This window comes from Hyperolius riggenbachi, chromosome 4 (assembly GCF_040937935.1).
Source record: "Hyperolius riggenbachi isolate aHypRig1 chromosome 4, aHypRig1.pri, whole genome shotgun sequence".
NCBI classification, from domain to species: Eukaryota; Metazoa; Chordata; class Amphibia; order Anura; family Hyperoliidae; genus Hyperolius; species Hyperolius riggenbachi.
This window is the reverse complement of record NC_090649.1, coordinates 234,590,492-234,878,849: the sequence shown is the minus strand read 5'-3', so window position 1 is coordinate 234,878,849 and position 288,358 is coordinate 234,590,492. Positions and strand designations below refer to the sequence as shown.

Here is a 288,358-nt window from a genome sequence, read left to right as displayed (position 1 = left end):
TATTAGTCAGATAGCTAACAAATCTCTTTTTTTCAGTAGCCTCTTCATCAAGTTCAACATCTAACACTAAAAAATGTTTACATTTGTCTGCTAATTTGTTTATCTTCTGGTATATGAAACATTATATTGATGAAGTCTGCATAGACTTACTGTGGCAAATGTCAGTAGGAAATAACTGTATATACTTCATATGCCTCTGAAGAAGTGGTACCTCACTGCAGGGACAGGGCCGAGGCAGAGGCAAGAGAGGCTCCAGCCTCAGGGCGCAGTGTAGGAGGGAGCGCACAACTCACTCAGCTACCATTCCCCTGTTGTGTTTAAAGCAGAGTGAAATAAGAAAAGGGGATAATTGGCAGTGACTGCAAGCCAGATAACTAGAGATTAAGGGGGGGTGGGGAGGGGGGCCCTGGGGCACCTCTTAGTCTAATAGCAATCAGTGTGTGATGGCTTGGGTGGGAGGGATGGAGGGGCACACATTGGTGTCTCAGCCTTGGTGCTGGGGGCCCTTGTCCCGACTCACTGCAAAACGTGTCAGGCTTGTTGTTACTGGAGACTCAGCATGTGAAATCTAAATGGTACTCTACAATTTGCGTGAATTAAAGATTTTATTTTATCCAATTCATTTTGAGACAAAAAGCAGAAAATGTTGGCGATTGGCACTCCTGCCTGGCAGGACGGGGTTCAAATCCCTGCAATGTTTGTATGCTTTCTCTTTCTCCAGTATCTTCCATATCCACCAATGCCCTTGCTAGCAAGAATGGGAAAATAAGAGTAAGTTCTTTCTGTGTTTGGTGAAACCGGAGTGCAGAGCTATCATGCTGGAAGCTTGTTTATGTAGGATAAATTCATAGGACTCATCTATACAAAACCAGCAATGCCTGCAGTATGTATAGCCTGGATATGACTGGTAATATATTAAGGGTTGGTGCATACACTAGTGTTATGCTGTAATTCATGGTTTTATACAAATATTACTGATACAAGGTTAATACCTCATTCATGTTGCTTTGATCTAAGACACAGAATATAGAATACTGAAATTACGGTGCAACAGTGAAAATAACAGAAACGCTACAGTTTTATATTTGTTCATGTAAAATTATATTTCCATCAAATCGGATGGTCGATCGGGCTGCAAAATCGCTAGATGTATGGCCACCTTATGCTATTGGAATGAGTCTGATAGATAATAAGAGGAGATAGCTTGAATAGCAGCACCAAGGGTAGTATCTCTGTCTTTAGAGACAATAGACCAGCCAACTTTTTCCTGAAAGAAACTATTTATTATTACAGATAACACAGAAGGAGGTGATCTCCTGAAAGTTTATTTTCCCTTAAGCTGTGAAACACAGGAGCTAAAGAATGCTTCTCTTTAGCATTTCTTAATATGAATTTGTAGGCATTGCAGGCAACAGGCCATAGGCACTAGAAATTAGCTACTAATAAGGATCACCTTCAACACATCAGCTGTTTAGAGGCTCATTTCCTTTTACTTTTCATTGTTTCACCGGGGGAGGATTTGTAGTATGGCTGTTCATATTCTAGTTTCTCCAGTTCTGTCACACATGTCACAATTATATCTTTCCAATGTTGCCCTGGAAGCTGTATAAAATGGCCCCTTCCCCATTGCTGTAAACATTGTTTCCATTATAATGAATTCAGTATGTTCGCCAGGGATGTGGGACTCTCCATGCCACTTTGGTGCCAGTCGCTGCTCTAGTTGCCCTCCACAGTGCCAAATGCACCACTGCAATGTTTTTGTTCATTGACTTCAATAAATCCTGGTGACTGGCCACCAGTCCCTGGCACCCACCCCTTGCCACCCCTCACGGCGGCATACATCATGGATTCGGCTGCTCACCCATGAGACATGATTTGGATGGATTGCTATTTGATTTGCCAAATGTATGGAAAGGAATAAAGGAGCTCTTATTTGCAACACATCAGGGCAGAGCATGTCTTCTATCTTGAGATACTCAATAAATCCTGGATTCAGGGCCTGCCAAAACCTGAACAATTTTTGAGAATTTTGAGAAACACAATGGCCTCAATTCACTAAGGTCATGCTAGAGATAATAAGGCAAGAGAAAACTTACCTCCACACGTGAGAGAGTTATCTTACCTCTCCTGTAGTTAATTTACCTCCTCTTTAGTTAATTTACCTCCTCTGTAGTTAATTTACCTCCTCTGTAGTTATTTTCACATGCAGCTAATTAACAGCTTGTCTTTAACTCTGGAGTTATTTTAAAAATTGGAGAGTTAATTTAAAGACAGAAGAGTTAACTTTAGGCTTGCCTGAGGTAAAATGTTTCCTGAATACTACATGCCTTATCACCATGGTAACAACTCTAGAAGAGTTATTAAAGACAGGAGATAAGTTTAGTGAATTGAGGCCAATGTGAACTAAAAACAGAAGTTTCACATTGAATACATGTTCCATTGATACTGGTTTGAAATGATAAGATCTGCCAGATTAAACATGTTCTTTAAATTGTGCATGCTGTATAATAACTTATTTAACCTAAAGTAATGTATGAGTTTGTGGGTGCTAGAATATGTGGATAAGCCATATTAAGCAAAGCAATATTTGAAGATCTTGGGCCTGATGCTGCCAGTGCGTGCAAATTTTACCTGTACCAACACCAGAGGAGCAGCATGTGCTATACTATTAGGAAGCCCTTTTGCATAGATAACATAAGAGTTTCACTTACCTGAGGCTTCTGCCAGCCCCCTGCAGCTGGCCTGTGCCCACGAAGTTACCAAATGATCCTCCATTCAATTCATTTGTGTTTACTTATTATTGTAAAGTTTGTATGTGTATGTTTTTCCATTTGTGTTTGCAATTGTACTGTACAGTTCTGCTATTGTTTGTGTTTTGTATTATCTAAAATATTTTGGTTTTTATTTTATTTTTCTTGCAACAATTGTGGGCTCCTTAGCAATTATGGCATATTGAACTAATATTGAATTAATAATGCAATCATAGCATTACAGGGGGTTGCCCAGCTTTACTGACAGCAGGGACTTCCCAGACTCCAGTTCTCCTGCCATAACAGAGAGAGAAATCTGGCAGTTCCTGGGAGGAGTGAGTCTTTTGTGCTTAACCTCCTTGGCGGTAACCCCGTGTGTGACACGGGGTAAGCCGCCGGAGGGTGCCGCTCAGGCCCTGCTGGGCCGATTTACTTAATTTTTTTTTTTGCTGGACGCAGCTAGCACTTTGCTAGCTGCGCCAGCACCCCGATCGCCGCCGCCGCGCGCCCGATCGCCGCTATCCGGTGCGGCGCGCGGCCCCCCCCCCCCCAGACCCCGAGCGCTGCCTGGCCAATCAGTGCCAGGCAGCGCCGAGGGGTGGATCGGGTCTCCCAATGACGTCCCGACGTCGCTGACGTCGGTGACGTCATCCCGCCCCGTCGCCATGGCGACGGGGGAAGCCCTCCAGGAAATCCCGTTCTTTGAACGGGATTTCCTGATCGGTGATCGCCGAAGGCGATCGAAGCGGGCGGGGGGATGCCGCTGAGCAGCGGCTATCATGTAGCGAGCCCTCGGCTCGCTACATGATAAAAAAAAAAAATTTTTTAAAAAAACTGTTGCGCTTCCCCCTGGCGGTATTTTTCATACCGCCAAGGGGGTTAAGGGCCCGTTTCCACTAGAGCGAATCTGCATGCATTTCCTGCATGCAGATTCGCATTGACAATACAAATGGATAGGACTGTTTCCAGCTTTCAGGATTTCTGAGCGTTTTTCTGTGCGGAAAAAATCTGCACGGCAGAGCCATCAGAATTCGCATACCGCATACCGCTATGCGATTTGCATACAATGTATTTAATAGGAAATTCGCATGCGGCTTTTGTATGCGAATTTTCATGCGAATTCGCAGACGATTTCGCATAGAAACAATGGAAAGGCACACAGGCACAGCCATGGTTAAATTTGCATACATAGTTATCCATGCGAAATCGGATGCGAATTCGCATGAAAAATCGCATACAACTGCAAGCGAAATTTGCATCCGCATGCAATTTTTTTCCGCGGCGATTCCCACCGCGCAAGTGGAAACGGGCCCTAACTGTTCTGCGCACAGCAGGGGATTCAGTCTGGACAGTACCCACAATTTTGGGAAGTTCTTTCCAATAATTGCATCATGTAATAAATGAGGTACCACTCCAACCACGAGTCTCAGTAGCCAGTGTAGTACCAAATGTAACTGTTGCTATAGGATACACTGGAATATCTCCACGAATGCATACTACAGCCACTTTTCCAGTCTGGAAGTTTTCAGGGCCAATCACACCAGCATTAACCAAGGTAAGCAAGCTCCTTGAGTCCAGCAAAGCAGAGATGTGCTTTCTATTAACAGATACAGTACACATGTTTTCCAATTACTGGCATGGTTGTGCATGATACAGAAGCAAATAATGACTGTGCCCTATCTCTGAAATAGAAGTCACACTACATCAGTTCATACAGCGCTACAGAAGATGTTGGCACTATATAAATAAAAAAATAATAATCAGTTAAAGGACAGTTTGCATCCACATACCGAAGTTCATGGCCAGTAGATACTGTGGCTTTGGGTGGAAAGTCAGTGAGCTTGCAGGGGAGGCAGTCAAGTCCTCATCCACAAAGTACCTCTCCACTTGTTCCCCCAGATTATCCTCAGGTGTTGTATCCCCTTGGCTTACCCATTTTTGCAGAGCAACAGGTAGGGACCTAAGATAGCAATCCATGACCACTCCTTTAATGATCTTTAATGTTGTAGCCATTTCCTGAATCCAATGGATAAGATCAAATATTGTAACCGCGAAGGTCTCCCAACTTGGTAGGACCAGCTACTGACCTGCTGTACAGTGAGAGTAACACCCAGCCGGACTAAAATCTTCTTCAGTTTCAATTTTGTTTTAAACCGCAGCATTTGCAGGTTCCAAGTTGTAATAGGCTTTCTGTGATTCCCCTGTTAGCAAGGGGGCCACCAGTCAGCCCACTGAGCCTCACGCCAGTTTTCCCTTTCAGTCATCCTCTCAAAGGTTACCTATTGGAAAAGTTTCTGGATCAAACGTTGATAAAGAATGTTTTTGTCTCGCACTCACTAAAGGATTCAACTGAAGTCCGTGTAGGGAGCGCTAAAGCCGTAAAAGGGGATGATGCACCTCGGTAAACATATGAACAAGCTAGCACATCCATGAATATTTTTTATTGTTTCTTGCAATACAAGCCAACATTTCAGAGCCAAGCAGGGCCCCTTTGTGAAGGCACATGTTGCTCTAGGCAACAATCTGTCTGCCGCTTCAGGGTTACTAAATAAGTCCTGTGGGGAGACAAGCTTGTGCTGTGCATCCAGCCAGCAGTTGCAGAGCTAATAGTCTCTATAGCTACTTCAATTTTGGTAATTTGGGCATTGGGTTTAATTCAAGGGATTAGGGGAAGGTGGGTGCTGGGCACTAGGAGGAGGAGTAGTAGACATCAAAAAGGGAGGTTTATGTTAGGCATGGGTGGGAGTGGAGTGGGAGTGTTAGGCACTAGTACAGGGTTAGTTTTAGACATCAGAAAGGAAGGTATATGTTAGTATGTTAGGCGGGGAGGGGGGGGGGGGGTGCTGATTGTAACTAGAGGGGAGCAGCACCTACAGGGGGGACTAGAGCTGTGAGGGGCCCCAACTTTTAACCTTCCCTCCCTCCGATACAGGGAGATACAGATACTTCCATAGGCTAGTTTAAAGAGAACCTGTACTGAGTAAAAATATTTAAAATAAACACATGAGGTAACTTTAAATGAACATTACAGAGTTACCTTGCCATCAGTTCCTCTCAGAAGCTCACCATTTATTTCTGACAATAATCCCATCCAGTTCTGACAATATTTTGTCAGATCTGAAATATATCAGTTGCTGTCAGTAAAATATCAGTTGCTGTCAGTTATAGCTGAGAGGAAAACGGATGTACCAGGTAATGTCCATGTTTCCCTATGGCTCAAGTGGGCGATGTTACAGTTTAACTGTATGCTGACCAGAAAGCTGTTATGGGTAATGGCTATTTTCAAAATGGAGGACGGAAAATTCCCTTGATCATAGTGAACAAATAGGACACAGGAGAGGAGAAAGACACTGAGGAGTAGACTACATGAAAGGTAAGTATGACTTGTGTATGCTTATTTTGACTTTTATTTTCAGTACCGGTTTTCTTTAAGGGGAGATTACTGGTGCCCAGAATGCCCCCTCAGACCAGAGCAGTTCAGTGTCTGGTAAAGAGCACAAGTTGAGCCACCAGAATGTCTACAGGCTTTCACTTTTCTTCTCTACCTTTCTCACATTCTCGTCTATTTCTTTCTCCCACTATCCTGCCCGTCTCACCATCTCTCTTTCACCATCTTTTGCTCTAAAAAAACCTAAAAACCTTCCACATAGTCTCATTCTAACTACTATTATGTATTTATATAGCACAGACATCTTCTGCAGCCCATTACAGAGTATATAGTTCTGTCACTGACTTTCCCCAGAGTAGCTCACAATCTAATCCTACCACAGTCATAGTCTAATGCTGGGCATACATGGGTCGATCCGGCGGCCGATTAGCCACTGGATTGACCCCCGCAGCGTCCCCGCTCGTGCGCGCGCGTGGATCGATCCCCGCTCGTCCCTGCCGGCGCTCTTTATCAGCCGCTCGATTCTCCGCTATTGTCCGCCGGCGGGGATCGAGCAGGAAATCTATCCGGCAGGTCATCGGACCTGTTGGATATTATCAATCGAGCCATGAGGCTCGATTGATAAGGCTGCACAACTCCCATGTATGCCCACCATAATATCCTACCATATTGTTATTATTGTGTGTATATATATATATATATATATATATATATATAATTATTTTTATTATTATTTATTATTATTTAGTATTTATATAGCGCCGACATATTACGCAGCGCTGTACAGTGTATATATATATCTTGTCACTAACTGTCCCTCAAAGGAGCTCACAATCTAATCCCTACCATTGCCATATGTCTATATTATGAAGTGTAAGTACTGTAGTCTAGGGCCAATTTTAGAGGGAGCCAATTAACTTATCTGTATGTTTTTGGAATGTGGGAGGAAACCGGAGTGTCCGGAGGAAACCCACGCAGACACGGAGAGAACATACAAACTCTTTTGCAGATAGTGCCCTGGCTGGGATTCGAACCAGGGACCCAGCGCTGCAAGGCGAGAGAGCTAACCACTACGCCACCGTGCTGACTTCTAATGCAGCACGTTACAGAGTACATATTCATGTCGCTGACTGTCCCTCACAGGAACTAATAATTTAATCATTACCACAGTCATAGTCTATGTCCTACCATATTATTACATTGTGCGTGGCTAAGAGGGACCTTCCAGGAATCCCCCCCCCCCCCCCCCTTGAAAATTCTAGGTTTGCCCCTGACTTCATTTTTTTTTTTTGCGGCTGCACTTGTGCCGTGAAGGGTACCCAGGGGAAGCAAGGGAAGGGGTGTGAACATTGGGAGGCCCTAAAAATTGTAGGTACGCCACAGGGGGCCAGGGAAGGCTGTAATAAAATATTGACTATATTACATTGTTTTAGCTGTCGGCTTCATCAATAGAGGTTCAACTTGTACTCCAGAAGCTGGATTCTATCTCCGTCCAGCCAGTGACCTGGATCCCTACCCACCATTCCTTCTCTCTCTTGCGAAGGTAGGCAGCTAGCTGCAACACTAGATGAATTGAGATAAGGGAAATAAGGTTCATCTTCTGAGGAGATCTCAAACTTCCTAACCAGTGGTCAGGTGACAGGTCAGATGAGGATTTGTACTTATTCATTGTGGGCAAACAGTAAGTGCTTTAACTCGAAAGCTTAGGTGGTTAGGCTTTAAACAGCTACCAAGGACCATTTATATAGATGATTTTGTATGTATTTTTTTTAGGGAAAATTGAGTTACTGTTAGTATTAGTAACCATGATTAAAAGCATTAAATAAGCAAAACATATCTAATTCTCTCAATAACTATAGATCGAATTGTGAGTTGCATTTTCAATAAAAAGAATTGCCTAAATGGTATACATGTTCAAATTTTATAAATATAAAAGTTTACATTTATTCAAAATACATATAATGGTTGATTGCTTCAAAACAGGTTCTTTGCTGCCACCTAGAGGATAAATTAAATAACTTCAAATCCATTGAATTCCTTACAGTATATAGGTTTCTTTTAGAATCAGAATCAGAATCTTTTATTTCGCCAAGCACGACTGGGCCGTGCCCGGAATTGGGTTTGGCAAGTACAGGGCTAGTGTGAGAACGAGCAGGACATACGATACATATATGTAGCAGACAGACAATATAAAGGGTACAGTTACAGCATTTGGACACATTTGAACACGTATATACGAAGTGAGCACCCGTGCGATCAGGCTGGGTGCTACCAGACACCACTTGTCGCGGTAGGATGAGGAGGGATCTAAGAGTTCTAAGAGTTCAGATAGTTCATGGCTGAGGGGAAGAAACTGTTCCTGTGCCTTGTGGTCCTGGTGTAGATGGATCGGAATCTCCGGCCTAGGGGGAGCCTACTAAAGAAGCGGAAACCTGGGTGGGATGGGTCATTAGCGATTTTTTGAGCTCTGGAGCGCAGTCTAGAGTTGAAAATCTGGTCAAGAGAGGGGAGTGGTTTCCCGATGATTCTCTCCGCTGATCTAATGACCCTCTGCAGTTTTAAAAGAAACAGCAGCAAAAATAATGAGTGCTGTAACCCACAGAAACATATTGCAAGCAAAGCAAAAATGAAAGGTAACTGCTAATTAGCTACTATAGGTTACCCTTGGGAGACATAGGCCCACATGCAATTCACTTTTTCTCCTGAGTTTACTTCTAGGAGATCATTTTGATTCTTCTGTTTCAAATAACTTTTCAGCCATCTGCAATTGAAAAAGTACTAAAACATAGGCGAAAAGGGACTGACAAAATTATTCTGAGTATTTTCTTGCTTGCTGGGGTTAAAAGGCATTGTATTGATAAGATGTGAAAAAATCACCTAGGAGAAAGCTTAGGAGAAAAAGTGAAATGCATATGGCCCATGGTGTCATGTATGCACAAACATTTTGAGACTTTTATTATTATTTATTGTATTTATAAAGCACCAACATATTACAATAAATATATATGTTACAGGCAATGGGCTTGATTCACAAAGCGGTGCTAACTGTTTAGCATGGGTGTGCTAAACAGTTAGCACGTGAAGTGCCGTTTGCGGACTTTTGCGCGCGCAAAGTGCCGCGATTCGCGCGATCACGGCACTTTGCGCGCGCAAAAGTCTGCGAACGGCACTTCACGTGCTAACTGTTTAGCTTAGCACCGCTTTGTGAATTAAGCCCAATGGGCCTGATTCACAAAGCGGTGCTAACAGTTAGCACCGTGGTGAAAAGCCCTTTATCACGCCTAAACTCTGTTTAGGCATGATAAGTTTAGGTGTGATAAGTTTAGGCATGATAAGTTTAGGTGTGATAAGTTTTTAGGCGTGATAAGTTTAAGCACCAACTGGGTTAGCACCGCAGTGCGCAGCTGATCAAAAGTTTTGCGCTAGCAAAGTCTGGTGCACTTTGCATTGAGTTTAATGGCGCTGCTTTGCGTGCGGGACTTTGCGCGCGTAATAAACTTATCTAAACTTAGCATGCCTAAACTTATCACACCTAAACTTATCATGCCTAAACTTAGCATGCCTAAACTTATCATGCCTAAACTGAGTTTAGGCATGATAAAAATGGTTATCACGCCTAAAGTCTTTAACTGGGTTATCACCGCTTTGTGAATCGAGCCCAATGTGTGAAAAGCAGTATATATGTTACGGCCAGAACCCGAAGTGTGGCCACTTCTAGTTCTGGCCGGCCACTTCGGGTTCTGGCCGGCCAATGCGCGAAGTGGCCGCAGCGCTGCGGCCAATGTGAGAAATGTTTTGTTGACGCCGTCTCGCCGCGGCCAAATTGATGATGCTTAATTGTAATGAAATGTAGCCGGCGGCAATGTCATAGATGAAGCCGCCGGCTTTCGCGCACTGCCTCTCCCCGATCCACCCTCCCTCCTCTCCCCGCCTCCCATTACAATACATAGCAGCCGGGCGGGGACATGCAGCCGGAGAGTCGTTCGTCGCGGCAGGGGAATCCTGCCGTTCCTGCAGAGCGGGGTGCTGGCAGAAGCGATGTCTGCAGCCTCCCCCGCTCTGCTGCCCCTGCTGCGACGAACGACTCTCCGGCTGCATGTCCCCGCCCGGCTGCTACGTATTGTAATGGGAGGCGGCGGCGAGAGGAGGGAGGGGGGGATCGGGGAGAGGCAGTGCGCGAAAGCCGGCGGCTTCATCTATTCTATGACATTGCCGCCGGCTACATTTCATTAAAATTAAGCAAGTTTGTCATCAATTTGGCCGGGCGAGACGGCTGTAAACATTCCATTTCTCACATTGGCCGCAGCGCTGCGGCCACTTCGCATATTGGCCGGCCAGAACCCGAAGTGGCCGGCCAGAACTAGAAGTGGCCACACTTCGGGTTCTGGCCGTAACATATACAATGCCTGGAGTTTTTTGGCAAGATATGAAATAGCTGTGTTGCTACATACATTTCCTAGGCATTCTATACAATGTCTAGGCATTCTAAAGAATGACAAGTACTCATTTGGCAAAGTGTGAAATGGGATATTGGAGAGGTATTTTTCCCCCAACAAAATGCCTGAGATTGAAAGAACATTTAAAAAAACAAAACATGTTTATGAGAATGAATTTTGAATTGCACTTAATTTTCTTTTTTTACACAAAGGCATTTCATACTTTGGCACTTAGTCTTGCACATACACCTCAGAAACCCTTGGCCGCTTCCCATGGACTGAGTGGTAGCAACAGATCGAAGAGGTATTTCGTGGTCAGGAACATCTTCAACTCTCAGTACGCTCTTTGGACAAACTGTAAATTATGATCTTGCATATAGTTGCTTTAAAATTCCGTGTGCTGTTCCAACTTCCAAGTCTGTAAAAGCCGTCTCCTGTCACATTCATAACTGTCAACAGATTGCACGAGTCGCAGTGTCCCTTGTCGACGTCAGGGATGGGAACTCGCACACTGTCTCCCAAACATGCAGGAGTGATTTTTTCATTTTTTTTGGCCTGTACTTCCAGATTCGATGTCGATTGTCGTCTACCTTCGACATCATTCTCAATGTTGAAGCAAATGTTGCACAAACCATGAACCCCATAACCTTCCATTTCCTCACCTCTATCGTCTTTAGTAGCATGCCAACAGATAGCGTGAATGATCCGCCCACACTCTCTGCATGCATAGGCACCGCTGCTTTCCTTTAAACAGACACAACACGTGGCAGAAAAGGAAGACTCTTCAATATCCATATCTTCACCCAAATTTTGGCTTTGTTCATCATGAATTCTATAGAATGCCTAGGCAATCACTAACGAGACTACCATATTCTATACTCTGCCGGTTTACCTTCTGGCATTGTATAGAATGGCTAGGAAATTTATATAACGACACAGCTATTTCATACCTTGCCTAAACACTTCAGGCATTGTATACATGGCCTAGGCAGTCTATAGAATGCCTGCTTTCAAACTTTGCCTGTAACATACACAATGATACAAGAAGGACAGACGTAGCAAGGTTATACAACATAGAACAAAGTTATATGAGGCAAACTATATGAGATACATGATCATGTGATTATGGGCTGGTTAGGTAGGCTCAGTAATACAAGTACAGGCTGTCATAGGAAAGGAGCACACGATCATGTAGACTACACTAGGGAAGGGAGGACCCTGTCAGAGGTTTACAATCTTTTAGTTACACTTTCAGTTACAATCTGCTTTGCAGTAGACTAAAGCTCTAGACCAGTGGTTCCCAATCTTTTTGAAGTCATGACACATCATGCCTAATACTCAGATCTCTGTGACACATCACATATGTATAGGTAGTATAGCTGCCCCAGTATATGTAATATAGTTGCCCCAGTATGGGTAGTATAGGTGCCCTGGTATAGATAGTATAGTTCCCCAGTATAGGGAGTATAACTGCCCCAGTATAGGTAGTATAACTGGGCCAGTATAGGTTGTATAGCTGCCCCATTATAGGTAGTATAACTGCCCCAGTATAGGTAGTATAACTGCCCCAGTATAGGTAGTATAGCTGCCCCAGTATAGGTAGTATAGCTGCCCCAGTATAGGTAGTATAGTATAGTTGCCTCCAGTATAGTTTAGGCAGGTGGTGGCCATCCCGTTTCCCCCTCTGTTCCAGTGGCCCCTGCTCATGCATCCTTGTGAGCTGGCGGCCGCTTCCTCTATGCGGGTACCCGGACAGCCCCTTCTCCTCCGTCACAGGCTCTTCACTCCCTGCTTCTCTCCGCCTCCTTTCCGTCTGTAGTTAGATAGCTACAAGAAAATGGCCACCGATGTCCGCATTTGTGGATATCGGCGGACATTTTCTTGTAGCACTGCTCTAATTATAGACAGAGCAGAGGCTGTGAGAAGCGGAGAGAGACAGAGCGGGCGGCGAGCGACGACACATACCCGATGCTGCTGCGACACATGAATGTGTCACGGCATACGGGTTGGGAATGACAGCTCTAGACCTTTCTGCTGGGAATACACCATAAGTTTTTTTGGCTGATAGATGGCTCGATAGATAATTTCTGACAGGTCTGATCTGATTTTGATAGTTTTTCTGGTCAGTTTTCAAATGGAAGGGAATGGAAATCATTCAGAACGACTTTGAACGATCGGCCAGTAAATTAGCCGGAAAAAAAACGAATTATGTATTCCCAGCATTAGACTGTAAGGCTGATTCGCCAGGGCTCTCTTTCCCCTTCTGTCTCTCAATCAGTGTATTATGCGCACATAATTTCCACTCCTGTATAAAAATCTGAAGTTGATTTGCTCATCGCATCAGCAGTAATCATTTATTGTCTTGTATTGTTAATTGTTGTATTGTTTCCTTTTATTGTTATACCCAGTATTCTGTTGTACAGTGGCCATGGAAGATGTTGGCGCTATATAGGATGCAGTCTAGCTTATATTGTAAAGGCTCGTACACACGTGTGATGGAAGGCAACGACGAGTGCGTCGTCACCTCCCGCTGGGCGGGTTTTCAGCAGACAGATCGCTCAGAACCAGCCTTATCAGTCCACCGACAGACTGTACACACGCTGTACTGTCTGCTGAAAACCCGCCCAGCGGGAGGTGACGACAGACCCGTCGTTGCCTTCCGTCACACGTGTGTACGAGCCTTAGGATAAAAGATGGTCTATAAAAATAATCTGTAGCTTTCACATTTTAGCCGGTTTATTATTTTATTCCATTTCTTGGCCACGTAGCTTTGTTGAGGAGGATCTGCTCTATACAAAGAGGACGTGTTTGGTGGTAAAACATGTCTTGAGCAACATTCTATCCCAGTAAATATATACAGTATATATATATATATATATATATATATATATATATATATATATATATATATATATATATATATATATACTGTATATATTTAGATTCTAATGAATGTACCAATGAATATATTAAGCACATGACATTTCTGACTTACTGAATTAAGTGGTTAGTCCTGGGGTTTTGTGAGTCTGAGGAAAACTCAAAGCTGTCTTTCATACTTCTAAATCTGTAAAACACTGGAAAGACAGATATTTTGTTTACACTTAATTCAAGATTTAAACATTAGGTACATATGAGGCTAGGTTCAAGGTTCAGTGTTCAGTTGCAAAACATGTGTTATAATCACTGTGATCTGCAATGGAGAGTGGACATAGACTTTAATACAAAGCCTGCTTGCAGCGAGTTAGAATAACGCGATCAGTTACTGTGAACAGGCCCATAGAATTGTATGGGTAGTGAGTAGTTGAAAAGTGAGCAACAGTAGTTTCCCATGATGCATCTCACCTGAAAATGCAAATTATATATTTATGGCCCTTAAAGAGAACCCGAGGCGGGGTTCTTACAGCGCAATCCCCATACAGAGGCTGGGTCTGCCTATAGAGCCCAGCCTCTGTTGCTATTTAGCTTCCCCCAAAGCCCGCCCTGCGCGCTGCGAGACCCCATTAATCACAGCCGTGCTGTGCGGGCTATGTTTACCTCACTAATGTCAGTCTTCGCTCTCCCAGGCCTCCTGAATCGCTCCGGTCCCCGCCCGCGTCCCTTCCCTCCAATCAGCGGGGAAGGAAGTGACGTGGGCGGGGACCGGAGTGATTGAGGAGGCGGGGGAGAGCGGAGACTGACAGAGAGATAAACACAGCCCGCTGCGACACACTGCGTGTCGACAGCGCGGCTGTTTTATGGGGTCTCACAGCGCGCAGGGGGGGGGGCTTTAAAGGAAGCTAAATAGCAACAGAGGCTGGGCTCTATAGGCAGACCCAGCCTCTGTGTGCAGATTGAGTTGTAAGAACCCCGCCTCGGGTTCTCTTTAAAGGGATCTCAGCAGCACATATCACATAAAGTTCAAAATTTGTGACAGACACAATGCCTCACTAAGTGTATCCACATCTGAAGCAGTTTCCTGGATTCTTTGCCCTTCATTTTCCTGCACTACTTTTCCTGTCTTCATGTGACTGTGAGAGCTTCCATGTTCAAGGAGGAGTTAAAGGGAAGCTACCTTCTCCATGCCACTCAGCCAGCATCCCTTCTCTCCTCTTGCACTCTCCCCCCTCCCTCCCCCTCAGGTCCCTTTCTCCCTCCTCACTAGTCTCAGCTTCCGGTCTGAACAAGTAGTGCTATGACACACTGTAAGGGCCGATTTACACTTGTTTTAAAAACGTATCCCTGGGATACGTTTTTAAAGCTCTGAAGAAACACTGGAAGCGGATCCTATGTTAAAAATAGGACCTACTCCCACTCGTGCAGAAATACTGATCGCAACATGGATGCATGTTGCATGGAAAAAAAACATTGCAGAGAGTTTTGATTTTACACTTTTTCCCGGACTGGACGGGAAAACTTGTCCAATGCAAGCCTATGAGAACCGACACTGTCCGTTCTCACTAGACTAGTTGCCGCACCCGCATCCTTTGTTTCAGCCACATTCCGTCGCCGTTGTGACGTCATACTCACGCGTCCCGCTGTCCATCACCACTGTTTGGTCCATTCTGAAGAGCCTGGAGGCCGACAGAAGCATGGGGATTCTCCATTGGGCTGCAACAGACCAATGGGAATCCTCAGCAACAGAGAGAATTCTCATTGGTTCATGCTGAACCAATGAAAATTCTCCCTGTTGCTAGGCAGAATTGGTCTGTTGCAGCCTATGGAGAGCCATGCTTCTGCTGGCCTCCAAGCTGTGGAAGGGTCAGAGCGGCGGGACAAGCGGTGGAGGTGAGACAGGTGAGCGGCGATGCATATGGGCCGAAGTAGCGATGCTGCGGATGCGGAGCGGTCGGGTGAATTTGCGCAATGCAGATGCAGAATGGACGGAACGCATCCGCCTCGCAGATGCGCGTTCCGTTTCCGTTCTGCATCTGCACAAGTGTGGACCGAGCCTAATTTATTAAGCAGTCTTCTGCTCCCCCCCTGCTGCTGAAATTTTTCTACAAGCTTTTCACTGCAGGTCACATAAAAACCATGCCAAATGTGTAGTAAACACTGATTATAGCATTGTGAGCTATTTTTATCTGACTGTAGGAGCAGGGAACAGATTACACTGCATGCCTCCTGTGAGACTTCAGTTCTGTCATGTAGTTACAAAACAAAATTACATTTCCCAGTATGCTTTGCTGTGGCACATGAGGCACATAAGGTCAACCTGGACTGAATCATTCAATTAGTAAGAAAATGTATAATTGGATATTTTTAATGTCTGTTGAGATGCCCTGGTGTTTAAAAAATGCTGCTTAGTGTCCCTTAAAGAGAACCCGAGGTGTGTTTAAACAATATTATCTGCATACAGAAGCTGGATCTGCCTATACAGCCCAGCTTCTGTTGCTATCCCAAACCCCCCTAAGGTCCCCCTGCACTCTGCAATCCCTCATAAATCACAGCCATGCTGCTGACAAACAGCTTGTCAGAGCTGGCTGTGTTTATCTCTATAGTGTCAGTCTGCTGCTCTCCCCGCCTCCTGCAGAACTCCAGTCCCCGCCTGCATCCCTTCCCTCCCTGCTGATTGGAGGGTAGGGACGGGGGCAGGGACCGGAGCTATGCAGGAGGCGGGGGAGCAGCTGAGACTGACACTACAGATGTAAACACAGCCTCACAGCATGGCTGTGATTTATGAGGGATTGCAGAGTGCAGGGGGACCTTAGTGGGGTTTGGGATAGCAACAGAAGGTGGGCTGTATAGGCAGATCCAGCCTCTGTATGCAGATAACATTCTTTAAACACACCTCGGGTTCTCTTTAAAACCATGCACACATCCAGAGTGGCTTGTGTATAGTAAGCCTTTAGCTATTTTACAGAGCCACATGTTTCTGGCCCTCATCAGTGCATGGCATGGATTGATATGGCCCCATGGGATAGGGCTTGGACCAGTACTACAGAATACCCAGTTATCTCATGGGGACTCAGAACTTTTAATGAAAGAAAAGAAAATGAGCTGTAATGTAAATTAAATTGATTAAAGTGGAAATACAGACAGCGGAAAGTTTTGGTCATCAATTCTCACCAGTTCTCAGACTTGCAGCTACAGGCTAACCAAACGGAACCTAATGGAAGGCACCAACAAACACAGAGTGTGCAAAGGTTTATATTCAGTCATTTCATAATATACCCAAAGGAGAATTTAACAATATCAACTGGATTTTTAATAGTATAGTAGAATATAAAAAAATGAACATACTGTAACTCTTTGAAACCTTTATATTCCTTTGGTTGTTATTTTTTAAAAAAGATCCATTTTAAATCTGCATAATATCCTTCTATGTAGGTGATTGGATCATATGGTACCATATTAGGATGCAGTGACCACGTCTAGGATTTCCAGTAAAAGGTAATTTCACTGCCACATTTGATTCAAATTTAACATCAATGTATAAATATATTTTTCAAAAAAAATGTTATTCAAAAGCCAAACCTGATTTTTTTTCCAATAAGTAACATTAACATAACTCCTGCAACCTCCTTTTCTTGTTTGACTGACTAGGATTCCCTATGTTTCAGTGCTGACATTCTGCCTGGGAATGTGTTAGCTTTGGTGCCACACTAGTCCCATAAAATTGCTAACATTTGTACGGTAGGCATGACTGTGCCATCCAGTGACATCCTCCTGCATTCAAAAGAAATCAAAGCAGTCTTATGCTGGGTATACACCATGAGTTTTTTTTTTGGTAGATAGATGGCTCGATACTTAACTTCCGCAAGGTCCGATCTGATTTTGCTTGTTTTTCTGATCGATTTTCTCATAGAAGTGAATGGTAATCGATCAGAAAAACGATTGCATAATCGATTGGAAAACTAACTGAAAATCGATCAGAAAGTAAATCTGCCAACATTATAGTGTTTTATATTCATTTTTAGTGAGTTTAATGATTTAGAGGAAAAACATTTTTTGATGGTAAATTCCACCTGAAGACTGCACAATCTCTTATGTTCATTTAAGGTAGGCATGAACTATAACACATTTTCAATAGATTAGGCATTTAATTCTGGTGTCACATAACTCCCCTATCTGACCAGAAAACCATACAGCTCCAAGCCATGTGGTGCCACTTCATCTGCCACTATCCCAATGACCCCCTACTGACTCCAACCACACATTACTCCAACATTGCTGCCCACCTCCACCAAATGACTTCTGAAGCTATGTTCCCTGCCACCAAATGACTTCTGAAGCTATGTTCCCTGCCACCACATATATTTACACCTCACTGAAGCTGACTGATATCATTGCAGGCTGCAGGACAAATATCAGATGTACTCCTAGAGAAGTAATTAATGAGCAAATAAAGGAGATAGAGTTATCTGCTTCCCCCTGGATACAGCAGAAACATTTCTGCCTTGTTTACAGTGCATACACTTCTAGCTCATTCTAGCAGTAGAAGCAGGGAGGCACAGGGATGCTGCTAAACAGATGCATCTCTAGCCTCCAGGCTAATGATGGGTTATGTTGGTGGAGGAGGTCAGATGGAGTGGCAAATGAGGAGCATCATGCGGTGGGCAGGGTGAGGGAGAAGAACAATGCCCTTGGTCAGCGCACCACCGAACTCATCGATACTTCACTCGCGGCCGCTACTATGTTAATTCACATAGTTACCACTATGTAAATTAACATAGTAGCGGCCACAAGTGAAGTATCGCGGTAATGATACTTCACAGGACCGCCCGCAGTTAAAGTTACATGAATAAAGGAAGGCATGCTCCTTACATAGCAACAAGCGCTGCTATGTAAGGGAGGCAAAGCGGGCGCTCCTTAACATTAAGCTGAATCAGGCCCATAGTTCCTACCAATAATGTAGAATTTCACAACATGAAAAGTGAATGAAAAAAAACAAGATTGCATTAAGCTAGGGAGGTTGAAATGCAGGGGTTGCTCAACTCTTGCTGTGCAGAAGAACCTAGGAAGGAGATATGAACATATATTTCACTGTTACACTAATAATATTTGAACCTCCCTACAGGGCAGTTTCTAGTCTAAATTGCAGCCAGGGCGAGGGTGTAAAAATTGCGCCCCCTTATGTGGATTCACGAACCCTTACTCTTTAGGGACAGTCACACAACCACAGGTCACAAGTAGATCTGCCTACTTACTAGTGACCAGCCCCTCATCCAGGAGGAAGCAGAGACCAGGAAAACACAGGTGAAGAGAGCCCGGAAAGCCAACTCCACCATGGGTGCCGCGCAGTGACAGCCTGCAGTACCGCTACAGGACACCAGGTGTCATGGTCACTCACCAGTAGGGCCTGGGCGGCTGGCACGTTCGGGTGTCCGGGGGCATTTCGGGGCATGCCGTCGTGCTCTCAGACGGGGAGTACTGGCGGTGTGTGTCCGTGCGGCGTGTGTGGCGTGGTGGGCCTCTGCATCGGAAGGTGTAGGGGCCTGCATGCTGTGCGCGTACACGTGCGGGGTTTTGTCCTGTTGTACACCTCTCTTCCAGCCTGTTGCTGTGTGTGCGGGCGTGTGGCTTGTGCGCATGCGCGCACGCACGTTTTGGTGCACGTGCGCGTGCGTGCGTTGTCATGCGCATGCGGCATTACGCATCGCGCAGTGGCGTTTCGTGTTGCGCGTGTGCGCCGTAGTGCAGTGCGTGCGCGGCAGTACGCGTTGCGCGCGTGCGTCATTGCGCATGCGCAGTAAGGTCAAACAGCCTATAAAAGGCCTCAGAGTGCAGTGCCTGGTGCTGTGGTATTGCAGCAAGTTTCCTGTGTGACTCGTCCTGCTGAACCTGTTCCTGTTTATTGATTTCTGTTGCCGACCTCTGCTTGCCTGACTACCCGCCTTGTTGCCGACCCCTGCTTGCCTGACTACCCGCCTTGTTGCCGACCTCTTGCCTGTCTGACTACCTGCTCTGCTGCCAACCTTTGCCTGGACGACTACTCGCTTTGATACCCGACTCGGATTGGAAGAGGACCTGTCTGGTTACTAGACCCGGATCTGTGCCAAGAACTTTGTTATCTCAGGTTGCTGAGTTATTGCACCACCTTACTCAGCTCGCGGAAGCGTCTGTCAACTGTCAGCGCTTCTGCCCCTTGCTCCATAGAGACTCTGTTCCAAACCCAGAGGTTCTGTGTGGTGAGCCGCATAAGCAGCTGTTATCCGTGCACTAGACTCCAGCCTTCAGGTACGTGAGTTGGTTGTTACAAAATGCCACAGCTAGGGATACAGCTAGTGTTTTGAACACTCTATACAAACAAATGGCTACATTGACGGAGGCTTTCAAGGAGTTACAAGAAGGATATACCTGTTTAGAAGGAAGACTGCATGAAATAACTCATCAGCCATCTACATCAGCTCCTGCTCCTCCAGCAGCAGCCCAAGGTCCACCACCCTCTGATCCTCCAGCTGCATCCGCTCTTGCTCCGGAACCCCGTGTACCTATGCCCGAGAGATTTTCAGGGGAACGCATCAAATTTCGAGCCTTCCGCCATGCTTGTGAACTGTATTTCGCCCTTCAACCCCGTACTTTTGCTGTCGAAACTACCAAAGTAGGATTTATTATTTCATTGCTCACTGGAGAACCACAATCATGGGCCCATCACCTTATGGAGAAAGAGGATCCTGCATTGAGGTCTATGGCAACCTTCTTTGAAGCAATGGCGGTATTATATGATGATCCACAACGCCGAGCCACCACGGAAGCTATACTCCTGAACCTCCGACAAGGACGTAAATCAGTCGAGGAATACACTTCAGAATTCCGTCGGTGGGCTGCGGATGTCTCGTGGAATGAATCTGCATTACTCTGTTGTTTCCGAAAAGGGTTATCTGAGGGTCTTAAGGATGAGTTAGCTCGGATTGGAATCCCTGGAACTTTAGAAGAATTGATTAAACTGGCTATTCAATTGGATCGGCGTTTTCGAGAACGCCAACTGGAGAAGAGTAGTGGAAGTCAAGTCTTCTGGAGCCCTGCGGCCATGTCTTCACCTGTCTCTTCAGCCCAATCATTGGATACCCCTGAGCCTATGCAATTAGGCCTGATTCGCCCCCCGTTAACACCTGAAGAACGTCAACGCCGCCGTAGAGAGAATCTATGTCTATACTGTGGCACGGCTGGGCACTTCGTTAGAACATGTCCTGTGAAGCCTGCGGGTAAGACAAGTCCCAGTACCACCCATATCCCTGAAGCACCCCGCAGTTCTACTAATTACTGTTTTGTCTCAATTTCATTTCAGCTCCCAGGAAGAATCCTTAACACCACCGCTATCATAGACTCTGGAGCCTGCAGCTGTTTTCTGGACTCAGCCTTTGCATCTAGACATCAGTTCCCTCTGCAAAACCGTAAAGAACCATTACACATTCATCTGGCTGATGGATCCTCCATCAGTTCTGGACCTGTTATCTCTGAAACCCCACCTATATTGTCTATCATATCACCGTCCCATCAGGAGTTTATCCATTTTGATGTAGTGTCATCTCCCTTGTATCCTGTCATCCTTGGTTTCCCTTGGCTTAGGGCGCACAATCCTTCCATTGATTGGTCCATGGGCTTAGTTTCATTTCCATCAACTTATTGTGGAGAGCACTGTAACCTAGAAAACACAGCCTCTTCTGGGCCTCTACTGAACATGTCAATAGACTTGGAGCAGATTCCTGCCTGTTACCATTACTTTCAAGATGTCTTTGACAAGAAGAAGGCTGATCAATTACCTCCACATCGCCCATACGACTGTCCGATAGACCTGGTACCGGGAGCCCCAGTTCCTTTTGGCCGAATGTTCCCATTATCTGACCCTGAACAAGAGACTCTCAAAAAATATATCCATGAGAACCTGGAAAAAGGATTCATCCGCCCATCCAGATCCCCAGCCGGGGCGGGAATCTTTTTCGTTGAAAAGAAAGATGGCTCTTTGCGTCCGTGTGTAGATTACCGTGAGCTAAATAAAGTTACAGTTAAAAATCGCTACCCTCTACCTCTGGTACCTGAACTGTTCCAAAGATTAAAAGAAGCAAGAATTTTCACCAAACTTGATCTGAGAGGAGCATATAACTTAATAAGAATTTGTGCTGGTGACGAATGGAAGACCGCATTCCGCTCTCGCTATGGACATTTCGAGTATTTGGTGATGCCATTTGGACTATGCAACGCTCCTGCAACATTTCAGCACTTTGTTAACGATATTTTTAAAGATATGATCGACCACTTTATTATAGTGTATCTTGATGATATTCTAATTTTTTCTATATCTGAAGATGAACATATAGATCAAGTCAAGATGGTCCTGGGTAGATTGAGGCAACATAAGCTCTACGTGAAATGTGAATTCCACAAGGACATAATCCAATTCCTGGGGTTAATCATCTCGGCGGATGGATTCTCAATGGACCCCCACAAGATTCAGGCAATACTGGATTGGCCTGCTCCAGTAGACAGAAAGGGGGTTCAAAGATTTTTGGGTTTTGCGAATTTTTATAGAAGATGTATCAAGAACTTTTCTTCTATTGTATTACCCTTAACACAACTCACGAAACAACAAAAGAAGTTCTACTGGAGTCAAGAAGCTCAGGTTGCCTTTACAAAGTTGAAGAGAATGTTCACGTCAGCCCCAGTACTGAAGCATGCAGATCCAGCTTTACCGTTCATTCTGGAAGTGGATGCGTCTGATTCCGCAGTGGGTGCAATTCTTTCTCAGAGACAAGGCCCCAGGATGTTAATGCACCCAGTGGCATTCTTTTCTCGCAAATTATCTTCAGCAGAGAAAAACTATGATGTAGGAGAAAGAGAGCTACTGGCCATCAAAGATGCATTGGAGGAATGGAGATACTTGTTGGAAGGGGCAGCGAATCCTATTCTGATATTCACAGACCATCGGAATCTAGAATATTTAAAAACGGCAAAAAGGTCGAATCCACGACAGGCAAGATGGGCACTTTTTTTCTCCAGGTTCTCCTTCCACATCACGTATAGGCCGGGGTGCAAGAATGGGAAACCAGACGCGTTATCCCGTATGTTTCCTGAAGATTCCAACCAAGACATACCTGATACGATTTTATCAAGTCAGCATTTCCTGTTACTCCAGTCTAGTTTAATTAAAGAAATTCAGCAGGAAAATATACCCCCACCTAGTAACGTCCAATCAAAATTACTTTCCAGGGATGGGCTTTGGTTCCTCAAAGATAAAATGTTTATTCCAGAAAAATTCAGGCCAGCTATTCTTAGAATTTGTCACGATCATCAGCTGGCAGGGCACTTCGGTGGTCACAAAACAGCAGAATTGGTCCAGAGAACATATTGGTGGCCAGGGCTGAAGAAGGACTGCAAGAGATATGTAGCATCCTGTCTTACCTGTAACCGCTGTAAAGGGTCAAAGCTTAAACCTTGGGGTCTACTCAAACTTTTACCTGTTCCGCCTAGGCCTTGGTATTCCATCTCCATGGATTTTATTGTGGAGCTTCCGACTTCTGAAGAATTTAACTCAATCTTGGTGGTGGGGGACCGTCTCTCCAAGATGGCTCATTTTATCCCAATGAGAGGTACACCTACAGCTAAAACTACAGCAACAGTGTTCATCAAGGAGATCATACGTCTACACGGTATTCCTCATGATATCGTATCTGATAGAGGGGTACAGTTTACCTCAAGATTCTGGACTTATGTAAGTTACTGAAGATCGAATTGTTCTTTTCTTCTGCCTACCATCCACAGTCCAACGGCCAGACTGAACGCACGAACCAGACCTTGGAGCAGTACTTGAGGTGCTTTACTAACTTCTCCCAGGACGATTGGGTACAGTTTCTGCCCTTGGCCGAATTTGCATACAACAATACTATACACCAATCAATCAATCCCCATTTTTTTTTTCAAACTATGGGTTTCATCCAACCTTTTCACCAAGTATAGAAAACGAAACCGCAGTCCCTGCTGCAGATTCATTGGCGGAATCGATTGTCCAGAACAACGAACTTTTAAAGGAGAACATGGCCAAAGCTCAGGAACGATTTAAGGAGAAAGCTGATCTGCATAGAAGAGGGGAATTAATATTGAAGGAAGGGGATATGGTGTGGCTGTCTACGGCTAATCTAAGGCTTCCTGGTCCCTCTCGAAAGTTGAGCCCTAAGTTCATTGGACCTTTTCCAGTCTGTAAGAAGATAAGTACGGTGGCGTATAAGTTAACTTTACCTACAGTTTATAAAATTCACCCAGTCTTTCATGTTTCCTTATTAAAACCCGTAAGTCCGGATCCCTTTCCTGGCCAAGTACCTACTCCTCCACCACCCATCATACTGGAAGATGAAGTGGAGTATGAAGTAGAATCCATTTTGGACTCCAGGAAGAGAGGCAGGCAAGTACAGTACCTCATCAAGTGGAGGGGGTATGGTATTGAGGACAACACATGGGAACCAGCCATTAATGTCCATGCTGATCGTTTGATAAAGAACTTTCATAGGAGATATCCTGCTAAGCCTGCACCTGAAGGCATCCGGAGGCTGCTCCTTGAGGGGGGGCACTGTCATGGTCACTCACCAGTAGGGCCTGAGCGGCTGGCACGTTCGGGTGTCCGGGGGCATTTCGGGGCATGCCGTCGTGCTCTCAGACGGGGAGTACTGGCGGTGTGTGTCCGTGCGGGTCGTGTGCGGCGTGGTGGGCCTCTGCATCGGAAGGTGTAGGGGCCTGCATGCTGTGCGCGTACACGTGCGGGGTTTTGTCCTGTTGTACACCTCTCTTCCAGCCTGTTGCTGTGTGTGCGGGCGTGTGGCTTGTGCGCATGCGCGCGCGCACGTTTTGGTGCGCGTGCGTTGTCATGTGCATGCGGCATTACGCATCGCGCAGTGGCGTTTCGTGTTGCGCGCGTGCGCCGTAGTGCAGTGCGTGCGCGGCAGTACGCGTTGAACGCGTGCGTCATTGCGCATGCGCAGTAAGGTCAAACGGCCTATAAAAGGCCTCAGAGTGCAGTGCCTGGTGCTGTGGTATTGCAGCAAGTTTCCTGTGTGACCCGTCCTGCTGAACCTGTTCCTGTTGATTGATTTCTGTTGCCGACCTCTGCTTGCCTGACTACCCGCCTTGTTGCCGACCCCTGCTTGCCTGACTACCCGCCTTGTTGCCGACCTCTTGCCTGTCTGACTACCTGCTCTGCTGCCAACCTTTGCCTGGACGACTACTCGCTTTGATACCCGACTCGGATTGGAAGAGGACCTGTCTGGTTACTAGACCCGGATCTGTGCCAAGAACTTTGTTATCTCAGGTTGCTGAGTTATTGCACCACCTTACTCAGCTCGCGGAAGCGTCTGTCAACTGTCAGCGCTTCTGCCCCTTGCTCCATAGAGACTCTGTTCCAAACCCAGAGGTTCTGTGTGGTGAGCCGCATAAGCAGCTGTTATCCCCGCACTAGACTCCAGCCTTCAGGTACGTGAGTTGGTTGTTACACCAGGTGATTATGACTTTCCGTCAGACGCTGGCAGCACAATGGAGCCAAGGAAGGCGATTGCACTGGTAATCTTCTTTCCCTTTTCCATTTGCCTGCACCGTGCATCACCAGCTCCCTAGCGGTTATGTCCTTCTGCCTGTGCCCCCCTTCTTCTATATGCCAGTCTGTGCCCAGTGCGGTCATCCTGCCTGCACTGCCCAAGAAACGGCCCTGTCTCCCTAGCGGTATTGACGGTTATACACATCCATACAAAACATGCTGTGAACAGTATTGATGTGCATACACGTTAATACTCTCATGCACTGTATACTGGACCCTTTTTGACACAAGTTACAGGAAAAAAAAGGTTATGAAAATTAATTAAATATTTTTTTGCACAGAAATCCTGGGGAAATTGAAAGCCATGGAGGTTTTAATATGCATCTAATGATTTATTTATTCATAATTAAATCAAAGACTGGACTATATTTGATAGAATTTCCAACTTACATGGTGTAAAACTTTTACCTCACTTTATCATGATACTTTGCTATTATTGCCTAAACAGTCTTAAAATCCCCATCTTTATGACAGTGCCCATGTCATATAATATGTGACATGATGAGATACACATGTGTATGTACAGCGCAAAACATCATAATAACCAGGCTGTTTTACTTGTTTTATTTTGCTGCCTGAAAGAGTTAATTTTCAGGCATGCAAGTTGGTACAGATAGAAAAAGGTCAATAGTTCATGATTTTAACTCCGGGACACTTAATAGACTGCCATTGAGCAAAGGCAATAAAACATTCTATTTACTTTGAAATGTTTATATAGAAAATAATTTTATATAAATACTAATAAAAAAATACAAAACAAAACCATTTAATTTATTTTCACCATCAGTTTATTTTCACCTCGGGTTCACTTTAATACCTTGTGTGGAATACTTGAGAAGAGTCTCTGCAGAAGAAATGTAGATACAATAAAAACATTAAAACAGAGAAAAGTGGTACAACAGGAATGAAGAGTGTGTCATCATCATGTGATATATACAGATTACATGCTCCTTAGTAGATATAGCTATAACATAGTACACATTCACAAGTCTGGGTTAGCCTGGCAGGGTAGTCAAAACATAGACTATTCCATGTGAGTCCTAACTGAAGTATTTACAGTTGGATGTGCTATTAAACATGGAACATTTATTGCACCTAGTCCATTCAGGAGGCATGTGTACACACTGACACATGTTCTTCCAGACTCATAAAACCTTTTCTAATGAGGCCTTGCGGTAGAGCATCATTTATAAAAATGCTTATGAGTAAATCACAGCTGGCTTGGAAGCAAGTGAATGTTAATGAAAATGTTACAATTACAGAGACCAAGTTCCAGCTGCATTTGTGTTTTTCTTAGGTTTGAACTGTCCAGGGACAAATTATAACCTCTGCAAGGTTCTGCAACTGGTTGAGTTCTTGCTGGGGTGTATTTCACTGACTTCCTCTTCCTCCATAGGCAAAGTTGAGAGGAGAATTTGCCAAACTTGCACATTTTTATTCACCAGAAAAAAAATAAATCTTCAAGCAAACTGAAATGCAAGCTACCAATCAATCTGCAGATGGCGCTTTCATTTGCTAACCACCATCTCTTCTTCCATCAGAATTGAAATTTTTCATAATAGACTGATGCTTTGCTTAACTCTGCTTATGGGTCTCATAAAGGATATGTAGTAAGTGGAAATTGTATTGATAAGGACAGAAATAACAAAAGCAAAAGCTGTTTTATAGGGTAGGTTTGGGAAGGGTTAGAGTCTGTTTCTGATTTTATTGATGCTTACTGTCCCATTCAGAATCAGAATCGTTTCAGAATCAGAATCATATTATTGGCAAAGCACGACAGGGATCATGCCTGGAATTGGTTTTGGCCTACAGTATGTGTGGCTCAGAGCAGAGTAGAGTGAAGATGAGAATAAATAATAAAAAATATACAGTAAAACCAGCAAACAGCAGAATAAAAGTTACAGTAAAAACAAACAACAATAAGGTGAATAACAGCAGAATTCTGGTAGACCGTACATCAATCAATAAGCATAGCCGTTTTTTGGCTATGGCTTTCAGGGGGTGGGCTCAGGAGGGATGAGGGTGTGGAGAGAGTTCAAGAGGTTGACAGCAGAAAGAAAACAATATTTCAGCTCAATTGTTTTTTGGTGCTCCTTAAAAAAATTTACTTTCTCTCCCTCTTTATTGTGTCATGAAGGAGAATTAGAATATAATAATGACAGAATTAAAATGAAGTTTTGCCTTCATAAAACATGTGGAATTTGCAAGCTATCAATTCCAAATCTGGGAGAAGCAAACATCAGAATGAATCACTTCAGGGTGGCGAGCAGAAGCACAGAAATCAGTCCTGGTGGTTCTGCGACTCCATCACATAACTGGGTGACATTTTATACAGCATAAACAAGCTGAAAGAATATGTTGTAAATGTTGTCTACAATTTCCAATATTTAAAAATGTTTAAAACCTATAGAAACCTATAAAACCTATAGAATGTCATACATTCTATAGGTTTGATTTATACATATCTTCAGTATATCTTGATAATATGTTAACTGTATGTTTGTATAGCTTATGTCCTTCTCTTGATTTTGCTTGGCCTACCTGCAAGGTGGACAGATTATCCTGTTCTTGTTTCTTTTTTCCCTATGTAAACCCAATAAAAACCTTTGAAACAAAATCATTATGAACAGCAGTGTAGGAACAGAGTTTGTTGTGGTTGCAATTGTAACTGGGCCCATGCTCCTGGAGAGGCCTATGGAGGGCCCTGAAATGCAGAGCCAGCAGCGTAGTGTGCTAACTCTGCTGTCCATCATTGCAATATTTTTTCCTTCTCTTTGGCATTTCATCTCCATGGCTGCTGTCCTTGGCCTTTATCTCTTCACACGTGGCTCACAGCCATGTAACTTCTACTTATCAAGCAAGTAAGAAGAGCAGGAAAGCTGGCACTGCTGCAAGTGTTCAATTTATTGTAGCATACATAAAGTGCAGGCGTGCAACATCTTGCAAAATGGCATAAAAAGTCATCGACATACCCTTGTGAGAGGAGGTGTGGGTGGTGGTGGGTGCTGGGCAATGATGCCTGACGCCGTTTCGCGCTGGGATAGCGCTTCTACGGAGGCTGCAAAGTTATGGGCAAAGGCTCTGGTTAAATATCCTCCAGAGCCGTCATGTAACATTTACTTCCGGTGGCAGCGCCGCCCATATTTCCGCGGCACGTGTGCGTACGTATTGACGCCTAGGCGTCACACGTACACTGCACGCGTACGTAAATCCGCATGGCGCCAGTGATGTACGCATGTCAATTGGATGCATGCGTACTGCATTATTATGCTTATGGCGCATGCGTCAAAATGGTTGCATTGGCAAGGGGAAAACTCCCCCTAGCGGCCAAATTGAGGTAGGACCCGACTCAGTCATACCTGCACCAGGGTGAAAGAAAGAAGGAAATTGAAAAGGATAAAGGGGAAGAAAAAAAGAAGGGAAAGGAACCAGAAAGAAATGCAAGAAAAAATATGTTAGACGAAGTAAAGGTGGATGATCAGGAGATCCTGAAACAGTGAGACAAAGTGTAAAAAAAGACCCAAGGTGTAAGTATGTTTGAATCGTGCCCCACAAAACCGCAAATTACTGCTATAAAAGGCACAAGGAAGCCATTCTTCGTCGCAATCGCTGTAGTGCCAACCGCCTGCTTCTTTCTGTTTTGGTTTAACTTCCACTTATGGAGAAGCAAAAAGAAGGAGAAGTAAAAAGGCGCTACCAGTGGCGTAGCTAAGGAGCTGTGGGCCCCGATGCAAGTTTTACAATGCGGCCCCCCAAGCATTTTATAAATAACAATTGATACGGCGCACCAAAACCTGACAATGGCAACTACAGTGTCAGAAGGGCAAGAAGGGGATGGGGAACAGTTTGTTAATGATTACCACTATTCTAAGTATCTATAAAAGTGATTATTATGAGGACAGGACCAATAGAGAGCTAATACTATAGTTGAGGGAGGGCCCTTCAGGGCCCCTCTGGCCTAAGGGCCCCGATGGGGTCGCTACCTCTGCAACCCCTATTCCTACGCCCCTGGGCGCTACTCTGTCTCCCTATACTCCCAATCAATCAGCTGCTTGATTCTCAAGGTGTGGGTATCCCTTTAATCCCCACCAAACATAAAAATGGAGCTGTAAGGAGTGTAAACGGACGCCATACCGGGGGAGCGGCGATACGGAAAGAGAGAGGAGTCCTGCTTGCGAGGCTACCGGCCGGAGCCCGCATGTGAGAATTAGAAAAGCTGCAAGACGCGTAAGTGACTGGACGCACAAGTGATTGAAAGCGTCCTTTGCGGCAGGTGGATAGACACTCTGAGATAACGGAGGGGACTACTATAAATGCATAGGCGGATTGACCCTATACACTTATCTATACGGATTTTATTGCAGAACTTTTTATGGGGAATTTTTATTAGAGATTCAGGTGGCTCCATGGTATGCATGACAGTGTGTATGGCATGAATGAAGTTATATTGTTTCACTTATTAAATTTTTTTTAGAAAGTATATGCAGAAGGGGATATAGTGGAGAACTTTTGAAGTGACCTTGTATATGTAACCCTTTATGCTTATATGGTTTTATGCTTATATGGTTTTAATTCCAAAGGCTAGATATATTTTTTATGTATAGATAAATAAAATATCAATTACAAACTTGGATACGAGCGCTATTCTCTGTTTTTTGCTTAACTTCCACTTATACATGCTGATCTGCTCAAGGAGGCATTGCAGCAGCAGGACAGGCAAGTGGTGCTCCACTGTGCTCACTGTGCTACCATTTGGTGCTCCTACTAGAGCCCAGACGTAAGCTGCTGTCTGAGGGGGGATACCTCAGACTGCTATCTAAGATTGGCTACCTCATATTGCTATATAAAGGCCTGAGCCTACTTTGGGCATTTTTCATCAATGCATATCAGTCTTTAAGATTGATGTGTTGGTGAAAAATGCAAAGAAGTGTGCAAGTGTGCGTTAGCCCTAGAAAGGGTGCTTTAATTGTACTTCTAAGGGGCCAAACCTAATACTGCTATCTAAGGGGCTGGACCCAATACTGCTATCTGAGGTGCAACTACCTAATACTGCCATTTGAGGGGTGGCAACTTAATTCTATTTTCTGGGGTTCACGCTAGATACCTAATACTACTACCTGAGAGGCACTACCTAATACTAGCATATAATACTGCCATCAGATAACGTATAGCTCTAAAAAATTTGAAGCATCTAAGGATTGGGGGGGTTTGGGTGTACCGAACATACGGTTATATAATTTAGCTTGCTTATTGCACCATGTGAAAGATTGGATAGATACTACTAGTAGATTTTCAAATTATGACCCGGAAGCTGCAGTCGCTGAACCCTGGACACTAAAAGGCCTACTTCGCACGAAACAGAAACATTTACCTATACGTATTAACCAATTGAGGACCTAGAGCTTTACGGAAGCAGGAGATTTGGGCGCATGAGACAAGTGGACAAAAAGGGCGCCCCATTCACTCCCATTATAAATATCGTTTACCGGGCGCCGAACAGGGAAAAAAAGGCGCCGGAGATTATTAACGTTTTAACAAACGGCGCCCGGAGATTTTTAAGGATTTATAACTATGTTTGTGATGATTTAACTTCACAAAATGAGCCCGTGACGAATAACGTTTATAAAGATACTAAATCACTATTTCTAAAACATTTTGTAAAACATTATTATTCACCCAAAAAAAATAATTACATTTTTTTATTTACATTTTTTATTTATTAATGTCTGTAAAACATTATTATCCATAGGGGGTCTTAGGTTTAGGCACCAACTGGGGGGTCTTAGGTTTAGGCACCAACTGGGGGGTCTTAGGTTTAGGCACCAACAGGGGGGTCTTAGGTTTAGGCACCAACAGGGGGGTCTTAGGTTTAGGCACCAACTGGGGGGTCTTAGGTTTAGGCACCAACAGGGGGGTCTTAGGTTTAGGCACCAACAGGGGGGTCTTAGGTTTAGGCACCAACAGGGGGGTCTTAGGTTTAGGCACCAACTGGGGGGTCTTAGGTTTAAGCACCAACAGGGGGGTCTTAGGTTTAGGCACCAACAGGGGGGTCTTAGGTTTAGGCACCAACAGGGGGGTCTTAGGTTTAGGCACCAACTGGGGGGTCTTAGGTTTAGGCACCAACAGGGGGGTCTTAGGTTTAGGCACCAACTGGGGGGTCTTAGGTTTAGGCACCAACTGGGTGTCTTAGGTTTAGGCACCAACAGGGGGGTCTTAGGTTTAGGCACCAACCGGGGGTCTAGGGGTTAGGGATAGGTACAGGGAGGGTTTTAACAAACGTAAATATAAGTTTCAGTTTACAAATAGGGAAGATTAACGTTTTAAGAATTGCCGATCTCATACACATTATTTAGTGATTTATAAATTCTTAAAACACTATTTTTAAATGAAATTCTACACAATATTTCAATAAACGATAATACTGTTTATCGTTTACACCACGCGCCCTTTTTTCACGACGCCCTTTTTTGATGTACGCGGGCTTTACCCCCCTTAAGGACCGGCCACTTTTTTTCCATTCAGACCACTGCAGCTTTCACGGTTTATTGCTCGCTCATACAACCCACCACCTAAATGAATTTTGGCTCCTTTTCTTGTCACTAATAAAGCTTTCTTTTGGTGCTATTTGATGGCTCCTGCGATTTTTACTTTTTATTATATTCATCAAAAAAGACATGAATTTTGGCAAAAAAATGATTTTTTTTACTTTCTGTGCTGACATTTTTCAATTAAAGTAAAATTTCTGTATACATGCAGCGCGAAAAATGTGGACAAACATGTTTTTGATAAAAAAAACCATTCAGTGTATATTTATTGGTTTGGGTAAAAGTTATAGCGTTTCCAAACTATGGTGCAAAAAGTGAATTTTCCCATTTTCAAGCATCTATGACTTTTCTGACCACCTGACATGTTTCATGAGGGGCTAGAATTCCAGGATAGTATAAATACCCCCCAAATGACCCCATTTTGGAAAGAAGACATCCCAAAGTATTCACTGAGAGGCATAGTGAGTTCATAGAAGATATTAATTTTTGTCACAAGTAAGCGGAAAATGACACTTTGTGACAAAAAAAAAAAAAAGTTTCCATTTCTTCTAACTTGCGACAAAAAAAAAATGAAATCTGCCACGGACTCACCATGCCCCTCTCTGAATACCTTGAAGTGTCTACTTTCCAAAATGGGGTCATTTGTGGGGTGTGTTTACTGTCCTCGCATTTTGGGGGGTGCTAATTTGTAAGCACCCCTGTAAAGCCTAAAGGTGCTCATTGGACTTTGGGCCCCTTAGCGCAGTTAGGCTGCAAAAAAGTGCCACACATGTGGTATTGCCGTACTCAGGAGAAGTAGTATAATGTGTTTTGGGGTGTATTTTTACACATACCGATGCTGGGTGGGAGAAATATCTCTGTAAATGACAATTTTTTAATTTTTTTTACACACAATTGTCTATTTACAGAGATCTTTCTCCCACTCAGCATGGGTATGTGTAAAAATACACCCCAAAACACATTATACTACTTCTCCTGAGTACGGCGATACCACATGTGTGGCACTTTTTTGCACCCTAACTGCGCTAAGGGGCCCAAAGTCCAATGAGTACCTTTAGGATTTCACAGGTCATTTTGAGAAATTTCGTTTCAAGACTACTCCTCACGGTTTAGGGCCCCTAAAATGACAGGACAGTATAGGAACCCCACAAATGACCCCATTTTAGAAAGAAGACACCCCAAGGTATTCCGTTAGTAGTACGGTGAGTTCATAGAAGATTTTATTTTTTGTCACAAGTTAGCGGAAAATGACACTTTGTGAAAAAAACCAATAAAAATCAATTTCCGCTAACTTGTGACAAAAAATAAAAACTTCTATGAACTCACCGTACTACTAACAGAATACCTTGGGGTGTCTTCCTTCTAAAATGGAGTCAGTTGTGGGGTTCCTATACTGTCCTGGCATTTTAGGGGCCCTAAACCGTGAGGAGTAGTCTTGAAACAAAATTTCGCAAAATGACCTGTGAAATCCTAAAGGTACTCATTGGACTTTGGGCCCCTTAGCGCAGTTAGGGTGCAAAAAAGTGCCACACATGTGGTATCGCCGTACTCGGGAGAAGTAGTACAATGTGTTTTGGGGTGTATTTTTACACATACCCATGCTGGGTGGGAGAAATAACTCTGTAAATGGACAATTGTGTGTAAAAAAATCAAAAGATTGTCATTTACAGAGGTATTTCTCCCACCCAGCATGGGTATGTGTAAAAATACACCCCAAAACACATTATACTACTTCTCCCGAGTACGGCGATACCACATGATTGGCACTTTTTTGCAGCCTAACTGCGCTAAGGGGCCCAAAGTCCAATGAGTACCTTTAGGATTTCACAGGTCATTTTTGTTTCAAGACTACCGTATTTTTCGGACTATAAGACGCACCGGACTATAAGACGCACCTAGGTTTAGAGGTCAAAATTCAGGAAAAAAAAAAAAGATAAACCTGGTGCATCTATAGTGCAGGGGCGTTTTATAGACTTCCCACCCCCCCCCCAATTATTATGTCCCTTGTGTCCTTTGTTCCTACTCCGCCTGTCCCCATGTCACCTGTCTGTAACCTTGTGTCACCTGTCCATACCCACTGTGTCCTCTGTCCATCCTGTGTCCTCTGCTGTCCTCTTGTGTCACCTGTCCATCCTGTGTCCTCTGTCCATTCCCCAGTGTCACCTGTCCACACCCCCGAGTCACCTGTCCATCCTGTGTCCTCTGTCCATTCCCCAGTGTCACCTGTCCACACCCTCTGAGTCACCTGTCCATCCTGTGTCCTCTGTCTATCCCCCAGTGTCACCTGTCCACACTCTCGAGTCACCTGTCCATCTTGTGTCCTCTGTCTATCCCCCAGTGTCACCTGTCCACACCCCCTGAGTCACCTGTCCATCTTGTGTCCACTCTCTATCCCCCAGTGTCACCTGTCCATCCTGTATCCTCTGTTTGCCGACCCCATTATCAATGCTCCTGCCAGCAGCACTGCGAATAGCCAGCTTCGCAAGTTTACCGTAAGTTCAGCTGGAGGAAGCAGGCATCCTTTCATCCCCGCGCTGGTGGCAGATATCGTTTCACAGCTTCTCTTCCATCCGGTCCACCCACCTCCACGGCGTCAGGCACACTGCATGCTCAGCTGGAGGAAATGCTTTTATTCATCCCTGCGCTGATGGGGCAGACTTCGGTGCATACACTTTAATGCACGGGCTTTCTGACTACAGCCCCGTCATGGAAGCTGCTCTTCCAACCGGTCCGCCCGCCGGTGCTCTGCCGTTCACGGTTTCCTTTCCGAGCCAACTACCAATCCGGCAAGGCCAATCAGTGATTGGCCAAATGACGAAGCCTTGGTCCCGCCGGGGAGACCATCGCGTCCAATCAGGAAAGGAGAGGAGGAAGGGGGCGCCCTTGATTGGCGGGTCTGGGGCAGCGCTCCCCGCCTGATTGGTAGATAGGTCAGAAAGGAAACAGTGAACGGCAGCGCACGCTGTAGAGGGGGGCGGACCGGACCGGAAGGTAGAGTAGCTTCTAAAGACAGGGCTGTAGTCAGAAAGCCCGTGCATTAGAGTGTATGCACCGAAGTCTGTCCCAAAGCATTTTCTCCAGCTGAGCATGCAGTGTGCCAGACGCGGGGATGAAAGCTGGAAATGGATCCCCATCCGCTCGATGTAGCGTGCTGGCTGCAGGGAAAATGGAATGCGGAAGATGCAGGACTCAGACACGGACTGTGTGAGTGAGGACACACTGGTCACTTGCACTTCCTTGTGGAGGGGGGGGGGGGGGTCCGCATAGCTGCACATTCGGACTATAAGACGCACCCACTTTTCCCCCCCACTTTTGGGGGAGAAGAAGTGCGTCTTATAGTCCGAAAAATACGGTACTCCTCACGGTTTAGGGCCCCTAAAATGCCAGGGCAGTATAGGAACCCCACTAATGACCCCATTTTAGAAAGAAGATACCCCAAGGTATTCCGTTAGGAGTATGGTGAGTTCATAGAAGATTTTATTTTTTTGTCACAAGTTAGCTGAAATTGATTTTAATTGGTTTTTTTCACAAAGTGTCATTTTCCGCTAACTTGTGACAAAAAATAAAATCTTCTATGAACTCACCGTACTCCTAACGGAATACCTTTGGGTGTCTTCTTTCTAGAATGGGGTCATTTGTGGGGTTCCTATACTGCCCTGGCCTTTTAGGGGCCCTAAACCGTGAGGAGTAGTCTTGAAACCAACAATGTCGCAAAATGACCTGTGAAATCCTAAAGGTACTCATTGGACTTTGGGCCCCTTAGCGTACTTAGGGTGTAAAAAAGTGCCACATATGTGGTACCGCCATACTCAGGAGAAGTAGTATAATGTGTTTTGGGGTGTATTTTTACACATACCCATGCTGGGTGGGAGAAATATCTCTGTAAATGACAATTGTTTGATTTTTTTTACACACAATTGTCCATTTACAGAGAGATTTCTCCCACCCAGCATGGGTATGTGTAAAAATACACCCCAAAACACATTATACTACTTCTCCTGAGTACGGCGATACCACATGTGTGACACTTTTTTGCAGCCTAGGTGCGCTAAGGGGCCCAACGTCCTAATCACAGGTCATTTTGAGGCATTTGTTTTCTAGACTACTCCTCGCGGTTTAGGGCCCCTAAAATGCCAGGGCAGTATAGGAACCCCACAAGTGACCCCATTTTAGAAAGAAGACACCCCAAGGTATTCCGTTAGGTGTATGGCGAGTTCATAGAAGATTTTATTTTTTGTCACAAGTTAGTGAAAAATGACACTTTGTGAAAAAAAAAAATCAATTTCCGCTAACTTTTGACAAAAAATAAAATCTTCTATGAACTCGTCATACACCTAACAGAATACATTGAGGTGTCTTTTTTCTAAAATGGGGTCAGTTTGTGGGGTTCCTATACCGCCCTGGCATTTTACGGGCCCAAAACCGTGAGTAGTCTGGAAACCAAATGTCTCAAAATGACTGTTCAGGGGTATAAGCATCTGAAAATTTTGATGACAGGTGGTCTATGAGGGGGTGAATTTTGTGGAACCGGTCATAAGCAGGGTGGCCTTTTAGATGACAGGTTGTATTGGGCCTGATCTGATGGATAGGAGTGCTAGGGGGTGACAGGAGGTGATTGATGGGTGTCTCAGGGGGTGGTTAGAGGGGAAAATAGATGCAATCAATGCACTGGGGAGGTGATCGGAAGGGGGTCTGAGGGGGATCTGAGGGTTTGGCCGAGTGATCAGGAGCCCACACGGGGCAAATTAGGGCCTGATCTGATGGGTAGGTGTGCTAGGGGGTGACAGGAGGTGATTGATGGGTGTCTCAAGGTGTGATTAAAGGGGGGAATAGATGCAAGCAATGCACTGGCGAGGTGATCAGGGCTGGGGTCTGAGGGCGTTCTGAGGGTATGGGCGGGTGATTGAGTGCCCTAGGGGCAGATAGGGGTCTAATCTAATGGGTAGCAGTGACAGGGGGTGATTGATGGGTAATTAGTGGGTGTTTGGAGGAGAGAACAGATGTAAACACTGCACTTGGGAGGTGATCTGATGTCGGATCTGCGGGCGATCTATTGGTGTGGGTGGGTGATCAGATTGCCCGCAAGGGGCAGGTTAGGGGCTGATTGATGGGTGGCAGTGACAGAGGGTGATTGATGGGTGGCAGTGACAGGGGGTGATTGATGGGTGATCAGTGGTTTATTACAGGGAAGGACAGATGTAAATAATGCCCTGGCGAATTGATAAGGGGGGGTCTGAGGGCAATCTGAGCGTGTAGGCGGGTGATTGGGTGCCCGTAAAGGGGCAGATTAGGGTCTGATCTGATGGGTAGCAGTGACAGGTGGTGATAGGGGGTGATTGATGGGTAATTAGTGGGTGTTTAGAGGAGACAATAGATGTAAACACTGCGCTTGGGTGGTGATCTGATGTCGGATCTGCGGGCGATCTTTTGGTTTGGGTGGGGGATCATATTGCCCGCAAGGGGCAAGTTAGGGGCTGATTGATGGGTGGCAGTGACAGGGGGTAATTGATGGGTGGCAGTGACAGGGGGTGATTGATGGGTGATTGACAGGTGATTGACGGGTGATCAGTGGGTTATTACAGGGAAGCACAGATGTAAATATTGCACTGGCGAATTGATAAGGGGGGGGTCTGAGGGCAATTTGAGCGTGTAGGCGGGTGATTGGGTGCCCGCAAGGGGCAGATTAGGGTCTAATCTGATGGGTAACAGTGACAGGTGGTGATAGGGGGTGATTGATGGGTGGGTGATTGATGGGTGATTGATGGGTAATTAGTGGGTGTTTAGAGGAGAGAATAGATGTAAACACTGCACTTGGGAGGTGATCTGATGTCGGATCTGCGGGCGATCTATCGGTGTGGGTGGGTGATCAGATTGCCCGCAAGGGGCAGATTAGGGTCTGATCTGATGGTTAACAGTGACAGGTGGTGATAGGGGGTGATTGATGGGTGATTGATGGGTAATTAGTGGGTGTTTAGAGGAGAGAATAGATGTAAACACTGCGCTTGGGTGGTGATCTGATGTCGGATCTGCGGGCGATCTATCGGTGTGGGTGGGTGATCAGATTGCCCGCAAGGGGCAGGTTAGGGGCTGATTGATGGGTGGCAGTGACAGGGGGTGATTGATGGGTGATTGACAGGTGATTGACAGGTGATTAGGGGGGAGAGATGCATACAGTACACAGGCGGGGGGGGGGGGGTCTGGGGAGAATCTGAGGGGTGGGGGGGTGATCACGAGGGGGCTGGGGGCAGGGAGGGGTAAAAAAAAAATAGCGTTGACAGATAGTGACAGGGAGTGATTGATGGGTGATTAGGGGGGTGATTGGGTGCAAACAGGGGTCTGGGGGTGGGCAGGGGGGGTCTGAGGGGTGCTGTGGGCGATCTGGGGCAGGGGGGGGGCAAGAAATCAGTGTGCTTGGTGCAGACTAGGGTGGCTGCAGCCTGCCCTGGTGGTCCCTCGGACACTGGGACCACCAGGGCAGGAGGCAGCCTGTATAATACACTTTGTAAACATTACAAAGTGTATTATACACTTTGTATGCGGCGATCGTCGGGTTAACATCCCGCCGGCGCTTCCGTATGGCCGGCGGGATGTTGCGGCGGGTGAGCGGAGACAGGCGCCGGCGGACGCGATCGCTCCGCCCATGCCCCTACGAGGACCGCCGCCATTTGTCTATACGGCGGTCCTTGCGGGGTCCACTTCCCGGCCGCCATTTGTCAATACGGCGGTCGGGAAGTGGTTAAGCACAATTTAATTATGAGAGGCACAATTTTAACATGAATGGAGGTTAGGAAGCTGTTGGGCCTGCCTTATAGAATATCCAAATATATGACTTTGTGGGGTAATCCTAAATTTCCGCCTACTATACAACACAGGAAGAGAAGGGGATTGTAATGCTGGGCCATGTATGCAATCTTAGAGAAGAAAGGTTGATGACATTTACGGAAGTAAGATCCCTGCCACGCATTTTTTATATTATGCTCAGATTGTCTCCTTTTGCTCTTCAATCATGAAAGATATAGATACAATACTGGAGGTAACAAAGTTTGACTAATTAATAAAACTAGGGAACTTGAATATAATTTTATCAAATCATTATAAAGAAATGGGAGCATGGCAGGCAGAAAAGATTGCACATCAAGGGCTAAAGAAATGGGGAGATATTCTGAATGACCCTGAAATTCCGAAAAAAATATTACAGGGTATGGTAACGGTCAGAAATTGTGTTATTTATGAAGTATGGAGAGAATCTCATTTGTTATTTTTACATAGAGCCAAATATGCATTTGATATAAGGTATAGAAACCCCCCACCAACAGGATATAAACCACAATGTCCAAAGTGTCGACTAGCAAATGCAAATTTGTTCCATTGCATGTGGGAATGTCTGGCAATTTCTTCTTATTGGGACTCTGTATGCAGACTGATTAAAAAATGTGTGGGAAAACAAACACTAAGGATCCACTTCTCTTGCTCTTTAATTATTTTGATGGGAGTAATGGCAGTAATCCTAGGGATGTGCAGAAAAAGTGGGATCAGCGCATCACCAGGCCGCCTCTGAATGGCCTCAGCTCAGAGATGCGCTGAGACCCCCCAGAGACTACAAACGCACCTTGAACCCTCTTAAACTTGAAACTTCTTAATTTTACTGGTAGCGCGCCCAGGCTATGCATATGCATAGGTAGGATTTAGTTAGTGTTAGGTCCCCTCCCATGGAGGAAAGACTTCTTCGACAGTGGGAGGGACGAGTACCTAACAAATTGCATGCAAGGTGTTAGTGGAAACTAACATCCTCCAAGTGGTAGACAGGTTGTATGTGTGCTCATTGTGTATTTGTATCCCATGAGTGGGGTCTGCACTTTTTTGCAGGTAAGCATTCATCTGTTTTTAAGTAGCGCTGTTCATTTCTTTGCTAATCCTAGGGATGTGCCAGGCAGGATGGTCCACACGGTTCTTATAGCAGCCAGAAAAGTAATATTTAATAGGTGGATTTATCCAACAACTCCACAAATTGGTGAATTAAAAAAGGAATTGAGATTTCACATAAAAGCAAATATACTAAACGCTTTTTCACTAAATGGAGGAAGTTTATTATTTTTTATTACACCAAACAGGAGATTGATATAATTATGGAACCGTTTAAATATACGGAATGGTACTGTGTGGAGCAGCTGCATGGCACATTGGGGAAATTGGAATGCTCATTCTCTTAACGGAAAAATTTGATATAGGTATGTGCCTTTACTACAGGAAAGATGGTTGGCATTAGTAGGATAAATAATTTTAGACTGTTTTCAGATAAGGTATCTGAACTCCTTGCTGCCTATCCACAGAAGTTTGGGGATAATGTTGGGGATGTGTTGTTAGGGGTGGGGGGAACATTATGGGGGAAAATAGTTTGGCTGCTTATATTGAATATGACAGTGGTTGTTAAAAATACATGTTAGTAAATATGTAACAAAATATCAAGATGACATAAATCTGTGCTAAAATACTTGGGGTGTTATGTTGTAGAATGTGATGACCAAGATACTGTATGACTTTTGCCCTACAAATAAAGTATTGTTTAAAAAAAAAACTGCCATCAGATAAGCCCTATTTATTACTATTATCTGAGGAGCACTACCTAATACTGATATTTGAGGGGTGGCTGCCTAATACTGCAATGTGAGGGTTAGCTACTTAAAACATCCGTGAAAGTATTGTTCAGTTTGACGGTGCTCCCTATGTCAAAGTATTATTTCATTTTCTAGTTGTATAAGGTAGGAAGGCAGAAGACAAAGCTCTCTGCAGATCTTAATGAATTGCCAGTATACCATCAGCTTGCCCCAGACAAGTACTATCACCAGCATTACATAAATATAAATGTACTTTAGTTGAACTAACACACTTTTTTCTTGAGTTGGTGCATACATTCCTTCTGCCAGTGAATGGACAATAATAACATTTATAAATGAATTGATCATAAAGGGTAGAATTTTCGCTAAAATGTTTATCTTACTGTACATTTGTCTGATTCATCACAGTCATGTGCGTTCTCCTTACTTTTGTACTTGGCAACTCAACTTGAGTCTGAAAGCAAAATTTCATTAAAATGTAGCAATCATAGAAAACAAAGTCCCATTCTGATGTATTGCTCTGTTTATTTTGGAATTCAATAATCAGCTTTCCAGGCTTTAGACACTTCAGCTACTGTTTGCTTTTCTCTTCAGATAGAATTCGGGTTTTATGTTTACTGCCTGTAAATGAAAAGGGCTGTTTGTTGCAATGTGCAAGCTAATGAATAGGCCATAAGAGGAAGAAAAAAAAATCACAGTCTAGAGACATTCTACGCTTACGCATGATGGGGCTGTAAAACGGTGGGATCCTTGCTCTCATAAACCACACTCTTCAAACAAATGTGTAACCAGTGAAATGCTGCATAGTACCACCAGCAGCAAAGGACGGGGGTATCATTAATACATCACTGTCATTTACAGAAGCATGACCCAGTATCATCTAGGTCTGGTATAGAGATGTCCCGAATGGTTCCCGGCGAACTTCGGTGGTTCGCGTTCGCCTGCCAAAGGCGAACTTTCCCGGAAGTTCGTTTCGCCCCATAATGCTCTATTGAGCAAAACTTTGACCCTCTACATCAGAGTCAGCAGGCACATTGTTGCCAATCAGACTGCACTCACTGGTGGAGCCCCACCCCACCTTATACAAGGCAAGGTCCTTGAGCCATTTGACTCACTCATCTGCCTATCCTAATTAGTTAAGGGACAGCTCCTACACACACTCTGCTAGGGAGAGTTTAATTAGCCTCTTGTAGGTTTCTCCTCCCTCCACCCTCCTACCCTTCTACCTATTCCCTCCTCCCTCCTACCGGAGGGAGGAGGGTCTCATCTGCCAGGGAATTCCAGTATTTCAAAAGCCAGCTTACATACGTGGCTGGGGATTGAACCCAGGTCTCACTGTGTGGTGGGCAAGTACCTTAACCGCTGTACCACCAACACTACTAACTGAAGCTAGCCTAGCATGTACCATTTCTGCTCAATCCAAGAGAAAAATTAGACAAGACAAATAACATTTATATCACGCTTTTCTCCTGGCGGACTCAAAGCACCAGAGCTGCAGCCACTAGGGCACACTCTATAGGCAGTAGCAGTGTTTGGAAGACTTGCCTAAGGTCTCCTACTGAATAGGTGCTGGCTTACTGAGCAGACAGAGCTGAGATTCGAACCCTGGTCTCCTGTGTCAGAGGCAGAGCCCTTAACCATTACACCATCCAGCCACTGCTTAAGGATATGTAGCCAGGCATGGCCTTGCCTTTTGTGTTCAACAGTTGTCCAAAGAGAACCCCAGATAGCCAGGTAGATTCATATCTCGCTCTCTCTCTCTCTCTCTCTCTCTCTCTCTCTCTCTCTCTCTCTAGTAGGGATGGTCATCGCTTTCTGCGGAATTGTATTTTTGCGCATAAATGCATTGAGCATAAATGGTACATGCTAGGCTGGCTTCAGCATGTAGTGTTGGTGGTGCAGTGGCACTGTAATGTTAGTTACCTACCATACACTGAGACCTGGGTTCAATCCCCAGACACGGTATGTAAGCTGGCTTTTGAAATACTATAATTTCCTGGCAGATGAGACCCTCCTCCCTCCGGTAGGAGGGAGGAGGGAATAGGTAGAAGGGTAGGAGGGAGGAGGGTGGAGGGAGGAGGGTGGAGGGAGGAGGAAGGAGGGTGGAGGAAGGAGGGTGGAAGAAGGAGGGAGGAGGGAGGAGGGTGGAGGGTGGAGGGAGGAGGAAGGAGGGTGGAGGGAGGGGGGTGGAGGGTGGAGGGAGGAGGGTGGAGGGAGTAGGGTGGACGGAGTAGGGTGGAGGGAGGAGGGTGGAGGGAGTAGGGTGGAGGGAGGAGGGTGGAGCTCCAGGTATTAGAACCCTTGAAACATGTTTTCTATCATTTTTCCAGCCAGTAGAAATTTTTCTAAATTTTGAAGTTCGCCTCCCCATTGAAGACTATTGCGGTTCGCGAACTTTTTCGCGAACCGAACTTTCTGCGGAGGTTCGCGAACAGGTTTGCGAACCGAAAATCGGAGACATCACTAGTCTGGTATTATCATGGAAAACATATACCTTCCACAAGGTCTACTCAATATGTATACTTGTGCTGGAGCAGTAAAGAACAGTCCTGGACAGATGAAAGGAGGGTTAAATGTCTGAGACTACATGGTAACATTCCTATAATGGTTAATGATATCATTATAAATGCAGGTAAATAGTATAGGAATAGAGTAACAATCTTGGCCCTAATTCAAAATAACATTTCTCCTGAGTTATGTCAAAGGAGATGTTTTCTGAAGCAGTCCATTTGGGAGCACAAGCTGATTGTTAAATTAAATGGTGCTATAGACCACAATTTCATTTCCGGTAATGGTGGCACCAGAGAATAAACAGGGCAACGGGGTTCGGCTACTATATAACTAAACGCCAGCTACCAGCACATCGAGGTGGGGAGACGGTGTAATCAGCAGCACTGGGGTTCAGCCATTATATAGCCTAACACCAAATATCAGCACCGGAATAGTTATTATATAGCCAAACTAATGATATTGGCAAACACTTCATTATTGGGCTCTGGATTTTAATTATTTTAAAGCTGAAAAACCAGCTTGGCAGGGACGTTGGTATATCACTGTCATTGTCTTACTGTTACAGATGGTGGTAAGTGTAGTCTGTGGTCTGTGAATGAGGCATCACATTTTGTGAATTGTGAAAGCTTTTTGCTGGTGTAATCCCACTTGGAGGTGCACTGACCATGATGCCCTGCAACTCCTCATACATATTCTCTTATACTATCATTTCAAATATCAAATGCAGGTCACTGGACATTCTACGCATTTGTTTACATCTGCGATTTGCCAATGAGTCCACCTCATCTTCTCTTTTGTCCATTAAGGTGGATGTCATTTGCAATAGAAGGCCTTCCAGTGGGTCTGGTGCAGGAGCCCTATTCCGTTTGTCCTTTCTCTGTGGCATAGTTGTTGTGGGTGTCGATTGACTTGTTTGCAAATCCTGAGTTTGAGGGAACAGTTCCATCAAAGACTTGTCATGATCGGTGTGTGGGAAAAGAGCAATTACTTCCAAGGGTTACCATACAAAGGGTGGCAAGGTACAGCGCAGGCAAGTGGCAAAGTGAGGCAGGCTGCAGTGCGGCCTGTCTCACTGTGCCATGTAACTGTGCTGTACCAGTTGCCATGGCCAACATAACATTACACCTCTTTCATTACACTTTTAATAGTGATGTCTGTGGTGGCACCCTATCTCTTGCAGGCCTGTATTCTTTTTTCTCCTTTGCAAACACTGAATTTCAACTCCTCTGGCAGAAGGGTGCACAGTTTGTAGAAACAGCGACAATTCTCCGTACTGTGCATTTTTTTTATCACTTTGTTGTGGTACTCAGCATGTTTCACCTTCCAAAACGGAGGAAAGGGACAGTACATTTCAATGAAATGTTTCAGCTGTTCATCGGTAAGAGGGAATTTGTGGTGTTTTTCAGCCATCTATGTAAATAAAAGAATAGTTTACATCAGTTGTACTGATTAATATAATTAATTCTACCATGCAAATTTTCAGTTACTTTTTCACAAATATTATGACTACATGCACCTAAAAAAAGGTTAACTTCTCAAGCAGCATAGCAAAACATGCTAACCATATCCAGTTCAAAATAGATCTCTCTAGGGGATTAAGTGCATTCAAACTCACCTTCAACGTAATCGTAGTAGCGAATCCAATCGCGGTACTGTGAATGGAGCTTGGTAAGCAGGAACTACTGTTGAGCGTGCTTGGGAAACTGAACTGAATAGCATCATAAATCCAGTTTCATAACTCAATAACGGTTATCTCTACACTTCCAGTTCTGCCGTGCATGTGTTCAATGTACATTGTTTTTATAATCGCTTTCAAAGTAATCAGACATGCAAACCAAATTATGATCAGAAAAGTGATTGGAACCAGGAACCACTGCTTTGCGTGCGTAAACCAAAACGGATTTGCCATGGTAAGCATGTGTTGCCTATCGTTCTGGTGTCAAAGCTCATTTCCGGTATTCTCTATACTTCCGCTTCCAGTGTGTGCATCCAACGAGACCTAAAATTTGATACAGCTCGGGTGTGGTTACATGTCACACTATGTATTTTTTGGACAGCTTTGCTATGTCTTGCAATAAAGCAAAGTTCTAACCGCAGTGCTGCGCAGAGTGCAGGGCTAGTGCTGCAGAGCGTCTGGATGCAGGTCAGCCACAAGCACTGTGCCACTGGCCCAGCACTGATGGCAAGCCTGGGCAAGGCAAAGATCACAGATTGTTCACCCTGCCTTGCTGCATAGCTGCACAGAGTGCAGGGCCAAGTCGTACACTGACAACTTTACACTGTATCAAAGTGTCATATCTGCAGTGTTGTCCCATAAAAAATATAATAAAATATTTTGTAAAATGTGAGATGCGTTCTCACTTTTGTGAAATACTGTATGTTGGGGAAGTAAATAGTTCTCTCATCTGTAGGTGCGTCAGGAAGCTTGAGGTTACTTAAGAATGCACATACAGTTTTCCCAAGGCAATTTAATGCTTTCACATAACTTGTACATTTACATTGACTGTGGCCAAATAAAACAGCATGTCTGCCACACTTCCCTCATGGTCCAGTTTGGAACATACAGTACTTAGTACAAAAACCTTAGGGGAAGTTTGCAGTGCCTCCTTGCATGAAGCCCAGTCAGTTACAAGCTAGTGGAAGTGTGAGGCTGTAGCTGTTTTCACTAATATACAGTATATCGTATTGCCTTACCCGAGGGCACTGCTGCAAAGGATCGCAAAGAGATCAAAATCTGTTTTGTGACAAATGATAAATCAGGCCTTTTGTGTATGTGAAGTGACATACAGTTAAAATGTTTACTTTTGCACAGAGCACATACTAATGAGAATATCTGGTAGGTTTTCAATCATTACTATTTGTTTTTTTTTTGAAAATTGCTTAGTAAATGTGACAACCCATGTTAATAGGCTTGCTCACATTTAATGCCATTTCCACATGCGGGGGAACTCATTACAAGTGGAGAAGGTCTACAACTTTATTTTTTCTGTGTATGCCTTGCTAGAATTTCTCATTTTATGCTTACAGCGATTACAACCTGGAAGAAGTTCCAACACTTCCCCATTAAATCCAGACCTATCCCTTCTGTACTTATCTGGATAGGATATCTTCATCAGATATTAGCAGTGGCTGGATAGTATACTGGTTAAAGAGACACTGAAGCGAAAAAAAAATATGATATAGTGAATTGGTTGTGTACTATGAATAATTACTAGAAGATTAGCAGCAAAGAAAATATTATCATACTTTTATTTTTAGGTATGTAGTGTTTTTTCTAACATTGCATCATTCTATAATATGTGCAGATTACACAACACTCAGCATTCAAAATGAGTCTTTCAGAGCAGTCTGTGAAGTAATGACCTCTAATCTAGCAGAGAAAAAGTAAATAGTCCAGGAACCGTTGAGATAATAAAAGTCAGATAACAGCCCTCTCCACGACTAACTTAGTCGGAGAGCTTAATGGCTTGTTTGCATAGAGATAACAACTGGAGTTTCTCAACTCTTCCTGTACTGGAAACAATTACACTGATGTATCTGATCTTAATGTTTTATTTCTTAGCTGTGCTACACATACAAATCATAATATCATCATTTTTTTTTCCGCTTCAGTGTTTCTTTAAGGGCTCTGCCTCTGACACAGGTGACCAGGATTTGAATGTCAGCTCTTCCTGTTCAGTAAGCCAGCACCTATTCAGTAGGAGACCTTGTGCAAGACTCCCTAACACTGCTACTACCTATAGAGCGTGCCCTTGTGGCTGGAGCTTTGAATCCACCAGGAGAAAAGCTGAATATAAATTTTCTGTGTCTTGTCTTTTACTGATGGCGTGACTCGATACCACATACTTGTTCCATGACACCCACATAAACTGTATTAAAAATGAATATGTTTTTTTATTTCCCTTAAACCAACTTTCTCATATCAACGCCCTCCCCTCTTTCATGAACAACCCCCCTTCCATGTACAGCTTTTCTTTTTCACATGCAGCAGATTCCCCATGTGCAGCAGCCCCCTCTTCCATGTACGTCAGTCCACAAAAGGAAACTTTGAATATGCATGAATGTGAATGTGTATTATTTCTTGCCTAATTCAGTAACCCATTGAGACCAATAAGCAGCTGCCATTATAATAATGTTCTGCCTGGTTGGCTTTAGTTATTGTGTCATTCTCTAGAGTCTTTCCTAAATAAGCTTACATACGTTAAAGGATATCTGAAGTAAAATAAATATGGATGGTGCCATTCCTGATTTACATTTTAAAACTGTCATGATCCTCTGTCCTTAATATCCTCTCAGTTACTGACTCAGAATGAGGATGCCTATTAGTAGTTCCAGTGGTTGCATGCTATCCTTCGTAGACCAAAATATTTCTCATAAGCAAATGGAGGAGATGGGCTAGGTCAGGTGATCTGTTCACAGGAGAGACTACCTGCTGTCCCTTTCCAGCTGCACACTGCAGACACAGCTCACTTCCCAGCACAGAAGTTAGGTTCTGTTCTATACAGAGATAGAAAATGATCTGCGCTGCCCTGATACTTGGATGGGTTTCAGGTGCTGCTTCTTTAGCTGGGTGGTGCCAGCAATCCTAAGAGAACAGATGGAAGAGACAACGGAGCGCTCCTTGGTGTAATAACGTTTTAATATTGGTAGACACGCAACATAAATACACTTACAGTGTTTCAGTGGAGTAAGCGCTTATCAAGCCTGCTGGCGGTCCTCTCCGAGCTCCTGTGCCTGGCCGGGGCTACGGGAGCGATGTTGGCAGCGGGAGTAACACGCGGTGGGCGGAGCCTGGTGCGCTGGAGCCATATGATGTCACGACGCGTTTCGGCGTAACCACGCCTTCATCAGGCAAAAACCCAGCATGCCCTGCAACTTCCTTTGTGCGGCAACGAACCAAATAAGAGTCAGGTAAACTGGGGAATATCATTTATAGACAAGAAAAGTAATAGAGATTTTAACTTTTGAATTGCCTGGTTAGCATCCTTATTACTTGTTTACCAGATAAAAATAAAGAATTGATTTCTGATTTTATGCCCGACAGTTACACTTTAAGGTGGCCATACGATTCAGTTGTTGTTTTTTTGTGGGTTTTTTTGGGGGAAGGGGGTGGTTGGGGGGATTTCAATCTGGGAAATCCAGTTGATCTTTCCAATTACTCAACGCATTTGGGAAACTGCACCGATATACCGTATTATTATACGTTATTTTTATTTTTCAATCTGATGTTTCCAACAGACCCGATGAGATATTTATTAAAGAATTGAAAAAAAATTATTGTTTTTTCGCAATTTAATTCTTTCATTTTTTGATTTCTCTGTACAATCAGTCTTATTTTTTTTTTTTTTTATAAATTGGTAATATCTATTGATTTGCTTAAATCATGTAAGGCCACCTTTAGCAGTTACTGAAACCAAACTGGTATTGTGACAGACGGGTAACTGCAATTTCATGATGGTAGCCGTTATATTACTTTCACTTCATGTTTCTTCCAAGGGTAGCACTAGAAGCTGCTTGGTTTGTTTTCCATACCTCATCCTTGCGGAGAATGTACTCCTGTTTGAATTTGGAGTCTTTGTAAGACTGTACTGTTTGCCCTGCTTCCCTTACACATGTAAAATATGTTTTGTTTGGGTTACGGGAAGGAAAAGAAACTGGTCTTACATAGTGTCCTTATTTTCACAAACCATAGCTCAAAACAAAAGAAAGCCATAGAGAGATGTGATGACAGCAGTGTTATTTTTCCTGCTCTGTAACACTATACAGACAATGTGAACGTTTACCAGGGGAGTGTTGGTCATTATTAAAGTGGACCTGAACTCAGAACATCTTCTCTGCTCCACAAGATTCACAACAGCATAATAACCTTTAAACAAAAAACATTTATTTGTTACAGCTGATACAAATCCTACAATAAAAATGCACTGTTACTACTTCCTGATTCATGGAAGCAGACATATTGGTAACAGCCTGTGTTTTCATATGAGCTTATCTGCCACCTCTGCCGAGGCAGTCATGTGACACAGGGGAGAGATCAAATTACAACTTGTGATTAGTCACAGATGAGGGAGAATTTCACAGGCTAAACTCTCTAAATACATGCAGGGTGCATTTCTCTGTTTTCCTTCTGTCCTGTGCAAGAGTTCAGGTCCACTTTAAAGCAGAACTGCAGTATTTTTCATATTTATAGTTTAAAGCAAACCTGAAGTGGAAATTAACTTATGAGATAGTTAGCTGTATGTGTAGTACAGTTAAAAAATAAAACATTAGTAGCAAAGAGTCTCTTATTGTTTTCCAGTACAGGAAGAGTTAAACAACTTCAGTTGTTATCTATGCAAAAAAACTTCTCTAAGCTATTTGACCCACTGGGTCGAATACAGTATTGTTTTCTGAAGCACTTAAGCAGCCAAGAACCAGTGAGAGACAGTTTTAGATAAAGCTTTACTGTAGGAAAGTTCAAAGGGTAATTATTGCTGCTTTGTTTTATAGCTTAAAGGATACCTGAAGTGACATGTGACATGATGAGATAGACATGTGTATGTACAGTGCCTAGCACACAAATAACTATGCTGTCTTCCTTTTTTTCTTTTTCTGCCTGAAAGAGTTAAATATCAGGTATGTAAGTGGCTGACTCAGTCCTGACTCAGACAGGAAGTTCCTACAGTGTGACCCTCACTGATAAGAAATTCCCCTTTTTACCTCTTTCTTGCTCTCAGAAGCCATTTTCTGCTAGGAAAGGGTTTTATAGATTGAATTTCTTATCAGTGAGGGTCACACTGTAGTCACTTCCTGTCTGAGTCAGGACTGAGTCAGCCACTTACATACCTGATATTTAACTCTTTCAGGCAGAGAAAGAAAAAAAGGAACGCAGCAGTTATTTGTGTGCTAGGCACTGTACATACACATGTCTATCTCATCATGTCACATGTCACCTCGGGTAGCCTTTAAAAACAGAGTGTGGTTTAAAACTACAACTGTGACAGTATGATGCAATGCTATAAAATGTAATCAAAAAAGCTATGTAACTGAATATAAAAATACAAGATTTTTTTCTTTGCCACTAATGTTCTATTCATCATCCATACTACTTGCTTCAGGTTTGCTTTAAAAAAGAAAGCTTGCAAAGGCATACTGTGAAAGTGAAAGAGTGAAAGTATGTCCAATTAAAAGAGATCATTGTAAAGTAAATAATTCAATCAATGTAGTATAAAGGATATGCTCTGCCTGCCACATTCTGATTGGCCACCAATAGTTTGGATATGCTGTTTGAGATTGTGTAAAGTATTCATTCCTCCCCCCTCACCCCCTTCTTGTGTACTTAACCACAGCATCCTCTTTAAAGCCCTATTCACCTTCCTGCATTTCTCTTTGTTAGAAAGGTGAGTAGGTGACTATGCCATTACTTACACAATTCTGGTAATTGATGAAGCTATTGCAGATAAATTATTTTTGGAAGTCAATTGTGACCCAGAGATCCCTCTACAAAGCTGACAACAAGGTTTTTTGTTCCCAGCTACTAAGCAGCTCTCACTGTGGCTAGAACTGCACTTCAGGACACTCTCATCATTATGAAACTCTGCTGTAGCTGCAGTGCTGGTCACAAAGAGTTATGAGGAGCTCCTCCTAGCAGGAGGAGCATAGCTAACCTGGTTTCTGAGTAAATATTTTGCAGGCGTTGTTGTCTCTGGATGTAGGCTGTATCTAGCACAGCCTACATACTATGCCAGCCCGTTTATTTAATAGTGTGAATGATACAATTTGTCACTCCATAGAGATAGACTGATTTATGCACAGATGAGTTCTCTTTGTTTTAAAAGTCAGCTTGAAAGGTTCTAGAGCATGAAGTGTTTGCTTGTGTGCTGCCTGGCATAGGTACAGTAGCGACCACTTCTATAAAAGGAAACCATGACGGGTCGAACTGGCTGAGTACAAAACAACTGCAGTTTTTTATGCAAATGATAATAGCATGATGATAATGTATGTGGCTTCAAATTCACTGAGAAGCTTTTCCTACAGCCATATCTAAGTTAGGTGCTGCTTGGTTTGAACGCTTACCTTTCTCTTCCCATGCAGTAAATTACAAGTGCACTGCAGAATTTTTACCTGCCTGCATCCAAGTGAATAAAGTAGAAGTGTATATTGCAGCTTTCTTTTTTTTATTTTTCCTTTGCAGTGAACCCGAGGTGAGAGTGATAAGGATGCTGCCATATTTGTTTCCTTTTGAACAATACCAGTTGTCTGGCAGCCCTGCTGATCCATTTGTCTGCAGTAGTGTCTGAATAACATCAGAAACAAGCATGCAGCTAATCTTGTCAGTTCTGACTATATTGTCACCTGATCTGCTGCATGCTTGTTCAGGGTCTAGCTAAAAGTATTAGAGGCAGAGGATCCGCAGGATAGCCAGGCATCTGGTATTGCTCTAAAAAAATAAATAAATATGGCAGCCTCCATATAACTCTCACCTCAAGTTCACTTTAAGGGCTCGATTCACAAAGTGGTGCTAACCCAGTTAGAGACTTTAGGCGTGATAACCATTGCACCACGCTGTGTTGAAAAGCCAGTTTAGGCGTGATAAGTTTAGGTGTGATAAGTTTAGGCGGGATAAGTTTAGGCATGATAAGTTTAGATAAGTTTAGATCGCGCACAAAGTCCCGCAGGCAAAGCAGCGCCATTAAACTCTATGCGAAGTGCACCAGACTTTGCTAGCGTAAAACTTTTGATGAGCTGTGCACTGCGGTGCTAACCCAGTTGGTGCTTAAACTGATCACGCCTAAACTTATCACGCCTAAACTTATCATGCCTAAACTTATCACACCTAAACTTATCATGCCTAAACTGAGTTTAGGCGTGATAAAGGGCTTTTCACCAGCGTGCTAACTGTTAGCACCGCTTTGTGAATCAGACCCTAAATGTTGTTCTTTCTTTTGAGGGCATCTTACAGACAATAAGTAGAAGGAGATATCAATGTTATATGAACTACTTTTTGGTAGTTTGGCTAATGTATAAAAGTTAAAGTTCAGTACAGGGCATGGAAAAAGGCTGCAGTTTGAACTATAGAATGATTATAATTAAAGTGTATTAGTGTACATCAGGGATGAGCAGAAACTACACAAGTGCGAATTTACGCATCGTAGTTCGCATCTACGCATCGTAGTTTGTAGGTGAAGTTTCAAAACTACGCTTACGAATTTACGCATAGCGAAGATCCGCTATGCGTAGCTTACGCCCACTATGTGTAGGTAACATGTGTATTGCGTAGTGAACTACGAATGCGTTATTCACGTCTAATTTTCCGCGTGCGATTGTATGCTTACAAATTTACGCATTCAAAAGGGGAATGTACGCATAGAAGAGTTCCCTGTGTGAGCAATTAAATAGGAATTAATGCGTAATGATTTTTTGCATGCGGGCATAAGCATCCGCATACACTATGCTTCGCACTACGCGTAATTGCGTATTTTAACGCGTAGTCTACGAAATGCATACACAGCGAATATTTGATTTCAAAGGTGTAGTTTGGTGAAGGGTAACTAGGCGTATTTCCAGCATAGCGAAGTTGGCTGACTACAACCATCCCTGGTGTACATAGACACATATGCATAGCCTTTTACACTGCATGTTGTCGGGCCCCTCATACATGTAGCAAAGAACTAAGGAATAGCACTTGACATTTACATTAGTAGGTGTGCCAAGTAACCAGTCTGCACACCCAGTTAACATCAAATATAGAAATAAGCAATACTGGCACCATCTGATGAATTAACGCTCTGTTATGCAATGGTGAACTGATACAGCAGCATTCATCATTCAGAGCTGTAAGGAGCCACTTTCTCAAGCTCGCTCACCATATATTTCATTTCACATTATACCAGCTCAGGGCCGAATTTACCATAAGGCGCTGTAGGCACGTGCCTATAGGTGGGTGATAATGGAAAGGCGGCTCACTCCTCTCCCCGAAGCCCTCCCTCCTTCCCTCTGCGGAGTCCTGACGAGAGTATAAATGAGAGGTTACTTACTCACCCTGCTATCTCCCTTCAGTCAGGGGCAACAGTAGCTACTTAATACTGAGGGTCCTCTAGCTAACTACTACTTGGGGGCACCTCTAGCTACTTAATACTGAGGGTAGTTTTGGCTACCCAATATTAAGAGGCACCTGTAGCTACCTATAATGGGCAAAGGAAGTAAGGAAGAAGTGAAAGATGGGCCAGCCAGCTCACTTGTGGTTTGGTCCGGTAGGGGTTTGTAGGTTTGTGGAGGGCGAAGTCTAAGGTGCCAGGACATCTGTGCCTATAGGCTCCTGTGAGGTAAATCTGAGCCTGTACCAGCTATATATAAATTCAGCTCTTAGGTTTCCAAGATACCAATGAGAACACAGACCTCAGAAGATGACGTGATGGAGAATTATACTATGTTAATGACAATCAATAACAATTGCCAAAACTTCATCCAATAATGTACAGCAAACAGGAGGTTTCGTGCTGTCCTGCCTCCACTCCTCACCTGCAGAATGTCCAGCCAGGTAAAGTGGACTGACACTTCCACCCCAAGTACCTATGCACAGCCTGATCCATCAAACAATTGTGTATCGTATATTTAAAGTTGGATTAGATTACAAAAACTAAAATTTTAGCATCTACTGCTAGGTACATAGAAGATCATTTTAAGTCATTTTCATTGCCAATCCTTTAAACTTTACCCTCACTGATAAGAAATTCCCCTTTTTATCTCTGTCTTGCTCTCAGAAGCCATTTTCTGCTAGGAAAGGGTTTTATAGTTTAAATTTCTTATTAGTGAGGGTCACACTGTAGTCACTTCCTGTCTGAGTCAGGACTGAGTCAGCCACTTACATACCTGATATTTAACTCTTTCAGGCAGAGAAAGAAAAAAAGGAACACATCATAGTTATTTGTGTGCTAGGCACTGTACATACACATGTCTATCTCATCATGTCACATGTCACTTCGGGTATCCTTCAACCTCTTGAGGACCACAGGTTTACACCCCCCCGAGTGACCAGGCCATTTTTTACAATTTAGCACACTGCAGCTTTAACAGTTCGCTGCATGGCCATACAATTTAGCACACAAATTGCGGTAATCTTGCCTCCTTTTCTTGCCACCAATAGAGATTTCTCTGTTGCTGGCATCTGATTGCTGCTGCAATCTGTATTTTTATTTTTCTTAATTTCAGTGGGTTTTTTTTAATTGCTTTTCTTTTATTTTAAATTATCCCTCCCTCCCCCCAAGATCCAATGACTGTGATCGCAGCCTTTGAGAGGGATCGCTTTGTGAGTCACTCCAGGGGACAGCCAAGTGACAGGGCAGTCCCCAGTACAGCTGTGCGCTAGATCGCAGTACTGTACAAAAGAAAATAACAGTTTATTTTCTCCCCTGCAGCCTGCCAGCTCCGATCGTGGCTGGCAGGCTGTTTACGGCACGGAATGTCTTGCCGGCCATTCGTACTCTTACAGGCCATGGACACTGGTCTATATGACTCACAGTTTGACGTAACACACCGTCCAATAGCCAGGACTATCAGCCACACAGAATTGCTTTCCGGAAGCCCGCAGCAGGGAGGACGGTGTGTTACATCAAACCGTGAGTTTGTGCTTAGGAAAATTGACCTTGTCCTAAAGAAAATTTGATATTAGTCTAGAGTTCTTTTTTAACATTACGGATGCAAATAAACTGACAATATACAGTATTGTGTAATGTAAATTCTCCCCAAATAACAATATATATATTTTGTTCCATCAAAAATGTACATGCTTTGCAGAATATAATTAATATACTGAAACGGTGTTAATAAAACGTCTATTTTTTATGGCTATGAATCTTATATTGTTTGTAACAAACTAGAATTTTTGCTAATTCTGATCCAAGCTATTTGTGGAAGGCGAGATTACAGGTAAAAGCATGTTTATTGCAGTAATGTCAGTTTCTCAAGGGAATGTTCAAGTGCAGCTTTTCTAAAGGAGTGAACTTGAGTATACAAAGCACGTTTGTGCCATTATTGATATGTGTACGCATAGGTTTGGACACTTTCCACCTACTGACGATTGAAATGCACAGTCACTAACTGTATATTTTCTACTCTACTAGTGTTCTTGAAATATTAAATCTTGTTTGACCTCAAGCAATTGGCTCCTGAACAGAAATAAGAGTGAAAGACCACTGTAAGTCTGTTGTTAACATGGAGCTATAAACAGTAATATAGGCATAACATAATTGTTATCGAATATGGCCATTTTCAGGTAAAATAGGCAACAAGCCTTGTGTGTGCAGATATTATAAGAGAACAGTAAACATAGGCTGTGCTGGATGTTTTTTGGCCAACTGCCACTCTTTACCCTGGCCAGCTAGAAAAGGAGGGTTTTGCCTGCTCTTCCTGCTTTCAATTTCAGTTTATTAATTAAAGGACCACTATCGCTGAAAAAAGTAGGCAGTTAAAATCTGACAGAACCGACAGGTTTTGGGCCGGTCCATTTCCTCACGGGATATTCTCAGGGTTTTCTTTGTTTTCAACAGCATTTCCTGAACAGCAGCTGCAATGTCTTAGGGCCCGTTTCCACTAGGAGCGGTGCGATGCGGCTACATAGCCGCATCACACCGCAGGTGTCCTGAAACACATGCACAGCAATGGAAGAGTTTCCGCTGCATGTTGTGCGGAGCGATCCGAGAATCTACAGCATGCAGCATGCAGCATGCTGCAGATTCTCGCACGGCCGCAGCCGCGTCCCATCTCCTCCAATACTCTTCTGCATCGGGAGATGCGGAAGTGATGCGGCAAGCGGCGGAAGTGATGCGATGTGGCTAGGTAGCCGCATTCGCATCACTTAGTAGTGGAAACGGGTGTTACCGACAAAATAGTGTGCAAGTGAGCAAGGTGCCTGGCTGGTATCTTACTATTTTGGCAGTTAAACTGCTGTTCTGGAAATGCTGTTGAAAACAAAGAAAACCCTGTGAATCCCCCATGAGGAGATGGACTGGCCCAAAACCTGTCAGTTCTGTCAGATTTTAACTGCCTACTTTTTCACGATAGTGATCCTATAAATTGCAGACCTAGGGCTGGTTCACACGACCAGTACATTTTAAGTGCCAGTGATTTAAAAAGCTCTTGCTAGTGCAATGCTATAGGGAATTTTTTGAAAAAAATCACATCACTCAAGTGGGATCTCACACAGAGCATTACATTAGCAAGAGCTCTTAAAATCACAAGCACTTAGAAAAGTGCTTGCAGTGTGAACCAGCCCTAATACAATTGTTTAAATTGTTGTGAATGAGAATTTTTAAACATTATAAAGAATATTAAAATGAATACAATATTTTTTTGCCATCTCAAAACCATAACAGGTATAAATGCTGATGGTTTTAGTATGCACCTATTGCATTAATCTATTATCACAACATAATACATAGTGATAACATAAGATTGAAAGGGCCTAGGAAATACGTTTACATCTTCTGTTTAAAATAACTTTTCAGTACTGTACTGTGCAATTGAAAAAGTACCAAAAAGTATGCAAAAAAATACTATGTCAAAGTTTCTGGATAGTCTACTGGTTAAGGGCTCTAGCTCTGACACAGGAGACCAGGGTTTGCATCTTGGCACTTCCTGTTCTGTAAGCCAGCACCTATTCAATAAGGAGACCTTGGGCAAGACTCAATGGTACTACTGCCTACTGAGAGTGCCCTAGTTGAAACATTGAATTGGATAGGGCCCAAAGTGCTTAAACATTTTAGATGTATTGAAATTCTGGAGTCTTAAGTGCAAATCTAAGTTAGAATGCTACCTGAACTGACCTGAATTGAGTTTGTATGTATCACCTGTGTTTGTGTGGGTTTCCCCTGGTCACTCAAGAATCCTCCCACATCCCAAAAAAATTCTGATTAATTTATTGGTTCCCCCCAGAAATTGTATTTACACAAAGGTAGGGACTTAAGAATATGAGTTTGGTAAGGATTACATGGTTAACCCCCTCTATGGGGACAGTTAGTGACATTAATGTGCACTTTGTAAAACACTGCAGAAGCCAGTGCTATATAATTACACAAAAATAACAATCATCATCTCACCTTTCCAATATCATAGTTAAGATTTCATTAACCTCCTTGGTGGTAACTCCCAGCCAGGCTTGAGGTGAAAAAAGATGCAAGTAGCAGTATACTCGGCTCGGGGTGACCACTGGGAGGTATAGGGAAGCACAGAAGCGTTTGTAACTCACCTCCCATGGATCTGGACGCTTGAAGCCTGTCTTCTTCTGTTCCTCAGAGGCTCTCAATGCCTCAAGTGAGATTGCTGTTTGTCACATGATGACAGATAGCGATCTCACCATAGAGGTAGAGCTCTACCCAGAGGACAGGAGGAAGATTTGCAGCGTTGGATCCCAGGATGGTGAGTAATGTGCAGGGCTGCAGGAAACCTCTATGCAGAATGATTTTTTTTCCTGCTTGTAGGATCTAAAACAGCCATGGGCAAACTTGGCCCTCCAGCTGTTAAGGAGCTACAAATCCCACAATGCATTTGCCTTTATGAGTCATGACTGTGGCTGTCAGACTCCTGCAATGCATTGTGGGACTTGTAGTTCCTCAACAGTGGAGGGCCAAGTTTTCCCATGCCTGGTCTAAAAGCACATGAAAAAATTGTACTGCTTTTAGATCCTAAAATTAGTAAAGAGTCATACCGCCAGGGAGGTTCATCACTCCTCATTAATGTCACTGTACTTGGTTATTTTTGTCATGAGTATTCTGTGTGTGACAAAGGTCCATCTATAACTCAATGTTTTCGGTCTACACCTATCACATTTACTGTATTATCTATTATCAGGACTTTCTATGAGGACACCAAGATCTTGCTGACTTTGAAATGTATTTGTAAATCCTTTAAAGCATTGTACTGAGAGCAACCTTAAAGGACATGTCCGAGGAAAAATATAAAAACAGATCTACTTACCTGGGGCTTCCTCCAGCCCCTAGCAGCCTATCTGTCCCTCGCTGCAGCTAAGGTGTCCTTGGGTCCCCTCCGTTCCAGATGCCGACCTTGCCAGGTTGGGAATCTACTATGCCTGCGCAATCACGGACCTGCACCGCTCGCGTTCACGTGACTTGGAGCATTCTACACAGACGAAAAAAGTACTGCACCTGCACAGAACACTCCAGGCCACGTGAGCCTGACAGCGAGCGCAATATAAATGTTCTTTGTTTTGTCTCTGGAGGATCCAGAGGCTTCCCTTTACTGAAGTATCTATTTTTTTCCACCCTGGACCTCACAGGTTTGCTTTAAAGGATACCCGAGGTGACATGTGACATGATGAGATAGACATGTGTATGTACAGTGCCAAGCACACAAATAACTATGCTGTGTTCCTTATTCTTCTTTATCTGCCTGAAAGAGTTAAATATCAGGTATGTAAGTGGTTGACTCAGTCCTGACTCAGACAGGAAGTGACTACAGTGTGACCATTTTTACATTGGAGGATGGAGAATTCCATTGATCACAGTGGACAAATGGGATGCAGGAGAGGAGAAAGAGATTGAGGAGTAGACTACATGGGAGGTAAGTAAGACCTGTGTATGGTTATTTTTACATTTTATTTTCAGTTCAGGTTCTCTTTAAGCCGTTGAGCTGCTCTAAAAGTGTTTGCCATTTAGACAATTGCAGACAGCTAGCCAAAGTCCTAGTAGCCAATCTATATGAAGAAACAGTCCAATGAAATATATAACCCATATCAATCAATTAATCTAGATTTGTAGCTAATTGTAGTACAATTAGTACCTGCTTATATAGAACGGAATTACAGTACTGTACTTGTTTTGCACATTATTATGCTTTTGTTTGTTTGTGCAATTAGTTTATTGAATATTCATCTGTATACATATTTGCACATCCATTTACAGAAAATGGATAATTTGTTTTATTTAACAATGATTTTAAAACACTTATTGGTTTCTTCTGTAAGCTGTCAACAGGTCAGAAATGGCAAAGCTGCAGCCTGCCTCAGCTTCCATAATATAGTGAAATGGAATCTCCTGGCCTCTGCTCTCATGCTTTGCTGCTAGTTACTCTTCAGCCTGCACACCTTGCCAAGACCCCTCAGTGAGCCTCCTCCAAGGGTCCTCCATTCACACACACTTTCCATAAACATGCAAAAAGCTGGAGAGGTGGAGTCCCAGGCAGAGCAGGTCTCTCCTGATTGGTGGCTGAAATTACTAGGGAATTATACTCCCTATAAATAATTAGTGTGCCTGTGGAAAAGACTAGTGCCTAGGGATACCGGGGATCTAATGCCAACGGAAAAGGAATCATGAAGGGCATCTGGTAAGAGCAAGAAGTGAACTGCTGGGGATGGAGTTCAGCAAGTTGCAGATGAGTGTGAGCTTAGCACAGGACCTCTTGCCTGCAGCACCTGCACCAGGGCTACAGGGCAGAAGATGAAACTCCACAAATGACAGGATGCTAGCTTGTCTAGGATGCATGTAGTACACATCGCTGCAATAGGCTAAACTAACTTTGTTTCAACAGGAAACTTCCACTTGTCTTGTACTTGATCAGCTTGCTGGGACCTCTGATATCAGCCACCATCCAGCATTATACAAGTAAGTGCACTATGACACTTGTGACTGAGAGGCAGAGACAGAATAGAGATGAAATGGTTACTGCTGGGGGGAGAAGAATAAGGGGCAGCTGGGTTACTGTTCTGTATAATCTTAGCTTGCTTCATTTGCAGGGATGCCAGGTACATATCGCCTTCAGCTTCACCCAGCCATTCTCCGAGGTGGAGCTCTCTGCGTTTGGCATGAATTGCTCTTTGATCCTGAGGGCTGGACAGCAGCCAGATAACTGTAATTGCAGATACAGTACATGCTGCATTAGGACTGAGAGGTGTTTTTGCACAAGGAATGTTGTTTAAAGGAAAGAACTGTAGAGCCAGGGCCGATGCTCAGAAAGAGCCCTCTGTGTGTAGAGTGGGTGCTCTGTCCAGAGCCACAACTCAAGCCCCTTTACAGCGCAGACCAGACCTGAGGAACATTTCCAAACGGCTTCTGGGTCCTATTGAGCTGGTTTGTAAAGAAAAATATTTATTCTTCCCACTCATAGCAGCTGCTTTCAGAAAAGGCAGACCACTGAGTGTTTGTGTTAAAGTGGTCTCCTGTTTGATCTCCCCCCTCTAGTTCTTGTAAATGTCAATAAACCGCAGCCTGTAAGAAGCCTCACAGCCTCCCTCCCAGACATTCCTCTCTGTAAAGAGGGGAGCTGTGTAATTGGGGATGATGAGTCTTGCTCATATTGGTCTGTAGCCAACACCCCTGCTCTAATAGATGTGGTTGTGTGCAATGTAACTGATTACCAAGTCACTGCAGTGATTACTATGCCACTGTGAAAGCATACAGGGAGGCTTGTTCTGATTGCTGAGGCTTCCTACTGTAGACACGAGGAAACAATTACACTGTCATTATCATGCATTAAGGCAAAATACTGTGTAACACTACTGTGATACTAATATCTGACGTGCATTTATATGTAAAGACTCGTTATATTGATGTTATCCCTGTAAAACCTGCACTGTGATCGTTAAAAGTGTAGTCACATTGTTTGCTTTATGTGACACAGATAGTTAGTGCATACATGTGGCTATGCATTATATTTACTCCTGATATGAACCACTATCTTCTCTCTATCCAGGATTCCCTTTCAGTCTGAAATTCAACAATGTACAGCACAAATGCCCACCCCTCAATGGCGGACAGGACGACCTCCCAGGTAGGTGCACAATCCCTCAGCATCAGCAGCTAAGACCCTGGACTGCTCACATATCTCTGGGATAAGGATGCCAGCTGTCTGACGTTTTCATCCACATGATTTCACTAGTAAATCGGACCTAAACTCCGAACATCCCTCTGTTCTAAAAGATAAGCAAAGGCATAATAACCTTTCAATAAAAAACATTTCTTTGTTACAGCTGATACAAATCTTGCAAAAAATCTGCAGTGTGTCTACTTCCTGTTTTCATGGAAGCAAACATAGAGTTAACATCCTGTGTTTACAAATTAGCTGCTCTGCCGAGGTAGTCAGCTGATACATCTGAGAGATCAAATTACAACTTGTGATTAGTCACAGATATGAGAGAAGTAGACATGCTAAACTCTCTAAATTCATACAGGGTGCATTTCTCTCTGTTTTCCTTCTGGCCTGTGCAAGAGTTCAGGTCCACTTTAAGTTCAGTGAAAGCTGACTTATAATAGTACAATTTGCTATCCAGTAAGACCATATTAGATCTTGTATGTGCCCCAGAGTGGAGACAAACGTGCCTTCAGTGTTTGTTCACAGTTGTTTATCTCTTCCACATAAAACATATTTCCCATTTCCTTTTCTAGGCTTTGATCTGATTTCCAAGTTCCAAATAGACAAAGCTGCCTCGGTGGGAGCTATTCAATCAGTTGTGGGCACTTCTCCTTACCAAGTAGCCTATCAGCTGGGGCCAAATGTTGACTTCAGAATTTTGACAAGGTTTGTGGATTCATTTTTGATACTTACAGCTATTTTCTCGCAGCATGACTGGAAGGGGAGTAAAGCTTGTGCAGATATTCGCAAGATAAATGGCAGCCTGCTTCATTAGCACTACGATTTGTGTTCGTAGTTTAGATAACTGGCATAATCCTGTTAACTAGTCGTGCTGTTAATTGATTTATAGTAACTCTTCCCATAAATAGGAAACTTCCATCAATTCTTACATCCAGACTAACGTGCTGTAGATTCATGCCCAGGTGTGTAAGCGTGCACTTCTTTTCAATTTGTTGTAAACTAGCGCCCCCTAGTGACCAATTAGGTAATTGACAAGCTTCTGCCGGAGCTGTTCTCAGATAGCAGTGCTGAAATAGTCTGAAACCTTTCCGGTTTCTGGAGCTCATCTCGCTTATCGTGTTACTTATTTTCATACGTACTTGGTTAAATTACCATTAAGTGGAGCTCCAGTTAAAACGTATATCTCTTGTTTAGATAGATGTAAAGAAATGAGAACCTCCCTTTTGTTTTATTGCTGTCTCGATTCCCAACAGGGAGAGTCCTCCTTATTTCTTAGTGGTCACCTAAAATAGGAAATGAAGGACGTTTCTTCCATGGGGACACAAACAGCACAGAAAGACACATCGATTAGATTATATTGGTAGCTATTCAATTAGAAAAGCTTAAAGAGAAACTTTACTGAAAATAACTTAATGAATACAACTGATTATTTCTTTTTTTTTTTAAAGATAATTTTTAAATTATTTAGTTTGCCCACTGTAAAATATTTTCCCTGACTTACTTTCTTAAATTTATCACAAGTAGCGACATCCTTAGTGCTGGCAAGGAGCATCACTGCAAAATAATGTGTGTTTGTTTGTTGTGTGTTCCCACATGATCTCACACAACAGCTGTTCTCCCAGAGTGCACTGGGAGGAGAAGGCTTCATGACATCATAGCCTAGGCTAAGCATCATTGGGAGGGTGGGGCTTCGTACCAATATACAGCAATAAGCTGTAAGAAGTGTTTCTGATTCTGAAACAAGGATGATTAGTGTGGGTTCCTGAATAATGTATTACCTCTTCAAGATGTAACTCTGTTCTGGGTGAGGAAAACTTATAAAGAGAAAAGTTGATACTCTTCTCCTAGGAAGAGCCTTGCCGGTTTTTGGTTCTGTTGTTTACATTTCAGGCATTTCCTCTGTGTATGGCACTCTGAAGTTTTCATCAATTGTCTTCAGTGCTGTCTGGCCTGCCCCATGTGGTCACTTAAACAATGGTAAAAGTTGGAGGGTAGCAGCCCTGTTATAGGCAGACTGTTCTCTTTCCTTCCTATAATGCCAGTTACCTGGTTGATGTGCATCCATGCAGCTTCATTTTGGAGCTGGGTTCATGTATCAGCTATACTGACAGTACTGATCAATTATCTTCCCTATTTTTCTGCCTAACGCTAACCTTACCGCCAAGGTACCACTCCTTCCTGATGCCTAACCCTAACCTCCTAGTGTAAATCCCTTCCTCGTTTCTAACCTTTCTCTGGTGTAAACTCCTTACTTACCTCCAACCCTCCTTATACCCCCATGCCACACAAAGCTCTTCCCAATGCCTAAACATAACTTCCTAACACTAGCGGATTAAACACACCCCTCTTTTACCCCCAGCCCTGATCCTCATAAAATGCTATATCATTTGAGTTGATACTCACCTTTCATCTTCTTCACTCTTTTTGTCAAATCCATGGTTCTGAGTCCATTAGCCAAATGCAGATTTCCATGTGGAAGAGTATGATTGTGGTGCCAATACTCAGCTATTATATAGCCAGCAGTGTATAAAGTAGCACAAGGTGCAAGCACTGGACAATCAGAACCTGATCCAGCTGAGCCACTAATTTGCACTGTTTGCATGGCAGTGCAACACTAAAATGAATGTCTTACCAATGTACTCATGACTTTGGGAGGATGTGATGTCCATCTTGGAAAAAGAGAATGTTGGATCTTTACTGCTGTTACAGTAGCAGTATAAAGAGTGTGCCTGAAAAGTAAAAATATGGAGGGTTGGGCAGAGTTATAATGTGTTTTCCTTATAGGTAATTTCTTTTTCTCCCTCCATCTCTTTTTCTTTCATAAACCTGGAGTTTCCCTTTAATACCTCATGTCTGTAGTAATCACCTATATAGTTTCCAGCCTACAGCTATAATGATGCCCAGGCACTGACATCTATTGCCTTCTTGCTCTGTGTTTGCACATAAAACAGTCAAATGAACTTTCCATTGACTTTAACAAGATATTCATCTGATTGCTCTTCTAGCTGAGTAGAGTGTTGGGACATAAAATCAATGTTGTCAGGCTCTGACAAAAGGGAAGATCAGGACAAGAGGACTATTACTCCAGCACTATAGTCAGATTAAGTTCCAAAGGCATAGCGGAGAAGCAAACTTTAAACGTATATGAACACAACAGAGGCCACACATGGTGAAAGATTCTGTTTGTATTTTGTCATTAAACGTAATGCTGGTTTACAGCAAAATAGAAAAAAGGGGGTGGGGGTGATGGATTGACATTTGGTTTTGACTAAATGCAGTAAAATGAATTAGACTCATTTTAATGTAATGTATGTGCCACAGTGATCCTATAGAATAAAATGTAAAAGCGTTCCATCTAATAGAATTTGACATTCCAATGTAAAATATGTATTTAAATGAACTAAATGGCTTGTCCTGCCAATTTGAATCCCATAGGCACATATACAGCAGTGGACTACCAGAGGAATACTCCTTTATGTTTACTTTCCGGATGAAAGACAGCACAAAGAATAAATACTGGACGGTATGGCAAATTGTGGACTCAGAAGGGAAGCAGCAAGCTTCTATAAACTTCAATGGTCCTAAAAAGGCTCTGGAGTTCTCCTATAAAGGAACAGATGGAAAATTGAACACCGTCACCTTTAACCGCCTCCCCTTCCTGTTTGATACCAAGTTCCACAAAGTCCTCTTCAGTGTACAGAAATCTACACTCACTCTTTACATTGACTGCATCAAGGTGGAGTCATTCAAGTTGGTGCCCAGAGGGAAGATAACCGTTGATGGCTATACCATACTGGGAAAACTGAAGAATAACCATGAAGTATCTGTTCCTGTAAGTGTCAAAGTGTTTTTCTTCATCTGTTTCCAAAATTTTACTTTTTTTTTCTGCTATTGGCACACATAGAAGAAGGATAAAATAAACCCCTTAGAGAGTGATTAACCCTTTATTATAGCAGGCCTGTATCAACCAATAAGTGCCTGCATGCACTCTCACATATCTCACAGAGTGGTCCTGAAGCCTAGGTACTCTACTCTGACAAGAAACTCTGGCTAGGTCTCTACAGTAGTGATGCTTAGTTCTATTTCTTCTATTATACTTACTATTCCAAACCACTGACTGAGCTTCAATGGGTTACTGAGGCAGTTCATTATGGTGGTGGGGAAAACAGATTGTGGTGGGACTTATAGCTAGAAGAGATTGAGTTAAAGAGGCACTGTAGTGACACATAGTAAAATGCTGTAAATTATTCAGGATACCCATGGTTACTGCAATGTTCCTAGTTTCAGCATCATACACACTTCCTTTATCTATATTGCTGTATATTGAAAGTATCCCTGCTCTCCCAGTGATGCTTATCTTAGACTGATTAGCTATGTGATATTCCCTCCCCCACCCCTTCCCCCAAAGCATTCTGGGAGATCAGTCATATCCTGTACTGGCTTCTGAACTCTCAGTAAACACACATTCCGGAGAGATCACCTGATGGTACTAAAGATGCCACCACCTGTGATACATTTAACAATGAGTATTATTAAAAAAAATAATACAAAAATTATTCATTACATTATTTTTCCACTAGACTTCCAAGTTGTACTAAAATTCTGATCAGCATTTACTTATCAAAGAGCCCACAGTTTATGAGCTTCAGGGCCCTTTATCAGGTATGTGAGGTTAAATACAAGCATTTGCCATACTTGCCTCTATGTTACCTGTGCTAACAGGTCAATCAGTTTACAATGGTTACATGTTTCTTCTAAGTTTACCCAATCCCAGTGAACAATTACAACTTTTATTATGAAGAAGTAAACTGGACAGATACTGTACACAAATGCATTCTTCTGGCCATTTGATCATGTTGTGATTAAGCACAGGATCAAGAAGTCTCTTTCCCCTTCTGGTTTGTTAGGTCTCCTATTTTGTAATGACATTTCTGGTGTTGCAAGATGATCGCATAGTATAGTTGTATAGACGCTTATTGTTGGTTTCCAATTTAAGTGGCAATTCCCTATGTGCTTCTTTTCTCTGCACTTAGAAGCATAGAGAGCTCCCCCTCTCACAGCTTTCTCCCAAACAACAAAGGAGGCCTCATCAGATTGTCTGCTTCAATAATTTACCTTAATTGCTTGATTACATTTCTTAATTAAGCTCATCCTCTGTAGAATGTAGTGCATTCCTAGAACAGCATCACACGTGACTAGAGATGCTTTTTACTTGTGGGAAGTGAGGATTACTTACATGTTATTACGTAAAGGGGCTAAGAAAAGATGATTTCTGTTTAAAGGGAACTTGCCAGCAAGGATCTGCAGAGTCTTTAAACTAGCACTGGGGTTTCAATGCTTACCACAGTATGTTTCCACTACTTCTTTGTTATTGGTGCTGCTATCTTGGTTGTTTTTTAACACAGTGCATATTATCTTGTGGATTCTTTCTCTATCTTTGCAAAGGGATCACAGCTTGCTAGCTGAAGTCATTTAATAATCAGGGGAAGTTCTTATCAGCTGTTAGCAGATGGGAGATAATAGATCTGTACTTTGAAAAGAGATTGAAACTGATGTTTGCAGAAAGACTGCGTATCTACTGAACAACTAATCACTTCTACACAGGGTTCTAAGCAGTGGTAACCTGGACATATCTGTAATCAGTGTACTATTTTATTTGGAGTGTTTTGTTCAGGTAAAATATGTACTTTCAAGTCACATGGAGCATGTCTTTATCATTATTCCTAATCACTTTCCAGCCACCATAAAAGCACTTGTAATTCTATCTCCTAGCCCTCTCTAGAAATGAATTAACTACTGTCGGAAGTTGCCATTTTTATGCATAACTACAAATCAAAACTTTAATTGGATTTCTCTAGCCCCATGTATACCATGTGTACATTATGTTGACATGGAAATAGATGTTGGGTAGTTAACTACATAGTGACCTAGTTAACTACATATACTAAAATAAGCACCAATACCTTACATGCACAATCATGTGATCAGTGACATCACTTTTTTGCATAAGAGGTATGGAAACTCCATCCTCATCAGAGTATTCAGGAGATATTCTACTGTACCCACCACAGCTATTCGTCAGACCCACCCAGTGCCAGATTATTCACAAAGCAATCCTAGGCAGTTGCCTAGGGCCTGTCAGGAGTCTAGAGGCCTGGTTGATGTTAGCCCCCTCCAAATTTTACTAAAAACGGCAGTTGATCATCAGCAGTGGGCAAAAACTGCTATCTCGCATAGGGCCCCATTTTGTCTTAATCATTTTCTGAACCCACAAATCCTACACCCCACTTCCTGAGCTGGTCCACTAGATTGTACTCAGTACTTTGTCACAGTGCCACCTAGCTAAAGCCCCATCTACACCATACAATATTTGTCTGATTTGATTCATTGATTCAATTCGATTCAATCCGACAAGTCAGATCGGGATTCGGTTCGATTCAATTTGCTATTTTTTTGCAATGGCAAATTGAATCTAATCGATTCCCAATCTGACATGTCAGATTGAATCAAATCAATGAATCGAATCGGACAAAAAAATTGTATGTTGCAGATGGGGCTTTAGGGACTGATAAGGGTGCAGGAAAAAATTGAAACTAAGCCTAATAACTGTTTCAGGCACTTTTTGTTCCTAAACTTAGAATAGTGTGACTAAGGTACTGAAGCCGAGGGAACTTTTTACTGTTGTTCTGCTTCAAAGTAAACCTGTGTTCAAATACTGTGACGTAACAAGTCTATGAAAACATTATTCATATATCTTATAATTCTTCGTTGTTCGTCTTCACTGTTATTTTTTCTTTTTTCTGGAATTTATTTTATATATGTACTAGTGACCTTAGCCTGTTTAAAAATGGGCTAGGTCCAGGGGCGGACTGGCCTGGGGGGATGGGAGGCGTTTGCCCCCCGGGCCGCCGCCTGCTCACACATGGAGGGCCGGTGGGGCAGCATGCCTGCCACTGTCCACTGGTAGTATTTACAATACCAGCGGATCTGCAGCGTCCCTGCTGTTGCGATGGCTACAGAGTGCAGAGAAGTGTAGGGGGCGGATGCTTCCAGTCGGCCGGGATCACATGGGGCCAGGCAGCCAATGAGGAAGCAGAGCCGCTCATACCATGTGATCGGAGGGCTCCGTAAGCTGGAGTCAATTGGCTTGTGTGCTGTCTTGCTCTCTCTCTCCCTGGCGCGATATTTAACTCTGTGGCCTGACAGGGAGAGAATGTGAAGAGCAGCTGCAGAAGCCTGGCAGCACAGACGACAGAGTGCAGCTTGTGCTGCTGAAGTCAGGCTGGATTGCACAGGGAGACTGCTGTGAATACACAGCACGTCTGAATCCTGTGTGCAGGAGACAGGAGTTCGCTATAACTGCAAGGATGTGCAGTGAAGGCTGGTGATAAAGTTGTCATTCTTCTGCTTTTTTTTCTCCCCCTTTCATCTCCTGCTCTGTCTCTCCACCCCCCTCTGTTTTCATACCCCCCCCCCTCCTCCCCCTCCATCTTGTGTTCTCTTTCCCTCCCCCCTGTGTTTTCATATCCCCCCTTTACATCCAGGGGAGGACTGGGACCTTTTGGCCTGGGGGGAAACACAACCTAGAGGCCCTTTCACGTTAGTCCCAGCCCCAATCCATATCTTTCTCGAGCCCAAATGTATATAGTGCACTGCTCATACACTAATTGATTTTCCACAGCAGATTCGATCACTGTGATCAAATCTGCTGGAAACTGATGCTCCATCATTGCTGCTCAATCATATTTTAAATAAATTTTCCAGTGAAATCAAATATTTTGCTTGAAAAGGGGTGGTGGCCTTATGCCCCCCCATTGAACTGAGCGACAGCCAGAGTGCCCAGGTTCACTGCTGGGGCGTTGCTAGGATCCTGGAAGATCCTGGGCACCAAGGGAGAGGCAGCGCGCGGCGCGCGGAGCGCGCCAAAAATGGGCATGGTTGTGCAGCAAGAAAGTGGGAGTGGTCATGGGTGGGGTGAAATGTACATGAACCTAGCAATGATGTAACTTAAATATGATAAATACGCAGTATTTAAAATAGGTAGACTTTTCTCACCTGGCTTCTGTCTTATCCTCAGCTGGCCTGGGCGCTGTGCTCGGCTGGCAGTTATGCTGTGCTAGGTTTGTGGTGATGCTGTGCTTGCTGGGCTACCTGGCCTGGCTGTGATGCTGTGCTGGCCTGGCTGGCAGTTATGCTGCAGCCTGGCTGGTGGTTATGCTGCAATGATGCAGGCCAAGCTGGCAGTGATGCTGGGCTCAGGGCTGGCTTGCTGGCATGCTGTGAAGGATCCCTGTGTGCCTACCGGTAGTAGGGCCAGATTTGTACCACTATCACCAGCCACCCCATGACAACAGCAGGGTTAGGATAGAGTCATCAGAAGGGGGGGGGGGGGGGGGGTTAGGGAAACTGATAGATCTGGGTAAAGGCCCATACACACGTCGGATTTCCGCGGACGGGTCGTTTGACCGTCCTGTCGTTCCCCTGCTAAATCGGGCGTGTGTACAGACTATCGTTCGTTTGATTAAGAGGGGAATAAAACTGTGACATGTGGAAGATATTTGTGGTTGTTGTCTATAGCAGTTACTTCATGTTTTATATGCACATTAGCACAGTAATAATGACTACTGGAAGCAATACAAACATTTTGGGGAGCTAGTCATTCTCACATACAGTGAGGAAGTCAGATAGAGAGGGCAAACTTCCTGTGTCCACATAAACTAGGCAAGCCCTTATTATCACTCACTTATGCTTTAGGTGCGTACACACGCACTACTATAAGGAACGACGGGTCCGTCAGACCCTCCTGCTGGGCGGGCGTTCTGCCGATAGTAGAGCATGTTATCAGTCTGCCGACAGACTGTGCACACGCTCTATTGTCGCTGGAACGCCCGCCCAGCGGGAGGGTCTGACGGACCCGTCGTTCCTTATAGTAGTGCGTGTGTACGCACCTTTAAAGCAGACCTGAACTCAGAACTTTCACTCTGCTCTAAAAGATAAGCAACAGCATAATAACCTCTAAAGAAAAACATTTCTTTGTTACAGCTAATACAAATCCTGCAATATATCTGCAATGTGACTACTAACTGCTTTCATGGAAGCATACATAGGGTTAACATCCTGTGTTACAAGTGAGCTGCTCTGTCGAGGCAGACAGCTGACAGAACTGAGAGATCAAATTACATTTGTGATTAGTCACAGATTAGAAGGAATTAGACAGGCTAAACTCTCTAAATACATACAGGGTGCATTTCTCTATGTTTTCCTTCTGTCTTGTGCAAAAGGTCAGGTCCACTTTAATGCTTTAATCGCAGTCTACCCTCCAATGAGCAGAGGTGGGACAAGGTCCTCCAACACCCAAGGTTGAGACGCCCCTCCCTCACACCCTGGCCGACACACACTAATTGCTACTAGACTAAGAGGTGCCCCAGGGCCCCCAACACCTTAATCTCTAGTTATCTGGCTTGCAGTCACTGCCATGTATCCCCTTTTCTTATTTCTCTCTGCTTCAAACACAATAGAGGAATGATAGCTGAGTGATTTCTGAACCCCCTCCTACACTGCGCCCTGAGGCTGGAGCATCTCTCGCCTCTGCCTCAGTTCAGCCCTGCCAATGAGATGACCTTTTTCCCATTTACATTTTAGTCATTTGTGGGGAGTAGGAATGAGCATTTTAGGGTGAAGAGCCAAGTATTAGAGCCAATATTATCAGAACAGACTCAGCTGCCCAAAAAGACAGCTATTACAGCAATTACAGTATAAAAATGGACCAAGTTGCAGCCATGTTTTAGAACTTGCATCTAAAGAATGATGCAGATGAGTTTCTGTCAAACTGAGCATTCACTGTAGCCAGAGAAAAAAATATTCATACTGTGATCTTTTGCCTCTTTTCCCCAGAAAGGGTAAAACAATGAAAGAAAAATGCAAAACATGAATTCTCTTCCTCAGCATGTGTGAACCAGATGAAAGTGCTCAGTATACTTTACTCTGCCATGCGATGTGAAAGGTGACATAAAAAAGGAGAAAGGGTGCAGGCAGCATTTTGATGGTGGCTACTTCCTGACAGTACTAAATTCTGACCTTTGTAAATCCAACCCAACAAAAGAGTGCTTCAATTAAGCCAGTCTGCCTCAGTTGGGTGCAGTACTGAGTGTACACTGAAGATGAAAAAAAAAAACCTTCTCACCTATGTTAACACAGTCTAACATATGCAAACACCAAATTCTGTTTTAGTGCAGCAATACAGTTTCTAAGCATACCATTTTTTACAAGGCTGTATTTTCTCTGCCCTTGTTACAGTAAGTCTAAATAATTCTGAATACTCCTAGTAAGGGGTGCTGCTAGATTCTTAAAAGATCTTTGCACCCCTGGGCACCAGAAAGCAGAAAAGTGGGCATGGTCATGATGGGTTGTGAACAGAGCCAAATGTACATGAACCTAGTAGCAGTGGAATTTACATACAATAGAAAAACGTTGCATGAAGCCCCCTCTCCTTTAATAAAAAATGAGGCCCAGTCACCCTATAAACAGCCACATGAGACATAACAAAATAGACATTTTCCACTAAATCCACTACTTATATTATAATAAAGCAGGAAGAATATCTTGGATGAGAGCAATGGTCCCTGATTCCCCCCCCCCTGCTTCCCCCGTACTGCTTCATCATGCACTGCACTGTAGTCCCTCTTCCCCCTCCATAGCAGAAGCTTGGCCCCAAACTATTGACCAAGGGATCAAGTCCCGATCCCTGCAGGTGACAGTCCTTGTTTACTGCTGTGCATTGCATAAGTGTGTCCCAGTGGCATAGCTAGAGATCATGGATCCCCATAGCAAAGCATTCATGAGGCCCTCAGATGTAGGGACTCTTGAGCAATGCCCCCTACCCCATGGATATGAGGTGACTGGGCAATATACATTCTCATGCAATCTACACTGCACATACAGTCATGGCCAAAGTTGTTGGCACCCCAGAAATGTTTCCAAAAAATCAAGTATTTCTCACAGAAAAGTATTCACACTAACACATGTTTTGTTATACACATGTTTTATTACCTTTGTGTATATTGGAAAACAACAAAAAAAAAGGGAGGAAAAAGGCAATTTGGACATAATGCCACACAAAACTCCAAAAATGGCTGGACAAAATTATTGCCACCCTTTCAAAATTGTGTACAAATAAGATTGTTTCAAGCATGTGATGCTCCTTTAAAGGGAACCTAAACTGAGAAGGATATGGATTTTTCCTTTTAAAATAATACCAGTTGCCTGAATCGCCTGCTGATCCTGTGTCTCTAATACTTTTAGCCACAGCCCCTGAACAAGCATGCAGATCAGGTGCTCTGACTGAAGTCAGACTGGATTAGCTGCATGCTTGTTTCAGGGTGTGATTCAGCCACTATTGCAGCCACAGAGATCAGCTGGACTGCCAGGCAACTGGTATTGTTTAACAGGAAACATCCATACCACTCTCAGTTAAGGTTCCCTTTAAGCTCACCTGGGGCAAGTAACAGGTGTGGGCAATTTAAAAATCACACCTGAAAGCAGATAAAAAGGAGAGAAGTTCACTTTACACCACACTAAGTATGGACAACAGAAAGAGGAGACAAGAACTGTCTCAGAATTTGAGAACCAAATCGTGGAAAAATATCAACAATCTCAAGGTTACAAAGTCCATCTCCAGAGATCTAGATTTGCTTTTGTCCAAAGTGCACAACATTGTCAAGAAGTTTGCAACCCCTGGCACTGTAGCTAATTTCCCTGGGCATGGACAGAAGAGAAAAATTGATGAAAGGTTGCAACGCCAGATAGTCGGATGGTGGACAAGCAGCAGCAAACAAGTTCCAAAGAAATTTAAGCAGTCCTGCAGGCTCAGGAAGCATCAGTGTCAGCACAAACAATCCGTCGACATTTAAATAAAATGAAACACTATGGCAGGAGACCCAGGAGGACCCCACTGCTGACACAGAGATGTAAAAAAGCAAGACTACCATTTGCCTAAATGTAATTCAGTAAGCCAAAATCCTTCTGGGAAAACATCTTGTGGACAGATGATACCTAGATAGAGCTTTTTGGTAAAGCACATCATTCTACTGTTTACCCAAAAGGGAATGAGGCCTACAAAGAAAAGAACACAGTACCTACAGTGAAATATGATGGAGGTTCAATGATGTTTTGGGGTTGTTTTGCTGCCTCTGGCACTGGGTGACTTGAAAGTGTGCAATGCATCATGAAATCTGAGGATTACCAAAGGATTTCGGGTCGCACTTTAGAGCCCAGTGTCAGAAAGCTGAGTTTGAAATCTTGGGTCTTCCAACAGGACATTGACCCCAAACATACGTCAAAAAGCACATAGAAATGGATGGCAACAAAGAGCTTAAGAGTTCTGAAGTGGCCAGCAATGAGTCCAGATCTAAATCCCATTAAACGCCTGTGGAAAGATCTTTGCTGTTGGGAAAAGGCACCCTTCCAATAAGAGAGACCTGGATCAGTTTGCAAAAAAAGAGTGGTCCGAAATTCTGGGTTAGAGTCAGAGGTGCCTCTAGGCACCAGCTGATAAGCCAACTGCCTGGAGCGTCAGATTTATTTGGGGGCACTTCCAGGGGGGAAAAGTTTATTTTTTCTGTCCGTAGAGATTGAAAACGGAGGGTGCGGAGATAAAAAGTTCTAATAAAAGCATCTGCTGCTCAGCCTCTCATAATGAGTCTACACAACTTTTGCCTACAACACTTTGTATGACATTCCCTAATTAGTTGTTATCTCGGGATCTAGAGTGTGTCTGTTCACTCCTGTCCCGCCCCTCCTTATGACTGTGAAAACACATCAGCAGAGGAGGCTGGTGTCTTTCTGGGAAGCATGTTCAAGGCATTCCAGAACGGACTGGCCAGGGGCAAAGGGGGAGCTTTTCTTCCAGGCTGCTGGTACAGTGCCTCGTGCTTTGAGGTTTTTCTTGTATAAGGCAATGTGAAGCATTAGGCTGGCTGAGAAAGCTTGCCTTATGCAGAGTCCAAAGAAAAAAACTCTGTCTGCTCTCTCACCATTGTAAAGTCTGCATGTGGACAGCTTGATAAGGTATTACCCAGGGTGAAAAGTTTTCGACTCCAGGAGGGCTGCTGCAGCCTTGTGTGAGAGATTGACAGGAGTCACATTACAGGCAAGTAGCCTCTGTGTGGTATGTGACTGCAATACTATCTAAGCTCTCTGCTCCATCTCAGTATCTCTCCACTTCTTCTCTCTCCTTTATTAACCTTCGTTTCCCCCTTACCCTAGTGCTGACTGTCTTCTTGTCATACAGGAAAGCTAAATAAACATTTTTTTCTCCCCTCTCTCTGGATAGTGTAATGGTTAAGGGCTTTGCCTCTGGCACTGGCGATCTGGGTTTAAACCTCAGCAAACCTCAGCTATTCCTGCTCAGTAAGCCAGCACCTATCCAGTAGGAGACTTTGGGCAAGACTTCCTAACACTGCTACTGCCTATAGAGTGCGTCCTAGTTGCTGCAGCTCCTGAGTCCACCAGGAGAAAAATGCAATATAAATGTACCTTCTCATTCTCTACTTTGCCCCCCACCACCTCTTACCCTCACAATTGAATCACTCCGATCTTATTATTAGTAACCCTAGTCTATACCTGTCAATACATGCATTCATTTTTACTGACAGATTCTTTCACTAGGATTGAATTTGGTGATTACCAACCACCCAGATCGATTATACTTTCGATCAATTAATCCGTTGCAAAAATGTATCAAAATTACGATCAAACAGTACATTTTTCAATTGGACACAGTGGTATAGAGCCGGTAGATCAGCGGTTTGTAGTATTGCACTGAACCACTACTGTAATACAAATATTTTCTGGTGAAATGCTGCAGCATTGTGATTATTTTAATAGGGGGGGGGGTGGCACAGATTTCCTTGCCTGGAGTGACAAAATGGCCAGAGGCGCCCCTGGTTAGAGGTTTAAGAAGCTCATTGATGGTTACAGGAAGTGACTGATTTCAGTTATTTTTTCCAAAGGGTGTGCAACCAAATATTAAGTTAAGGGTGCCAATAATTTTGTCCAGCCCATTTTTGGAGATTTGTGTGACATTATTTCCAATTTGCTTTTTATCCTCTGTTTTTTTGTTTTGTTCCAATACACACAAAGGGAATACACGTGTATAGCAAAATGTGTGTTACTGCAATACTTGTGAGAAACACTTGATTTACTGCAAAAAAAATTCTGGGGTTCCAACAATTTCGGCCATGACTGTAGTCCATGAGCACTGAGACAGTGAATGCAAATATAAAAGAGAGCAGTGGGCGCCCTGGTGAAAAAAAAGCAGCCTAGGTCAGAAATCTCAGGGTCAGTCCTCAAACCCCAACAGTTCAGAGTCAATGTGAACACTAGGAGGACCTGGCACTCAATGGCTGAAAGCCAGCCGCTGTATTAAATCCCATTTTAATCTTTGATATGTTAATAAACAAGCATTTGTCAGTAAGTACAATCGTTGTAGAGTCTGTCCAACACTAGGCGCAGTCTGCACTATGGTGTGCTTCCATATACAGGAATTGAGCCGGCAGCATCCTGAATATCCTTTAAAGAGACTCTGTAACATTAAAAAGATCCCCTGGGGGGTACTCACCTCGGGTGGGGGAAGCCTCCGGATCCTAATGAGGCTTCCCACGCCGTCCTCTGTCCCACGGGGGTCTCTCCGCAGCCCTCCGAACAGCCGGCGACTGTGCCGACTGTTAGTTTAATATTTACCTTTGCTGGCTCCAGCGGGGGGCGCTGTGGAGGCTTTCCGTTCCGAACTACACGGAAATACCCGATCTCAGTCGGGTCCGCTCTACTGCGCAGGCGCCGGAAACTTGCGCCTGCGCAGTAGAGCAGACCCGACGGCGATCGGGTATTTCCGTGTAGTTCGGAGCCGACAGCCGTCAGAGCGCCTGCGCTGGAGCCAGGAAGGTAAATAATGACGTCACCGCTGCCCGGACTCCACGGAGGGCTGCAGCGAGACCCCTGACGGATGGAGGACGGCGTGGGAAGCCTCATTAGGATCCGGAGGCTTCCCCCACCCGAGGTGAGTACCCCCCAGGGGATCTTTTTATGTTACAGATCCTCTTTAAAGCGCAGAGCGCAGAGTGTGCGACACCACTGCTGGTGGAGAGACTCGGCGTCCTCAGTCAGATCCAGTACATACGCGCGAGCGGTGTTTGTGCACATAGCACGGAACTTATGCCCACGGAGGACTTCATGTAACAGCAGGAGGTATTTCCCTTATACCTATGCTGTTTGCAGGTACTGTTTCCACATATTTAATACAGCGGCTGGCTTTCAGGGACATTGCATCCTCCAGCCATTGAGCGCCAGGTCCTCCTAGTGTTTACTGAGACAGTGAATGGGTGGAGGAACACAAGAAAGTTAATAGTGAATACATTAAGTACCACTTGGGCTCCCTCTGCTTCAAGGCCCCATAGCAGCTGCTATGGATGCTACGGCTGTTGCTACACCTCTGGTGTGTCCATCAGACACTGCAGTCTATGCACTGTCTGATGTCCTTGCATATCATAAACTGATATACCTTGCTGGGATCTGCTCAGCAATGTGACAGTGTGGCCAGGACCTTAGGCAGAATATTCTCACCAAACACAATTAGGCACAAAATACATAATAAGACGATGTGCACCCATACAAGAAAGAACATAGCGAGGCAGCTTGTCCCCTCAAATTTAATGAGGAAGCATTTCACAGAAATATGAAGTTTCCCCTAAATATAATCAGGTACAGTACCTCAAAAGCATAATTGAACAAAGTCCTTCCAAACTCACAATTACGCCATAATCATAATTAGGAAGGAACGGGCAGTGCTGGGCCGAAATTACGCATGAGCGTAATTACGCATCGTAATTCAATGTAAATGTACGCGTAAGCGATACGCATAAATTACGGTCTTACGCGTAATTATTTACGCTTAACCAGTTCACATTCAGTCGTTTTTCGCTTCATGCATCCGAACAATGTTCACCTCCCATTCATTAGCCTATAACTTTATTACTACTTATCACAATGAACTGATCTATATCTTGTTTTTTCCGCCACCAATTAGGCTTTCTTTGGGGGGTACATTTTACTAAGAGCCACTTTACTGTAAATGCATTTTAAAAGGAAGAATAAGAAGAAAACGGAAACAAATCATTATTTCTCACTTTTCGGCAATTATAGTTTTAAAATAATACATGCCTCCATAATTAAAACCCACGTATTGTATATGCCCATTTGTCCCGTTTATTACACCATTTAAATTATGTCCCTATCACAATGTATGGCGCCAATATTTTATTTGGAAATAAAAGTGCATTTTTTCCGTTTTGCATTCATCACTATTTACAAGCTTATAATAAAAAAAAAAAAGAAATATTTCATCTTTACATAGATATTTAAAAAGTTTAGACCCTTAGGTAAATATTTGTGGTTTTTTTTTTTTTTTAATTGTAATGTTTTTTTTTTTTTTTAATTAAACATTTTATGTGGGTATTTTTGGGAGGGTGGGATTGAAATTGTATTTTTTTTGTAAATATATGTGTATTTTTATTTTTATTTAACATTTAGATGTAGTTTACTTTTTGGCCACAAGATGGCAGCCATGAGTTGTTTACAGTGACGTCACTCTAAGCGTACCACGTACGCTTAGAGCGACATAGGAGGCAGAAGAAGCGTAGCTTCCGAGAGAAGCTGTCGCTTTTTCTGCGGGGGAGAGGAATCAGTGATCGGGCACCGTTGCCCGATTCACTGATTCACTGGCTAACAAACCGCCGGCCGATCGCGCGCGTGCACGCGCGCGATCGGCCGCGTGGACGCGCAGGAGCGCACATGGCTTCCTGGACGTGAGTTTCACGTCCAGGAATGTGAAATAGTTAAGCAGTAGAGTGGTATCGTAATTACACTGTCTACCGTAATTGCTAGGTATGCGTAATTTTACGAACACTTACGCGTAATTTTACGCGTAATTACTAACGTAAAAACTCCCCTTTTCTAAGAGTAGCCAATCAGTCAACATCCTAAGCAACCAATAGTATCTTCTCCCGCCCTTCAGTATAAGCGTACGTTTTGACGCATACGAATGATATGTACGCAATAACTGTCACATTGACGGCTATTGCGTACATATCGTCCGTATGCGTAAAAAAATACGCATTAATGGGTATTACAGCACTACGCGTAACATCGTAGTGTAAGCGCCTACATTACAGTATCCTTACGCGTAACTGCGTAAGTTTACGCGTAATTACAGTGATGTACCGTAGATAATTTCCTACGCCGTAACCGTAATTGCGTAATGCGTAATAGCGTAAAATTACGCGTAATGATCCGTAAGCGTAGATTTTTCCATTACGACCAGCACTGGGAACGGGTCCACCTAAAATGCGCACATGTTATCTCAATGGCAGTCACCTGTGTGCGGGGACGAGCCAAGAAACATCTCTCCCCGTGCTAGGCAAAGTAGGGGAATATAACAAATATATTCCCTTACTGGCTACCTAGCTTGTGCCTTAAGACATCTAATTCGGGGTCCGGCTATTGCCGGCAGCCAAATGACTGAGATTTCAGGAGAAATTTCCCCCGCTCAGCGGATCGTTCAGAAACAGCCTTATCAGTCTGCCGACAGCGGGTACACACGTCCTCTGTCGGCAGAACGTCCGCCCAGCGGGAGGGTCTGGCGGACCCGTCGTTTGCGGAAGTATGTTGTGTGTACGCTCCTTTAAGTGTACCTGAGGCAGTTCTTCATGCCACAAATGGGACACAAAGGCATGTTCCTATCTGAAGGACACGCCTCTGTGTCCCGTCCGTGCTAGCCCCCTCCTCGCCTGAATCTACCGACAAGCAGCTTGTCAGTAGATTAATGGGCAAGGAGCGCCCTTAGTAGGAGAGCCCAGTTGTGAGTGAAGGTTAGTAGGGAACTCTGTCATTACTCAGTTTTTATATTTGGTACAGCCGTTTCTGAGAAATTACCTTTGGAAAGTTAGCCATGTAACCAGGATTGATTCACACAACCTTGCAGCTGCAAGTAGATGTCACGGCTGGGCACAGAGCCACCCCATCCCCCTCCTCCCCCTGCTGCTAATGGATTAGATTGTTCCCCGCACTGAAGCTACAGTCAGGGCTTGTTTACACTAGGGGCGTTTTCGGCCTTTTTTCAAACACAGATGATTTTTAAAATCGCCCACAAAACGCTTGTGCAATGAATCTTTATGCGTTCATATCAGTGCGGTTCATGCACGGTGCGTTCAGCAAAGCAGTGCCTGTACCACTTTTGGGCGATTTTCGTATAATGGAAAGTATAGGAAGAGAGCTAAACGCTCACAAAACTGCTTTATGCGGCAACTGCGTTTGCGTTTTTTAGAATAAATACATTGTATTTATTTTTTTCTGGGTCAAAGAGTTCACTTCCTGACTTGTGTCAGGGAGTGAATCTCAAAACCGCTCTGCCAAAGCGCTTACAAAAGCATTTTTTTTAAAAATGCAGCGCGCAGTAGTGTGCCAGAAGGGGAAAAAAAGTGCAGAAAAACAAAAACTGCTGGCGTTTGCGTTTTTAGATGTGAATGAGGCCTAAATTCTAATCTTTCAGCTGTAACTGCATAAATGGCCAAAAGGAGTTAATTTCTTACCAGCAGAGGGAGTAGGTGGGTTGTCTCAAAAGAAGACTGGATTGGAGCCTATGTACACAATAGGAAATGGAACTACAGGAGCCAGCCAGTCAGCCAGTTCATTTTAATATAATTTTCGTGATAATGTGCAATGCACAAAACATTATGCCCAGCAATTAATGTAATAGGTACAGTGAAGCATACGTTTAATTGACTGTATGCTTCACTGTATGCAATGCAGCTGTAACATGTGGTATGACTTTTCCATTCCATTGCTTTGAATTCCTGTTGGGGTCCTATAGAGTTTTAATAAATTGCATGCTAAAATCTATTAAAAATTGATGTGCAATGTGTGACAGTAATAGATCCCTCTTTGATCAGATGTCGATCAGAGAGGAATCTTTTTTTTGATTAGGTCACGTGGAAATCGGCCAGTGTAAGGGCTTGTTCACACTATCAGCGTTTGCTGATAAGCGCTAGCGATTTCGCAAAACGCCTTAAAAGCGGTTGTGTAATGATTTCCTATGACAGTGTTCACATATGTAATTTTATTGAAATCGCAAGTGCCCTACATGTACCATTTTCTGAGCGCTTTGGCTCAATGGAGAGTATAGGGAAATCTCAAAGCACTTGGAAAAGCGCTTTGTATAGCGATTTCCCGAGCGCTTTGTATTTTTCATTTCCGGGTTAAAGAGTTCACTTCCTGACTGACGCCAGGAAGTGAAAAAAATCATTGATGACCAAAAGCGCCTACAAAAAGCTCTTACAAAAGCGATTTTCAATGCGCAAAGTGCATTGAAAAGCGATGTAAAGTGCTTTTCAATGCAAAAAGCACTTTAAAAAAGCTCAATAAATCGCTCAGCGCTTGCGCTTTATAATGTGAACAAAGCCTAAGGCAGGCTTTACTCATGCAGCAAGATGGGACATTACTAGACTTCACTGAGGCCTCATTCACACCTAAAATCAAAAGCGCAAGCGTTTAGCGTTTTTGTGTGCTTTTTCCCCCCCTCCCGGCGCTCCACTGCACGCTGCATTTCTGTTACAAGTGCTTTTCTAAGCGCTTTTCCAGAGCGGTTTTATAATTCACTCCCTGACGGAAGTCAGGAAGTGAACTCTTTGACCCGGAAAAGAATAAATACTATGTATTTATTCTTAAAAACGCTCACACAATCGATGCACAAAGCGATTTTGTGAGTGTTTGCGTTTTTCCTATGCTTCCATTGAGGCAAAATCGCCTCAAAAATGGTACAGGCACCGCTTTGCTGAGAGGATCAGAAACCGCTCAGATGTGAACTCATAGGGAATCATTGCACAAGCGTTTTTGGGGCGATTTTGAAAATCGCCTGCACTTGAAAAAGGTAAAAAAAACCTTAGTGTGAACGAGCCCTAAGAGAGTACAGATTCCAAGCTTGCAGACTGACAGTTTTGAAATGTAATAGCAGTTTTTAAACTAATATAGAAAAGACACTTTTTTAATAACGTGAATTTGTAAAAATTACGTGAAGCTATTTTCATGTTTAGATTAATTTAACCTAAAGACCCTCTACTAAAACGCCTGCTAAGTACATGATTGCTAATGGCATTTGCAGGTTATCATTCCCACTGTCCATTGAGCAAGACCCATAATGCATCAGCTCATGGAAAGTGTGTAGACATATTTAAATTATTCCTCTTTGCCTTTGGGCCTGATTCACTCAATGGCAATCTTAAGTGTACTGCAATCTTATTATTTATAAATGTATAGAGATACGCTCCTCTGTCTTCAGCTGTAGTTTAACACTACAAACGCCTTAAGATGCAAATCTGCCTCTTAAAACAAATTATACAATTCCAGGGAACAATCTATAACCTCCTCTTCAATAAACAACCGATGCTTTGAAGCAAAGGGCAAAAGCGCTTTGTATAAAACACGTGTCCACACTCTCGATCTTTTTTAATGTCTCTGCCCTGCCTCACAAGCTCTGCCCAATGCATTTCAACTTCTGTCTCATCAGGGTGCAATAAGGAGTTCTTGGGTGAGACTCCCTAACACTGCTACTGCCTACTGAGTGCGCTCTAGTGGCTGCCTCGCAATCACTTTTGAGTCCACAAGGAGAAAAGCGCTATACAAATACTGGAATACTAGAATTTATCCCATATTTTATACACAATAAAAGGTTTTATACAATATGCAACCTTTTCCAAGATAGATAAAGAGAGCCTAGCAAATAATTTTGACAGTACTTTTTCACCTACTTTTTAGTACTTTCTCATTTGCGAAGTGCAAAAGTTATTTTACAGTAAACAGAATATGAAAAATGATCTCCTAGGAGAAAACTTAGGATAAAAAGTAAATTGGATCGAGGACAATAAAAAAGGGATTTGACAAAGTGTAGTGAGCTTAATAATGAATCTAAATGCACAGAATATTTTTGCACATTAGCTTTCACTAGACTGTTTACTGTCTAAACGACAACTGAAACCTGATGGTTGCCATATGCTGAAACACAAGACTCTCTTGCTGGGAAATAGTCCTCCATAAACACCATAGACCACCAGGTTAAACATATACAAAGGGAACAATCAGAATATTGTCAACGCCTTATTGTATTTCAATTAGATCAAGATGCTTCTATGCTGCTTTGGCTGTTCTACAATACATTGACACATACAATATGATGTATATAGAATTTATACAACAAAACATCTGACATGCTAGCCTAGTTAATTACTATCGCTAACATTATACTCAAATGTTGTCTATCTCTTTCATATGAACGTAAATACTCTTTGCTATGTAATAAGCATATGTCCTTCATGTGAGTGAGAAGCATTCAATGCTTTCTGGCTTTGACCATGGACTGTGAAATATAGAACGCTCTGGTCCCATTTATTACTAGTGATGGACTCTCTTTATATGTAAAAATTGTATTTATTTTTGAAAGGATACCTGGGGCGAGAAAACGTAATTCTCTCACTTTCTGGTTTGACGGAAGGTGCTGTATAGTAGCGAGCTGTCCTGTTCCTCTGCCTGGCCCGTCGTTCCTCGCTGTTCACTGGTAAAGCTGTTCATCCTGCTTGGTTGAACAGCTCTTTGGAACTATTGGTGTCCTTGAGCATGCACAGTAATGATGCATTCGTCCTTGCAACTACTCAGGGACATGGGTAGTTATGAAGACCTTTGCAGTGGAACAGCTTTACTGGCTGACAGTGGAGGAATGATGGACCACATGGAGCAATGGAAAGGCATGGCTGATGAAAATAAAAATAAAAAAATCTTTAAAGTGTACCCGAGATAAAAAGAAAAAAAACATATGTACCTAGGGCTTCCTCCCGCCCCTTTGGCCTGATCGTTCCTTTGGCGCCATCCTCCTTCTCCTGGATCTGCCATAAGGGTACTCGGTATCTTCAATGGAAACCTATGTAATGTGCGCTCACTTATCTAACATATAATTAGACCTAACCATTCATATAAATATAGTCCATAGGCCAAAGTCCAAACCAGATTACTTAAGTGTCCATGGATCGCTGCATCAGTCACCAAGCATATGATGTAATCAAATTCCTTTTTCAGAATGCTGCGCTCCCATGTATCTAAGATCTTCTTATAATGAACCGCTCAAAAAAAAAAAAAGGAAAGAAAACAACATAGTGTGATACTGCTTCAATTAGTTTCCCTTTTTCACACCACCAGTGCTTGTAGCCTTTATCCCATGCACATTCCCCACGACTCATAGGGTTATACAGATCCTCACCATGTGAAATGCCTGCCGAATTACAGACAGCAAACCAGCACCATATATACTCTCCCAGAGCATGCAGATATCCACCAGATCATATGTGGCCTCTCACCTCACTCCTAGCTGTCCAAATTATAAGACAGCACCAGCGCTCAGTGTCTCACACGGACCATCCCAGTGGCTCTCCCAACCGATATTACTTCACTCAGACAGATTCCTTATGTCAGCCTATCAAGTAAAGGACTTGACATAGCGTAAAACCATTAGCGTTTATTTAAGAATATAAAATAGTGCACTCACATGTAACCAGTAAAAACAAGCATGTAACACTCAGAGCTCTTCCTCGCCAGCCTCGTACGCCTGTAGCTCCGCCCTACGCGTTTCGTGCATGCGCACTAATCAGGGGCTGGTGGCGTCTGATTGGCCGGCGCTTTTATCCAAACTAACCTGCAGTATCTACCTATCACCGCATTTACCCTTATTCAAAATGGCCGTTAGGCCACTTCCGCCCTCTCCTTCCGCTACATCCTCCTAGCATCCTCCTATACTAAGCAACCATGTCAGAGGGGGCGGTGCCCCGGAGGACGCCCGTCACTGTACATCACCATGGTGACTGTAAACAGCCAACCATAGGTGTCCGAGCCTCCTGCGCCGCCCATCCACATCATTTCATGGTCATTCCTTAGATGTCATTCGGCAGGCTTTCTGACTAATTTCCGCAGCGGCCATACGCAGGGCTATAACCGCCCTATAACGCTACCATAACGCCAGCATATATAAGTGTTTACAACAATATAAAAATAGTTTATACATTGAACCATTAGGTTGCTTCTAAAGCATTAATGTCTTAAATAGCAGCAATAGAACAGCTAAAACCAGTACAATATTATAGCACCAATACGAAAATAAATTCATTAAATAAACATAAGTGTCATATGTCACCATTATTGATCGCTACAACCTCATATATAATATGGGACACCCCCTATTCCGTGAAACCCCCAATAAGCCAACATTAGGATTCTTGAATATCCACCCACCCAAAAAACTCCACCCATCCCCACCCCACTAAAACAATGTGGACTGTGGACCCCGGACGCACGTCCCACCCCCACACATATGGCAGGAGGCGCACTCACCCAACATCCACAGAGCACATACCCCCCAACCAGGAAGGAGGCCCATATTACCTCCCAAGGCAAGAAAAGGAAGAAGAAGAAAAGAAGAAGAAGAAAAAAGGAGGAAGGGACTTAAAAAACCCCATCCCCATAGGGACCAACTCAGTCATTAGATATAAAGCAATTAAGATCAAATTCAACATTGAGCCCTCTGGGTTGCATTGTTTTCATCTCGTATATCCATCGTGACTCCATTTTTGACAGTTCCCTCATTTTATTGCACCCCCTCCAACTACCCCTCAACTTGTCTATCCCACAAAACTTCATGCCCATCGGATCCCGATCATGTTTCTCAGCAAAATGCTTGGACATATTGTGTCCAACATTTCCTTTTTTAATGTTCCTAACGTGTTCACCAATCCGTTCTTTTAACTTTCTAGTTGTTCTTCCAATGTATTGTTGCCCACACGGACACCAGCACATGTAGACAACATGAGTAGTATTACACGTAATACTATCTTTAATGGCATATTGTTTCTTATTTACTTTACCCACAAATTTATCCCCCCTCTGTGCCTGTGCTTCTCTACACCCCACACAGTCCCGGCATGGAAAGAAACCTTTGTTCCCCACTAGATCCCCCCTAATCCTTGGAGGTCCATCGATAAAGCTTGGGACGAGGATTTGCTGTAAATTTTTTGCCCTCTTATATATAAATTGAGGTCGCATCGGTATAGTTTGTCCCAGGATACTATCTGCTCTCAAAACATTCCAGTGCTTTTTAAATACCCGCTCCACTTCATTAAACCTAGTATTATAATCAAGTACCACTGCATACTCGTACCCATTGTTGTTTCCTTTCCCACCATTATATCCCATCATCTGTGCCCTATCCATTTTGCCAGTGGCATCCCGTATTTGTGTAACTATTTGTCTCTCATAACCTTTCTCCACAAATCTCTCTATTAGCATATCCGATTGTTCTATAAAGTCTGCAGTCTCTGTGCAATTTCATCGTATCCTATACATTTGCCCTTTGGGTATATTGGTCAGCCATTTTTTGTGATGGCAACTTGAATACGGAATGTATCCATTCCTATCAGTTTTCTTAAAGTAAGTCCTCATCTGTAATCTATCCCCTCTTCTATAAAGGTCCAGGTCAAGGAAGCTGATTCTGTCCACATCAAACTCCGCCGTAAGCCTAGTACCCTTCTCATTGGCATTAAGCCATTGTATATATTCCTCCAGTTCAAAAGCCCCCCCCCCCCGCCAAATCAGGCACAGATCGTCTATATAATGAAACCAGTGTCTGATCGGTACACTTCTGTCATCTTCCAATACTTCCCTTTCCCATTCATCCATAAAGATATTAGCTAAGCTGGGGGCAAACTTCGCCCCCATTGCACAACCAGTAACCTGCAAATAGAACTCCCCTGCATACCAAAAGTAATTATGTCGTAGAACAAAATCAAGTAATTGCAAAATAAACAGAATCTGCTTCCTCTTAAGTGATCCCTCCCCCACCAGGGCATTCTCAACTGCTTTCAAGCCCATATTGTGTGGTATTATTGTATATGTTACGGCCAGAACCCGAAGTGTGGCCACTTCTAGTTCTGGCCAGCCACTTCGGGTTCTGGCCGGCCAATGTGCAAAGTGGCCGCAGCGCAGCGGCTAATGTTAGAAATGGAAAGTTTACATTTATTTTACAGCCGTCTCGCTGTGGCCAAATGTATTAAAAGTTGCTTAATTTAATTAAATATAGCCGGCGGCGATGTGATAGATGAAGCCGCCGGCTTTCGCACTGCCTCCTCCTCCTCTCCTCCTCCCCCCGCCTCTCTCCTCTCCCCTGCCTCCTATACGACATACGGAGCAGCCGGGCGGGGACACGCGTGTCCCCGAGAGTCGTTCGTCGCGGCAGGGGAATCCTGCCGTTCCTGCAGAGCGGGCGCTGGCAGAAGCAATGTCTGCAGCCTCCCCGCTCTGCTTCCCCTGCCGCGACGAACGACTCTCCCGGCGGCTCCGTATTGTATGGAAGGCGGGGACAAGGAGAGAGGGGGGGGGGGGAGAATCGGGGGGGGGGGAGGCAGTGCGAAAGCCGGCGGCTTCATCTATCACATCGCCGCCGGCTATATTTAATTAAATTTAAGCAACTTTTAATACATTTGGCCGCAGCGAGACGGCCGTAAAATAAGTGTAGCTTTGCATTTCTAACATTGGCCGCTGCGCTGCGGCCACTTCGCAAATTGGCCGGCCAGAACCCGAAGTGGCCGGCCAGAACTAGAAGTGGCCACACTTCGGGTTCTGGCCGTAACATATATAATGATGCCACGTCAGCGGTCACAAGGATATCATCCTCGGCAAGTATAATCTTCTCTACCTCCTGGATCATTTGTTTAGTGTCTTTAATCAGATACGGGAGTTTATGTACTATTGGCTGCAGAAACCTATCTATATATTCACCTATCCTTTGATTTAGGGATTCAATCCCACTAACAATGGGCCTACCTGGAGGCCTCTCTGGATCTTTGTGTATTTTTGGGTTCTGATAAATTACAGGTATACGCGGTACATCGATCATGAGATATTTAAATTCTGCATCATCAATTATCCCCTCCTCCAAACCATCCTTCAAAATATTCCTCAAAACTCCTTTATAATGTCTAGTGGGGCCCCCTCTCAATTTTTTATAGGTGGAACTATCTCCAACAATTCTATCCAACTCAGCAATATATTGGTCTTTCCTCATAACCACAACCCCCCCCCCCCCCCCTTTGTCAGCTGGCCTAATCAAAAGGTCTTTCCTCTCTGCCAGTCGTAGAGCCGTCACATATTCACCATCTTTTCTCTGGTCCTCCAATTTCTCCAGGTCAGCTGTAACTAATTTCTTAAAAGTTTCTACCGTATTCCCCACACTATTCATCCCTGGATTGAAAAGGGACCTATTCCTCAATCCTGTATGTACATATTCAGGCACAACTGTATTTCTGCTAGTGTTGGTCTCTCTAGATAGAAAGTATTTCCTAATGTTTAGCTTCCTAGTATATTTCTGGATATTAATATACATATCAAACTTATTAAGGCCCTGCTTTGGGGCATATTTCAAACCCTTATCCAGAATTGCCAACTCCTCAGGTTTAAGTTTAATCTGACTAATGTTGAAAATGCCCTTCCCCTTTACCTTCTTCTTTTCTCCTCTCCCGCCTCTGCACCCTCTTCTATTCCTCGCTTTCTGCCCCCCAACCCCCCTGGGTCCACCTCCCCCTCCCCCACCCGTCGTCTCCTCATGTCGTCCCATACTTTCCCAAAAAAATCATCCTCTACATCATTAAGTGGATCATAACGGTTCTGTGTGGGTGCATATTCTGATGTCCCATTGGATTTATACTGGGGTCTCCAGTCATTCTTTGGTCCATATGGGCCACTTCCTGGTCTCATCATAGCAGTCCGTGTTTGATTGTACTTGCCCCTATATCCCATCATATCACCTCCTCTCTTGTCCCCTCGATACCCAGCAGACCTTCCCCTTCTACCAAAATTCACCCTCTGTGGTCTCGGGCTGCCATCTTGCCAGCCATCTATTTGTCTTGGGGAGTTAAATTGTGCATGTTGGGGGCCCCCCCTATACATGGATATCGTCTCTCCCCGATGTCTGTACTCACCTTGCTGTTGCATCGTATAGGAATCATTGTTGGTCTCATCAAGCTTTATAGCTCTTTCCTTTCTCTTTGTCTGCTCTATCTGCCATTTGTAAGCCTGCTTATTCTTATAATCTTGCCAGTCTCGTTGGAACCGCCCGACCCTAGTCTCACCAACCTCTTTATCAACCTTCATTAAATTATTCACTAATACTTCAGTGCGTTGCCTAAAATCACTCATTTCTTTAAAAACCTCTAATTTTTGTTTTTGCTCTTCAATTTCTTTTTTAAGCCTATCTGCCCTTCCATTTTTACGTTTCAGTAATATCTTTAGGAGACCACAGAGGGTGAATTTTGGTAGAAGGGGAAGGTCTGCTGGGTATCGAGGGGACAAGAGAGGAGGTGATATGATGGGATATAGGGGCCAGTACAATCAAACACGGACTGCTATGATGAGACCAGGAAGTGGCCCATATGGACCAAAGAATGACTGGAGACCCCAGTATAAATCCAATGGGACATCAGAATATGCACCCACACAGAACCGTTATGATCCACTTAATGATGTAGAGGATGATTTTTTTGGGAAAGTATGGGACGACATGAGGAGACGACGGGTGGGGGAGGGGGAGGTGGACCCAGGGGGGTTGGGGGGCAGAAAGCGAGGAATAGAAGAGGGTGCAGAGGCGGGAGAGGAGAAAAGAAGAAGGTAAAGGGGAAGGGCATTTTCAACATTAGTCAGATTAAACTTAAACCTGAGGAGTTGGCAATTCTGGATAAGGGTTTGAAATATGCCCCAAAGCAGGGCCTTAATAAGTTTGATACGTATATTAATATCCAGAAATATACTAGGAAGCTAAACATTAAGAAACACTTTCTATCTAGAGAGACCAACACTAGCAGAAATACAGTTGTGCCTGAATATGTACATACAGGATTGAGGAATAGGTCCCTTTTCAATCCAGGGATGAATAGTGTGGGGAATACGGTAGAAACTTTTAAGAAATTAGTTACAGCTGACCTGGAGAAATTGGAGGACCAGAGAAAAGATGGTGAATATGTGACGGCTCTACGACTGGCAGAGAGGAAAGACCTTTTGATTAGGCCAGCTGACAAAGGGGGGGGGGGGTTGTGGTTATGAGGAAAGACCAATATATTGCTGAGTTGGATAGAATTGTTGGAGATAGTTCCACCTATAAAAAATTGAGAGGGGACCCCACTAGACAATATAAAGAAGTTTTGAGGAATATTTTGAAGGATGGTTTGGAGGAGGGGATAATTGATGATGCAGAATTTAAATATCTCATGATCGATGTACCTGTAATTTATCAGAACCCAAAAATACACAAAGATCCAGAGAGGCCTCCAGGTAGGCCCATTGTTAGTGGGATTGAATCCCTAAATCAAAGGATAGGTGAATATATAGATAGGTTTCTGCAGCCAATAGTACATAAACTCCCGTATCTGATTAAAGACACTAAACAAATGATCCAGGAGGTAGAGAAGATTATACTTGCCGAGGATGATATCCTTGTGACCGCTGACGTGGCATCATTATATACAATAATACCACACAATATGGGCTTGAAAGCAGTTGAGAATGCCCTGGTGGGGGAGGGATCACTTAAGAGGAAGCAGATTCTGTTTATTTTGCAATTACTTGATTTTGTTCTACGACATAATTACTTTTGGTATGCAGGGGAGTTCTATTTGCAGGTTACTGGTTGTGCAATGGGGGCGAAGTTTGCCCCCAGCTTAGCTAATATCTTTATGGATGAATGGGAAAGGGAAGTATTGGAAGATGACAGAAGTGTACCGATCAGACACTGGTTTCGTTATATAGACGATCTGTGCCTGATTTGGCGGGGGGGGGGGGGGGGGGGGCTTTTGAACTGGAGGAATATATACAATGGCTTAATGCCAATGAGAAGGGTATTAGGCTTACGGCGGAGTTTGATGTGGACAGAATCAGCTTCCTTGACCTGGACCTTTATAGAAGAGGGGATAGATTACAGATGAGGACTTACTTTAAGAAAACTGATAGGAATGGATACATTACGTATTCAAGTTGCCATCACAAAAAATGGCTGACCAATATACCCAAAGGGCAAATGTATAGGATACGATGAAATTGCACAGAGACTGCAGACTTTATAGAACAATCGGATATGCTAATAGAGAGATTTGTGGAGAAAGGTTATGAGAGACAAATAGTTACACAAATACGGGATGCCACTGGCAAAATGGATAGGGCACAGATGATGGGATATAATGGTGGGAAAGGAAACAACAATGGGTACGAGTATGCAGTGGTACTTGATTATAATACTAGGTTTAATGAAGTGGAGCGGGTATTTAAAAAGCACTGGAATGTTTTGAGAGCAGATAGTATCCTGGGACAAACTATACCGATGCGACCTCAATTTATATATAATGATGGCAAAAAATTTACAGCAAATCCTCGTCCCAAGCTTTATCGATGGACCTCCAAGGATTAGGGGGGATCTAGTGGGGAACAAAGGTTTCTTTCCATGCCGGGACTGTGTGGGGTGTAGAGAAGCACAGGCACAGAGGGGGGATAAATTTGTGGGTAAAGTAAATAAGAAACAATATGCCATTAAAGATAGTATTACGTGTAATACTACTCATGTTGTCTACATGTGCTGGTGTCCGTGTGGGCAACAATACATTGGAAGAACAACTAGAAAGTTAAAAGAACGGATTGGTGAACACGTTAGGAACATTAAAAAAGGAAATGTTGGACACAATATGTCCAAGCATTTTACTGAGAAACATGATCGGGATCCGATGGGCATGAAGTTTTGTGGGATAGACAAGTTGAGGGGTAGTTGGAGGGGGTGCAATAAAATGAGGGAACTGTCAAAAATGGAGTCACGATGGATATACGAGATGAAAACAATGCAACCCAGAGGGCTCAATGTTGAATTTGATCTTAATTGCTTTATATCTAATGACTGAGTTGGTCCCTATGGGGATGGGGTTTTTTAAGTCCCTTCCTCCTTTTTTCTTCTTCTTCTTTTCTTCTTCTTCCTTTTCTTGCCTTGGGAGGTAATATGGGCCTCCTTCCTGGTTGGGGGGTATGTGCTCTGTGGATGTTGGGTGAGTGCGCCTCCTGCCATATGTGTGGGGGTGGGACGTGCGTCCGGGGTCCACAGTCCACATTGTTTTAGTGGGGTGGGGATGGGTGGAGTTTTTTGGGTGGGTGGATATTCAAGAATCCTAATGTTGGCTTATTGGGGGTTTCACGGAATAGGGGGTGTCCCATATTATATATGAGGTTGTAGCGATCAATAATGGTGACATATGACACTTATGTTTATTTAATGAATTTATTTTCGTATTGGTGCTATAATATTGTACTGGTTTTAGCTGTTCTATTGCTGCTATTTAAGACATTAATGCTTTAGAAGCAACCTAATGGTTCAATGTATAAACTATTTTTATATTGTTGTAAACACTTATATATGCTGGCGTTATGGTAGCGTTATAGGGCGGTTATAGCCCTGCGTATGGCCGCTGCGGAAATTAGTCAGAAAGCCTGCCGAATGACATCTAAGGAATGACCATGAAATGATGTGGATGGGCGGCGCAGGAGGCTCGGACACCTATGGTTGGCTGTTTACAGTCACCATGGTGATGTACAGTGACGGGCGTCCTCCGGGGCACCGCCCCCTCTGACATGGTTGCTTAGTATAGGAGGATGCTAGGAGGATGTAGCGAAAGGAGAGGGCGGAAGTGGCCTAACGGCCATTTTGAATAAGGGTAAATGCGGTGATAGGTAGATACTGCAGGTTAGTTTGGATAAAAGCGCCGGCCAATCAGACGCCACCAGCCCCTGATGAGTGCACATGCACGAAACGCGTAGGGCGGAGCTACAGGCGTACGAGGCTGGCGAGGAAGAGCTCTGAGTGTTACATGCTTGTTTTTACTGGTTACATGTGAGTGCACTATTTTATATTCTTAAATAAACGCTAATGGTTTTACGCTATGTCAAGTCCTTTACTTGATAGGCTGACATAAGGAATCTGTCTGAGTGAAGTAATATCGGTTGGGAGAGCCACTGGGATGGTCCGTGTGAGACACTGAGCGCTGGTGCTGTCTTATAATTTGGACAGCTAGGAGTGAGGTGAGAGGCCACATATGATCTGGTGGATATCTGCATGCTCTGGGAGAGTATATATGGTGCTGGTTTGCTGTCTGTAATTCGGCAGGCATTTCACATGGTGAGGATCTGTATAACCCTATGAGTCGTGGGGAATGTGCATGGGATAAAGGCTACAAGCACTGGTGGTGTGAAAAAGGGAAACTAATTGAAGCAGTATCACACTATGTTGTTTTCTTTCCTTTTTTTTTTTGAGCGGTTCATTATAAGAAGATCTTAGATACATGGGAGCGCAGCATTCTGAAAAAGGTACTCGGTATCTTCGGCCAGTCGAGGTCAGTCGGCGCATGCACAGTGTTGCTGCATGCGCTTTCCCATCTTGCTCCCATGGCCAGGAGAGTTCTGTGCTTGCGCAGGTGCAGAAAGCTCCCGGTGATGGGAGTGCGGCAGGTTGGGCAGGCGCGGCCAGGCCGCGCTTGTGCACTGAGCCCTCACTGGCCGAAGGTAACTGAGAGCCCTTACGGAAGATCCAGAAGAAGGAGGACGACGCCTAGGGAGTGATCAGGATGAAGAGGTCTGGAAGAAGCCCCAGGTACATATGAATATATTTTTTCTTTACATCTCAGATTCCCTTTAAGCAGGCCATATACACACATTGATTTTTCCCATTCCATTCTTAGCAGATTCAAGTGATCTCTGTGAATTGATGCCATAAAGATGCCCAATCAATTTCTGATTGATTTGATCCAAAATTGACCATAAATATTGATCAGACTGGATGGAAAATTTTGTCCGGTGGGGGGTGGGACAAGAGAAGCAATTATTGATGAGTGAGCACAGTTTCATGAAACTATACCCATTCTGTCTAAGGAGGGGGCCATGACAGAGAGGGTTAATTTACCCGGAAGACGTCCTCTTGCTGTGGCACTTCCAGCTTTGCTCCATCCTCCTGATGCTTCTTCCATCACAGCAGAAGTTCCGGGTGTAAAGCAGGAAGTGTCAGGAGGATGCAGTGGAGCAGCACAGCAAGAGGATGTCTTCCAGGTAAATGAACCCTCTCTGCCATAGCCCCCTCCTCAGGCGGAATGGGTATGCTTTTCCCCTGTAGTTGGGCTCATTCATCATTAGCGGTGTTCAATCTGCAACCCATAACATTGCACTGCATTAAATCATTCTGCAGTGCGTGGACAGGATCAATTCTTTTTTAATTGATTTGTGGCTGCTATTAGCCGACAACCTGAAAAAGTAATTTTGATTTTGAAAAAAATGTCAGGCTAGATTCACAGTGGGACATTATTGTTCTGCGTTAATAAAGTCGCAAAACGGAGGTTACCGCACTGCAATGTTAACCCTATGCACCGTTCACAGTGCGACGTCAAAGAGGTGACGCTTAACGCAGACGTTTGCAGATACAGGGAAGCATACTTTTCATTGCCTGTATGCTCTACTGTATCTACTGTATACGACGGTAATGCAGTGTTAAGTTGCGTTGCAACTTTTTTGGTGCGTTGTGTTGTAATTTTGCATTGCGACCTTAAGGTTGCATCATTACTCAACATCCTACTGTGAATCTAGCCTCTAGCATTTGCAGAAAAAAATGTTGTTGCACAGGAAGTAATAATTTTTTCTTCTCTACAAACAATTCTGTATGCCGTGTACACAGCATTCAGCATAAGAAGCTTGCAAGGCTAACACTGCATTAGGTTAAAGGAAGAGACGCTAGTGCTTCTTATTTAACCTACCTTTACTGCTTCAATGATGCATTTTATGGCCCCCGATTCCTATGAGCAAATGTATCTTCATATTCTCCTGTTTTATTCTTGTTTCATGAAGGGATCCCATAAATATATTTGGAGATAAATGGAATAGCAGCTCAGATCAGGACATGTTGTCTGTCCTAAAGTGCTGTGTGTGGTTTAATGACTGTGTTCTGTCCACATTTGTTGTTTCATGTGGCAGCATTTATACAGTTTATAACACTAGCTTTTTTTTCTTTTTTGAGTTGAGCTTTTGAAATATACAGTATCTACATATTACTGCAATTACTTTAAAGTCCAATTTCAAACCCCGCTTTGGGCACATATGTTTTCAGAAACCTGTGTAGGCACTTTTTTTTCAGAGCTTAGTTTTACCTGTGTAGAATTATATGGAGGCTGCCATATTTATTTTCTTTTAACCACTTGAGGACCGCAGTGTTAAACCCCCCTAAAGACTGGCTTGTTTTTTCCCTAATTGGCCACTGCAGCTTTAAGGCCAAGCTGCAGGGATGCACAACACAGCACACGAGTGATCCCCTCCCCCCTTTTCCCCCCACCAACAGAGCTCTCTGTTGGTGGGGTCTGATCACTCCAAAGTTGTTTACTTTTTTTAATATAAATATTTATTTCATTTGTTTTTGAATAAAAACTGCCTTTTTAAATTTTATTTCCCCTGCTCCCTACCTCCCTCCCCCGGCAGCCAATCAGGGTGATCAGCTGTCATAGGCTTCAGCCTATGACAGTCGATCACTGCCGAGCCTATGGAGGGGACAACCGTGTCACACGGCTGTCCCCGTCACACGGCTGTCCCTAGTACAGCGCTGCTACCTATGGCAGCGCTGTACATGTAAATAGACGGTGATTACACCATCTAACAGTCTCCCGAGCGGCGATTGCCACTCGGAGACTGAAAGCGGGGCAGAGCTCCGCCCCCCAAGAAGGAGATGTGCGCGCACCCTGAGCGCGATCTCCTTCAGTAGCCGACTCCAGGACCTGACGCCAATTGGCGTTAGGCAGTCCTGGGGCTGCGTCCACGTCCATTGCTGTGGGGCGGTCTTTAAGTAGTTAAGCAATACCAGTTGCCTGGCTATGCTGCTAATCTCTGCCTCTAATTCCTCATAGCTAGGTGAACAAGTATGCAGCAGATCAGTTGTTTCTGACATTTCTGTCAAATCTGACAAGATTAGCTGCATACTTGTTTCAGATGTGTAATTCAGGCACTACTGCAGCCAAATAGGCCAGTTGGACTGCCAGGAAACTGGTATTGTTTGAAAGGAAATAAATATGGAAGCCTCCATATACTTGCACTTTAGGTTCCCTTTAACTTAGCTGTTTCAAGGTAATGTTTAAAGAGAAACTCCGACCAAGAATTGAACTTTATCCCAATCAGTAGCTGATACCCCCTTTTACATGAGAAATCTATTCCTTTTCACAAACAGACCATCAGGGGGCGCTGTATGGCTGATATTGTGGTGAAACCCCTCCCACAAGAAACAAGAAAAGTACATACTCTTGGCAGTTTCCTGTCTGTGAACCTTGCTGCATTGTGGGAAATAGCGGTTTACAGCTGTTTCCAACTGCCAAAAAGCATGCAGCAGCTACATCACCTGCCAACAGTAAAAATGTCACCATGTAATAAATGTCAGAATGTAAATCAGGGATTTAAAAGATTTACAATGGGCAAACACTGACTAAATCATTTATACATAATTATTGTAAAAATGAAGCACTTTTTTATTACATTATTTTCACTGGAGTTCCTCTTTAAGACAAGATTTTCATTAACAGAAGCCTGGCTTCACACAACAAAAGGTAATACTTAAAGAGAACCCTGGGTGGCATTTAATAAAGTTAGTAGGGCACAGAGGCTGGTTGTGCACACTATCACCAGCCTCTGTTGCCCTATTGTGTGCCCCCAGGACCCTCCTGCTGTCCCCTGTTACAAAAACCGCTGTGCTAGCGACACACAGCGTGTTGCCAGCGGGCTGTTTACCTGTGAGTGTCTGTCACCGCCGCTCCCCCCGGACCTGTTGTGAGTGTGTAGTGTAGTTATGGCTCACCTGTCTACTGCTGCTGCCGCACTCCTTTTTTGTCCTGTGTTTTCTCTTCATTACCCCCAAGGCCCCTGTATCCCCATGACCCTGCCGCATGAACTGACACCATGCAGCAGGGTCACAGGGTACAGGCGCTTATGGCGGTAATGGAGAAGACACACAGGAGGTTTTGTGCCTGCTGACAGGTGAGCCAAAACTACACTGCACACCTACCACAGGCCCGGGGGGTACATACTACATTGAGTAGACCTGTAGGGCCTGGCAGATGGATATGGCTGCACAGATTTCCAGTCCTGCTGAAATCTGTGTACAGATGTGTGGGGGCAAAAGATCCTTCTATCTACCATCTATCTCATGATCAAATCTGCTGCTTCATCTCCCAATGTATGGAGCAGCTTGAAGGGCATCCGAGGTGAAAATAAACTGATGAGAAAAATAATTGTATCCATCTTCCTCCTAAAAATGACCTTTTTAGATATCCCACAGTTTTTACTGTTTCCTTGTCTCTGCTTAATGACACCTTCATTGAAGTATGCTAGAGCTCAAATCTATGAATTATTGACCCTTTTTTTTATCTCTTTTCTGCTCTCAGCAGCCATTTACTGACAGGAAAGGTATGTTATGGCTGTAATTAATAATCAGTGAGGGTTATGCTATAGTCTGATCCAGTCCGACCCGATCCCGTCCTGGACAGAAACTATCACTTGTATACCTGATCTTTAACTCTTTCAGGCAGAGAAAGAAAAAAAAAAGGAACACAGCATGGTTATTTGTGTATTAGGCACTGTACATACACATGTCTATTTCATCATGTCACATGTCACCTCGGTTGTCCTTTAAGCAGGAGAAAAGTGTGCTACCCTGAACACTCCCTGCCGGGGACTTTTCTCTTGCATGCTATGTTTATTCTACTGCAGGCCTCTACGCATTCCATTGGTTCTTCATTTAATGACTGAAAACCAGGAATCAGAGGAATTTCAGCTGGAGTGTGTATGTGGGGGAAGAGAACAGGGAATTGTAATTTCAGTACAGCCATGGGTGATTTTAACAGCCGATTGACATGACTGATCGAATCTGATCAGAGAGAGATCTGTTGGCCGCCAAAAACCACAGGCCAATTCGAGACTGATTTCAGCATGAAATTTTTGGGGAATAGGCCTTGTGATACCACCTTGTTACCTCGCCGCCCTGGCCACATCCCCCAATGTTAGATGGACCTCCCAGTGCCTGTGCAATAATACTTCACCGGCCCGCTGTCCCCGACTGCCCGCTGTTGTGTCTGCACTCTTACTCCTCACTGGCGCCCCACATGGTTGTTGGTGTATCGCACTGGAGGCATGTGTGTGACGTCCTACACGGGCCCCATGTGCACCCATGTGGGGAGCCGGTGAGAGTGCAGACACATCGGCGGACACTTGGGGGACAGCGTGGCACAGGTAAAGTATTAATGCACGGGCACCAGGGGTCCAGCTAACATTTGGGGGACAAGGCCAGGGGTTTCAGCTGCGTTAGTCATTCGTGATTATCGCACGATGTTAGCGCTGTGCACCCGATCGAGCACGTCGGCCTGAGATTTTCCAGCATGTTGGATCAATACATGTGACCAATTTCGCCCAAATTGGTCGAATCGTCGATTGGACATGCTCTTGGCGGCACAGATTTTCATCGGATTCGCTAATAATTATGGAATTGGTAGGTTAATTAGTCAAAAGATGTATGGCCACCTTTAGCATAGGTTTCTTTTTATGGAAGGAAACAACTGGAATCTGGATAGCTATCGTGATTCCCCGAAAATAAGACTGTGTCTTATATTGATTTTTGCATCAAAAGATGTGCTAGGGGGTATTTTCAGGGAATGTCTTATATTTCTATTATGCAGGAGAACAGAGGCGCCAAAAGGATAAAAGGAAGCTAAATGAGCTTAAAAACCAAATTCTTGGTAAATAGAGGAGGTAGTGGTGGACTTACCTCCTCCAAGTAGACACACAACGACTGTAGTAAAGACAGTCAATTTATTTTATTTATGAACTCCAAATATGCAACGCGTTTCGCAGGTTTGATCCCGCTTCATCAGGCAATAACAACGGAGCAATAGCATATGTGGTCAGTAGAAGAGCCAGGCACCTCTGTGACCACAGAGGTGCCTGGCTCTTCTACTGACCACATATGCTATTGCTCCGTTGTTATTGCCTGATGAAGCGGGATCAAACCTGCGAAACGCGTTGCATATTTGGAGTTCATAAATAAAATAAATTGACTGTCTTTACTACAGTCGTTGTGTGTCTACTTGGAGGAGGTAAGTCCACCACTACCTCCTCTATTTACCAAGAATTTGGTTTTTAAGCTCATTTAGCTTCCTTTTATCCTTTTGGCGCCTCTGTTCTCCTGCATAATATTGAGTCCACCCTGGGTGGAGGGTTGAACCCCCTTTTTCTCATCTACAGAGAGCGACTTCTTATTCCTGAGTGGGGTCAGGAAAATCTCCCCACCTGCCTTTACAGTGGTTGCCTAATGGTAACCCTGGTTTGTGAGTATTAATATTTACTCTATCTAGTAACCATTTACCAGTACATATTACACTATTGGGGCTCTTGGTGTTCCTTGTTTTTATCTTATATTTCTATGAACACACAAGTTCATGCACTGTATGTCCTTCTGCCTTCCCCACTGTGCATCATTTTCCTCTGCTCCACCTCTTGTGTGCCCCTGTGCCCCCCTTGTACTCCCTCTGTACTTGTGTCCTCTATTCCCTGTCCTCCTGTGTCCCCCTATGTCCTCCTGGTGTCCCCCTCTGTTCCCTGTCCTGTGTCCCTCTATGTCCTTCTGGTGTCCGCCTCTGTCCCCTGTGCTCCGCTGTCCCCATGTCCTTCTGGTGTCCCCGTGTCTTCTGATATCCCCCTGCATCCTCTTCTTTCCCCCAGCTTGCCGCTTCAATGGGTAAGAAGTATGGCAACTTGTGTTTCTGGGCTCCAGTAATAACACAATTTGCCATACTTTTTCCCTTTACTGCTGCTAGGGCTTACTTTCAGGGTAGGGCTTATATGTTAAGCATGCTCAAAAGTCCTCCTAGGGCTTAATTTTGGGAGATGTCTTCATTTCAGGGAAAGAGGGTACACAAAAACTGCTTTAACATTACTATTACACCACAATAGCTTAGATAAGTTTGGGTTTATGAGCATATCTTGTGAACATCAATTGCATGCTAAGTGGTGCAATCTCCTCATCTCGCTATCTCAGAAAACAATTCAGTTCTACAGCCAAATGTATGTTCACCGCTATGAGAAATACACTTCAGCACATAACAGGAAAATGACATTTTATGTGTTACCTGTCTGTGACAAAAATACTCAAAAGCACTTTTCCTGAATAATGTTTACCCTTCTTTGTAAGTGAACTGACTTGTCTCTGTAGGCATCTTCATAAGATCTTCCTCTGTTCAATGTTCATAGCCTCTAATACGTCTTGGCACCGACTATGAAAAAATGTTATACTTTCTTTTAAGCTTCACATAATTGCTTACTGTAATGTGTTTCAGTTAACATTCATTTAACAGTTGTGTGAAGTATGTGAAGAGCGTAAACTCCGGGTCTACAAACATTCCACATTAAGAAGTTATGGTGGCTATAATCACAGTGACATTTTTCAAACAAGAGGCTTGTGTTCTCTACTGCTAATTTCCTATGCTGTGTAACAGACCAGCTAAGTTACCAAAAGCCCATTTATCTGAAGATGTAAACTTGTGAATGGCATAGAACAGAACAGAAGACTTTTCTTTATAATGATACAGGATTTAAGAAATACACATTTGGCAGCAACATAATCCATTAACTCCTTGCAGTGAACTGCTTTCGAGTTTATTTTTATGGTTTAAGCATAATAAATGTAATCATATTATGGTGATAAGGACTGTGCTTTAAAGACAGTTTTTAATAGCTTCAGGTGAATGTAATGACACAAAACATTCTATGCAAGATGCTATTGTTAATAATTAGATAATAAGCTTTCACAGCACAAAATCGTGAATGAGCTGCATCCTCATTACATTATACTTTGCAGAAAATGCCCACCCAGAGGCAAAACAAGAGAAAGCTGTGCACAAAAATGACCCAGTACTGCATTACTGAGAATCATAAGGATATCCCAGTATGGCAGGACCTCTGTGAGCAAAGCCACCGCAAGCAACACAGGAAGGTTATAGGTCATTTCAAAGCAGAACCCTGTAGAAAAAGAAAATACATGTTAATGAAAACACAGTGGGGTTGATGCAGTAGCATTTCTAATTTCTAAAGCATGCGATACCAATAGTATTGTTACTGACTCATGCTTTCTTACACACACACACACACACACACACACACACACACACACACACACACACACACACACACACACACACACACACACACACACACACACACACACACACACACACACACACACACACACACACACACACACACACACACACACACACACACACACTACACAACACAACACACACAACTCACACACAACACACACACCCACACACCCACACACACACACACACACACGCACACACACACACACACACACACACACACGAATTGTGGCTGCATGACTTCTCTATGACATGTGTGAGCAGCAGTGTAACTTCCATCCCCCCAACAATAAGTGCAGCCGGCATAATGTCCCCCCACCCTTCATAGCATGTGGCCCATGTAACTCCCTTCCATCAACAACAACTGTGGCTATTGTAAAGCTATGCACACACATGTAATTGTCAGGTGATCTTCAGACTACTAATGCATACTGTTGCCATGGACATTAGCGAAAAACTGTAGAGGGCCCATGGGATAGGAAAAGAGGATTGGCCCCTCTCTTGGTCAGGGCCAGTGCTTTCATACAGCCTGTAGGGACCCGGCAAGGTGTCTCCTCCCTCCCCAAATTTCTTTGGCAGAGTAGCATTTCAACTGTCCTGGTGGGCGCCCTCCTCAGTCAGTCCGACTCTGCAATTCCCTCCTCGCAGGGGAACCTCTCCTCCATGACCCGGCAGCATATTAATACGTGACAAGATGCTGCCGGGTCACAAAGGAGAGGCACTCCTGCAAGGATGTAGTCGGGAAGTGCAGGGAGCCATAGACTGACAGAGAAGCCCGCCCACTGGGACAAGTGGGAACCTTCTCTGCCACAGACATTGCATGGGCTCTGGGGAGCATAGTTAAGTTGGGGAGGGGGCAACATTTTGGGGGGTTCCTACAGGCAGTATGGAAGTGATGGCCATGACCAAGGGTGGGGCAATCCTCTTTCCCCATCCCATGGGCCCCCTACAGTTTTTGTCTGTTGTCCATAACATGCAGAGTAACACATCAATCAGGATATTTTACCTGCCACAGGCCTGGAACCCACTAGGAGCGCTTTTCTGAGTGCTTTGTGATTTGAAAAGCTCTTGCTTATGTAATGCTATGGGAGTGATCCCACTTGAGCGATGTGATTTTATAAATATCCCCCATAGCATTACATGAGCAAGAGATTTTTCAAATCACTAGTGCTTAGAAAAGGCTTCTAGTGAGTCTGAGCCCTCAGTGTCAGATACTGTAATGATCCGCTCAGCTGGATGCACTGGCAGACAGCTGTTTGACCATTCCTCTAGTCTGTGGGCTGCAGGTCTCTGCAAGAGAGACCTGTCTTTCCATTACAAGTTTCTGGTCTGTTCTGCTGCTGAGGAATTTGCATACACTCGTTATGCAAATCCCCTACCTGACTCCTTTGATGACTGGCAGTATAAAGAGCTATGTTTCCCAGAGTCCTTTGCTGGTCATAAGGGTTAGTCCTGTGAGACACTGGAGTGTCAGTCTTGTTCATTGTTTGAAGATTAGTTTAGAGTAATTCCTGGGACTGCACTAGGCAGATTCCCTAGTGCAGTTAGGATTGCATATCTGTTTTGTTTGTCTGTTGCGATTGTTCTGTCCCTGCGGTGGTCGACAGAAAGTCGTTCTGATCTTTGTTCTTGGAGTATAGCTGGAGCAGCGGTTGCTACCAGCTATCTCCTCTATCTGTCTTGCCTGGATCCCACTCGCCTTGCGCTAGTGCTGTGGATCCTTCTGATCTGTTTTCTTGTTCCTGAGTTTAGATCGCACTAGCCGCTAGTGTTAGCGGCTGTGGATCTTTCTGATCTGTGTTCCTGCTTGGATCACACTTGCTCTGGCGGAAGAGCGGTGGATACTTTCTGCCTAGTTCCTGTTTCTCGTTTGTCTGTCTTGTCTGATACGGGCGCTTGCTGTAGGCTCGGTGAGGTAACCGTTAAGCAAGCGTTCACGTTCTTTGTTTCGTTTTTGTCTGTCGGTGGTTAGTTAGGCGTGCTTGTCTCTGTTGTGCTTATCACGCGGGGACCGCGCATAAACGCGTGCACTGTTGCGAATGAGTGTGGTGTTCGCGTTTAGTTAGCGTTTGTTATTTTCCTTATCTCCTCATTGTATTATTTGCTGTGCCTTTGCTACTCTCGTGCTCTGCCTTGCTGTAGCCTTGTGTCACCTCTGGCAATCGCCTCTCTCGCGATTGCATTCCTACGTCATATCTGCTGTTGTGTGTGCACCGTCGCGGGTTGGCGACTAGGTTCGTGCACGCACGTACAATCTATCCCTGTGCTCATTCTCTTCCGCAATCGCTTCTCTTGCGATTGCGTTCTCACATGGTTTCTTCTGTTGTGTGTCCACCGTCGCAGGTTGGCGGCTAGATTGGTGGACATACATACATTCCTCATCTGTGCTTATTCGGTCTTGTGTTGCTGTTAGCAATCGCCATCTCTGGCGATTGCCTTCTCACTTTATCTTCATGGTTGTGTGTTCATCGTCGCAGGGTGGCGACTAGTTTGGTGGACACACATACCCTCTGTCGCTTTGATCTCTCTCTTTCAGGGCTATCTTGCCCTGCGTTTCTTCCCTTCGTACAATTCCTGTCTTTCGTCTGTGGCAGGGCAGAGGAGCTGTTCCTCTGCACTCCACAGCTCCACCTGTCGACAGGAATTTCCCTCTGCAGGTGCATTGCACCTTTTGCTGGGTTCCCTCAAATTATACGCTTGTGGAGGATTTCCGCAGTGTCAGCACACGTCTTGTGCGCTGATCACGGAGAGAATTCCAATACCGTTACAGATACGCTCTTCATTGCAGCCACACCATGGGCTGCAGAATACCTCTTTCAGGCAGCCGAAAGGAATTTTCATTCATTTGGTAAACAGGGTGAAATAAATGTCGTGTGACTCTGTAAGGGCTTGATTCCACTAGAAGCCTTTTCTAAGCGCTAGTGATTTGAAAAAGCTCCTGCTAATGCAATGCTATGGGGGATTTTTATAAAATCACATCGCTCAAGTGGGATCACACCCATAGCAATACATTAGCAAGAACTTTTCAAAGCTCAGAAAAGTGCTCCTAGTAGGTTCCAGGCCTTAACCACTTCAGCCTTCAGTTGTTTTTCACCTTATGCATCTGAGCAATTTTCACCTTGCATTAATTAGCCAATTACTTTATCACTACTTATCACAATGAATTGATCTGTATCTTGTTTTTTCAGCCACTAATTAGGCTTTCTTTGGGTGGTACATTTTGCTAAGAACTATTTTTTTCCAAATGCATTTTAACAGGAATATTAAGAAAAATATTGAAAAAAATCATTATTTCTCAGTTTTCGGCCATTATAGCTTTAAAATAATACATGCTACCATAATTAAAACCCACATATTTTATTTGCCCATTTGTCCCGGTTATTACACTATTTAAATGTCCCTATCACAATGTATGGCACCAATATTTTATTTGGAAATAAAGGTGCATTTTTACAGTTTTTCGTCCATCACTATTTACAAGCTTATAATTTTAAAAATAATAGCAATATTCCCTCTTCACATGCATATTAAAAAAGTACAGATGCTTAGGTAACTATTTATGTTTTAATTAAAAAATGTATTTGGGTATTTTTTGGTGTGTGTGTGTGTGTGTGTGTGTGTGTGTGTGTGTGTGTGTGTGTGTGTGTGTGAGACAGTTAATTTTAATGTAATAAATTGTATTCATTTGAAAAAAAATTTATGTAGATTTAGTTCTATTTGGCCTCAAGATAGCCACAGTCAAATTTTTTTTTTAGTCCTGTAAGCGAGCTCTCACACTTACAGGAAGTGAAGGGAGGACAGGATTTTTTTTTTCTTTTTGAAAGATTGCGGCTTCTGAAAGAAGCCCATCGGTCTTTCTATCGAGGACTTTGATCGATGAATGGAAACTGTATTCACATTCAATGTTCTCTGGGCTAACGAGCGGCGACGCGCGCTGGAGCCACAACAGAGCAGCAGCAAGTAATAGCAATGTTCAAAAGGCGAAAGTAGTTAAAGGATACCCGAGGTGACAGGTGACATGATGAGATAAACATGTGTATGTACCATGCCTAGCACACAAATAACCATGCTGTGTTTCTTTTTTTTCCATTCTCTGCCTGAAAGAGTTAAACATCAGGTATGCAAGTGAGGACTGGGTCAGACTACGGCGTGACCCTCAATGATAAGAAATTACAACTATAAAACACTTTCGGAGAAATGCAGTAGATGAGACCGCTCTACCTCTGTTACCTTAAGCAAGGTGCTGGAAGCCAAATGCGGCAGATCAGAATACAAGGTAGATGAAATCCGCACACCCGCAGGTAAAGTACAAGGGTTTTTATTGAATCCAACTCACAAAAGCAGTAAAATGGCTAATTTTAGCCATTTTACTGCTTTTGTGAGTTGGATTCAATAAAAACCCTTGGACTTTACCTGCGGGTGTGCGGGTTTCATCTACCTTATATAAAACACTTTCCTAGCAGAAAATGGCTTCTGAGAGCAGGAAAGAGATAGCAAGGGTCAATAGTTCATAGATTTTAACTCTGGCATACTTCAATGAATGTGTCATTGAGCAAAAACAATAAAACAGTAACAACTTAAAAAGTATATTTAAATATAAAATAAAACTGTAGAATATCTGAAAAAGTCATTTTTAGGAGAAGGAGGGTAGATACAATTGTTTATTTCATTAGTTTATTTTCACCTCGGGTGTCCTTTAATGTGTGATCATGTCTACCCAAAAGTATGCGCAGGTATAGAGCACAATTACTCAAAAATGATTGGATTACAACATACCGTAGGTGCACAAGTAAAAATGTATGATAAAACATATGTTAACACGTTACCAGTTTTGATGATACGATCCAAGCAGCCTGTGCCCAGTAATTACTACAATTATTTGCATGTGTTTACAGTTCCTTTAAATATGCTATGCCTATATCCTATACTATGTCACTTATCTTTGGTCTGTAATAATGCCCAACTAGGGAAACCAGTTGATTTCAGAGAGCTAGCATTATGAAGTATTTTTCAGCTAGTCTTGAAAAAAGGTTTAATTTTTGAATTTTCACTGTTTTTTTTTTTTGTTTTGTTTCTTTTTAAGTCATGTATTTCTCTTAGATAACATGGTACAAGCAATTCTTTCTGCTTTTGTCAGTCTCATGGCAATTCATCATGGCTTGCAGTGTCCACAAGATGGCAATATTAAGCAAAGCACGACTTTTTGTTGAGGGAATACAGCTGAACTATTGAAAATATCTTAGTGTATTAGTAGCTGCTTCTTGGTTTAACAAACTATGCACTTTAACAATATATAGATTTTTTTAATGCAAATAATTGTACACTTCGATATTACTATCATACACAACAAAAATGATGAAGCCAAGCACTTTATGATGTTTACATTTGCTACACATTGGAACTGTATAGGCTGTTTTTTTCTAGCAACGTTTAGCGATCATGATTTTGATCAGATGCCAGGTACTCAGTCAACTACTGGGAATGCATGGGGATATTTCCATTAGTGCATTGCGTTTGTGATGCAATTTTCCCAATCGCAATCTTGCCTGCTGCATTTTTCATGCGTTTGAGCTCCAATATAAAGTATAGGTGTGCAGGAAACGCGCAGCTATGCGATTTTTCTGTGATTTGGCAATTCAAAATATTTTCCCGCCCATGTATTTTTCTTCTCTCCACGGGGATCTCAAATGTAGCCCAATCGTGCGGTACACCCGTCAGATTACACCGAAATCGCAGCAGTGGAAATAGAAAGAAAAACGATTGCATCGCAGCACAATAATTTCGTAGTGGAAAAGAGCACTAATTTATATAATAAGATGTAATGGCTGAAACAGAATAATGAAAATACACTATAACTCCTGCAGCCTCATAAATGTATGTCATTTCATTTACCAATTTTAGATATTTTGGGTCAGAATTGAAATGCTTTATCCATTGACTCCACGCCATTTCTCCTAAACCTTAACTTCTCATGCACACCATCACAATGTTCCCACTCCCACTATTGGCTGTGCATCCCTCATCCATCCTACCACCTCATTATGGCGTTGATTCATTAAACAGCGCTATTTCATAATGCTATAGCGCTACATGAATTATGTGCATTATTGCGCATGTAAAACTTTACGCGCAGTAAAATCACACAGTGCGCCGTATAACTACACAAAGCACGGTAGGGATGCACAGCGTGCATTACAAATGCACAGCGCGCTACAACTAGGTAGTGCTCATTACTTTATGCGCATAGAAGTTTATGCGCGTAATGTTAACATTTGTTAGCTGTTTGACTATATAAGCTTTGCTTTTACCTGCTTCAGAATAGTTTGAGACTGGGCAAGTAAGTGTTATTTCTTTGTATGTGTCCTTTACATTTTTCATCTGTTTTTGGCATATGTGTATTTTTTCATTTTTTTTAAAGTAGTAATTCAATTGTGTTGGTCATGTGTACAATTCCAAACTACCATAACTTGTATTGATTGTATATCCCTGTATGCATTGTAATATGTGGATACTGTGTAGTGTGACTTGTGTTGTGAGCTGTGTAATGTTTGTGTTATGAATGCATACTGTGAATTTTGATGGTATAGTTTATCAAATGTTATTGCTGACATAAATGTTTAATGTAAGACACTGTAAAACTTCAGCACACTGCTAAGGACACTATGAAGTTGGGACACTGTGTGTGCTGGAGCTGACATAGAGGTGAAGGGGACAATTAGCCCAGGGCCCCTGACCTCTGCAGGGGTACCTGTACTGCTGGACCCCAAGTTGCCCCCCTCCTACTGCACCCCAGGTTCCCCCCATAGGGAACATGTATTTACATGGTGTTGTTGTTCTCAGTCACATCAATTAGTATTTATGACATTTAAAAAGTATAAATAGTCCTGGACAAATTTCTATTTTTGTTTACATTTTTCTTCAGTGATGGAACCGTTTGAGGTTTGGCTGGATGAGTGCATGATAGGTAATGAATGCTAACTTTGCTATGTTTTTAAAGCATGCACTATTAAACTACACACTATTTAAATTAATAACGCATACTTTTGTAAGTGCAAAGTATTACGCACATTAAAAACATCAACACTCTTTATTGTTTCACTACCAACAGCTATCTAATGAACATGCGCTATACTTGCTGATGGCGCAATTGCTTGTAGCGTTATGCCGAAAGCGCACACAGTGTTATGCCGTACGCGCTTTATGAAATAGTGCTGTTTAGTGACTCAACCCCTTTGTCATTAGGTGACATGAGGGTGTGTGGATATGTGGAGGTCAGGAGAGGAAACATGTGGGAGGTGAAAAATGAAGTGTGGATCCATGGGGGTCAGGATATGATGTGGGGTTGGTGTTAGATGGGTGGGAGGATAGGTCATACCCACAGACAGTGCTAGCACTACTGCGGCTGCCAGTGGTGTGTGTACAATCAAGCATGGAGCCCATGCAATAGCACCATATACTGTGACAGTTTTCACTGCTCCCTGTTGTTTAAGGTGGAAAAAGCACTGCACAGATGCTGCTGAGTGGGGTTGAGAGGGAAAGGGATGGTGGTGAGGGAAGGATGTGCAGATGTCACTAAGCTCAGGGAGCTTGCAGGTGGGAAATGTTGTAATTGGTCCCGTGGTTTACTTGTAAACATGGGGTAATGCAATCAAACGTGAGATGATTTGGGGGGAGCCCGGGAGGGTAGGCATGGAAGTTTCATGGTTGACTCTAGGACAGTTTGAAAATGTACCACTATGTGTACTGGTGTGTGCAGACATCTGGCTCTTTACATCAGCATTCCATGAAGATGGACATTCCTTTGTCTATTACTGTTGTAGTTACTAGAGATTCTATAGTCAGGACTCCTCTTTTTGCCTTCCCCAGTACCTCCACAGGACCGGTCATTGTAATGGAACTTCAGTTTTTGTCAGTGGGGCTGCAATTTTTTTTCAGTCCCCTCTCAGCATTCCTAAATAGTGAAGAAGTGTTCTCATATGCAGCAGAACCTATGCAGAAGCATGTGACTAGTTTGGTCAGGTGATTGTTTTGTAAGGTTCTGATTGCTGGTCACAATAATGTGCTGCTGAAGCAGGAAATGATTACAGCAAATCAGCACTACTGTACAAATCTGTCACCCTGATCAAACTGTTCACATTCTTTTCTAGGAGTTTTGCTTCACATGAGCAACACTAATGATGAAAGAGAATGGAATAGAGCTCTGCAAATTATGATGTATTACTGAGAAAAAAAAAACTGATTGGAAATAGCAAAATCTGGTCTGGTCACAAGCTTCCAATTACCCTGGGTCATTAAGGGGTTAAGGCAAACTTCTGATTAGTTGTTCTGTCTTTCAGAAAAGTATAGTGTTCCAGCTTTCAGGAAAGCCCCTAGCTGACACATCTGTAATTACATAATACTACATTATTAACCGGTGTGACACATTTACAAAGAGGGCAAGGATTTACTTTCTATTTAATGGAGACTTCACATGGGGTTAATTGATATATGTATGTGCAAATGAATTTTTCTAGGTGACACATTCAGCAAATATAAGAATGTTATGCACAATTATTATGAAGCAGCATGACATAACTCAAATATAATTGGCTCAAGTGTGTTAAAATGTTAAACAAATTATTACCCCTATCAGATACTGATCTGGCAAAATATTGGCCAGAATCTCATCATTATTCTGATTACTCAGTGCTAATATCACCTAAAATCATGATACTTACAAGACTACATACTAGGGCACCTGTATCAAGACCAGAACAAAAAAAAGTAAGCAAAAAGAGCAATCGACAATTAGAATCCTTGCTGCTGCTAATAATTTAAAGCAAATTCTCTTCAAGAACTGGTCAACTAGTTTTTGCCTTCCACTGGATTAACAGGGATAGGTGAGGGTGCAGACTACTGTAGTGTTGTACTTTTTTGTTGTTGTTGTTAATCTTGATGGACGTTTGTCTTTTTTTTAAACTCAAATAACTATGTAACTATGTTTTTTGTTTTTTTTTACTGAGTACATAGGAACAGAGTTTTAAATAATTTTTAGAAGATCAGCTTCCAAAACAGGCATAATTCCTGCAATGAAAACTTACCAAACAGCTTAATCTTAATGGTACGTACACAAGGGGAACTTTTGTGGCTGGTCACCAGCGCACAGGGGACGCACACGTGACAGGTCGGTGACAGCTCTGCCCCCGTGCGACAGCCGTCTACACGTCTCAGAGACGCGGCGGAAGCTGTCGCCGAAGGTTCCTCCCCCCTGCCGGAAGCTCCATACATTGTGTATGGATTTGCTGTTGCTAGTCCGCATACACACGGCGGACTAGCGACAGTTGCGTCGGGGTTGCCGGCGATTGACCAAATTCGTGGTGCACGTTGTAAACACGGGGGACAGGTCGACGCAACACGCGTGTGCCACGTGGTTGCGGCGACAGTTGTAACCCGTGTGTATGCAGCTTTAGACATAACAGCAAAAGGTGACCCTAAGGTGACCTGTGCTGGATCTCCTTTAGATGGGCAGCAGATAAACACCCGGATAACGGCACTGCACAGGTGGTCCCCAATGAGTCAAATCTGAGCATGGCCGCAGCCATGTTCAGATGTGACATGTCAAGGTCCTTCGCTGCTGGGTAACGCCTCTGCGTTTCAGTGCTTGACACACGTGGTATCACAACTGCTGAAATTTGACTGCATTTAGATTGCACCCGTCCGTCTAGCAGTCGTCCGTCTCGCAACGCAACGTTGGCAAAAAGTCACACCGCACGTTACATGCATGAGGCGACTATACAGTGAAGAATACAGTACAATGACAGTGTGCTTTACTGCCATTGTAAACGCACACATTACCTAGTTAATACACAGGATGCTGTGCGTTAAATTTTCAGGACTTTCTGCATCACAAGGCCTCATAGGAATATCATTGCATCGTGATACTGTCCATTGCGGTGCAACAGACTTGTGTAAAAGGGGCCTTAATCTCCCTCAGTGTGCTCAACATCAGATGGAGATCACTGCAAAAACCTACTGGATTACTGCATCCACTAATCTAAGATGAAAAGATTAGCTCACTCAATTAACCTGCATGCAAAAAGCTTGTGGGATGAGTAAAAAACATAACAGTACTTAAAATGGATTCTAAGCTCATCAAGTTGGGCCTGATTTAATAAGCTGAAGCAGTGCACATCAATATAATATTTTTTTTTCACATAATATTTTATTTGTTTTCAAAATAAGCCATATTCACGTTACTAGTCAACATTACCAATGCAACATCATGAAAGCATTACAACAGTGTGCAAGAACCTATCCCCCTTCCTGCCCTCTCCTAACCCACCCATCCTTCGGTTACCCATTTGCTCCTTCCATAATTTAACTCACTATGCCTTCCAAAAGTCAGTTCCACCAGTGTCCAACAGGTTAGTCACGCCGTCCACTTCTAGCTGACCAAGCGAGCCAGCCAGCTGTGCTTTCACATACCAAGAGGTATATTTAAACGGATTCACTAAAGCATGTAGCTCCTGAGTTGACAAGGTCTCCAAAAGAAAGGGCTTCCACCCAGAGAAAACTTTGTTGGTTCCTTTTTCTGTATGGATACTGGCATCCAGTTTCTCTAGCATATGCTGTATATTGATAAATAACAATTGCGCCCATTTTTGGCAGTAACTTTTTTAACTGCTCCTGTTATAAGAATGTGTTATTACCTCTTACCACAGCTTCCATAAATGAAGACCAAAATGTATACCAATTTGCATTAAAAAGTAGAAAATTCCCATCTGACTGTGAATTAAATAAAATTATTGGCTCAAGATCTACATTTGGTAAATCTGCTCCCATTAATGAGCAAAATATGGCAGCCTCCATATAACTCTTACCTCTGGTTAACTTTTACCTCTTTATTACTCCTTTTCTCTTATTAGATCTCACCTTAACTATTTAGAAAACAAATACCTAAAATTAACCAAACATTTTTCCTAATTCTACCTTTTTACCTAATTCCAGCTCTGGACCCAACTGATAAACCTAATTACCAGTATATCCTAGACCTAACTTCTCAGATTTAACCTATCTCAACTATACTTTAACACACACGCACACTCTACAGGAATTGATTTTTACATTGCATGCTCTCCTGAATTGCTGGTAGAGCAATTTTTGCGTGTTTATCTTAGCAGCGTAAATGATTATTCTTGTAGGATTATATTAATGTTCAGAATGTATCCTTGTCATGGCTTTGGCCCACCTGTGCTGCCATACACTGCATAGTTCCAGCTGCTGCGGTATTCAAGCACATCTGATTGATGCCAGGCTTAAGTCAAGCTAGGCACACAGAAGCTGACCTGTCATGAAGAATGATGCATGCTGAATGATTTGTCTGTGCTTGTTTCAGTCACCACACAACCAAGACTTTCAATAACCTTAACCCCTGACTGAGACTTAAAAAGTGTACATACAGCTATACTTTCCTTTCTTCAGTGAACAGAATGTCGTCAGTTAATAACAGAAATTCTAAAATGATCACTGAAGTACTTCTTTAAAAGCAAAATACATAAATATGTATAATGTGCAAATATCAGTCAAATAATTTGTAATCCTGTCTGGCCAGTTTGTTTGGATGACTCTAGACATGCTAATCAAATAGCACAGCCAGCAACCTGAGAGGGACATACCCACCCTTTATCATCCAAAAGGGTGATGGGCAGTGCAGGGAGAGCAGTGCCAGTTTAAGCCTCAATGGGCACCGGGACAAAATGAACCTGGCCTCACAGGGTCCCTGATCCAGTTGTTCCCCCCAACTTTATTGTGCTCTCTGGGGCCCCTGCAAAGTTTTGTCAGTATAGCAACTCATTTGCCCTGGTGTGCTGCTCCAGTCTGTGTGCTCTCATCTTCATTCTCGCAGGGGCAACTCTTCTCAGTGACCCGGTGCATGTTATTGCGTAATGAAAGGTTAGGAGGTGGGGAGCCAGTGGTGGCCTTTGGGGGGGCAAGTAGGGCAATCGCCCCAGGCCCTGCACTGAAGGGTGCCCCAATTCACCAATATTTTCATGCTCTCCGCGCCGGCCACTCACCTAAAAGCCCCCCTTATTGAATAAGGCTCATGCAGCTGGGAGCGCTCTGCACATGATGTCACAATTGACGTCATGTGCATGCACAGAGCACGCTCGGCCATGTGATCAGAATGTACACCACCGGGTCAGGGCCTGCGCAATACCGCTGACCCAGCCAACCAGGAAGAGCCTGGTCATTTATTCTGTGTGAAATTCTGTGCACATGGGAAAAAACCTATAATTGAATAGTTTGTTGGAGACATAATTTGGCTAGGAATAGGCTTTAAAAAAACAAAAACACAACACCAGAATTGAGTGGCCTGATTTCTGTTCATTCTGCCAAAGGCTGTTTTCTAGGAAAAAAGTAAACAATGAGTTCAATGTGTGTTTAGGGAGGATAGGGATTTTGGTATATGCCTGGGGTGGACCTACCATGAAGCCACCTGAATCACATTTCGATTCAGTCGGCAAAGCTAGGGGATGGCTTTTGGACAAAAAGTTTGGGCCCCCTGGTTAGTGCCTTCTCTCCACTCTGCTGCCCCCCTTCCTGGCACACACACTGCCCTCCTCATCCATGCATCCTCAAACCCCTGTCCTCGTTCGACCGGTGGCACCTGAAGAGACCAATCAGGCAGGGGTGCTGGCACCTGACTGGCCAATCACAGCCATTTGTTGCTGCTCCTTTGCTAATTGGTGTCTCTCAGGTGGGACCATGGCACTGTCATTGGGCCAATCACTGCACTTGATCAGTAGCAGTGACATTGGCTAGGTCACTGACTGCTACTGATCAAGTACAGCGATTGGCCCAATGACAGTGCTGTACGATGACGAGACAATCAACACCAGTTAGCAAAAGGAGCAATGGGCGGGCTTGGCTGGTTTGGTGCCAGCACCCCAGCCTGATTGTTCATGTGCTAAAGCTTCCTCTCTGACTGGCCATGGTGATGTCTTGCTGGTGAAGGGGTTTATATGGGGGGGGGGGTATATATTATATATATTATATGTGGTATACATGATAGGTGTGTGTGTATATATATATATATATATATATATATATATATATATATATATAAAGGCCAGAATCTGAAGTCTGGCCACTTCAAGTTCTGGCCGGGCAAAACTAGAAGTGGCCGTCTAACTGCGGCCAATGTCAGAAATGAATTAAGATTCCCGGCGGCAATGTGACAAGTGAGGCCGGCTCCTCAGCTCTTGCACCTGCCCCTGACCACATCCTATTCACGCGTGTCCCTCAGAGTCTTTTGTAGCGGCAGGGAAGCAGAGCGGGAAGGCTGCAGACATTGCTTCTGCCAGCACCCGCTCTGCAGGAACAAATGGCAGGATTCCCTTCCGCTATGAACGACTCTGGGGGACACGCGTGTCCGTGGCTGCCAGAGCGGAATAGAGCGGGCAGGGGAGGAGCCAGAGCCGAGGAGCCGGTTTCATTTGTCACATTGCCGTCTGAAATCCAGGAAATCTTAATTAATTTCTGACATTGGCCGCAGTTAGACGGCCACTTCAATTTTTGCCCGTCCAGAACCCGAAGTGGCCAGACTTCAGGTTGTGACCGTATAACACACACGCACACACGCATGCACGCACGCGCGCACACACACACACACACACCAGCAGTTTTTTTTCATGGGGGGGGGGGGGGGGGGGGACGCATTTTCCAACTTTTGATTCAGGCAGCAGAAAGTCTAGAACTGGTCCTGTGTATGCTATCTATGCTAGTGGACTTTCTGGGTTTATTGCAGGCCTCAGCAGATTTTATAAACTATCTTGATAGTAAATACATCCAGATACTGTTACAAATACATGTGAATGGTGTTTTGAATCTAAGTATAGATGATACTGGAATTTAATTTAAAAAGTGGGCTTAATTTAATTGAAATTTCCTGTAAGAGATGAGATATCCGGTTAATCTGAAAAATGATTGTTTTGCTGGGAGCAATGGCGAGTGCCCCGGCTGCAGCCATTACACATGTTGCTCTCATTTCCCCGTCCCCCAGGATTCAGCAATGAAAGTCTGGCTCATTGAGGCTTAACTTGATAAATAAATGTGAAAGTGTCTCTGACTGATCTCTGTTTCCGGAAAGTAATCTACATAACATTTGAAAGCATAACTTTTCTCTTTTCAAACTAGCATGAGAGGCTGAATTTGTAAATGTCAATTAGGTTAGCCCAAGTGAGAGCCAATGGAGCATGGACCCATCGCACGCTGAGCAATGGTGGAGCAGCTCATTAGGTTGCCTTTGCAGATTTCCTGTGTGGAAGCAGGAATAACCATCGCGCACACAGAGGGCAGCAAAGGCTCAGTTTAATGACCATGATTTTGCAGAATGGCTCTGTCTGGTCACATAAACGTATTTTTCTCTCGTATTCTGTTCTCTGCAGAAATAATGTGCATGCCATTTCCAGCTGCAGTGCGTTCTGTCTCCCAGTTTCCATAGCAATGATCATTTATGTATGAAAGGAATTCATTATCTCCCATAGCAGTTAGCGTACAGCAGGCAGTTGCGAGAGATTTTAGCTCCTCATCATAGGTCACATTATAGAGGCCAGGCTACATATCTCACAGTGGTGAAACATTTCACAGGATCATAGCAGTCAGTCATAGAAAGCCCCTTGTGTGCTTGTATTTCTTCAGCACATTCCATCCGCAAGCATAGCAAATACAATGCTGCTTGCTCTCAGAACTCCTGATATGGAAGCCAGCCTTTTTACAGACAGCACTTTTATAGATTTAAAATGCATTGCTGATGGGGCTGTAGCTTAAAACAGAAATAGTGCTAGCATGTTTGCAGCGTCACTGATTACTGACAAATACTTAGCCTAAATTCTCAAATTGTGGTACGCATACTCCAGGGGGGTCTTTTGCTGGATTAAGGCAAAGTTCACAGTCGGAGCAAAACAACAGAACAGAAAAGTTGCACTGCATGTTATGCATGTATTGCGTCGCACTCGCATACAAGGAAGTATACAAAGGATGCCTCACTATTAAAGTGAACCACCGGACTAAAAATCGACTCAGCAGCACTGAAAAGGCCTGGTGTTTCTTTAACAGTTTCACAGCATCAGAACTTTGTTTCTCTTATACAAGCCTCATGTTTAGCCGCACAGAGGAAAACTGCCCGGGCTTTTTTCCCCTGATGTTGTGCAAAGCATGATGGGATTTCTGATGTTGTTGTTCTCGTTCTGCTGTTTTGGTGCAATTTTTTTTTTTTTACATTTTGAATTTGACATTTGAAGCCTAGCATGTGCAGCTGGGAGGGGTAATCAGGACACAGGACAGTTGGAACTGTGTCTCCTGCTCCTTGTCACCTCCTTTCAACCAAAAAGATGGCTGCCCCCATGACAAAGATGGCAGCCCCCATGAATCACAAACATTTGCCTGTTCTTTTAAAACATGTTGGGTAAGATGTTAAGTAGAATAGATAGGTAATATAATCTAACTAATGTAACTTGATGACAGTATGTTTGTTTAGACTGAAGTTCCCCTTTAACGTGCGCTATGTGGTAGGCAGCACACTGCATGCATTTGATCACACTGGACGCACTGTAAACATCACATTTTGGAGTGATCCCAATAAATATATATGTATTGAGGGGTATTGGGTTGTTCCTACCCACAATAGTGAGTACTTGACAAATACTGTCTTTTATAAAGTGGGACATGCTGTAAAAATGTGTAATAATCCAGGCTGACTTTACCATGAAGCCATCTGAATAATATTCGGGTGGTATAATCTGGGGGCAGTAGATCAAAGGAGAGAAGTGACTCACCTCTCTAGGATCCAGCGTCAGATACACATGATCCACCTTCCACCAAGGTGCTCTGGTGTATTCACGTCACCATGTGCTCCTGGTGCTGGATCCTAGAAAGGTGAGACACTTCATCCCTTTGCTCCACTTGCCACTAGCATGATAGGGGCTCTAGATACCCATACCTGGGAGTCACATCTAGCTACTTATAGGAGGAGGAGAGAGGAGGTTGATGGTTCTTTTCTTTCTTTCTTTTTTTTTTCTGTACAATTTTTTTATATGTGTATGTTTTTCCAATTAAATGAGTACAATAAAGGTGAATTGATCATTTAGAATTCTGTGGTTCAGCACAATTTATAGGGTTGCTGGTTTCTTTCAGATTTGTGTGTTGTATAGTGTTCCTGGGCTTGCACACCTGTAGCTATTTCAGTATTGCTCCGTTCTCCCAGTAGTTTGTTTGGTTTTGATTGGTGGAACTGACAGTGGGACAAAGCAGACATACAGGCTTGCTACACTGCGTACGTAAAAAAAACGGGCGCCTGGATATTTGGGTGCCCAGGAAACTGATGGTATAATATCGGTAAATTTACTTTTATTCTACTATGAAAGTGTAAAAATTATCGTAATATATACGGTATCAAATACCAGTGTTTTACTAAGGGCCCTTTCACATGCAGATCCAAAACTACGTTACTGCGCGACTTCTGTGTTGACTTCTGTGTCGGCCCAGAAGTCATGTTAGTCTATGGCAACTCGTGGATTTAAAACAATTACCAACACAACGTCGCAGAGTATTTTTACAATACGCTTGCATGCACTTCTGCATACCCCGAAGCAGGAAGTGACCGCAAGTGCGTCGCTTCCTGCTTGGCTGGTGGCCTAACGCGGTGTTCCCTGATGGCCTGTTTCTGGCAGTGCCGTGCAGCAGAAGCAACACACCGCATCGCTAACATTGGTTTACAGTGTGAAACCATTCTAAAGTTAAACCTAAGTTTATTTTAACACTGAACCCACCCACTACCGATGACTAACCTTAACCACCTCCCTCCCCACAGCTAACCTTAACTGTCCCCACCCCCACAAACCCCCCATATGGCTAACCTTAACCGCCCTTGCTGCTGTAATCCCCACACCTAAACCTTAACCCTTTCACCCCCACGGCTAATCTTAACCATCCCCGCAGCTGCAACCCCCTTTCCCCACACCTAACCTAAACCCTTTCTTCCCCACGTCTAACTTTAACAATTCACTGGTTAAAAAAAAATTGCCCCCTCCCCGTGTAAAATATGTCAATTTTAATCAGGGCCATCCAAGCTTCTGCTGCTAGCAGCTGCCCAAATTTCCTGCTACCCGCTACACGCACCTTAGTATTCCACAGTTGTATAGGAACCATGTTGAGGAGGCAAGAATGATGGCAGCTTTATATACCACCAAAGTGGAAGAATTGGGAAGAACAGGATGCACATAATCAACATGTTTGCTCTGCCAATTGTCAGAAACCCTGCCAGTATGGTAAGGTGGTCAAAGGGGGCTGCAAATGTGAAGACCTGAAGGTCCTCATAATGTACAGGGGCTTTCACCCAAATTCTAAAACTTAAATGACAGCAACATCAGGAAGGAGGCACATGAGAAGCTGGAGGTCCCTGTGATGATATGGACTGTGATGCCTTGATGACTAACCTGTAAGAGCATCTCCAACAGATGCAAAGGACATCAGAGCTCTGTCCAGAAAAGTGCTGGGAAGCTGTGTTCAGATTTATAAGATTGGGAAAATTTCCTTCCAAGAATTTTGATGATTTCCTGTATCAATACTTACCACACTATCAATCAGAAATCAGAACGGTGGCTGTCTTGAGTTGATAAGAAACTTGTTATGACCTTTAGCTATTCCATTACTGATCCTGACCATACTATTTCATTTGTACCTCCTACTCCAAAGTATAATCACTCCTCCCATAACCCTCATTCCCATTTGTTACCCTGTAATTCCATGACTTTTACTTATCTGATTTGCCAAGCTGCATTTAATTCATTACATAATATGCCACGATTGCACCTTCACCTTCCATTTAACAGACCATAGTTTTACAAAGACCTTTATTATTATGAAGTCTTATAGCATTTTTGGTAGCTCTTCACTGAGTACAGAGTCATGTCACTAACTGTCCCTCTGAGGATCTCACAATTTAATCCATACCATAGTCATAGTCTTAAATCCGTACCGTAGTCCAAGGGGGAGCTAGTTAACTTATTAGTATGTTTTCTGAAGTAAACCAAAGCAACTATAGTGATAACATACAACCTTACATACAACCTTCATGCAGGTAGTGTCCTGGTCAATATTCAAACCTTGATCTGTAGGCTACTCCACCATGCCATTCTGCTAACATTTTCTAACATTTTATAGTGCATCGTTTTCAAAAATGGCAGCACCGATTTTTAGTATGTCTGCAGGTTGTTAACAAAAAGAGGGCAAACAACTGGCCCCATAATTGATCACTGCGGCACATCTTTGTTATCCCCAGCCCACTGTAAATGTGTCAAATTTATAACTTTCTGTCTCTTAGCATTAGCAAGTTCTCTACTGACATATACAGTATACATTTTACTGTAGTTTTTGAACATTTGCTTCTGTAACAGGCTGTAATGGAACGTTATTAAATACTTTAGCAAATCAAAGTAAATATCATCAGCAGCATTCCCACCATGCTGGTTTGAATGTAATTTACTCATAAAAGCTTATCATGTTAGTTAGACTTGACCTATCCTTCATGAACTCATGATGTTTTTTTGTCATTAGATAATTTTCTGCTATATATTTTCACATGATATTCCTTAGTCTACCATAAAGTATTTTACACAGTATATAGGTTATGCTTTCTGGTCTAACATTTCCTATGACATCCTTATTTCTCTTTACAATATTTGCATACCACTTCCTATAGAAATGAGAAGTAGAAGGGTCTAATAAAATAGGAAAATGGTTCATGGAGTAATTTGCTCAATACCTTAAAGAGAAATTCCACTTTTCAATAATAACAAATACAAAATTGCTATGAACATGAGTTGTTACTGCAATAGTCTTTTCATAATTTAAGCAGCCCATACACTCAGCCGATTTTCTGGCCGACCGATCGATCCCGATCGATCGATCGATCGATTGCAAATCGGTTGGCCAATCGACCGATCGACGGCCGATTTCGATCGATTTCGATGGATTTCCATCGAACTTGCAGGGTGGAAAATTTAGGTAGATCTGATGAGATTGCTTATCAGTTTGCATTGGCCTTAATGGAACTCTGATGGCAAAAAAATGCCATCAGATCGAATTTCAATAGATTTCAAACTGAAATCTATTGGAATTCTATCCTGGTAAAAAATGTTCTAAAAACGCATCAGATAGATCATCAGATGCATTTCTTATCTATCTGCTGCCAATCTGACGAGTGTATGGGCACCTTTAATGTTATAAAAAAAAACAACAGTAAAATAAAGTTGCTCGCCTCAGCAACAGTAACCTGTGTACTCTATTAGGAGTACAATTGCTAATTGTCCAGAAATTCCCACCTTGCTGCAAGGGTAATTTGCTGCACTAGGCAAGAGACTTTGACCCTGATGCACAAACTCCCTGTATAATTGCGGTGCACAGGCAATGCACAGAAATATTACCGGTTCTAATGCCAGCAAAGTACCGTGTGTTGTGCAAGTACCATCACCCACAGCACATGGTTGACGAGAACATTGTTATAGTAATGTAAGGCGTTACAATGCTCACGCTATATACTGTATTTTTGGACTATAAGAGTCACTTTTTCTCCCCCAAAAGTAGGGATAAAAATCACTGCGTCTTATAGTCCAAATGCAGGGAGTTCTTGACTTGTGAACACCTTCAAATATGAACCTCCAACCCGCCGCAATGTCGGGGACTGCCTGTACTGTGCCCATGCAGAGGAGGACACGGGGACACAAAGGGGCATAGAGCAGGACCCAAGGAGGACAGAGGCAGACAAATGGGGGACAGAGGAGGATACAGGGAGACACAAGAGGTACAAGGGAGCATGAGGTACAAAGGGGGCATAATCCACAAAATGCTACCTTAACCATGGATGCACCAGGTTTAGTATATATTTTTCCCCTGGTTTTTGTCCTCTAAACCAAGGTGCGTCTTATGGTCAGGAGCGTCTTATAGTCCAAAAAATACGGTATGTACTTGTGGTTCATGCTAATTGCGCACTTTACGGTGCTCTGCTTGCCTTAGTACTAGCAATGTTGGCAAACAGACTGCCACACACATTTTCCCGTGGTTCGCGCATCAGGCCCTTTGTTACTCTGCACCTGGGCTAATCCACTTACTGGCAGTAATCTTTGACACTCGTGTCTCCTTTTTTTTTTTTTTTAGCACTGTAGAATGCTTATGTTTCAATTGCACATGAAAACATGTAGGCAAGCTAAAATAATATGCCATTAAAGGGATACTTAAGTGACCTAAAAAAAAAGGTTTTCACTTACCTGGGGCTTCTACCTGCTCCCTACAGCCATCCTGTGCCCTCGCAGCCACTCACCGATGCTCCTGTGGGGCCATGGGTTAGTTCAGTTTTTCCCAACACAGTCGGCGGGCCACTGCACCTGTGCAACCCTGACCATGCGTAGCCTTGCATGCATTTCTGTCCGCAATAGTGTCCTGCACCTTGGTGAGTGGCAGCGTGGGCACAGGATGCCTGCAGGGGGCTGGTAGAAGCCCCAGGTAAGTGAAACCCTTTTTTCTCAGGTCACTTAAAGTGGATCCGAGATGAACTTTTACTCATTGCATAATTGTGTTCCTTACATATAGTTTATAGGGCATTCCTCAAGCCAAATATTTGTTTTGTTTTGTTTTAATACCCTAATTTCCTATAAACTAAATAAGCCACACCCACAGCTTCTCCAGAGTGCCTTGGCGCTTGCAAAGGATTGTGGGATTTCAGTCTGGGCAGGTGAAAAAGGTGTTACTAGCTATAGATTTCAGAGGCAGAGTTTTCACAATCTGTGAGCTGCAGTGCAGATACAGATCAGTTGCCTGTGTAGTGGAGGAGATAAGAGTGGAGTTTTCACAGAATATGCAGATTAGCATGCCTAGATACAGATAAGCTTGCCTGTGTGTGTAATTGTGTAATAGTGACAAGCAGAAAACATGTCTGCTCCCATTGTATCACAGGAAAAAATATTAATATACTGTTGAAGCTGTTTGAAGATAGATTTGCTGTGTAAACTATCTAAACTTTAGATAAGATATATAGACAAGTCACTTGTTATATTTAGTTTTTCATCTCGGATCCGCTTTAAGTATCCCTTTATGCTGGGAATACCCAGCTCGATTCTGAGCTATTAAGATGGCTCGATAGATCATCTCCGGCATGTCCGATATCTTACCCGATCGTTTCCCCACCCGATTCCGGATTGAAGTGAATGGAAAAAGATAAGAAAAACAAGCGGAAGATAAGAGAATTGACTGTGGAATCGAGCGGCGAAACGATCGAGTGGGAGAATTGAGCGGCAAAATCGAGCCTTGAGAAATGCTCTGTTCGTGTTAAGAGAGTTTAGCCTGTCTAATCTCCCTCATCTGCGACTAATCAGCACTGTAATTTGATCTCTTCAGCTGTGTCAGCTCAGGAACGTCCTCTGCCACGGCAAAGTTGCTAATTTGTAAACACAGGATGTTAAAACTATGGCCTCGATTCATAAAGCATTCCCGCATGCGGAAATGCTGAAAACAGCTCACTTTACCGACCACATAGCAAAATCTGTATTCATAAAGGCTTTTTCCGCATGAAAAGCCGACATTCGTGAGCAGAGTGATAAATCACCGCCTTGTGCGGTGATTATCTTAACAAAAGTAACAAATGTCAATTCATAAAGATTAGGGGAAGCGGTATGCAGATGGGGATTACCGCTACCTCTGATGTGGCGAGAAGCGCGCGGAATACATTGCAGTGAATGGGACAGACCTCCCAAGCAGCAGCAGAGAGAACACCGCACGGAGGGACTCGGGCAGCTTCTCCTGTTTCCGCATGCCTACCGACAGCCTAACGCCAGCCTACAGCGAATATCTCCGCACTCCTATCACAACTAGAAACATTTTTATGAATGACCACCCAGAAGGCTGAAATACCGACAGCGGTGTTTCCCCGCACGGATTTACCTTACCGATAGCACTTTTATGAATCGAGGCCTATGTCTGCTTTCATGGAAGCAGGAAGTAGACACTGCAGATTTATTGCAGGATTTTTATCAGCTGTAACAAAGAAATGTTTTTGCCTAGAGGTTATTATGCTGTTGGTTATCTTTTAGAACAGAGAGGAAGTTCTTCTGAGTACAGGTCTGCTTTAAAGAACACCTGAACTGACACGTGGCATGATGAGATGGATATAGGTACACATAGTACCAGTCCTACTAAAAAATTGTCTGAAATCCCTTTCTGTTTTCCTGCAAAGCAAGTGTTAAAAAAAATGGAGCTGTTATCTATACAAATGAGACAGTCCAACATGAAGGGGGAAGCAGCCACTAGGAAAGTGAAGAGGTGGTGATGCACTTTGATTGTTTAGTCTCTAAAACCACTGGTTAAAAAAACTCTCTGGTGACCTGGATACTGGGCTCAAAATTATTGAATACTTGTATAGCCCTATGACATAGTGGAAACACAAGTGGAGGGGATTATATACAGTATACCAAAGGAATGTGTAATACATACTTACAAAGAACTCGTGGGTCAAAGACCTGCGGAGTCAAAAAACCCAAGGGGTCAAAATGGAGAGAAGGCTCATACTAAGATGTTCTGATTAGGGAGGTTGTTTCCTTATATGGGGCAGTTGGAGTTGGCAATTATGTTCCCCTTTTAGTTTCACTGTTTGACACTTATGTGTTTGGTGCTCGCTAAGCTATTTGATGGAAACCCTAATAAAAGTTGAGTTTTAGAGAAATTCACCTTGTGTGTATTTAAAGTGTTTAGCCTGTCTAATTCCCTAAATCTGTGTGGTCTCATCATCTAATCACATGTTGTAATTTGATCTCTCCCCTGTGTCAGCTGACTGCCATGGCAGATAATCTCATTTTACAGCACAGGATGTTAACAATATATCTGCTTCCATGAAAGCAGGAAGTAGAAACACTGGATATATATTTTAGGATTTGTATCAGCTGTAACAAAGAAAGGTTTTTTTTTTTTTTTTTTTTAAGGTTATTATGCTGTTGTGTATCGTTTAGAGCAGAGAGGAAGTTTTGAGTTCAGGTCCACTTTAACAGTGGAATGTCTCTTTAAGCATTACAGTGGGATGCAAAAGTTTGGGCAACGTTGTTAATTGTCATGATTTTCCTGCATAAATCGTTGGTTGTTACGATAAAAGATGTCAGTTAAATATACACACACACAGTGATATTTAAGATGTGAAATTACGTTTATTGCATTTACAGAATGTGCGCAATAATAGTTTAAATAAAATTAGGCAGATGCATAAATTTGTCATTTTATTGATTCCAAAACCTTTAGAACTAATTATTGGAACTCAAATTGGCTTGGTAAGCTCAGGGACCACTGACATACATGCACAGGTGATTCCAATTGTAAGAAACAGTATTTAAGTGGGACACTTGTAAGTTTCCCCCCTCTTTTAAATTTCTCTGAATAGTAGCAACATGGGGGTCTCAAAACAACTCTCAAGACAAAGATTTAAGATTTTTCACCATCATAGTTTAGGGGAAGGATACAGAAAGCTGTCTCAGAGATTTCAGCAGTCTGTTTCCACAGTTAGGAACATATTGAGGAAATGGAAGACCACAGGCTCAGTTTAAGTTAAGGCTCGAAATGGCAGACCAAGAAAAATCTCGGATAAACAGAAGTGATGAATGGTGAGAACAGTCAGAGTCAACCCACAGACCAGCACCAAAGACCTACAACATCAGCTTGCTGGAGATGGAGTCACTGTGCATCGTTCAACCATTCTGCGAAGAAGATGCTTTTTCTCCACCCACAGCACAAACAGAGCCGATTGAGGTATGCTAAAGCACATTTGGACAAGGTGGCTTCATTTTGGAATAAGGTGCTGTGTACTGATGAAACTAAAATTTAATTATTTGTACATAACAAGGGTGTTAGGCATGGAGGAAAAACAACACAACATTTCAAGAAAAACACCTGCTACCTACAGTAAAATATGGTGGTGGTTCCATCATGCTGTGGGGCTGTGTGGCCAGGGCAGGGACTGGAAATCTTGTCAAAATTGAGGGACGCATGGATTCCACTCAGTATCAGCAGATTCTATAGACCAATGTCCAGGTATCAGTGGCAAAGCTGAAGCTGTGCCAGGGCTGGATCTTTCAACAAGACAACGACCCTAAACACTGCTCAAATCCATTAAGGCATTCATGCAGAGGAACAAGTACAATGTTCTGGAATGGCCATCTCAGTCCCCAGACCTGAATATAATTGAAAATCTGTCGTTTGAGTTAAAGAGAGCTGTCTAAGCTTGGAAGCCATCAAATCAGAATGAACTAGAGATGTTTTACAAAGAGGAATGGTCCAGACTCTCATTGGAACCCATAGGAAGCGTTTAGAGGCTGTAATTTCTGCAAAAGGAGGATCTACTAAATATTGATTTCATTTATTTTTAGTGGTGTCCAAATTTATGCACCTGCCTAATTTTGTTCAAACAATTATTGCACACTTTCTGTAAATCCAATAAACTTAATTTCACTTCTCAAATATCACTGTGTGTCTCCTATATGATATATTTAACTGACATTTTTTATCGTAACAACCAACGATTTATACAGGGAAATCATGACGATTAACAACGTTGCCCAAACTTTCGCATCCCACTGTATATGGCATTAGTGTATTAGTGTATGGACAATTTCTGAGAAGTCTCTAAATGTGTTTCTGTACATAAGCAGAGATGGTTGTTTGGATAAGAAATAACACAGGTGACTTTAGCAGATGATTACTCTGACCTGTTCCTTTCTAGGGGAGCAGAGGCAACAACTGGTGTCAGGCAGCAGTACACAGTACACTTATACAGTAGTTTGTAGATCACAATTCTGCAGGTTATTGGTTTGTACACTTGCCACATAGGTTGCAACACTTTACATCTGTGACTAGCGATATATTCCTTCCTTTTGTTTAAGACAAGGAATGTTAAGCGGGAATATTGTGGCCACCTACAGAGAGTGCGTACTATACCATATGACATAAGCTTCATGAAAACAGATTAAATGTGTGTTTAATATGTTACATAGTTACATAGTTACATGGTTATTTTGGTTGAAAAAAGACATACGTCCATCGAGTTCAACCAGTACAAAGTACAACTCCAGCCCGTCCCCCACATACCCCTGTTGATCCAGAGGAAGGCGAAAAAAACCCCACAAGGCATGGTCCAATTAGCCCCAAAAGGGAACAATTCCTTCCTGACTCCAGATGGCAATCAGATAAAATCCCTGGATCAACATCATTAGGCATAACCTAGTAATTGTAGCCATGGATGTCTGCTCTTATTTTGTCTTATATAATTATAGCCCCTCAGTTATCTGTCACTGGGCCTACAATATCAGGATGCTTAGTCTTTGAATTTATAGCATATAAATAAACAGCTTGGGAGGATTTAATTTAATGCCTTTAGCAATTTACTTTTGAACCCCAGCCTTTGCTATTTTTGTCTCCGTCTTGCAATTTTTATTGTAATCCCTATTTTAGCTCGTAAAATGATTTTGTTGTATTTTTATGGTAAATCTAAAACTATCCTATTGAGCCATGTAACAATAACAGTTTATTATCTTGGTAATATCGTCATTGTAAATATTGTTCACTTTGCTTTGTGTTTTTAAATGGAAGAGTCAATCAAGCAGGTAAGTGCACAGTTGAAATACATACTGTATTTGAACAGTTTTGCCTCCCAAATGAAATTGTACATTCATTCAGCCAGTTATACTACAATGAATGCCACTACATAGAATCCTAGCCCTGCCATGGGCCCTGGGAGTAGAGCTCCTATAAGTATATTTAGGCTAAGTGCCACCCGGACTGCAAAGGGTGGGTGGTCAGAAGGTCACCCTAGCCAGTTAGAACCTTTGTCATTCTCAGTGTGGCCAGTCAGAGGTTTGTTTACCTCTGAAGGCCCAAGCATTATGGTTTCATTTTCGGAATATAAAGTTACAGATTAGCACAAAAAGTGCCATAGGGTGGCATTTAGGGATTGGATTGCACTAAGGCCCATTCACACTATAAATCACAAAAAGGTAGCGCCTAGCGCTACCATTTTGCGTGGTTGATTTTACTGTGATTAAAATCACTGCTCACACTTCCCCGATTCAGAGCGTTCTTGATCAGGGCTTTATTAACCACTTCAGGACCACAGGCTTTTACCACCCCTAAAGACAAAGCCATTTTTTGTCAAATAGGTCACTGCAGCTTTAAGGCCAAGCTGAAGGGCCGCACAACACAGCACACAAGTAATTCCCCCCCCCCCCCCCCCTTCCTTTTCTCCCCATCAACAGAGCTCTCTGTTGGTGGGGTCTGATCGCTCCCCCAGTGTTTATTTCTTTGTAAAACATTTTTTATTTATTTTTGAATACATTTCCTTATTTTTTTTACTCCCCCGCCAATCACTGTGATCAGCTGTTATAGGCTTCAGCCTATGACAGCTGATCACCGCCGAGACTCAGGAGGGGACAGCCGTGTCACACGGCTGTCCCCAGTACAGCGCTGCTGTAGATCGCAGTGCTGTACATGGCATTTAGACGGTTAACAATCTCCGAGCGGCGATTGCTGCTGGAAGACTGAAGGCGATGCAAGCAGGAGATGACCCCGCATTAGGCGGTCCAGGGGCTGCCTCTGTGGCCACGTCCACTGGCTTGATGCGGTCGGCTATAAGTTAAGCACCATACCGCGATCGCTCCAGAATCGCGGTAAAATGCTGCAGGTAACACGTCTTGTGATTGACGCTAATCGCCTGCGATCAGTGCCAATCGCAGCAGTGAGATCACTGCCATATACTTTCTATTGCGCTAGCGCTTTGAAAAGTGCTAGCATTTTGTTGATTAGCGGGAATCATCCGCAAATCTCTCAAGTGCGAATGGGCCCTAAGTGCACTGGTCTGCAAAAGGGCAAACAAATCTGAAATGCGATTATACCTACGTAAGACACCATAGCGTCACCTACTTTCACAGATAAAATCTGAAATGCTGTATGCATTCTGATTACTATTACAGCTGTCAGCTGCACTAAAAGTGAACAGAACCTAGGAATTAGCACAGGGTGTTTCACTTTGGGTTGCAGGTTGGAAATGGGCCTCAGGACATGCCAAAGAGATCCTTTGGAGCTCTTTTGAGAAAATATTTCTCTCCTCATTTAACCTCATGAAATTTGCTGTCCTGCAATGAAAGCATAATATTGGAACAATGGAAGTAGACTGACAATGTACAGAATTGTTATGCTGGGAATACACTGAGATTTTTCAGCAGATTTACTGTTCGATCGATTTTCCGATCGATTTTCCAATCATTTTTTTAGATTGATTTCCATTCACTTCTATAAAAAAATCGATCAGAAAAACTTTGCCCTGTAAGCTTGTCCTAATAACTTATCTTACACAAACCCTCCTACTCCTGCTAAACCTAACTAACCCTCCTGCTCCTGCAACACCAAACACTATCCCTACTACTACTGATACTCCTAACACTGGCTCTTCTACTACTGCTACTCACTACCTCTGCACCTACGCTATCCTCACTGCCGCTAATTCTAAAACTAACCTACCCCTACACCTAACTATAACCTTCCTATCCCTACACCTAACAGCACCTTTACTGCTTAGGGCCTGAGCCCACCAACACAGTTGTGCGCAGTTGTGTCCGCTTTTCAGCAACACATCAATGTTACAGATGCTGAAAAGCGGACACAACTGCGCACAACTGCATTAGTGCGCTCAGGTCCTTACCGATGAAAGATTTCCTCCTGCTGATCGTATTACTGTTGCATCCATGCTTCCAAAACATCATACTGCTCCTAATGAATGTAATACAGAGTGCACCGATTCTAAGCACCCTGGCGCACTATAGCCCCAATTATCATTGCAGGCTATGGTAGTGCTGAGAATGCCATCTGCTGCCAGCTCCAGAAGTAAGCACTTTGCCAGACACAGCTTTGGACAGACAGACAGACAAGTCCATTCTACTGTATCTGTATTAGAGTTGGGCCGAACGGTTCGCCGGCGAACCTGGTTCGCGCGAACCTAGGTGGTTCGCGTGCGGGTACCGCACGCGAACTTTATTGCGGAAAAGTTCGCCCCATTGCGGTTCGCCCCATAATGCACTGAGGGTCAACTTTGACCCTCTACATCACAGTCAGCAGGCCCAGTGTAGCCAATTAGGCTACACTAGCCCCTGGAGCCCCACCCCCCCTTATATAGGCAGGCAGCGGCGGCCGTGGCCACTCGTGTGCCTGCATTAGTTAGAGTAGGGCGAGCTACTGCAGTCTCTCATAGGGAAAGATTAGTTAGCCTTAGCTTGTCCCTGGCTGCATACCTGTTCATTGATCCTGCCACTGCATACCTGTTCATTGATCCTGCCACTGCATACCTGTTCATTGATCCTGCCACTGCATACCTGTTCAGTGATCCTGCCACTGCATACCTGTTCATTGATCCTGCCACTGCATACCTGTTCAGTGATCCTGCCACTGCATACCTGTTCATTGATCCTGCCACTGCATACCTGTTCATTGATCCTGCCACTGCATACCTGTTCATTGATCCTGCCACTGCATACCTGTTCATTGATCCTGCCACTGCATACCTGTTCAGTGATCCTGCCACTGCATACCTGTTCATTGATCCTGCCACTGCATACCTGTTCATTGATCCTGCCACTGCATACCTGTTCATTGATCCTGCCACTGCATACCTGTTCAGTGATCCTGCCACTGCATACCTGTTCATTGATCCTGCCACTGCATACCTGTTCTGTGAACCCACCACTGCATACCTGTTCTGTTCAGTGGACCCGCCACTGTATACCTGTTTAGTGAACCCGCCACTGCATACCTGTTCTGTTCAGTGGACCCGCCACTGTATACCTGTTCAGTGGACCCGCCACTGCATACCTGTTCTGTTCAGTGAACCCGCCACTGCATACCTGTTCTGTTCAGTGGACCCGCCACTGTATACCTGTTTAGTGAACCCGCCACTGCATACCTGTTCTGTTCAGTGGACCCGCCACTGTATACCTGTTCAGTGGACCCGCCACTGCATACCTGTTCTGTTCAGTGAACCCGCCACTGCATACCTGTTCTGTTCAGTGGAGTTTGGTGTGTCAGTGTGAAGCAGTACCTTAATTACACTCCCTGATTGATGTATACACATGCAAGATGTTTTAAAGCACTTTAGGCCTGTCATTTAGCATTCAATGTGATTTCTGCCCTTAAAACGCTGCTTTGCGTCAAATCCAGATTTTTCCCGGTGACTTTTGGCGTGTATCCCACTCCGCCATGCCCCCCTCCAGGTGTTAGACCCCTTGAAACATCTTTTCCATCACTTTTGTGGCCAGCATAATTTTTTTTTTTTTCAAAGTTCGCATCCCCATTGAAGTCTATTGCGGTTCGCGAACTTTAACGCGAACCGAACCTTCCGCGAAAGTTCGCGAACCCGGTTCGCGAACCTAAAATCGGAGGTTCGGCCCAACTCTAATCTGTATACAACTCTATCTGATTCCAGCTATAATCTATCCTTGCGAGTATGTTACAACTGTGCACTTGGTTGTTTGACTGAGATCTCGGTTTCAGGTTTCAGGCTGGTTACTCTGTTTTGAGTAACAACATACAGGATTTGATATGTTTAGACGTTTGATGTGCCTCCTATCATCAAGACTTAGTTTCTATTAAAAATCTGAAATCACAGCTCATTGACACAGTTTATTCTCTGAAATAGTTTGACCTCCAGTGGATGTTAATTCACTGCGATCCTCTGAGGCCTGAGAGGGAATCCTGCACTGAACTGGAGGCCAGAAGAGCGGTAAGTGGATGCAGACTGACTGCGGGGGCTTCAGCCTTAGCAGATGGCTTCATACTGCAGCATCAAATTAGAGAAAGTCCAAACCCAGTGAAACATTTTTTGTTATTCAGGTCAGGGTTTGTGAATTCAGGTCATGAGCTTCATTTCAAACACCTTTATCAGAGCTAGGGCTTGATTCACTAATCCATGATAACTCATATCACGGCCGTTTTCACGCGCGTTTTCGCATGAATATTCGCGATCGTGCACAAACTTGAAAAGGGTTAGTGGTACGCAGCGTGACCAAGCGTCAGGAGACGCGAAACGGCCGTCGCCAAGCCACCCTAATGCCCACCACCCACCTCCAATGAGTTGACCCACCATCACCAGGAAACGTAAGATACATCTTGCACTTTGCTATATGCAGCTATTGTACTGTGGAGCACAAAGATATACCTCAATGTCTATATGTCACAGTGTTGGAAATAAACCATAGGACGGAAGGTGCACGCCTCTTTGTCCTTTTTGTTGAAAAAGGTGCGCAAAAACACCCGTGATATGAGTTAAGATGGTTTAGTGAATCAAGCCCCTAGTGTTGAGAAAGAACCATAACTAGGGTCTAACTGATGCATGGCAGGCTACCACCTTTAGCATCATAGGTTCTCATGCCTATAGTTGGGATCTGAGATTATTTAATATCAGTTCCTAGCATCCCAGTAAAAATGATTGTATATGTATCTACAGATTGCACATGCGTGTTCCTTTCCCCTTGCTAGACCCACAATTATTGCCACAGCAGACCATGCACTGGAAAAGAGGCCTGAGTGTCAGTGTCATATCCCTCATGACACATCCCTTAGTGGCATCCCTTGGTAGCAGACTCCCAGTGACTGACCTTATTAGCAGACCCCCAGTAACAGACACTCAGTGACAGATTTCCCAGTGACAGATTTCCCAGTAACATACCCATCAGTGAAGGACCATCAGTGGCAGATCTTTCAGTTTGTGATAGAAACCCCAGTGAAGACCCCCCAAAAGACAGAACCCCCAATGAGAAACCCCTCAATAATAGACCCCTTAAAGGGACACTTAAGTCAAACAAAAAAAATGAGTTTTACTCACCTAGGGCTTCCAATAGCCCCCTGCAGCTGTCCGGTGCCCTCGCCGTCTCTCTCCGATCCTCCTGGCCCTGCCGGCAGCCACTTCCTGTTTCGGTGACAGGAGCTGACAGGCTGGGGACGCGAGTGATTCTTCGCGTTCCCAGACACAGTAGCACCCTCTATGCTGCTATGCGGTATATGATATATGCTATAGCAGCATAGATGGCGCTATTGTGGCCAGGAATGCGAAGAATCACTCGCGTCCCCAGCCTGTCAGCTCCTGTCACCGAAACAGGAAGTGGCTGCCGGCGGGGCCAGGAGGATCGGAGGGAGACGGCGAGGGCACCGGACAGCTGCAGGGGGCTATTGGAAGCCCCAGGTGAGTAAAACTCATTTTTTTTGTTTGACTTAAGTGTCCCTTTACTGGCATACCCACAGTGATAGACTCCAATGACACGCCGGTACCAGAGCCCTAGTGACAGACCTCAATGACCAACATCCTGCCTTCAGCTACAGCCACAATGCAATGGGATTGGTCCAATCTTATTTGTTCAATTATGCAATTCAATTGATCCAAGCTGTTTGATCCACTTGTGCAATATGATTGGTCCAATCTGAATGTTCCAGTCAGGCATCTGTTTGGTCCAATTACACAATGTGATTAGTCAGTGTAATTGTCCAACTTGATTGGCCCAATCATGCAATATGATTGGTCCATTCATGCAATGTGATTGGTCCAATCTGATTGATCAACTCCTGCATTAAGATCGACCAAACTAATTGATCAACTCCTGCATTATGATTCAATTGTCTTGTCTGCTTGGCCCAATCATGCAATAAGACTGGTCCAATTTTGATTGGTCCAATCTAATTTGTATAATCATGCAGAGAGATAATCATGCAAAAAATGCAAAGAGATGGTATATGCACACCTGGTCAACGCAATGTAGGGTGTGCCACCAGCTATTCTAAAATACTTTCTGAGACTCCTATTAGGTGTGTGCCCAGTGCCCACAATATTCCCTCTCCTCACTATGCATTCAGAGAGCACTTGCTGAAACACATACCTCCATATGATCTGATCATGCCTCTACAGTCAATAATCAGTTTTATATAGAAAGATGGGAAGCTGGAAATTGAGAAGAGCGGGCACAACCTACTGGTGTCCACACAATCTTACATTTGTATCATTTTAACATATTTTCCACATACACAGTAAAACAGACAAAATATGGTAAATGCTAGTACTTCAATCTAATTCCAACTCCATATTTTGACTGTGTGCGTGTCCAAACTACTGTACTTTATTTTCTGTGTACTAGCATTTTTGTTCATGTTTAAATGTATTGTATTCATTTATGTATTTGTTTATTGTCAGTTTACAAAGAAGTTGAATTCAGATAGATGCTAAAATTAATTCTGCTATCAAGAGGAGGTTTAACTGAAAAATAATTAAGGGGCTAAAAATATAGCATGTTTGGATTCTCTCTTGTGGGTGGGTAACCCTGTTTTGTAGTTAGCAATACTTCCCTGGAGACACATGAATATTCAAGGAAGTATGATTAATTAAGCCTGGGTAGATTAAGTCTGCACACCTCTGATAAGGTTGAATGAAGATCAATAATTACATAAGAACGTTGTATCCTATTATAAGCTGTGCCATTTTTAGAATAACAGAGGTGCTACCCAGGTAATAAGTTACAGGCGTGGGAATATTTTGTCCAGTAATAAGGAAGTAAGGATAGATGCTGGGGGCTCTGCAAGGTCAGTAACCCCTTACTAGTAGCTTTATTTACAGAGGAAGCATAGTGTCCCAGGTACAACACCCAGATGAAGGGTTAAAGGTCCTCTACCATCCTACCTCCCCATCCCACAGCCTAGGCATCCTCCAATCATGCCTTTCCTCCTCCCAGGATATTAATAAACATAAGGTCTGACGCCTTCTCCAGGGCTTACCTTGCTACTAGTGTTAGCTGATTCAGTTGAGGGGTTTGCCTTGAGGGTCCTAAAACCGGACAGGGGGACAGGACACTGACACTGGACACTTTCTTGCCTAGCCATAGGTTGTACTATGGCTAATACTGTCAGGGATGGAGGGGCCCTCTTGCTGGTGCTAATCTTACAGCTCATCACCATCTCCACAGCTCAAGTAAGTGACAGCTAACTCCATTCATTCGTCTCTTGCAGGTCGGCCAGGCGCTGCTAGAGGTAAGAGGATCTGGACTGCAGATGTGGGATGCTAGTGCAGAAGTTTGCAGCTCACACAAGGCTGCTTCATTAGCGGAGACATCAGCTGGAATCTAAGGGCTGCTTGGGAAACTTTCTTAGCAAACTTATTAAACTTTTTATTGCTATAAATGCTTTTTTTTTCTTACGCTGTCTGTTAACACAAAAGCAATCATTTATTAGCTGCAATGTACCATACACTCACTACAGTCTGCAAGTGTAACACTATCACAGAGCATGCTATAGGCAGTGACATACTGATAAGAGATCTCTTTTGAAGAAATGGTAAATGTTATTCTTTGGTAAGCTGCTGCTGCTCTGGCTCTTTGTGGATAATTTAAATGCCATTCATAAATCAAACTCTGCTTATACTACTTAGCAGTGAAAGAGCTGGCTGGTGTTTTATATGAAATAGGCTACGTTGCTGGGCAGTTGTGGGGGCAGGTAATACAGGGTTAAGGAGGCAGCAGCACATGTGAAGGTTCAGGCCAGTTCAGTGGCTGGGGGGACGGCCAGTGTGTCGCCTCCCTGCCATGCTTCTTCCCACCACTCCTCACCTAGAGCACAGAGGAGGGGGCCTCCACCTCACAATGCCCTCTTTGTAAAGACCCTTTCCTGCGCACTCTGGAAAAAAGAAGGGGGGGGGGGGATAAAACAAGAGTACATTCATCCTGCCTGCAGGGGATGAGCCCAGCAATGCTGTGTGATAGCTACAGCTCTGTCTACATTTACACATTTATCATTTCACAAAGATGCTGGCATAGACACTTTACTGAAGTGTGTCACTGCCATAGAAGTGTGTCATTACCATACACGTGTGTCACTGCCATACTGTTTTACGAAATAAAATGCTATTTATTAGTTGTGTGTGTTATGTGTGTACAGTGTTCGTTTAAAGTGTGTGTGTGTATACAGTTTGAGTGAGTGTGTGTGTAAAGTGTTTGTATCTTTGTGTTTATACAGTGTGTGTGTGTGTGTGTCACAGCCATATAACCACAGGTCTTAGGATGCTTTGCAAGGCTTTATCAAGACATTGTGGGACTTGTAGTCCCCACCTCAGCTGCAGTAGAGCTGGAGGGTACAGGCTGTAGGTGAACTCAGTGGACTGTATGTGGAGATAGTGCAGATGAGAGATCTCTCTGTATCACTCCTTCACTAGTTCTTGTTGGACTACAAGACCCAGCATATCCAGATAACGCCCAGCAATGCATCCTGATACTTGTACCTTTACAGAACTGCGCAGATTACTTATCCTGAACCACATCACTGTTTCGATAAGTAGAGATGTATATTGACAAGGTTAGTACTTAATTAATGTATGATTATTGTTTTATTCAGAGAGGACCACCTGGACCCGCTGGGCCAATAGGTCCCCCCGGACCATCCGGAGTTCCTGGCATTGATGGCATAGATGTAAGTGTGACAGTAATATGGCAAGGTTATCAGTCTCCCTTTCTCTTGCTGCAGAAGATTGATTTACTTCGGGGGGATGGCTGCAGACACCTTATCATCTGTGCAGGAATTCCAATATACTCTGTCTTCTATATAATGTTATTACTGGGGTATTATTATCACCTACACGAGAGTTTGCCTGCTATGTGTTAATAGATGTGACTTGTGTGTGTTTGCAGGGCGACAGAGGCCCCGATGGCCCTACAGGTCCACCAGTAAGTGCAGCTACTTTCACTGTTTGCTGATTCTGATGTCCTCTGCCTGCTGTAAACTAACTGAGAATCTTTCCTTGTTGTGACACTTCAGGGTCCGGATGGGGATGCGGGCAAGCCTGGATCTCCCGGATTACCAGGCGAGCCAGGAGCTGATGTGAGTACTGCGGGATGACTGTGCCAGTGTAGTGTCCGCATGTTGCCGTGTGTGAGCGAGGATGCTGCAGCCATATAAGGAGGTGGGCGGGGCCTGCAGACATCTCCCCTGAGCTGAGCTGGGATACAGAAGTGCTTGTGAACGAGACCAGAGCAGCCGGAGATGTCTGAGGCTCAGGTGTGAGCAGACTGTATGAGCTCTGTTCACTGGAGATGTCTGAGGCTCAGGTGTGAGCAGACTGTATGAGCTCTGTTCACTGGAGATGTCTGAGGCTCAGGTGTGAGCAGACTGTGTGAGCTCTGTTCACTAGAGGGCCGAAGATAAAGGGGGAAATAATGAACGCTGTGTGCTAACTTGACACTTTTCTGTTATAATAAGCAATCTGTGCTCATCCATAGGGTTGTTTTCATGCCCAGTGAATTGGCGCGGTTCTAAATATACTGCGGTGTGCTTATGCATATGATAAGTGGTCCACCCATACTTAAAGGTTCCCATCAAATGTTGATCAAAAGAGGACCTGTTTTCTTTTCAATTTTGTCCCATCGAATGTTGATCACATCGCATAGTGTTGGTGGTGCCAATTGACACCAAACAAATGATTTATTGATCATTTTATTTCGTGTTTTGTATTGGTTATATTTTTATTGCATTTATGGGGCTCACTCTATCATTTTCTTCCCATCACAATTGTCAGATAGGAAGGTCGATCGTTGGCTAAAATTGCTAATGGGCACCTTAGAGCCAGTTCACAGGTATTAAACAATGGCTGTGGCGCTTGCCACTTAAATGAACGGACAGTGCCAGTGTTGTTGGTTACTATCGTTTGCATGAACACTGCGCTTGATCCCTATTTTTCCTGTCATCTTGTTCAGTCTCAGTTCCTAAGCGCCATGCTTCTGTCCCCCCCCCCCCCCCCCCCCGGAAAAAAGTGCAAAGTATGATAATTAGTTACATGGAACCCTTCTATATTTGTACAGCTGTGCGGTGAGGCAGGACAGGGCACAATGCAATATAAAATACTTGGTATATATACAAATGTAAAGAATATTGTAAACATACATAACTGCATGGAGTTTGCAAGTTCTCCCCTTGTTTCAGTGGATGTCCTTAGGTTTTTTTTCTCTGCGTAGAACAACATACTGATCATAGTACCTGCCCAAAATAGAATCTAGATTGTTGTGAGGTTTAGTTTAGGCTATGGTAAGATTCAATTGTGAGCTCCTCTGAGGACAGCCAGTGACATGACTATGTACACTGTAATGTGCTGCTGAAGATGTCAGTGCTATATAAATACATAATAATAATATGGTGGGACATTAGACTATGACTATGGTAGGATTAGTTTGTGAGCTCCTCTGAGGACAGTCAGTGATAGGACTATGTACTCTGTAAAGTCTGCAGAAGATGTCAGTGCTATATGAATACAATGGCTTGCAAAAGTATTCGGCCCCCTTGAAGTTTTCCACATTTTGTCACATTACTGCTACAAACATGAATCAATTCCATTGGAATTCCACGTGAAAGACCAATACAAAGTGGTGTACATGTGAGAAGTGGAACGAAAATCATACAGGATTCCAAACATTTTTTACAAATCAATAACTGCAAAGTGGGGTGTGCGTAATTATTCGGCCCCCTGAGTCAATACTTTGTAGAACCACCTTTTTCTGCAATTTCAGCTGCCAGTCTTTTAGGGTATGTCTCTACCAGCTTTGCACATCTATAGACTGAAATCCTTGCCCATTCTTCTTTGCAAAACAGCTCCAGCTCAGTCAGCTTAGATGGAAAGCGTTTGTGAACAGCAGTTTTCAGATCTTGCCACAGATTCTCAATTGGATTTAGATCTGGACTTTGACTGGGCCATTCTAACACATGGATATGTTTTGTTTTAAACCATTCCGTTGTTGCCCTGGCTTTATGTTTAGGATCATTGTCCTGCTGGAAGGTGAACCTCCGCCCCAGTCTCAAGTCTTTTGCAGACTCCAAGAGGTTTTCTTCCAAGATTGCCCTGTATTTGGCTCCATCCATCTTCCCATCAACTTTGACCAGCTTCCCTGTCCCTGCTGAAGAGAAGCAACCCCAGAGCATGATGCTGCCACCACCATATTTGACAGTGGGGATAGTGTGTTCTGAGTAATGTTCAGTGTTAGTTTTCTGCCACACATAGCGTTTTGCATTTTGGCCAAAAAGTTCCATTTTGGTCTCATCCGACCAGAGCACCTTCTTCCACATGTTTGCTGTGTCCCCCACATGGCATGTGACAAACCGCAAACTGGACTTCTTATGCTTTTCTGTTAACAATGTATTCTGCTAAGTTTGAAAAAAAAATGCATATTATGGTTATAGTACTTGACACTGTGGTTCATGTACAATGCCTTTAAGGCATTTTCATTTTTACATTACTTGACCTGCTGCCTTCTGCATATCTTTCTGTAAAGGCTGTTTAATTGTAGTAATATGTTTGCTTGTGAAGTCAGTTGATAGTTCCAGTATGGGACCAGGTTTCTTACACAGGGCTTTCTGCTGTACATTCTACAAAGACCTGGTATAACAGGAAAATGTAATGTGAAGGTCAAAAGCTGCTTTTTCACTAATGGGCATGGCACAGGAGCAACTTTGTAACAAAGGCCTCTTGTAGGCTACAGTACATGTCTGTGCTGTTACAAGTTACTGCTATTGTTATATTGTTATTTATTAGTAGCAGTATTAAATAACATTAGTAGCACCTACAGTTGGACTTATGTGGATGGTACACATAAATGTCACACAGTTAGAACCCTAGTGGTATATTGAGCCATGTTGTTTAGAAAATTTGCACAAAGGTTTGTTTTTTCATTTATAATGTTGCATTACAGTTTATAAACTTTTTTTTCTAATTAAAACAGGCAGTGATTTGATACATGCATACTGCAGTGAAAATGCCCAGTGTACCCGCTTGCTGTAGGCCTTAATTCCTATACTTATGAGGGACTCTGGCTTCCTATATAAGGAGGGGGGCTCTGGTTTCCTGTACTAGGGCAGAGTCTGGCTTCCTATACTAGGGGAGACTCTGGCTTCCTATACCGAGTGGGACTCTGGCTTCCTATTCTCATGGGGACTTTGGCTTCCTGCTCCAGGTGGGACTCTGGCTTCCTATACTAGGGGAGATTCTGGCTTCCTATACAAGGGGGTACCTTTAACCTCTTGAGGACCATGGGCTTTACCCCCCCTAAAGACCAGGCTATTTGTGTCAAAAAAGGCCACTGCAGCTTTAAGGCCAAGCTGCAGGGCCGCACAACACAGCACACCAGTGATTCCTCCCCCCTTTTCTCCCCACCAACAGAGCTCTCTGTTGGTGGGGTCTGATCGCCCCCCCTCCCCCCAGTGTTTGTCTGTTGGTTGTAAATATTGTGTCTTTTTTTAAATAAATGTGCAATTCTTTCCCTCTTTCTTTTCCCTCCCTCCCTCCCACCCCACAGCCAGCTAATAATGGTGATCGGCTGTCATAGGCTTCTGCCTATGAGAGCCGATCGCTCTCCAGTGTCACACGGCTGTCCCCAGTACAGCGCTGCTGCAGATCGCAGCGCTGTACAATGTAATTAGACGGCGATTCCGCCGTCTAACAGTCTCCCGAGCGCCACGCGCCGCTCGGAGACTGAAGGCGGGGCTCCGCTCCGCCCACTAACAGGAGATGCGCGCGCAGCGTGCGCGCGATCTCCTGCACTGCGAGCCCCAAGGACTTAGGCGTTAGCTGGTCCCGGGGCTGCCGCCGCGGCCACGCCCATCGGCGTGACGCGGTCGGCAAGCGGTTAATGAACTGTACAAGATTTTTTTGCAATCTTTCGAAACTTTAATTTTCTTCATTAGGCATGTTTCAGAACTGGATCAGAACCATACGTATGATTCTGATCCAGTTCTGAAACATGCCTGAAGAAAATTAAAATTTTGAAAGTTTGCAAAGAAATCTTGTACAGTTAGTCATTAAAGGTATCACCTAAACAACTTTTGTTGTTATGTCTTTGGATTCTCTCCATGACTAATAACGGACCACACTCAACTGGCTATACAAGGAGGGGGGGCGGACGACTATTCTCAGAGGAACTTTGGCTTACTATTCTAGGGGAGACTCTGGCTTCCAATACTAGGTTTCCTATTCTCAGGGGGACAGTGGCTTCCTATTCCAGGCAGGGACGGATCTAGGGGGGGGGGGGGGGGGGCAAGCGGGTATCTTGCCCCAGGCGCAGTTTGTTGAATTCTTAAAAAGGCGGCAAGATGAATGGCAGTTTTGGCGCCTAAAGGTCAGTTTAGGCGCCAAAACCTGACCTTTAGGCGCCAAAGCATGACCTTGCCCCAGGCGCACATTGGTCTTGATCCGTCCCTGATTCCAGGTGGGACTCTGACTTCCTTTTCTAGGGGAGACTCTGGCTTCCTGTGCTCATGTGGACTCTGGCTTCCTATTCTAGGGGAGACTCTGGCTTCCTATACTAGGTTTCCTATTCTCAGGGGGACGTTGGCTTCCTGTTCCAGGTGGGACTCTGGCTTCCTTTTCTAGGGGAGACTCTGGCTTCCTGTGCTAATGTGGACTTTAGCTTCCTATTCTAGAAGGGGGCATTTTGCTTCAGCCTTCAAATTCTAGGGGGGACTCTGGCTTCCTATTCTAGAAGAGGGGCTTCTGGCTTCCTATACTTGGGGAGACTCTGTCTTCCTATTTTCAGATGGACTCTGGCTTCCTATTCTAGAAGGGGGCTTTGGGCTTCCTATTCTAGGAGTACTCTGGCTTTCTATTCTGGAGGGACTCTGGCTAGCTATACATAGAGGGGAGTCTGGCTTTCTCCTTAGTAGCCAATGGCTGTCTGCCCGCTCTGTCGGTTTGACACACTCCCCCCATTAACCACATGGGTAATTTCTCTGTCAGCGAAAGCCTTACCCTATCATGGTTGTCAGTCTCCAGAACGGAGGTGTGGTTACAGACAGGGAGGGTGGAGTAAACAAACAGAGGTTGACAAGGACGATATGCAAATCTGTGAAATGGAACAGCAGGTTTATTCCTTTCTCATTTTGCAACAACTACATTACATGCATATACAAAAATGTACCTGAATTTTAGTTTTAAAGCATATCTCCAGGCAGGAGGATAAACAGCTGAAGGGTCAGAGGAGGGTATGTTCTGCACTTCCCTGGCAGGTGTGAGTGTTGGCAGGTCTGCTGATTATAGTGGCACACACTGTCAGTCCTTAGTACCTGTGCACAGGGCTAGCTGAAATGTCTATATCTCCAAGGATATATGAAATGTATAAGTCTTATTCACAGCAATTTGCTCCTCTACCTTGTAATGTCCCAAGCTGTTTTCTTTTCTGTGCATAATACCACAAAATGCAGCACCCATAGCAAACACTTGCAGTGCTTCTTGCATTGGTCTGAAATCTATAAGGCCTGGAACCCACTACAAATCGATATCACTAATCACAATCGCTAGCGTTTTTAATTAGCGTTTTCTAAGCAATTTTACGAGCGTTTTCGTGCGATTTTGGTAGTGATTTTAAAAAGTGTAAGCATTTTGTTAGCAATTGTGTAGCGATTAGCATTTTTAATTCTGATTGGTCCTTTCAATTAATTTAATTTTTTTACAGTGTGCAGTAATTTAAAAACACTTGCAAAATCGCTCTGTATAGTGATTCATGAGCGATTATGCCAGTGTTTATATAGTTTATATTGCAGAAACGCTAACGCTAATGCTCACAAATGCTGCATGTTCTGCATTTCCGATTTTGCTAATTGCAATCGCTCCAGTGGAATTTGGCCCATTCATTAACATTAGCTGAGCATTTAGGTAAATTGCTAGCGTTTTGAATAGCTCCCTAAAAGCTCAAAAAATCCCTTTGGTGGGTTCCAGCCATAAAGGAAATTCTGACAGTTGCTATGGTTTCCCTTGGTTTGTACTTAACCTCTTGAGGACCGCAGTGTTAAACCCCCCTAAAGACCAGGGCAATTTTTACGTAACTGACCACTGCAGCTTTAAGGCACAGCTGCAGGGTCGCACAACTCAGCACACAAGTGATTCTCCCCCCCTTTTCTCCCCACCAACAGGGCTTTCTGTTGGTGAGGTCTGATCGCCCCCCAGTTGTTTATTTTTTTATTATAAATATTTATAATCTTTTTTTTTTAATAAATAAATGTTTTTTTCTCCCTCCCCCAGCCACACTCCCTCCCTCCCCCAGCCCACTTATCACAGCGATCGGCTGTGATAGGCTTCAGCCTATCACTGCCGATCGCTCTTTTCTGCCTCAGGCTGTCCCCAGCACTGTACTCAGTAGAAAGATGGCCGTTTTTCCGCCTAACAGTCTCCCAAGCGGCGATCGCCGCTCGAAGACTGAAGGCGGGACAGAGCTCCGGCCCCCCAAGCAGGAGATGCACGCACAGCCTGCACGCAATCTCCTGCAGTAGGCGGGCCCAGGACCTGACGCCAATTGGCTTTAGGTAGTCCCGGGGCTGCCGCCGCATTCGCTACCATTGGCGTGACATGGTCGTTAGGTAGTTAAAGAGGAACTTGACTGAATACATCTTAAATGGACACTATGGCGAAAATTATGCTGTTCCATTATCTCCACCATCAGTTATTAAACCTCTTGAGGACCGCAGTGCTAAACCTCCCTAGTGACCAGGCCATTTTTAGTAAAATAGGCCACTGCAGCTTTAAAGCCAAGCTGCAGGGCTGCACAACACAGCAAACAAGTGATTCGACCCCCCCTTTTCTCCCCACCAACAGAGCTCTCTGTTGGTGGGGTCTGATCGCTCCCCCCATGTTTATTTTTTATTTTTTTAAATATTATTGTTAGTGTTTTTAAGAAAAAAAAACACTGTTTCTTTAAATAACTTCCCTCCCCACAGCCAGCCAATTACAGCAATCGGCTGTCATAGGCTTCTGCCTATGATAGCCGATCGCTCTCTTGTCCCCTAGGGGGACAGCCGTGTGACACGGCTGTCCCCAGTACAGCGCTGCTGCCGATCACAGCGCTGTACTTGTAAATAGATGGCGATCACGCCATCTAACAGTCTCCCGAGCGGCAATAGCGGAGACTGAAGGCGGGGCGGAGCTCCGCCCCCCAAGCAGGAGATGCGCGTGCAGCCTGCGCGCGATCTCCTGCAAAACGGAGCCCCAGGACTTTACGCCAATCGACGTTAGGCGGTCCTGGGGCTGCCACCGCGGCCACGCCCATCGGCGTGACGCGATCGGCAAGAGGTTAATATGGGCAGCATAAATTTCACCATAGAGCTTGTGTAAAAAAATAGTAGCTCCTAACACCAATTCTTTTCTTCTACACAACTGATCTACATCACTAAATCAGCGTTCCTGTGTTGATGCGACAGCTGACTGTTCCCTGGTAACTGCTAGCAGCCTTCTGTCTCTCTCTGCCACAGCTGATTTATAATGTAGCTTACACACTCCAGAGCCGTGTTTTTCTTCTCACATCCTCTATAATAATATGCAAGTGTCCCTGCGTCTTTCCCTGTGTCAGTGCTTTTTTGCACTGGTCATATGCAGGGACAAGATGCAGAGACACTGCCGAGAGCCGGAGGAGGATGGGGCCAGAAGGGGCGGGTGTGTGTGTGCACAGGTGGCGGGTGCACGCGTCACGTGTTGGCGGCGGGCGCGTGCGGCGAAGTAATGACAGATCTAACCCGTTTTTAAATGGGCTAAAGTCACTAATGTAGCTATAATGTAACTAAGTCAACAGGCTGCTAATTAGTTACTTACTTAGCTAGTTATATTATAGTTTCACTAGTGACCTTAGCCCGTTTAAAAACAGCTAGGTCTGTCATTACTTCGTCGCGCGCGCCACCCACTTGTGACACGTGCGCCTGCCCGCCGCCCGTGCGCACACATGCCCGCCCCTTCTGGCCCCATCCTCCTCCGGCTCTCAGCAGTGTCTCTACATCTTGTCCCTGCACATGCGCAGTGCAAAAATGCACTGACACAGGGACAGATGCAGGGACACTTTCACATGATTATAGAGGATGCTGTTTGTATAGCAAACAGTGTAAGAAATCAGACATTGCTGAAAATATTGTATCAACAATGCGATATTAATAAATACAACAATACCGATTTCTTGTAAGTTCTAGGTCAGGGGTCTGCAACCTTTAAGACATAAAGAGCCACTTGGACCCGTTTCCGAAAAGAGAAAAAAAACTGGGAGCCGCAAAACCATATGCACAAATCGTTAGCAGATATGACCCCCATATGCACAAATCGTTAGCAGATATGACCCCCATATGCACAAATCGTTAGCAGATATGACCCTCATATGCACAAATCGTTAGCAGATCTGACCCCCATATGCACAATCCTTCAGCAGATCTGACCCCCATATGCACAATCTTTCAGCAGATCTGACCCCCATATGCACAATCCTTCAGCAGATCTGAAAAAAACCCCATTTACTCACCTAGTCAGAAGACCTCCTGTCACGATCTCCTCCTGTCCCGACCTCCGGTCCCGACCTTGCATGTGATATTTGTGATACAGGTACAGAAATTGATGTATTACCATAAGCAACATGTACAGAGAAATTCAACAATGTAAAGCATTAACCATTGATTACAATCATCACAATGAATACATTGATTCCTAGTTGAATGCAGCTTCCCAAGATCTTATAAAGTACATACCATATTACAGATACTCATACAATCTTACCACAGCCAGCAGCCCCACCAGCAGATCCAAGAAGCCACCTCTCACCCCAGCAGATTAACCACTTGAGGACCCCCCTAGTGACCAGGCCATTTTTAGCAAAATTGGCCACTGCAGCTTTAAGGCCAAGCTGCAGGGCCGCACAACTCAGCACAGAAGTGATCCCCCCCCCTTTTCTCCCCACCAACAGAGCTCTCTGTTGGTGGGGTCTGATCGCTCCCCCATGTTTATTTTTTTTAAATAAATATTATTGTTTGTTTTTTTTCTTTAAAAACCCCTGTTTCTTTAAATTTCTTCCCTCCCTCGCTCCCTCCCTCCCCACAGCCAGCCAATTATGGCTTCTGCCTATGAGAGCCGGTCGCTCTCTTGTCCCCCATGGGGACAGCCGTGTCACACGGCTGTCCCCAGTGCAGCGCTGCTGCTCATCGCAGCGCTGCACCTAGTAAATAGACGGCGTGATCGCCGTCTAACAGGAGACTGAAGGCGGGGCGGAGCTCCGCCCTCCGAGCATGAGATGCGCGCGCACCATGCGCGGGATCTCATGCAAAACAGAGCCCCAGGACTTTACGCCAATTGGCGTTAGGCGGTCCTGGGGCTGCCGCCGCGGCCACGCCCACTGGCGTGACGCGGGCGGCAGAAGGTTAAAGAACAAAAGCCCCTAAAAGCCACATGCTCAAAGACAAAACAGTATACTCCTTGACTCCACCCCCTCACCACACATCATTTCCCTTTGAGGAGGCTCAATGTCATTGGCTGAAAGGATGCTTTTCAGCAGATTTGAACTTTATCTCCGCTTTCGGTCAGTTAGGAGGAAGTGAAGTCTTTTGTCTTAGAAAACATGTGGAATGGCTGCTCTTGACGCTATGAAACACACACAGCTCAATTCTTACAACAGCATGTAATCAGGGCCGGTTCAAGTAACAATTGGGCCCTAGGGCAAAATTAGCCTGGGGGCCCCCCAACAGACACCCCTCGACTTAAAAGCGTCATTAGAGGCCCTTTGTTGCAGCCACATTTCCCTCCTGGGTCCCTGAGCTGGCTACTGACCCTCCCCCAATCACCTCCCAACTTAACAGACTCTGCAGAGTCCCTGGGGAGCAACAGATAAGATGAAGGAGGGACACCTTGGGGGCCCCTACAGGCTTTGGGGCCCTGGGGCAATTGCCCATTTTTTCCTATGGTAGCTCCGGCCCTGCATGTAATTGTATATACACACACTTTCAATGATGATTGGCCAATCACTGACCAATTTTACCACCTCCATGTGATATGGGGGTCAACAGATTTTGAATGGTATGAGCAGATTGTGTAGGTAAGCTCTCATACTACATGGAAGTGGTAAAATTAGTCAGTAATTAGCCAATCATAAGTGTGTATCACGCTTTAGGGGACATACACACATGCAATTTTGATTAGCCAATCACTGACCAATTTTCCCACCTCCATGTAGTACGAGGGACAACAGATTTTTAGTTCTATGAGCAGATTGTGCAGGTAAGCTCTCATACTACATGGAAGTTGAACATTTGGCCAATGATTGGCCAATCAAAACTGGATGTTTTACCAGGCTTTTGGCTCCTTTAACATGGAAGGCTGCATGCTTGTCAGTTAGTTCTGTGTTTGGCAGTGTTTGTAACCCCACGTGTGCCAATGCTTTATACGCAGTGTGGTCTCCCAGCAGCAAGAAATGCATCAAGTCGCATCTGATCATGGCAGTGCTTAAATGTGACTCAATGCAACAGATGCCTCTACACCGCCCATGTCGAAGATTAGCAAGTGCCTAGCTGGTGCATAAAAGCAGCTGACAGGCATTGGATTCACTGACCTCAGCCTCCAATGTGATAGCGGCCTTACAAGAGAAACAAGGGCAATTAGCCCTTAAAAGAATGATGAATTCAGCAATGGCAGCTTCCTAATATCTCAGTAATGGCATTAAATATGAAATGATAGCTTCCAGTTCTAGCATTAAAGGGCAGGTGTGTGCTGCATTTCTAAAAGCAGAAATCAAAGAAAATGTCAATTTTTTTTTAGACATTTCTAAAATTGCCTTTTGATGTTTTGAAACAAACCTTCTTCAACAGAGAGTTCTCATTTTACACACAGTTAAGCTACTAGAAAGTAAAATAGCACTGTCAACCAGGTCAGCCATTTTGTTAGAAATAAATGATGTGTTTCTTAGTGCATGGAACATTTTACGTGGTATATATAATTGTCTGCAATGCACAAAGCTTTATGCATTGCACTTAAATCATTTTGCATTATGATGTTGGCCTGAAAATCTGAGCAAACTGTTTTTCATTGTAACTGTAGTCTTCTGCTTCTCCCCTTTTTTTCAATATGATTCTTATCCTACAGTTTTAGAATTACAGCTATCATGCTTGGCACACTAATTTGTCCCATAACGGTGGTGGTTTCTTCTGCTTTTCTACGTTTTCCTACCGTGTGGTGTCCCACAGAAGACCTCAATATTTTCATTGTTTTTTTGTGAGAGGGGAACTGCTATCTGGTGGATCTGGCCAAGGCCTTGGTTCTCCTACTCCTCTTGCTCCTCCTTGCCACTCCATCATTCACCATTATGCATCATCCATCATGCACATTCTCCTTGCCGCTCCATCATTCACCCTGCTCCTCCCCTCCAAAGCAGTAGAATACATTGCTGGCCTGCAGGCTAGCGATTAAATTGTACAAAGTGAGACCCAATCTGTTGACCAAAGGATCAAGTCCCAATCCTTGGTCAATATTATACATGTTAAATACATGCACCGCTTACATTGGGAGAGGGACACTTTAAGACAAGCCCCTGCCACGCCCCTAGCCATGCATACCACTAAAAATTTATAAGCAAGCAGATGTCATTTTAGAATTCAAACCACACTTGATCCTTTCTGTCATCAATAGTCTTCATATTAACATTTGAAATTAAGCAATATATTAATTTAAAGCATGGGAATAAAGTTTGGAGTCAACTAAACATATTTTTCAGTAGAGAAATGCATATATGAAGACAGGTCTGTACATCAGACCTGAAAGAAGGACACATAAAGAAGAAAGAGGGACAATGGGATTTGGTTCCCAAAGAGGGACGGACCCTCTGAAAAACCTCAATTGGGAGCTTTTTGGATGTTTTTTGGCAGAGAAAGCACTATATTAACCACTTCGGGACTAGCACCCTCTGCCCCCTTAAGGACCAGAGGGTGCTGGTCCAGTAAACCGCCGCTTCCCGACGAATCGCCGCTAAAATCCGCCGCTCCCGACGGTCACGCCGCTCTGTCCCCACCGCAGGCTGCTCTCTCTGCCGTCTGTACGCCGGTCAGGAGCCACTTTCATTGGCTCCTGACCCTGTCACTCCATGTAAGCCAATGGGAACGGCTTACATGAATGACAGGGCCAGGAGCCAATGAAAACGGCTCCTGCCCAGCTCACAGTGCTCTGCCGTCATAGAGGCGGCAGGGCAGCAAATTGCGGCGGAGATCGAGCGGCGACAGCGGCGGGGGCGCGCGGAGGCGTGCGGTCAATGGGACGTAGAGTTTACGTCAGATCAGAATCGCAGCGCCCCCTGCCCGCCGTAGATTTATACTGCAGCGGTCCGCAGGTAGTTAACATCAATGAAGCAAGCCTTTCTTATGTAAACAAAACTATGGACTATGCTGGAGATAATAAGGCAAGAGTAAACTTACCTCCACACAGTGGGCCATATGCAATTAACTTTTTCACCTGAGTTATCTCCTAGGAGATAATTTTCATCTTCTCTTTAAACTAACTTTTCAGCATTTTACAATTGAAAAAGTAGCCAAACATTGTTGAAAAAGTACTATCAAATGTATTTTGAGTATTTTCTTGCTTGGTGGTGGCTTAAAATGCATTTTATGACAAGTTGTGAAAATATCACCTAGGAGAAAACTCAGGAGACAAAGGGAATTGCATATGGCCCAGTGAGAGAGCTATCTTATCTCTCCGTTCCTTAAGTTACCTCCTCTGTAGTTAAGTTACTTCATCTGTAGTAATTTGACGCATGCAGTTAATTAACAGCCTGTCTTTAACTTTAAAATTCTGTAGTTATTTTAAAGATTGAAGAGTTAACTTAAAGACAGAAGAGTTAACTTTAGGTTTGCCTGAGGTAAAATGTTTCCTGAATACTACATGCCTCATCACCATGGTGATAACTATAGAAACGTTATTAAAGACAGGAGATAAGCTTAGTGAAACGAGGCCTTATGTTGTTGACGTGGTGAATCATTTACTGGTTTGCTTTTTTGTGTTCATTCAAACAAACGACAAATGCTTTGATAATTGTTTGTTATTTTGTGTGAAAATGAAGCTAATAGCATAGATTTAAACAGGATACATGAAGTCAGCAAACATGTGGCAATTGCTGCAATTACAAGCATTGTATACAGAAGGATAATAGCACAGAAAAATGTTGGAGTGTTCCACAGTTTCCACAAATACATCCTTGAGCTGTGTACAGCTTGGGTGCCACACCTGATAGCATCTCAATCCTTCACATTATCTAGGTAAAGAAATAAGGACATGTCAGCAACTTCCTGTCATGTAAGACTGTGCATTGCTGTGGCACTGCAAAGTATTACATTTAGGGTTTTAAGAACAATAAACTACTTCTGTTTAGCTATAAAGTATTGGTATTGCAAAAGTACCCCCGAACCAGTAGATGCCTTACAAATAAATCCATTTAGTGGAGTGATGCAGAAAACAATTAAAAATCACAGCACGTTACATGACTATGAACTGCAGGCATAGAGAAAGGCCCCAACCTTGTCATTTCCAATAACTCAATCTGTTTGAGCTTTCTGGCCCTCTGGAGTTTAAAACTTCCTGTTGCCAGTCGTGGTCTAGGCACATTACATCCATTCTTTGATGTGTCGATTAATTAAGGGGCAAACTAGGTCTTACAAATGCTTTATTACCATCAATCTGACTACAATTATTGGTTTTATAGAATAAAAAAAAGAGCAAGCACTGATTACTCAAGATCAAGGAACAGATGCTTAAAAAGAAATGTGTTGCAGATAATGCTTATTAAATTGTGAATGGTGCACTGCATCAGTAAACTCATTTTTTCTAAGGCCCATTTTTGACAGGCAGTAACTTTCCTTGGAGAGTATAATGGTTTAGAACTGTTTTGTAATAGTCTGTTCTTTAGTTCTTCTAATTCAACTGCAGCTGTAAGAGTTTATTAGGAATCTGTGATATTCATGCAGAAAAGAATAATATAGAACCAAATGCGAAGAAAAAGGCAACCCTGAAATACATACCACTTTTGAAAGCTAAAATCCCAGTTCCACACAAAAGGTAAACTTAAAGCTTTATTCCTAACAGGTTAGGGGCACATGAACAGATATGCAAAGACAGAAGTGGGGGTACAGACAGTGGCTTGACAGCCGTTTTGCGGGAACTTTCCCCTTCCTCAGAGGCCCTTGCACAAAGTCACTGTGATTCAATAACAATTATCTCTAGCAGCAGCAAAATCCTTACTGCTGATTAAAAAAAAAAATGATATGCGTAAACATTTTTGCATGCATTAAACAAACAAACAAACAATCTCTCCTGAGAAGTGAATTGTCTTTTTTATGGTCCAGTGTTCTTTTCTTTTGGTAACATTTTTACTTTTGGATGTGGAAGGCATATATTAAGCAGCTTTCACACTGTGCACAGTACGTTGTGATAGGATCAGAATGCAACAGTGATGAAAAGTCGCATTACACCTTAAGAGTGCAGTATGATGCATACAGTGAAGCATGCAGTACATTAAAGTATGCTTCATTGTCACTGTAAACACGCACGTTGTCCGGTAAATGAACAGCATTTTGCACGGTATTCTAACGAAACCACTGTACTACACTGCTGATGTAGATGTACATGTACCATACGAATATGATTACATCGTGTTGAGATGTGATTATACTGTCCATTGCGATGCTGAGGTGGCAAAAAACCCCAAAGGGATACTTGTCTAAGAAGAGAGAATCCCCTCTGTGCACAGGTGGGACAGTATTGCATGTGTGCGAGTACAGCCGTGCATGCAGAATAGCACAGAGCTGCTCGTGGACAAGTGGCTTTGGCTATGGAATGACCATACTTGCGCATGCACAATATGTCCATACTTTTACATGGTGGGGAGCATGGCCACAAGAACATATCTAACAAGCACTTGTTGGATATGCACATAGGGTCCATATGTGGCAATGGTAGGGGCAAGGAGGACATGCACTATCCAGACGTTTCACTCTACCTAGGAATGTATCTAACTTTTGGATTTACTTTAATGACAAAAATGAGGTATAACGGAGTAAACGCTTTTTCCCCCTGCTCTGATTTCCGCAAGAAATGCATGAACTGTAAATACCTGAGGGAGAGGGTAGGGAACTTATCATGGCTGTGCAGAGCTGGTGCCACGGGGGCTGCAGCTACAGTGCATGGTTTTGAAGTAAGCGATTTGTCAGTTGGGGAGAATAAATAAAAAAAGGCTTCACCCAGGGGCGTAACTAGACATCACTGGGCCCCGCTGCGAAACTTTGGATGGGGCCCCCCACCTCCCTCGCTTAGTCGCTTTCTGCACAGGGAAACTGAGGACCAATGTGTTTTCCCCATACAGATAAAAACACTTATGCTGGTTACACACTAGGGGCTTGATTCACAAAGCGGTGCTAACCTACTTAGCACGTCTAAAGTCTTTAGACGAGCTAACCAGGGTGCTAAGTAGGTTAGCACCAAATTTCTGAATCAGATAATTCGGTGCTAACCTACTTAGCACCCTGGTTAGCACGTCTAAAGTCTTTAGACGTGCTAAGTAGGTTAGCACCGCTTTGTGAATCAAGCCCTATGAGATTTTATGGTCGATTTACTGTCAGATTGATTATTTCCAACATGTCCGATTTGCTTTCCGAGCATTTTCCGATCGATTTCCGTTAACTTTAATAGGAAATCAATAGGAAAATGCTCGGAAATCGATCGGAAAGCAAATCGGACATGTTGGAAATAATCGATCTGACAGTAAATCGACCATAAAATCTCATAGTGTGTACCCAGCATTAGACTTAAAGGAAACATCAGGCAATCTATGCTACCCAGCCACTTGCAGCCTACAAGTCCCTCGTTGCAGCTCTGCTCCCAGTACATACATACATACAGCCGTATTATTTTACTACATGAGAGCACATGCTATATGGAGGAACAATAATGACATGCTGAACAGAAGATATAGTATTTACTGTAACTTTGGCAAAACATTCAGAATGGTGGACACATGCAGTCAACATAACAATGGTGCGAGAGCAGAATACGTTTTTTCTCTCCATGCCCTTAGTCTCTCAAACTTTTTCCCCCACGGGCCCCCTGAGGCTTCAGGGCCCCCCTGCGGAGGCATCCCTTGCAGGGTCTATTGTTACGCCCCTGGCTTCACCTGTAAGTAAAATGGTGCTGACCAAGTTCCATCAGAGTCAGTTTTGTGGTACATAGCTTGAAGCATTTATTAATATATACATATATAAATGCACAAGTTTTTCTGTTTGCATATTCTGCACACCAATGGCCTTGATTAACTAAACCATGATAACTCATATCACGGCCGCACTAGCATTTTCTCGTTTTGCGTGCAAAAAAGCTAGCGCAGCCGTGATATGAGTTATCACGGTTTAATGAATCAAGCCCCAAGATCAGTTCTGAGCGTTTTTTTAAATGCTTGCGGGGGGAAACCGCTTGGCTAATGTATTGCAATGGGATGGTGCATACCAGAGCGGTTCGTTTTTTCCCCAAACGCAAACTCAGGTCCTACAGCATTTTTGCTTATTTCTGAGGCGATTCTGCCTCAATGTTAAGTATAGGAAAGTGGAAAACTGCTCTGAAAAGCGCTAGATCAGAGCGGTTTTCCAAGCTTTTTTACGCATTACTGGTTCAATGCGTACATTTTTACGCATTGAAGCAGTAATGCGTAAAAATGTATGTGTTAATGTTCCTGCACTAGCGGGAATGCGTAAAAATGTACGCAATGCGTCCCGCCGACCTCCGAGGTCGGCAAGCTGCCAGCGGGGGACTGGAGCAGCAGTGAGTGGCTGCGAGGGCACAGGATGGCTGCATGGGGCTGGTAGAAGCCCCAGGTAAGTGAAACTCATTTTTCTATTTTGCTTGGACCTTCCCTTTAAAGAGAGTCTGAAGCGAGAATAGATCTCGCTTCAGACCTCATATATAGCAGGGGCATGTGTGCCCCTGCTAAAATGCCACTATCCCGCGGCTTAATGGGGGTCCCTGATCCTCCAAATCCCCTCCATAATGCGGGGGAGCGCTTCCTGGTTGGGGCAGGGCTAACCGCCGCAGTCCTGCCCCACGCGCATCTGTCAGCGCGTATCTCCGCCTCTCCCCCGCCCCTCTCAGTCTTCCTTCACTGAGAGGGGCGGGGGAGAGGCGGCGATGCGCGTCTGATAGACGCGCTGAGAGGCAGGGCTGCAGCCGTTAGCCCTGCCTCTAGGAAGCATATTCTACGACCAACCTTTGCGACCAACTTTTGCGGGGGGTGGGTTGGGGGGTCAGGGACCCTCGTTTAGCCGCGGGATAGCGGCGTTTTAGCAGGGGCACACGTGCCGCTGCTATATATGAGAGCTGAAGCGAGATTTAGTCTCGCTTCAGTGTCTCTTTAAGTGTGAACTAGCCCATTGATTAACACGAGTTTTCAGTTTAAATCAGTTTTTCTGCGCACAAAAACAGTCAAGTGTGTCCCCAGCCTTACTTGGGCCCCATACGCCTGTACCCCTGTGGTGCCCTGACAGAAGCCCTCATGAAGCCATAGTATTGATTTATTTATTTATTGTTAGCATTAGGTCTGTTGTATTCTCTATTTAAAATGCTACATTATCAGTTAATTTGACCCACTGATTTCACAGAAAGCAATTTTGTGCAAGCTAACAAACTTATGAAAGTGTCTTGGAATATCTTCAGTTTCTGTATTCATCTGTTTCATAAAGATATATACCATTAAACTGTACCTGAAGGGAAAAAAGTGCCCCTGGGTTGTATTTACCTCGAAATGGGAAAGCCTCTGGATCTTAATTAGGCTCCCCCATTCTGCTTAGCCAGCTCGTTTCAGCCCTGGCTCCCCCGCAGTAACACTGACAATGATATTTACTTTCGGCGGTGCGCGCAGGTGCACTAGCAACTTCCCACTTAGGCTCCGCCGAAAATAGCCAAGCCCAGTCTGGTCTGCTCTACTGCTCAGCTACAAACCATCTGCACCTGCTCAGTACAGCAAACCCAATTGGGCTTAGCTATTTCCATTGGAGCCCATTGCAAAGCCGCTTCTGCACCTGCCCTTACCTCTGACAAGCGGTGATCAGGGACTTTTGTGGGTAGCCAAAGCTGATGCCTGCTGGTGAGGAGGAAGCGGGAAACCTCTTTAGGATCCAGAAGTTTCCCCCTCCTTAGGTAGGTACCACTTTTTCCCTTCGGGTACACTTTAAAGGACAACCGAGGTGACATTTGACATGATGAGATAGACATGTGTATGTACAGTGCCAACCACACAAATAACTAGGCTGCGGTCCTTTTTTTCGCTCTCTGCCTGAAAAAGTTAAACATCAGTTATGCAAGTGACAGTTTCTGTCCGGGTCAGAGTGAGTCCTTACTCACTGATAAGTAATTACAGCCATAAAACACTTTCCTGACAGTAAATGGCTTCCTGGAGCAGGAAAGAGATAAAAAGAGTCAATAATTCATAGATTTGAGCTCTGGCATATTTCAATGAAGGAATCATTGAGCAGAGACAATGAAGCAGTAAAAACTTAAAACCTAGATTTAAATATAAAATAAAACTGTGGGATATCTTAAAAAGTCAATTTCATGAGAAGGAGGATAGATACAATTGTTTTTCTCATCATTTTATTTTCACCTCGAATGTCCTTTAAAGAGACTCTGTAACAAATTTTTCAGCCTTAGTTCTTCTATCCTATAAGTTCCTATGCCTGTTCTAATCTGCTCTGGCTTACTGCAGTCTTTCCTAACTGCACTGTCTCTGTAATAAATCAATGTATCTTTCCTCTGTCCTGTTTGTCGGGCTAAGGATTGATTGTGTGGAATGTGCAGGGCTGCTTGTGATTGGTAGAAGCGATACACACCCTCTGCAGGCCCCCTGCACACTGTGAATGACTCACACACTATGCTTAGCTGAGCCTATTAGAAGCTGGTTAGTTTGTTTGTAAACACTGCCTAAAACTGTTAATTATAAGCCAGGATTGCAGCAGAGAGTGGCAGAAACAGCACAGAGGGGCACAGGAGAAAATAATGAATAGAATGGTATGCTTTTTATTGTAAGAATATTAGAGTACAGATTCTCTTTAAGGTTTGGGTTTCAGACACTACAGATGCCAGAACACTCAGCAGGACTGTCAGGTAACCGGTTTTGTTTAAAAGGAAATAAATATGGCATCCTCCCTACGGTATCTCTCTCACTTCAGGTGTCCTTTAAAAGGAGAGAAATATGCATACAAGAACCAGTCAGTACACTTCTGCTGTTTACACTTCATCAGTAGATGTACAACCTATGTGCTCTATAGAAAATGCCATCAATATGAATAATGCAAGTTTTCATTGTGTGCAGGATTTATGTACAGGTCAGATATCTTATATTCACCCACCTAGAGCATTTTCCCAAATGAGATGTATAGCATTTTTTTTTAAATCAAACTACGCATTGCTGTGGTTTAAAAGGTAATGCAATGTTTTTGTTTTCCACTAGATGGCACTATAGTAATTTGTTTATATTTTGCCATCTTGCTCCTTACTGAGTTTTGCTACTATTTAGTACAGTGTGCATGGTCCACAGAGGCTGTTGTGGTTACTCATCCAGAATATACATATTTCAGTATTTAGGCACACAAGCTATTTATTGTTGTAGAGGAGTCATCATAGTGTTTTTTGTTTTACTTACATGAGTTTAAAAATAAGGATACATTTGCTGTAGCTGTATTTTAGGAGTTCTGCTACAATAGTAACATATTATTTGAAAATGTTACATTTTGCAAATGCCTCTGTTAACTGTTCCATTGCTGCATACAAAGAAGCACAATGCATTAGCTCATATGGAAGTCAGAATGTATCTGCCCTATGCCATTGATTGCTACACAGGTAACTGTATTTTGCACATCATGGCTACACTGAAGCCTGACTTGGCAACACAAAACGTTAGTGAAACGAGCTGGGCAGGAGTGATAGTCAGTCCATGGCTAGCAATGCACTGCATCAAACAGAGCAACATTGCGCTTCTATCAAAGTTTCAATAAATGTCACTCGCCATGTGACATAAGTGTTAGGCAAGCACCAGTCACTGATTCACAAACTGCAGCTGTTCAGCAAGTGGCATGTCTCTGGGTATTTAGTGTAGCAGTAGGAAAGTTAGTGTTAGGCATAGCAGTAGGAAGGTTAGTGTTAGGTGTAGTGGGAGGAACGTAAGCATTAGGTGTAGTGAATGGGAGGGATAGTGTTAGGGCCAGTGCACACCAAAAAGCCCTAGCATAAACGCAAACGCACATCCTTTTTTTAAGTTTTTTTTGTAGGCGATTCTAGGCATGTGCCTAGCGATTTTCTATTCATGCCTAGCAATTTATGGAGCATTTTGGTGTAGTGTTTTTTATTTTTTGTTACAGTAGAGCTGTAACTAAATAGCTTCTGTAACAAAAACTCTTGGAAAATCGCTCTGTTCTAGCGCTTTTCACAGCGATTTTCCACTTTCCTATACTTAACATTGAGGCAGAAATGCTTCAGAAATCAGCAGAAATGCTGCAGGACCGCGTTTGCTTGGGAGAAAATCACATCGCTCTGGTATGATCCATCCCATTAAAATACATTAGCCAAGCGCTTTTCAAAGTGCTGGCATTTTTAAAAGCCCTCAGAAGCGCACTTGGTGTGCACCAGCCCTTATAGGATAGCATAGAATTTGAGTTTGCCAAGAGCTATATGCTGTAGATAGTATAATATGGGTTATACAACATTACCACTATTAGTACAAACGGATTAGTCCACACCATTTGCATACATGACTATACGCAAAAGGTGCGTTGGTGTCACGTGGTACAGGCACCCCCAGCAGTCATGGAGGAAGACAGGGGACTCAGGAGGAGGTGTACCAGCAGACAGGTGAACCCGCAGCACTCACCATGTGCACGGGTGTACATATCTTACATGGGAGTAAACCAGCCAAATGTCTTTTTGTCGTCAAAAAATCAAACGCCGGTACCGCTGTGCACCCAACCGAGTCTTTTCAAACAAGATTTTTGTGCTCAATGAATCAGTGATTTCATTAGGGTAGGCCAGATATCTATCAAAATGACAATCAGATGGCCACATCACAGCACTGATTTTTGCTGGATTTGATCACTATGATCAAATCAGCTGGATATTGATGCTGTAAATCGAGTAATATTTAGGCCACATAAGGGAAGGCTGCAAATAACTTCCAAAGAGACTTCTTAAGAACATTCAGTTTAAAAGAAATGAGGATAACTACCATTTAGACAATGTTCCCCCCATGTGCGTTGTACAAAGCCCACGGTACAAAGCGGGTGTAACACAACGCACACTCCTTTTACACATGGTGCAGTGCATCACATCATGGTACTCTCCCCCAATGCTCCCCTGCCACAGACAGACTACAGCTTCCACAGTGCATTGCGATGGAAGTGCTTTGATCAACACAGATGATCTGCTGACAGTACGTTGCTGAGTGGTACAAGCAGTACCGCTTAGCACGCGATTGCATTGGAGTAAATGGCACAGCAACAATCTTTATGGATAGTTGCAGTAGCGATGCGACGTGCATTTATGCACTTCCTGTCTGGAATTGCGCACGTGACTGAGGAGACAGACGCAAGTGTCTGACATCACTTGCATACGCATTCGGGGGCATGCAGATTTCCTTGTCACAGGGACAAACCTGCATGCTCTTCTGCTGAAAGCAAATCACACCGCACCATGGGCTTGATTCTCTAAGCCGTAATAACTCATATCATGGCCGCGCTAGCGTTTTCACGCGCAATCGTGAATTTTTGCACGCAAACAATTCACGATTGTGTGCGGAAATTCACAATTGTGCGCAAAAACACGCGCAAAAGCACTAGTGCAGGCGTGATATGAGTTAACACATTTTAGTGAAACAAGCCGCATGTGTGGAAATAGCCTAAAACTCAAATGATATTTCCATAGCATAAACAATTGCTGTGTGACGTGCATGTTTTTACACATTATCCATTTACACAGTGTAGAAAGTGCATTAGGATAACATGATAAGTTACAAAGCAGAGATTTAAACATGCCTGTAGAATTGTGTGAGCAATGTGTTCTCATGCGATCACACAGTTCAACACAACTTGCATAGTGTGAATGCCTCTCTTTCCCTCTTGTCAACTCTTTATAAAATTGAGCCAGAGGATTTTAGTGATTCAGAACAGTGCAATACTATTACAGTGTTTCTCTGAATATAAGACACTTACATTGTTTTGGAGGGAAAATTATCTGCTAGGGATTATTATTAGATTGTTTTTTGGGAGAAGGGAGCTTACTCTGAGGGGAGCGGTAGACGCTATGTTAGTGTTGTCATAATCAATATGCGCGCATGCTGATGCGTCACCGGCACACATTGATATATAACTTCTTGAATAGGGTGCTGAAGCAGTTACAGGTGAATGGAGGGGGACGCAGCCACAAGGGAGGTGCTGTAAGAGACTACACACCTCCCCATACACAAAAAGCGTCCCATTTAACTAGTGCTTATTTTCGGGGAGGTCTTATTTTAGCGGAAACACGGTATATTGTAATGGTGCTGCAGTCACATCTGCGCATTAGTGGTGTGGTGCGCAAGATTCCGTCAGATTTACACACAATGTACTGTGTGTTTACTGGATGATGTGCATGTTTACAGTTGTGGTGAAGCATACTTTTATGTCATACTCATTATGTTGCATTTCCCGATTGAAAATTTTCCTCTCCGTTGCAATTTTGTTTTTTTAGCATGCTTAACATGGTGTAAAAATAGCCGAAATAATTCCGCTGCAAACATCATCCCCCATTCTAGCATGAATTGCATTGGGGCTTGTAGGTGATATGAATGCTTTCATTTAGTGTCTGTGCCTGTGTCTGTGCCTGTGTGTGTGCCTGTGTGTGTGCCTGTGTGTGTGTGCGTGTGTGTGTGCGTGTGTGTGTGCGTGTGTGTGTGCGTGTGTGTGTGTGTGTGTGTGTGTGTGTGTGTGTGTGTGTGTGTGTGTGTGTGTGTGTGTGTGTGTGTGTGTGTGTGTGTGTGTGTGTGTGTGTGTGTGTATGTGTGTGTGTCTGTGTGTGTTCGCCTTGTGTTCTCACTCCAGAGGTTCTGATTTCCTTCCGCTTAATACACGCTGTGCTGTTAATTACCTGAAGTTGAATGACCACCTTCTCTTCCTGCTGAGTAATGAAAAGTTAGAGGATGGCACAACTCTTCTTACATTTTAGCAAGGTTTCAGCTTCTGCACTTGCTAATGGTGTTGCTTTGTTCATGTGTCTCCACAGCAGGGATGTTATGGCACCCACCACTGTCAGTAGATGGATAATGGAGAAAACTGAGAAAGACGTGCTTAGATATCCTGTCTGTGAATGAGATTTAAGACACTACTAATTAATGAAACTGATGGCAGGGCAGTTCCTGGAGCTGTCTGAGCTTGAACTTGCCCTCCTCTGCACCCTACAGCTCACCTTAGAGGGAAATCATTTATCTTGCTTATGGTTCTAGTGCAAGGAGTGCTGAATTAAAAATACCCTTAACTGTTGCTTATGAATTTTAGAACTTTTTTAGTGCAGTATAATTGTTTGTATTAACTGTGTTTTTCTGTAACAGGGACTGACAGGCCCAGAAGGATCTCCCGGCCCTGTTGGCCCAAGAGGTCAAAAGGTCAGTAGAATTGAAAGCATTGGTTGTCATTCAGTGGTACCGCAGGGGGCATTTCTCAAGGGTTCTGGGAATAATTTTGCTTGTCAAAGTCATTTCATCATAATAGTTTAGAGCTTCAGCAAATAAAAAAAAATAAAGCGGAGGAAGTATTTTAATTAGTCAAATGCTTCACATACACTCATTAGACAGGCATCGGACAAGTACAATGGATCTATGATTTCTCATAGACTCATTCACATAGGTCGATAGTGGAAGTGCCCATTGCGTTACAGTGCAGCTCTGCACTGTTCTGCCATTCATTGGATAAATGTGCTGAATGGCTAGTTTAACAGAGGTATAGAGTAAAACTAATTAAAACACATTTAAAAAGGGAGGTAGTAGTGCACTTACTTCCTGAGAAGACTAAACGGTCGGTTTTATCAATAAAAAACAATGTATTTTTAGCTCCAACTTTGCAACACGTTGCATGAGTCCAAGACTGCTTCCTCAGGCCATAAAAGGAACACTGTGGTTTTGTAGTGACGTGTATGAGCGCCTTAGTCATACACATCACTGCACGTCACTGCTAAACCTCAGGGCTCCTGAGACCCGTGAAACACGTTGCAAAGTTGGAGCTACAAATAAATTGATTTTTATTGATAAAACCGGGTGTTTTCTGGGTCTTCTGGGGAGGTAAGTCCACCACTACCTCACTTTTTTAAACTTTTTTAATCAGTTTTACTTTATGCTGGGGCTTCTGTTAAACTAGCCATTCAGTGAATCTAATTCTCCCCTGGTGGAGGGGTGTTACACTATCTCCTTTCCTATTTACAGAGAGTGACTTTTACCTGAGTGGTGTTGGGTCAAACTCCCCACCTGTTACAGTGGTTGCCTGTGTGGTAAGCCACCTTTGTGAGTACCCTCCTGTAATTACTCACTTTATACCATTTGTTGTAGCTTACTACACTATTGCGGGCTCTCGATTTTCTTTTTGTATTTTGGAAACATTGGATAAATGTAATGCATCCACACCCAGGCAGCCCCAGAGGGAAGTGCCAGAGAAGCATTGGGTGTTGTCAGAGGACACCATATGTTACCCTCAGCAGGAATAATTGGTATCAGTAGGATTGTATAAAGGGGTAAGAGTGGTATACAGATTCCTGAAATACTTATTAAATAAGTAATCCAGTGTTACTTGCCAGGCCTTCTATTATGCGCAGGAGACTTGGGCGCAGAATACAGCCGGTATATGGCTGATCCTGCTGCTGCACAAGTCCCAGCCGTATTAAATACTATTCCCCCTCCAGGCCGCCATGGAAGGTGGGGAATGATATAATTAGGCTTCCAGCAATTATAGTGTTTTATAAGTAACTTCAGCTGCGTCTTCTGACAGCACTGAAGTTACTCACTGCTGCGCCCAAGTCTCCTGCACTGGAATGGAAGTGTTTGTCTATTTTCCCCTCCAATAATCTTGCACCATTCAAGATACATTTTCACAAGGAGGTGATACAATGTCAAGGGATCTGACTAGGTTAATGAGATGAAGTAAGTATACCTTTTAAACGATACCCGAACTGCAGTGGCGGCTCCAGGAAATTTTTTTAGGGGGTGCTATGCAGGTGCTGGACCAATTTCCGGGGGAGCTGACGGCAAAAATGGGTGTGGTTACAACCTGCGGCGCGCGAAGCGCGCCGCGGCGAAAAAATGGGCGTGGTCATGACCGGATGAGGGCGGGGCTAACTGTAATTTAAAGTGAACCCAGGGTGAGAGTGATATGGTGGCTGCCATATTTATTTCCTTTTAAACAATACTAGTTGCCTGGCAGCCCTGCTGATCTATTTGGCTGTAGTAGTGAACTGAATTACACCTGAAACAAGCCATGCAGCTAATCTTGTCAGTTCTGACAATATTGTCAGAAACCCCTGACCTGCTGCATGCTTGTTCAGGGTCTATGGTTGAAAGAATAAGAGGCAGAGGACCAGCACGGCAGCCAGGCAACTGGTATTGCTTAAAGGGAGATAAATATGGCAGCCTCAATATTATTCTCACCTCGGGTTCCCTTTAAGGGCCCGTTCAGATCACAAATGCGGATGGCCATGCGTGCAGAACGCAATGCGTACGAACGCATGGCCATCCGCGATTGTGTGCGTTGCGTGGCTGATCCCATCACTGAAAAGTGAATGGGACAGCCACGCGTTTTAGCAAAATCTGCGTGCAGCATGCGTTCCCGGACCGCACAGGTCCGGAACGCATTCAGTGTGAACATCATACATTGCACTCTATGCAATGTCTGATGTCGTGCGTATCGGCCACCTGCACGCGTTTCCAAAACGCGGCTGGAAACGCGTGCAGTGTGAACGGGCCCTTAAAGTGCAACGCAAAGACAGAGGGCCCAAGTTTTGGTGACCCTTTTCCCAGAAAATTCACATAATTGTGCAGGTTTTCTCAAGAAAATACACGTAATGTGAGCAGATTTTAACAAAAAACACGTCCAATGACCCCAATATGCACAATCGGTGGCAGATATGGCCCCAATATGCACAATCGGTGGCAGATATGGCCCCAATATGCACAATCGGTGGCAGATATGGCCCCAATATGCACAATCGGTGGCAGATATGGCCCCAATATGCACAATCGGTGGCAGATATGGCCCCAATATGCACAATCGGTGGCAGATATGGCCCCAATATGCACAATCGGTGGCAGATATGGCCCCAATATGCACAATCGGTGGCAGATATGGCCCCAATATGCACAATCGGTGGCAGATATGGCCCCAATATGCACAATCGGTGGCAGATATGGCCCCAATATGCACAATCGGTGGCAGATATGGCCCCAATATGCACAATCGTTATCAGATATGGCCCCAATATGCACAATCGTTATCAGATATGGCCCCAATATGCACAATCGTTATCAGATATGGCCCCAATATGCACAATCGTTATCAGATATGGCCCCAATATGCACAATCGTTATCAGATATGGCCCCAATATGCACAATAGGTAGCAGATATGACCCCAATATGCACAATCGGTAGCAGATATGACCCCAATATGCACAATCGGTAGCAGATATGACCCCAATATGCACAATCGGTAGCAGATATGACCCCAATATGCACAATCGGTAGCAGATATGACCCCAATATGCACAATCGGTAGCAGATATGACTCCAATATGCACAATCCGTAGCAGATATGACCCCAATATGCACAATCGGTAGCAGAAATTACCCCAATATGCACAATCGGTAGCAGAAATGACCCCAATATGCACAATCCGTAGCAGAAATGACCCCAATATGCACAATCCGTAGCAGAAATGACCCCAATATGCACAATCCGTAGCAGATATGACCCCAATATGCACAATCCGTAGCAGATATGACCCCAATATGCACAATCCGTAGCAGATATGACCCCAATATGCACAATCCGTAGCAGAAATGACCCCAATATGCACAATCCGTAGCAGAAATGACCCCAATATGCACAATCGGTGGCAGATATGGTCCCAATATGCACAATCCGTAGCAGATATGACCCCAATATGCACAATCCGTAGCAGATATGACCCCAATATGCACAATCCGTAGCAGATATGACCCCAATATGCACAATCCGTAGCAGATATGACCAGTGGCGGCTCCAGGAAATTTTTTTAGGGGGTGCTATGCAGGTGCTGGACCAATTTCCGGGGGAGCTGACGACCTGCGGCGCGCGAAGCGCGCCGCGCCAAAAATGGGTGTGGCCACAACCTGCGGCGCGCGAAGCGCGCCGCGGCGAAAAAATGGGCGTGGTCATGACCGGATGAGGGCGGGGCTAACTGTAATTTAAAGTGAACCCAGGGTGAGAGTGATATGGTGGCTGCCATATTTATTTCCTTTTAAACAATACTAGTTGCCTGGCAGCCCTGCTGATCTATTTGGCTGTAGTAGTGAACTGAATTACACCAGAAACAAGCCATGCAGCTAATCTTGTCAGTTCTGACAATATTGTCAGAAACCCCTGACCTGCTGCATGCTTGTTCAGGGTCTATGGTTGAAAGAATAAGAGGCAGAGGACCAGCACGGCAGCCAGGCAACTGGTATTGCTTAAAGGGAGATAAATATGGCAGCCTCAATATTATTCTCACCTCGGGTTCCCTTTAAAAGTGCAACGCAAAGACAGAGGGCCCAAGTTTTGGTGACCCTTTTCCCTGAAAATTCACATAATTGTGCAGGTTTTCTCAAGAAAATACACGTAATGTGAGCAGATTTTAACAAAAAACACGTCCAATGACCCCAATATGCACAATCGTTATCAGATATGGCCCCAATATGCACAATCGTTATCAGATATGGCCCCAATATGCACAATCGTTATCAGATATGGCCCCAATATGCACAATCGTTATCAGATATAGCCCCAATATGCACAATCGGTAGCAGATATGACCCCAATATGCACAATCGTTAGCAGATATGACCCCAATATGCACAATCGTTATCAGATATGGCCCCAATATGCACAATCGTTATCAGATATGGCCCCAATATGCACAATCGGTAGCAGATATGGTCCCAATATGCACAATCGGTAGCAGATATGGTCCCAATATGCACAATCGGTAGCAGATATGGTCCCAATATGCACAATCGGTGGCAGATATGGTCCCAATATGCACAATCGGTGGCAGATATGGTCCCAATATGCACAATCGGTGGCAGATATGGTCCCAATATGCACAATCGGTGGCAGATATGGTCCCAATATGCACAATCGGTGGCAGATATGGTCCCAATATGCACAATCGGTGGCAGATATGGTCCCAATATGCACAATCGGTGGCAGATATGGTCCCAATATGCACAATCGGTGGCAGATATGGTCCCAATATGCACAATCGGTGGCAGATATGGTCCCAATATGCACAATCGGTGGCAGATATGGTCCCAATATGCACAATCGGTGGCAGATATGGTCCCAATATGCACAATCGGTAGCAGATATGGCCCCAATATGCACAATCGGTAGCAGATATGACCCCAATATGCACAATCGGTAGCAGATATGACCCCAATATGCACAATCGGTAGCAGATATGACCCCAATATGCACAATCGGTAGCAGATATGACCCCAATATGCACAATCGGTAGCAGATATGACCCCAATATGCACAATCGGTAGCAGATATGACCCCAATATGCACAATCGGTAGCAGATATGACCCCAATATGCACAATCGGTAGCAGATATGACCCCAATATGCACAATCGGTAGCAGAAATGACCCCAATATGCACAATCGGTAGCAGAAATGACCCCAATATGCACAATCGGTAGCAGAAATGACCCCAATATGCACAATCGGTAGCAGAAATGACCCCAACATGCACAATCGGTAGCAGATATCGCCCCAATATGCACAATCCGTAGCAGATATGACCCCAATATGCACAATCCGTAGCAGATATGACCCCAATATGCACAATCCGTGGCAGATATGACCCCAATATGCACAATCCGTGGCAGATATGACCCCAATATGCACAATCCGTGGCAGATATGACCCCAATATGCACAATCCGTGGCAGATATGACCCCAATATGCACAATCCGTAGCAGATATGACCCCAATATGCACAATCCGCATCACCTGAAAAAGAAAAGAAAAACCCATTTACTCACCTACAGCCAGAAGACCTTCTTTCCCGACCTCCCGTCCCGAGTCCCGACCTCATTGTGGCGCGCAGCGCCCGCGCGCCCACGATCCTCTTCCTTCCCGACGTCACGACGAGACTTCCTGCCTGCATGCAGAGAGCAGGGCTACGGGAAAATGGCCGCCCGAAGTCTGCAGAACAGGGCTCCGGGCGGCCATCTTACCGTAGCCCTGCCTGCTGCTCCGTGCTGCCGGTGTGTGAACTGACTTGGCGTCTTTTAGACGCCTGAAGTCAGTTCACTCCAGGGGGTGCTTTGGGGGTGCTTGGACAATTCTAGGGGGTGCTCGAGCACCCCCAAGCACCCCCCTGGCGCCGCCACTGGATATGACCCCAATATGCACAATCAGCATCACCTGAAAAAGAAAAGAAAAACCCATTTACTCACCTACAGCCAGAAGACCTTCTTTCCCGACCTCCTGTCCCGAGTCCCGACCTCATTGTGGCGCGCAGCGCCCGCGCGCCCACGATCCTCTTCCTTCCCGACGTCACGACGAGACTTCCTGCCTGCATGCAGAGAGCAGGGCTACGGGAAAATGGCCGCCCGAAGTCTGCAGAACAAGGCTCCGGGCGGCCATCTTACCGTAGCCCTGCCTGCTGCTCCGTGCTGCCGCTGTGTGAACTGACTTGGCGTCTTTTAGACGCCTGAAGTCAGTTCACTCCAGGGGGTGCTTTGGGGGTGCTTGGACAATTCTAGGGGGTGCTCGAGCACCCCCAAGCACCCCCCTGGCGCCGCCCCTGCCGAACTGATATGTGACATGATGAGATAGACATGGGTATGTACAGTGCCTATCACACAAATAACTATGCTGTGTTACTTTTTTTCTGTCTCTGCCTGAAAGAGTTAAATATCAGGTATGCAAGTGGCTGACTCAGTCCTGACTCAGACAGGAAGTGACTACAGTGTGACCCTCATTGATAAGAAATTCCAACTATAAAACACTTTACTAGCAGAAATGGCTTCTGAGAGCAAAAAAAGAGGTAAAAAAGGGGAATTTCTTATCAGTGAGGGTCACACTGTAGTCACTTCCTGTCTGAGTCAGGACTGAGTCAGACACTTGTATACCTGATATTAACTCTTTCAGGCAGAGAAAGAAAAAAAAGGAACACAGCATAGTTATTTGTGTGCTAGGCACAGTACATACACATGTCTATCTCATCATGTCACATGTCAGTTTGGGTATCCTTTAAATGGACAAGGTAGAAGTCAGGGTAAATATGTCTAAAAATGGAAAATGTACATGAAAGCAGTTACTAGTTAGTTAAGTTGGTAGGTGGCCCAGACTGAGATTATAGAGGTCCCCTGTACATAAAACATCTTCTCCTTTTTTCATTAATGCTGCTTCTCTTATATGTAAACAAAACTCTGAGGATCTTTTTACACTATGACCACACAGAAATTCACACACAGAGACACAGAAACACACACAGACCCAGCCACACATGCACAGCCACAACCTGTCTCTCTCCTTCCAATGCTGTACTACATAGGCTAGCTGTACTCACCCTGGCAGCAGGAGGGGTGGAGCTACATCCTGCCTGTGTGGCTCCTCTCCTTCCTGCATGTGAGAATAACTACAGTGGTGATAACTTAAAGGGAAGGTCCAAGCAAAAAAAAAAAAAATGAGTTTCGCTTACCTGGGGCTTCTACCAGCCCCATGTAGCCATCCTGTGCCCTCGTAGTCACTCACTGCTGCTCCAGTCCACCGCTGGCAGCTTTCTGACCTCGGAGGTCAGGGCCACATTGCATACATTTTTACGCATTCCAGCTAGTGCAGGAACAAAAATTTACGCGTTGCACCACTAACGCGTAAAAATGTACGTGTTAATGTTCCTGCACTAGCGGGAATGTGTAAAAATGTACGCAATTCGGCCCTGACCTCCGAGGTCAGAAAGCTGCCAGCGGGGGACTGGAGCAGCAGTGAGTGACTACGAGGGCACAGGATGGCTGCATGGGGCTGGTAGAAGACCCAGGTAAGTGAAACTCATTTTTTTTTTTTGCTTGAACCTTCCCTTTAAGAACAGGAATGATAAGACAACACTCTCACTGTGAAATCTTGTCACTACACCTTAGTAAGGCAAGCTTCTTTAGTGAATTAACACTTAAAATACTGATTGGTGTGTGGTAATTTCACCTGCTTATTATCACTAGTATGATATATCAGTTGCTCTCAGTTATATGTAAAGTAAGTAAAAATGATTTTCAAAGTAAGTACATGTTTTACGTATAGTTCACACTATACACATTTTAACCCTCCTGGCGGTTTGCTAAAAATCCACCAGGGGGCAGCAAATCCTTTAAAAAAAAATATATATATATATTTTTCATGTAGCGAGACAAGGTCAGCGGCATCCCCCGGGATCTCCTGGAGGGCTTCCCCCGTCACCATGGCGACGGGCGGGATGACGTCACCGACATCATCAACGTCGTGATGTCAAAGGGGACTCCGATCCACCCCACAGCGCTGCCTGGCACTGATTGGCCAGGCAGCGCACGGGGTCTGGGGGGGGGGGGGGGGCGGCCGCGGCGCGACGAATAGTGGCGGATCGCATTGCACACACAGTGTAGCAAAAAAAAATTATGCAAATCGGCCCAGCGGGGCCTGAGCGGTGCCTTCCTGCGGCATAGCCCGAGCTCAGCTCGGGCTTACCCGCCAGGAAGGTTAAGTGAAGCCTTTTTCACAATGCACTGCTATGGAAAGTTAAAATGCAGTAGGTTTTCAGCTTATAGTGTAAAATAGGCTTGACTAGAAGCTCTACACACAACTGTTGCTGTTATTAATGTGTAATCTTTTTTACATGTAATTGACTGTAACAAAGTTTTCACATAACTAAAAAACCAGTCAGTTTTCCTATATGATTCTTATCTCACTGTGATTCTTTTTCTCATACTGCTTATTTAATACTATGAAACTATAATAAAAACGTAATTTCTTTTCTGAACTGTACTGTGCTAAATATACACGCCCGTGTACAAACACACACACTCAGACACGCATAGTAACACACATACACACACAGAAACAGAAGTACACACATACACATATGTACACACAGAGTCATACACACACACAGTCACACAAATACATACACATGCAGTCATACAAACCACACGCACACTCACACACACATACAGACACACACACCCATACAATCACACAAACACTCACACACACACACACACACACACACACACACACACACACACACACACACACACACACACACACACACACACACACACACACACACACACACACACACACACACACACTCACACACAAGTCTGTCTGGCAGCTATTTACACTCAGAGGTCCCATCTCTGAACAAAGCCAGACCAACTAATGGCTGCGTCTCTCTCTCTCTTTGCCATATTTTGTTGTTTCTGTTATGTGCATCCTAAAATAATACAATCTCTATTTCTAGGGAGAGCCAGGACTACCTGGTGCTCGTGGGCTCTCAGTAAGTATATGATTTCTGACAAGCATTGTGATATGTGTAGCTGTTACATGCACTGTAGCTATTGACAGGTAATTTTATGGTTTCTATGAGTCCTTCTACACCTTCTGCAAAGTGGGTCATTTTATCTTACCAGTATCTTTATATCTTTGTGTGTTACATTTACTAGAAAATGATGTGTGTTTTATTTGGCATAGTTTGATGTGGCCCAGATGCATTAGGAACAATGGAAGTAACATTTTATTTCTTATAAAATATGTATTTTTTATAGGAAAAGAAATGTTGCTCTATAATTGAAAGGAAGAGACAAAAGATGGGAGGACGAAAGAATGTAACTGGGAATTATAAGAGAAAGAAAGAGGAATGGAAGGAAATATGAAGCAGGTGGCCGAATTGGGAACGAAGAAAGGGGAGGCAGGGAATTAAGGAAGCAGGGAAAGGAATTAAAGTGGATCTGAGATTAACTTTTATTCATTGCATAATTGTGTTCCTTACATACAGTTTATAGGGCATTCCTCAAGCGAAATACTTTTTTTTGTCTTAATACTCTAATTCCCTATAAACTAAACAAGCTTCACACACAGCTTCTCCAAAATGCCAGGGCACTCAGACCCACGTAGCAAGGGCTTATGGAAGCTCAGTCTGGGAAGGAGGAGGAGGAGGTTACTAGCCAGAGATTTCAGAGGCAGAGGGGAGGGGGGAGTGAATTTTTCACAGGCTGAGGGGTGGAGATGCAGTTGCAGATTACCTGTGTAATGATGACAAACAGAACATGGCTTTTCTCATTGTATCACAGGAAGAAATCATCATATACTGTTGAAGCTGTTTACAGTTAGATTTGCTGTGTAAACTATCTAAACTTTAGATAAGCTATTTAGACAAGTTACTTGTTATAGTTAGTTTTTCATCTCGGATCCGCTTTAAGGAAGGAACAGATAAGTGCAGAAAGGTGTGAGCTATGAGCTGATGCTTATAAGGACGTAGAGATGAGCAAGTCATGCTAGGAAGATAAAATGTACAGACAGGTGTTAGAAGAGTTAGAAAGTAAGGAGCTCCAGACAAACAGATGGAAGGAATGCAGTTAAAAAGGTAAATAATGATTACTAGTGATTTTAGCCCATTACATAACAGACGCTGAACAGTGGTGCACCTGTGACTCATATGCACATGCGTGCACTTGCACTCCCACGTGATGGCTCACCTGCACATGCCTGCTCCCAATGGCTGTGGCACCACACATGTACACTCAGCTGACATGGATGAAGTGGATGGATGCAGATACCTAAGGGAATTATTATTATAGATTATGTGTGGAAGGAAGGCCGCTGAGCTTGAAAAAAGGGTTGATAGGAGGGGGTTATGTAGCAAGAAATGGAATGGAGGGGGGGGGGGGGAGGCAAGATGGCAAGATGAGTGATGTAGGATGTCGGGTTAATACGGAAGCTGGAAGGAGTAAGTAAAAAAAGAAAGATGAGGGAATTAGGGGAAAAAAGGAGGAGGAGGGAGGGAGATATGGCAATAGGAAGGAGTCACAGGAAAGAAGGAATCTAGAAAGAGGAGGGATAAAGCCAGAAGATAGGAGGTGTAGAGCGGAAGGATTAGGCAGTTAGAAGGAAAAAGGATGGGATTAGGAAGGAGATGCAGTGTAGGGAGTTCAGGAAAATGGGAGAAGAGATTTAGGAAGGATGGGGGAAGCGATTTAGGGATGAAGGGCTTTAAGGGATAAAATATTGAACGTTAGAATTTGTTTTCTGTGTATTTGAATTTGAAAACAAATTGAATTTGTTTTCTGTGTATAACATGGACAGCTTTGTTACTCAGAAAATGAAATACCCACACGTTCATGTACCAGAGCTATTTCCAAAGCTGGCTAATGTCTCTTCCTGCAGTAATGATGCCACAGTTTCAGCTCATCATGCTGTAATTTGCCAGATTCAGCATAACTACCTGCGTTTGATATCTCTATGTTGGAATGTAAGGCTGACTACATTATAATCAGTTGTGACTCTGATCTTGATTTTATTTCAGCCTTAACTATGTAGTTAAATGAAAGTGAAACATGGCTTGCTGCAAGTCAAGTTGTGTAGGTCTACTGGATAGGAATGAAAATTATTTTAACAAGTAGAATGGCTCTTGTTGGCTGCTTTACATATGAATGTTAAATCAGAAGGATGTGTTCCATTCAGTTTGGACACTGTCCTATGCCACAATGTGCTAAATCAAGCACAAATATATGAAGTCAGCCCAGTGACAGCGAGGCAGTTATAATGCCCTGCACATACTATGCTCCCATGAAGAGACCTGTGAACCCCTGGCTGTGTGTTGTTTACAAACACACACCCATTAACAGCAAATTGTACACCGAATATAACAATGTTGTGTTCACTTACTGCTGAATTTATACCCCCCCCCACACACACACACACACATACATACACACAACATGATTCGCATCCATATATGTGATTTGTCATCTGCACATCAGCCCTAATCTAACCATAAACAGGAAGGGAATGGATCAATCTAAAATGCAGATAAAATCACCGCACACAGGAGAGAGGAATCGATTACACAGAGTGAGAACCATGCTTCTAGGAAGATAACAGATCACAGATATGTGCATAAAAATAGCCATACACAAGACATAAAAGTTTATTCTGCAACGGGTAGTCCAACAGACACATACAACTTACCATCTGCAAACCAGCCCATAGACATTGCAGAACAACATGTGTAGAAATCCCTATTGGTACTGTGTCAGGCAAGTTTAAGTCGTAGTTTAAGCATCAGCACAATCACAATATGGAAAGTTAGTGGTACAGAAGATGACTGGCCAGAACAACAAAGTATTATATCTATGGCTACCTTCATTCTGACAAACATGGTTGTGGGGAGTTTGGAGAGCAGAGAGATGGCGGGGAAGAAGGTAGCAGCTACAGTACCACTATGGCCCCTATTCAATGAACTTTTTCTCCCGGGTTTTCTTCTTGGTGATATTTAAACAGCTTGCTAAGTATATACCTTCTAGCCACCAGCATGCAAGAACATATTCAAAATACCTTTTCACCTTCTTTTTGGTACTTTTTCAGTTACAAAGTGCTGAAAAGTTAGACGTTTAGGAGAAAAACTTGATTGAATAAGGGCCTATGTGTGACAGGCAGACTGCTATTAGTAGAGACGTTTTTGTATAAAATATGCAGATTTTCAGCGGAGCAAAATCAATAAGAAATGATAACTACATTATTGGTTGAGGAACATTTAAAGGGAACCTGGAGACTGGAGTGAGAGGGATATGGAGGCTGACATTTTTATTCAATTTTAAACAATACCAGTTGCCTGGCTATCCTACTGATCCGATTAATACTTTTAGCCATAGACCCTGAACAAGCATGCAGATCAGGTGTTTCTGACAAATCTCTGACAAGATTAGCTGCATGCTTGTATCTGGTGAGTGATTAAAACACTTCTGATGCCCGAATAATCAACAGGACTGCAACTGCTATTGAATAAACCATAAGTACAGTGTATTGAATTTGGTAAGGACCATGGGATGACAGTCCACAGCTTTGAGACACCAGAAGGTGCCATTTTATAGGTTTCATAAGGACTTCCAAATTCAGATATCCAACCAAGGGCAATTAGGAAGTTAAGCAGGGTATTTTGGATAACCTACAGAGCCATGGAATATGTTGGCGTTTTATAAATTAATGATAATAATAACAACAACCATACTGTGTATAGCACATTATCCTTTAGGAGCAGTATCTGTATTGTGATAGTCACAATAATGTGGCTGAGAATGATGATGGATGACGATCCCCTCTTAACACTTATTCAGTATTGTTTACATACTGATTAGAAATGGTCAATAAGATGCACATAATTGTGACTTGCATGAGAAGTTAAAGCGAGCCCAAACTTTTGCACAGCACACATTGAAAAGTCTTTATTTCAAGTATAGTTGCTGAAGAAATTCACTTCTCAATGTTCTGTGCTTGTTTAGTCAGATTACCAGAGGTTACATTAATGAGTGTGTTACATTAAAGACACAATATCAGCAGGGCCGAATGTTTGCTTTTTTACAACTTTAGTCAGATTAAGGTGTTAAGGTGTCTAATTAGTTCTTATACTGATAAGCTAGCTATGATTAGACTGAAGGAGACCTCTGCCAAGGCAGCTCTCCATATAGCAATAGGATTTCCATAAATTGTAATGAAGATTTTTTCCATAAAGGTTATCATGCTGTGGCTAATCTTTTAGAGCAGAGAGAAAACTCTGAGTTTAGTTCCACTTTAATGGAAATTCTATACAGCTTAGAATTGGAAAAGTGTATCCTGCCCAGAAGTGCCTGTGATTGTCCCAATTCCGGGCTGCATACAATTTGCATTAAATCTTCCAGACTCATTAACATCTAAATTACAATCTTAATGATAATCTCTAATGATATACCCACTAGAGGATGAGTCTGAAAACTGAAATAGTAAGTAAATAGTGCAATAAAAGTTATGCAGCATTAGGCAAACTTATCCACCAAAAGTAAGTACTGTATGTCCTCCCTTTACAATGGCATCATTTATTATTGCTCTGAAAAGTGATGGAGGTGAGCACAGCTCTGACTTTATAAACCACTGATGGGCAATACATGAAGACAATTAGCCATCATTACAATGTAACTCTGACTTTCCATAGTTTATCCTGAGTAATATACAGAGCTTTCTGTGGTACTCCATTATAGGTAGAGCAATATGACATCATTAGTTACTTCTGCACCGTACAAATGCCTTCATTGAACCGCAGGCTCCTCTTTCATGTTGCCAGCTAGCCAATCAATTACCATTTCCCCACATCAACAATGAATGTCTCTTTCAGCTTTGCACAGAATGATGCATCATTGGATTAAACCTCTAAACCTAAGTGATCATAAATGGGATAGCAGCATTTATATTCCGAGGGCATCAGTCTTCTAAAACAGATTTCAATTTCAGTCTATTTTGTGCTATTGTTTGTCACACAGGCAAATAGAAGGCATGACGGGATTTTGGGTCAGAGCTAACATATTTATTCTGTTTGAGTTATACATAAATGAAAGTGAAATGCATTAATGATCGTTTCTCTTTTTATTTCCAAGGGTGGAGGCGTTTCAGGACCAAGGGTGAGCAGACACTTTCCAGTATTCCTTGTAATTAAGTAATGACACAGATCTGTTATTTTGAAGCTCATTAAGAAGCTCAGTGTGTGCAGACAAATGTACCAGCTACCAATATTGTATTGATATGTGTTCATATTGAATAGAAAAGCAAAACATACTGGGAATTTTCCCTTTGCTTTAACCACTTGAGGACCTAGGGCTTTCTACCCCTTAAGGACCGGCCACTTTTTTTCCATTCAGACCACTGCAGCTTTCACGGTTTATTGCTCGCTCATACAACCTACCACGTAAATGAATTTTGGCTCCTTTTCTTGTCACTAATAAAGCTTTCTTTTGCTGCTATTTGATTGCTCCTGCGATTTTTACTTTTTATTATATTCATCAAAAAAGACATGAATTTTGGCAAAAAAATGATTTTTTTAACTTTCTGTGCTGACATTTTTCAAATAAAGTAAAATTTCTGTATACATGCAGCGCGAAAAATGTGGACAAACATGTTTTTGATTTAAAAAAACCCATTCAGTGTATATTTATTGGTTTGGGTAAAAGTTATAGCGTTTACAAACTATGGTGCAAAAAGTGAATTTTCCCATTTTCAAGCATCTCTGACTTTTCTGACCCCCTGTCATGTTTCATGAGGGGCTAGAATTCCAGGATAGTATAAATACCCCCCAAATGACCCCATTTTGGAAAGAAGACATCCCAAAGTATTCACTGAGAGGCATAGTGAGTTCATAGAAGATATTATTTTTTGTCACAAGTAAGCGGAAAATGACACTTTGTGAGAAAAAAAAAAAAAAAAAAAAGTTTCCATTTCTTCTAACTTGCGACATAAAAAAATGAAATCTGCCACGGACTCACCATGCCCCTCTCTGAATACCTTGAAGGGTCTACTTTCCAAAATGGGGTCATTTGTGGGGTGTGTTTACTGTCCTGACATTTTGGGGGGTGCTAAATTGTAAGCACCCCTGTAAAGCCTAAAGGTGCTCATTGGACTTTGGACCCCTTAGCGCAGTTAGGCTGCAAAAAAGTGCCACACATGTGGTATTGCCGTACTCAGGAGAAGTAGTATAATGTGTTTTGGGGTGTATTTTTACACATACCCATGCTGGGTGGGAGAAATATCTCTGTAAATGACAATTTGTTAATTTACAGAGATCTTTCTCCCACTCAGCATGGGTATGTGTAAAAATACACCACAAAACACATTATACTACTTCTCCTGAGTACGGCGATACCACATGTGTGGCACTTTTTTGCACCCTAACTGCGCTAAAGGGTCCAAAGTCCAATGAGTACCTTTAGGATTTCACAGGTCATTTTGAGAAATTTCGTTTCAAGACTACTCCTCACGGTTTAGGGCCCCTAAAATGCCAGGGCAGTATAGGAACCCCACAAATGACCCTATTTTAGAAAGAAGACACCCCAAGGTATTCCATTAGGAGTATGGTGAGTTCATAGAAGATTTTATTTTTTGTCAAAAGTTAGCGGAAAATGACACTTTGTGAAAAAACACAATTAAAATCAATTTCCGCTAACTTGTGACAAAAAATAAAATCTTCTATGAACTCGCCATACTACTAACGGAATACCTTGGGGTGTCTTCTTTCTAAAATGGGGTCATTTGTGGGGTTCCTATACTGCCCTGGCATTTTAGGGGCCCTAAACCGTGAGGAGTAGTCTTGAAACGAAATTTCTCAAAAATGACCTGTGAAATCCTAAAGGTACTCATTGGACTTTGGGCCCTTTAGCGCAGTTAGGGTGCAAAAAAGTGCCACACATGTGGTATCGCCATACTCGGGAGAAGTAGTACAATGTGTTTTGGGGTGTATTTTTACACATACCCATGCTGGGTGGGAGAAATACCTCTGTAAATGGACAATTGTGCGTAAAAAAAATCAAAAGATTGTCATTTACAGAGGTATTTCTCCCACCCAGCATGGGTATGTGTAAAAATACACCCCAAAACACATTATACTACTTCTCCCGAGTACGGCGATACCACATGTGTGGCACTTTTTTGCACCCTAACTGCACTAAGGGGCCCAAAGTCCAATGAGTACCTTTAGGATTTCACAGGTCATTTTTGTTTCAAGACTACTCCTCGCGGTTTAGGGCCCCTAAAATGCCAGGGCAGTATAGGAACCCCACTAATGACCCCATTTTAGAAGGAAGACACCCCAAGGTATTCCGTTAGGAGTATGGTGAGTTCATAGAAGTTTTTATTTTTTTGTCAAAAGTTAGCGGAAAGTGACACTTTGTGGAAAAAAACCAATAAAAATCAATTTCCGCTAACTTTTGACAAAAAATAAAATCTTCTATGAACTCGTCATACACCTAACAGAATACCTTGGGGTGTCTTTTTTTCTAAAATGGGGACACTTGTGGGGTTCCTATACCGCCCTGGCATTTTACGGGCCCAAAACCGTGAGTAGTCTGGAAACCAAATGTCTCAAAATGACTGTTCAGGGGTATAAGCATCTGCAAATTTTGATGACAGGTGGTCTATGAGGGGGCGAATTTTGTGGAACCGGTCATAAGCAGGGTGGCCTTTTAGATGACAGGTTGTATTGGGCCTGATCTGATGGATAGGAGTGCTAGGGGGGTGACAGGAGGTGATTGATGGGTGTCTCAGGGGGTGGTTAGAGGGGAAAATAGATGCAATCAATGCACTGGGGAGGTGATCGGAAGGGGGTCTGAGGGGGATCTGAGGGTTTGGCCGAGTGATCAGGAGCCCACACGGGGCAAATTAGGGCCTGATCTGATGGGTAGGTGTGCTAGGGGGTGACAGGAGGTGATTGATGGGTGTCTCAAGGTGTGATTAGAGGGGGGAATAGATGCAAGCAATGCACTGGCAAGGTGATCAGGGCTGGGGTCTGAGGGCATTCTGAGGGTGTGGGCGGGTGATTGAGTGCCCTAGGGGCAGATAGGGGTTAATTACTGGAAGGAGACCGGGTTAGCTGGGGGGGGGGGGGGAGGTGGAGGCTTCAGAGATGTGTGGTGGTATTAGGGGGAGTTCTGGGGGTCTCCTTATATAAGAGCTTTTCTGAGCTATCCTATCCAACTAGGGGGAACAGTCCTGCTTTTTGAAGTACTTATCAAAGAAACAGTTCAGATAAGGATTTACTGCAGGAAAGTTCAAAGCGTCATTGGCACTTCTCTTTTTCATAGTTTAAAATACAGTGGGCTTGATTCTCTAAAGAGTGCTAACTGTTAGCACGCCCGTGCTAAACAGTTAGCACACAAAGTGCCGTGCGCACGTCTTTTTTGTGCATGTGCGGTAACTACTGTTTGCACGCGATAATGCAGACTTTTGCGCGCAATCTTGCGCAGTCCGCGTTAACATGCTCAAACAGTAGTTACCGTGTGGGTGCAATGCTGCGCACGCAAAGATGTGCGCACAGCACTTCCCGTGCACGGGCATGCTAACAGTTCTCTTTAGAGAATCAAGCCCAGTGTGTGGCTTGTAATTGCAAATATGACAGAATGATGCAAAAAAATAAAAAAAAAAGCTATATAACTGAAAATAAAAATAGGAGACTCTTTTCTTAGCTACTAATGTTCTATTAATTATCCATACTACACATACAATTCATTATATCATGAGTTTTGTTACGCTTCAGGGTCACTTTATATTATTTATAATACTCATCTTAAGCTTTTATATGTCTGATGGTAACTTTGCACTGTCCAATTTCATCAGATCTGACTGTTAGAAAATTGGCTTTACTGTCATATTATTGTCAATAAGAATACTGATGCTTTGTTAGAGGAGACCTGTACTGAGAGAAATAAGTAGGCCACTACCACAACAAAGAGCACTGTTTTTTTTCCCCCTTTTTTTTCCCTCTCCATGTTTTGAAATCCGATCATCGCTTTTATAACACCAAATTTGTTAAAGGGCAAACAAATTTATTACAGTGGAGCTCGGATCACTGTACCATAATTAGTCTAAATTGGCATAATTAACATAAATTGGAGTAACTGATTGCCAGCTGTGATAGCTACTTCTCTCCAGAAAAACTAGCTGTATGCAGCCCTTTGACTTGCATTAAGGCCACTTCTTACATTGCTGATCTGTGGCATATGAGTGGTTTGAAATAAATATCATTGCTTTCCAGTGTTGTTTATGGTGCTCTTAAGTTTCAGTGGCCAAAGCTATCTGCGATCAGGTTCATTGCCTGCCACTTTATAAATATAGCAATAGGTGAAATGTGGCAATGCAGATTTTGATTTTGAATTTCAGCAGAAATAAATAAACAGTAATTAGGTTGAAAATGGGGATATTTTTAGATGCTTGCCCTTTTTGTAGGTATGGTGATCAGATCAGTGACATAATCACTGCACAAGTAATGGCACATTTCTGACCATCAGTCTGTCTATGAAAAAGTAATGCTTAATTGCTAATTAAAACAATTGCATTGAGTATCTGCCTTGTTCAGTATTGAGTTTAGCTGAGCATTATATAATACTGGAATTTTTAAGCAAGTATATTAAAAATGCTACATTATGCCTAGCCCCCCCCCCCCCCCACGGTAAGAAGTACAGTCAGTGTCTGCCCCCTTCCTCCCCCTCGTAAGAGATGTCGCCTAATTCTGTGTTCAGCACCGCCTCCTTAGGTAAGAAGTGAAGCTGTTGTCTGCCTTCCTTTCCTGTGTAAGAAGTGTGACCAGATTCCCCCCTTTTCTAAAAAGTGCCCCAGGACTAAGGGGCCCTGCTTTTCTCCCCCCATCTAAATGTCATAGCAGCAGCAACAGGCCACAATTACCTAGTCCACCACCTGGTTCTCTTTTTGCCTCACTGCAGCCTATCACCATGTAGAAGCGTCCCTTTGTAGGCTCCTAATGCATGTCATGTGACATTTCAAGCATACACAGAGATGCTGCTGTAAGGTAATAGGTTTCAGTGAAGAGGAAGAAAGGACCCAGCTCTGGACTAGGTAACTGTGCTCTGCTTCAGCAGCTTTGCCAGACAGATGTTGCTAGTGCCAACCTCTAGACTTTGCTGCCCGAAACAAATGATTCAGGTGGCTTCATGGTAGGCCCAGCCCTGAATATTACAAAGCATTGATCCCTGGCATCTGCTCCACAATAATGCCACTTTTTCTTTTTAATTTTTCAAGATTGCTGGAGGACATACCACCCTTAGTTATTATGTCAATTAGATTAGCAGAAACCATGGACATCAGCTAGTAACTCTTCCCTTATTATATTACCAAAAATAGCATGTGTCTCTATATAGATCAGTACTGCCAACTGAGGGATTATTTGTTCCCGGGAGATATACTTGATTCTTAAGCGTTGATGTTCAATGATAAACTGAATATTGTTTTACCATTTTGTTTACAGGGAGCACCTGGTGCCCCAGGATTACCGGGAGAGTTAGGTCGGGGTGGTGCAATGGTAAGAGTTTTGTGAGTCTTAAAAGATTCACTTTACTTTATGTCATGAAAATACTTCATATGTTACTTCCACAAAGCTGAGCCAAGACACTATGCACATGGAGTTTTTATGTTCTCACACTGTTTGTGTAGGTTTACTTTGGTTGCAACAGTTTTTATCCACATTCCAAAAACATACAAATAATGAATAGGTTCCCCACAGAATTGGCCTGAGGCCTGGAATCCACTAGAAAGCGCAAAACGCTATTGCATTCACTAGCGATTTGTGATAGAGTTTTGCAAGTGATTTTGGAGTGATTTCCCTGCTCCTATACAGTTCATTAGAATGCTCCCAAAATGCTGCATGTTCTGCGATTGTGATTTCCTTAATCGCAATCGCTCTAGTGGAATCTGTCCCATCCATTTACATTGGCAGAGTGTTAGGGAACGTGTGACATGGACTTATGACTATTGTAGTGATTATATTGTGAGCTCTTTTAACCCTTTATCAGCCACATATAGCAAAGCTATATGTGCACTGCAGGTCTGAGGGGTTTTTGTTTGGCATTGGGAAAGGGTGCCTTCCCCAGCCTGGCAGGTTATGCAGAGCGGCGGAGGAAGCTTTCATATTTAGCTGTTCTGGGTGGCTGGATCATCTACTCCTCTCCTCAACTCGCGGTGCTGCAGTGCCGACATCCTCTTCGGAGTTCCGATCACATGATATGACATGATTGTAAGCCAGGGAATGGTGTCAGCATTGCAGTGCCACCCAGTGGTGGAATAGGGGTGATAGAAGAATGTCTTTCATCACCAATCTTCCACCACCAGGTGGCGCTGCAAAGCTGACATCCTCCCCTTGGAACTCAGAAGAGGATGCCAGGAGTGCAGCGCCGCAGGTGGATGAAGAGAAGAAGCCAATCCAGCCTCCCGGCACAGGTAAAAATAAAGAAGCTCTCTGGATTGCTGCATTAGGCAGCTGAACAGCATATGCCGTTAGAAGACGCCTTGGCATGCATTATCCGTCTCGAGATGATGCATGCAGGGCTGCTAATAGGTTAAAGTACATAACCATGTACTCTGTAAGACATAATGGAAAATGTCATTGATGTATAAATATACATTAATAATAATAATAGTAATACCTACATACTGAAAACCTTTCAGAGTTTCCTTTTAACTGTTGCTTGCAACAGAACACTAAAATAAAAATAAGGCACTCGACATTGTGCCTTAGATGATGCACGTTCTGAAAATAAATTCTATGTCACAGGCACAGATTTCTCAGACATATGTGTATATATATATTTATACTGAACTCTATCAGATAAATGTGGGAAAAGAGATGTGCTATATATTTTTTTACTATGCCATCTTAGCCTTGTTCTTGTGTTTCTACTGCAAGTGTTTAATAACTGTGATTCAGGTCTGCAGTAGTTCAGCTGCAACTAATCATGAAGCTTAATGGTAGAATGAAAGAGATTGAGTTCATGTTCTAATTAATGAAGAAGTCTTCTTGGACCATATAATCTATTGACAGACAAGAACAGCCTGAATGGTCACATGGGTACTTTTCAATGCAACATTGGACTATCGATTCAGTAGTTCAATAAATAGTCAGACAAAAATTGATAAGTACATCAGTACCTATGGCAGGGCAGACTGCTTTTGCACTAAAGCATGCTGTCACAGTAAGGCTAAAGCTGATGGTGCTTACAGGTCCACCTAAGCTGACAGCTTCACCGATGACTCTATTTTCCTTCTTGTAGAATTCAATAAGTTTGTCGATGTTGAGGCTGGCTGGCCATCAATATCCATGACAATGGCAGAGAATTATTCATTCCAAACGGCTGTCTTTATCTAAAATACACGTTGTTTCTATGTGAAAATGTATTTGGTGACATTCGCAAATATATGTGTAATATTTTCAGAAATGGCCAGATTTTGATTCTTAAATTATACGTGGATTTTCAACACCCCCAGAGGGTAGCAATTTTCATTTGCTCCCTCATTCACCGTGGAATATTAATGGGCAGGAAATAGCAGACCGAAAGTTCTTAAATTCAGAGGTGTTTTCAGAGCATGAGAAATCTTACAAATGCAATGTGACACCTGTACCATTTCAATCCCATGAACCTGTTGCTAGAAGTTCGGATACTGGGTTTCAGTTAACTACCTGGCAGGAAATGTCTATTCCTATATGTGATCAGAATATAAAAACACTTTGTCAAACTCCCATAGTATTGGCGGATTTAATCAATATCAATGCTCTGTTGTAGGGTGATGTTGGTCCCAGAGGTACTACCGGGCCTCCAGGGCCACCAGGACCAAGGGTAAGTGGTCATGCATGAAACCAATAAACATGTTTGTGATTGTTAAAGTCCTGGAGAAACTGTTAAATAAATCACAGATGGGCTTGTTCACACTATGAGCTTTTGAGCTTTTTGAGTTTTTTTTTTAATCGATAGCATTTTTAAAAGCACTTTGAAGGCGCTTGTGTGATGAAATCCACTATGAGTGTTCTCACAACATGAGCGTTTAACTTTCTTTCCAATCACAAACGCGTGTTCTGCACCATTTTCCAAGCGTTTGCGCTTCAATGTAAAGTATAGGAAAATCGCAAATTGCTTTAAAGGCAATTGGAATAGCTATTTTGTGAGCGTTTTTCAAGTAAGATTGCTTTGAAAGACATTCAGTTCCAGGTCAAAGAGTGCACTTCCTGTTTGCCTGCACAAAGAAAGTCGCAAAACAAAACGCTTACAAAATTGCTTGCAAAAAATGAAAATTGCACGAAAAACAATAGTTAATGATAAAAAAAAAATCACGATTATGCTTGCAATTTATAGTGTGAACTAGGCCTTAGCGTTTATGTACAGGGCAAACTTCATTGGTGCTTCTCAGTAGAGTGTATTTATCCTTGCCAGAGTAGCATATGATGCGTATGTCATTATTTCTGAACACAAGGCATGCAAGTGTCTAAAGCTGGACTCGCATTGACACATTGTGGTGAGTATCCTTCATAAACTGGATCGCAATGCACTGGAGGGAAAAGGTTGCATTGCATGTTATGCCTGTTATGAGATGTATACAGTGAAGCATACTACTGCTACATGCGCAGTATACGGTACCATCACAGCATGCGCAACATTATGCCAACGGCTTCCACCGCACCACGCTGTGAAGGCACCAATGTGAACATTACAACATAATTGCATTGCATTAGCTACTAGATTTCAGCCTGCAACTTTCAAAGCCCCACTGTCCCATTTTTGCTTCTAGAGTACAGTTTTAGAGTTGTGTTAAATTGGAGTACTCTTTCCAATCCACTTATGCAATCACCCAAGGCCCCCCCCCCCCCACTTATTTTTTTCTGATATGCCAGTGGAGGTGTTTTTGTGACATGGATGATCATGGGAGTGCTACTGCGGGGGATGGGAGGCGCTGGTGGAATCCAACCAGGTCTCTACCTCTTCACACTAGAGTGAGGAGGTGACCTGACATCAGCAGGGAACGTGGGCTCATCTGGCTCCACCCCCATTGCTCATGTACCAACGTTATAATGATATTATATGGCCGGTTGTGGTACCAAAGGGAATCGAAGTATCAGACTTTGACACTTAAAGGGAACCAAGAGGTATATAGATGCTTCCATATTTATTTCCTTTTAAGCAATACCAGTTGCTTGGCTGTTCTGCTGATCCTCTGCCTCCAATACTTTTAGCCATAGACCCTGAATAAGCATGCTGCAGATCAGGTGTTTCTGACATTTTTGTCAAATCTGACAAGATTAGCTTCATGCTTGTTTCAGGTGTTATTTAGACACTACTTCAGACAAATAGATCAGCAGGACTGGCAGCCAGCAACTGGTATTGTTTGAAGGGAAATAAATATGGCCGCCTTCATATACTTCTTCAGGTTCCCTTTCAAGTTAAGTTGGACAGTAGCGGAGCAGGTGGTCATCGGCAATCGAATTGTCGGATTTAGTCCGACACTTAGATCCAAAGTGACTGGCACTGTGGAGGATTTTATCTGCCAACAGCACTCCCAATGGAAGCCATATTTTCCTATGTCGGGCTATGTCTGACATTGCGCATATACTGGAAAATGCTAATTTTGGAAATTGTCCAACATAAGAATGAAAGGGTTAACATGGAAATATGTTTTACTTACAGTTATTATGGACTACTGTATACATTTATAATTAATGATTATTTTATTTTAAATCACTGTCAAAATTGCTAATGTATCTCTTTTTAACCGCTTCCGGACCGCGTTGGTTGAAATATATGTCCTACAGGTGGCTGCGTGGCTCTGACAGGACATAGATTTCACCTTCCCCGCTGCACGCTACCACCGCTACCACCGATCTCGCTGCTCTGCTCTATGTGAGATGGTCTGGAGCCACTTTCATTGGCTTCTGACCTTGTGAGCACTGTGAGTCAATCACATTGGCTTACATTTATGGACAGGGTCAGGAGCCAATGAAAGCGGCTCCTGACCAGCGCACAGAGCTCTGCTGTCATAGAGACGGCAGAGAGAGGGGCCTGTGGCGATAGGAGAGCGTCATGACCGGTGAGAGTGTCAGGTATGTTCAGCGATCCGTCGGTAAGCACCGTTTTGTTGTACCAGCCATCTCTGGTCCTTAAGGGGCCATAGACTGCTGGTACACAAGGGGTTAAGTGTAATTAAAATAGTTTAAAATGAGGTTCTTATGAGTAATGCAACGAACTTTCAGTTCTGATTCAAATGCAACCATGCCAATTCCTGGGGCTAGCCAATGAGATACAAAGGTTGATGTAGAATTATGCAATTTTTTATGCCGTTTATGCAGCTTTAAAATGGAATCAGTATCAAGTTATACTATACACACCAAGTTTTACATATCAGTACATTAAGGTTTGAATCAATAAATCAAGTGTATTACATTAATAATCTAGGTCCAATTTTTAGATGCTTTAAAGCAGACCCAAAATCTTGCACAGCACAAAATGAAAAGTTTTCTACACATACAGTAGTTGCTGAAGAAATGTACTGCTCTGTGTTTGTTTAGCTGGATACAAAGTGTCTAATTAGTTCTTATCAGCAACTGTGAATAGATTGCAAGAGAGCTCTGCCTAGGCAGCTCTCCTTGTACAGTAAAAACTGATGCTTAACCATTTCAGTGCTCTCTGCAGTAGTTGAACTTCAAGTCTTTTTTAGGATTTCCATATCTTGCAATTAAGAAATGATTTGGTTATCATGCTGTGGCTAATATTTTAGAGCAGAGAGTTTAGTTCCACTTAAGTATAAGAACATGAACACTTGATAGTAAACCTCCAGATAAAAAATATATTTCTTTTTGTATACAGTAGTAAAGAAACAGAATCACTGTTAGATTTTTTTTCTTGCTGTCTGGCTTTCCATTATAAAGTTTAAACCTCTCTTTCTGTTCCTAATAAATTGATTGTGACTCAAATAGCATAGCTATACAGTAACAAATAACATAGCGATACAAACAGCAGACATTCTGACATTTTACTTTGTGCATATTTCCAATTACAACTGATTTAACTTGTGTTTTGTGAGGTGATGTGTCTCTGAGTGAATAAAGAAATAGCCTATTTCTGTTTTTTCACAGGGGACAGTTGCTCTGCGAGAGGGAGATCCCCTGGTGAGTTTGTGCAAAAAGCATTAAGAGTTTTGGCAATGTTCTGTTTTCTTTCAATTTGCTGTTTATTAAGACTGTAATTTTATTTTCAGTGTCCAAACTCCTGCCCACCAGGACGCACAGGGTATCCAGGCTTGCCTGGAATGAAGGTAACCGACATGTTTTCTTTTTTTATCAATTGAAATTGTGTGAGATTTTGATATTAACCTCTTGAGGACCAGAAGTTTATACCCCCCTAGTGACCAGGCCATTTTTTACAATCTAGCACTTCACAGCTTTAACGGTTTATTGCTCGGTCATACAACTAAGAACCCAAATTAATTTCACCTCCTTTTCTTCCCACTAATAGAGCTTTTTTTGGTGGTCTCTGATTGCTGCTGCAATATTTAGTTGTTTTTTTTTATTAATAAAAAATTTTCTTTAAAATAAATAAATATATATATATATATATATATATATATATATATATATATATATATACTGTATATATGTGTGTGCATATATGTATATGTATGTATGTATATATATATATATATATATATATATATATATATATATATATATATATATAATATTCCTTTTATCCCCCCCTAAATTTGCCTTAGACTGTGATACATACACTACAATACGCATACATAGGCATCAGCCTATAATAGGGACTACATTGTGAGCTGTTTGGAGGGACAGTTAAGTGACAGGGCTGTCTTCTGTACAGTGCTGCACTAGATCGCAGCCTTGTGCACATATATTTGCTTTTTTTGTCTTACATTCAGCCTGCCAGCTCCGTTTGCGGCTGGCAGGCTGATCACGGCACCACTCTGTGTTTACTGCAGGGAACACAGAGATTTGCTCGTTCCCTCCAAATCTCGCTCCCTGCGAGATCACACCATATGGCATGATTGAGGAATGAGAGAGCCAATCTGCGGCCGTCACTCTGCGTTAGGCGGAGACAGAGTGGTTAAGTCAATTATTATCAATAATTAATATATTATGTACAGAGAAATAACATCCATACCGTGCACAGATGAAGGTGAAACCCTGCTAATTCATGCTTAGATCTATACTTCCTAATATTAGCATTTCCTGATATTAGCAGTCAGATGGAGAGATGGGTATCAGAAGCAGTGTCACCCCTTACTGGGGACATTATGTAGGGTACAATGCAGCAGATGGTCCATGTCTCTCTCTGTGTTCAGCTCCAGCTGGCCGCTCTCTGCTTGCCCGATCTCCTGCACCTCGTGCAATCACGCAAGGTGCAGAAGAACCAGGAAGTAGAGAGCTGGTGGGCTGGTGCTGCACAAGAAGGACACATTGCAGTAGCCTATGGCTGGTGAGTGAGAGAGACATGGACTGCCCGATGTACTGACACAGGAGGGGAAGCAGAAGGAAGAGAGCCATGCTGTCACCATAGTAATGGAAGCAGGCACCGCAAAGGTTCAGGGCACTTTGTGCACTGACATTCGGGGAACAGTAAGTGGACAATCGGGGCTCACATCTGGGTTCTTCAGCCCCAATGACATGCCTGGATTGCACAAGGGTACTTTACAGATGGGCCATGAGGAGTGGATTTGCCACTTTTCTCATAACATACCATGCTAATTATAATGGGCAAAGGGAGCATAGATCTGAAATCCCTGGGGAATACTATCCTGCATGAGCAGGCATGGTCGGAATAGCCGATTTCCGTTTCCGGCACAATTCCGCATTCCGACATATAGAAATTCCGTTACCGTTCCATTCCGACGGTAAATTTTAAAATCTCTCTCTCTCTCTCTCTCTCTCTCTCTCTCTCTCTCTCTCTCTCTCTCTCTCTCTCTCTCTCTCTCTCCTCCTCCTCCTCCTCCTCCTCCTCCTCCTCCTCCTCCTCCTCCTCCTCCTCCTCCTCCTCCTCCTCCTCCTCCTCCTCCTCCTCCTCCTCCTCCTCCTCCTCCTCCTCCATCCATCCATCCATCCATCCATCCATCCATCCATCCATCCATCTCATGCAGTAGGGAATTGCAGATTTTCAAAACAGCTTATGTACCATAGCTGGGATTTGAACCCAGAACCTAGTGTGTAGTAGGTATCTGTCTTACCCTCTAGACCATGACCCACACTACATGCTAAAGCTGGCGGTAGCATAAACCATACTTCCACTATGATCAATTCAATAGAAAAAGTAGCATGATTAAGGATTTGTACTTTTTGAAAAGCATGCTTATATACCATAGCTGGGATTTGAACCCAGGACCTAGTGTGTAGTAGGTATCTGTCTTACCCTCACACTAGGAGAGAGAGAGAGAGAGAGAGAGAGAGAGAGAGAGAGAGAGAGAGAGAGAGAGAGAGAGAGAGAGAGAGAGAGAGAGAGAGAGAGAGAGAGAGAGAGAGAGAGAGAGAGAGAGAGAGAGAGAGAGAGAGAGAGAGAGAGAGAGAGAGAGAGAGAGAGAGAGAGAGAGAGAGAGAGAGAGAGAGAGAGAGAGAGATTTTTGTATTATTTCGGAGAATTCTGTTGTCCTAAAAGCTTGTTCAGGCTGCTCCCTGCAACCCTACCCCACTTTTGTTTATGGCAGTGTGTGATAACATTCTCTATACACCTGCTATCATCTGCTATCTCATCTACTTATTACTTATCTAAGTTGATTTTCCTCTTGACATCTTATCATGCTTCTCTGAAATCATTTCCTTCCCCATCTTGTCAGCCTAGTGTGCCCATAGCATATGCCTTATTATATTGGTCACATAGTGAATGGCATGCCTCTCAATCAGTGGTGTAGCTAAGGAGCTATGGGCCCCAGTGCAAGCTTTTTCATTTGGGCCCCCAAGCATTCTATACATAACAATTGATATGTTGCACCAAAACCTATCAAGGACCACAATGTCAGAGGTGCAAGAAGAGGATGGAAAACAGTGTCTTAATGATCCCTACTATTCAAAGCATGTATAGAAGTGAATATTACTGGCACAGAAGAGCTATTACTGAAGTTGAGTATGGGCCCCTTGGGGCACCTCTAGCCCAAGGGCCCAGATGTGGTCGCAACCTCTGCAACACCTATTGCTACGCCACTGCTTTCAATCATTTAAGATTACACCATTACACACATCACCAGTCATGTCACCCACCACACCCCTAGTTATACATGCCACACATACCACAAAGAATCCATGCGCCTGTAACGCTCCCCCAATGCACAGCAATGTAACACAAGTGGGCTGTTCACACAGCCCACGTTGCGTAACATGTAATGCTGCACGTTCTCCGGAAAGTGCAGCATGCTACGGCGTTACAGCGGCTATAGCCGCGTTAGACTGTTTGCACATGCGCAGTGGGGGGCGGAGAGGAGGCGGGGAGAGCCAGCTACAGTAGCCGCGCACATGGCTACTTAATATTCACTGCATTGGCGGCCGCTGATTGGCCGGCGGGACCACGTGATGCGGAGTGTCTCGCTCCACATCACGTGGTCCCGCTGGCCAATCAGCGCCACTCTGGGAGACATTATAGGAATCGAGCCGCCTAACGCGACTCACTCTACCGTCCTCACTTGCAGCACCATACGTTGTGTTAGGTGCACGTTATGCGACCTTAACGTAGCACCTAACGCAACGTCTTGGTGTGCAAGTAGCCTTAAAGTAACATCTGAATATGAAATATATCAATACAGAGGATGGGGATAGAGTTTACATTCAATGAAACATATTTTTAGTGAAGAAATACATATATTTATACAGATCTGTGCCTCAGTTCTGAATGTAGGGAAACTGGGAAGCAAAGAGGGAAAGTGGGATTTAGTTCTTGAAAGGGGACAGATGTGATCTATATATTAATAATTGGGGTGGAGAAAGGGGGTACTTGCAGGAAACAGGAGATACATGGAGAAAGATAGTAGACTAGGAAGCGGCACTAAAGCTGTGTGAAGACACTAAATGTGCATCATAATAAATGATTGTGCAAGGATTGTTAGGGTGATACTGCATGAATGCTGTACGGACCTGCTGTCCAGCTTTAGCCGACCAGGGTGTACAATTCAGTGGAGGGGCGGAGCAACGATGGGGAAGTACACAAGTGAGTAGCTTCTGGTGTGCAGAGTGAGTAAACCTTAATCTGTCACTCATTCATGATTGGGATAATTTAAAGATCTGGCATACTAATTTATACATCAGATCTATATCATCTATAAATCTATAGATCTGTACATCACTAAACAAGCACCTGTACTCACCCTGCATTCTAAGCTGAGATGTCTTGGGCCGAGTTCCCTCTAGTGTGTGTGCAAGGCTTAGAGCAGAGCTTGTTTTGTGTATACAGAGTGCTGAAATAAGGAAATGCAAATAACATGTAAACAAAAGGAGCCAAGAAGACAAAATCAGCCATATTGTTTAGTGACAATAGAGTAAAGGAAGTTGCAGGGTATAGGAGACAGAATTAACTAGTAAGAAATTCAACATTTAACGTACACACACTGCATACACTAGGCAACTCTTCAAGAAACTGATTTAAAGATAATCACATATTAAATTGTTGAATTACTGGTCTCATTTAAAGTCACTGTTTCACAATTTCTCAAACATCAGGACAGGGGACAATCACATGACTAAGAATAAGATGGATTATATATATATATATATATATATATATATATGTGTGTAAATATACTGCAATGCTTACCTTTAGGCCTATTTGTACTGTATATATTTTAGTTCTGAGTAAATTACACTATTTGATAACATTTTCATGGTTTTCTTTACAATTTCAGGGACACAAAGGTTCAAAAGGAGATGCTGGTGAGCCTGGAAAACAAGGCCATAAGGTATTATTCTTAATAGTGATTTTCTGCAAATGCTACCAAGTGTTTCAAAAAAAGTTTATAGTGGACCCAAACTAAAAATACAAGATTTCAGAAATAAAATCTATTTTCTAAATTATAATAATAAATAGCAGCCTTTTTTCAGCTGCATGGTGACAAATATAAAATATTTTACATTTATTGGAGGAACCCCTCCCTTCCTTTCATATCGCCGGCAAATGATCCGGCAAACTGGTGGAGTAGATGGTGTCCAGCAAAGGAGGAATTGCTAATGGCTGCCACCTGTATAACCCTAGTTATGCAAAGAGGAGGGTGAAAAGCATGCACTGAAATGCTCATAGGCTTGAAGGAGTGTTTATTTATCTTTGTATGTGTCAGAGTGGTGCAACTAAATATTTTGAATTAAAAAAATGTTTGGTTTGGGTCCGCTTTAAAACCCAGCTCCAGGCAAAAGTTATACTTTAGTTTTGGACAATGTGGAAAAGTGTTAGAACTTCTTTTGTTTTGTTTTTTCTGCTGATTGTTTCCATGTAGGAGAACTCCTTTGCTTTGTTTCTGGATGGGGAGTGAATACATCTCTCCAATAGGGACAGAAGCCAGCAAGAAATAATATATGTAGGGCTCGATTCAGTAAACAGTGCTATCCTACTTAGCACGCCTAAAGACTTTAGACGTGTTAACCAGGGTGCTAAGTAGGTTAGCACTGTTTCTAAAATCAGATCGCGCGCAAAGCCCGTGCGCAAAACTTTGCGCGCGCACAGCGCGGTGCGCGCGGAACGTCGCTTAGATGTGAATGGGCACTTCGCGCGCACTGCGCTGTGCGTGCACAAAACTTTGTGCGCGGATCTTTGCGCGCGATCTGATTTTAACATGCCCAAACTGAGTTAAGGCATGATAATGGCCTTTTCAGAAGTGTGCTAACAGTTAGTACTGCTAACTGAATCGAGCCGTAGAGTACTTTTAGAGACGGCAAAGCCTCTGTCAGGTTCTTATGACCATCCTTTACTTGGTGTTCTCTGTCCATATTATTTTCACCCTTCTTGGCATTACCTTCTCGACACTGTGTTTTGAGTGTCTAGCTGTTAGACTAAGTGCCAGAAAATGGCAATCTGAAAATTACCCCTCCAAAGATAACCTTCTTATGCTCAACACTATTCCCTGCCCATACAACTCTTAAGAAGGTGAAAAAAGGTCTGTTTTCAGATGGTCAGGGGCATATGGATATATTTCCTGGAGACATTTACACATACACCCATCTGCGCAAGCAAACAATATAACCGTTAGTGCACTGCTATAATGGAGTATATACAAGGTAGATGAAATCCGCACACCCGCAGGTAAAGTCCAAGGGTTTTTATTGAATCCAACTCACAAAAGCAGTAAAATGGCTGACATGTTTCGGATCATATCCTTACTCATACTGACATCTTGGTGGACCATATATACTCCCAGACCCGCCCCTAAAGGTGTATACTCCTGAGATCATAAAAGGTCGATCTTAATTGGGGTTTTAAAGGTGCAGGGCTGTAAGCCTGCAGGGGTGTATATAGATCCACCATCACAATATTTCTATGCACAAAATGACACGAAATGGAGTATATAAATGTTTATAAATTGACTAAACTAACCTCTTATAGATGCACTGGTGCCTTGTTAATGGGGGCATGGGATTGAGAATGGGACTAGTTAATTTCATCATTGAGACTTTGGGATGCCATATGAAATATAGCTTATCATGGTAAAGTGTGTATTTGTGATACTATCCTATAATTAGAACAATGCACCAGCTTATTGTGTTTGTTGGCAGTAGGATAGTAAGGTGTTTTGACACTGATTGATCTGATGCTGTGCCAGGTTATTGGATAATTGTGTGTAAGGGTATCGGCAGTTTGGTACTTAACTTTGGTAGCAGTAGTCAGCTCTTATATAGCTAAAAGGTAATCCAGCTTAATGAGAAATTTCACACCAGGTTATTAGTGGTAGAGTGCTCAATTTGTTCCTCACATTTGTCATAAAAATGATGGATGATGAGTATCACTTAGAGTTAACAGTAACAATTAGGCATAAGTTGGGAGGAATAGAATTAGGATGTAGTGTATGTAGGGGAGTTAATTTCAGTAAGTACTGTATATTTCACCAATGTACTCTGACCATGCGCTTCCCCTAAGAAAGATATGTCAAATTCCAGTTCTCAAGGGCCAAGGTCATTACAAACTTTTGGTACAGCTCAACTTAATTGATGGGATTGAATAAGGAAATATGTGGATTTGTATGTAGGAGGATCAGTTTGTATTTATGAGACTACTTCAAAAAGTAATTTTGTGCAAATATCAGTATCAAACTTTATTATATCAAAAATCACAAAAAAAAATCTGTTAAAAGATTTTAATTTGTAAAAAAAAAGCAAAGACAGAGATCTTCACAAGATTCACAGTTGAAAGATAATGCAATTTTGAACAAACAGGAAGTGCTTTGTTGTATATAGTTTTAGACAGTTTCAGGCAATGACACTAGTCCGTTTCAGGTCAGTTTGACCCTTCATCCAGCCTTTACAAAGCATATATGAATCAGGTGCGGGTTGATGAGCAGACACATGTCCCAAAACAAAGCAAGATGGCAAAGGAAATGAAAAATAGGGCATCTGTTCCAACCAGACGCACCTGTACCTCTCTGATGGCTAGTCCAGCGACCTGTGAACTGCAAAAATCAGAATGCATTCTGACATGACATGGCGTCTGGTTGAAACTGGTGTCGTTGCCTGAAACTGTCTAAAACTATATACAACAAAGCACTTCCTGTTTGTTCAAAATTGCATGATCTTTCAACTGTGAATCTTGTAAAAAAAATGTTAACTGAATTTGTTGTGATTTTTGATATAAAAAAGTTTGATACTGATTTTTGCACAAAATTACTTTTTTGCTGTGGTCTCATAAATACAAACGGATCCTCCTGCATACAAATGTATGTGTTACCGAGTGTGGTGGCTAACTCAAAATAGGATCCTACTACTTTCCTGGAACTAGTCTACTTTCGACTTACTCCCAACTATTATTAACATAAGGAAAGATGTGGCTCATCAAGTAGAACATTTCTCCATTTCTCAGTCCATCCTCAACACTGGCATGGATCTGACCCTTGAGGACTGGAGTTTGACATCTGTGCCCTAAGCAGTACAAAGCTAGCAGTGATCGAATCAATATTAGACACGTTTGAACAGAAAAATGAATGATGAGATGTCACATGAGACAAATAGGCAGATGCAGCTTACTGTGGTTGATCATTTATCAAGTTCTCATACATGAGAGCACTGGAGGTTTTTTTGCCTGAGAGCTTGATAAAGCAGATTATTCTAAAATGTCATGGATTGCTCTAGACAGGTATACTTACACATTCCAGAGCTATAATACTTGTAATTCCTGAATATTTTTCATGTTGTAGATCCTCCAGCCTTGATTTATGGATACTTTTAAATTCTTTTAAGGTCTGCTTTTAGATGGTCTGGGTCATATATTTCCTAGAGACATTTACCATCAGTCCTATGGGCACAACCAAACAACTTAATTTACTATAACCATTAGTGCATTTTCAAGATGGAGTATACAAACATTTATACATTAATTTAACATACCTTTTATTGATGCACTGGTACCTTGACAATGGAGACATCAATCGTTTACCCGATTTAGGGCTACCGGTACTTGTAGTCCTCAATTTATTGTCTTAATTGACTAGTTAGAAGGTGTTTCTACCTCTTGTTGTGGAAGTTCTCCCAGGCATGATAGTATCATAATCTGACCCTATTATCTTTGGATCTGTTAGTCAAGACACTGTATCTATTACTCCAGGCTAATCTGTAGGTATTATGTTATGCACACACATTCAACAATTATTGTCCAGAAACATAATTCCAAGATCAATTGTCGATAATTATTGTCCATAAACATCATTCTGAGATCAATTGTTAAGAACACTGTTAAAAGTGTTGGGGGACACCTGCACACTCACACTACATTTCTGAGCAATCATTTCAATAATTCCAGCCAATGAACATCTAGTAGTAGTGACAGAAAGAAAACAAAAACTGACACCAGTATGCAGCAGGGAAGTGACCAGCCGGTATAGGTAGAAGGAGCATGCTGTCATATATATCCAGACACGTTTGGGGAAAGAAAGGCACAACTTTCCTAAAAGCCTTTAATCCAGCTAGGCAGACACAGTGGCATAAGACAGTGTGTGTGTGTGTGTGTGTGGGGGGGGGGGGGGGGGGGGTGACAAAGCCTGACAGCTATTTCGCAACTTGCAAAACAGCTGTCAGGCTCTGTCGCCCCCACTGTCTTGTGCCACTGTATCTGCCCAGCTGAATTAAAAGGCTTTTAGGAAAGCGGTGCCTCATTATTTTCTTTCTCCTGAACATCTAGTATTTTTATATAGCAATGGACAATATTTTTGCACCACAACACAATGCAATAATACAGTGGGATGCAAAAGTTTGAACAACCTTGTTAATCGTCATGATTTTCCTGTATAAATCGTTGGTTGTTGCGATAAAAAATGTCAGTTAAACTTCTCAAATATCACTGTGTGTGTCTACTATATGATATATTTAACTGACAACCAACGATTTATACAGGAAAATCATGACGATTAACAAGGTTGCCCAAACTTTCACATCTCACTGTCTATGTATGGTGCTTTCACATTGGTGCTTTCTTATTGCTTTCACATTGAGCATGCTGTGCATTTACTAGGTAATGTTCCTGATTACGGTTGCAGTGAAGCATACTTTCAGTTAGCTGTATGTTTCACTATTTAGTTGCACTGCATGTCTAATTCGCAATGCAAATTTTTGGCACCATTGCAATGGTGTTGCAATGCAATATGCAAATTGGGAAAGGACCCTTATCCCAAATATGGATTAAAGACAAATTGACTTCCCTAGGCAAAGGTTCTGCTACTGGTAACATTTCAAGGACAAAAAATAAACAATTACAAAATGCTTTTTTAAACACCCATGTATAATCTCATCCCATAAAACAAATGAAATGTGTTTTGTTCATCTACAATTACTTGAACTTTCCCCTGTATAATGGGGTTGCAATGCTTAGACATCATGTATAGATATTGTCACTATGTTGGTAGAGATTTTTATAGCAGCTGAAGCATATTTCTGAAATACTGAGTGGAATGATAATGTTAATTTCATTTTAATCTAATTTTGATGTGTTCTTATTACAGGGTGAAGAAGGAGAACAAGGAGTTCTTGGAGAAATTGGTGCCCAAGGCCCTCCAGTAAAGTGCTTTTATTTTGGAAATTATTTTGACAGTACAACTGAAACAGTGGTTATAGGAGACAAATTACTTTCATATTTTTTCCTATTACTATTTTTTTTTCAGCTTGGTCACCTATTATGTTAATCCTCTCAAAATGTGAAACTCGACTTTTGCTGATAAAAACGTAACCCTCTCTAGTTCAGCTCTATGAAATACAAGGGTTTTTTTTTAGCCAATATTCAACACAGTCTTGCTTATGCTGCTGACACAAGACCTTTAAAAAAAATAATATCAAGGTCCAAACTGAAATGTAAAGGTACTTTATGATAACACTTAATTATAAAATGATATGCATAATGTTGATTTATTTTATCAATGTTTTAATGAAAGTAGAGTTAAAACTTAAAACAAATTCATAAATACACTATGGGGTTGTTTTACTAAGGTTGGAAAACGCTGGGCAAACACAAGTAGCCTACCAAATGTGTATAAAAATCCTTCAAAAAAAATTAGTTTTTTGGGCTGATAGATGGCTCGATAGATAATTTCCAACAGGTCCGATCTGATTTTGATCATTTTTCTGATCAATTTTCTCATAGAAGTTAATAGAAATCGATCTGAAAAATGATTGGAAAATTGATTGGTAAATCAATCGGCCAGGAAATCTGCCGCAAAAACACATTGTGTATTCCCAGCATAAAGGTAGCCATACACTGGTTGATTTGCCATCAGATTCGACCAACAGATAGATCCCTCTCTGATCGAATCTGATCAGAGAGGGATCGTATGGCTGCCTTTACTGCAAACAGATTGTGAATCGATTTCAGCCTGAAACCGTTCACAATCTGTGGTGGTGGTGCTGCTGCCGTCGCTTCCCCCCCCCCCCCCCCCGTATACATTACATGCTCCGCCGGCGCGACTCCCCAGGTCTCCGCTGTCTTCTCCACTCTCCACTCTGGTCTGGTCTCCGGGTCCGGCATGCTTCACTTCCCCCTGTCTGGGGGAAGTTTAAACAGTAGAGCGCCCTCTACTGTTTAAACTTCCTGCCGGGACAGGAAGATGTGAAGCATGCCGGAGACCAGACCAGAGCGGAGAAGACAGCGGAGACCTGGGGAGTCGCGACGGCGGAGCAGGTAATGTATTGCTGCTGTATTGCGTCAGTCGTCGGGCACTCGTACGCCGCTAGCGACGTGCTCCCTACCCGCGGGCGATCGACGGTAATTTCCTGCACGGAACGATCGACGGGATTGATCTATTTCGGGGCGAAATAGATTGAAATTTAGCGTGTAGTGTAAACGATGTGACAGCAGATTCGATCCCAGTGATCGAATCTGCTGTAGATCGGCGGGGAATCAACCTAGTGTATGGCCAGCTTTAGTGTACTGAGGACATTGAGGACTTTGATCTCTCTCTCTCTCTCTCTCTCTCTCTCTTTGTCCTCTGACGTAAGTCTAAAGGAAGTAGATCAATGTACTTGAGTAGTGTACAAGTAGTGAGCACAGAGTGTGTGATAACATCATCTCATTATCTCTGGGGACCAAGTTAGTATTTATAAGGGAAGCCCACCCTCATCTGCATTAAGGAAAGGGGATCAGACAACAGAAGCAGTATTTTATCTTCCCCCATTCCAGCGACAATTGAAGCATGTTCTGTAATTAGTCTTTACAAGCTGAGTGTACCAAGTCCCAGCCTGATGATGTTATAACAAGCTAGATACTTGTGCACAAGGCTAGTCATAAAGTTTTTGCTGACTTAATTACAACATACAGGAGCTACAATGTCAATACTGCTCTGGTCCATAAGTAGTGATGCTCGTTCGGATTTCGCGGAAATGAAATTTCTGCATTTCCGATCGGAAATTGCATTTCCACATCGGAATTCGGAAATCGGTAATAAAAGTGCGGTAGGTGGATTTTCACGGAAATCGCAGAAATTTTTGCTGAAATTTCTGCTGACTTTAACATTGATTTTCTCAAAAAGTACAAGGTCTATTTGAAAGGTTTTTTTTGCCTTTTGTTCCCACTCTTCTACTTAACACACCCTGAATGTTTAGTTTCTAGCACCTATGGGGGCTTTGCTATTAACCTCATACACATACTTGTGACACGTTTGGGACTTATTGATAATGATCAGCACCTTCAATCATTCAGTGATTGATAAAATGATCGATTATCAGTGATAAAGATAGAAATACCTGTTGTTGTAGGAGGACAAAACTGACTGAATTTGGTTATATAAGAGCTGGTTAGTTATGTAGACTTGAAAGTTAATGATAGGATGACCTTAATGGGAAATACCATGTTTAGCATAAAATTGCCATAAATATGGATCTTTGGTGCACAAGACTTTTTGTCATGTAATGCTAAAATGATCTTTCCATTTTAATTTGCAGCCAGCTAAGCATCTCCTAATCCTTTAGTAGGCTCCTATTACACTTCTTTGTAACTATGGTAATAGCACAATGGAGTTCAGATTATTCAAAAACTCCCAGCTTGTGGCATTATTAGCTGGGCAAAGCAAAAGCCATTGTAATTCATTTTCAGCACCATTTTATTGGCCCTTATTCAATTCACTTTTTTTCTCTTGAGTTTTCTCCTAGGAGAGAATTTTCCATCTTCCGTTTAAAATAACATTTCAGCACTTTGCAATTGAAAAAGTACCAAGAAGATGGTAAAAAGTGCTGTCACATTAGTATGAGTATTTTCTTGCTTGCTGGTGGCTAAAAGGCATTTTATTAAGGTGTGAAAATATATCCTAGGAAAAAAAAACTAGAGAAAAGTGAATTGAATGATGACTTGCAACACAATGTGTCACCCCTACCTGCCAATGTATGTTATAAACACAGTGGAAACACTGTGTTTTGTGTTTCCATAAAAAACAGGTAAGAAACCCGAAATTACCTTTCAAATTAATCCTAGCAATACATAGTGTTAGACTGAGTGCACGCTTAACAGTTTTATCAAGAAAAGTAGAATTTCACTTCAAGGGAAATTTTGCAAATAGCACGCCACAATTTTGTGACCTCTGTAGATGGGTAATATAAAATAAGCAATGTATTTAATTGTGTGATTAATCTGCATTTCATTTGGGCCTGGTTTTTAGTCTAATTGTAAATACACCTATGAAGATGATTAGTGATAAGGGAAAAAATTCTCCCCAAATTTTCATTAACTTCACCTGGTCTGCTAAATTACTAAATCATTACCACAGTTGCTGCCTTGCTGCCTGGATCAACCAATAGAAGCTATGATTGGGTAATTCCAACTTCTACCTCCTAGGTGGAGTGGATAACATTATTATAAATTTTGGTAATCAAGGTGAGCATTGCATATTAATTAGAGTATTTGACTATGTAACCATTAAGCTCTGAACATTAGTTAGTGGTTGCATACTTGCATTCCATAGTTTCATTGCTTTGTGTCTGTATGGCCTGACATGCCTTTCTGCTTAGGTTTGCCTGATTTGCTCACCTACATTAGACCAGAAACACCATGAATAAAAAATTACTCAAAATCTAAAGCTGTCAAAGCCCTAAGTATATAAATCCAGCATATAATACATTTTTTATACACTTTGCCTTTCAAGTGATATAAATTCCCAGAGGGATTGAAAGTTATATTTTCCTACTACACTATGTTTGCACACTATACACAACAGAAGAGAATCTTATAGCTTCAGCTTGCCGAAAGCAGGTTTGTTTGTTTGTTTATTTATTTATAGGTTTATTTTATATTAAGAATCACGCTTACAACTTTCGATTTGTTTGTTCTGCTTTAGGGTCCGCAAGGCTTGAGAGGGATCACTGGAGTAATGGGACCAAAGGGGAACAAGGTAAGCTTTTTTGTTGTAATTACATTGGCAAGATGTTTAGTTCTGTTATCTGTGTACTATTATGTACATTATGGGTTTTTTTTTCAAATAAGATTTGACAGCACTGCATTAAATGTGCTGCAGAGTGGAGGGCATTCAGCCCTGACAGCTCCTGCTGTGCATAGGTTAAATGCCTCTATTATTTAAGCAAAAAAAAAGTTTAAAATGTCTTAAAACTGAACTCCAGACAGACTGGAACATACATAGGTCACCTGACTATGTGCAAGTCTGCCAAGAGGTTCATAATTTTTGTTCAGTCAGTTCTATGATTTAGCTAGCCTAGCACAAGAAGATTAGTGCCATCAGCTTTCTCCCTGTTGGAGCAGCAGAGCATGGATGATCAAATCCTCTCCTTCAATCTGAGTACTGAATACTGCAGGTGAGCAGGTAATGATGTACTTCTCATTCTGCACTCACGTCTCATCATCAGACCCACATTGTCAGGATACAGGTAAACAGGAACTGACATAACTGCTGCATCCCTGATGCTTCACCAACACAGGTCTTGCTGAGGTGCAACGACTAAGCACAGGTATCCTGGACCAAAGCAGCCTGTGAGCAGCACCATTCTTGGGGATTATGCAACATGTAGATTACTACCATAACCCGCCTACCTTCCCCACAGCATTTTATGAACACAGTGTGAGGTTGACAGGGCTACTATTAATAGTGGATAATTATAGCAATGGACTTAGGATGGTGAGGGTTTCATAGAACAGAAATGTCTGGCTCACCACCTGGATTTGGACCTGGTTAGACCAATCTAATCAATAAGTACCACAGTAAAAAGCGCTATGTTTTGGTCTAGCCAACCTTCCTCAAGTGTTCTTGAGGCCCAATTCCAGGTGGAGACCCAGTCATTTCTGTGGTTTGGTTCTGAACTGCACCTTTGATGGATCGGGGTATGAACTGGTTAAACTCCCTGGTAATGCACATTGATTGGATTTGCACCACTCAGGATCTATTATGTTACTGAGGGTTTAATAAACAAAGCCAGCCTAGTGTAAACAGAATTGACTAGTTCATCCACACTGCAATGGGCAATGTTTCACTAGGTTCCAATATAATGTTAAAAAAATTAAAAATGGTGTGGTGGTCACTGTCGTGACGTCAACGGGTGTTCCGATCCACCCCTCAGCGCTGCCTGGCACTGATTGGCCAGGTAGCGAAAGGGGTCTGGGGGGGGGGACGGAGCGGCGGAAATCGGCAAATCGGTGGGTAGCGGCGGCGATCGTTATGCACACGCAGCTAGCAAAGTGCTAGCTGCCTGTAACAAAAAAAAAATTATGTAAATCGGCCCAGCAGGGCCTGAGCGGCACCCTCCGGCGGCTTACCCCGTGTCACACACGGGGTTACCACCAAGGAGGTTAATAGACTTTCACATGCAATTCCGATTTCCAATTTTTAATCTGTACTGCATGCTGCGTTTTTTCAGCGTTTTTCTGTTGATAGCATCCAGGAAAAATCTGAATCGCAAATCGGAATTGCAAATCAGATTTGCAGTGTGCAGAGGGCCTATAAGTAGTTATAACTGACTCATTGATCAGCAGACTAGGGCAGGGTTTCAGGATTAACATTTTGGGGAACAAGTGCTTCAACTTCAGCATTTCAGAAGTAGTGATAAGTATACTTCCTGTCAATTATCTACTGACTCTTTGTTTCGCCTACTGGCATAATGCTTCCTCAGCATCATTAGAGGTTAGGCTAGAGGTAGGAGTGGGCCCATAAAAGGAGGTCCAGGTCTAGCAGGAAGAGGACTTCAAAGGCCACATGACTGCTACTTTAAATATAATTTAAAAACAGAATTAATTTCTTGAACAAAAACAGGTACTTTGTAAGGGATATTGAGCCATATTTATTTCCTTGTAAACAATACTGATTACCTTGCTTTCCTGCTTACTGTACTTTCAACCTTCAAGATCTAAGCCACAAACACAAAATGAGTTTTCAGATCAGATGCTCTAACATCTAAGTGCACTAATTGCAGGCTTTGTGCAGGTGTATACCGTAATTCACACACAACCTAAGCCAGAAAGATAAGCAGTCTTACTTCATTGCTTTTCATTGCACCTCTTCTTCAGTGAATCACTCTTTTTGTTTTTCCGACTTCCGACCTTTATATAACCTATCCAAACCTTCTCCAGTACTTCAAATGCACATCTCCTTACATAGTTATCACGTGCCATTAGATACATGAAGCCAATTGTGTCTGAGTAAAGGACATGATTAAATACCCGTGAACCAGAAGAATTCAGTTTCTGTTGCCAGCACTGTCTGATAGTAATGAGCATTTGACATTTCATGAAATGGGATCTCATTTGTCCTGTTTGCCAAAAGGGAAAGCCTCTCTTTTTTTTACTGTCTTCTATTATTTTACAAAATAAGCTTGACTCTTTAACACACTTTAAGAAGCTAGCTACTTGTGAACTTTTTACTTCTAAAGGGACTCCGAGCAGTGCAGAAACCATGGAAAGATGCATATCATTTTAAAGCTCTCTTTCTCCTCTTTGCAATGATATATAAACCACCGCCCTACGCCTTTTAATTTTCGCTATTTATGCGATTTAAATTGCCGCAGCCACGATTACAATTGCGAAAATAGAGAAAACTAAAAGGCGTAGGGCGACGATTTAGGTGTCGCCAGAAAGAGGAGAAAGAGAGATTTAAAATGATATCCATCTTTCCATAGTTACTTGTATTACACAGGACGACACTTTCCCCAGTGTCAGCAGCTCCATTCAGCAGAAAAGTCGCCCTGTGTAATACAAGTAACTATGGAAAGATGGATATCATTTTAAAGCTCTCTTTCTCATCTTTCTGCCGACACCTAAATCGTTGCCCTAAGCCTTTTAGTTTTCTCTATTTACGCGATTGAAATCGCGGCCGCGGCAATTACAATTGCGAAAATACCGAAAACTAAAAGGCGTAGGGCGGCGGTTTATATATCATTGGAAAGAGGAGAAAGAGAGCTTTAAAATGATATGCATCTTTCCATAGTTTCTGCACTGCTCGGAGTCCCCATGTTTACTACCACACACTTCTGTAAATACATTTATATTTTCATAGTCTGTGCAAATGAGGGAGAATGTAATTTTTTGTAAAGAATTGAATCCAAAAAGGAAGAACCCAAATGAAATAAAAAGGTAAAGTAAAGTAGTGCAGGTGCTAATTTGCACCCATGCTTCTGTAATGTCCTGCTTTTCTTTTGTCTGCCATAAGCCAATAATAATCTTATGAATACATCTATAGAGTCTATTAATCTTTGCAGGGTGTACTGGGGAATGACCCCTTTTAGACTTTGTGGGTGGCACTTAGCCAAACCACAAGGGCTCTGCTTCCTAAGACAGATGTAACAACATGTAGGCTATATCATATTATTTAATCAATCGTAATATAGAAGATTAAAATAGAACAGGTCTTTTAAGTTAAAAGAACACATCATTGGTAACTAGAAATGTAAGGTGAGCACACATTCTTTGATAGCCCTGACGTTCTGTTTTTGTACAGAAGATACAATACCTTTTCAAGTTCACGTGAAGAAGAACTTAACGACAAACAGATTTTTTTTTACAAGAAAAAAAATATATATCCTGCAAATCTGACTGAGATTAAGTTTGTGTAGCACAACAGAAGAGATTACACAAACTGGGAAAATCACTGATAGAGCAAGTTCTATAATATTTGTTTAGCTCCTCTAGTTTATGAACAATCTGTTAAGGAACATGCAAATGCAACACTAACTAAACCATAGGTTAATATTTATTGGAATAATAATGTTTGTTTGTTTCTCTTATAAGGGTGGTCGTGGAACCGATGGTGAACCTGGTCCTCAGGGCATTTCTGGTGCAACTGTAAGTGTTAATATGAAACCTTACGTGACTTGTTATTCTATTTTCTGCATGGGTCCATTGACTTGGGGTTGTCAGTCACAATCATCCTTTTACTAAATATCAAGCTTGACTCTTTCATATTTAAGCTTTAGGAATTCGTTTTTTTTTATCATATGCACAGGGTGACTAAGAAGATAGGTATAACTAACATGGTAATTTATCCAAGCATGGGTGCCAGTAGTGAATAGTTGTGTGAAAATCATCTATAATCTTCATAACGTCATTTTTATTTTCTAGGGTGACCAAGGCCAGCGTGGGTCAATAGGAGAAGCTGGGCCAAAAGGCGACAGGGTAAGCATTACATTTTCCTGCTACATTTGCTACTTTGTTTCTCAATAAACATAAATTCTGAGTAGACCACAACACTTTAATTTCACTTTGATTTTTTATAGGGACCATCTGGACCAAGAGGTATCTCCGGAATGCCAGGATCTAAAGGCGAATCAGTATGTTGTTTATAAAGATTATAAAGAAGAAATGGCTGTTGTTAGTTGATGTTTGCAACCCTTGCTTGTTTTGTTTTAGAGCAGTGTACAGGCTTCTGGAAGGTTACAAAATTGACATTCATGTCATTGTATTCCTTTACAGACCTCTGTTAATGCACTAATCTTTTAGCAGTCTTCATCATGTGATGATATGCCATCTTTTTTCCTGTTGATAAATGATTATGTTTAGTGTATTCAGATTTATAGCTAACTTATGATTTCCAGTGTCTTCCAACTACAGAGAATATATTTGCATTCCATATTAGCTCTCCTTATATGCAACTAGGATGAACATTTTAATTTAAGTTGAAATCAAAATACCAAGTTACACCAGTGCAAATAATACTGGAGTGGGAAAAAATAGTTATGCAGGACAGCCAGTAAGAATTCCTGCTCCATTCAACAGCTAAAACCTTACTAGCTGCCCTGTTAAATGGTGCCACTTTTGATTCAGTCTTCCATGCACCTGTCTTTTTTATTTATTTATATTGCGCCAACATTTTCCATAGCGCTGTGCTGGACAGAGTGCAAAAACAGATGATAGTGGGTAGCATAGATACACACATAATTCAACACACACTACAATCCAAACCTCCAGCAACACAAGTACAAAATACTGTATGGACATAGTGGGGTTTGAAACATCACTAGTACATATTTATAGTATAGTCCATATTTACAGTATAGTCCAGCCACATAATGCTGCCAGCAGGGGAACCAGAGAGTTACAGGTACTAGAATGTCCAGGACATCTTTCAAAACACCTGCTGGTGAGTGGAGGAAGTATAACAGTCTAGGCGTATACTGTCACCAGCAGGTGTGACACGGTAAAGCAGAAATCCTAACATGAAGATAGCTGGATTGGTCATTTGTCATGACGATAGTTACTTTCATAGTTCCAGTCTTCCTCCAGATCTTTTCTTTTCTAGGTGTTTCAACTCTTGTTGTATCATTCTTTTTTTATAACACCAACAGGGAGAATGTAACCAACCCAATGGCTGCAGATGTTTGAAGGCCAGATTACTGAGGTTTTGGTCTACTAACAATGCAGAGCAGTAGAGAGCTTAGCCTGTATGATCTACCAATCCTGGTCTGGATTACGCTACAGAGTGTCTGTTACTAGGGGGAATAATTTCAACCTGCACATAGGCTATATCAGATAACAATGAGGGTTGGTAAAATGTGAGCCACTGCTCAACTATCACCCATGGTCCCTACCTAAACAATGAAAGTATCTTGCCTAAATGGAGACCATTAACTCCAGACTTTCCATCTTTCACAACATCCTTGTGCCGTGTCAGTGATTTAGAGGGCATACTGCGCCAGCTCGCTTCAGATATCCAGGTGCTTGACCCAGTAATCCAAGGGGTCCACAGGGGTGTCGATGTCAAGCCCGCTGTAGGACCCCATGTAGTCGGCCACCATCTGGGTTAGGTGCTGGTTCTGGCTTTGATAGCCGGATGCTGCTGCAGGCACCTCCTCAGTCGGCAGCGGTACTGGCGTGGCGTAGAGCGCCTTTGTCAGAGACAGCAGGTTTGTTGGAAGCCTTCTGCTGCTGGATGCAGGCACCTGCTGCTGTGCTGGCTGGACTGTGACAGCAGCGGGGGTTGGAGTCTGGGGGAAGGCTTCCTCTAAGTGCCGAACCAGAATCCACTGCAAGTCCCTCATTTGGCGCACAGGGTCTCCTCCTACAGGCAGGAACTGAGCCAGCTTCCCTTTCAGCCGTGGGTGCAGCATCAGGGTGATCCAGATGTCCTCCCGAGCACGCATCTGCTTCACCCTTGGGTCTTTGCGCAGGCACTGCAGCATGTGCTTTGCCATGGGGAAGAGGACTGCCATCTCTGCTGACACATACTCATCTTCATCACCCCCAGTGCTGGCTTCCTCCTCTGATTCCTGCTCCTCCTCCTGCTCTCTCCACCCCCGCACCACTGCAGATGCCCTTCGCTGTGCCCCCTCCTCTTCAAGGTCAGGGACCTCCAACTCCCCCAAGTCCTCCAAGTCCTCAAACTCCTCCTCCTGCCACACAGAGGTGGACTGTGAAGGTTGCTGCTGCTGCTCCTGCTGGATCAAGGCTGCCTCTCTCACTTCCAGCAGAGCATCGAGGGCCTTGTCCAGCATGCACACCATGGTCACCCACTCACACAGCGACACATGGTCCCGGCTGACCATGGTGGTGGCCTCCAGGAAGGGTGCCAGCACCAAGCACACAGCTGCATTTTTCCCCCCTCAGCAGGGCGGATGATGTCCAGGAGGTGGGCGCTGCCAGTCCCAGACAAGTTGTGGCTTTGGCCAGGTAGCGGTTGACAGCCCGCCTCTGTTCAACCAGACGTTCCAACATTGCCATGGTGGAATTCCAGCGTGTTGGAACGTCTATGATGAGCCGGTGCCGTGGGAGCTTCAGCTCCAGCTGCACGTCTTCAAGGGATGCTGTGGCACCACCTGAGCGGCGAAAATGACCCTCGGTTTTCCTTGCCGCTCCCAAAAGAGTGTCCATCCCCTGGTAGGTGCGCAGGAATTTCTGCACCACCAAGTTCAGGACGTGAGCCAGACAGGGGTCGTGGGTGAGGTTTCCCCGGTGGATGGCGGCAACCAGGTTTGCCCCATTGTCGGTCACCATCTCTCCGCCTCTGAGGCCTCTGGGGGTCAGCCAACTCCTCTCCTGCTCTCAGAGCTTGGCCAGGATGTGGTCTGCCGTAAGCTTGTTCTTCCCCAGGGTGACCATCTGCAGCAGTGCTTGGCAGTGGCGGGCCTTCACGCTGCCGCTGAGGCGGGGGTGCTTGGGGGTGGGTTTGCCGGTGGATGGAACCGGATCAGAACTGGAACCTGCTGCACTTCCCCTGACCTTGCAGCGGGGTGACACCACCCACTGGGGTGATGATGCTGCTGTCCCCTCCTCACCCCCTTCCACCAAACTGACCCAGTGCGCCGTGAAGGACAGATAGTGGCCTGTCCCGAACCTGTTGCTCCAGGAGTCCATGGTCACATGGACCCGCTCACCCACCGCATGATCCAGCCCATGCTCCACATTGGCCTTCACAAAGCGGTGCAATGCTGGGATGGCTGTTCGTGCGAAGTAGTGCCGACTGGGGATTGGCCAATCCGGCGCTGTGCACTGCAGGAGTGCACGCATCTGGCTCCCCTCCTGCACAAACGAGTAAGGGAGAAGCTTGGAGGACATGGCCCGTTTAAGCAAGCCGTTCAGCTGGCGTATGCGACGGCTGCCGGAAGGCTGAGCCCTGACCACAAATGAGTCACTCAGCAGGGTCTGGTGGTGGTGGTGGCGTTTTTGGCTTGCACGGGAAGCCGAGGATGCCACTGAGGCTGCCTGAACAGGCCTCAGTGTCAGCAGGAGTGGCAAAGTGGGTTATGGTGCTCTGACCACTGCAAGGGCCAGCGCCAGCTCCTTTCAGCCTCTTGAATTCCTCATGCTCCGTTTGGTGTTTATTGGCCAGATGGTTGATGAAGCTGGAGGTGCCATATTTGGAGGGTTTAGACTCCCTGCTCATCTTCAAATGGCACACATTACAAGTTACAAACTTGCTATCAAGTGAGGGCAGATAAAAAAACTGCCATATTGGGGATTGCAGTTTGCCCTTACGTCGCTCAGAATGGGATGCTGCTGCTCCCAGTGGTGGTTGGGGCCTGGGGTTGAGTGGTGCGGCTGGTGGTAATAGTTGCAGATGGAGCAGCAGGCTGTGGGTCACGCATTCCATGCCCACTGCTGCTCTTGCCAATCCCTGCAATGCTGATTCTCCGTGCCAGAACCACTGAATCATCCTCTTCCTCAGAGTCAGAGCTGACATCCCCCTCCGGTGGATGGAAGTCCTGGTCCCTCATCTCGTCATCATCAACATCAAACTCCCCCTCCTCGAACAACTGCTGGGATGATGAGCCCGCACCAAACTCCTCTTCTGCTGACACATCATGGAGGACGGACCCCCCCCCAACAATTACTGTCACCATCTCAGACTCTTCCGCAAAGCCCATTGTGTCCAGAATGTGTTTTGTAGGGCTGGTGTTGGCCTGCTCGTCATCCACCATCAGCTGCATCACAGGTGCGGCGTCTTTCTCCTCCAATTTTCACCGCTGACCCTGCTTGAAAATGGCCGCTACACGCTGTTGCATCTCTGCAGCGTGACTCCCCCTAACAGCTGGACGGCCAGTGGGTAGCGCCGGAATGGAGACTGATGCAGCAGAACTGCTTACAAAGGCTGCGATGTTGCTCCCTCTCCTCTTGGCCTTGCTGCCCCTCCCCCGGCTGCCAGTGCCAGACATAGTACAAAATATGTGTTAATGTCACAGATGATGTGTGGGGTACTTGTACTTTATTAGTGGGCTTGGACTGTGGATCAGCACGGAGTGACAGACAGCAGAGTACAACAAGACACACTGACACTGCTCACTGCTCAGTCAGCAGCACAGCAGCACTGCAATAATCTGTAGTAGCTAACACAGTACTACTCTCACTCTCTAACAACTATAGCGCTGCACTTAGGGCCTGTACACACTGAAAAACGCAAGCAAAATCGCAAGCGCATGCGTCTTTAAAGTGCATGTAGTTTTAAAAACACATGCGCTTTTGCCTGCGTTTTTTGTGCGTCTGCGTTTTTCTTGTAATTGCTGATTGGCTAAAGAATCCTTTGTTTTTTTTCTAGTTTACATTTCAACAGGAATCAGGAGATTGCAGAGTCTTCTGGGATACTGACTTCTGAAAAACGCAGGCAAAAACGCAAGCGCATGCGTTTTTAATGCGTTTTTCATGCGCTGCGCTTAAAAAAGCGCAGCAGGCACTGCGATTGCGTTTTTCTAAAAACGCATCACACCAGTGTGTACAAGTCATCACGATTTTCATTCTTTTTCAAAAGACCTTGCGATTTTAAAAACGCAGCGCAAGCGCAGCAGTGTGTACAGGCCCTCACTACACGATATAACACAGTAATCGTACCTACCTATGCTGTAACTAACTACTAGCTAGCTAAGGCTAATAGCAGGCCAGCCAGCAGCAGGAGGCCTAGACTGTGCACAGCACACACAGACACAGACACAGGACCTAACTAGCAGGCAGCTGCTGCAGCTCAAAGTCTGACTGACTGACACTAACAAATTATACAGACTAACTAACTACAACACAATATACCAGTAGTGTAGTGAAGGTGTTTATGTCTAAAAACGCTGGCTTTATCACTGAGTTAATGCACTTGCTTTAGCCAAACACACTGGAGTTGTCTCTCAGTGGCAGTCACAAAGCAAGGACGAGATTCTCATCATGACCCCCCTCCTTATATACAGGCGGGACTGGCCAAGGTTCCCCTTTGTGATTGGTTGCTTGGGCTTAGGCTGGGAGCCCTCTGATTGGCTCAATGATGTCATGGATGTCATCTCCATGGTAACAGTACCCGGATTCGGATATCGGACCGATATCCGCGGATATCCGGGTATGCGACCAAATATCCGCGGTTTGCTATCTGATTTTTGGCCCAGGTATCTGGAATCCGAATCCGGGCAGATAGCACAAAAAAGTTCGGATATCCGGGTTACCCGGATATCCGGAATCCTGATGAGCAGCCCTGAGCACTTGCTATCTTCATATTTCTTTAAAGCAAATCTGAAGCAAAAATAAACATATGAGATAACATATGTGTAGTACAGCTAAGAAATAGAACATTAGTAGCAAAGAAAATAGTCTCATATTGTTTTCCAGTACAGGAAGAGTTAAGAAACATCAGTTGTTTTCTATGCAAAAGAGCTTCTCTGAGACAGTCCAGTTTTCTGAAGCATTGATACATCAAAGAAACTGTGAAAGACAGATTTAGATATTAGTGAAAGACAGATTAAGATATTTAGATTAGGTTTTCCTGCAGGGAAGTTCAAAGGATCATTAGCTCTGCTCTGTTTTATAGTTTAAAAAGCAGAGTGTGTTTTGTAAACTACAAATATGACAGAATGATGCAATGTTATAAAAAAAGCTATATAACTGAAAATAAAAATATGAGACTCTTTTCTTTGCTACTAATGTATTATTAATTGTCCATACTACACATACAATTCATTATATCATAATGTTTTTTGTTTGCTTCAGTATCACTTTAAAGAGAACCAGAGACGAAGCACAGTCATGTATTTTATTACATTTATTAGTGGGAAGTTGAACATGACAGTAAACACTTAAGGTGCCCATACACTCGTCAAATTGGCAGCAGATAGATAAGAAATGCATCTGATGATCTATCTGATGCGTTTTTAGAACATTTTTTACCAGGATAGAATTCCAATAGATTTCAGTTTGAAATCTATTGAAATTCGATCTGATGGCATTTTTTTGCCATCAGATTTCCATTAAGGCCAATGCAAAATGATAAGCAATCTCATCAGATCGACCTAAATTTTCCATCCTGCCAGTTCGACAGAAATCCATCGAAATCGATCGAAATCGGCCATCGATCGGTCGATTGACCAACCGATTTTCAATCGATCAATCGATCGATCGATCTGGATCGATCGGTCGGCCAGAAAATCGGCTCAGTGTATGGGCCCCTTTACTTTTAGTTTCATTTTTATCTGCTTAATTAGTCTATTATCAGCTGTGATAAGAATCCCCAACTGGCTCAGTCTAGGTTTGACCGGGAATCATTATAGCTGAGTCACTCTTCTGTGGAGTCTTTTTAAGCCCAAGCCTGCCCCCTCCTGGCTCAGATTTCCTGCTTTGCATACTGAGAGCTGTGATGTGATGACATGGGAGGGGCTGCTGTTGCTGAGAGAGAATCCCTGAAACGGACAAGTGTGGCTTCAATATGATCTGTGTGCTCTCAGCATAGATAATGATGCTGACTGCAGTTTCATTCCTATGAGAGACACCTCCTACAGGCAGCTGCACATCATACCAAAATGAAAGCACACAGATGGAAGGCTGCAGCCTTTCTCCTATAGCCTAGATAGCAGACTAGTCTCATATAGCCTAGACAGCACATCCAGAACAACTCATAACCATGAAGCAGAAGGGATTTGAGCCGGCGGCCATATTTGATTTTTCCTGGAGCAATAATGGATAAAAAATACTAAAAAAGGCACACCAGAGCGGCGAAATTATCAGGTAGAGCATTTATTCTTTACAAGCTATCGACTGATATGTTTATTTAGTGTGAAACGTTCATCTCTGGTTCCCTTTAAGGACTGAGTTATTTCCATTCAGGGATTAACACTCAGTAAACCTGCACACTAAATATTTAAAATGTTTTACCATTAAAAGTCTTATTGTGACATGCTAATAGCTATAGGAATATTTATATAACAGTATGAATACCACTTTCTAAATCCACATCGGTGTGTGAATTTTTTGTTTTAATTAGGTTGTCTTTCACCTAATTGCCGGATGTAAAGTGCGAGCAATGGAGGTCATTACTGCATATATTAAAAAAAAGCATTAATTCATAATTGAATTAAAACTGTTAAGTAATTAGCAGCAGAAGATATAAACAGATTCATCAGATATCCCTAAAAGCATTATTTGTTTCCCAAGGGTTTGCCAGGCGTTGATGGTCGAGACGGGATCCCTGGACTGCCAGGAGCAAAGGTAAATTGAAGGCCAATAAACACACTGTATGGTATCAGTAACCATGATAACTTGATGTATAGATGGCATATTAGAGCCTAAAGCACATCAAGCACTAGGGGATATGTCACATGTAATGAATCAAAGACTAATCCACTTGAATTTTTGTGACAAGATCTCTATAAAAAAAAGGGCTACTGGCTATGCGATGCACTTTGTCTGTATCATTTCTGCAGCATGTAAATGGGGAATGTTTGTTTATTACTTAGTACTAGGGCAAAGGTGATAATACGAGTATAATGTAGGCAGTTACATTAATACAAAAGGATTTCACTGAAGTGTCACTTATCTCTTCAGCACTTCAATACATAAAATGATGCTGCTGCTGCCATACATCAAGTACATGGCATAAGTGACACGAAACACATGACTTATTTAATATCCCATTCTATAATGCTTATGCCAAATGGAATGAGAATTATAAAATGTGGAACATTTGATGCAGAATTCTACAACTGACAAGGTTAATGACAGCTTAGAAGTGTCACTAGTCTATGAATAGAACTTGATTGATCCTTCCCATTATTATACCATTAGAACCTATTCTGGCATTATGTGCTGATGATAATGGTTTAAAAGAGGTGTAAAACACTTTGTTACAATGATGCTACCAGTGTGACACCTACAGCCATTACAATGATTAAATGTACATGTTTTTGCTTTTATTCACTTTAATGGGATCTTAATTCTTGAAATGTGGTTTACACACCTATAAATTCACTGCGGCAAACATTCAGAGCTGGAATGCAGAAACCAGGTGACTGGAGTTTTTTGCTCCAAAGAGCTGCTTTACACCCAAGAAAACTGAACATATATAAATCACATACATTTGCACAGACTTTTACCTTTTACACACACACACACACACACACGCACGCGCGCGCACACACACACACACACACACACACACACACACACACACACACACACACACACACACACACACACACACACACACACATACTAAATGCAGATAACACACACACACACACATACTAAATGCAGATAACACACACACACACACACACACACACATATCACACACATACATGCATTACACACACACACACTCCCCTATTCCTGGCTGTGACGCCATATACTTCTTTTTTTAGGGTGATTCTGGGGAACCTGGAGCCCCTGGAGAAGCTGGACTGCAAGGATTGCCAGTAAGTGTTTGCTATTTATATGTAGATAAATGTATTAAAACTGACTGATAAGATGACATAGTCCATACCAGTCTGTATTAACAGCAATAGCTCTGTTTTGATACAGAACCATTAAAAATCTAACAAAATATAATATTTAAAAGTGATGGTGATGACTAATTTATAGTAGTTCAGAAATGCTCAAGTTTGTAACAAATCCCTGTTATAATTAACATGCTTCATGCTGCCCAGATGTCTCCTTCATTTCTCTCGAGCAATGCTGGGTAAATTACTTGCGTTTTAAATATCTTATAGACAAGATATGGAAGCCTTATATGGTTCAGAGGACTACAAAAAATATAACTATGTTAGAATGTTGGAATCAGTGACAACATCAAAATTCAGGACTCCACGCTACCTGCTGCATGGATAGTTAAAGATGAAATGGCAAATTTGGGTGCTGGAGGTTTCCGGGGAAATTTGGACACTGCCATAGGCGCCCATGCTTAATGCAGCAACTCTGGGCTTTTTAATTACCAGGTTGAGGTGGGAGTTGACAGGATGTACAGGTGCTTTCTTCCAGCGGTAGTAGTGTACCGGAGTTTTTTTTTTATTACCAGCCTGCTAATTAGTGGGTTTAGTGTTAGGAGTAAGAGGTGGGGGGTGTCTAGTGTTAGGCATAGATGGGAGAGGACTAGTGTGAATATTATGGTACAGAGGGTTAGTAGAGTATCAGTATAATTACCGATATTCTACTTTCAGAGATAGTAGAATGAGTATAAATAATGATATTCTACTATCAGGTATAGTAGAATATTGGTGTAATTAGTAATATTTTATTATATGGGTTATATATCGGCATTACCTGTCATCCCGCTTTCCTCACACCTCTGTTGCGTGTACACAGTCAGTTGACTAGGACAATCAGAAGACTTCTTTCAATTTCTCAAGTCAAAACAGATGTTCTTTACATGAGGGTTCCTTACATGTATATGGTAGGAAGGGGACTCTAAAGTCTTCTGATTCTGATTTCGTTATTGAGGTAAGACACCTCACCATTTTTTTATTTTAAACTGGTTTGAATCCATTTTATGTATACCAGGGCGTCTCTTTCCCTTTAGCCAAACTGATTACAACATTACAGCAAAATGTGCTGCTTCTACTCTCCATTTTCACAAGCATGGTCTTGTATCAGTCTAACAGGATCAACAAAACAGTTAGTTGGATTGATGGAAATGAGAGAAATGATCATCTGATCATCAGGCTTAACAAGCAATGTTTAAGTGCAACAACACATAACACCCCAACCCAGATCACCTTTCACTGATCTGAATGATTGCTATTGATTACCATATTTTGTACATTATGCTTGATCTTTGCATTGCTTCACTGAACAAGCTTGTATAAGTCATTATCATTAAACCCCACATTGATTCAGTTAACAAAATAATAAGCATTGTAATACTACTGATACGCCAAACAAGGAGTGATTGAAATGATAATTAAATTGAAATTGAGAAGCTTCCATCTCTAAGCCACAATCCTGATTCAATTAACAGAGCAATATGTATTATAATACCACTGATGTGCTAAAGAGGGAGTGATTGAAATATTAATTAAACGAAAGTAAATGACAGCAAAACCAATAACTAAAGGCCCAGTACAGATTCTCTTGTTGGATGAATGCTACTTTAACCCTTACAAAGTACTGCTGATACTTCTCCGATGAGGACCCTATGTGGAGTAATATCTTTACTAGTACCCCATCATACATTAACATGGAATATACTGTAAATCTATTGGCTAAGTAGAGATAAACTGGAACTGTTAATGTAATGATATGCTGAGGTGTGCCTGCACTTCAAACCCTTATTATTGATCCAGAAAATTGGTTTTGTAATGGTAATTATCAGTCCTCTAAGATTATATGGCCCCAATAAGTAAGTAAGAATAGAGTGAGGACCGGGGTGATATAAGAAGCAGCTAATTTTAGGGAGCTTGGGTAAATTTCCACCCTAAAGTTTCTCCCCCCCCCCCCCAAAAAAAATAAATTAAAATAAAAAAAAGATCATGTAATGTACTAGTTAAAACTCAAAACTAACAAAATCAAAAAGGAATAATGCACAGCCTGAAGTTGTTGTAAAGTAGACTTGGTTGGACAACCAAACTAAACTGGGAGTTAAGCAACAACAACCATTATTGGATACATGTCTATCTCAGTGGGTGTATGCAACTCATAGAAAGCTCCAACAGGTGCTCCAAAAAGATTATAGTAGGATGAGACTGCAGACCTTTCCTGGCATTGCATCCATCTTGGAACAGTTAGAACTAAAGAGTGCTATATAAACTACAAATTGTACAATTAGTGTCTGAAAGCCAGTGTGTATACATGAAGTACTTGTGACCACTGATATATCGTATGATTTTCTTTGGACAATAAGCATTACATCAAACTTTTTAAAGGATTATCAATATAATTTTGCACTGCTTACCGTACATACAGTTTTATAATATTACCATAAAAAATATTAGTTTGACTTGTGCCATTGATTTTATATCATCATGGGCTGTTAGTCATTTGATTTGCTTTGTGATAGCAAGTTTTGGGTTTATGATAATCACATTAGGCTTACATTACAGTAGAGACTATGGTCAATGCCAGGCTTTAAGAAAGGTTAAAGTTTATGTTCTGTTAAGGAAGCAATTACCTCTAATTTTACCATAGTAGCACCTAAAAGAAGTGTGCCAAAATGATGGCATCAAAACACGGACGTGCTCTTATTTAGATAAGTAAATCCGAGAGACATACAGTACTTGGTTCTAAATGGGTGGCTGTGTAAGGCCTGGAACCCACTAGCAGTACGTTACAAATCTGTTGCTAAGCAGTTGTGATTTGAAAAGCTCTTGCTAATGTAATGCTATGGGTGTGATCCCACTTGAGTGATGTGATTTTCTAAAAAATCTCCCATAGCATTGCATTAGCAAGACCTTTTTCAAATCACTAGCGCTTAGAAAAGGCTGCTAGTGGGCTTGAGCCCTAAGAGCTGGTCACACAGCTATGAGCAGTTTTGCTGCAGTCTAGCTGCTCTTGAACTGCAGCTGTATTGCAGGGGTTTACATCTGCATGTTATATTCTGCTGTGAGTAGAAAAACACAACTGCACTTGACCTGAGGTATGAGCACAGCACTACTGCAGTACATCACAGTGCATGTGTACACTGCATCAATAGTGCATCTGCAGTGCAGTGCATGTACACAGCCCCAATCCTAAACATGGTTTGATAAGCATCATAGGAACAGCAGTCTGTTATGATAACATAATTCTATGGCACAAACTGCCTACGTACCAGATATCAAAAATTGCACCAACATCTTGTTACGTTTTTCAAAATGCATGAGATAACATAATGATCCTTGTGCTCTTTAGGAGCTTTTTTTTTTTCAATAGTTAATGCTACTACGAGCATTTATAGGATTTAAAGTGCCAGCTCCAGCCTCCAGACATCTAATAATAACTGCAGCAGTGTCATGATACCTGATCCATTAGTGACACAGAACTACTAAAATAAAAAGCTGCATATGAAGCAGAGAGCACATTATAGCCAAAGACTTTTTACTGCAGTTTTTTTTTTATAATGAATGTGTAGCCATGAAATTTATAGCCAGTCATCTTTCATTAAGCACTGACTCTGCCATCTCTCCTTGCAAAACATCTTCGGAATCTGTTGTAGGAGTCTAATTAATGCCACTCATCATGTCTCACTTCAACTGCTGCAAAATGTTCCAATTTGGCTTCTTAATAAGCCATATGTTCCCACTTGAGTCTATACAAAACATTGCTTCTGGGCTCATCCATCTAAGCCGTCACAAGTTGCCTGCCAGCCAGCCCACCCTACAAATATGTTTTCTGTTTTCTAGTCATGCTGACATTAAGTCCTGGCTACTAGAAAGAAACCTGTCAGTTTAAAGGATTGTGGCTGAGTACTTGATATAAATGTGCCACAAATAACTTTTACACGTATCTATGAATAGTATCAGTCATTGTAGATGTCCATCAGAAAGTTTCAAAATTTGGAAGTCGAAAAAGTCAGAAGAGCTGATTGATCAGGTGGTTCCGAAAAATGGAGCAAAACTGGAGCAATTACCCTCTACAACCAATCAGAATTATTTATTCTTTGAAAAGCTAAAACCTGATTGGCTGTGCTGGGCAACTACTCCATATTTCTTTCTGCTGTCTTCATACATCAGTCCTTGCAATAACTGCTTTCTCGCAGTAATGGAAGTCATTGAAATCTGAACACCAGGCATTTTATTAATCCTGCCATGCTGAAAATGTGTGGTAGGTATGATCTAATAGGTAATATGCAGCGGATGTTTTAAAAATAGTTTAAGAGAATATATGTCAGACCATTTTATATATGTTCCCCGAAAAGTTTCAAGCTATCAACACAGCAATCGTTTGCATTTTTCAGTAGGACCTCCTTCTCAAGTGCTTAACCTTCCTTTTCCATAGAACAGAACATGCTGCTCAGCAGAGAGCCAATCTAGCATGTCTGTGAACAGATGACTCAATATTGGGCCTGAGTCATAATGCTTTTCTGCTGACATATCTCAACTTAATTATTAACTCACAGTTTACCTGTCCTGATGCCCACCGCTCCCCCCATTCTCCTCTCTGCCCCCCTTTTCTTACCTAACCCCCCTCCCCCCGGGATCATCCTCCGGGCATGGCAGAAGGGAGGGGAACTGAGGAGTTAGAAGCAAGGAAGCCTGCACATGCGCATAGAGGACCCGCAGGCTTCCTGTTCGGGGGTCACAGCGCGTTTTTTGGCAGAGTCGCAGCTGTAATGTGTTTTGAAAGTGAAAAAAAACTGGAGGCAGAGAGTTTGAAATGGATATTGGTGAATGTATGGGCATACCTAATTATACATGAGTATGCTTAAATGCATACCCAGGGCTACTGCTCAGGTACCCTTTAAACATATACTGTATGTGTATATTATTATTATTATTTAGTATTTTATATAGCACCGACACAGTGGCGGACACAGCCAGCAGTGGGCCCCTGTGCAAAATTGTAATTGTGGGCCCCCTATACGCGCGCCGCGGCAAAATATGGGCGTGGCTACAACCTGCGGCGCGCAAAAATTAGTGGACAGAACCTGCGGCGCGTAGCGCCGCGGCAAAAAAATGGGCGTGGCAATGACCGGATGAGGGCGGAGCTAACTGTAACTTAAAGCGAACCCGGGGTGAGGGTTTATTTCCTTTTAAACAATACTAGTTGCCTGGCGGCCCTGCTGATCTATTTGGCTGCAGTAATAAACTGAATTACACCAGCAACAAGCATGCAGCTAATCTTCTCAGTTCTGACAATATTGTCAGAAACCCCTGACCTGCTGCATGCTTGTTCAGGGTCTATGGTTGAAAGAATAAGAGGCAGAGGACCAGCACGGCAGCCAGGCAACTGGTATCGGAGCAGTGCTTTTCAGCGCTGCTAGCTTTGGGCGCAGCCAGCGCCGCCATAGACTGTAATGGGAATCAGTCTATAGCGGCGCTCAGTGAGGAAGGTCGGCTCCGTCAGAAGACGGAGCCGAAGTTGTTTAAAAAACACAATAATTTGCCTCCAGCAATCGCTGGAAGCCGAATTATTTCATTCCCCCACTATCCATGTCGGCCTGGAGGGGGAATAGTAATTAAAACGCCCCGGACTTGTGCAGAAGCAGGACCAGCCATTTAACAGCTGGATCCTGCGCCCAAGTCTACCAGCGCCGTATTCAAATGTACGCACTGGTATTGCTTAAAAGGAGAGAAATATGGCAGCCTCAATATTATTCTCACCTCAGGTTCCCTTGAAAAGTGCAACGCAAAGACAGTGGGCCCAAGTTTTGGTGACCCTTTCCCCAGAAAATTCACATAATTGTGCAGGTTTTCTCAAGAAAATACACATATATGCCCAGAAAATACGTGCAATCATGTCGGCAGATATGCCCAGAAAATACGTGCAATCATGTCGGCAGATATGCCCAGAAAATATGTGCAATCAAGTCGGCAGATATGCCCAGAAAATACGTGCAATCAAGTCGGCAGATATGCCCAGAAAATACGTGCAATCAAGTCGGCAGATATGCCCAGAAAATACGTGCAAACAAGTCGGCAGATATGCCCAGAAAATACGTGCAAACAAGTCGGCAGATATGCCCAGAAAATACATGCAATCAAGTCGGCAGATATGCCCAGAAAATACGTGCAAACAAGTCGGCAGATATGCCCAGAAAATACGTGCAATCATGTCGGCAGATATGCCCAGAAAATACATGCAATCATGTCGGCAGATTTGCGAAGAAAATACATGCAATCATGTGGCAGACCTGCCCAGAACATACACCTGCTAATATAAATAAAACAAAAACATTTACTCACCTGCAGCAGCAGACCTCCTGTCCCAGCCTCCATCCGGCGCGCAGCTCCCATGGGTGGTTGGGTGGATAGGTAGCCTAGTGGGTGGGTGAGTGGGTGGGTGGGTTGGTAGCCTGGTTGAGTGGGTGGGTTGGTAGCCTGGTGGGTGGGTGGGTAGGTAGCCGGGTGGGTAGGTAGCCTGGTGGGTGGGTGGGTAACTAGCCCGGTAGGTAGGTAGGTAGCCCGGTGGGTGGGTAGGTAGGTAGCCTGGTGGGTGCGTGGGTAGCCGGGTGGGTGGGTAGGTAGCCTGGTGGGTGGGCTGGTAACTAGCCCGGTAGGTAGCCGGGTGGGTGGTTAGGTAGGTAGCCGGGTGGGTGGTTAGGTAGGAAGCCTGGTGGGTGGGTAGCCGGGTGGGTGGGTAGGTAGGTAGCCGGGTGGGTGGTTAGGTAGGTAGCCGGGTGGGTAGGTAGGAAGCCTGGTGGGTGGGTAGGTAGCCGGGTGGGTAGGTAGGTAGCCGGGTGGGTAGGTAGGAAGCCTGGTGGGTGGGTAGGTAGCCTGGTGGGTGGGTAGGTAGGTAGCCTGGTGGGTGGGTAGGTAGCCTGGTGGGTAGGTAGGTAGCCGGGTGGGTAGGTAGGAAGCCTGGTGGGTGGGTAGGTAGCCTGGTGGGTGGGTAGGTAGGTAGCCTGGTGGGTGGGTAGGTAACCTGGTGGGTGGGTTGGTAACTAGCCCGGTAGGTAGCCGGGTGGGTGGTTAGGTAGGTAGCCAGGTGGGTGGTTAGGTAGGTAGCCGGGTGGGTGGTTAGGTAGGTAGCCGGGTAGCCGGGTGGGTGGGTAGGTAGCCTGGTGGGTGGGTTGGTAACTAGCCCGGTAGGTAGCCGGGTGGGTGGTTAGGTAGGTAGCCGGGTGGGTGGTTAGGTAGGTAGCCGGGTAGGTAGGTAGGTAGCCGGGTGGGTAGGTAGCCGGGTGGGTAGGTAGCCGGGTGGGTGGTTAGGTAGTTGAGTGGGTGGTTAGGTAGGAAGCCTGGTGGGTGGGTAGGTAGCCGGGTGGGTAGGTAGCCGGGTGGGTGGTTAGGTAGTTGGGTGGGTGGTTAGGTAGGAAGCCTGGTGGGTGGGTAGGTAGCCGGGTGGGTAGGTAGGTAGGAAGCCTGGTGGGTGGTTAGGTAGTCGGGTGGGTAGGTAGGTAGCCGGGTAGGTAGGTAGCCGGGTGGGTAGGTAGCCGGGTGGGTAGCTATCCGGGTGGGGGGCCCGACTCCTATCCTCCCTCCCTCCCTTCCTTCCTCACCTCGGGGGGCCCCCTCCCGATATGCGCGGCGGGAGAGTGAGCGGCAAATGCAGGAAGTCTTCAGGGCTCTCCAGGCATCCGCTAGAGGCCCAGCCGCTGAGTCTCCAATATGTCTCCAACTGGAGACATATTGGAGACCAAGCGGCTGGGCCTCTAGCGGATGCCTGGAGAGCCCTTCCTGCATTTGCCGCTCGCTCGCTCTCCCGCCGCGCATATCGGGAGGGGGCCCCCGAGGTGAGGGAGGGAGGGAGGATAGGAGTCGGGGGGCCCCCGGGAATAAAATAATAAAAAAAAAAAAAATATTAAAAAAAAAAAAAAAAAGTACTTAATGCCATGGGCCCCTGAAGAAAACGGAACTTCAGGGGCCCTCGTGCGGCGGCACGGCCTGCACGGCCGTATGTCCGCCCCTGCACCGACATCTTCCACAGCACTGTACAGAGTATATATTGTCTTGTCACTTAACTGTCCCTCAGAGCGGATCACAATTTAATCCCTACCATAGTCATATGTCTATGTATGTATATGGATATTAATCTAAATTAACATTTGATGTGTTTTTAGGGTTTGCCAGGCAATCCAGGTGCAAAAGGAGGATCAGGAGAGAAGGTATGATTGCAGGGTCTGTTTTGTTGATAAACATTTATATTCCAATTTTTGTATTGTTTTAATATTTACTGATGCATTCTTTAGATTAGGTTTAACTTTCATATGATGATGTTTCACTAACTTGTAATGCTAAATAATGTTGCTTACCTCTTTATGTACAACTAGACACTTCACTACTAGTACTGTATGAAACTCTTGTTGCAAGACCACTATTGCCATGTTTCAGGAGGAGGTAGACACTTTCCATGTCTATGAAGATGCATAGGAGTTTGAGAATGAAAGCACATGCAAGCCACTCCCATTAGTGGGCTGGTCCTCAGTCACCCTAACCACCAGTTACAGCCATTTTTTCTTTTAACCGAGGCGGTGGAATATTTTACGTATCATTTACTTGCTGGCCAGGACAGTGTGCTTAACCCTCCTGGCGGTATGATTATTTCCAGATTTTTTTTCCAAAAGCGGTGCAATTTTTTCACAAGCTTTGAGACCCTAAAAATCATACTGCTTGATAGATCTGCTGCAGCCCTGCACATTCCACACCTCTGATGGATCCAACTCGGGATTACTGTTCAGAGCTGTGGATTTCCGTCCCGAGCCTGACTCGGGGTTACCGCTAGGGAGGTGGCTCCCTGCACACTGCAAATCCGATTTGCAATTCCGATTGCAATCAACAGAAAAACTCAGAAAAAACGCAGCATGCTGTAAGGATTAAAAATCGTATTCGTATGTAAAAAACGATTAAAAATCGGAATCGCATGCAGTGTGCAGGGAGCCACTGTTTTGTTCTTCTGCAAAAAATCAGCGAATCCAATAGATCAGCACTGCTGTATAATGGATGGGGATAGATTAAAGTATTGCTGAGGGAGGCTTGAGAAATTAGGGGTCAGGGGAATCAGCTAACTTTATAGGGACTATAAAGCTTTATTAAGCTTGTGGGGTCGGCACTGCTTTTTATGTGACAAGGTAAGGATAATGTGGTTTGTATTTGCAGTTATACAGTATATGGAGGTGTTGTGCAGGATATGTGACTACAGCATAGTGCGGGGATCACTTGTGTTAGAGCTTACTCTTTTCATCTAGTATGCCTGCAAAATACATTTCTGTAGTAGAAACAGGACTTTGTTGTAATAGGCAGCAAGAAGCAAGTAATCAGAATCAATATTTTACCTAAAGCCCCTTTCTAGCCTCCCACTGATACCCCCCCCCCCCCCACACACACACACACATACCACCACCTCCACCATTACCACCAGTACCACCAACTCAGCCAGACTGACCAAAGACAGTTGACATATACACAATTCTTTATAATGAAAAGTGATACAGTCAAGTTGCTGTGGTAACTAAGAGTGTGGAAGGGTGCTCTAATAGATGAAACATATTTAGTTGCATTGGGCAGCTGTCTTCCTTTGCTCTTGATTACTTTGTGTATGTCTTGATAAATGAGCCCCAGTGGGCAGAACCATGTGAATCAATCATTTATGCTTCTGCTGACTAATCTGGGTGGCAATCTGGGTAGGCAACCCCCCTACAGTATCCCTTTAAGTCTCTTCATTTCGTATTGTGTGCAGTGCCAAGAAGTACACACTGACATGTGACAGTTTCTGCATTGCATTACAAGTAGGGTTAGGGCTGACTAATGCATGTATCCCCCTGCTATTCTCATAAAGTTTATTCAGTGAAATTTAGCAAAGCCGTGCAATGTTTAACCGACTCTTTCGAAGAGGTGGCACCACAGCATAGTTTCCTGTATTTTCTGCTGTTTTATGTTATCAAAATACATGAGTGGAATTTGCAGTGGTTTTGCCCTTGACCAATGTGAATGTATGTGGAATATTTGCTTCCACTTCAGCTAACACTTGGCATATTTGTTAATTCTTATAGTGAAGCCTTCCAGTTCAGTAAACATAATGCTGGCAATTAATGATCATTACCGCATTACGATTTTCTCAAGCTGTCTTCTTCCAACTTGGATTTGCAAATTTTTATTCAGTGTCTTGGATAGTGTCCACAAACATGCTATCTTCTAAGAGAGCTGGAGAAAATGCAGATGGTTGTTGTATCACCCAGCCATTCACTGTGTAATCAGTTCTTGCAGAGTGAAATAAGTGAGGGTAATGTAGAGGAACAAGAACACAGGAATGGGGTCTATGTGCTGTGTAGGTCATTCTAAACACACCTGAAATGAGAGGGACATGGAGGCTAACATACCTATTTCCTTTTAAACAATGCAAATTGCCTGGCTGTTCTGTTGATCCTCTGACTCTAATGCTTTTAGTCATAGGCCCTAAACAAGCATGACGATCAAATTATTCTGATTGAAGTCTGACTGGATTAGCTACATGCTTGTTTCAGGTGTGTGATTCAGACACTACTGCAGCCAAACAGATCAGCGAGACTACCAGACAACTGGTATTGCTTAAAAGTAAATAAATATGGCAGCCACCATATGCTTCTCACTTCGGATGTACTTTAAGTCACCCTTCAGATTTGAGAAATTCCAGTATATCAGACACTAAAAGACGGGTGAGTGAGGAGGGGGTAGGCAGGAGAGCAGCAGTGTTTGAGTTGACTTGCACAGCAGAAGGATAGGAGGTGGTACTACTGTCCTGACTGAGGAGGAATGGAGTGGCTGAGGGTAAGCTGTTTGTTCATCACAGACTCACAGCCAGCCTGTGCGCTATTGTGTTGAGCTTCAGCATGACATTTGAGAACATTAAATGAAGCAGAGTTAATTGTCGGGTGCTGTGTGATCATTCCAAATCGGGGTGGGGGGTGCATCTTCTTCACAAGTTTGCCTCAGGCAAAAAAGTCTAGATTTGGCCCTGCATACAATCTTAGACATCATGTCAGCAGTGAACAAGCTTAGACATCAGGCTTGCAGGCTCCTGCAGGCGGCTATGAGTAAACCGGATCAGGTTGTTGCCATGAACTCGTAACTCAGCGAGGGGCTTAAAAGGGGCATGGCTTAGATGGCAGAGCTAGGGAGGAATATACTATTAGTCCTGCACGCTGATAGGAAGGTGGAGGAGGCGCGGTGAGTGGGGGGACATAGGAATCTGGTGCTGCTGCTGATGGTTATCATTGCAATCATTGTCAGGAAACACTGCAGGGTGCCCTTTAAAGCCAATGGTGCTCCAGACAATGGCCTGGAATATCTTTGGTTTAAAATAGCCCTGACTGTGAATCTACCCTAATGCTGGGAATACACGGTTAGATAGTTTCTTATCAATCGAGCCGCTGGCAGGGACGAGCGGGGATGCGCCGGGATCGAGCCGCTGGCTCGATCCGGCGCAACTATCTAACCGTGTATTCCCAGCATAAGGCAGTTTACTACTGCTTCTGCAGTATAATTGCACACAAAGAGATAGTTACTAGTTGTCTCTATATACTTCCACTTCACCAGAAGTTTCAGTATTTGCATATGTGAAATGGAATCTTTAGCGATATCAGCAGGTTTAAAGTTGGTAAGTTTCTGTCAAAACTGGCACCTTGTAGTGTCAGCTGCCATACAGGACTTATTTAGTACTTTACCTGATATCAGGTAGATTTTAACCTGTAAATTAAGTAAATTTATTAAGCATAAGCTAAATAAATATTTACAGTGCCTGACTAGTGATTTATATGCTAAGAGCTATATTATATTCAGTGAAAGATTTCCACTAGGTAAGATGGACCTAAACCCTGCAGTGCACATAATTAGAATTCATAACAATCTGTTAAAATGCAGTATACCTCCTTCCATGTATGTAATATATGGATTTTTTAAAGTAGTACTTTAAAGGATAATTATGTAAGGAGATTTTGAAAGGAATCATTGGACTGTTTGTAATAATTACAGTATACCACCATCACTGAACAGACCTTGATCTTCCTACTAAAGCATGCTGTACAAGTCAAAAGCTATTCTTTTTCTAAATGATTGCCTTCTTATTTTGTGTAGGGTAATTCTGGTGCCTCTGGTGTACCTGGCCTAATGGGAAACTCTGGTAAACCTGTAAGATTTAATTTATTTTTTCATGTAATGATGTCTTTGTGTTTAATCTTTTTATGACTATGGAATTTAATATTGCTTTATTAAAAAGTAAGACTACAAAGTCTTCGGAAGAAGATTACTTTTTGCTAGCTACAGACTAACTTTTTTGTGTTAGCTATTGTCTATAGTCTAATGAAATGAAACATTTTGTTTTCTTCTTCTGTTAAAAATAGGGCGAACAAGGACCTCAAGGGGAAGTTGGCCCAAGAGGACCCATTGGAGGTCCAGTAAGTGAATTATTCAATTGATGATGCTGACCATTACTACATCTTATTCTCCAACATAATGAATGTAACTAATTTACTAACAGTAGGGGAATTAGTACTATATAAGCAAACATTTTAGTTATGTTCCGGAATGAAAAGAGAAAACAATTTATGAAATAATAGGTAACATTCATTTAGTATGCTGGATCTATTTCATTGTTCCAGATTAAAGTTTTTTTTTAGGAATATAGAATTTTAGTATCTGTTATTAAAAAGAAAGTGCTCAGATGATATGCTGTTCCTGACGAAAGTTGGGAATAGCCCTAGGGTGGGGGAGATATTGGAGGAGTATGATTACTACAAGAACTTTAAGTGGGATTCCTATAAGAACTTTGAGTGTTATGCACATAGACATGCTTATTGTACAAATGTGTCTTAACAAACCTGAATATGAGCACACTGCTTACTTCAGGAAAACCGTAGAAGCAATCAGGGTACAATAATATAATATAGTGTCAAACTTCTACTTGTCTGCGCAGCAGAAGAAAGAACTCCTTCCTGAATTCTTTCTATGGCCTCTCAGCAGGATCTAAATCAAAATATGACTTCACTTGTTCTCACAAAGGAAGCAGGAAGTTCACAGTTCATATGGGAACACCACTGCCTCAAAATCATGCATCAACCATGCATCAACCACATGTGCAAAGCAGTGCATACAGGAATTCGATCCGTATAAACCAAACATTTATACAGCGCTTTTCTCCTGTTGGACTAAAAGAGCTCAAGAGCTGCAGCCACTTGGACGCGCTCAAGAGACCACCTTGCAGTGTTATGCTAGGTACACACAATACAATTTTTGGGCAGATTTGCCTGCCAGATCAATTTTTTTTTAACATGTTCGATCTGAATTTCGATCAATTTTCCAATCGATTTCCATTCACTTTTATGGAAATCGATCGGAAAAAATGATCAGAAAAGCGATCGAAATTCAGATTGGACATGTTGGAAAAAATTGATTTGGCAGGTAAATCTGCCCAAAAATTGTGTCGTGTGTACCTAGCATTAGGAAGTCTTGCCCTGAACGCCTTACTGAATAGGTACTGACCCTAGCCAGGATTTGAACCCTGGCCTCCCATGTCAAAGGCGGTGCCCTTAACCAGTACACTATCCAGCCACTAAATTGTCGCCACAAAAAAATGTGATTTTCTCCTTAGTGCAGTAGGGTATTTTTTATTAGGAATAACTATGATGCATCTATGAAACAAGGATGTTAGCAATGTTTGGTCTTTTGTCCTTTTATTATGACAGTGAACCCCAATTTAATATTCTGTACTTCTGTACTCCAAATTCTCCTAGATAATTATACATACAATAAAATCACAGATTTGTATTTCCAAGTGGGTTAATATAACTAAGTGTTACATTTGTCATGCAAAAGCCAATGTTCAGAGCATGTATATAATCCTGGGTACTTTTCCATTAGCCGGGCGCAACTGAGCTAAGTAATGTACCCGATTCCTTTTTTTTACTGGCCGTCTCGCTGCGGGCCAAATGTATCAAAAGTGAGTTAATTTTAATTAAATTAAGCCGGCGGCAATGTAGCAGATGAAGCCGCCGGCTTCGGCTCTGCCTCCTCTTCTCCCCCCTGCCTCTCTCCTATAGAACACTGGCAGCCGGGGGACACGCGTGTCCCCCCAGAGCCGTTTGTCGCAAGAAACAAGCAGAGCGGGGAGGATGCAGACATTGCTTCTGCCAGCACCCGCTCTGCAAGAACAAACGGCAGGATTCCCTGCAGGGACGAACGACTCTGGGGGGACACGCATGTCCCCCGGCAGCCAGTATTGTATTGGAGAGAGGCAGGGGGAGGAGAGAGAGCCGAAGCTGGCGGCTTCATCTGTTACATTGTCGCCGGTATATGTAACAGATGAAGCCAGTAAAAACATGAATCGGGTACATTACTTAGCTCAGTTGCACCCGGCTAACGGAAAAGTACCTAATCCTGTCACTGATACTAGTCTAGTACATTGGCTTTGTGATTTATTTATTTTTTTTGGGTGGATAGTTTTGGGCTTATCCTCATTTGTTTGCGTAACCGTAACCAATCCCCCTCCATAAAATCGCATTCTGAAGCCTATAGTGAGAGGGAAGGCCAAAACTGCTCCTTGGCCCCATAGAAGTCCTTATAGCAGCTAGGGCGATTGATACTCCCCTATATTTTGACATTTTCTCTTGTCTTAAAGGACAACTGAAGTGAGAGAGATATGAAGGCTGCCATATTTATTTCCTTTTAAGCAATACTAGTTATCTGGCAGTCCTGCTGCCTCTAATACGTTTAGTCTTAGCCCCTGAACAAGCATGGAGCAGATGAGGTGTTTCTGACATTATTGTCAGATCTGACAAGATTAGCTGCATGCTTGTTTCTGGTGTGATTCACACACTACTGCAGCCAAATAGATCAGCAGGGCTGCTAGGCAACTGGCATTGTTTAAAAGGAAATAAGTAGGGCAGCTTCCATATTCTTCTCACTTCAGTTGTCCTTTAAGTACTCAAATAGGTAGAAGGTATGTGGTTGCTAAACAAGTATTTTAAGAATTAAAATAAATGGTGGTACACCCATTTTACAAATACTGGGCAGTATCCTTTCTTGGCAGTTAGTTGTTTAGTAATTCCATGTATTATTTTGCTTGGTGTAGGTGTATAGTCATACATACCCAGATGCATAGGCCTTGTATGTTGCTGCTTGTGCATCACCTGCGAGATCAGTACACATGTATAAACATTCGGTTTTCCAAGTTTCATCTGTATGTACCTTATCCCTTCTCAATGTTTACTGCAGTCACATCATTAAAATATGAATTTAAATTGCAGGGTGCGGGTCACTGCATTTTTAAACATCACACTTTATCTTATTAAATAAGACTGCAATTTTGAAATGTAAAACCATCTTAAATGATCCAATACAACACCAAATGTTCACTGGTGTATAAGTACCATTCAAGCAGTGTAAAGTGGAGGAAATGACTGCAATTAATTCTGAATCAATGCAAATGACATTGTAACAAAAGCTTAGTTTAATTAGATAAGTAGAGGTAGAAAGACCCTTAATTTCACCGTCACTGTATGAACTGAGAACAAATGCTAGAATAGGAAATTCATTTAGAATATTTTGTTTATACTACGCATTGTGCGGCATTTGACATCTATCTCCTTGTTTTTTATAAAGGGTGACAGAGGAGAAGCTGGTCCCATAGGCCCACCTGGACCACCTGGGAAACAAGTAAGCCAATGTTTGTCATTATTTCCTACAAGACAAAAATAATCTGCAATATTGTGTGTCATATTCAGTGTTATCATTGTGATCTACACACACAAGCACACACTGATAAGAGTATCATACATAAATCTTCCAAGAATATCTGCCTAATCTTTTAAGGAAGAAAGTCCAGCAAGCGGCAGAAATGCAAAAGATGTTCCCTGTCTGGATGTAATGAGGTGAGCTATGAATAGCCCCTTTCAGTCCAGACTAGACGCTATTTACACAGCAGAAGAGGAAAGGCACACACAGGGTCCTGTGTGAAAGAATGCACTGTTCACAAGGAATGCAAACCATGAGGATTGTATCTCACAAGGAAAGCACAGGATAAATAGAACATTCTGTTTTATTTTTAATTTCTTTTATTGTAAATAATGCATTTTATGTGTCATGCTTAATATGTATGTTTCCTACTTTGTTTTATATATATTATGTATACAGGTATAGTGTAAGTTGTTTGCTAAACTTAAGTATATGATTTGTTTTAAGGGCCCTCGAGGAGATCCTGGATTCCTAGGATTGCCGGGACCCCCTGGTCTTCCTGGACTTAAAGGTGACAGGGTAAGTGTTGGTATGAAGTGTAGACAGCCACAGGCAAGTTACTGGTATTTAAATGAAACCCATGTGTACAGCAGCTGGTAAGAAGAGACGCCAGCTAAATTTACTCCACAAATAATTTCAAATGCAAATAAGTATATTGACGTGAATGGACTACACATAGTTTTATTTAGTGTGGTAGTTTTGTTCTCATAAAATGTCTTTCAAGGAGGTCCTGATCAACAATGTAGTATATTTACATTATTGATTATGACTCCATCCTAAAGGTGGCCATACATTAATAGATGGCCACTTGATGTGTACAAAAATAGATCCATCTCAGATCAGAATACTGATCTAAAAAGGATCTATTGTAGCCACAACTGCCAGAGGATATTAGTAGATTTTAGCATAAAGATCTGTTGAATATTTGTTAAGCCGCAGTGCTGCACTGCTGATACAGTGTAACGCTACAGGCTCGTCCATTTACCCTTCCTGCCCCCTGTGCCACTGCCTCCAGCCCCATGCACACAGATCTCTCCCACGCCGCTGTGCTCTGCTGCCTTCAGCTCTGGTATCGGTTCCCGTTAGCTCTGCCAGTCGCACAAGAGAAGTACACCCCCTACATATCTCTCCGGTGGCCGCTTTACTCCCAGTAATGCAAGTGTAGCTGCGGGGAAAAACAGTGAGCCTACAGGGTACTCATCTTGGGAGGTGGAAGCCTCTGGATCCTGGAGAGGCTTCCCCATCTTTCTCCACCAGCCCGTTCCAGCGATGGGACCCCCAAGAAGCGTCTTGTTGACTTGCTTGGGCTCCAGCGGAAAAAGTAGAGCCCAATTGGTTCCGTGCTACTGCACATGTGTGAGCAGTCTGCTTCTGTGCAGTAGCAAAGACCCAGTTGGGCTCTGCCTTTTCCACCTGGGCCTGAGCAGGTCCGTAGTACTGTTTGGGTGCAGTTTGGCTGCGTTTCGCGATCCCATCGTTGCATTGCCCTGGCTGAGAATGATCCAGAAGCTTCCTCCTCCCGAGGTAAATATTCAAATATGTATGCAGCAAACCTCACAGGTTTACATCAGGAATACATGTAAAGTATGTAATAAACAAAAGTGTATGGAAAGTATTTAAAACAAACCAAGTGAAAACTGCACTGTATCATGGCAGCGGCTAGTGGGCGGTTCCTAATATTCAAGTGCAGACAGCACACTGCAAACTTTTTGGGAGATATGAGAATATATGAAAAAATGTAGCCAGTGGGAGCCTAATTAAGCTGAAATAGTCATTTTGTGCAGAATAACTCTTAAATTTGGGGTTGTAAGCAATACACTTGTGTAACAGATGATAATCCTACAGTATATTGAATATTTTAAAGCAGATTCCGTTTCTAAGCATGACACCATTGCAGTGTGCAGCACAGCATGTCCACCATTTATAACAAAGGGCACTTATTCCTGCTGGCTAGACAGCAAGGAACAGCTAAGGCATGTAATTAAGGAAATGAGAAGGAGCACTTTTTGGCCACAAATACATAATTAAGGTAGACCTAGAACATTTGCATATTATACAGAGATAATAATAACAGTCAGCCTAACAACACTGCTTATTTCAGCAGTGAACTGACAAGTCTGAAGAAGATGTAGCATAGGTTATCTGCAAGAGTCCCACTGTGCATCCTAATTGTGATGTGTTATTTCGCATGATGAAGCTAATAATATGCAAACCTAATAGAATCTTCCTTGTAAACAGTTTTATTGTTGACAGGCTAGGCAATGGAATTGTATTGATTCAGTGAGAAACGTGATAGAAAGAAGCGCAATGTCCAGCTGAGATATCAGCAGCTGTGTGCGCCTGCTTTTAGTTTAGATTGTTATTATGTAACCAAGTTCCTTGATTACATAAAAGCGTAAGGCCGCACATGAAAGGCATTTACAGATGTCTTTGAGTTTCTAAATTAGCAGTTACCCAAGGTGCATTCATGCTCAGTGTTGCTTACCTATAAATAGTGACTTTTATTCCCCATCACATTTTACTTTTGCGTTCCTTTTGTGCTGCACTGCAGGTTGAATAGACACCATTTGGAGCCGCATTCAGGTTCCTTCAAGCACTTTGGGGAGTTGCCCATAAGTGTATATTGGAGTTTTAGAGCAATAATAAACTTATCAATGTGAAATTTTCACTGAGAAAAAAACTGTAACGGGTGTTAAAGCAAAATCCAACCCCTCAAAGCTAGTTTATAAGAGAACAATTCTCTCAAAATTCTTATTAGCTTCACCAGTGGCGTCGCTAGGGCCTTTGATCCGGGGCACCTCCGAGAACCTGTTGCCATGGTGCCCCGGATCAAATGAGCGGCAGGAGGGAGCACTGGGCGGAGCGCCAGGGGGAGCGGGCAGTTCAAAACTCACCTTCCGTTCGGATCGACGCAGGCACAGATTCCATGTGCTTCAGACTTCCTCCCACCAGCATCCGTCACCTTGGTTACAGCGCCCCCTGTGATGACGCACAGGGGGCGCTGTTACCAATGCGAGCTACGCCGGCGGAGAAAGTCGGAAGGAGCTGGAGGCTGTGTCTGCAACGATCGGAGGTGAGTTTGTAATTGCCCACTCCACCCGCCACGCCGTCCAGTGCCCCCTCCTCCTTACTCCCGCCTCCCTGGGGGACAGCTGCCTATCTAATCTATACTGGGGGAAGCTGCCTATCTAATCTATACTGGGGACAACTTCCTATCTAATCTATACTGGGGACAACTTCCTATCTAATCTATACTGGGGACAGCTGCATATCTAATATATACTGGGGACAGCTGCCTATCTACAGTGGTGTGAAAAACTATTTGCCCCCTTCCTGATTTCTTATTCTTTTGCATGTTTGTCACACTTAAATGTTTCTGCTCATCAAACACCGTTAACTATTAGTCAAAGATAACATCATTGAACACAAAATGCAGTTTTAAATGATGGTTTTTATTATTTAGTGAGAAAAAAAACTCAAAACCTACATGGCCCTGTGTGAAAAAGAAATTGCCCCCTGAACCTAATAACTGGTTGGGCCACCCTTAGCAGCAATAACTGCAATCAAGCGTTTGAGATAACTTGCAACGAGTCTTTTACGGCGCTCTGGAGGAATTTTGGCCCACTCATCTTTGCAGAATTGTTGTAATTCAGCTTTATTTGAGGGTTTTCTAGCATGAACCGCCTTTTTAAGGTCATGCCACAACATCTCAATAGGATTCAGGTCAGGACTTTGACTAGGCCACTCCAAAGTCTTCATTTTGTTTTTCTTCAGCCATTCAGAGGTGGATTTGCTGGTGTGTTTTGGGTCATTGTCCTGCTGCAGCACCCAAGATCGCTTCAGCTTGAGTTGACGAACAGATGGCCGGACATTCTCCTTCAGGATTTTTTGGTTGACAGTAGAATTCATGGTTCCATCTATCACAGCAAGCCTTCCAGGTCCTGAAGCAGCAAAACAACCCCAGACCATCACACTACCACCACCATATTTTACTGTTGGTATGATGTTCTTTTGCTGAAATGCTGTGTTACTTCTACGCCAGATGTAACGGGACACGCACCTTCCAAAAAGTTCATCTTTTGTCTTATCGGTCTACAAGGTATTTTCCCAAAAGTCTTGGCAATCATTTAGATATTTTTTAAGCAAAGTTGAGACGAGCCTTAATGTTCTTTTTGCTTAAAAGTCGTTTGCGCCTTGGATATCTGCCATGCAGGCCATTTTTGCCCAGTCTCTTTCTTATGGTGGAGTCGTGAACACTGACCTTAATTGAGGCAAGTGAGGCCTGCAGTTCTTTAGATGTTGTCCTGGGGTCTTTTGTGGCCTCTCGGATGAGTTTTCTCTGCGCTCTTGGGGTAATTTTGGTTGGCCGGCCACTCCTGGGAAGGTTCATCACTGTTCCATGTTTTTGCCATTTGTGGATAATGGCTCTCACTGTGGTTCGCTGGAGTCCCAAAGCTTTAGAAATGGCTTTATAACCTTTACCAGACTGATAGATCTCAATTACAGTACTTTTGTTCTCATTTGTTCTTGAATTTCTTCGGATCTTGGCATGATAGCTTTTGAGGTGTTTTTGGTCTACTTCTCTGTGTCAGATAGCTCCTATTTAACCACTTGATGACCCACCCTTTACCCCCCCTTAAGGACCAGCGCTGTGTTTAGTGATCTGTGCTGGGTGGGCTCTGCAGCCCCCAGCACAGATCAGGTAACAGGCAGAGAGATCAGATTGCCCCCCTTTTTTCCCCACTAGGGGGATGATGTGCTGGGGGGGTCCGATCTCTTCTGCCTGCGTGTGGCTGGCGGGGGGGGCACCTCAAAGCCCCCCTCCGCGGCGAAATTCCCCCCTCCCTCTCCTACCTGCTCCCCCCCCCGGAGATCGGGGCTGCACAGGACGCTATCCGTCCTGTGCAGCCAGTGACAGGACGTCCCCTGTCACATGGCGGCGATCCCCGGCCGCTGATTGGCCGGGGATCGCCGATCTGCCTTACGGCGCTGCTGCGCAGCAGCGCCGTACAATGTAAACAAAGCGGATTATTTCCGCTTGTGTTTACATTTAGCCTGCGAGCCGCCATCGGCGGCCCGCAGGCTATTCACGGAGCCCCCCGCCGTGAATTGACAGGAAGCTTCCTGATTAATCAGCCTGCAGCTGGCGCGCTGGTCCTGCAGCTGCCACTTTGCCGACGCACGGTATAAGCGTGCGGTCGGCAAGTGGTTAAGTGATTTCTTGATTGAAACAGGTGTGGCAGTAATCAGGCCTGGGGGTGACTACAGAAATTGAACTCAGGTGTGATAAACCACAGTTAAGTTATTTTTTAACAAGGGGGAAATCACTTTTTCACACAGGGCCATGTAGATTTGGAGTTTTTTTTCTCACTAAATAATAAAAACCATCATTTAAAGCTGCATTTTGTGTTCAATTATGTTATCTTTGACTAATAGTTAACGGTTTTTGATGAGCAGAAACATTTAAGTGTGACAAACATGCAAAAGAATAAGAAATCAGGAAGGGGGCAAATAGTTTTTCACACCACTGTAATTTATACTGGGGAAAGCTGCCTATCTATAGAGATGGCCCGAACGGTTCACCGGCGAACGGTTCCCGGTGAACTTCCGGTGGTTCGCGTTCGCGGAGAACGGCAAACTTTTGTGGAAGTTCGGTTCGCTCCCATAATGCACCATTAGGGACAACTTTGACCCTTTACATCACAGTCAGCAGGCACATTGTAGCCAATCAGGCTACACTCTCTCCTGGAGCCACTCCCCCCCCCTTATAAAAGGCAGGCAGGCTTTCGACTTGTGTGCCTGCAGTAAATAGAGAAGGGACAGCTGCTGTAGACTCTTTCATAGGGAAAGATTAGTTAGGCTCTTGTAGGCTTGTTAGGTTGCTCCTTTCTGATTCTTATTGCTAAAATAGCACCCCACAACAGCTCTTTTGAGAGCTAATCTTGTTCTTGTGATCTATTTTTTTTTTCTGTTGCCCACTGACACTGCATTTTACAGCCCTATCTGTTGCAGCTGGACCTTGGTAATCGCTATACTGTGCCAGGCCCTGTCTAACTATCTATACTGGGACACCTACCTATGCCTAGCTAACTACTGGGGCACCCACCTACCTATACGGGAACACCTACCTATGCCTAGCTAACTACTGGGGCACCCACCTACCTATACAGGAACACATACCTATGCCTAGCTAACTACTGTGGCACCTACCTACCTATACGGGAACACCTACCTATGCCTAGCTAACTACTTGGGCACCCACCTACCTATTTGGGAACACCTACCTATGCCTAGCTAACTACTGGAGCACCCGCCTACCTATACGAGAACACCTACCTATGCCTAGCTAACTACTGGGGCACCCACCTACCTATACAGGAACACCTACCTATGCCTAGCTAACTATTTGGGCACCTACCTACCTATTTGGGAACACCTACCTATGTCTAGCTAACTACTGGAGCACCCGCCTACCTATAGGAGAACACCTACCTATGCCTAGCTAACTACTGGGGCACCCACATACCTATACGGGAACACCTACCTATGCCTAGCTAACTACTGGGGCACCTACCTACCTATACGGGAACACCTACCTATGCCTAGCTAACTACTGGGACACCTACCTATGCCTAGCTAATTACTGGGACACTTACGTATGCCTAACTACCTTATGGGTTTGAAAACCGCTATCGCCTGCACTCTGGCCATGTTGCGCACCAGTCCAGCACGGCCGTCACTACACAAACTATACTGGGGGAAGCTGCCTATCTAACCTAAACTGGGGGAAGCTACCTATCTAAGGAAAAAAAGAAGCAGTCCTAGAAGCTCAACTGCAATAATATAATTGAGCCAGGGAGTCAACCAGTCCACACCCGGATCCTTCAAGGTGCAACAATCCACAGCAATAGAAATAAAAGACTGGGTCTCCACCTGGATGAATGCAATTGTGGCACTATTTTATTGCACCATAGTGACAAAACAACACAACGTTTCTGCCAGCAGCCCTTTATCAAGTGTAACACTTGATAAAGGCCTGCTGGCCGAAACGTCGTGTTGTTTTGTCACTATGGTGCAATAAATAGTGCTACAATTGCATTCATCCAGGTGGAGACCCAGTCTTCTTCTTCTATTGCTGTGGAAGCTACCTATCTAACCTAAACTGGGGGAAGCTACCTATCTAATCTACACTGGGGGAAACTACCTATCTAACCTACGCTGGGGCAGTTACCTATCGAACCTACGGTGGGGACAGCTACCTATCGAACCTATGCTGTGGGAAGCTACCTATCTAACCTATACCAGCCAGCCAAAGACAAGACAGAAGCCATGTGAGGGGCTTATATATGTGAAATGCTGCCTATTGAATATGTTTAAGTTAGGCCACTGCTATGTTCATGCACATTTGTCCCCACCTTTGACCACGCCCGCTTTACACAGCATTACCATGCCCATTTACCTCTTGGTGCCCAGGGGTGTCCTGGATCTCACAGGAACCTAGAAACACCCCTGAGCTTCACCAAGATGGGTGCAGCTTGGGCTAGCTAATCACCTAAGAATTAACATGGCCTTTGATTACCTGGATAATTGTTATTTATTTATATATCACCCTCATCTTCTGTGGTACTGTACAAAGCAAATACACAAAATAGAAAATACAATAAATACATAAATTGTGTATGTGCAATACATTCAGAACCTCTTTGCAACGTAAGTACAAAAATGCATGCATTCGGGACCAAAGATGTTGCAGATACGACTTGATTGTGACTATTAGTTTCTGATAGGATCTATCTGCTACTGATCTTGGTCCTGCTGCTCCTTCCATGATTTTGTGCACCTGAAGGGAAAGATTCAGCTGGCATATGACAGCAGACATCTGCCCTCACATGCCGAATGGCTCCTGATCACGTGATCACTACAATCACTGCCGATCATAGTGATATCTGCCAGTAGCAGGAGAAACGACTCTTACCTCTCCTGAGTTTCCGAGCCGTGCAGCCCCCCCTCTGCTCAGATTGCCTCCAGGCTCTGGCATCACACTGCCTCTTGTATAGGGAATATGCTTGATGACACCCTCAAGCTTGGACCCAGTACTTAGCAGCAGTGTGAGACTGGATGCTGATCTAAGCAGCAGAGGGGACTGCTCTTCGATGGAACCAAGTAGAGGTGAGTTAAAGAGAACCCGAGAGAAACTGTATGAATTGATACTTACCTGGGGCTTCCTCTAGCCCCCTGTAGTCCATCTGCTTTATCAATGTCCTAACGATCCCCTTTGTTATCCCGCAGTGTGTATATATATATATATATATATATATGTATATATATATATATATCACTTAGTTGTCTTAAGTAGTGATTAAGTTATTTCTATTTGATTAGCTTAAACATGAAAACTGCTCTAGTTTTTAAGGAGTTTTATAATAAGTCATATGACAACATCAAGCACTGCATGTACATGTTAATTTGAAAGAATGAGTTCACAAGAAACACTAAGAGAGAGTTTTGATGAGGCATTATAGTGACAAGACATGTCGGGTGGGATCTAGATGCACAAAAATGGTGGAGTTGGCCGGCATGGTACAAGCGGTAGGGGTGAGGGTATTAGAGGAATTTAGCATTTTTATAAGGGTGCCTTCAAGAGGCCAGTGAGGAAGATAGAGCCCAATCACATTTTTTTGTTGTTGTTCCTTCCCTTCTGTAACTGAATTTGATTTTACAATACGAGACAATAATAATAAACTAATTTTACACCATGAATGAACAGTTTTTTTTTATTGAGATCATGGCTGACTGTGCTAGAGCTATTCATTTAGTAGAGTGATGAGAGAAGAACCTAGAGTAAGGGTTGACATAGGTCATACAACCCTTTTACCACATAGGGATCATATCAGTCCAGTGAGTTTACCCCACTATATGCTTTGATGGAGGCTTCTTTTTCTTTCTTCTGGCACTTGCTAATATATGGTTGCACCTTTGAATGTCACATAAAAAAGTTGCAGGGATGTTTGATCAGAAACACAACCTGTATATCGAACTATGAAACTCTGCAGTATTTGGCTATCATGTAGGCAGAAATCGTGAAGAATTGGCCTGTGCTGTCGCCTTAAAAAATGCAGACTGGAACTGGGCTGAGTCTGAAAAAAGCAGCAGGCTGTATTTGGCTAAATCAGTCTGAATGCTGACAGGCAAGATCCTTTTAGAGCAGGGGTCTCAAACTCAATTTACCTGGGGGCCGCTGGAGGCAAAGTCAGGATGAGGCTGGGCCGCATAAGGGATTTCACAAAAAAAGTCAATCAGCAGCTCCGGACGTCAATCGCGGCGCATCGCCGCCTCTCCCCGCCCCTCTCTGTGAAGGAAGAGTGAGAGGGGCTGGCAGAGGATTACTTGGGAGCACTGAAGCGAACTATAAGGAAGCTTTTGCCAGCGGGCCACAAACTATTGTATCGAGGGCTGCAAATGGCCCACGGGCCGCGAGTTTGAGACCCCTGTTTTAGAGTTTAGGTTGGAGAGAAGGTTGCAGCAGGCAGTGCTGGGGACTACTGGGCTGCAGTGGGCAGTCCATGAGACTGAGTGTTACCAGACAGTTCTTGAGAATGGCGCAGCAGGCGGTGCTTGGGACTGGGCCACTACAAGCAATGTTTGAGATAGGGTAATGCAATGAGTACTAAAGGTTACTTTGCAGAAGTTGGTCCTTCAGACTGGGCCACAGCACTGGGTGCCCAAGATTGGACTGCTGCAGGCGATGCTTTAGACTGAATAGATTATAGCTAGAGGTGTAAATGTCATAGACAACATGCTATCTATCAAATGTCTGACTTCTGCCTGGTGTCCAGAAAAGTCGTGCAGGATGGGACTTTGTGTACCTTTACCAAAAGGCACAACAGACATAATGGACATGTCAGAAGTGTACATTTGTTGTGGGCGCCTGACATTTTGGTGCAGGGTGAGCCGAATGACAGCTCACCCTGCTGTTGTACAAATTCTGGGCAGTGCTAATTACTATTCCCCCTCTGAGTCATAGCAAATCGGAGGGAGAAGTAATTCTGGGTCTAACAATCGTCGGATCCCCGAATTACCTGTACATGGGGCGGGGACTATAGCATTGCTGCTATAGCCGAGCTGAACCCAGGTGCTATGCAGTGCGCTGTGCATGCCGAGAAGCTCTGCCTGAATGTTAGAGTGGATCCTACACCTAACATAAGATCCGTTGACAAGTCTGTTGGTCTTTTATGTTACATTCAAGTAGTGTGAACCTAGCGTTGTTGAATAATGGGTCAAGCTTAACACATTCTTCTCACCGCAGCGCCTCTACAACTCCGCTCTGTAAAGCACTACACTGGCTCCCCATCAGCTTTAGGATCAATTTACAAATCCTGTGCTTGGCCTACAAATCAGTGCACAAGACCTGCCCGACCTACATCTCTGATCTGGTCCACAGGCACATACCAGCCCGCCCCCTCCGATCCTCCAATGACCTGCGCCTAGTCGCACCTCGCATAACTCAGTCACACGCACGATTGCAGGACTTCACCAGGGCTGCCCCTACTCTCTGGAACTCTCTCCCACCAGCTGTCAGACTCGCCCCCACCTTTAATACCTTCAAACAAGCTCTCAAGACTCACCTCTTCACGCTCGCATACCCCCCTACACCAGTATCATAATATGTTCTGTTAGACCCCCTCTCAAAAGACTCACCTATTGTCTCCACCCCACCCTTTAGATTGTAAGCCTCTGGCAGGGCCCTCCTCCCTAGTGTTTCCAGCTTGATTATGCAATCTTACTCACAACCACCCTTCTTGTAGACTCGAACAGTCTCTATCTTGACCTATGACACTGTATTGTTATCAAATCATTTGCATGATCTTGTTTTGTTGTGAGTTTCCGTATGTTCTACCTGTATGTTAACCCATTTATCTATTGTGCAGCGCTGCGTAATATGTTGGCGCCTTATAAATACAATAAATAATAATAATAATAATAACACAAGGACACACTCTAATGCAGGCAAATAATCTGTTAAATGTTGTTCAACTTTGTTACGAATGTCTGTTTGGAGCTTGCAGCATGCAGAAAGCAATGGATAATTTTCTAGCATTTTGGTATCATAAACAGTGCAGTATTGTGATTATTCCCAAACATTCTAGCAAGATGTAAAGCAGGTGTGCTAAACCTTTCTTTGTTGTGACCCATAAGTGTACCATTTTCCTGGACTGCTATTGTCAGTTTATTGTTATTCTGAGCCTCATAAATGTGCGTTCTCAGTTTTACTTTCATGTAGAAATAGCATTTCAAACAATCCAAGGACCCCAAAAAATGAATTGCAAGTTATTATAAATACCAAGGATGTGAGGCTGTTATATGGTGTAGCATACTGCTGCTGTGAATTAAAAAGCATTAAAAGATACCACTACCTTGTAAAAATAACTGAAGTTTATTTAACACAGATGTCATGCAGGGTTTTATTATATTTTTTTTATTTACCTGTGGTTTTTATAAACATTGCGTTTTTTATAAACTTTGCACATTACATTTGTACATTTTCATTACAAAGTTTAGGGCTATTAAACATTTAATTTGTGTTCATAATATCTTGTTAGTTGTAGCTAAGATATTATCAGGGCTGTTTTTTCCTAATTACAGTTTAATCTAGCGAGATAGTTGTTTTCACTAAAAAAAGAGTTACTCACTGCATTACAGTAGTTTAAAATATGCTGAAATCGACACTTTTAAGTAACACACTGCTGTGTGCCAGGAAATGGCTCCGCACATTAGTAGCTGATTTGGTACAGCAATTCAAATAATCAGAACTCAGCAGGTAGTTTTCGTTTCCAGAGATGTCAAAGGTAAAATGTTTAATATTGGTGGCGAGATATAGATTATGCGTTCCCTGCTAAGAAGCTAATTGAAAAGCTCTGTTATGAAAAATTAGGCTTTGCTTCCATTAGCACAACTAACTTTTTCTTTCCAAAGGACTTTACCCCAGTAAGTTTTAGTTGAATTAGAATGTAGTTCTTTGAACAGGTTAGAAGAATTCTATTTTTTTTTCTGTTGCTCAGTATAATGTTAGACTGGTCATCAGTGACTTCTTCCTCTCGAAGCTGCTCCAGGGAGGAGAATCTTCTTTCCTTACATGGTCAGGCATGTGCAGAGGGCGGGGGCACCTAGGACCCATACTGACCTCTCCTTTCCCAGCATTAGCATTGTTCCTGCCACCCCCAGCACTCACACTGATCTCTCCCTCCCTCAGCACTCACACTGACCTCTCCCTCCACCAGCATCCACAGGGACCTCTCCCTCCCCAGCACCCTTATTGACGCACCCACAGGGACCTCTCCCTCCCCCAGCACCCTTATTGACCTCCCCCTCCCCAATGGCACCCTTCTTGTCCCCAGCAGCACCCATAGTGACCTCCCTCAGCACCTAAACTGACCTCTCCCTCCCCCAGCACTCCCAGTAACCTCTCCCTCCCCCAGCACCCCTAATTACTTCCTCTTCCTGCAGCACCCACACTGACGTCTACTGATCTCTACTCCTCCCAACATCCACCCACACCCCTTTCCTCTGTAGTTGGCACCCAATACTCGCACTCACATGACACCAAGTACCTGCACCCAGGCCTGACATTGCACCTAGTACTCACACTTGCATACAGCCTTCAAATGGCACCCACTATCTGCACCAAGCACCCACTTAACCAGTACCCACAACCAAAGTACCTGCATTTAAAAACCATGTGACACCCAATGCCCACCCATAGCCAGCACCTAGTACAGTGATGGCACAAAGTATTCGCACCCATGTCACACTCAGTACCGGCATCCAGCACCCACATGACATCCAGTACACACATCCAGATCTCACATTGGACTATGTACTTGCAATCAACACCCTCTTGACACTTGATATCCACCCATAGCCAGAACCCACATGACACCCTGTACTACTACCTACACCCAGTACCCACATGGCACCCAGCCTCTGCAGTCAGAATTCACATGACAACCAGTACCCCCTTATCCAGATATGAGGAGGGGGGACCGTGCAGCCACCGGTGACAGGTCCGACTGACTCCACACCATTGTATGCAACCAGCACTTCTGTGACTGAATGTATGTGTCAAGCAGAGGTCTTCAGAGGTATGGTTTAGGACAGTTGGAGAGCCAGGAGAAGGGAGGGGGGTGAAGGTTACATGTCACTGCAGGGCATGGGGAGGGGAAGTTCCCCCATCATTTGTAGGTACTACTGTGCATTTTCGGGAGGAGGGGGGGTGAGGACCCTTTTAAAAATTTGAGCACCTCCCACTTCAGACCCCTCTGCACGGCCCTGTACATGGTACTAGATATCTTGCCAGTAGTGTATGACTGGAGAATGGGCCTGAGTGGATTATACTCACCAGAATCGAGACTCACAGCAGATTGAGCCTCTCTGTAGTATTTAGCTTTTCTCTGTATACGATCAGTCCATGTCTAATTAATGAACTAGTAAAAGTCGCCCTTTGCACCCTATAAATATCTGGCTTCTCAGCTGAGAGTGATGCTACTGTGTGCTTAAAGGAATACTATCGATTGAAACGACTTTTTTTTTAATACTCTATATTAGTGTACACATTACCACTAGTGCTAGGGGCACTTTATTTATTCACCCAGGTCTCTCTCTCGCTATCCCTGCTTAAAAGTTCATTTTTCACACAGCTCATAGTAGTTTGGGTCACCCTGAGCTGCTTGGTTACTCTGTCACACAGCTCACAAATATATTTCACTGTGTCACTCACAGCATGCAGAAGACATGAGGAGAAATAGGCTGATTTGAGGTGGTAACAGGTAACTAAATGAGCTGTAATATTGCTGGAATATAACTAGCTATAACACTAGTCTGTGTTTACACTCAGACTGGCTGCCTGCTTGTGGTGATTCACTCCAGGCTGCATCCACTTTACAAGCTGCTGAGAGGGGCAGACCACTGTCTACAATTAGCATTATTAGTATCTTTATCAGTCAAGAGAAGCAAAGATAATAAACACACATACCTAGAATCTTTAACCCCTTACCACCATATCAATAAGATTTTTTCAGCAAGGTGATAATTAAACTATAAACTGAGGAGTTGATAGCAACTCCCCTGTGCAGAGACATTGTCTAGCCCTCTGGGAGCCAGTATTTAGATACATTTTGTATCCAACACTGACGCCAAAACTGACGGAGGATTTTACAGCTGAGAGGAACAGCTGTGTGAGGAATCAAATTGCTCCTAGTACTTGTCCTAATGTGTGCTACAACATACAGCATTTAAAAATAAATGCATACATCGATAGTATTCCTTTAACGGTGCAAAGTGATTGGGAGCCAGGTATTTGTGCCATGGAGCTGTCTTCCAGCACCACAGCACAGCTGCCTCACTCTAGAAAATGCATATGCATCCAACGCTGTTACCCAATGCTCGTTGCTAGAGCCAGCAGGATTCCTGGAACTTACCCAACATCTGCCGAAGCATGCTGGGCTATGCTAGCATGGTCGTTCTATAACGCCCGCTGGACCAGTTGTGACTGCCACTCAGGGGCGTAGCAATACAGGGTGCAGAGGTAGCGACTGGATCGGGGCCCTCAGGCCAGAGGGGCCCCGAAGAGTCCACCCTCTATCACAGTATTAGCTCTCTGTTGGTCCTGTGCTGGTACTAATCACTACTATAGATGCTTTGAATAGTATTAATCCTTAACAAACTGTTTCCCATCCTCTTCTTGCACCTCTGACACTGTAGTTGCTATTGGCAGGTTTTGATGCGCCGTATCAATTGTTATGTATAGAGTGCTTGGGGGGGGGGGGGCATGCAAAACTTGCACCGGGGCCCACAGCTCCTTAGCTACGCCACTGCTGCCACTGATGCTGTCCTCTTCTCCTTTCCACTGGAGTCCTTCCGAAAGCGGCTGTCTAACTCCCACCAGGGCTCCCCATTCGTCCACTTGGTGGATTAGTAAGAATCATCCTGATTCTTAATGGACCATTGAGAATGGATGATGGATGATTCCTAATGATTCTCACACTTTTCAAAATACCACAATATACATATTCTATGAAACAAGTGGACTTAGGGTTCCATAATGGTTCTTAGAGTCATTGCAATATTCTGGTATTATCAAACATCTCCTCATTCCGGAGTCCAGACTTTCCTTTCATTTTCCTTAACCACTTAAGTACCAGCAGTCTCTGCCCCATTAAAGGATACATCCAAGGTTTTAAAAAAAAGATCCACTTACCTGGGGCTTCCTCCAGCCCGTGGCAGCCGTCCTGTGCCCTCGCCGCAGCTCCGGTGGCTCCCGGTCTTCCTCACCAGCGCAGCCGACCTCGCCAGGTCGGGTTCCGGATCGGCCTCTTCAGTGCTCCACTGCGCGAGTCACTTGGTCTGGCCTACGTCATCTGGACGCTATTGCACAGGCGCAGAACTTCTGCGCCTGTGCAGTAGCATCCAGATGATGTCGGCCGGACCACGTGACCTGCGTAGTGGAGCGCAGAAGAGGTCGACCTGGAACCCGACCTGGGCGAAGTCGGCTGCGCCGGCGAGGAAGACCGGACGCCACCGGAGCTGGGACGAGGGCACAGGATGGCTGCCATGGGCTGGAGGAAGTCCCAGGTAAGTGGATCTTTTTTTTAAAACCTTGGATCACTCCTTTAAGGACCAGAGACCGCTGGTACAATACCGACCGAATTCCGACGAATCGCCGCGCGCAACCGCCCTCACCGCCACACGCTGGGATCCTCCTGACATATATTCTGCTGTCTCTATGACGGCAGAGTCATGCGAGCCGGTCAAGAGCTGCTTTTATTGGCTCCTGACACATCCAGGAACCAATGAAATTGGCTCCTGACCGGCTCACATGGCTCTGCCATCATAGAGACAGGCAGAGACAGTGAGCTGCGGCGAGAGACGTTGGGTTTGAGCGGCGCGATCGGCGGGGAGCGATGTAGACGGCGGATGCGTGCTGCGGCGGTGATTGAAATCTACGCCGTGCCAGCCAGGAGCCCAACAAAACAGGCCGTAGATTTCAATCACCATGGTCCTAAAGTAGTTACATAGTTACATAGTTACATAGTTACTTTGGTTGAAAAAAGACATACGTCCATCGAGTTCAACCAGTACAAAGTACAACTCCAGCCTGCTCCCTCACATATCCCTGTTGATCCACTGGAGTCCTTCCGAAAGCGGCTGTTAACTACATACTTGTTCTAGGGTCTAGACTGTGAAAAAATAATTCACACATTTCAGTGAATATTTGTTTTGAGTTCAGGAAATATTTGAACTTTTCTTAGACATGTTGAATGGAAGATTAATGGCCCATAGCGTTACACTAAATTGAGCAGTCAGATGCTTATGGTTTCATTAGTTCCCAATTGAGTTTGCTGTGTAGGGTAGGAATTGATCACTGTCCAGTAGAATTACATCTGGATAGCGATCAACCTGTGGGTAGCTAAATATTAAGATTAAAAAGATATTTGAAATAAGAATATATAACAAATATTTGAAAAGAACCTGTGCATGGTTCTGAAGTTATTCCAGCAAATATATCGGAGTCAAGGTGTACCGGAGACTATGGAGGTGTATGCACTAAACTGCGTCAAGCAGAATTAACGTGTGTAAAGTCTTACCACATTGTTGAGTAGAGCAAAATGCTATATATTATATGCAATGCAATAGACTTAATGCATGTAATTCTGCTTAAGGCAGTTAAGTGTGTACACCCCTATGCTACCTCCAACAATGGGTACTTGGCAATTGGCAAACTCCATCTTTCATTTTAGGGGAATGTTCATGACTACTGTTGAGACACACTGTTCTGAGAGCTTGATAATCAGCACGACTCCCAAGAAACTAGTATTTCACTTTAAGACAGTAATGAATAGCAGATTGCAGTTGGTGTAATTGTATAGGATAAGGTGCAATATATGCTCACCTCATACAGGTAATGATAGTGAAGAAAGCAGTTAAAAAAATAGGAAAACAGGATGCTATATGTCATATAACAATGACAAGTCATATAACAGGGTGCCACAAGTCCTTTACACAATGAGTTGCTCCTTATATAGGGCAGCTCATTGTGTAAAGGACTCAAAGCTAATTAGTAAACAAGACACTAATGAGGATTTTAGTTGTAATGTACAGTATAATGCAGCACTGCAAAGCACATGTTAATATGATACAGATAGTGTCAATATCAAAAGAGGGAAGCAATGTTACCCGCCACACATCCACTATTTGGGTGATGTAACACCTTCTAGGAGGCAAGCCGTGTCTTGACTCTTTCCGTAGGCTATAGTTTCTGCTTGGGGAACCTACATATGTAATTAGAGCTGTTTGCTGTGGGCATTTGCTTATTTGTATGTTGATCTGGGACCTATGTATATTTGGCTTGTTGTGTATGGGGATCAGGCAAGTTTGTCACTCAGAGGTGCCTAGCTAGTGACATCTGTATCATACTAGTGCTTTTCAATACTGCATTGTACAGAACATCACTACTATAGATCCTCATTAGCATCTCCATTCCTAATTAGTTGTGAGTTCTTTATCTAAGTTCTCACCCTCTGCTGCCCTATATTTAGAGATGGTGTTATATGACGTATGTGTCATCCTGTTGTCCTACATTTGGTATCTGGTTTCAATACCATTATTATCTGTACACAGTATACTGTATCTTGATTGTATACTGCACTTTGTTATACCGACTACAGTCGTATGTATGTTTTTGCTCACCTTATTGTTTTTGTTCTCCATGTTTTGTAAATGCATTCAATTCATAGTGTGCTTGCATGCCTTTATTTTCTATAATTATTTCTGGTGAGTTATGAGTCACCCTTCTATTTTATAGCAATGTTATAATATCTTTATGTACCATTCATTGATTACGGTGTGGAATGATGAGGGGGTTCTGGGAGAACACCATATTAGGGATGGCAATCTTAAATCTAAAATGCACCTGAAGTCAATTCTAAATGCCATAATTAAATATGCCCAGGAGAACTTAAAGGATATTAGAACCTACCGGAGGGATATGGAGGAGGACAGAGGGAGCGGTGGGCACAAGGAGAGCCTCCTAAACATGCCTGCTCCCCCATTTTAAATTTTGAATAATTTTGAACAGCGCTAAGGTATCCTTTAAGAAAATAATCCTAAATCTACTCTACTTTTACTCCTGAGTGAAGCCCCATGTTACCGACAGCAAAAATGTGTCTGACCCTTTGGTTACTCCTCCCATCCTCACAGTGATGTCATTCTGCTCTCACCGTCCCATTGCCTTTCAAGGAAGGATTCTTAATTGTAACTTATGTATAGCGTCCATGTTGCCCTTATCCCAATGTTCCACCAAAAAGACCAAACATTTATTATTTTCTCAGCAAGTATACACATGTGATTTATCTACCGCAAGGTGATGTTTGACTCAACTCAGATTTCTGGACTTCTACAGGTCTTTCTGCACTGGGGTCAGATCCAGAGTCTGTCATCCAATTATTCCTCTTCAGTAGATTCTTACCTCTCCTTCTACAGCTTGATCTGTTTGGTGGCGGTCCCTGACTGAACACCTGCTCAGATAGAAGGATAGCACTGAGTGAGAAAAAGGTGTTAGTGCTGAATGTAATGATTTAATAGTCTGCCAGGCCTTTACTTACTGTGAGATCACATATGCTCTATGTAATTAGTCTGACAGCGCTTTTTATCCTGTTTATTTGCCTTAGTTTGTTTAATTCTCCTTTACCTATGCAAACTTAATGTTCCATCTATGCAGCTGCATGGGAACGTGGGATTTGTAATAAAATTACATTTGTTTGATTTGTGGAATTTAAACTGCTGTAGCTTTAATCCAGCCCTGGCAGTTTCTGAATGCACTGATTACTAAACATATGCAAATGCGTGTTTAGCGTAGCTCCTTATGATTGTAGGATGCTTGGAATATCTTCAAACGTAGTTTGGCTCCTGGGATTTAATCAATTTATCTTAACTGATTCTTATGATATTCTCAACCTCCTCTCTCATCCTTCTTGTTTGTATTTATTTGCTCACTGTCACAAGAAAGGACAATTTAGAGCAAGTCGCAAACACGGCAAATAAATATTGTTTCAAGATGTGTGCAAAATATTGTAAAATGTCAAGAACTGTCTGAAGATACAGTTGCTAAAATATGTCTGAGAAGCATATCAACCTTAAAAATGTTAAGAGATTTTCAGAGATGAGAGTCTGGATTAACATTCATAGCAGCTGCCACTGTGGGATTTTATTGGAAATTGCTAGTTCTCTGGCTGGTATCCTCATCCTTTGGCTTCTGTTCTTGGTGACCGCGTGAATTAAGAGTTCTGAATCTGCTGGCTTTATGTTTACTATTGTTCAGTGACTGGAAATAGCAGAATCATTGTACTCATATGTATACCATGTCTGAATCACTGTGTGTGTGCAATTTCATGATATGTGCATCCCTTTCACATCAGTCCAGAATGATTTGTCTATAGAAGGTGAACAATATGCCTACAAACAGGTGGTAGACATGAGGGATTAGCTCATACAATGGGCTGAGGGATACATATATCGCTTCTCCCCCCACCCAATAACATGTTTCCCTCGTGACACTAGATGCCTTTCTGTGTTTCATCTGGTATAACCGAATGGAGTCTGATGTCCTGTGCAATAAAGTGCTGATATGCCTACTCGTGTTTGGTGCATCATACTGCATCACAGTTGTGGGAATGGCTACTACATAATGAATATGCATTCCAAGCAGCCACAGTAGGGCGAAGATCCTGAGCAATGTGATTGGTTGGGGTAACCTCCAATCCTAAAGGATAACATGCTTGTGAGAGGACACAATATACAACAATGTTTGGGCACTTTACAGCATGATCAAAATATGATGTTTGTTTGTTTTTTAACAGGAATTCTAACTCCGTGGAAGGTTTTACCTGCTACTATTAAAATTCTATAGGAAGCACCAGATTTATTTAAGAACACATGTGTTAAAGAAAACCTGTACTGAAAAAAGGTTCCCCTGGGGGGTACTCACCTCAGTAGGGGGAAGCCTCTGGACCCAATCGAGGCTTCCCCCATCCTCCTGTGTCCCACGTCTATCTCGCTGGAGCCCCCGGAACGCACAGGCGACAGATCCGACAGCCTGTTCAATATTTACCTTTCTAGGCTCCAGCGGGGGCGCTGTTGCGGCTCTTCTGATGGAGATAGGTGAAAATAGCCAATCTCCGTCGGGTCCGCTCTACTGCGCAGGCGCAGGAGACTTGCGCCTGCGCAGTAGAGCGGACCCGACGGAGAGCAGCTATTTTCGCCTATCTCCATGGGAAGAGCGGATACTGCGCCTGCGCTAGAGCCCGAGAGGTATATATTTACATTGCCGCTGCTATGGGAGGATTTTCGCCGTCGCCGTGGGACCGAGGAGGACGGGAGAAGCCTCAATAGGATCCGGAGGCTTCCCCCACCCACAGTGAATACCCCCCAGGGGAGTTTTTTTTTCATTACAGATTTTCTTTAAGTGAGAGAAATAAGTTGACATATTTATTTCCTTTTATACAATGCAAATTTTCCTGCTGTCCTACTGATCCTCTAACACTTTTAGCCATAGACCCCAAACAAACATGCAGATCAGGTGCTTTGACTGAAGTCTGACAAGGTTAGCTGCATGCATGTTTCAGGTGTGTGATTTAGACACTACTGGAACCTTAGATATTAACAGGGCTGCAAGTCAACTAGTATTGTTTAAAAGATAATAAATATGGCAGCCTCCATATACTTCTCACTTACATTTACATACTATCAAGTTAGTAGAGGATACAATAAAAATGACTAGAATAGGAGATGCTTGGTTGTATTACAGTAATTATTATCCTGGGATAAGACAAATACAGTGTTTGGCATGTACAGATTGTCTGTGTGAAGAATATTTTCTACTCCCCTGCCAGCAACCAGTCAGTGCACCACTTACCAATCTGCCCTTGTAATAAACATACAAGGAACATGAAGTGCACATTTTAATTTCATCGATGATTTCAAATTAATTGTTGTACTCAGATTAGCTTATTATTGAGGTTCCGAAGAGGTATTGCTTCTGTATTTTATGAGCACTATCATTTGCATTTTAGCTTTTCAATGCACTTTTATGTACCTATTAGTTACTAGTTCTTTGAGTGGGTCACTGATCCGCAGTGAACATCTGCTAAACACTATTGCTTTATTGTCCATATTTACAGTATTGTTTCAAATAAAATATACAATTATTAGGTCTGATTCTTTCCAAGATAGAAACTCTACATACCATAAGAAACAAAAAAGAGATGTTGCCAAAGCAGAATACTCACATAAAGTCATGTTTCAGGTTTTATAAAGGTGAAAAAAGATTCCGATTGGCTGTCCTGGACTGATATCTTGGAAATCCTACAAGAAATTTGATTTTTGTAAACAGAGTAAAAAGTTTATTTTGTAGTGATTTATTGTTGTATTATGTGATATTAATTATCATTTCGTGTTTTGTTGTAATTACTTATTATAATTTTAGACATGCTTTATTTTTTAGGGTGGCGTTGGTGAGACTGGACCTAAAGGTGAGCAGGTGAGTGACATACAATACAGTTATCATTTTTTGAATAGTCATATTTTTTTAATTGTATACATAACGAGTTTTATAAATGATAACTATGTACTGATTCATGCAGGGTCCCGGTGGAGACGAAGGCCTTGGTGGAGACAAGGGTGAACTTGTAAGAGAATTTTGCTTTTTAACATTTTACTTGATAAGCTAGGTACCAATGTCCAGGCTGTTGAAGAAGAAGGCCACGTTGCTCTTCTGTAATCTCTGACACTGCATTATGGAGATGGTCTTAAAAGCAGGGCTGGATGGCTGGAAAGGCCACTGAGGCATGGGCATTGGATGGCTGTTGCCCAAGGCTTGCTTCATATGGAAGTGGAACAACACATAGAATCAGGGAGCTGCTGCTGAAAGGAGCTGTACACGAAAAAGAGGCTGTTGTACATGGATGTTACACATGGAATAGGGCGATGCGCATGCAATGGGAGGGTGCCTGTTGCATAGGAAAGAGGACTCAAAAGAAAGTTGGCCCAGGGGGGTGTGGAAATTGTAAATCCAGCCTGCTTAAAGTGAACCTGAACTGAGAAAAATTATTTTAAAATAAACACATGATGTACCTGCAAATGAATGTGACATATTACCTCGCCATCAGCTCTTCTCAGAAGCTCACCATTTTCTTCTAACGACAATCCCTTTCAGCTCTGACAAAATCTTGTCAGACCTGTCTCTCAGGAAGCTGAAAGCCATGGGGCCTTTATCCACTATATCAGTTGCTGTCAGTTATAACTGAAAGGACAACTTATGTGAAAGGTAGTGTCCACTTTTCCCTATGGCGCATCAGGAGAGGAGAAAAAAATGTATAAGCAGACTATGCATGACCTGTGTGTGTTTATTTTGAGTTTTATTTTTCAGTTCAAGTTTGCTTTAAGACTAATGTCTAATTAAATTTTTAGTGTTAAGCAGATCACTTCATATTTGCTTCTGATGTGGCCAATGTTTAAAGACAGGATTTTCATTTGAGTTGATTGTCAGTTTGATATGTTATTGGGTCTTATTGAAAACTATGGGAAAAGTCCAAAGCATCTGCTGGCAATGTACAGTAGTTGTATGAGCAAAAACTCCTCTTTACTAGCCATATGCAAAATTCCACTGACCCTGCAAGCAAATGAAATGTAGCCTTTCAAAACCAGCAGCTGTCTGTCAGCTGACAGTTGGTTAAATAAGCAGTAGTTAGAAGGTAGAGGCTTTGATTGGCTACATTTTGTTCCCTCCCCTCTCAGTAAAGATTTGCACAATAAAATACATTTTGTTTATTGGTGCTATTTACAGAGGCAGTAGTAGTGAACTTGTTGTAACAGGCACGCACAATCGCACACACACGCACACACACAGACACACATATGCGCGCGTTTATATCTCACACCAATTTGATCAGTTGGTGCAGATTTTACATTAAGATAATTTCTGTTTCCAACCTTGATTTTCAGAGTATGTAATGTATGTTTTGTTTTTTGCCCTTGTTTATACAATCACCTCACCTTTGCATTACATATAGCTGAGCAGTTATGTAAAATAACTTAACTGCACAAAATAGGGAACAGATGTTGAATGGCTGCATCAGAGATACACAGCATGCATAGCACAGTAGATGGCTGGAAAAAAAAACTCAACGAGGTTCAGCAACTGTTTAGATTTACGCAGAATATTTTTTTTTTTGTTTCTCAAAAATGTTACATAGAAGAAGACTAAGCTGAAAGTAAAATGGGCACCACCACAATCTTTATATCTTTTTAAACTATTTCATGTGCTTGCTCGTAATACGCGGAAGTAACGTTAGATCTGGCAATCAAGATACTTTTATGGTGGATCTGTGTTTCTGTCATTTGAATGGTTTGCCATAGACAGCGACAAACACCTTGGCACCAGTCCTCCTACTTTGTAGACACTGTAGACTGGTGCCAAAGCTAATGTTGCTGAACTCTCACAAACGATTATACACATATGAGTTATGCTGATCGCTGGGTCATTAACAAAGCACCTCAAAAACATTTTCAAATGGGCATTTGCAATGGTAACGTCCATTTATGTTCAGGCTACCAGTAATGGTACCGTCCATTTCTTTTCAGGCTCCCTGTAGACTGTACTTCTTTTTATTTTTTATTTTTTGTAACATTCCGTACAATTTAACAATGTGCAATTTTTTTTAGGGTGATATTGGAAATCCAGGACCAAAAGGATCTGTAAGTATTCATTATTAAAAGTGACCTTAAAATTGTGATTTTATATTCAATAGACAAGTGTGTTTTAGCTTTGAATGAGGTGGAGAGTGTTAGAACAAATGCCATTTTGTTTTTTATTCATGTCTTCTCCCCTGCTTCCTTTGGAGATTCAGCTAAAGTCAAGAAATACAACATAATGGCCCATGTTAGCCTGAAATGTAATAAAACGTACTGTAATTGTGTTTTTTATATGAAATGCCGAAAAGAAAAGTCTGAAGTTCCTCTGTAAAGAGTTCTGGGAACTCCATCTGCCTGTATTTAAATAATCTGACATTTTATACAATCCTATAATTAATGACCTGATTCTAACCACACGTATTTTCAGATACATTGTAAAGGCAGGGCTATCTGGTCAGTACAGTGTATTCATTTTCCTTTCTTTCTGGACAGTTGTATAATTAAGCTTTTAAAGATAATGAAAGCATTAAAGGTTATCTATTAGTAAGGTAGCATGCACATAAATATAACTGAAATCTACATTATATTATATCAGAAGAACATCTGTTCTTTGCTCACACTCTTTTGTTCTAATGATCCAAATCTATAGTGAGTTTAAAGCTTACCTGTCACTAGTTTAAGCCGGGCATACTAGTAACAAGGCTGTATTCTTCTTCTTATACATTAATCTGTGCTATTAATAAGCTATTGCAGGATGCATTGTCAGTGTAGTGAGAAACTTAAAGGACAACTGTGACAAATGAGAGGGATATGAAGGCTGCCATATTTATTTCCTTTTAAACAACACCAGTTGAACGGCAGCTCTTCTGGTCTATTTGGCAGCAGTAGTGTCTGAATCACACCAGAAACAAGCATGCAGCTTATCTGGTCAGATTAGCTAATCACTCTTGTTAGCTTAAAGTAATTCAGTGGCTATAAGAAGCAAAAGCAAACACAATTCAACAACTATGTATTTACAATATATGTAAATGCATGTGTACATTTCATTGTATAAACATTTGGTTTGTTATCAGGAAAATGTTATCACAAAGACTAATTGTGTTAATTGTTATGTATTTATACTTCATAACCGTTCCAAAGCCAGAGCAAATAATACCTAGTCTGTATAGCTAATCAGCCTAGGTTAAACATCACAGGGAGGGCAGAGCTACATTCAATATACATCAAAATATATATGTAGGAAGTGTTTCAGATGCTAAAACCAAGAAAATTACAGTATAAGTGGGTATCCTGAATAATGTACTGCATTCTACTATATGTCACTACAGTGCCTGAGTTGCCACTGAAATGCTTTGCCTTATAATCTAATGTATCTTTCACAGTCATAAAAGAACACTTGGGCAGTTTTTGAAAGGAAACCAGCTTTGAGTGCTTTTTGATTTATGGGAAAAGTATACCCATACAGAGAATATTCAAAAGCTATGATGACAGTGCTCTTAAAGGGAATCAAATGGAGTCCCACTTAGCTATAGTACAATACATGTCATAATGCAAAAATCCAAATGTACAGTAGTTGTAGTTTTATTAATTTTTCCTATATTTATTTGGAGGTTAGCAAGGGAGTGATATTTGGCACATTATGTAGAAAAAGCAGGTTTACTCAAATACCAATAGTCAGGTTAATATTTGAAAGGTTGTTTTATGAAATAGATATTTTCAGTATTATGCATTGTATCCTTGCACATATTAAATTCTGCTTCTTCATGTGCAGACGGGAAGCCCTGGTGAACCTGGTAATCGTGGTCCTGAAGGAGGCCGAGGCTTGCCTGGTGTAGAAGGTCCTCAAGGTGCAGCTGGACCTCGTGGAATGCAAGGTGAACAAGGTGCCCCTGGATTACCGGGAAGTCAAGGCCCTGCAGTAAGTATACCTGGAAGCCAGGATGTCTATATACAGTAGTTCATTGCTTTTTGGGTAGCTACGCATAAAAGAAGAGGGCTGCTGTACATGAGATAAAACAGAGAAACCGAGAGCCCAATATAGTGTAGTATGTATTGGATCAGGGAGAATTAGTGTGGAGTAAGTATTATACTTACAAACATGGGTTACCGTTTAGGCAACCACTATATAGGCAGGTGGGGAGATTAGACCTGTCCCCACTCAGGATTAAGATGTCGCTCTCTGAAGAAGGAAAGGAGGGTTTGTCACCCTTCCAACCACCAAGGGTGGATATCTTGACAAGTAGATGTACAGAGACGCCAAAAGGATAAAATATGCTAAAATGTTTAAAATATTCGGGTGGCGGCGGTGGACTGGCCACTCAGAAATAGACTCGATGCTGTCGCTTAAGATAAAGACAATTTATTCACATACTCCATGAACAGAACCGCAACGCGTTTCACGGGTATATTCCTGCTTCCTCAGGCAATAAACAGATAGGAGCACACAGTACAGTCTCAAGGTCACAGAGGCGCTATTCGTGACCTTGAGACTGTACTGTGTACTCCTATCTGTTTATTGCCTGAGGAAGCTGGAATATACCCGTGAAACGTGTTGCGGTTCTGTTCATGGAGTTTGTGAATAAATTGTCTTTATCTTAAGCGACAGCATCGAGTCTATTTCTGAGTGGCCGGTCCACCGCCACCACCCGAATATTTTAAACATTTTAGCATATTTTATCCTTTTGGCGCCTCTGTACATCTAGCTGTACATGAGAGGCTTCATTTCAAATTAAAAATAGGAAGGCTGCACATGGGGAAAGAGTTGCACATTGAATATGGGATGCTGCTGCACAAGGGTAAGGAGCTGGGCACAGAATAAAGGGGCAGCTGCACATGGGTAAGGAGCTGAGCATGGAATTAGGGGCTGCTGCACAAGGGCAAGGAGCCGGGCATGGAATATGGGGGCTGCTGCACATGGGGAAGGAGCTACACATGGAATAAGAGGCTGCTGCACATGGGTAAGGAGCTGGACATGGAATAAGGGGGTTGCTGCACATGGGGTGGAGCTACACAGAATAATTGGCTGCTGAACATGGGTAAGAAGCTGAGCACGGGAATAAGGGGGACTGCTGCACATGGGGAGGAGCTACACAGAATAAGGGACTGCTACACATGGGTAAGGAGCTGAGCATGGGAATAAGGGGGCTGCTGCAGATGGGTAAGGAGCTGAGCATGGAATAAGGGGCTGCTGCACCTGGGTAAGGAGCTGAGCATGGAATAAGGGGGCTGCTGCACATGGGTAAGGAGCTGAGCACAGGAATAAGGGAGCTGCTGCACATGGGTAAGACCGGTTTCAGACTGCAGATTGACGGCCTGGGGTCCGCACAACACCGCCAAAAACAGGCCTTCGGGGATTACTGTGTTAATATGCAGTAATCCCTTCTGGCCAACATCCAAACAGGAAGTGTTGCTCGCTTGCGCTCACTTCCTGTTTTGAACAGAAGCGTATTGTAAAAATATGCTTCCACGCATGCACGCTGCAATGCCTTTGCCAACAGTACATGACTTCTGGTCTGCCGCAGGTCATTGCATAGGTTGCGTATCAACATTGGCATATGCTTGAAGTAGATCGGCAAACTCCGGCGCACCGCACCCCATGCTGTATGAAAGCACTAGAGACTTTTATTGGCATAGCAGTGAAGTGCGGTAAAATCACCCACTGCACCGCAACAGTGTGAAAGGCCCTCATGGACTTGGGCGTGGAATAAGGGGGCTCTTGCACATGGGGAAGAAGCTACACATAGAATACAGGTGCTGCTGCATACATGTGGAAGGAGCAGCACACAGAATAAGAGGGTGCTGCACATGGGGAAGGAGCTGCACATAGGAGTCTAAACTGACTGCTACACATGGCATAATGCACATAAAAGAGGGGTCCCCTACTCATGGGAAAAGGAGATTGCTCCACATATTCAAAACTTATTGTTTCTGCATGAAACATGGTTGCTTCTGTACATGGAAGTGAGAAGTAGCAGTGTATGGAATAGAGGACTGCTCCTTGGGAAGGGAAGGGAGGGGGGGGGGGGGGGGTAATGTTGTTTATGGAAGGGTGTTTTTTGCTTGGATTTAACATGTATTTAATGGCAACACCATTATACTTCATAATATGCCAACTTATCACTTTGCAGTTCACATATTAAAACGTTTCAGTGCTAAACCCAGGTTTTAAAAAGTGCTAGTGTCGCTAATAAGAAAGATACCATTATACTTCAACAACCGAATTGTGCAAAATTTGTTGCTGTACTACAATAAATAAATAAATTAGTGTAAGATAGACTGGGTGACCAGCACATTATAAGAAATAAACTCGGAGCTGAAGTCCCGGCACTCGTAGCTGTGCTTAATATATTTTAAAGAATTATGTAATTCCAAAGACCTAATCCACCGAAGCTCATCTCTAATCTGGTAACACATGTAGAACCTAGAGAATTGGTCTTTGGCAGGCACCACATAGTTCTTTAAAAGGATATTAAGGACTGAAGCAGGAGTTTTTGGCGCACAGGTGCCTTTTGCATATTGGCTACTACATAGACTGTAATATAAGAGGGGCTTGGTAAACTGTGGTCCAAGGGGTTGCAAAGAGTCCGACACAACTGAATAGCAACTGAACAACAACAACATGGTGCGTCGGGGATCTAAAATTTGGCACTTGACCTAACAGATTGCTGACCTTTCAGCTATTGTGTAGCCGAACGTCTATTTGCTGCGCCTGCTCGGCTATAATATAGTTGGGTGGTGAGAGTGGCAGGGGAAATGGCATGGATGGGGCTCGAATAGGTATTGAGCTGCTTGTCTACATTGTAGCTGGACTCATATGGGGTTGATGCACAAAACATTGTTAATACTGTTGTGCAGACATAGTGTAATACCATATTACTGCTACTACCACTTGCAGTACCGCGAGTTACTCTATTAGCGTGACTTGCAGTAATTAAGTAGCATGACCATTACAACAGTAATGCATGTTACTAACATTCGTTAGTAAAGCGTGTTACCATAGCAATGGTCACGTTACTCATAATACCGTAACTCACAGTACTGAAGTACTGCAGGTGGAAGTAACGGTAATATTGCTGTGCGCTATGTGTGCACGACAGTATTACCAATGTTTTGTGCATCAACCACACTGTGCCAACAGCAAAGGGAAAAGTTAGTGTTAGGAGCGGGTAAGTTAGTGCTACTAGTAGAGAGAGGGAGGTTAGTGTTGTGAGTGGAGACGGGAGGTTAGTGTTAGGCAAAAATAGGGGGGAGGTGAAAATAGGAGGGGAAAGGGAGTAAGAGATAGGTATTGCCCCACCCCCACCCCAATATTTGACAATTAATGTACGCATTACTTCTGTTCTTTCTGTGTTACCAACCTTTGTTTATTTAACTGCTTTTGTCTCTTTTCTATTAACTGCTTAGCTCAACACAAATCTCTTTACAAATCATTTTGTTTCATTTTTAGGGTAGAGAGCCTACAGACCAGCACATCAAACAAGTGTGTATGAGAGTTTTGCAAGGTATGTTAGTCTCCAAATAAAACAAAAATAAGGATTTATTTTATTCTCTTATAGTGTAGTAATGTAAAGCCAAGATATTTATTAGTGTAAATTATAAGTATTAACTTTGCAATGTAACTGTAACGATTGTGGAACTTTCTCCGTGATCAGCGCACAACGCGTGCGCTGACACGGCGAAAATCCTCCACAAGCGTGTAATTGCAGGAACCCAGCAAAAGGTGCTATGCACCGGTAGAGGGAAATTCCTGTCGGCAGATGGCGCTGAGGAGTGCAGAGGAACCAATCCTCTGTACCTCCACAAATGCCAGACAGGAATTGTATGAAGCGCAGAACGCAATCGCAAGAGAAGCGATTGCGAATGAGAACGAGCAAAGGGACAGGTTGTATGTGTGTGCGCCAACCTAGTCGCCACCCCGTGACAGTGCACACACAACAGCAGATATGAAATAGGAACGCGATCGCAAGAGGTGCGATCGCCAGACGTGACACAAGGCAGATCAGAACAGAATACGAGGTCAGCAAAGGCACAGCAAATAATACAATGAGAATAACAAGGAAAATAACAAACGCTAACTGAACGCGAACACCGCACTCATTCGCAACAGTGCACGGGTTCGTGCGCGGTCTCCACATGATAAGCACAATAGAGACAAGCACGCCTAACTAACCATTGACAGACAAACATGAAACAGAGGACGCGAGCGCTTGCTTAACGGTTACCTCACCGAGCCTCCAGCAAGCGTTCGTAGCAGACAAGACAGACACACGAAAACAGGGACAAGCGAGAGATAGGATCCACAGCACTAGCGAAAGTGGCTAGCGTGACCAAGGTACAGAGTAGCAGAACAGAAGGATCCACAGCACTAGCGGAAAGTGGCCAGCGCGATCCCAGGAGACAGAACAGAAGGATCCACAGCGCTAGCGAAAAGTGGCAAGCGCGATCCCAGGAGACAGAACAGAAGAGATAGCTGGTAGCAACCGCTGCACCAGCTATACTCCAAGAACAGAGATCAGAACCATGTCCTGTCGACCACCGCTGGGACAGGACAATAGCAACAGAACAAACAAACAGATAAGCAATCCTAACTGCACTAAGGAAACCTGCCTAGTGCAGTTTTCCAGGAATTACTCTAAGCTGATCTTCAAACAGAGAGTAAGGCTGACACTCCTCCAGAGTGTTTCACAGGAAGACTCCTTATGACCAGCCAAGCATTGTGGGAAACACATAGTACTTATAGTACACGCCTCCAATGAATGTGGCCAGGCAATTTGCATGACAACGTATGCAAATTCCTCAGCAAGCACAAGCTGCAAAACTGACAGAAGCTCTTCTTTCCAGAGTCCTGCAGCATGCAAACCTAAACAATGGTCAAAAAGCGGCCTGCCTGCACAGGCAGCTGAGCAGATCATTACAGTAACCTTTCAATGCAAAGCCCAATCTACCCGATATGATTCTTTGTGAGATTCGAGTACGATTCTATTTACGATTCGATTAAATTTGACGTGTCCGATTGGGATTTGATTCCATTCAATTCGATTTGCAATTGGCAAATAAGGATTTATTCTATTCTCTTATAGTGTAGTAATATTAAGCCAAGATATTTATTAGTGTAAATTATAAGTATTAACTTTGCAATGTAACCTTTGAATTTTAAGATGCTTTGTGTTGTTGTGCTTCCAGTATTCTTTTTTTCTTATCTTCTCTACAAAATACTTCATCACCTTGCAAAAAATTGTTACACAACAAAAGTCTTTTGACAATTGTGCTGCATAGAAGACAGCTGTTGAGTGTGTGTATGGGGCTTCAAGCACATATGGAGCTTGATTCACAAAAGAGTGTTAACTGATGGCACGGCCGTTTTGCATGAATTTTTGCATTTTGCGCGATCGCAAATTTTCGCGTGAAACGATAACAGTAACCTTTGCACGAAAATGATATCGTTTGCGCGTGAAAATTTGCATTTGCGCATGAAAACGTTATCGTTAATTCGCGATCGCGCGAAACGTGAAAATTCGTGCAATAACGGTCATGCTATCAGTTAGCACTCTTTTGTGAATCAAGCCCATGGTCTGATTTTTGTGTCTTCTTAAGTCCCATAGACATGCTCAACAGCGTTCTTTTATGCAGCACAATTATCAAACAACTTTTGTTGTGAAACAAGTTGAACAATCAAAAAAAAGTTGCTTGCTATTCTTCACACAACTGATAAGACTGATAAGACATCAATCCAACTGTTGGATTGATGTCTTATCAGTTTTATCAGTTGTGTGAACAATAGCAAGCAACTTTTTCTTGATTGTTCAACTTGTTTTACAAGTATGTGCAGTAGCTGAATGCTCAAATGTGCTAATGGCTGCTCACCTGGCTTATCAGCAACTGTTTATAAAATGGAAGTGAGTCTTCAGAACAAACAATCCTCGTTTTTTTTGTTAAATTACGTATTACAGGGAGCCTGAAAGGAGAAAACAAATCGGTTCTTTTCCGTTAGCCGGGCGCATCTACTAGGTGCCGATAAAACTCCACCAGTTACATCTTTCCCTACTATCCATGACAGCCTGGAGGGGGAATAATAATTAACACCACCTGGTGGTTGCGCCCGGCTAACGGAATAGTACCAAGAAATCTAAACTTAAAGAGGAACTGTGACCCAGGATTGAACTTCATCCCAATCAGTAGCCGATACCCTCTTTCCCACATGAAATCTTTACTTTTACCTGAATAGATCATCAAGAAAAATCTGTGTGGCTGATATTGTGGTGAAACCCCTCCCACAGTGTGATGCTATGCCTATGACCGTGGCCCTGACAGTTTGCTGTCTGTGAACCTCGTTGCATTGTGGGAAATAACGGCTTTTTCCAACTGCCAAGCAAGCCCTATCTTACTGTGTGCATAGAATTCTCAGTAAACAAACATTCTGCAGAGATCACTTGGCAGGACTAAAGATGTCACCACCAGTGATACATTTCAGAATGAAAATCAGGGAGAGTAAAGATTTCGCAATGGGCAAACACTGAATAAATTATAAATGAATATTGAATTCTTGAATCACATTGTAGAAAAAAGGAAAAAAATGCACATGCACATTTGCATTAAAAAAAGTCATATATGCATATGCGAATTCGCATTCCTTGCAAATTTCGTATCTAGAGCACAGGGTGCAATATGGCACCCTCTATATTAATACAATTTTGTTTCAGGTGGTCTGTAGTCCACAGGGTATTTTGGATTCTGGAGCTCCACTAAGATCTCTTGCAGCTTTTTAATTTGATATAACATGTACCCCATGGCTGATGCTACTCCACTCATCCTCTCCCTACCCTTTTCCACAAAATGTGCGCATAATTGCAGAGATGGGGGGAGGGGGAGGAATCAAAGGTTGTTGTAAAATTAGGAACTTCATCCACTCCTGTCATTCCTCGATCCTCTGGTCATCTGCAGCAACCTTCTGTCAGCTGTATGTGTGGTCTGTGCGCTTCCTCATCATGATCCCATGCATGGAAATGTGATGCAATTTGCATAGTATGTAAAAAAGTAGCCCGTGACTGACCAGCTTTCAAAGGGGCGCTGCGGCTGACTGGAGGGTCGTGGGATGATGGGCAGGGTACTGGACGACTGCAGAGGGCTGGGAGAAACCCCAGGTTGGTTAAACTGCTTTTTTTCACTTACGATTCCCTTTAAGCATTTTTCTGTCTTGCCATTTCGGAACACTGCATTGTGTGTTCTTTTACACGTGATGCACCACAGCTTACTCTGTTTATATAGTCATATAATTATATTGCATAGATTAATGGCAAACTTCAGATTGCTTATATTGGTTTTATGTGCATATAAAACTATGTTGTTCATAGTGGTCCGAGCAAAAACGTCCCGATTGGTATTTTATGACCTTTTGCCAATCTCTCCAACATGTGCAGATTTTTACATTTCTGGGAAATATGTTTTGTTGCCATGGATGAAAATAAAATGCAGTGTGAGCTTACTGTCATAGCTGACTCTATATTGAAATAAAAAAAATACATTTCAATGAAATTACAAAGGATTTTTGCTACCTTGATCTATGTTTATTACAGTTTTCTGAAAAAAGAGGAATTTACCTGTAACAAATTAATGTCTTCATTTTTTTCACTAAAAACACCTCTAGGCTCAATAGAACTGGACAGTCAATACTGAAAAACAGTTAAAGCAGATCTCCAGCCTAAAGAAAAAAATCTAGCAGGGTTTCTGTAAAAGAAAGTTATAGTTATCTGCCCTGCCTTGTCCCACAAAGCCGTCCTGTAGACCCCCCATCATCCGACTTCTGGTGCATGGCCCCGCCTCCCCTCTCTACCTGGAGAAAAACTCCAACATCTTGACGTTTTTCTCCGGGGGAGAAAGATGAGACAGGAGCCCTGCGCCAGAGGTGGGGAGATGTGGGGTCTTCCTTTGGGACGGCTTTGCAGGACAAGGCAGCGTAGGTAACTATAACCTTCTTTTACAGAACCCTGCTAGTTATTTTCTTTAGGCTGGAGATCCGCTTTTATTTAAAAAAAAAGGGCAAATAATATATTAACTTATGAGTATTATTATTATTTTTATATTATTCTTGTATTTTAATTGTCATTTTTACAGACCAATTAGCAAACATGGCAGCCAGTCTAAGAAGACCAGAATCTGGAGCTGCTGGCCTCCCTGGGAAGCCAGGTCCACCTGGTCCTCCTGGACAACCTGGTGATAATGGTCTACCAGGACACCTTGGACCAAGAGGACTTCCAGGTCTCAAAGGTCCTCCTGGGGAACTTGGTCTTAAAGGTCCAAAGGGTAAGTGATAGTATTCTTGCTAACCAAAACATATTCCACAACAGGGCATCATGGTGGAACAATCATTGTGCAATCTGATTATTTCAGTGAGCTCAGAAACAAAAAGGCAGCTTGCCTATAGACTTTTACTTTTGTGAAGGATTTGTCAACATAGGACATTTGAGTATGCAGTGCTCTCCACTGACAAAGGGTTCCAAAAACACAGCATGTGGCCTGCATTCCAGCATGCAGGGCATAGAACCTTCTTCAAATACAGAATGTTTGTCTATGCACATTTATTGCTCTGTATCTATAATTGGATGATGTCAAGAGTTTAATGCATACAGCACGTTCAATATTGCCATGAAACTCTTGGTCAAAGTGTGCAGGCAAACTTTCTCATGATAATGTTTCCTTAGTAACTAAGGAGAAATCTCCTGATAGTGATTTTTCCTTAAAGTCTCTTTCTATTCACAGCTAAAAGCCTTCCACTGCAAAGTAGGGAAGGCACAGTACAATGCAACAAAGGATGATACCAGAGATCATACATATTAGCGAACCTGGACTAATACTTAAAAAATGATTCTGCAATTTCAGATGTGTGGCTGATAAAGAGGGATGGTGCACCATTTTGCATAATTATGTATATTTAAAAAATATTGTCTGCTATTAGATAGCATTATTGTAGTATTTGGTACCATGCTGGTCATCCATTGTGGCAGAAGAAGTAGGGATAGTTGTGGCAGGTATTGATTAACTTGAGTGCCACATAGACCACAATAGTAATTGTGGCTAGAGATGTCGCAATCCTCCAATTTCCGGTTCACGAACCCCGTTCGCGAACCTTCGCGGAAGGTTTGGTTCGCGGAAAAGTTCGCGAACCGCAATAGACTTCAATGGGGATGCGAACGTTGAAAAATAGAAAAAATTATGCTGGCCACAAAAGTGATGGAAAACATGTTTCAAGGGGTCTAACACCTGGAGGGGGGCATGGCAGAGTGGGATACATGCCCAAAGTCCCGGGGAAAAATCTGGATGTAACGCAAAGCAGCGTTTTAAGGGCAGAAATGACATTGAATGCTAAATTGCAGGCCTAAAGTGCTTTCAAACATCTTGCATGTGTATACATCAATCAGAGAGTGTAATTAGAGTTCTGCTTCACACTGACGCACCAAACTCACTGTGTAACGCACCGCAAACAGCTGTTTGCGTAGTGACGGCCGTGCTGGACTGGTGCGTATCGTGGCGAGAGTGTAGGCCATGGCGGTTTTCAAGCCCATATGGTCGCTGGGCTGTGGTAGCTCAATGATAGAACAACAGTGACTGTCCAGCTGATCAAATTTGGTCTGTCCACAATGAAGCAACAACCTTATTATCTTCTTGTATGTAGGTAGGCATAGGTAGGTGTCCCAGTAGTTAGCTAGGCATAGGTAGGAGTCCCAGTATAGGTAGGTAGGCATAGGTAGGAGTCCCAGTATAGGTAGGTAGGCATAGGTAGGAGTCCCAGTATAGGTAGGTAGGCATAGGTAGGAGTCTCAGTATAGGTAGGTAGGCATAGGTAGGAGTCCCAGTATAGGTAGGTAGGCATAGGTAGGAGTCCCAGTATAGGTAGGTAGGCATAGGTAGGAGTCCCAGTATAGGTGGGTAGGCATGGGTAGGTGTCCCAGTAGTTAGCTAGGCATAGGTAGGAGTCCCAGTATAGGTAGGTAGGCATAGTTAGGAGTCCCAGTATATGTAGGTAGGCATAGGTAGGTGTCCCAGTAGTTAGCTAGGCATAGGTAGGAGTCCCAGTATAGGTAGGTAGGCATAGGTAGGAGTCCCAGTATAGGTAGGTAGGCATAGGTAGGTGCCTCAGTAGTTAGCTAGACATAGGTAGGAGACCCAGTAGTTAGCTAGGCATAGGTAGGAGACCCAGTATAGGTAGGTAGGCATAGGTAGGTCCCCTAGTATAGGTAGGTGCCCCAGTAGTTAGGTAGGCATAGGTAGGTGTCCCAGTATAGATAGTTAGGCAGGGCCTGGCTGGCACAGTACTAACAATTACCAAGGTCCAGCTGCAACAGATAGGGCTGTATAATGTCAGTGAGCAACACACATACAAAAAAAAAACACATCTGGAAAACATTAGCTCTCAAAAGAGCTGTTGAGGGGTGCTATTTTAGCAATAACAATCAGCTATGCCAAGACAAAGACCCTAACTAATCTTTCCCTAGGAGGACAAGTCTACAGCAGCTGTCCCTAGTCTGTCTCTAGCAGGCACACGAGTGAGTGTAATGGCCGGCAAGCCTGTCTTATATAAGGGGGGGTGGGGCTCCAGGGCTTAGTGTAGCCTGAATGGCTACAATGTGCCTGCTGACTGTGATGCAGAGGGTCAAAGTTGACCCTCATAGTGCATTATGGGGCGAATCCAAGTTCCGCAAAAGTTTGTTTAGTCCAGGCGAATGCGAACCCCCAAAGTTCGCCTGGAACCGTTCGCTGGCGAACCGTTTGCTACATCTCTAATTGTGGCTATAGCGGCTATAGCAGCACCCAGTGGATAATCTGGACCCAGGAGGTAACAAGCATAACCAAAGTGATGGTGGGCAGAGATTGTATTGGAGAGAGCAGTGCGTGGTAAGTTACCGGGTAACCGTGTTTGGTATAGATATAGGGAGGGTTAGTGTGAGAGGAAGGGCACCCAGTAGTAGCAGAATGTAGAATCAGAATCGCATAACTAGAGGAGATCAGCCCCTGCAATTGTAGAGGGCCCAGAGCTGTGGGAGGACCCATCTACTAACCTTCCCTTTCTCCTATATAGGGAACTATCCTCCGGATCAGGTGTTTTTGTGGCTATACTTGTTATGGGTGTGAAGCTCATGATGGCCACACTTGTTTTACCCTTGTGAGATGGGCCCCAAAGCCATAAGGTCCACCAAGGGCAGGCAAGGGGACATTTGGGGGCCCGATCAAAATTTCACTGGGGGCCCCATAGATTGTAGTTATGCCACTGCATGGTAGGAGGGAAATCAGCATCAAGAGGCAGTTCTTTTTTCCTCTCACCATGTATCTGCAACTTCCTGTAGGCACAGTTATTTATCACCACCCAATGAAAATTAAAGTAAAGTCTTTTGACTTTAACACTTATATGAATTTTGCAGTGCTGTGTATTTTATGCTACAATTAGTGAATTGCATTTATTTTAGGTACAGTAAATGGAGTGACTATAGTTACAATTTAGTTAATGAAAAATGTGTTTCATTCTATAATAAAAGCCACTTTTAATATGATTATTTAATGTCACACAAATGTTACTGCAGGATGACAAGTAATTTTAAGAACAAAAAAAATGTAGGTGACATTAAATTAAACATGCCAACTCTGGTTTGATAGATGGGGAAGTTTTTAATAGGAACAACCATCTTGTCTCATGATGTGTAAATTCACCGTAATAGAAAAAATAACAGCATTTGTTAGAAAATATGAGGTACAGTGAGGTAGCAATTTATTAAGGTGCTGGAGAAGTTCAACAAACCTTATTTCAAAGACTGTCCTAACTAAAGTAAATATAAGAATAGCACCATAAAGAAAGCTTACTAAGGAATACCCAAAGGAGATGTGACTTATATCTCTTGGCCAGGACTTGAAGATACAATGAATTCACAAAATGCTAGACTGTACCCCTGCAGGGAGATAAAAATGTCTGTAGCATTATAATCTTGTGAAGTCAGAGTCCTTTAATTATTTACAGTGCAGGTGTAAAGGTTTGATCTCAGCATAATCTCATGAATTATACTACCTGTGTCACCGGCAATTACCACAGAATGACTAAACGTGGCAGTAAGTCACTGTAGGATGAAAGTTTAGAAAGCTTATTTACAAGAATACATTTAATGTTTAAAGAACCACTTCTTTATGCATAATGCCAATTTTTAGAAGGTTATTAGTTGATAACTGCATATTCCTGAGGGTTTTTCTCTCTGCTACTTCAAAAGTACAAGTATTTCTATGTTAAGTATCCAGGGTGATTATTGCACGGCACCTGTTGCTTAGTAACACTGATGGTCTGCCAAGGGCTTCGAAAGCAGCTGCTAGTCTGACTCTGAGGTGATTACAACTTATTACCTTTGTGGACTTACTGGGCTTTTTAAGATGAGCAAACTGTTTTCCACAAATTGATGAATTGTTGAAATATACAGTATGCCATGTACTAAGGATAAAGAACAAAAGTCATCCAGAAAACCTAATCTACATTTTTAAAAGTCTCTAAGTGCCACATTTTAGCATTCCTAGCATGGGTCATAACAAAACATGGTAAGGGTTTTTGAAAGGTTAGTGAATTAGCAGTAGTGTAACCCTTACTCATTTACATGTAATTGGAGTGCAAACCTTTATTTCAGGCTAACTTCATAGTTCTGGATTTATTAAAGAAAAGCACATGCTGTTATTGTGTATGCAACGGCAGCAGCATAAACTCAAATTCACTAATCTTTTAGAAATCCCTGCTGTGCTCCGATATGGCCCAGGTGAAAGCTGCAAGCTTTTATCACCAAAAAGCTGACACCTTAAAACATATAGTCCAGATTTCCTGGTCCTGTTATGTTCCTTTTCACTCCCCAGCTTTACAATGTAACTGAGCCTAAGCTCGGGTACAAAATCACATACTTACCTAAGAAGAGGTACCGCACCTAAGAAGAGGGAAACCTTTTTTTTTTTTCCTATAGAGGCTTGTCATGGCATCCTCCGGTCTCATGTTGCCTCTCTCGGACCCTTCAAAGATTACTGACAAAGGTTTGTCGGTAATCTAATTGGGACTATGCTCCTCTTCAAGCACGGGCGTCGCCATACTGTGCATGTGCGGTACGGCTATGCCTGCACATTAAGCCTTGCATGAGTGGCTTTGTGCTACTGAGCAGGCATGTCAAGAGATGCCCTAGTATGTCAAGACATGCCTTAAAGTGAACCTAAAGTCACCCAAAAAAAATGAGATGAACCCACCTGGGGCTTCCTTCAGCCCCCTGCAGACGATCGGTGCCCTCGCAGCCCGGTGCGGTGCGGCCTCCTGGCCGCAATAGCAGCATTGGTGGTGATATACAGGCTGGGAACTCGAACAATCACTCGTGTTCCCATGGCCTGTTGGCCAGTGATGGCCAAACCGGAAGTGTTCGCTGGCGGGTCCTGGGCCAATTGGAGCGGGGCTGCGAGGGCACCGATCGTCTGCAGGGGGCTGGGGGAAGCCCCAGGTGAGTTCATCTCATTTTTTGGGGTGACTGTAGGTTCTCTTTAATACATCTGGAGATGCCTTAGTATATCAGAAGATTCTAGGACATGCCTTAGTACATCAGGAGATGCTAGGAGATGCCTTAGTACATCAGGAGATGCCCTAGTACTTTAGGAGATTCTAGGACACGCCTTAGTACATCAGGAGATTCTAGGAGATGCCTTAGTACACCAGGAGATGCCATAGTACATCAGGAGATTCTAGGAGATGCCTTAGTACATCAGGAGATGCCTTAGTACATCAGGAGATTCTAGGAGATGCTTTAGATTCTAGGCAGGGCCGGATTACCGACCAGACAACAAAAGCAGTCGCTTGGGGCCCCCATTCAGAGTCAAAGGGGCCCCATCAGCACATAAACCAGCCCTCGCCATCCTGTCAGCGGTGGCTGGATGGTATAATGGTTAAAGGGACTCTGAGCAGTACAGTAACTATGGAAAGATGCATATCATTTTAAAGCTCTCTTTCTCCTCTTTCCAACGATATATAAACCACCCTATGCCTTTTAGTTTTCGCTATTTGCACGATCAAAATCGCGGCCATGGCAATTTCCAAAATAGCAAAAACTAAAAGGCGTAGGGTGGCAGTTTATCTATCATTGGAAAGAGGAGAAAGAGAGCTTCAAAATGATATGCATCTTTCCATAGTTACATTGTATTACACGGGACGACTTTTCTCCAAAGTCGGCAGCTGCATTCAGCACAATGCAATGAAATATAAGGAACCCAGGGGGATATAATTACAAACATCATGCTGGTAGGTGTGAGGATGTAATTAATTAGTTGTGGGTATGCTTAAAGGCATACCCACAGGCACTGCTCAGAGTCCCTTTAAGGGATCTGCCTCTGACACAGGAGACTAGGGTTCGAATCTCGGCTCTGCCTGTTCAGTAAACCAGCACCTATTCAGTAGGAGACCTTAGGCAAGTCTCTCTAACACTGCTACTGCCTATGGGGCCGCGTACTAGTGGCTGTAGCTCTGGCGCTTTGAGTCTGCCAGGAGAAAAGCGCGATATAAATGTTATTTCTCTTGTCTTGTCAAATGATGCCATGTGCTGCTGATTGTCTTCAGAGCCAGGCTCTCCTCCTAGGTCCCCCTCCTGCTACTGTGTGCTCTGCCGCTGCCCTCTACTCCCTCCCTTCCCACAGAGAACCACAGCTGCAGCAAGAATGATAGCAGCAGATGGCAAACGCTCACTCACCTATCCATGATCCAAGCGATAGAGATCCCGTCATCTGAAACCCATCTGTCTCTTCTACAGTGCAGCCGCTCGCTCTAAACTTCCTGATTCTCAGATCAGACAGGAAGTAGGAAGTAGTAATAGTAGTAGTAACAGAGCGGCAGCACTCTAGAGGAGACAGATGGGCTCCGGATGACGGGACCTCTATTACTTGGATCGCAATAGGTGAATGTGAGTCATCTGGTGCTGTCATTCTCCCCCGCTGCGGCTGCCTTCTCTGCTGGACTATCGTATTCACTGGGATGGAGGCTGCATGGTGGCTGTCTAGTTTGGGAGGAAATCGGTTGTTCGGTGGTGGGGGTGGGTATGTACTTCTGTCTGGGGAACGGCTTCCAGGTTTGGCGGTGTCCAGAGCTTTCTGCTATTGTCAGGCTGGAGATGCAGAGGGAAAGTGCTGCTGCTCTGATATCTGGTGCCCTCTTCACAGGGGTGCCCCAGCCCCTGAGTGCAAATGTCCCAGCCATTCATCTCTCACTCTGCATTTTGCCGCTGCTATTCCCTGCATTGTGCACCCACAGAGGAATGCGGGCTGTTGCCCATAGCAACCAGTAGCTCGACTGCCCCGGTGTGTGCGGCATGTTGCTGTGCAGCTGCATCTTCTGATTCTATTACGACATGATGGGGGGGCCCAAATCAGTTACTTTGCTTAGGGCCCCATTTAGCCTTAATCCGGCTCTGATTCTAGGACATGCCTTAGTACATTCTGGAGATGCCTTAGTATATCAGGAGATGCTATGAGATGCCTTAGTAGATCAGGAGATGCTAGGAGATGCCTTAGTACATCAGGAGATGCCTTAGTACATCAGGAGATTCTAGGAGATGCCTTAGTACATCTGCAGATGCCTTAGTAGATCAGGAGATGCTAGGAGATGCCTTAGTACATCAGGAGATGCTAGGAGATGCTTTTGTACATCAGGAGAAGCCTTAGTACATCAGGAGATTCTAGGGCATGCCTTAGTACATCTGCGGATGCCTTAGTACATCAGGAGATGCTAGGCAATGCCTTAGTACATCAGGAGATGCTAGGAGATGCCTTAGTACATCAGGAGATGCTAGGAGATGCCTTAGTACATTAGGAGATGCCTTAGTACATCAGGAGATTCTAGGAGATGCCTTAGTACATCTGGAGATTCTAGGACATGCCTTAGTACATCTGGAGATGCCATAGTACATCAGGAGGTGCTGGGTGATACCTTTGTAAATCAGGTGCTTATTCATACTCATGTATGCTAGATGACATATTAAATAAATATGTGATACTTGTTTTTATCATGTTTATTAACCAACTCTCCCTTCCTACACCAACTTCTCCAACCCTCATTTAATGTACTAAGCATTTGCTGTGTCTCTATAATTGCTTATGTATAACACTTCTTATACTGTACTGATTTTTTACATACCTTTTTAAATCCCTGCATACATTTTGGCTCCACCCCACACTACCTTAACCACTCCCACCACTTTTAATCAAACTCTTGCATGAAGGCAGCAAAAACCTTGATGTATGAACACACGCATGGGCAAATAGATTTTCATAATAGTCAATTATTTATTAAAGTGAACCTGACCTGAACTCAGGAGAAGGAAAACATATAGAAATGCACCCTGCATGTATTCAGAGAGTTTAGGCTGTCTGATTCCCCCTCATTTGTGTCTAATCTCAAGTTGTCATTTTATCCCTCCTGTGTCAAATGACCGCCTATGGCAGATAAGCACAGGCGGTAAACAATATGTCTGCTTCCATGAATAAGGAAGTAGTAACAGTGCATTCTAGGACATGCCTTAGTACATCTGGAGATGCCATAGTACATCAGGAGATGCTAGGAGATGCCATAGTACATCAGGATTTGTATCAGTTGTAACAAATAAATGTTTTTTGTTTAAAGGTTATTATTCTGTTGTGTATCTTTTAGAGCAAAGAGGAGGTCTGAGTTCAGGTCAGCTTAACCACTTCCGGATTCTCGGTGCGTATATGTACGCCCCTGAATCCTGAAGTGTATTCCATGGAAACGGCCGCTCGTACGAGCGGCCGTTCCATGTCAGTTCACGGAGGGTGTCTCCGTGAACACCCTGCGAGCCGATCGGTGGCTCGCAGGGTAAATGTAAACACACGGGGAAGATCTTCCCCGGTGTTTACATGTATACGGCGCTGCTGCGCAGCAGCGCCGTAGAGGAGATCGGCGATCCCCGGCCTCTGATTGGCCGGGGATCGCCGGCATCTGATAGGCTAAAGCCTATCCCATCAGGCGCAGGATGGAAATCCGTCCTGCGCTGCTCACAGGGGGAGGGAGAGGGAGGGAAGGGGAAGGAGGCCAGGAAACGCTGCGGAGGGGGGCTTTGAAGAGCCCCCCCCCGCAAGTGCAAGCAGCCGGCGGCGATCAGACCCCCCCCAGCAGGACATCCCCCTAGTGGGGAAAAAAGGGGGGAAGTCTGATCGACCTGGCTGCTATCTGATCGGTGCTGCGGGCTGGAGAGCCCACGCAGCACCGATCAGCAAAACCCATAGTGGTACAGAAGTGGTTAAACATTTCATGTACACCGTCAGGAGAATAAACAAAATAGAATTGCTCTGTCCTTCTGACGTTCACCTTTCTCAGCCTGATTTATAACACTCAGCTAAAGCAGCGGGCACATTGTAATTCTTAATTGAGATGATAGAAAACTCTTCCAATAAGCTAATCATATTTACAGATCATGTCACAGCAAAATAATGTAGCATGTAGTCCCAAAGATATAAAAGCAGGTGGGTAATCACATTTACATTATATCAAGTCTGAAATGGTTTACACTAGTTTTACGATACTTTGCTATAAACTCTGGTGTCTGCAGTATATCATTGGTAGCTTAATTTATTAGATTACTGTGCAGTGCATACACTGTATATCTGTATGTAGCAGAGCAGTGTAAAATCAGCATTACTGTGTCTGCAAGCAGGCAGCAGACATTAAAGTCTACCCGCCGAGACGATCTCAGTGCTATATGACACTTTCACACAGCAGCATGAAAGTGTCAATACATCTTCAGATTCTCATTTTAATGTACCAGGCTCCAAGAAACACTTGCAGAGAGTTTTTTTGTTGTCAGGCTATTTACAAAGCTGAAGGATGGGGAAGATCAGAATATATTTCCTTTTCAACATGATTCTTAATTTGTACTTTAACCTTTGCTATATTTATTGTGTGAAAGAAGAATCTAATTTTTCATATTTATATTCTGCCACTGCTTTCAAGGCTGCTTTGCATAATTGCATAAATGGCATATGATTCATAATTCCAGATCCCCAGGGAAGAGTCATGCAGTGCAAGCTATTGTGTGTCTGAAATACAGAATGCTTTTAATAGTAGGAGGAAAGCAAAGGGAAATGATTTCTGCTATATAGGAACATCATCCAGTCACCTGCTCTTTATTAATCCTCTCAAGTATTGTTGTAGGTGACTCTGGAGAAAGAGGAGAGAGAGGATTACCAGGAAGAGGACCAAAGGGATTGCCAGGGATACAAGGTCTTATAGGTATGTGTTTAACTGAAAGCTTTAAATATGTGCAATGCAATTATGGATAAGTGTTCCCCAGTTAGTTGCTGGTAAGTCTCCTGTTGCTCTGAAAACCCGCTAGTCTTGCTCATGGTGGACACTCTGCAAGCCATCAGCTTTGAAATTGCTGTGATGTCTGAACACCTGCTACACACTTCCTATAATAGTGTTTCAAACTAAAGTGCATTTTTCATACATTTCTATTCCAGTCAATAAGTGAGCCTGCCAAGGCATCTCTAAACTCTTGTAGATAATATGGAAGTTGTATTCAGTAGAGGGAAGCAGGAGGCTCATCTCAAAGTGGACCTGTGGGTAACATCACGTCAGGAAGTGAAGAAAAGTCTGCGCACTCAGAACACTGACATAGGCTTTAACTTTTACCATTAAAACTGTTCTGGTTTTGACAGTGGCGTAGCTAGAGATTATGGGGCCCCATAGCAAAATTTTCATGAGGCCCGCAGATGTAGGCATTCTTCAGCAATGCGACCTACCCTTACCCTATGGATATGAGTAAATTGGGCAATTAAAATTCCAATGCGATCTACACTGCATTTAGTCCATGGGCACTTAGACAAATTCATCGGGTCAAGGAACACAAGAAAATGAATGGTGAATAAATCACGTACCACCTGGGTCCCCTATGCTCCAGGGCCCCATAGCAGATGCTATGGCTGCTATGGCTATTGCTATGCCTTTGGGTTTTTAACCACTTCGCATCCAGACCTTGTTTTCCCCTTATTGACCAGAGCAGTTTTGACGCTTTAGCGGTGTCCCTATTCAATCAGCAATAACTTTATCCCTACTCACTACACCTAAATGATCTATATATCGTTTTTTTCAAGACAAACCAGGCTTTCAATGGGGGGTATTTAGTCCCAAGAACAATTTTGTTTTCTAGGCATTTTAATTGAAAAAAGGGAACAAAAATTAAAAAAATGCATTATTTCTCAGTTTTTAACAATTCCAGTTTAAAAATAAAAAGTACCACAGTTTATAAAACCATTCCACCAGTTAATGTCCCCCCTAATATAGTCAGATGTGCCCCGAGTATCAGCCCAACCTTCCCAGTTTAGCCAGATTTGACCCCAATATCGGCACCCCGGTATAGTCAGATGTGTCCCATGTATCTACCACCCCCCAGTACAGAGAGACAGTAACGCTGCCAGGATTGGCACCCCTCATTATAGGCAGTTGTGTCCCCCGGATAAAATTTCCCCCTTTATAGCCATATGTACCCCCAGAATTGCCCCCCCCACCAATTATAGCCAGATGTGCCCCCAGTATTAGGTTACCCCCTCCCCCAGATAATCAAATGATCCCCCATTGTCAGATGTCATCCCCCCAGTTACCCAGATGCCTGGCAGTTTTTTGCACCCCCAACCCCCCCCCCCTCCCCCCCCCCCAGTGTGGGTAGCCAGATGTATGACCCCCCCCCCCCCATTAGGCAGCCCCTCCGTGCACAGATGCTAAAAAAATGTAAATAAAGCCACCTCTCTCACCTTACCTCGTTCCAGCGATGAGCCTGCAGCCCGAGCATCCGATCCCAGCTCTGATCTCAGCCGCGTATTGCCGGTGACCCGGGTGACGTCATCAAGCCGGGACCCGGGTCACCGGCAATACGCGGCTGAGTTCAGAGCTGGGATCGGATGCTCAGGCTGCAGGCTCATCGCTGGAACGAGGTAAGGTGAGAGAGGCGGCTTTATTTACATTTTTTTTAGCCATCTGTGCACGGAGGAGGGGGAGATGAAGGATCACGCTGTTTGTTACAGCGGTGATCGTTCATCCGCGGGGGGGTCACTAATTGGCTACAAGGGAATATGTTCCCTTTTGCCAATTAGTAAGGCAACCGACAGTGCCGGGGGGTGCGCTCTGAAGCGCACCTGTCCCTGCACAAAAGGGCTTAAGGCAGGTCAGTATATCTACGTGGCTGTGGCTTGGAGAGTGCCACAGCTGACGTAGATATACTGTAGTGGTGGGGAAAGTGGTTAATAGAATATCTATGCAAAGTCACATAATACCATTCAAGTGCCTAGTGATACCTATATTGTTAATAAGGACCTTGAGTATCACCCACCTACATTACCAGTAAAAAAAATGAAAGCCAATATGAGCTGAGCTGAGCTGAGCAGTGTGCCACACATACACGCAGAGGGAAAGTGCCACAGTTTAAAAAAACAACAGATTACATCATAACAACTTGGGAGCAGTTCCTGCAACTGCAGGGGGGGGGGGGGGTGCAGAGCTGTAAGGGAACCCAAATTACACTTCACCTCCTCTGATAAAGTGGTCCCTCCATCAGATCATGTGGTTTTGTGGCACACTTGTTATTAGTGTGAGAAGATTACAATGTCTACAATTGTAACCACCCACAAGGTCATAAATGATGAAGTGAATATTGGGAGGGGGGCTACATCTAAGTTTTTTGGGGATAGGGGCATGACATACAGCTATGCTCTTGGATTACAGTATAGTATGCTGTATGGTACCATGCTCCATAAAAAAGAGTGTCATTGGGTTTTGTAATAAAAGTTGGCTTATATAAGGCAGATAAATAGTAGCTATTGCTCTTTTACAGTCTTAACATCACCACCCTTCTTTTATGTAAGAATATATTTAACACACTGTAATATTCAGAGTGTTAGAATATTTTTAGCTTTGGTATTTTAGCAAACGCTCAACTAAGACGCAAGCAACAGCATACTATACTTCTTTTACCATTTAAAAACAGCGGGATAATGTACATTTCTAAGAAAAAATACCTACCGTAATTGTAAAGGGTTGCCGTAGTTAACAAGAAAGCAGGTATGATCTACAATTGCATTTGGGCACTGAGACACACTTTTTCTATCATCCAAAAAATTTCTTCTTAATGTCTAAAATACCCAAATTCTAAAAAAAAAAAAAAAAACAACAATCCTTGTCAAATAAAAACAATTAGTGCTGTTCACACAGGCAGCAATGCCAAGGGATATGCAAAGCTCAGCATTGCTGCTGGCCATGGTGGTGTACGACCTTGGCTCCATTCAGTACAAATGAATATATTTGCCTGCCTCCATTGGTAGAACATGTGCAATGCAACATTTGTTTTGCAGCTGAACACTGTGGACACAAGACAGGAAGGGAAATGCCTTTTTTAGCAAATTTACTATTGTTTTTAGAGGCTGACTTAAGATAAATAAAAAGTAGCCTTCAGTCAGTTCACAATACTAGGCTCTGCATTCCCCCCAACTTGTTATTGGACTCTGATGATCATTTCACATCATGTGACCCCCAGCAACCAATAAAATACCACCCAGGTATTACCATTCTAATGGATGATTAAAGGTTTGCTTGCTCTAGTAGAGTTGTTTTTTGTAATAGAAGGAATGTTCACTGGCTTTGATGTCCTGTGGACCTTATCGTCAGCGTAGTGCTTGGAGAAACAAAAAATATGACGTTTGGAAGTATTAGATAAAGCAAGAAACATTTCTGCCTCCTGCTTTGTGCCCTCAGCATTTATCTTGCTATGAATACATTTTGTAGTATATGAAATTCAGATACCGTCTCTGCTTGTAAACATTAGGCAGCATTGGTGCAGCTTCTCCCCCCCCCCCCCCCCCCCCGTGCCACAGAAACTTACTGCTGGGAGACAGGAGGCAGACTCTGTGATATGCTGCTCACTCATGCTGACACACAGGCCTGTCTCCTATCTCCCATCACTGACTGCAGGCAGTGCTGTCTGAACATGCTGAATTTACTCATTAAATCTACAGTCTTATGTGTTTATGTGTTATGTTTATGTGTTATGAATCTGCTGTAGTGACAACTTAAAATAGTTACTGTACTATACTTTGTAGTGATAATCGTTACTTAAATGGAATCAATCACAAAATTGCACTGTCAAGTTAAAATAGCTGATATTTTGAAAATATGCCTATCCTCAAAGGTATCTGTTACAATGGAAAATACCTGTGCGAGCAAGCAGTCATAGAATAAACTAGTCCCAATACCCTTTACTGAGTTATTGTGCTTAAACTAGTATGGCACATGAGAAATGAAATGGCTGCTTCTACGAGAACCGCCCAGTGAAGGTTTTTTTTTTCCTTTAATTCCAGAAAGAACGCCTTTAGGGTAGAGACATATACAAATATGATCATCTGAGTACATACATCACAATGTACCTTTTACAGAGAGGTTTGATCAGTTTTGCAGATATTTATAAAAATGCAGCAATTCTATGAAAACTGTCAACAGGATAAGTGCTACATAACCAAAACCATGAAGGATTTCCCCACTTTTTGTATTATCTGTAGTTAATGAGTTTTGATATGAACCACTTATTTTTAGTTCAGCATATTCATGTTAAATGAAACTTTTTTTTATTACCTCAGTGATGTGAATATACAGTAGGTCTATAGCTGTTATTGGCACATGGTGCTTTCTAGTATGTTTGTGATAATTTCCATGGAGACCTGATGAGGACTAATCTATAATACCCTTCTGTTGCCCTAGTAGGAAGATTTGCAATGCACTGTGTGTAGTTTAGAGTTCCAGGTTCAGAAGCCTGGAAAGTGATAAAGTACAACATTAGTAGTGTTGCTGTTCAAATTCAGAACATTGTTCCAAATTCACGGGAACACCACACTTTAGCACCATTCAGCACTGAACCCGTGGACAGGGTCGGGGAGGGAGATACATACTCTTTCCAAAGAAGGAAGTATTAGTGTCCCATGAAACGTGCCATGAAGTGCAAGTAAGTAATCTCCCCTGACCCTGTCCACAGGGACAGTGCTGAAAGGTGCTGAAGTGTGGTGTTCGGGTGAACTCGGAACAACATTCCAAATTCGAATGCCAACACTAAAAATTAATAGTACAATCAGGTCTGAAATGAACAGAGTATTTGGTGAGAAGCTTGTAATCACAATAAAAGGAATCAAGATCAGGAGTTCAGGGGGTAAGCAGAGGCCTCATAGGAACTTAAATTCTGTCAAACTGTTATGATGACTGGAATCCTTAAATATGGAGTTACATTGCATGGACTCAAAAACGGCAGAAAGTCATTGGCTGGTAGACAGGGAAAGTGCAATATAGTCCTAGTACACATTCCAGGCAGCAACAGAACAGGGAGCTGCTGGATACTTAAAGGGAACACAAGGCTAGAGGGATATGGAGGCTGACATGTGTGTTTCCTTTTAAATAATGCACATTTCCCGGCTGTCCTGCTAATCCCCTGCCTCTAATACTTTAAACCATAAACCCTGAACAAGCATGCAGTTTAGACAAGATTAGCTGCATGCTTGTTTTAGGTGTATTATTTAGACCCTATTGACCAGAAAGATCAGCAGCACTGCCAGGCAACTGGTATTGTAAACAATGTTACAGAGGCGCCAGAAGGATAAAAGTAGATAAAATGTTTAAAAAACAGGGAGGTAATAGGTGGACTTACCTCCCCGATGCAGACACAAGTAAAGGTCGAGTTTACGACAAATTAACGATTTATTTATATACTCCAATATTTTGCAACGCGTTTCGTGGGTTCAACCCACTTCATCAGGCTATAAACAGGAACAATGAGACACTTGTAAGCAGCTTCAGTCAGCTTAGCGCCTCTGTCAGGCAACTGGTATTGTTTATAAGGAAATAAATAGGGCAGCTTCCATATCTTTCTCACCTCTGGTTCCTTTTAACATAACCCCCCTTCAACCTCCTCTTGAGGAGTGGCCTTCTGATGCTCCATATAGCTCCCAGTATTTCAAGGTACTAGCCATGAGAGTTCAGGAATGAGAAATCCAATGCAATGGGTGAACCCTCGGTCAGGGTTCTGCTGACATCTAAACCTGGGACTTTTGCACTGCAAGGCAAGAGTATTATTGACTACTCATGCTGTCAAAAAAAGAACTTACAGTGAATCCGAGGTGAACTTTTAATCATTGCATAATTGTGTTCCTTTCCTATTGTTTATAGGGCATTCCTCAAGCCAAATACTTTTTTGTTTTTGTTTTAATACTCTAATTCCCTATAAACTAAATGAACCACGCCCACAGGTTTTCAGAGAGCCTTGGCTTTAGCAAGGGCTCATGGAAGCTCAGTGTGGGCCGGAGGAGGAGGAGGTGCTACTAGCCATTGATTTCAGAGGCAGAGGGGAGGAGGGAGCAGGGGGGATTAGGTTTTTTTCACAGGCTTAGTGATCAAGATACAGGTAAGCCTGCCTCTGTGTAATGTTTACAAACAACATGGCTGCTGTCATTGTATCACAGGAAGAAATAATAATTTTCTATTAAAGCTGTTTGCAGCTATATTTGCTGTTTAAACTTTAGATAAGATATATAGACAAGTTACATGTTATAGTTAGTTTTTCATCTCGGATCCGCTTTAAATGGAAAATCTGCCACACTTTGCATGAACTGATGAATATTACTATTATAGCATGTAGAATGGAAACTAATTTGGCTTAGTGTTCAGATGTATCACCTATTCTTATACCATCAGTTAATGTACAGTAGATGCAACTATACAGAAGACTTCTGCCGTTACGTGTTGTGATATGAATTCCATGCAAGAGGATAGCCCCATTTACATTTGAGCCAACAGTTTGTTCTTTTGCGCATCATCTCCTCCATTACAGCAGTTTTTACAGGAGTCTCACTAATCATCTGCTGTGATAGTCACACGGAGAGTTGTCAAAAAGCAAATTGGGTAACCATTTCCAAAATTATAGAAAAGTTTTTCCATAAACACTGATAAGATTAAATATATTCATCTGATCTCAGTCACCTCTATAACTAAAAAATGTCCAATTTGTCATGTATATGCTGGCTGGATGTACATTTAGCTGGTAAGCTGCCTATCTGAAATAAGTTAGAAACCGAATTACGCTCAGCTTTCTTGTAAATTCCTGTAAAGCAGGAGAAGATTTTGTGCTCCTCTTTGAAATTCTCTGCTAGATAAATTCCTGTAATCATTTTGTACCTTAGCTTGCAAGGTCTGGGTCATATATAAGTAAAGATTAGTTGGATTTTAGGCTTTTGGTGTGATATATGTACTGGTGAAATGTGTGTCATGCAATCTGAGAGTAAGATCACCGAGTCTTATTAAATTCTAATGCCTCTCAGTACCCAGTTTTATTCACAGATTATTTCTCAATATTTTTAAAGTTCATCTGTGCAGAGATTGATATTTCTAAAACATCCCTTTTTTATGTTTTCAACAGGTGAACCAGGAAAACCAAGTTATGGCAGAGTAGGTCGTGATGGTGAGAGAGGACCACCCGGTCGGGCAGGACAGCCTGGAATCCCTGGACCCCCAGGTTCTGCTGGCCAAGCAGGATACTGCGATCCTTCTTCTTGCAGTCTTCAGGCCCTCGCTGCTCCACAGTCTGCTAAAGATATGAAAGGGCCAGAGTGAGAAGATTTTGAACTGCTAAAACCATGTTAATGTCTGCTCACAGAATCAGCATAAGAGATTGGAAAGTGGAGAATGGATACACAAGGCCTTTTTCAATCCTCAGCGGCAGGCATTAACACAAAGTGACATTCATGACTTAATAAAATTCAAAAAGAAAATGGTGCTTAATATTACTTCCTGAAGACCCTCAAAAGCAGCTGTGGAGAACTAAAAAACAAGTTTGTAAGGTGTCGCCCCCCCCCCCCCCCCCCAGTCCATGGATGAACAATTGCCTTGTATTTACCTCATATTTTCATCACAACCGTAGTGTATATAAACCCACTGTCCAAAGCTACACAAAACATACATAATACTATGCAAAAGTCTCTTTAAATGTTCTTAGTTTTATAATGTTATAAATGTCTGTCCCTGTAGCAAAATTAGACATCGGAAAAGTAACAGCATCCCATCTTTTAATAATGAACTGTGTGTTTTGTATCTTTGTACATTCACTTGTAAAAAAGAAAGAAAGACAGAAATGGTACCTGAAAAAATGTGGTGCAACATGCCCTGTAAATCTCTGTAAATGTGCAATAGGCTTAGCAATATGTTTTGAAGATGCAGCCTCACTGAAGACAGTGACTTTTGTTGTTTCCTTTAGCTTATTGTGTCTCTAAGCATTGTGGGTATAAAACCTGTATCACCTGACATCTCTGTGCGACATCCGCTCTGCAATGTGATCAAAACAGTAACAGATTTTTAATATCCAGAAATAAAATTGTTTTATAACTGAGAATATTTATTTTCATGTGGCATCTCTGGTTGTATGGAAAACAAGAAAAGAAAGAAATAAATACTGTTTCGTAACCCTGTGCAGTTCTTCAGTGTATGCTCAAGTGAAGTTAAAGAAGGAAATTGAACTAGACCCCTGAGGAGACATCTGCCTTTCAGTTTCAAACATTTATTCTGTAATGAGATAAATTGAAAGTTTCGATGTATGCTTAATTTATCATTTGCTATATGGAAACTACAGGGGTTATATATCAAAGTAATAGCATTAACTTTAATTAATGTTAGGAGACCCATTATAAACATATGGTGATAGCTTTGTGGCAGTTCTCTCTCTTATTCTCTATTAGCTGCGGGTGACTTGCGGATAGTTACAAAGATCAATAGTGTGTGTCAAAAATAATATATCCTTTGCAAAATGTTGTTTTTACCCATATGCTGAAAGGTCTGTTCCTTCTGAGGGAGTGTGACTGAACTAGGTACAGGGAAGCTCATCCCTTTCAGAAAAATAGCCAAGTTACACTTTACAGCTTCTAGATAGCAGAGTGCCCTGTATATATTAGTATACCATTGTACTACAGTAGTATTTCCTTGTCATGCAGTTTAGTAAATTTGATCACAAGCAGTGTAGTGTTTTTTTTTCAAAATATATTTCAATGCAAGTATGCATAGCAATGTTAAAGGATCATTTCCCTTGCTAAATAACCCTCTAATAGTCCTTTTTTTTTTAAACCAAACCTGAACTAAAAATTAAAAGTCAAAATAAACACGCATCATACTTACCTCCTGCTGAGTCTACCCTTCAATCTCTTTCTCCTCTCCCGCGTCCTGTTTGTCCACTGTGATGGATGGAATTCTCCATCCTCCATTTAAAAAATGGCAAAAACCCTGTAACAGCTTCCTGATCAGCACACTGTTTACCACTTCCGTACTAGCAGTCTTTTCCCCCTTAAGTACCAGAGACTGCTGGTACCAAAGAACGTCACCTCCTGACGAATCGCGGCACATGCCCGCCGCTCCCGCCAGTCATGCCGCTTCTCCATCCCCGCAGGCCCATCTCTCTGCTGTCTGTATGACGGCAGAGCTGTGTGAGCCCATCAGTATCCGTTTTCATTGCCTCTAGACGCTGTCCTTCAATGTAAGCCAATGGGATTGGCTTACAGTGATGACAAGGTCAGGAGCCAATGAAATCAGCTCCTGACTTGCTTGCACAGCTCTGCCGTCATATGGCGGGGAGATAGTGACGCAATCGGCGGTAGCGGTGGGAGCGTGCGGCGGGATGATTGAAATCTATGCCCTGGCAGTGGTAAAGGGATCAAAAAAGGGCATACATTTCAATCATCAAGGTCTGGAAGTGGTTAAACTGTAATTTTGCCCGCTTGAGCCAAAGGGAACATGGACATTACCTTGCTTATCAGTTGTCCTTTCAGTTATATCTGACAGCAACTGATATACTGACAGCAACTGCTATATTGCAGTTCTGACAAAATGTTTTCAGAACTGGAAGGAATCATTGTAAGAAGGAAATGGTGAGCTTCTGAGAAGAACCAATGGCAAGGTAAGTATGTAATATTCATTTGCAGGTACATCATGTGTTTATTTTAAATAATTTTAGGTTCAGGTTCACTTTAGTTTATTGCAATGCCAGTAGACATAGCAAAGTGAAAGGAAAATTTCCCTTATTGAATCATTGTCAAATAGTCCTTTGAGCTATACTGCATTACCGGTTTTGCCTCCTGATGAAGAGTTGTGATAAACCCCGGGCTGCTTAATATTTATACATACTTCACTTTTCTAGAAAACTGTGTATATATATATATATATATTATCAGTACAGCCATTTCTGCTGTGTTATGAAACATTTCCCATTTCAGTCCTTGAAGTGCCCCCACTGCTGTCTATCTCTGTGTGCCAGCATTATGTACCATCTCTTATCTGCATGTCAGACCTGATCACCCAGTTCTCTGATTCATTCCCTTTTGTCTAGATCACTAAAAAGACCTGATGTGCAGATAGCAGCCTGGCAGGTCGAAATATATGCTGTCACACACAAAGATAGAGAGTGATAATGGTGGGAATGTATACTGTGCACCATTTGATTATTACCCAACAATAATGTGTTAAATAATACTTATATGTATATAGACAGCCTGTTTTACGAAGGCATCTCCGGTGTTCCTAGACGATTCCAGGTAGGAATATAGTAAAGCCCAGGCTTATTTTTAATGTACTTACTCTACTCTACTTTACAAGTGTAATGTTATGTAAAATTAAATGCCTGTAATAAGACCTGCACCGGTGCTCTGTCTGTGCCCCCTTTTTCCTCTCTTTGCCTTATTGGCGGGGTAGTTTAGCGCAGCTGGTACTCGGCACTCAATTCAAATGAAATTCTGGAGAAAGGCAGGGCCAAGCTGCTACTCCCCCTTCTCAAGATTAATTGGTGGGGTTGTATTGCCACCAGCAGGGTTGGCCCAGAGTGTAATTCCAGCAGCAGGCTCCCTGTGAACGGGAGCTTGTCAGATTTTGAAGAGGAAAACATGGAGAAGGATAGGTCATGTGACTAGTGTCCTGCTTATAGCTTAGTTTCTGGTATCAAGCATTTCATGAACCGACTTCGTACTGTCTTATTACACAATTGAGATGGGGTTGAGGCAGGGGTAACATGAAAACCAATCTAAAGTGAATTCTTCAGTGATTCAATAAGTCTAAATTGTGATGGTAAACCACCTCAGCACAAGTCTGTGCCCTCCCCCCCCCCCCTTGTGCTCTGCTAACACTGAATCCAAATAGACTTTGTTTACTTTGGGCCTCATGCTCCCGTCAGGATGGTATGCACTCAACACTGGAGACAGAGCTGTCATCTGACGAGTCCCAGAAAAGATCAGCATCCCCATTTCATCAGCACCTGACTCCGTAATCACTATAATCATGTAATCATGTAATCATAGTGATCACTCCCAGCACAGCACTATGGATGCTGTGCCTGTCCCCCTCTATTCCTGTCAATTTCTTTTCTTATGCCATATTTATTGATTTATTTTTTGATAATACTTTTTTTTATCAAAGTCCACAACAAAACCAGTCTCATTTTTTTGCTGTGCCATGTGTGCAAATGCCATGCTGTTATTTGTGTTCTCTGAAACGACAAATGGTTCAGATTTTCCTGGTCACTGCCATGTAGCCAAGAAATAAATAACCTGCACATATTTGACAAATCTGTATAGAAATCATGTAGATTTGACAAATATATCATATTTCTAAGACTATAAGAAGCACTTAGGCTTACAGGACAAAAATTGGGGAAAAAATATACTAAACCTGGTGTGTCTATGGTGCAGGGGCTTCCTATGGACTTTCCCCCCTAATTATTATGGCCTCCTTGTGCCTTCTGTGTACCTCTTTTGTTCTCCTATGTCCTCCTCTGTCCCCCTGTGTCCTCCTCTGTCCCCCTGTTTCCTCCTGTGTCTCCGTTTCCTCTGTCTCCTCCTCTGTCCCCCTGTGTCCTCCTCTATCCCTTTGTTTCCTCCTGTGTCTTCCTGTTTCCTCCTGTGTCCCCGAGTTTCCTTCTCTGTCCTCCGACACACGGAACTCTGCACAGCCAGTATGGTGCATGCTGTTGCGGACTAGCTGGTGCAGAAATAGCCACACATAGAGAGCCTTAAAGTGACACTGAAGGGAAAAAAACGTATGATATAATGACTTGTATGTGTAGTACAGATAATTAATAGAACATTTGTAGCAAAGAAAAAAGTCTCATATTTTTATTTTCAATTACATAGCTTTTTTTTTTAATAACATTGGATCATTCTATCATTTTTGCAATTACAAACCACACTATGGGCCTGATTCACAAAGTGGTGCAAAGTGTTTGCATGCCTGTGAAAGGCCCTTTATCACGCCTAAACTCAGTTTAGGTGTGATAAAATGAAACTCGCGCGAAATTCCCGCGCGCAAAGTTTTGCGCACGCAATCGCACGGCGCACGGCGCAATGCGCGCGGAGTTGCGCGTGCAAAACTTTGCGCGCGGGACTTTGCGCGCGATAAAGAGCACAAAACGGTGCTAACTCAGCAGTGCAAAGGTTATCACGCCAAAAGTCTTTTAGGCGTGATAACTGAGTTATCACCGCTTTGTGAATCAGGCCCTATGTATTTTAAACTATGAAACAGAGCAGAGCTAATGACCCTTTGAACTCCCCTGCAGTAAAAGCTCATCTAAAGCTGTGTCTCAGTGTTTCTTTGATGTATAAGTGCTTCAAAAAATATGACTGTCTCTGATGCAAATTGAGTCCGGGAGCTCAGAGAAGCTATTTTGCATAGATAACAAGTGAACTTTCTTAACTCTTCCTGTACTAGAAACAATATCAGACTCTGTTCTACTAATGCTACTATTAGTTGCTACTAATGTTCTATTTCTTAGCTGTACTACTCATACAATTCATTACTATGTGCGGCTACTTCCACACCAGCTAATCTGGAGCACCATGCTTTTTTATATTTCCATTTATGCAAATCACTGGGAAGACAACAGGAAGCAGAAATACAATAACAAAAATATTTGGGAGAAAAACGCATAGAAAAACGCATAGAAAACACATGAAAAAATGCATACCATTTCGTTCCCATTGACTTTTATTATGTGCATTTTTCATGCGTCTATGAATATTATGCAACAAAACCAGCGTTTTTATATGCGTTTTTTCCTGTGGCCCATAGACTTCCATTAGCGGCAAAAATGCAGCGTTTTACGCAACGCTAGTGTTTATTCTGTGTGTGTACTCAGCCTGAGTATTTGGTATTGAAGTGGCTTAAACACTGTCTACAATTAAGTGGTAAGGGTAGGAACACACTAGGCAGAATCACATATGCGTTTTCTACTATGTGCTATGGAAAACACATATGCGATTCTGCCTAGTGTGTTCCTACAACACACACAATTTGCTCACTCCCAGCTAAAGCACTTTCCTACCTTTATTTGGTCAGCAGGCGCCAGTCAGCCAATCAGGTGTACTGTACTGTCCCTAACCACTCACCTGTCAACTGCATCCTGAAAGCTGCAAATAAGAAATTTAAAATCACAAACACTGGTTCGCACGACGGCGGGGGCCCAGTCTCTCTCACTGGCTGGGGCCCCCAAACCACCATGCGATACCCAGAGGGAAGTGCTAGCGAGCCTTGGACCTCTCACAACCAGGGAACTCACCCCCACTGCCTCTTAACTGAATGCTTACTGCAACACACACAATTTGCTTACTCCCAGCTAAAGCACTTTCCTACCTTTATTTGGTCAGCAGGTGCCAGTCAGCCAATCAGGTGGGGAGGAACTGCTATCCTTACCTGGTTCTCATCAGACCACATTGAGGGTAGGAACACACTAGCTAGAATCGCATATGAGTTTTTTCATAGCACATAGTAGAAAACACATATGGGATTCTGTCTAGTGTGTTCCTACCCTCAGGGCTACCAAGAAGTAAGTGAATTAGTGGTTGTCTGACTGCAGTTGAATGCGTGGATTTTTAAATAAAAGTTTTTAAGTAAATGCTGACCCCACAGGTATATGCGTGACAAAAAAATCACACAACTTACTTCCTCTTAATAATTTTTTTAATTAGATGTATTTCATTATTTTCAAATCTATTGTCTAAACTATTAGCTATGTTGTATAGTGTATATAGTTGGCCACACGTTTCTCTGTGCTGACAATGTCTTTAAAGTCATTTAACAGTTGGCTGCAATGTGCATAATGGGTCAAAACAAGTAGGACTCAATTATATCTGCCACTATTATTGTGAATGACAAACCTTTCTTTATTTGAAATGAAATGCACATGTACTCTTCTGGGAACACATCTATGTTATAAAAGCCCCTTTAATTCATACTTACAACAAACATGCATTGATGATCCCTTGCTCCCGCTTACTATTAATATCCTCTTATTAGGCCAGATGTATGTCCTAAAATTACAGTGTTCACTTCAAAATTCCTGATCTGTCACTTCTCCACCATAAATTACAGTGCATCAGCCACGTAGCAGCATTCAGTGGTATTCATCCCAATGTTCACTGCTGTCCAGCTTGCTGGTATCACCATTATCCCAAGGAAAATAAGGCATCCTCAGCTTCACATTTTCTTTTTGTATTATTGTGTATTACCATTGTCAGTGGATGACTAGCAGATTATAGGGTAATCTTTAGATTCTGTCTACAGGGGCATCAGGGGATTCGGGACTAGTTTTTTGCTTGTCAATAGCACAGAGGAATCCATTATCTAAAGTTTTCTATTTTTTTCAACACTTTTTTTTTCTATATCACCTTTTTATGATGTTGTTTTGTAACTTTTCTATTTGGTTCTACAGCTACCTGAAAAGGATTTGAGAAGGATAAAAAAACATGAATCGAGAGAACTCAGAACAAGAGTTGGAAGATAATGTATTCAACTGAGAATTCTGCTACACACAGGGCCGGGCCGAGGCATAGGCTGGAGAGGCTCCAGCCTCAGGGCGCAGTGTAGGAGGGGGCGCAGAATTCATTCAGCTGTCATTCCTAATTGTGTTTGAAGCAGAAAGAAATAAGAAAAGGGGATACATAGCAGTGACTGCAAGCCAGATAACTAGATATTAAGGTGTTGGGGAGGTTGTGGGCCCTGTGGCACCTCTTAGTCTAATAGCAATCAGTGTGTGACGGCTGGGGTGGCAGGGATGGAGGGGCGCACTTTGGTGTCTCAGCCTTGGGTGCTGGAGGACCTTGTCCCGCCTCTGGCTACACAGGTCATATTTTCTGCAACAAACCATATTTTCTAAAACTAATTTAGATTTCACTAATTTTTTATGTAGAATGTAAAGTCATTTAATTTGTATTGGAAACTTAATTGCAAAAACAGCAGTAGTTCTAATATACTAAGTTCTTACATATACTGTACACAGATCACACATAAATCTGCCACTACTATGTTGTTTTATGCTGTTTTGGCCACAAACTTTCCTAGCATAATCATTTGCCTCATTCTAAATAGTTTTTCCACAATGCAACGCTGTCACCAGCTCTTAATATTAAGGAGAGGCATGTTGCAGCTTGTTCTGTTAAAACAGGCTTGCTGATGCTTCTGTAATTTGTGCCATATTGATTTGTCTTTCAACTTTATGTGATGTCCTGGTTTACGCCCAGTGTATTCTTTACTCCAGGACTAATGAAAATATCCATGAAGGATGTTTTTAAATTAAATTTAGTTTAACTACCGTATTGATTTGGGCACAGTCTTGTCCCTGATCTGTAAGATGTTTGCATTTTCTCTGTGTTGGTTTTGTATCAAAACTAGGTTACTCATAACTCAAAAGACGGCACACATACTCATACCTGTTAATACCAAATATACAGTAAAGTATACACAAACTCTAAGTTCCCCTCACAATCCTGGATACAAAAATACACAGGTATAGCTACTTCCACAGGATAGTGATCTCTTTTACTGTCAGGTCTGTCTGAGAATTTCCGTAGAGATAATACAACACTACCTAAAGGCTGGTTACATTGTAGATGGTTCTTGGCCAAGGTGGATGGTCAGGGCCAATTCTGCCAAGAATCTAGCACATCTACAGCTGTCCCGATGCACTGATGAAAGATCTGGAGTACTGGATCGTGTTGCTTGAGCACGTTGTTCCCATCCTTACCCTGCCTGCTGGAAGCTGCTCCTTCATGTTCCGCTCCGTCGTCACTCTTTTAACCTCCATAGCAACAGAATGCGGCGCAAGGTTGTGGCCTCATGACACATCGGTACGGCACTCCTCCGGAACTGTTGCCTGAGGGAACAAGTCCCTCTTTCGGCTTCCTGTAGGTGACAATCATTCGATGTGCGTACACAGCTTAATTTTTGCCTAAGCCTTGTACACAAGCTTATTTAAATTTGAGGTGACTGATGATGACCACCTCTACCGAGAATCTAGTGTGCATTGGCCCTGATACCCTCAGCGTGTTGGTGAGTAATCAAACGTACAGATTGACTCGGCCATACGGTGGCTGAGGGCATTGTTTTTCCCATCGACACCGCCCAGCCTGTGGCGCTCCTCAGGTACAATAGAAGGTGTCGCTGGTCTAGAAAGTAGCAATGTATCTGTACAGCCTTAGCCCCGCCCTGTTGTCTGAGGGATTGGGTACCAATCCCTGCCAAACAGCAGTCTTTGTACATGTGCATGAGGCTTTAGCCTTTTTATTGTAAAACGAAATAAAATAAAATCTTGCACAGGAGCAACAAAAATACATTTTTAGCATATGTTGTATCATTCAGAGACATCAGTTCAGGTACGATACATTTCAGGAATTACAAAAAAGCAAGACAAAAAAATGCATTTTATTTAGAATTGTAGATCATGGCAAAGATAAGGACAAGTAAATTAACATTTAGTTCAAGCTTGTTTTAAAATAATTTTAATTAATCTCTTATTTTCTCACAGCCACAAAACAGACTATTGCTGCTGTGTAGAAAAGAAACACACACGGTAGCTTTGAAATGTTTAATAGGATATTTCAGTATATCATGAAAGTGGACACTATGGCAGCTTTCAAAAAGACAAGACCCCTCTTATATACGGTACTAGTTGTGAGGCTAAATCCCCCTGCAGTCCCTGACCAAGACCAGCTCCCGTATTCAACCCTATGAGTGCTTAGAATTTATTTAAGAAAAGAAATGGTGCTTGCAAGACCTCTGTCTTTGGAGTGCAGGTGGGCACACTAATTTACTTCAGCTGATGTTTTTGTTGTGATTTTCCTGAGCTTAATTAATTTTTTGTGTTGTCAAAAGTCAGACTCTATTGTAGGGCTAGATCAGATGCCGCCCACAGCAGCCCGACATCTCGATGCAAATGCTTTTCTGCAAGTGTGCAGAAAAGCATTTGTCCCCTTTCTGTGGTTCTTCCATTGTGTGGCATTTTTCACCCCGGCAGGGGGACACAGAAGCGTGGTGGTAAAAAACGAAACTATCCTAGAATTAACCTGCTCCTTCCAAGAACAGCTAAGCGCCAGGATGATGACAGCAAAAAGCGGAATCAAAACTCAATGTTTGCGCAAACTACGGTAATTGGTGGTAAGTGATGATAGCACTGACAGCTGTCCATTCATCATAATGGACCGTGTTTAATCAATGAGTGCTATGGCCATCACTTACCTTCACAGAACTGCCCATCTGCACCAAGCTTGAGGGCCCTTTCACACTGTGGTGGTGGAGTGCGGCAACTTGCCGCACTGCTACCGCAGCCTAATGAAAGTCTATAGGGGAGTTCACACTCCCCATGTTTCAGTACGCTGTGCCGAAGTTCCCTATCTAACGCGCTTCCAAACTTACGTTACCTGTGGCAGCTTGCGGTGATCTGTGTCGGGCCGCAAGTCACGTAAGTCTATGGCAACGCATGTATTTTTTAAAATTATGGTGCCGGCGGTGCGGCGCA

At 43.2% G+C, this 288,358-nt stretch overlaps 1 protein-coding gene across 2 annotated transcripts; it reads left to right on the top strand.

Moving 5' to 3' along the window:
- The first annotated feature begins 58,218 nt into the window (after positions 1-58,218).
- Positions 58,219-279,003, top strand: COL9A1 (collagen type IX alpha 1 chain). Of its 2 annotated transcripts, none has more exons than XM_068281455.1 (38): positions 58,219-58,300; positions 59,267-59,340; positions 60,428-60,505; positions 61,120-61,252; positions 63,983-64,379; positions 129,680-129,763; positions 133,030-133,050; positions 134,407-134,481; positions 134,700-134,735; positions 134,827-134,889; positions 158,427-158,480; positions 167,595-167,630; positions 172,756-172,779; positions 178,125-178,178; positions 180,433-180,486; positions 183,771-183,803; positions 183,893-183,949; positions 188,531-188,584; positions 193,817-193,870; positions 197,630-197,683; positions 201,520-201,573; positions 201,850-201,903; positions 202,005-202,058; positions 209,617-209,670; positions 210,822-210,875; positions 219,092-219,136; positions 223,080-223,133; positions 223,346-223,399; positions 226,602-226,655; positions 227,181-227,252; positions 248,287-248,322; positions 248,426-248,470; positions 250,506-250,538; positions 252,247-252,393; positions 255,922-255,976; positions 260,586-260,774; positions 270,676-270,753; positions 277,964-279,003. In XM_068281455.1, the coding sequence occupies exons 1-38, from the start codon at positions 58,257-58,259 to the stop codon at positions 278,155-278,157; spliced, it is 2,805 nt and encodes a 934-aa protein (XP_068137556.1). In that variant the 5' UTR covers positions 58,219-58,256; the 3' UTR covers positions 278,158-279,003. The 2 variants fall into 2 exon arrangements, with proteins under 2 accessions (XP_068137556.1, XP_068137557.1); XM_068281456.1 differs by lacking the exon at positions 58,219-58,300 and adding an exon at positions 59,024-59,062.
- Positions 279,004-288,358: the final 9,355 nt, after the last annotated feature.

Coding starts and splice junctions, on each gene's coding strand:
- COL9A1 (XM_068281455.1), top strand. CDS start 58,257: ATGCAGGAGAGGAGAAAGAGATTGAGGAGTAGACTACATGGGAG. Junction 60,506..61,119: donor CGGACAGGACGACCTCCCAG/GTAGGTGCACAA, acceptor TTCCTTTTCTAG/GCTTTGATCTGATTTCCAAG. Junction 158,481..167,594: donor TTGGCCCAAGAGGTCAAAAG/GTCAGTAGAATT, acceptor CTCTATTTCTAG/GGAGAGCCAGGACTACCTGG.